General features: G+C 38.6%; 8 protein-coding genes across 21 annotated transcripts; 4 read left to right on the top strand and 4 right to left on the bottom strand.

Annotated features, from left to right (window-relative positions):
• Positions 1 to 8,643: 8,643 nt before the first annotated feature.
• Positions 8,644 to 25,932, bottom strand: TMEM156 (transmembrane protein 156). Its single transcript, XM_032999256.2, has 6 exons — positions 25,833 to 25,932; positions 21,667 to 21,948; positions 19,884 to 20,129; positions 17,694 to 17,801; positions 14,471 to 14,575; positions 8,644 to 9,180 (listed from the first exon to the last, which is right to left on the bottom strand). The coding sequence occupies exons 1-6, from the start codon at positions 25,930 to 25,932 to the stop codon at positions 8,975 to 8,977; spliced, it is 1,047 nt and encodes a 348-aa protein (XP_032855147.1). The 3' UTR covers positions 8,644 to 8,974.
• Positions 25,933 to 29,505: 3,573 nt separating this feature from the next.
• KLHL5 (kelch like family member 5) lies at positions 29,506 to 91,918 on the top strand. 8 transcript variants are annotated; one of them, XM_032999190.2, is made up of 12 exons: positions 29,506 to 29,773; positions 32,578 to 32,670; positions 58,971 to 59,153; positions 66,297 to 66,433; positions 66,882 to 67,078; positions 74,626 to 74,838; positions 78,992 to 79,178; positions 81,044 to 81,268; positions 81,561 to 81,723; positions 85,630 to 85,842; positions 88,115 to 88,286; positions 90,357 to 91,918. In XM_032999190.2, the coding sequence occupies exons 3-12, from the start codon at positions 59,011 to 59,013 to the stop codon at positions 90,411 to 90,413; spliced, it is 1,707 nt and encodes a 568-aa protein (XP_032855081.1). In that variant the 5' UTR covers positions 29,506 to 29,773; positions 32,578 to 32,670; positions 58,971 to 59,010; the 3' UTR covers positions 90,414 to 91,918. The 8 variants fall into 8 exon arrangements, with proteins under 8 accessions (XP_032855081.1, XP_032855080.1, XP_032855082.1 ...); XM_032999189.2 differs by having other exon boundaries at positions 58,968 to 59,153; XM_032999191.2 differs by lacking the exon at positions 29,506 to 29,773 and adding an exon at positions 29,970 to 30,282 and having other exon boundaries at positions 58,968 to 59,153.
• Positions 91,919 to 92,151: 233 nt separating this feature from the next.
• Positions 92,152 to 138,875, top strand: WDR19 (WD repeat domain 19). Of its 4 annotated transcripts, XM_042807597.1 has the most exons (38): positions 92,152 to 92,188; positions 93,522 to 93,613; positions 93,698 to 93,763; positions 96,978 to 97,103; positions 99,845 to 99,960; positions 100,489 to 100,604; positions 101,888 to 101,968; positions 104,236 to 104,348; positions 105,592 to 105,765; positions 106,947 to 107,017; positions 107,745 to 107,917; positions 108,016 to 108,130; positions 108,861 to 108,967; positions 109,386 to 109,508; positions 110,853 to 111,002; positions 111,542 to 111,689; positions 112,311 to 112,515; positions 113,071 to 113,230; positions 113,870 to 113,980; positions 114,252 to 114,361; positions 115,303 to 115,360; positions 116,278 to 116,424; positions 116,537 to 116,619; positions 118,094 to 118,177; positions 119,252 to 119,398; positions 119,787 to 119,911; positions 121,286 to 121,398; positions 122,290 to 122,358; positions 124,186 to 124,263; positions 125,025 to 125,033; positions 127,753 to 127,849; positions 130,695 to 130,819; positions 131,443 to 131,524; positions 132,151 to 132,301; positions 134,513 to 134,636; positions 136,487 to 136,563; positions 137,244 to 137,364; positions 138,140 to 138,875. In XM_042807597.1, the coding sequence occupies exons 1-37, from the start codon at positions 92,183 to 92,185 to the stop codon at positions 137,356 to 137,358; spliced, it is 4,047 nt and encodes a 1,348-aa protein (XP_042663531.1). In that variant the 5' UTR covers positions 92,152 to 92,182; the 3' UTR covers positions 137,359 to 137,364; positions 138,140 to 138,875. The 4 variants fall into 4 exon arrangements, 3 of the variants coding, with proteins under 3 accessions (XP_042663531.1, XP_042663532.1, XP_042663533.1); XR_006166995.1 differs by lacking the exon at positions 132,151 to 132,301; XM_042807598.1 differs by lacking the exon at positions 125,025 to 125,033.
• RFC1 (replication factor C subunit 1) lies at positions 138,706 to 181,527 on the bottom strand. Its single transcript, XM_032998980.2, has 25 exons — positions 181,315 to 181,527; positions 174,053 to 174,181; positions 172,243 to 172,318; positions 170,105 to 170,224; positions 156,951 to 157,183; positions 156,157 to 156,231; positions 154,175 to 154,252; positions 153,229 to 153,316; positions 152,841 to 153,136; positions 151,617 to 151,724; positions 150,912 to 151,091; positions 150,467 to 150,571; positions 149,011 to 149,407; positions 147,971 to 148,080; positions 146,293 to 146,407; positions 145,736 to 145,824; positions 144,553 to 144,690; positions 144,008 to 144,103; positions 143,731 to 143,829; positions 143,136 to 143,290; positions 142,898 to 143,015; positions 141,784 to 141,929; positions 141,105 to 141,318; positions 139,883 to 140,074; positions 138,706 to 139,263 (listed from the first exon to the last, which is right to left on the bottom strand). Exons 1-25 carry the CDS (start codon positions 181,315 to 181,317, stop codon positions 139,168 to 139,170), a joined length of 3,456 nt encoding a protein of 1,151 aa, XP_032854871.2. The 5' UTR covers positions 181,318 to 181,527; the 3' UTR covers positions 138,706 to 139,167.
• A 4,886-nt stretch (positions 181,528 to 186,413) lies between these two features.
• On the top strand, positions 186,414 to 205,693 carry KLB (klotho beta). Its single transcript, XM_009969581.3, has 5 exons — positions 186,414 to 188,013; positions 196,287 to 196,794; positions 200,585 to 200,853; positions 202,433 to 203,576; positions 205,332 to 205,693. Exons 1-5 carry the CDS (start codon positions 187,273 to 187,275, stop codon positions 205,691 to 205,693), a joined length of 3,024 nt encoding a protein of 1,007 aa, XP_009967883.2. The 5' UTR covers positions 186,414 to 187,272.
• Positions 205,694 to 208,501: 2,808 nt separating this feature from the next.
• RPL9 (ribosomal protein L9) lies at positions 208,502 to 213,903 on the bottom strand. 4 transcript variants are annotated; one of them, XM_042808369.1, is made up of 8 exons: positions 213,824 to 213,903; positions 213,343 to 213,389; positions 213,145 to 213,260; positions 212,189 to 212,284; positions 211,741 to 211,873; positions 210,238 to 210,318; positions 209,646 to 209,763; positions 208,502 to 208,619 (listed from the first exon to the last, which is right to left on the bottom strand). In XM_042808369.1, the coding sequence occupies exons 2-7, from the start codon at positions 213,386 to 213,388 to the stop codon at positions 209,657 to 209,659; spliced, it is 579 nt and encodes a 192-aa protein (XP_042664303.1). In that variant the 5' UTR covers position 213,389; positions 213,824 to 213,903; the 3' UTR covers positions 208,502 to 208,619; positions 209,646 to 209,656. The 4 variants fall into 4 exon arrangements, with proteins under 4 accessions (XP_042664303.1, XP_042664306.1, XP_042664305.1 ...); XM_042808372.1 differs by lacking the exon at positions 213,824 to 213,903 and adding an exon at positions 213,600 to 213,623; XM_042808371.1 differs by lacking the exon at positions 213,824 to 213,903 and adding an exon at positions 213,563 to 213,584.
• A 101-nt stretch (positions 213,904 to 214,004) lies between these two features.
• LIAS (lipoic acid synthetase) lies at positions 214,005 to 224,333 on the top strand. Its single transcript, XM_042808368.1, has 11 exons — positions 214,005 to 214,118; positions 214,721 to 214,893; positions 215,586 to 215,679; positions 216,437 to 216,517; positions 216,745 to 216,901; positions 217,802 to 217,859; positions 219,033 to 219,161; positions 219,645 to 219,790; positions 221,495 to 221,565; positions 222,348 to 222,459; positions 223,403 to 224,333. Exons 1-11 carry the CDS (start codon positions 214,038 to 214,040, stop codon positions 223,453 to 223,455), a joined length of 1,155 nt encoding a protein of 384 aa, XP_042664302.1. The 5' UTR covers positions 214,005 to 214,037; the 3' UTR covers positions 223,456 to 224,333.
• A 4,270-nt stretch (positions 224,334 to 228,603) lies between these two features.
• Positions 228,604 to 245,884, bottom strand: UGDH (UDP-glucose 6-dehydrogenase). The gene is made up of 12 exons (XM_042808367.1): positions 245,635 to 245,884; positions 244,794 to 244,962; positions 241,841 to 241,942; positions 240,307 to 240,507; positions 240,024 to 240,221; positions 239,408 to 239,555; positions 238,136 to 238,230; positions 234,889 to 235,019; positions 234,050 to 234,183; positions 232,810 to 232,901; positions 232,610 to 232,720; positions 228,604 to 229,856 (listed from the first exon to the last, which is right to left on the bottom strand). Exons 2-12 carry the CDS (start codon positions 244,953 to 244,955, stop codon positions 229,746 to 229,748), a joined length of 1,485 nt encoding a protein of 494 aa, XP_042664301.1. The 5' UTR covers positions 244,956 to 244,962; positions 245,635 to 245,884; the 3' UTR covers positions 228,604 to 229,745.
• Between the last annotated feature and the right edge of the window lie 5,264 nt (positions 245,885 to 251,148).

Raw genomic sequence — 251,148 nt, 5'->3', positions numbered from 1 at the left:
ATTGCTGCATATCATATCTGCAATGGGCAGTTTACAATCTGTTCATCCTGATGGATTTAGCGCAAGGGAGTCTGAAGTCTTGGCTCTGCCTAGTAATTGATGGTTAAATTGTACCCACAAATAACGTGTGAGCACAGAATGAGTTTGGGACCCTGCTCAGCCCAACGGCTCCAGGACACTCAGAGGAGCAGTAATAAACTGAAAGTAAGGAAAAGTTCCAGGAGATAATGAGTCTGAATACTAATGACCTAAGCTAGTACAAAAGATAAAAATGCAATTTATCAAATTTTATACGAAACCCATTTGATGTCTTAATGAGTTATTAAAAAAACAGTAATAACAATTTTGTCATTTGAAGCCAAATTACCATTTCTCCACATTGTTTTCTTTATCCACTAAGATGTTGCAAAGTTTATGAAGGTCTTCCGGGTTTACTGCAGAAATTAAAATGTACTGCAGAATTCTCTCCTTGTATGATCCTTCAGCCACATTCCTCAACAGCCAGAAATTATAACTTTTAAGCATCTTAGTTACCTAGAGCATTAAACAGGCTGCAAAGCGTGCTCATTTCATGAAAGTAGAGGATAATTTCTATCTTTAAACAGAATTTTTTATCCTATGACGAATATAAAATAAATTTCTTGTCTGCTAGAAAATTAAATTATTGCAAGGATTATCTCACAACCATATAATTAAGTATAAATCCTGAATGAACTGAAAACAGATGTGAAATCTATACTCTCCTACTGACATTGTTTCTACAGCAAAACATGTCTGTCCATCATTCACATTTTCTTAATACCAAACAGTTCTGGTGATGGATAAAATGGAGCTTCTCAACTAAAATGCTTAGTTGGCATTCTCATGAAAAGAGATCCCAAACTGGAAATAGAGATGCGTCCTTCTCTGGCGTATGATGTGTCTTCTTCCATCCAATAGTAATGATATTTCATATGGTGACACCTGAAACTAAAGAAAACAGTATCAGAAAAAAGGGGGTTGATTAATTTATCTTAAATGTCATTCTTTTGACTTTCATAGTAATGAAAACAACATTGTAACTAAAAGGCAGTCAAAATAGATGATACATATCAGATTGGAGGAAAAGACCTGAGAATGACACCTGCCAGCAGAACGGATGCTTGGGAGGTGCCCGCCCCATGAGAGGATGCTACAGGAACCTGCGTGGGAAGTGCTGGACCTTACTCATTTTCAGGGAAGCTTGGAGATGTGGGAGTGGGCTGAGCCAAAAGCTGCCCCAGAGAGCTGCCCCAGTCCCCCCGGCCGAAGCGCTCCCGTAAAGGCGTCCCTCAAGTGTCTCAAACTGGCTTTCTGCAGCCTGTCTCCATCGACACAGAGTTCAGCCCAGAACTGACTTTTAAGGATAGGAGGGTCGTTGATCCGTTTCTGTCAAATAACTGAGCAGGCTTCGTTCTCTTCTTACCTCCTGGCAGCTAGATGAGGGCAGAAGAGTTTTGAGTGATATCTGCCTCCACTCCAGAATCTCTTGTCTGTCAGCTCCTGGGCATCTCTTCATGAACTACTCTACCTGCAGCAGAGCGTTCAGAAGTAAATCTGGGGTATTAGCAAGGCCTTACTGCAGCTGAGCCAAAATAAGCTAAATTATCCAAGTGGGAAAAAATAAAAATAGAGCAATCTGAACCACCAGCTGGATACAATAATTTGCAAACCTGTGCCCAACTGCATTTCCTATACTATCCTTATATACAGTAGGACAAATTTGGAAATAATGAAGTAAGAGCAGCTTTCTCCATATTCCCAAGTGAAAAATACTCCTCAGTAATCAATGAGACTGTCAGAATTTGGACTGCAGCTCCCAGAATAGCATGTGATGAGGAACCCTGAAATATGAAAATGCCCAGATCCCAGTCAAGCTCATCTTGGTTTTTAGGGAGCTATGCAGTGCCAGGTGGTGGCGGGGGGGGAGGTGAAGCACAGGACTTCTGTACTTCTTACTCTCCCACTGAGTGAAAAAGCAAATGCAGCTTGTCACCCATTCTGGTAGTTCATGTATCTGCAGGCCCAATAACAACATCTGTCTCCCTTTTCCTTTACATCATAAGAACTGGGATAAGAAATGTTCCTTGGCTGTGAAATCGTACTGGAGGCAGCAGCTGCTGAAGCGAGCTAGAAAATGACAAGTGTAAGGCAGGATACAAGGCATCAAAAATTGATGCTGGCTAATGGAACAGTGGGTGTAAACAGCCTGCGCAGTGCCCATTACAGGCCGGTTCTGCAAGCAAGCAGGAGTGCTTCCCTCCAAAATCCTCTGAGTGTCTGTTTTGGAGAGAAGTGCTTCCTGGCATGCATTTTATGCAGAGCCCAATAATTGTGCCAAGTACCCAGGAATGTGCTCAGCAATCTGATTCTGTGAGCTCTTTCGTACTGACAGGAATTTTCGTTTTGATGTATGATTAAGACTTGAATATGTTATGGAAGGAGAAACAGAGGCGCAATTATCTTTCATGATACTTAAAAAATAAATAGGTAATTGATTGACTGCATACGGACTGGAAACAATTTAAAGCTGCATGTGGGCATAAATCTTTTTTCATAGTAATCTACAGGAATTCATGAAAGCATAAAAAATTATGTCCTACAAAAATGGCCAACTGGCAAACCCAGTACCTCAGTACTAGTAGGAACTTCTGCCTTCAGCAGCATCACACACAATTTTTTGATGACTTTAACCACTGTACTATCACTTCTGAGCACTGAAATGATGCTTTTCAGAAAAAGTGCCAAAAGGCTAATTGGATGGATCCCAGCAATTTAAAATCACGTGTACTGTTCTTTACAAATACAGCCGTGGTTTATAAAAACAGCTTCACTGTAATCTTTCACTCTTGAGTATACTGGTATATGCCTTTGCTAGAATGTTTTGAACTATGAGTTTCACTGTTTTCCCTGCATAATTTGTATCTTCTGTTGTTTGTGTGGGTGTTTTGCTCAAAGACAGATGAGAAAGGGAGTCTTTTAAATACGAAAACATTTTTGTAAAGCCACAATCACATAAGGAAAAGCAAGCAAAGAATATTTTTAGTTGCACTTTCTGTTTGTGCGACAGAATTCTGCAGTGATGGCATTTAAAGACCTCTTCAGGAAGGCAGCAGGGGCCTATGCCAAAGCCCAGGTGGACCTGCATTGAATTTTCTTGGTATTAGACTGGAAGCTGCACAATTAAATTTCTAAATTGCTAGCAGGGGTATCCTTAGAAAATTGCAGCAGTGCTGACATTCTGAATGTAGCTGGGTAGGAATCAGCCTCTCATACAATTAGTTACTTACTGATCTCTCGTGCCAACCACCCCACACGGGAGGCTTCATGTCCACATGCTTTTAGATTGTAAGAGAGGAAAGGGGCCCATCAACTTGTTCTATTTTACAATTTCTGTAAAAGAGTGTTTCAGCTTTTTAGCCATACACGCTTCCCCTGTGCGTCATTCCTTGTCAGTTACCTGTCACCTACCTTATGTTCCAGTTTTATCATCCATTCCACCTAAAGACAAGATTGTGCCTTAAATTCTATATTCACTGAGAGACCAACTTGTCTTATCTAACTCTACAGCTACACTATCACTCAGAAAGAAATACAGCTGTGAAGCACCTTACATGTTCAAGGATCTCAAAGCTCTTTACAAAGTGAGATGGAAGTGCTAATGGCGAAAGGCAGTCTACTAAAAATCGTTGGCAATTGCTGATGTGGAACTTTCATTAGCTTTTATGCAGCCTTTAACACATCCACTGGTTTTATTAAGAGAATTAAAGGGGGGCAGGACAGTAAGATTGTTTCATCTTGTCCTTGGAGCATTGACTGTCAAAGAGATTGATGCAGTAAATAAAGTGTTTGGGGTAATAGTAACCAATCTGGGTGAATTTGATCTAACAACAGCTCAGAGCATGACACTAGACACTTTTTACCAAAAACCAAACCAAACCAAAACCAACAAAGCCCCAAAAAACCCCAAACCTCCACAACAGTTGGCTTTAAGACACTGAGTTTTCCTTCTTTCTTTCCTCATAAAACAGCAGTGCTTCCTCTAGGAACAGTCAGGCCTGTATCTGTCTCTAATTTCCCCAAATAAGGGATAACACTGTTATCTCTAGTTATTTATGAAATCCATTAATTCTCCTTTTGATTCAGAGAATGCAATGGTGCTTCCCCTTAAACAGGCAGAGGACAGAAGCACTGCAGGAGAGGGCTCACAGTTACGCTTCATGCTGTACCCATGTCATTTTTATTCTGCCCTGATCACTGTAAGACTGAAGTGCACCTCTGGTGTGGAATAGGCACAGCCAGTCTGCCCAGACTCCACGTGGCCCCACCACTGGGGAAAACTGGACTGCCACACGGGCAGGACACAGACGCAGAGAGATCACTCCTCCACTCAAGCCTCCAAGTACAAGTTAATCCAAAACCTTCCCTATGTAACTATGATTCAGGGCTAACCATCAGCAAAATCATCTTGCTGAATGCTACACCACCTTCAGATAGGCTGTTCATCAAATACAGGGGTGTTCTAACGGGCATGGTGATTTGGCTCTTACTTGCCCACTTCTATTTCTTACTCCAATTATTCTTTGCCCCCATGGTTTTAGGGAACAGACACTGAATTAAGTGTGTTCAGAAATGTTAGTCCTCTTGCAGTTTCACATGTTGCATTTGCTTGAGTAAAGGGAGCTAGTAGCCTTGCTTTGATATATAAATTTAGTATGTATCCTTATGATCTGTTCTCTCAGATTTCTTGCCATCAGTCCAGCTTCTTGTTTCTGTCTTTTGATTTGTCACAGAAGTGCATATTCACTTATTCACTGCTGGTGCTTAAAAAAAAAAAAAAGGGGGCAGGCCCAAATATACATCCCACAGCATTTTAGAGCTGCTAGAAATAATAATTGATGCAAGTAGTGCTCTTAAGGTTAAAAGTACCAGTTGATATAAGCAGTGCTTTCTAAGTTAAAAGCACTACACAACCTCTGTCCTAGCTGAGGATAAACATTTCTTACCACCGTGCAAATTAGTAACAAGGTGTCACTGGCAGAGACAGAGGGTGGGTCTCCAGAGCCTTATTCTAGCATGATGTCCCCTGAACAGCATTGCCTCTGAATGCAAATATTTGCCCTGAATAAAACGTTCAGGCTTCCTACCTAAATAAACAGCAGCCTTGGCATTTACAGTAATTAATGTCACCTTTTGACAGCACTAAAGAAATACATTTACAGCTGTCATACGTAAAGAGAGGACTGACTTAAAGCACTTGAGAGACTTGGCTCATTCATTTATTCCAGGACAGTTGCTAATATGGTGGTTTAATGAAAGGTGGCAGAAACAGAGGAGGATTCTTAACTTCAGCACTCAAATGTAATAATAATAGTTACTGTGAAAATACACAGAGACATTAAGTGACCTATGCTGCAAAGATTCCCCTTTGACAAAGGTATGAGTACAGAAGTTGGTACATTTTTTTATTACCTGAATTAGCTGTCAGTGTGATAGTAGCCAATGAGCAGTAAGTTCATTGCACGTGCACCCATCTCTGTGCACACACACACAAGCGCATGTAGGTACAGAGATATACACACACATAGGATATAAGTACATTGATAAACATGACCACGCACATGTGTGTGGTCATATGTTTAGCAATTTGCTTACATTCTATAATCAACAGTATTATCTTAAAGACATTAAAAAGACATTTATAAAAAGAAACATGCCTTTTTCTGACGTAAAAAGAAAAATTCAGCAGAAAGTAGCAATGTGTCATTGATTACCGATCTCTCTCCATGATTAACAAGACAAATATTTCCCTGTTGCAGACTGAAGCAACAAGCAAATAATATGTCTAATATTTCACTCACCTATCCAACCTGGATTTTTTTAACTTACTAAATTCCTGTGGCCAAAACCAACGTTGTTGAGCCTTTCAGCTTTCAGTGTGTTTGGTTAAGGGCCATTGCTGAGGCCATCAGCAGGGTCTCCAGCTCAGTAGCAATAATGATGGTGATAACAGTGATCCTTGCTTTTCCACTTCTTCCTCCTCACAGCTGCTGTTACACCTACCACCCCACACCTACCGTGTAGCCAACCTCCTTACACAGAAATCAGATAAATACTCTGTGCAGTGGTTAATGCTTTCTCTGACTGCAGCTTCAGCTAGCTGGAAATGAGGAAAAATACAACTCAGAGATGGTTTGTCTGTCCCTGTCTTGCCTGTTTGATCCAGGGCAGGCACTGAGGTAACTCTTGCCAAGCAGACTGCAAGCAGGGTGGGTGTTAGCACTATCCGTAGTGGAGATCTGAGGTTTCTAGCTCAGGCTAGAACCCTTCCTGTTTGAGGCTCTTGCAGCGGTGGTCTGAAATGCCCCTGCCTCGGGGGAACAGCTGGTGGTGTGATACAGAGATGATGGGTTTTGATCAAGGAGCTCCTGGTACACGCTTCTTATCTCCACTCCACCTCCTTCTTAGGAAAAAAACAGGTTTTATCAAGTTGATGTAATCTCTAACTGTCTTTGTTGATTCTGGGAATTTAATCATCTTGGCATTTTTCAGTCTCAGTACTCAGCCGTTCGTGTGCACTGCTTCTAACGCAGCCATCTCCTCCCTGTTGAGCAAACTAGTCTTTAGCAGCATTCCAGAGACTTCCTAGTGACAACCCTAGCACTCATGAGAAAAATAGACCACACTCTCCTTCCACAGCCTAAGTAACCAAAAAGACTTCTAGCTAGCAAGCCTTCCTGTAACTGCAGTGTTGTTAGCCACGGAGCCACCCACAAACACAAGTAGTGATGAGTTGAATCTGATTTTATCAGATGAAGGGGGAAGTGTTTCTTCACGGGAAGTGAAACAAAACTAAAGCAGAAATTGCTGTTATTATTTTTACAGAGTATTTAGCTTTGAGAAATGTTATTCAAAACCTAATATGATAAAAGGCAAGATCTACATCTAAGTTCATGCCTCTCCAGCCAAATCCTCTAATGATCTCTCCACATGTCATGTAACATTACAATTTCATGTATTCGGCATTAACCCCACGTATCACATCCAGTTTTCAGCTCACTGCCAGCAGTCCTTCTGACAGAAGGACTGTATTATGACCTAGAAAGCAAGCCAGCTTCCATACAGCACAGCACCAAAACAGGGTATTTGGGGGTTCTCAAGATACCTAATCTTCTTCTTTCAGTCACTGACCCAGAGATTAAGGAAAGGCATAATTTCATCCCAAGATGTCCTGGATCTCATATATTGTCTCACAGAGCAACCAAAGATCTGCAAAGTTGTTCCATCTCTTCTGTCTACCCTTTAATACATAACACTTAAGGTAATGAAAGCAAAAGGAGTGCTAGCAGGTTGATCCCAATGGCTAGTCCCACCTCTAGGAACACAAAAGTTATATTTGCACAGGAATGGGCCATGACTTTCTTTTTTCCTGCTTCTAAAAGACGAGTTTTGGTGAACAAAACATCCTGGAAGGACAAAGCATGCTACTGATCAGCCACAGTACTGTATAAATGAAGACACTGAATACTAGTGAGCACCCCCTTAGAAACACAACCCATTACAACCTTAGAAATGTCTTATTTTTAACCCAAGAGTAAATGTCACTGGAAACAATTAAAGTGGGCAGGTACATGGCAGACAGGGATATGGGAAGATAAAGGTTTACCTGAAAGACAATTGACATGTATCAGAAAAAGAAATGGTCTAGAACCAAAGTGGTTGGGAGGACTCCCTGTAGGAAGGAAGAAGCTGCCCTACAGAAAGGCTGATGAGGCCTCGTGGAAAGGACCTGCTCACTCAGCAGAAGCTTGTGACATACAGATGGCAAACAGCTGAATTCAGATGATCTGAAAATTGTTCTCATCTGTTACGGACTTCCCAAGTGGTGTTATCTTTTTCTGCCTCCTGATATCCTCATTTTAGAAGAGTAATGATGACAACTTTTCCTCTTTGTTAGTCCTCAGAAGATCTACGAATGGGAATCACTTAAAAAGGGGTCAGTATTTTTAATTACTATAATACACTGTCCTATAACCCAAATAGTCTCTCTCAAAAGCCAAACAATAATCTAGCTCAATTATTAGTTTATTATGGCAGTACCTCATCTTTTGTCAGAAATGCTGTTCAAAATTTCTTCTTTAGCTCTGTTCTCAACACACAACTGCACTGTTTATGGTTTCACACAAAGAACAAAAATCTAACCACTCTTCAGTACATCCATTTTTTCAACACATTAAAAAGATAGCATAGCATGATACTGATTAAAACTCCAACCAATTTAAATAGATGTAAAGAAGGACCTTCTTAAGCTTTTAACCTAAAAAATTCACCATAAACAGTAACATAATCTGTGCAAGTAGCCATAATGTTGTCTATACAATTGATATGTTAGTCTGTATCGCTTATACAAATAGCATCTGTTCTGTTTCTAGGCATTGCAAGTACTGCCAGGAAGAGGTATCTCTTACTGCACATTTCTTTTCAGACTTGTTTCCTTACATCTGGACTTCCTGAAACAATTACTGGAGTACAAGGGCTGGAGAAAGTTAGAAGTGGGGGACCAGTTTTACTTCCAAGATGAAACCAACTTCTTGTCATTCCTTCTGACAGGTGTAATAACAACAGAGCAATCTATTTCTTTTGTTTGTGGAATTTGATCAGCAAACTATTTATTTCAAACATGTGCTTTTCTTTAGAGATAATTTGCAAATTGCTTTTGTCCTCTGTGCTTGTCAGAAACAAATGTCATCATAATGCTGAAGTCCAGGACACAATATTCTACACTAGAAAAATAGTGTCAGAATTTGCACTGGGCCCTTCAGGGACACACAGGGTTTTAAAGGCTAACACATTAGCTTATAGATGACTCTTGGTAGCAGAAGGAAAATTGATTTTGTTTCCCTCCCATCTACCTCTCACAAAACATATTTTCCAATTTCTCATCTCATATACCTGGCTAGAAGAAGCAGTAATTCATTTTGAGCAGATATTGCATACTATTAATCCTAAAAATATGAGACAAAACAGAATAATCAGAGTTGTATGATAAATACTTACCTTCTACAGTTAATGCACCCACATGACAGTGCTCTTGTTCAGGAATTACGGGCAGTATCTTTGTGGTCTGTGCAGCAAGTAGAATCTCTTGTTTGCTGGTTTTCACTATTGAAAGTTAAAATAGTTTTAATCCCTATTATTAAACAGCAAGTACATCTGCAGTGTTAAAACATTGAAGCTGCGAGTCTGAAAATCATTGAGACCTATCTGAAGACAAGGAAGAGGTGGACAGCCAGTTTTTCAGTGGGATTTCAGTGCCTAGAGATGCAGATACACGTCAGGAACTCCTGAAAGTGCTAACCATGTTTTGTATTTACCTTTCTCTTGATGCTACTGGGACTACAACTTGCTGATCCTCAGTCTTCCTGGGAAGCAGCTTGAAGGTAGGCAACTAAACTGCTGTTGGAAATTTTTTTAGTAGTGAAAATACAAAAGCATGCAAATTTGGGGTTAACTAGACCTCCTAAAATACGAAAAGCTACAGTTGGCCAGTTAAGCAGAAACAACGGAAATTTAGAGTGTGGACTTTCTGATTCTTTTTCACATAAGGGCAACTCAAATTGCCACTCAGGAACATGTGATGTGGCCTCAGCTAACTTGTCATACACACAGGGAGGGCTACTGGGTATCATCCAGTCATTAACAAAAATGACAGTGTGCCCCTCAGAAGCAGGGAAAGGTGTGGTGATGCCTTTAGCACACTGGCAGCACAGATCCTGACATGATACCTTACTGGGATGCAGATAAAGAAATGCAGAAATAGCATTGTCAGGGAAATGAACTCAGAGCTGTTGATCCAATGCATTTTTCAAAGAACTACTGCAAAACACAAAAAATATTTCAATTGCAGGTCTATCCTGTCCCTGACCATCCGTAATTTCTGTAAACCTACAAATGGGCTTCTACTGAGTTCATAACAAGAGGATGAACTGTGCCACTTATATTTAGCTACATCCCTTCTCCACTATGTCATTTGGGCTTCTGTCTTTACAAACGCAATTAAAAAGTAAAGTTTGGATCTTGGTAATTAAGCAACTGAATATGAAAAGCAAAGTTAAAATAAAACTGGGGTAGTTTTAAAAATAGCAATGGATCTTGTTTCACCCTCAGGATAAACCTGGAGAGAAGGGGAACGTAGGCTGATAGTCCCTTCAGAGCCTGGGTGTAACACTGTACTGCATGCATGCAAACTAAGCTGAGAAATGGCCCCTTGTGCATCAGTGCTCTATGGAAAGCATGTAGGGGCTACAAAAAGCTCCCTAAAATTACCTGCATCCTATAGATTTTATCCTCTCATCTGAAAAATAATTAAAAATAAAAGCCTCAAAGTGGTAATAAGGCTTCACATTTTTCTCTGGAAATGTTGCAGCTCAGAAACATGTAAGTCTGTGTGAAATATTGAATACTATGACAAGCTTTGCTTTTCCCAGCATTATTCATCTAAGTGGCAGAGAAAAAGACTATTAATTATTCAGCTATGTCAGGAATTGAGGATCAGAACCGAATAGGTGATGCTTTACTTGGCCAAGATTAAACAAATTTCTCCTTTCTTGTCTTTGTATCTATTTGCTGCTGTAGAAGATGTATCTTGCCCATCCTCTTTGGTAAAAAGAATATGTATTGCAGAATACATGGAGGAATGAGCCTGAATTCACTGGGATGCCAGCCCTGACATTACTGAGCCAGTGTTTGTTTCTATTTTCAACCCACCAACAAACCTGAAACTGTAGCAACACATCGGAGAGATGGCAGAATTTTGCCTATTTCCTCTAATCTTGTAGGACAGGAACTATTATTTCAATAGGATAGTACATAAAACAATACAGGAATTCAAATGACTGAGAGGAAATTTGTCTTGTTTCTTATGCGTAAATTACAGCTGTCAAGCCCACTTATATCAAATGATACGGATGTCACAAAGTCTAAACAGTCCAGAAAACAGCTGCAGGCCAGAAACCCTGAGGTTTTATTCTCTGAGTCCTGGTTGTCACCATGACCCCGCAATGTCCATCTTTCAGGATGAGTTATAAAATTACTATTCATCAGAATTAAATTAAATTTGCGTTACTGTGAGCCAGATGAGTCAGTCAACGAATCCTGTATTTGTATCCTAAAATGTAATGAACCAAACTGTGGCTCTGTGAGCCGATGGAGAATTACTGAAAATGAGAGAAGGGTACCGATTGAGCAATGTAGAACAAGACATTATGTTTCAACTAAGGTTGCCCACACAGAGTATAGAGTAGTAACATGATGATATTAACAATATGATTCCCTGTCTGCACAGTCCCATTCTAGTTTCCAATAGCCCTTATGCTGCTCTCAAAATAGGATAAAAATAAACAAGGAATGTCATTCTAATGCTAGGAAAAGAAGGTCTACATGGGAATTTATAGTGGTAGACTTCTAGTAATATAAATTCACACTTAAGTATAACCCATATAATTGTTTCAATGAAATTTCCAGTATGAAAAGACTCTGCTAGACAGATTCAGTCTCAGTATTAAACACTCTGATTTATGCAATCTGTTTCCAGTGCAACTACTTTTTCTTGTTTTAATAACATAGTGTACAGTTCACACACACTAGCCTGCTCCCAACAAGTAATGCTGTACCATGTCCCCAGACATATTTTGGGGGGGGATATAGCTATATGAGTTACTAATAATGGAAAAAGTGTTAAAGTATTTTAGGGAAAATGGGCTAAGGAAAAGGTGTAACAGCAGGGTAAGTACAGCTGCCTTCCCCTTTCTCTGGAATTGATGCTGATTTAAGCAGTAAAATGCACAGGAGAGTTCAGCAGTTTCTATCTGGCTTCTTTTAAAACACTGTAGGGAATACTGTTTAGTCCTTCTAATTGCTATAATTAATTTATTAAGTTGTTGCAAAACCTTTTTACTGCCTCTTTGATTTGAGAAAGCTCCTCAAAGAAATTCTTGCAATAAAAATCTCTTACATGGGAATCTCCCTAAGATTCTCTGTCATGAATACAAAGCAAGGAATTGACTTTTCTTCTATGGATTATTTTCCATGTGCTACTACTACTGATATGAAAATGCTCTGTGTCTGGAAATACAGAGCAGCCGCTTAAAGAATATTTACTTCTTACGCTAAAGGAAAAGCAGCCTGTACTTTTTCCCTTTTCTTGTGGCTGCATCTAAGGGCAACTGTGTTTTGTGAATTCGTATCATTCGAGGGACTGTTTTACATAATGCAATGGCAGGACCAGAACCAAAGTCTAGGAAATTCACTCTGTACAGTCCATGCTCTAGTGCATCCTTTTTGGGGTTAACAGCACAGACAACATTTAGTCAACGTTTATGACCAGAATGCTTTCAAGCTCTTCTGTTCTCACTATATATGCTCAGTCCTTTCTAGTACCATGAATTTGGAAGACTGTAACTTTAATCCTACCCTAGAGAACGTATTATATATACACTTTTCCTTCTTTCCTCTGGCCACCAGACTTAATGGTAATGATTCATGTACACAGAGCCACTAACAGTTTCACAAAAATAGCATCCATGTCATAAATTATCTTTTTGTAGGGCCACGGTGATATTAAGACAGTAATTTCCTGAGCCTACCTAGGAAATCATTCTCATTCTTGAAGTATAAGTTTCCTTCTTTTTCTTACCTTATGCTTTCTGAACTTTGAATAACCTTCTAGTAGTACCTATACATCTTTTCATCTATATGATATACTGTCACATCCTCTCAGATATATAGTTATTTAGTCTCATTTGTTTCCAGGTGTGGTTGTATTGTCTACAGTGGATCTCAATGTTTTGTTTCAAGCTATGCACTAACGATAGCAAAAATATTATGAAGGGCTGTTGAAGAAGTCATCTAGATTTATTTATAATCCATTATCACAGTAGCAAATCTTAACCTTAGCAGCTGTGGAAAGAATAAACTCTTTTCATATAGTCTTGATTCCATTTTAATTTATATTGGTATAAATTGGGGAAATTGCACAGACTGGAATTATGGTGTGTGAAATCAAGGAATTTCATATTAAAATAAAGCTCATTATAGCAGTTCATACAACTAAGCATCTTTCTGCGTTAAATGGATAGATTGAAGTGGGAAGAACTTAGAAGTAAGAATGACAAACCAATAAGGGATTCTTATACTCTTCAGTAAAATCTAGTAAAACTAAATTTGAATTTCCATAAAACTCCATCATCAAAAATGCCTTTGGATATACAACATTAAAAATGCCATTTGAACATGCTGATAAAACAGGTATGGTATTAGTGAAGCTACTCAAGACAAAAGATGTCAGAAAGACAATTCCTTTCCTGCAGGATGAAAATAATGAGCTCATAAATATATCTTAGAGGTAGCCAGTGCTTTAGAAGTGATGAGCATAAATTGTACTCGCAGGAGAGTTCAGACAGACAAGAAGCTACGTACTCTTTTCTAGGTAAAATTGAAATGCCATGAATCACTGAGTTGTAGAGAGAAATTATTGAGTCTTCTCTTCTTCCTGAAGAATTAACAAGACAAACAGCAAAGTACCCAAGCCTAGCCAAACTTAAAATCATTTTTCCATTTGCTGGCTTTGTAGTTGTTCTTGTTATGGAAGGAGGTTGGTTTGCCATTCAGAGCTATTATTCTATCTGTTCATGTTATTTTTAAAGATAGAGCTCCCTTCATAAAACCAGAATCCATAGAATTTATATTAAAGCATACGACTCTTCAAGCAATATCAGTAACACTCAGAGCTACTGCTCCTAATTTCCTCTCACACAGAGATTTGCTACCAGATCATAATTTCTGGAACCAAAACTTTGAGTTTGGCCATTTAATTTATCTGTGCTAAATATACTACAGTCTCAGAAAACCACATTTTATTTCCTATCTGAAACTAGAAAATTGAACTTTGTGGAAATTTTTCCCTAGATGTAGGCTACAAAGTGCCAAAAGAGTGATCCTCTGAGTCCTGCTACAGCTATCCATTCCATCCTTTGGTAGCAGATTTTATTAAGGGTCATAAACACATAGAGCATACATACACATATGTACACATCTGTATAGTTTTCATACACACACAAAGCACTCAGCTGCCAAACATCAAATGTGCCACAGAACATGGCCAAAAATTACAAGGAGGTAAAGAACACAAAGTCATTAATGAAACACATTTGTAAGACTTGGAGAAGAATTCCCATATGATATACCTTAGTCTTCTCATAGGTTTATTGTCAGAAGTATTTTTTACGATATAAAAATATTTCTATAACATAGGCGAGATCAAAGTTGTGTAGGATCAAAGTAACTCTGAAACAGACTTGAAGCATCCCTTGACAGGAAATACTTAAAAGGTCTTTCTTAACCTCCTCATGCCTCAAGATTTGTTAGGTTTTTATTTTACTTTTATATTACTTACCAGAAAAAGGATGAATTTTAGTAGCAGATATGGTTCTTCTTGCATGTCTGGAACCCACTCTTCTTAGAACAGTAGAAACTGATGATGCAACTCTGTGTTTACAATCTGTTTTAAAAAAAATATGTTATCCTCAGCTATAGAATTACATACAGCACTGATTAGAAGAAAAGCTGCTAAATCCCTTATTCTTAAACTGTTGAACACCCTTCATGAAGAAACAGCAAGGTTTTGAAATAAGGTGATGAGGAAAACCAAGGGCCAGATGTTTTATATTTTCCTGAATTAAATTTTCTGTAAATTCCATTTAGGTTTGGCCCTTTCAAATTATTCCTTCCTTTTTCTGTATTGTGTGCCTTGAACAAATTCTGGAAGATTACTGAAAAAGTACATGTTCCAGTACTATGCTAGGAAGCTGACAGATTCTTTGCAATGGTGGGGTGTTCATCTTTGAAAGCACAGTCTGAGAGCAAGCTCTACACCACTCAGAGAAAGGAAGAGCTGGGTTGAAAACCTCTGACTGTTCCTCAGCACCCAGTTTATAATCTCCTCTATCTTTCCATCCTTCTGCCAGTCTCTAATACTGGGCTCTTGATGGCGTTACTGCAGATGATTGTGCAGCTGCTGTGGTTAAGCCTGTTCCACAACGACTGCAGTTCAGGGCTCAGCCAGCTTCTGATGACAGGCTCGCTCCAATTCTACATAACAAAATTGATTTTTATCTTTTTATTTTGAGAACACTAGAAAACTTCATCTTTAAGAAATTCATTAAATCAGTAGCATTATTTAGGTCATGATTTTTTAATGAATAACCAGTGAATATCTAATGTGCTGAAGCCCTAAGCATGCACTGTAACAGTTAATGTCAAAGGAAGCTCTGGAAGTGGCTGTAAGACAAGAGTGGAAGGGAAAAGGCAAAAGGACTCATTTCTAATTTAGGTCCTTTGTCATGGATTGGTTTCAAGCTCCACCAAGTTTATTTGGATATTTCATTTTAAGCACTCATGGAAATAACTTAATTAATGTTTCAAAGAGTCTCAGAGTCTGCCTAGCAGAACATCTTGAAAAGTCTCAAGAGGAAATGAATAATTCCATATTTCTTAATAGCTTTCGGTGGTGCTCAGAAATTATGAGAAAATCTACTAACTGAATTATGACTGGAAAAATTCTTAGCAGCTGTTTTAGTCACATAGTAATATTCTGCTGCAATCTTTAGACACCACTGAAAAAAGCAGTATGTAGACTTGCAATTAAATATGGCGTCATAATATATACAAATAAGGAATATAATCCTTAAATCTAATTTTTATGTACTTGTCTTTTTATCAGTAACATGCTGATGTTATTTATAATGTTATATGTTATAAATTTAATTAATAAAACCACTATTCCTCTATTAATGGAAAATGTATTCTAAAAGCAAATCAGTAATTAGAAGCCTCCAAAGGGCATCTTTTCCTCCCTGCTTGTGCCCATGACAGTTCTGAAAAACCTGCATTTAATGGAAATCTGATGTTTAAGAATGAAGGCAGTAAATCATTAATCATCACTACTAATAGTTCTGCATTAGAAATGGGATGTTATGACTCAAAGCATAGAAAATCATACTCATGATATTTGTAGGTAGCTTTCAAATTGCAAATAAAAGTCCTTCAAATTAGAGCACTTAATACCCTACTTATATATAAAAAGCCTTACTTATAATAGCCTACTTATATGAATAAAATAGGCCTCAAAATTTGGTTCTAGCAATAAGTAAAAGATCATGTATTTTAAGCAAGATAAAAGAGTTTCTTTAATCATTTGGAGAGGGGCGCAGATTTGCCATTTGAAGCAATTATTTTGCTTATTCATTAAAAATATATGCATAAAATATTTACATTATGCCAAAAAATCACAGAAACATTTTGTGTGTGGGTACTCTTCTTCCTTCAGTTATGATTAAAGCTAGACTCCTATTGCTCTTTCATTACAAAACTGCCTGTGGATACAGTAGGGATGATCAGAGGAATGGATATGGCTTATCAATTGTTTATTACCCCTGTGACCAAGGTCTCCATTCAGCAGCTCTGGACTACAAGGCGAACGGACGTCTGCCTGGTAATAGTGGCTAAATGCTGGTTGTCCAGAGACATTCTGCCTACTCAGGGCTGACACAGGCAGAAGGTCTCAGGAAATTGCAGTGAAAAGCATCTAAGAGCAATTATCTCGGGTAACAGGTGAAGTAACACTCTTTCCACACTGATGAAAGAGAGTGTGCTCCCTGTACCACCTACCTCTGACTTGGGATGAAAAAAAAGGACCAGCAGCTGACAAGCAGTCAATTTTCTGCATTCTTTTTGTGCAGAGAACTTCACCTTGATTGCTCAATAGTCTCAAGCTCAGGGTACTCCTACACTTTTATTCTTGCTTTCTTCACTGTATATTGCTAGAAGAAATACTGTAAATCTGACTTCAGCCTATATCCCAAGTGAATTGCATAGCAAGAGCCTGTCTTGGTTGGTGAAGGCATTCTGTAGAAACAATTGTTTCAGTCTCTGAATCAAGGACAAGTTCTTTCATAGCAAAGTTTTATTCACTTGGAATAGTCAGTAGTGCCGACTCAGAAATCACAGCAATATTTTCTTTGGTGGAATAACAGCAAATAGAAGAAATGGTATCCAGTCTTAATTCAGCTCTGGGGTTAAGGAGGCACAGCTTGGTTGACCTGTATGGGATTACACCACCACTGAATTTAGATAACCAGTTCTTAGGGCAGAGACATGAGTGCATATCTCCTCATATCTATCCTGTAATTTTTCTTGACCATGACCTAGATGAATCATCTTCAGTAATGAAAGGGTATTTCACTCTGCTTACATTGGTCACTGGCATTTCTGCTTAAGACCCTCAATAAGGTTCAACTATAATTGTTTTATCTACTGGAATCAGTCTGAAAACAGAAGTTCATATCACTACGGATCAAAGGCCACCAAGCATCTGTCAAAAAACCTGTATTTCATTCACCATCAACAAGCTTGGATTTGCATCCACAATTCAGAGGTGAGAGGTGATAGTATCAGTCATTGGAGTATTTCAGTCCCTCTATAAGAACCTTTTACGCTATTACAATTAAAATACTGATGTCTGAACCACATTAATAATCAACAGCTTTGTTATTGTCAATAAATACATTTTTCATTGCATAGAAATTTAAATTCATGCAGATTATCTTTTTGTTACTTACAGTTTTGTTCATTTTCTTGAACTATTTTGTAGATGACGATTGAAATAGTAAACACAAAAACTACTGGAATCATAGTGAGCCAGATGATCTTTGTCATACACATTGGATCTGTCCATAAAATGTAGAAGAGAGAAAATGAAACAGGAAATCATTGGCAGAGAAAAACAGAACATTCGATCGTGGTATGTTTTTTGACCATGCCTATCCCCAGAGAAAAAAAAAATTAAAACAAATTATGAGATTATTCCTTTTTCTTTCAGCTTTCTTTGTTGTTTGAAATTAAGTTTCCTGTCCATAATCTAGCTTCATTTTCACCTGTATCTACCTCTCCATGTCTGAAATAGTTATATGTAGCTAAGTGAATTAAAACATTTCCTATTTGTATAAACTGCTATATGCAACTCAGCCAGGAAGAAAATGCTTCAAAGATCAACATTTATATTTGAGGCAGAACAAGGGTAATATATATCCCCTCTTTATTTGGATGGAGCACAGAAGGAATTGGTTCACCGTCCAACACTGGCCTGTACTGGCATTCTCAACCTCCTGGTCCATCTTCATATACAGGAGAAGGTAAGATTCTACATACAGAAATTTTCTTATCAAAAAGTGAGGAAATGTCACCAACTCTGGGGATTTTTTTTAACTAGTTTTTCTAGCTTGGGGGAGAATCAGCATGGGACTGCACGTAGGAGGTCGGCTGCTCTTTTGGACAACAGTTGCAGCAGAAATGCACCCACATTCCACAGGGAATTAGTTCAGCAACTAGTACAAGTCAGGACTATATACCACAGAGAAAGGATGTGGAGAACTTTAATCCCCAGTTGCTCAAAAGACCTTTCAAACTTCTTTGGCAGCTGCATGTTAATGCATAACTTAGCATTGTCAAACAACTATTTAAAAAAACCCCATGTTACTATTACTCATATAAAATTAAATTACAGACTATAGCCAAATTACTGTTTTAATTTCCTTGACTTAGAATAGTATAATTAGACCTACATCAACTTCCTTTGTGTATCTTCTCCACTGAGAAGAAGTCATGAGGTAACTGCCAATAACCCCATGGCTCTTTGAGGTAAGAACAGCTCTTCCCTCCTAATTCAGAACTAAAAATATCTTTTATACAGTCATTTAGGCTCCTTTCAAACAGAGTACTCTACCCCATCTTGTAGTGACATGTAATGACTTGTATATCAACCTGGTTTAGTAAAAGCCCAGAGCACCTCTTTACCTTTGTTTTGAAGTAAATAGAAAAAAGATGCATTGTTAATTTTTATTGTTAATTTGAGATTACTTCCCAGGTAAATCACCATCAGCAAAGGGTGGTTAGCTTTGACACAAGCAGGTTACAAACTATACTCCTTCCATAGCTAGACCTACTTATTTTAAAAAAACCCTAAGCTGCCCTCTCTTCTCTAAGATTTTACCTGGACTTATTTTAGGCTTAGGCAACTCCAAAACATGTTGTTTTTTCCAGCAAAGGTACAGCATAAAATGCGTTTGCCATACAAAACTAAATGAATGTAATAATTCAGCAATTCCCAGATGGCAAATGTTGCATATAGACAGGCTGGAAGCCCTGACTGTGGTCAGGCAATCAGCCAAAAAACTCCTGCAGCACAAAGGGAAATTTAAAAAGCTGACAGGCTGTCCTCTGGGAAAACTAATCCTAGTTCAGCTGAAGATTTCTCTTTTAAGTGTACTGTAAAAAGGCTGTATACTAGGATATTGCAGTACGACAGTAAGAAAAGTCAAACCTGTCTCCTGGTTCTTCTGCCACTGAAGTTAACAGGAATTTTTTAATTTACCTCCAAGACAACAGGGTTATGCCACTGTCAAGGAGGGGAGAAGAAAAAATGTAATTCCAGGTTTTGTCATACATGCAATTTGTGAGTCTGTCACCGCTTAGCAAAAAAAATGTACAGACACTTACTTTGCTGTGTTGCTTCTAGGAAAAAAAAAAAAAAAGAAAACAAACCCAGCTAAACCTGCTTTAAATCTCTAAAAAACCTGTCAGTTACCTACTAAAGATGATCTTTTACTAAGGGATGATCAAAATCGTATTTTCTTCTTGCTTACATACTTTCAAATGGCTGCTGAAAGCAGAGAACTACCTACTGAAGATTTTTTGCAAGATTTATATTGTTTCTGGTTTGATTTCCATTCTGACTCTCCTTTGTAACTTACATTCCATGGAAGACTTCAGATGCAGTGAAATATTCATGCAGTCATTTTGGTCTTCCATCATTGCCATTAGACAGGAATGATTTAGGTATTCTTCGGCATTTCTTCCTCTGACTATAGAACTGTTGATGTGGATTTCCAGGAGGTAGTGAGTATTATGGTCTACTTCTTTCTTGGAAACCGTAGTGAAATTAAAATATTTATAAAAGTAAATAACATCTTCCCTTTTCACTTCAAGTGAGCCTTTTGCTTTTGGAAATAAAAATTAAAACAAAAGTGTTACATAACATGGTAAACAAAGAGACAACTCTCAGAAAGAACAACAAAATAAATTCTCTCATTTGCAAAAACATACAGTAGGATTTTACGTTATTGACTATGATAAAATGGACAAAAAGATAGCATGTAAAGTTATTCTGATCAAATCTGAAGAGTACTGATTATCTATACAAAATATATTTCCCCTGCAAATTATAGCCCCTTTTTTGCTTTACTACCAGCTTCAGAGCTTTTCAGTTTTTTGTTGTTTTGTTCTCTGTTGTCAAAGGTAACAGAGAAAAATCAGGCTATGAAAAATTTAAAAAACAAATAAAAGCCATGTGATGGTACAGATTTGAAGTGTACATCTAGTCTATCTGCTATCAGTTGCAGAAGGTCCTTGTTTCACTTCAAACACATAAGCTGTGAGACTTGCACAACGTTAGCAAGAAACATAGCTGGGTGAGACATTGTCAAAAGTGTTAAGAGTTGTATAGGTATAACTGAAAACAGAGTTTATCCACATTTGTTTTGTTTTGTTATTTTCCATACTTGTTAAGACAGCTATGTTGTAAGAAGAAAATTATGCAGTTGGAAAAGAACTGCATTTCTTATATTCAGGATTTGGCCTGTTGCCCCTGTTGCTGACAATGTTAGGAAAACAAAATTCAGGGGCACCCTCTTCCCCCAAGCTTTCCAGATAACTTTTCAAGTGTATGTGGCACAGAAGGAATACGCTGCTATTGCTCCAAAAAGATGTGGGTGTTGCTGAACACTTCTCTGTACTGCTGTGCCAATCCTTATTCAGTGCTGCCTTCTATGAAACATGCAATGTCATTTCTGATACTACACAGTTGTGGATATCATAGACTACAAGCACAAAAATGGTTATTTCTTGTATAGCTCCCATCTGAATAGTTACCATCTTTGAATTAGTTTTTCAGATACTGACTCACAACCTATCTTCATATAATATCATCAATCTGCAGGTAGAGTTCCGCAATGACATTTAAAAGCAAATTCAGCATGAAAACTGATCAGAAACTACAACTCCTTAAAAATAAATATTTCAGACAATTTATCAAGAATAAAAGAATAAATATGGGGATATAAGAGTGTTCATAAAAGCCAGATGGCAGAGGTCAAACTTGCAACAGAAATATTCCAGAGGTTTCTGGATAAGGCACTCTTTTCTTGCAGCACCCTCCTTCCAGACCAATACAAAGCCCATAAAGATAATCACACACACACACATGATTTATACAAGATCCTCAAAGAAAATAAATCATTATTTTGCCCTTGATGTTTCACTGACAGCCAGAAATGAATGCCATTGAGAATCTGACATAAAACCTACATTTTCTAGCCATGCAAAGACAAGCTAAAAAAAAACATTGTTTGTAGATTTACAAAGACTGTAGAGAACCAGCAGCATACTATAATTTTCTTTTAACTACAAAATAAAAACATGCCTTTCATGTTGCAATTAACTACTTCAAAATGAAGTATTTCTGCTTCCCCTACTTACTTTTTTTATCTACCGACCATGATCCTTGATGATCAATGTTCACATCTCTCCTGTATTCACACTCTGTGTATTTAGTATGGGATTGTTGTTCCTTCCTGGAGGGCAGGCAAATACATGGAATATTTTGGAAACTAGAATGATTTAAAACGACCTTCAGTAAAATAGTCTGGTTTTCTCTGCTTTGTTGCACTGATCTTTTGCAAGAATTGTTAAAAGTACAAAGTGGAAAAGTGATGTTATTTGATGAACAGGTATCCATGCATGACACAATTACAGTGTTATCTGTAAAAAAAAAAAAAAAGAGTACTATATTAGCAAGACAGTCATATAGGAAATGTGGACAAATACATGCATGGAAGCATCATGTAACAGATCCTTTAACCATATTACAGTGAAATGCACTTTCTTTCTTGAGGGCTATGGCAGCGTATTGAATGCATCAACGAGTGAGACAAAGCAAGCACAGACTCTTCCCACAACCCAGGTGCTGGATTTCATTGCTGAATTGTATGGAAGCTCTTGTAATACTAACTTGAATTTGTGATGGTATCTAGTCACATTCCTGTTTCAAAGCTGGTCCAATTTGATTGCACTTAAAGATAAAAGCACTCATGTTTGGAGGGGGAACTTAGCCCTGGAACTGTGCAGTTGCAATGCACCAGTGCAATTATGTTTTAAAAAAGTTATAATCATAATGAAAACATTAATTCCAATGATGACATTCTTTCCTGGGCTGCATGAGGAGAAATGTGACCATTAGGCTTAGGGAGGTGATTCTCCCCCTTTGCTCTGCTCTGGTGAGACCCCATCTGTGTCCAGCTCTGGAGCCCCCAACATAAGAAGGACATGGACCTGCTCAAGTGGGTCCAGAGAAGGCCACAAAGATAATTGGGTACTGGAGCACCTCCCTTGTGAGGACAGGCTGAGAGAGTTGGGGTTGTTCAGCCTGGAGAAGAGAAGGCTCTGGGGAGACCTTATAGAGGCCTTCCAGTACTTAAAGGGGGCTACAGGAAAGATGGGGAGGGACTCTTCATCAGGGAGGGTAGTGATAGAACAAGGGGTAACAGTTTTAAACTGAAAGAGGGTTGATTTAGGTTAGATATAAGGCAGAAATTCTTTCCTGTGAGGGTGGTGAGCCAGTGGCACAGGTTGCCCAGAGCAGCTGTGGCTGCCCCCTCCCTGGCAGGGTTCCAGGCCAGGCTGGACGGGGCTTTGAGCAACCTGGTCTGGTGGAAGGTGTCCCTGCCCATGGCAGGGGGTTGGAGCTGGATGGTCTTTAAGGTTCCCTCCAACCCAAACCATTCTGTGATTCTATGACATTGAAACCACACAGTGAAAATACACAGAAACGCTGCTGAATCCTCCAACCACACCCTTCACATTCTCTTATAGTCAGTCAACAAACACGAATCTTAATTATGACCATTAGTTTGGTATTCATAGTCAAATTTCAGTATCAAATTACTGTACCTAGAGTACATTAATGCTGTTCTGGCAAGTAGTAAAAAACACATAGAATTAATTATTAATGAGTGTTATTTTAGCTGTCTTCCACATTAAAGTAGGGCTTTATTGTACAAGTCATGCATTTTTACTTGAGTTAAATTTGAACTGTTTTTTCAATATGAAAAAAAATTAAGAATAAAAGACTTCTGAGATCATGATATGAAATATGTATTTATGAATACAAATAACCACTTCCCAGAGTTTATACAGCACTAGCCTACAGTTTTGTAGCTGAGCTTCCAATTCTAGTAGTACCCTTGCATCGCTGTGAAGAGAAAATTTTGCGTCTAACTGCCATTATGAGTAATAGGAGTAATATGTTCATAAATCCTTATGTATAGAGGGAAAAACATAGCCTTTAATTGCTCCAGTGTTCAGCTGCAATCTGACAGCTTCAACAGGCCACCTGTGCTCACATAGCAGCAAGCTGACCTCAGAAACGGTTCAGTGAAGGATTTCAGACACCATACAGAAATAAAATCCAAAATTCAATGCCAAAGTCAATTATCGTCACTTTACTAACACTACATCAGTGAGTCATAAACTCCTTATAAAACCTAATAAATTGAAATGTAAAATACGCTTCCTGTGTAGGTAAGAAAATAATTAATTTTAATACAAAAAGGAAAAATGTCAGACAAAATTTAGGGCTTGATCTTTCCTTGAGGCAAGGCAAAACATTTTCCTTGAAATGCTTACAATCTGACCCACGCAGCCTGTAGCGGAACAGGCTCTCGAGGTCAAATTCTTCCAGTGGAAGGAGGCGTTTTATGCAGAGCTTCTCCGTGGAGGTGAGCCAGGAATGGAAAATGAATGCTCACTCTGCTCTCATGGCAAGGCGTGCGTGCATCTGGGCAACCAGTATAAAAACCACTGCTACAGCTTTCAAGGTCAACTAATGCTAATTCCCTACCACAGCCCTTTCACCAAGAAATTTCTACGCAGACTTGGGAATCCGCTGACTGTGCTGTGCAGCACTCTACGTACAGCACTGTGAAGTCCATTTTGAACTTCACACACAGCTAAATAGGCTCCAGAGCTGCCTGTGAGCCATGTTGTGGATATGTAAAAGGCATGTTACCTGAGTAGAAAAAGTTTGAATGCTGTCCTGTTAGGGGGGGTGGTTATCATCCTCTTGAAAGATCTCTGCTGAGAAAGCCATTCAAATTATAACCTAGCATCAGGAAACTTTATTTTCTTCCAACCCACAGGAGTGTGGACTTTCTAGGGAGGGGTATAGATTGTCAAACACTGTAAGAAGGGCTGCAAAAAGACTAGACTTTCCCCAGGGATTACATGGCAGACAGAGCGCTGTACCCACAAGAGGCTTGTCCCTTTACTGCAGGATGGGGAAGCACCTTCCCAAATGGAAACATCACTAGGAATGTGGAAAGGGTTTTGTGAAATCTGAACACAGACAGCCTGAAGAGGTAAGAGGATCACTGAGATGAAACCGTGCAAAGCGTCTCTAGGAAACTGCTGTATATTCAAAGATCTGTAACCCACATGCTTCATGTCTGGAAGTTCTGTGATTATAAAATTCCCTTATTAAGCCTCTATTTGCAGAGTGTTTTTCCACATAAAATCCAATCCCATTAAAATGAAATTATTCACTCTCTGATGTTTGACAGTAAGGTCAATGTTTTCTTCTGGTAATAGCATGTCATTGTTTATTTGCATAGTCTGTGCTAGCAGATACTTTGATTACTTCTGCACAGAGGTAAAACATTAATTATTCCAACATCTTAAACTGACTCATCAATTTTATGGTATTTGAAACTTGTCTCACCTTACTAAGTTTGTTCATTTATAAACTATGAAAATTTATAGATTATATTCTAGTTATTGTCATATTTAATCTTTGTGGTTAATGAAAACAGAAATGTAAATACAAGTAACCTAATCTTTTTTTTTTTTTTTTTTTTTTCTGGAAAATTATGCTTCATAAGTAATTTATTTCATGATGCCTAGCAATACACACCATTTGTCAAATGGATGCTTTTTTATGATAACATTTATCTATTCAAAAGATTACTTAGGAATGGATGTGACAAAACTGTTTTAATATTAATTTATTTATGGATTTTTAAGAGACCACTGAATGCATAACTTCCACACATATATTTTGCATTCATCCTAAATCCAGTATCAGCCTTCAGGATTACCAAGAGGTACTTGGCATTTATATTAAAAGATTTGCTTCACGCAGTTACACCTATTCCACTTTAATTTTTTCAGGTTGCCACTGCATATCTCTTTCACAGACAGTATTTCATACCAGATAGTAATTGTACAAAGTTTTACAGGCATTTAAGTATAGAAACTTTTTAAAAAAATCAGTTTTCAGACATGAGTACCTGCTATAGAAGAACCATATGTATTTTAACTATTCTCTTCATGATGAAGATAGTAAAAGTACAGTTGCATGGAAAGTTACCAAAAAAATTGCAGTGTACGTAAATGAAAGACAAACTCCTTTTAAATTACTGCATATAATTAACTCTGTTGGTTAAAAATCTAACAAAAAAATCTATATGCTTTGCAAAGTCCATATGAGTATAGCATCCTAACCATCGCTTTTAAGAAAGTATGTGCCAACTTTTCAATTGCAACCAGACTGTAGGATAAATGAAAGGCTATTTTAAAAGCTGATCACTCACCTTCATGGACTTTGAAAAATTCAGGTAAACATAAAATAAACATAGTAATTATACCAAGTACTAATCTGAAGAATTCTGATTTTCTCAAAAGCAAGCACATGTCACCGAAGCACTCCCATCTAGCATAGTGGTGGTAACTTCCGTTGGTTTAGGTTTTAACTTAGTGCAGACCTTATGCAAAATAACGCCTATTCATTTCCTTTCTCTAATATTACTTTCCTTTTTGCTCCTCGTTACGTTAAGTTGTAGAGAGCCAAGTTCTGTTCTTACATTGGCATAGATGACGATGATTCAAATGAATACTCTGAAGATAGAACTCATATACCATGATGAAAATAAGAGAAAAGTCATGCATAGAAACAATTTATTAATTTGGGTAGTTTTGTTTCAGGAACATCACCCCCTAATGGCCATGTTCATATACCTTCTAAACAGTAAATGAATCATCTTTGTGAAGGAATTTTGTTCTCATTTGGCCAAGCAGATTTTTAAAAAAATGAGTCAGATCTTGCTTATAAAAATGAGTCAGAAACATATGACTCAGATATGGAAATTTTATTGTTTTATTTATATACATATGCGTTGAGCCCGGGGGAAGATAATTTTATGTGATAGAGAACCTTTAAGACTTTAATAGACTACTAACTTGATCGTTACAACTTAAAATTTCTGATCTGGCAAATAAGTGATGTACTAAGTACGATGACACTGAGTATGAGATACTCATATTATCATTGCTTCTCTATTCTTAAAAGACAACAGAAGTGTTTCCAATCTGTAGATTGTCTTCAGTGTGTATCCTTACTATCCTTTACACCACAAAAATACTGGATAAAGCCATTACTATTCCTATACATTGTAGTCACAATCTTTCAGCTAAACTTTCCAGTTTAAAAAGTGAAATCTTTCATTCCGACAGCCGCCATGATACTCCATAAATCCTTCTTACAGATGAGACTGCAAAGAACATTTCTGAAAAGTTCTGAATAAAAGTACTCTGAATAATGCATATATAAACCCAAATAATTTGACTTAGAGTATATACAGTATGAAGGATTTAATTCAGAAAGCTCTCTTCTGATATTTTTCCCACAACCCATTAAATACTGAGTACTACCAAAATGAAGCAATGCTGTTGAAGTCAAAATAAGAAATGTCCTACAAACCTGAAAAGCCCTTCTGGTCATCTAGTTATCTCAGATGGTGAGTAAGCCAGGTAGAAGCAAATACAGTATTCACTCTATAAAAAGAGTCTTAATGGAGCTGTGGTGGATACAAATTCGTTAATATGATATTTTAAATGTAGTACTTTTATGCAATGAATGCAACGAAACCAAAGCGAAATGAAATGATTTTTTTGACAGTTTGGTGCAACAGAAGTAATAAGGATACAAAAAAGTATAGGTATGAATTTAAAAAGCAAAATACACCCTTTGCACAATTTATATTTGTGATGTTAGCAAAGTAGCTCTACTTTGTGACAGGCTGAATTGCCCCTTAAGTATCTGGCATATCACTTATTTACCTCTTCCTGTTTTCAAGGTTGCCTGGTGTTCATCCATCCTTTCTGCCCGGAAGGAATGGAGAAAATACAGGAGGACTCTGTCAAGTCACATGTGTATCTAACCCTTTCTGATACGTTCAGACGTTCGTTGTTGTTGGTAGAGCCCAAGGTCAGCAGAGAACTTGCCCTGCAGGATCACACCCAAGTTCAGCCTGATACAGTAACAACCTGTGGAACGCATTGTGTTTCAGATTCTATAGAAGAAGGTTTCCAAAGACACTGCAGTAAGCAGATGGGGAATATCTATTTTAGGGCTATGGTGAAGGCATGTTTTAGTTTAGTTTCTGAGTTCAGGAGGTCCATGTATGATCTGTCCACACGCTCCCAAAGGGACACCCCAAGCTTTGGACACTATTACCCTGAGGCAGTTTGCACACGTGTGAACTACGTGAATCACATACACGTGTGTGGCCTGACCCGCCAGCTGACCTGAAAAACATGAGTTTTCCTTCTTGGTGACATGTTTCCCTCCACCTAGCTAATAAGTTTTACACTGCTGGAACAATTAGTACCTTTGAAAACCCTATCCTTCAGTCAAATTTAGTTAAAATTGGCTGAATCGTTTAAAGTCAGCTAGGATGAGAACTGGCAAAGTACACAGCCACATAGGCCACATTCCCTTGCAGAATTAGGCAAAAAAAGCACTATATACCTCATTACTGCATGAAACTCATACTGCCACACCTCAGCAATGATCTCGCACGCCCTTAAATCAGTTTTATCAGTCGGAGGCATAGCTGACTGTCACACAGTCTATTAATTTGGAAAATTATTCTACCTTTGGATGGCAGGGGTCACTGGTAAGGTGTTGTATAACAAGACTGGCAAAGGCTGGAGTGTGTTTGTTAGCGGTCGCAATCGTGAATAGAACTTATCTACACACAGCAGATAAGCAGGCACTTCTTCATTCCAGCGCTGGGGAACACGGGGGATAACTCCGCCAAAGACGTGTTCGTCGATAGGTACAAAGCACAACATATTTATACACTTTTTCAGCAGAGTCATAGTTACATAAGATCAATAAATTCATAACATTTAAGTTGACCTTTATAATGATTGGCTTTCAGTTACCTCACCTTACCTATATTCCTATTTTACAGAAATCATTGGTCATCTTTACTGACTGATTTAAATAGGATGGGGGGAGGGCAATGATTAGCATATTCATGTTATTTCCTGGAAATTATTAGCATATGCAAATATCCCTAACGCATGCGTGGTTATACTGGATGGGGGTCTCTGGTGGTCGTCGATAGTCTTCATCACTCTGTCAGCTGATTGAACTCCACCCCTGCGCATGCTCACTCCACCTTTGGTTAATGCTCACCTCTCCCTTGGCCGATCTTCCCAACCAAACCAGTTTTCCTCTGGTACCTATTGTTTCAAGTCAAGATCCATAACCAGTACCCACTGTGTTAATTCAGAGTCCGTAACGATTGTTATAGTGTTCAAGGCACACAGCATACTAGTTGCTTAATCCTAAGGGCCTCAGTGTACTTTACATTCTCATAGCTACTGTAGCTTCATGTTAAGTCAAAATCATACTTTTAAACTAAAATCAAAATAATATTCTAGGATCCCAACTGTTTTATTAAGGTAACTGCAACATGTTCGCCCGTCAGATGGTGAGTACGGGCTGCCTCAGCACCACGCGGTGCCAGGGTCCCGCGAGGGGGTTAGCAGTGCACGCGGGGGGGGGGTCCCTGCAGATGTATTTCGCTGAAATGGGGGAGCGGGAAGTTGTGGAAACGCTTAGCTCTGTGGTTTTAGAGGACCGGCGAGGGTACCCAGGAACAGGATGAGACCTCCGGTAAGGTTAATGACGAGAAACGCCCCAAAAGGGAGACGCTGCCCGGCCGGGGAGGAGGCGGCGCGCGGCGCCTCAGCCTGAGCGGAGCGGCCACGGCCCGGCCCCGCCCCGCCCCGCCGCACGCGGCCACGCGCAGCCCCTGCCCGCGGGGCGAGCGGAAGCCGGCGGTTGGCTGGCGGCGGCGCGCGCCTCCCGCCCCGGGAGCAGGAGGAGGAGCACGGCGGCTCGGCGGGAGGCGGGGAGACACGCCCCCTCGTCCCCCGGCCCCGCCCCGCCCCCCGCGTGCGCGGCCGGCCCTGGGGCCGCAGCCGCCCGAGCGCGCAGGGGAGGGGCCGGGAGCGGGGCCCGCGGGGACCCGTTAGCGCCGGGGAGGGACCGCCCGGTGGCCGCGGCCTCCCCCCGGCGGAGCGGGAGCGCTGGCTGCTGCCGGGGCGGAGCGGGAGGGGCGGGAAGGGAAGGGGAAGGGGGGTGCCAGGGCCTCCCTTGCGATTTTTTTTTTTTTTTTTTTTTTTTTTTCTTCTTTCCCCGCCCCCTCCCAACCTCGCCCCCCTTCCCGGACCTTGAGAGGTGAGGAGGGCGGTCGGGGCTCGGTAGCGAGCGGAGGGGGTCTGGGGCAGCCGGGAGGGGGAGGAGAAAGCCAGGAGGAGGAGGAGGAGGAGGAGGAGGAAGGAGGGCGAGGGGCAGGGGCAGGCTCCCTCCCTCCCTCCCTCCCTCCCCCCCCCCCCTCCGCCGGGCGCTCGGCTGCCGCCGGCCGCCGCCCCTCGGAGCGTCCCGGGGGGGAGGGGGGCGGTAACGGTCCCCGGGCGGAGCGCGGGCTGCGGCGGGAGCCGCGGTGGCCGCGGCAGCGACGGCGGCCCGGGGCGTTCGCCCCGGCAAAGTGCTGGCAGCCGAGCGGGAGGCGGCGGGCTGAGGCGGGCTGAGGCGGGCTGAGGCGGGCTGAGCGGGCCGGGGGGTGCCGGGCAGGGCGGGAGCCCGGCGCGCAGGGCTCGGTCCCGCCGGGAGGGGGTAACCGCCCTGGCCGGCTCGGTTCAGAGCGAAGACCCGGTAAAAGTGCACTTAACACTCTAGGCTTTCAGGTATTTGCCCATTTGTTTGCCTCTTAACCTTCACGATCATAGTATGGAATAGTAAAGAAACTGTTTTATTTATTTATTTAGAGACTGGTCGAACATAATATAGCAGCGACTACCAGATCACCAAAATGGGGAGTGGTGTTACTACACGAGAAAAAAAAAAAAAAATATAAGTGTTGAACGTCAAACAACGGCTGTTGATGTATGTTACCGGTTCATGCTTTTACTTACGGCCTCTTTGTGGCTTCGGGCTTTGAACTGGCACTCGCTTAGCTGTGTGAACAGTGATGGGGCTTAGCAGGGCGCCTGGCGTCAAACCATCGGCGGCTTCTTACCAGGGTGCTTTACCAGTAATGCCAGAACAGTAAAAAAGGGAGACTTAGGTTTGTTCGTTTCTTTTACTCAAAAGTTAATTATGAAATTATATAAGCTAAACTCCAAATACAGTCTTATTTTCAAGTAAAAGTATCGTTCAGGTCTGCTTATTAGCATGAATAGGAATAAAAATTTGAACTCGTGGTTATGTCAGTGTAGCTTTTGTATCTAGACAAACTCTATGTGTTTTTTTTTTAAAAACAGATCACAAGATGTATTTTCAAGAGCAATTCATTAATTTTGCCAGAAATGATTGCTGATCATTTCTCATGAAGTTAGTTTTGCATGAGAATTTCCAGAGGCATATGTGGATGAATATTAAAAAAAAAAAAAAAAAAAAAAAAAAAGGCACCTTGTTCTTGAACTTAATAGATCCGTTTCTGATAGAGGAGATTGTGTTTCCCATCTTATGTTTTTCCTGTTTTCTCCTTGCTGAACAATGCTAAGGAGCATAAACAGTAGAACCAAAATAATAATGCTAATCTGACTTGCTCTGTAACGTGTCAGCTTCGTTGAACTGTCGCTCAGGTGTGTCTTCTGGATGGGCACATCCACTACCAAAGCCATGGCGGTAGATTTTAACTCATTGTGTTTCACAGAAGTGCAACGTGAGCAAATTTAAAATAGAATTTATGATGGTCAAACAGTAATTTCAAACTGTCGTCAACAATGAGAATTCATATTGATGAACTTGTTCAACTCTCTGGACTTTTGTATCACAAGTGTTTCTTAAAAAGATTGGGTTTTGGTTGTGTTGATGTTTTGTCTTTTTGTTGATGTAATTCATTGTTTCATCATGTGGCAAAAAAGATTACCTAATCAGATGTAACATGACCCAATAATGAAAGTTTCCCCAGCTTTTAAGAAATTACAGTGCGGTTTTACATTTCCCTTACAGAACTCTCACAATGGGACAGTTTGCCTCCTCCCCTATCATTAAATTGCCTTTTATTATAGCAGTCTTACCAAATAGAAGAATGCATTAATTACAAACCTAACTATCCACCACTTCCTTTTTTTCATGAGAACAAAATAATTGTTAAACTTTTATTCAAAATTGCCAACAAAACAAATGCTGACCATATATACGTTAGCTGTACGGCCTTAAAAACTTATAGGAGGGATGAGTTTATGTGCTCCAGATTCAGTGAGGTGATACAACTATTCGAACAGCTAGAAGGTTCTTGCAGCTAGTAGAAAAGATCAGACCATGAGAGGTCAAATATTAGGTATCACGTTATGCATGCAGGTGTCCTATGGGGCTACTTTTTCTTTCACTTTAAAGTGCCTATAGTCATTTTATTTGGTGCCAAGCCAAAAGTGGACACATACTATTTCAGCGGGGTAGGTTTTCTGCGAAGAGGACTTTGACTGGAAAATTTTTAGTGGCCTGTAAATTGGAAAGGGCTGAGAACCACTGTAATAGTGTGTATTTTTATAGAGCTGCTCCATTTACTGAAGCAGTTTTACTGGTGGTACTTGTCCTTATTCACCAATACAGTCACTCTTTGGCAACAGTGTTCGGTTTAAGTGATTCACGTGGCAGAGCAATTCTTCACTGCTCTTTCCTTCATGGAATTATGGCTAGCCAAAGATAGGAGTGAAAATGCACTGAGGTTATTTAAAAAAAAATAAAAAAACGTACTGTTATTTAGCCCTTTCTTGAGAGTTTGTGTCTTCAAATTTCATATTTTCCTTCTTTTTTTGGAGTCTTTGTTGATGTGTATGTAACTTGAAGTTGTGGAAGGAGCTGAGGTGACAGTTGTGCAGTGACACACTTCTGTCGCCTTCCTCTCAAAGTTTAGGAATTGCAGGACAAATAGAAGGAGTAGAGTAGGCAATCTGCTTTCAAGACTTTTTTTTTTTTTCCTTTTTCCAATGGCTTGTTCTTATTAATTTGTACTGTTATTTTTCTGCCTCTAGATTTTTTTTCTGCTACCTCACATTTTTGGAAAGAGGAAGACAAATGGAACTACATGATTCTTTGAACACCTAGAGATCATACCGGTGTTACAGGTAATTACTGGATTTACTCAATTCTAACAATAAGTTAGGCTACAAAGAATGTAATTTCAGCCCACGATGGTACTAGGTCTTCCTCACGCCTGAATTTTCATCTTTTTTGTGTTAGAAGTCTTGTGAGGGCAGCTTCTGTTGAGCTTCTTGGTGACTGTGTTTTTGTGGACTTCACATCCTAGTGTTTGGAACATTTTTATCACTTCTGCTCTTTATCAAAGCATGCTTTATAGAAGACTTAGTATTACTATAAAGTTCAATTTTAATATTTTGAAAATGTATGAGAAACCTTTAACTTTGAATCTTTTCATTATTATAGGAAAACCAGGAAAAGTTGATACTGAATCTGTAAGAGAAAATACTGCTTTAGAGAAATGCTTATGAATAGAGGCCCACCAACTGCACAGTCAAATCTCATTACTCCAAGAATACTGACTGGCTTTCACTTTCTTTCATTTTTTTACAAGGAAAGTAGTAAGACTGTTCTAAGCTAGAGTAATTTTCAAAGGGAATAGCTTTGACATTTACACAAAGCAAAGGGATAGAAGAATGTTGAAAACATGAATACATGCAAGAATCTAGCTTTATGTGAACTTTGTAAAGTATTGATAAAAAAAATAGTGGTGAGGGTACAAAAAGCAGTCCAGTTAATTTGGGAATACTAGGTTTTACTAAAATGAAAAAATCTGTTCTTTTTGACTGTGGGATCTGACTGCTTTGAGGATGTTGATAAGGAAACGTACTACTTTATTGTCTAGAATTTATTCATGTCCTGATACAAATACAGAAAAGAGGTGGTCTTTCTCGCTGTTAATATCATCTGTCACATCACTGGCAATTTACTGTATACATAACATTTTTAACATTAGATTCTTTAATTTGTTCTGTTGTGTATTTTTCTGCCTCTCTATTTCCTGATAAACTTTTTGGCATAGTATATTAATTTTGTTTGAGGGGGGACTTTAACCTTTGACTAGCTTTCCAGGAGCTAGAGGAATGTTGCGGTTCTACATGCTGGAATAACAGGAAATCTGTTTCAAATAAATTTAGCCCAGAATAATAGCTGAGCACCAGCTGCGTTGTCCTTCAAGGCTGTCTGCTGAGACAGTTCTAGCCTAGAAGTATACAACTCCTGAGACGTAATTTTCATTAAGGATGATAACAAAGTACTTGAGAATTCTAGGTGTAGTTATTACAAGGTCTTGCTTTTCTTTGGGCATTTTCTGTGCATGGCCATCACCCTCATGAGTTGAGAATCATGAGTTTGGCAAGTTTAGAGTTTGAGTCCATTGCCGTAGTCTCATTTCTTTATATTACTCCTTATTAAACTGTTGGGAGACATCTCAGTATTCTTGTTTTCTTTTGTATAGATTAATTATAAATTTCTGTCATGTTTCAAATAATTCTTCTCCCCCTTGGTGCACCAAAAAAAGCTGATGTGTTTTTAGCTAGTGTAGTAAGTATTTGGACTAAATGAAATTCATCCTTATAAGCGTTTTATACTTAGAAACCTATATCAAAATAGCACATTAGTATTCCTATTTCTCTGGTCTCAAAGAAGAAAATGCTTGTAAGTTACCTAAAGAACTTATTCCAAGTTTATGGTTGCCAAGGTGGTACAGACTTTGGCAAGTAATTGGCAAACCACTGGCACTAGCTATGGTAATCATCAGTACCAACAATAGGAGAGCATTTGGTGTTATACTAGTCTACTGTGTGTTTTCCTTCAATGCAGGCTTATATAACACCAAAACAAGAACCTGTTTCTCACTTTGCGTTGTTCTCATCAGTACCAAATATTGTATTGTATAGCAGAATGATGCTTTTGGTAATTGATGCTGCAAACTTAGTGCCCAGATGGAGGTTGGGAGGCACCTACTTAAGCTTGGTGTCTTCCATCTTTACTCAGGTCTGCTAAATTGAAAGCATGGGGTTATAAAGAACATGAGAATGAAACTCAAACAAATATCAGTTGGTCTTTCTTCAGCCTTGAGATTTAGCTCTGTCTACAAAGATATTGACACTGCTTTATTTATCTCCTCCCTTGTGTGTTAAGAAGCCTTTGTTGGATAATATGTTAACCCAACAGCAATGATAATCAGAAAGTTATTATCATTGAGTCACATATGTATGGCATTGAGCAACTGGGGAAAAGAGTCCTTCTTGACTATCATATTTTCTGGGAAATAATAGGCTTTATTTAATTCCTGGTCATAAAGGGTTGACTTCTGGTCAGGCTTTTTTCCCTTTTCCTTTTTTTCCCTTTTTCCATTTCTTTCCCTCCTCGGTCAATCTATATTCTTGTTGGTATTTTCCACTGTAGATGACACCAACGCTTTTCTGAGATTTAAAAATTATTAGGACTGCTAAGGTACCCCAGGAATGACTTTGAGAACAGATTTTCTGTTTTCACTATTTTGCAGTAGTTCAGAATGGGGTAGCTTCACTTACCAAAATAGCGGATCTCCTCCAGATTGTCAGAATTTTTAGTCTTGGCCAGCACCTTTTTCTCTGGTGGTCATGGAAGTGAAAAAAAATTTGAAACAAATGCCAAAATGTACTCCAAAGAGAAGGAACTGAAAAGGTAGATCACTATGGGAGAAATCCTTACTCCTGCTTTTCTGCAAGTAGAATGACTAATTATCAAGCAGAGCTGCTAATTAAAAATTATGTTTTATGGACTGTGCTGGCATTTTTCCAGAGGACAAGTTTCTGTAAAGTTGAGAGAGGTACTGATTTCAGTCTGTTCAGAGGAATATTTTGCCAATTAATTACCTCTTCTGGCAATTCCAAGTGCAACTGATCTTAAAAATCCTGACGTCTTTCATAACGACAGGATGTAGTTTGAGGAAGAATTTTTGGTTAGTAACTTAGATTCTTTCAAGGGCATCCATCAGATTTTCAGAATTAATGGAAAACTCATTATAAAATTGTACAAGATCCTTTTGTAAAACTGAAATTTAAGGTAGAGCACTGGCTTCACCTCTTTGAAAATGTGTCTGGACTTGTCCCACTGACTTAGCTGATACTTTTGTCAAAATAGTCAATATACATTGTATTGACTCTATGGAAGTCAATTTAACTTAATAAGAATTTAACTTAATAAGAATTTAACTAACTTGCTTAAAATTTGCAGTGCTTTCCAATTCAAGAAATTGCCACTTAAATCAACATTCTACTTTTATTTTGTGAAAAAACCTATGGACCTTTACTACATACAGTGGTGAGGCAGTTCTTGAAAGAGTGTATCAATTGTTCTAGACATCTTTTTAGATATAGACTATAAGTGCTTTCTTACTAAAGGGATAAATATGTTTTTAACTTTGAAAAATGTCACCCCTTACTGTTTCAAAAAGCCACAGCTTACCCAAGTGTTTTGCATAATTACAGCCTTGTAAACCTTTGAAAAACATCTTGAAAATGTAAGATGTTTCTCATACGTACACTTACTGGATTTTATATAGGGGAGAGGAGGAGCAGAGTATGTCTTGCCTAAAAAGAATGAAAGCCTAAGTAACTTAACAAAAGTGCTGTGGACAACTTCATGTTTTTAGACCTGTTTCTAATAGTCTTTCCTTAATTGTTTCCTCTGCGTTGTAACTGAAGATTTTTTTTTTCAGCTAGATAGGCTTTCTGTCTCCAACAATGAAGCAATTCTCACCTTGACAAAGCATTACACCAGTAGCATTGGAAAGGATGACATTAAATGAAAAATAAATTAATTTTGTGAAACGCTGGGTATGATGAGGCCAGAAGTGTGATTATTTCTTTCATCACTCTTTGTTTTGTGATTATAGTATTCTATGTTTAGTTGAAAAGAAATCCCCCTCCAGTGTCAGTTCTGATTAGAACTTAAACCTTAAGAAGAGAGGCTCTGCAGGAAACACTTTCTTTACTAACTGGTATCTGAGGTACAACTTCTGAAAAGCCATAGTAATAGCAATTATCAAAAAAGAAAAGGAAAAAAAGACAATCTTTTAAAAAGTTAAACACAAAACATAAAAAACAGTTGAACTTCTTAGTTGTAAGTTTTCAGTTGAGTGAAATACTTCGATATTTAAACAGTTTCTGCTGTATCTGCCTCCTAGTAGTTTACCTGAAGTTCTCTCTTCATCTTTTTTAATCAGTCTAATTAATAGGCAATATATTTTAAAAGCTGAACTTAGATGGAGCAGAATGTATTTCCTATTCTTCCTTCCATGTTTCATTTTTTTCAGAATAAGTGAGAAGGTGTGATAATATGATCTGCTTATGACTTTGTAACCCTTTCATGTTCGGTGTTGATTGTCGGTGGCCATATTCTCAACTGCAGGAGCTGTTTACACAATATTTTAAAATATTGACTTTGAATAGGAAGATCTTGCAGCCTATTGAACTATAGCAGTTTCACTTCCTTTTTTTTTTTTCTTCTGGCACTTTTGAATCCAGTTTCTGTATACATTGTTCATAAAAGGGAAAGAGCAATGAAGGAAGAGAAACTTTTGGTCAGGTCTTTATACCATCCTGTTCTCAAATTTCTTTCCAAGTATGCTAAGCTATCATGCAATCATACCTATTCAGAACCATCAAAAGGGGGAGAACTGCATTATCTCAAACTTCTTTTAGGTTATTTTTTAAATGCTGGTATCTTCCATCTCTTCTACCTCCTTTCCTTTCTCCAATATGTTATGAAGCTGTAAGGGGAAATACTGATAACAATTTGATATGGGCTATATAGGCATGATGATATCATCTGTCTAGTCCAGATTTGAGTGGAGATACTATCATTCTTCATTAAAAAAAAGTGCACACCATTCTTATGCTTAATGTAGCCTCAATTGCAGAGTCAACAGAACTTCTCATAATAAGGCTAAAGTACACTCATGTATGTTCACAGAACAGATGAAATATTCACAGCACCTGGCTATGTAACATGGTGTATGTTCATAGTGTACAATAAGACAAGAATCAAGTCCAGAGAGGTTTATTAACCTGAACTGTAAAGAATGCAAATAGTAATATGGCTGAATCACCAAATTAATTAAATGTTTAAAAGCAGTATGTATATGGTGAGGAGACATAGGAGAAGCTCACAGGAAGATGAGGTTTTTGTCAGTGATTTTGGTGATTGGATTGCTTGCAAGCAAGTTCTTACTTGTTACCAGAGTAGACATTTTATGTTGGCTTTTGCACAAATAAGCTATTAGCCTGGCAGTTGTCTTCCAGATAAGTAAATCATTCTACATCGATTATTCATTATATCCATATGCATTTGTCTAGTAAATATTCTAAAATATATTCTAATATTCTAAGAAGAAGTACTTTTGAATATTAAATGATAACTTGGTCCTTGGGAAAGACGAAATCAGGGTTTAAATCTTGCTCTTTTACATGCAGTAAGAGAAATGTTATTTTGGATATAAATGTAATCACAGGCCTGTGCATTCAAACTATAATTAAAGCATTAAGAAAGTTAGAGCATTTAATGATGTTATCATGACTTGATAAGGCTTGGCAAGATCTTCACCGAGAACCATAGCATTTCAAACTTTTCCAAGGAAATAAAAGTAATTAACTAAAATTAATCTATGAGTTTATGAACATGCGGGCAGATCAAATGATAAATAATAGAACTTCACCCTTTTGTACTTCCTCTCACTTCCTGATAGTTTTTTTTTTCTTTAACAAATACAAATCTAAAATGAACCTTTGCATAAGAAATTGACTGGTGTTTTGACCAGGCAACAACTGTACTTAAAACAGATTGTTACTTTCAGTAAATATTATAACATTATTGTTTGAAAACTTACAAGCTCAATGAAGGAAAAATACTCCTCATAAATACTGAAAGCTAAATTAGGAATTCTTAGAACTTTGAGCTAATGGGGAGGATAGATGGGCAAGTGATTGCAGACCATCTAAATCTGATGAGATCCACATGCACTAGTACAACATGTTAGGTTTGTATTTCCTTTAAGGTTTGGCCAGAGTTGATAGGAGAGAAAGAAAAAATGACTTGGTAAGGAAATCATGAAAGTTTTGGGTTTGGGATTTTTTGGGGTTTTGTTTTTTTTTTTTTTTTTTGTGTGTGTGTGGGGGGTTTTTTGTTTGCTTTTTTTTTGTTTGTTTGGGTTTTTTTTCCTCAATTATGCCTTCTGACAGTTTAGCGATCTGGGTTCAAAAATTTTATCTTTTTTGAGCATACTACTTTGGTAGTGGACCTCATGCCCCTGGAACTGCCTGCAGTTTGAATTAGTATCCTGTGTTCCCCCTGACAATTTATTTATATTGCTGTTGTCTACTTCTCACTTTCTGTGCAGAACAGGAAATGTTTTAGGATTCCTGTAAAAACAGAGGTGAGGCAGCTAGGACAGGGATCAGTATGCCTCTTAGGATATCTGAACAGTTAATTTTGTAATTACTTTAATGATTGCAAAATTTAATATGTGGTCTAGATTTCTACCATTGTTGCCTTCTTTCTCAAGGTCATTTCAGTTTTACACAGTTGTGGAAGGGGAGAACCTCAGTTGTGTTTGAACAATGAGTCAGATATTGTGGTGATTTCTGTTCTACTTCGTTTCTAAATCCTGGGGTTAGGTGATATGTAGCCACTCAAGCTAAGGCAGTTGTGCATACTCAGAAACAAAAGATAGACAGCTTGTGAGTCTGTAAGCTCTCCAGAGGAGTTGGCTTTATGTCTTTTGTTTTATCAGTTCCTCCCTAATAACATTTCTGTCTACTTGCCAATTTCAGGCAAACTCTGGCAGAATGGAGCCCTTGCAATTTAAATTCCTGAAAGGTTTTTAAAATATGAGTAGGTAGGGAAGGCGAAATAAGTAATACTACTTGACCTGACAGCTGATGAGCCTGCCTCCTTCTGGGTCTGAATATGACAAAGGATTTGCTTGTCCTGCCTGTCCTGGTACTTCGTAAGGAGGGATATGTGTGCATGTGGGTGAGGGAGACTGTAAGATGAAGCATGCAGGAGAACTGGAGTTATTGTTAGAAGAGTTTGTAAAACAAATAATAGTGGGGAACCTGAGATTACATCTGCATGAAACCGTAGAGACAGACTGGAGAACCTAAGAAACCAGTTTTCTGATTATATTTAGGAATACATGGTGACTTGATACATAGTTTAATCTGAGATTTAATAGTATCCAAATACAGAATTAAAGGATTTTTTCATTATATACCTCACATGCATATTATTTTAAGCATCACTGACCCAAGGCAGAGGACTAGTTTAATTTTAGAGTGAAGGGGATAATTAAATGTACTGTGATTTGTTCTGCCTGTTTTTTTCCTAATACTACTTCCTTGAGCCAAATCACTGATAAAATCAATGGAAACCTTTAATTAACATCTCTAATTTAATCATGTTGCTTTTACGACTTTATGAAGCTTATTGTAATATGAAAAACCCATCATCAATATACAAAGCTTGTAATTAAAGCAAGTAATACAAGGCATTTAATGTGTATTTATAAACAAATATATGTATGATCCAATTTAAACATCTCTGGGACTATTTGATTATGAGTACTGCTCTCTGGTATTGATCTCATTTCAGTGCTTAATTTCAGATTTACAGTTACTGCTGTAAATGTCACTTCTTATGAAGAAATAAGATGAGAGTTGGGTTTTCTACTCTAGAAGAAAATACTTTCTAGTAACATATATCTGTCAGCGACTACTGTGTCTAATTATAAACAGGATTTTTAGTGTTGATTAGTGATGTTTCTTCTCACAAGTCCTTAATCGGAATGTGAACACTTAAATGCTCTTTTAAACATGTTTACTATAATACATTTATTTTGTAAGAAATTGAGATAATTTCTTTGTGTGGCATTTCTTGCATAGCCATTGCTTCGTCTGTTTGGTGAACTGTGTAAGGAGCGATCATCAGTGGCAAGCTGAACTGAATGTTCTTCGTACCATATTGTTGTATTACAGTAAACCATATATATTCAGAGTTGGCATAGAAAATCTTAATACTATACTGGAGAGGGGACAATGAGTGCATGCACATACAGTATACTTTTGATAATATTCTAACAAAATGCTTCTAAAGTATTTCTTTAAGAAATAAGGCACTTATTAATTTTGTTTATATGTATAAAAGATGAAAGAAATACTGCATTTAGTGGTATGAGGAGAATAACCTGTTATGGAGCAACATTTCCATTCAGTAGTGTGGAACTGATGCTTTGAATTCCACACCTCCTGTACATCTAGTTACCATGCTTGGCAGTCATCTTCTGTACTTATATGGATCATAACCACAAACTGGCAGTAGAACAAAATGTTTTCTTTATTTGTCTAACCTTGAGTTTACCAAAATGGTTTATTTCTATCCAGCTGTTACTTTCAAGGGTCTGATGACATGAAGGCACTTAATCAACGTGAGTGCACAGATAGAATTAGGATGCTCATTTGATAGGTTATGTTGCTTTTGTATTACTTGTATGATAAATGCAGATTGTTATTCTTTAAAAGAATTTTTTACTTGTCACAGCAACCATTCCTGTAAAGTCAGTTTAAGGAAGGGACATAAGTCTATGGAATAAGTGGATGATGGTCAACTAGATACTCGATGTCTCTTTTGGCACTGTACAAACAGATCAACATTGCAGAGAATCACAGAAAGGTGGAGATTGGAAGGGACCTCTGGAGGTCATCTGGTCCAACCCCCCACTCAAGCGGTGTCACCAAAAGCAGGTTGCCCAAGACCATGTCTGGACAGGGTTTGAATATCTCCAACGGTGTAGACTCCATGATCTTCCTAGGCAGCCTGTACTCTATCATCTTCACAATGAAAAAGTGTTTCCTTATGTTTAGGTGGAACCTCTTCTGTTTTATTTGTTGCTTCTTGCCTCTTGTCCTATCACTGGACATCCCTGAAAAGAGCCTGGCTCCATCTTCTTTGTCCCTTCCCTTCAGATATTTGTACACATTGAGATCCCTCTGCTGAGTCTTCTCCAGCCTCAGCAGTCCCAGCTCTCTCAGCCTTTCCTCATATGACAGATGCTTCAGGTCCTTCATCATCTTAGTGCTGAACCCCGAACTGGACACAGCACTCCAGGTGTGGCCTCACCTGGAGCAGAGGGGGATGGTCACCTGCCTTGACCTGCTGGCAAGACTCCTCCTAATGCAGCCCAGGATACCATTAACCTCCTGTGCTGCAAGGGCTGATTGGTGACTCATGTTCACCTTGAGGACCCCCAAATCTTTTTCTGCAAAGCTGCTTTCCAGCTAGGTGGCCCCCAGCATGTACTGGCACATGGGGTTGTTCCTCCCCAGGTGCAGGATTTTGCACTTCCCTTTCTTGAGCTTCATAAGTTCTGGAGGCTGATCTTGCTAGTAAAGACAGAGTCAGAGGGCATTTCAGTACCTCAGCCGTTCCCATGTCCTGTTTCACTGGCGCCCTGCCCCATTCAGCAGCAGGCCCACATTTTCCCTAGTCTTCCTATTTGTCACCTGTGTACACATACATGTCCTTTGTGTTGCATTTGATGTCCCTTGTGAGATTCAACTCCAGGTGGGCATGCAGTGGTAGAATTCTTTATATTCCAGGGATTTTTATGAGAAGTTCTGTTTGACATCTGCGTTGTTACGCACAGTTGGGTTCCAAAAATGTTGTAAGTGCGTCTTGTGTAGATGTAACATTAATTCTTGAAACTAAATAAAAGTTCTGGTTTTCATATTAATGAGACATTAATGCAGTTCTCATAAGCATTCATTTGGCACTTATAAACACTGATATGATTCTTACAAGCATTCTGTCTTTTAGTGTGATGTCTGTTGGTTTTATGCTTTGATCATTTGAGTTGCCTTTCTGTGAACCATGTATTCTGCAACAGTATTTTTGGATTGCGGTGATCAATTGCACACAAGGAATTCCACATGAGGTCATACCATTTGCTTTATAAATATGTAATAAAATATTATATCCTCATATATTACTCCTTATGCAGCTGAAAGTCCTGGTTGGGGGCTGGGGGTGTTAACTGAAGCTGTTAATTAAATAGAGGTCCTCATTGAGAGAGAAATAATGAGTCTCTTGAGGTATCTTTTGGTTTTAAATCATTCATTTAGAATGCTCAAGTCTCTACCTTGAAATACTTTGCTTCAGAAGCTGTGGCACTGCATAGCTTGACATTTAAATACAGTGTAAACTTTTTGCCCGTGGACCTCTATATTCCTTTTGGAAATTTGTGTAGTCTGGCATGGAGCACTTTCTTTTATTACCTAATCACTTGCAAATCCACTTCACTGTTCTTTTACTGTGTTGTAATCTGGTAGTTTTCTATATGGGGCCTAATGTAGAACCGTGAATACCAGTAATTTTTTACCAAACAAGCACGCTCTCTGCTGTTGACAACATTGGTAGTGTTGTTCTTTACGCATTTTTCTGTGAGTTTTTGAGGAAAACTGAATGCCTTTTGTTGAAATAAAACTGCCACTGTCTTGGAAAAATGGAGAAGGATCTTCTTCAGTTTGCCTGCAAATTTGCCTATAAAGGTGACCTTGACCATGTTTATATTATCTTGATAAAATGAAACTATCTCCATGTTACTTTGTCTGGATTTGCCACAATCCTTCAGTCTGTGGTGTGTAGCCTTCTGTAGCTTTACTAGGCAATACCTTCTTAAACTGTTGCTAAAGAATGTCTTTACTCTCAGCAGGACCTCTTTAAGTATCTGCAGAACAGTGTTTTTGCTACCACTCTTCCTTCACAGTGACATTTCTAGAGGAGATGATTTGTGCTGGAGTATTACTGTCTCTAGATGGATGACTACCTTTTTTTCATTAGAATCAGTGGTACCAGTATTCCTGGAGTGTATAAACTGGGAACCTTTTACTTGTCTTAATCTTTGTGTGGCTACCTGAGCCTTTTGGTACAGAAAACTGGTTTTCTGATTTGGGGCATTGGCCTTTCACAGTGTTGTCTATTTTGTATTATAAATCAGTTTTAACTGAAAAACCACAGCTGACCTGATGGACTCGGAGTGCAAACTTTTTAAGAGTGAATAAGCTTCAGGGGACTTACTGCGCAGTTTACTTAGGAGTAGCTCTGCATTATGATTTTACTTGTAGATGGTGCAGTTCCTCATGATGCTTGGGTATATGATAGAAATCAATGTTTATATTTTAATATTAAAGAAATATAAATGTCTTGGATGACAGCTATTACTCTGTGTGAACCAGTATGATGCTTGAGCTAAAAAATCTAGGATCTCACAGTGTAGACTTCTGTTACATATGAAAATCTTTCTCCCTGCCCTCCCTTCCCTTCTATCTGATAAAATAAACAGCAAACCAGGCTGTTGCTCTGTACAGGTCTTTTCATGCTACTGTTAAGCTGAGTGCTGTGTAGTCAGTGTTACTAAACATATGGCTTGCACCTCTCATGGGAAATGTGCAATGCAAAGTGGCAGAAAGTTGAAATGTAGTGCCAGCAATTTGGCTGCAGCTCATTTCTGCCAGTCAGAACAATGAATTTAAGTATATACAGTCAGTAACTATAGGTTGTTTTCCTCTTCTCCTGATGAACTATGCTGTTGCTGCTCTAAGAGACTTTTCACGTAACTGTGAACCAGAAGTGTTTTCACTTATGAAAAACTTAGGGATAGATAGTGATTATTGTTTTATAGAATCACAGAGCATGAATTTAGCTATCTTCCTGAAGTTGTTGTTGAGCTATTTCTGCAATTTTGGGGCTGGAACAAAGAAATAGGGAATAAAAAAAAAAGTAAACATCTAACATTTATTTTAACATAAGCATAGTTATAAGCAGAGTTGCAGTTTGGGGTTTGTATATAGCAGTTTTCTTTGAGCAGTTATTTTAATGCCTCAAATTAATATTTTAAAGGTTAAAAATTCCTTTTTAAAACGTGTTAAATTTTGAATGCCTTTTAATTCTGTAAGTATGCATTTGATTAATTGAAGAACATCTTACGGTCAGTGACCCTTTCTTAAGCTTGAGAATACATACCTAGAATCGCTAAACACTGGCAATAATATATTACTTTACCGTGTCTTAATAAGTCTAGTTATGTCTAAAATATATCTTTTATATTTAATGCTTTTGTAAAGCAGCATTTTTTCAAGAGAGAAACAACTCTTGCAGTCAAAACAAAGCCTTTAATTATTTTGACATTTTCGTTTTTAATTGGCACTTAAAAGGATCATTAATATATTCTAAGGACTAACTGAGCCTTTATGCCTCTAGATTTTCAATTTAAAAATGGATAATTTTACATGTAGCTGACAGACTAAGTACCTTGAAAATATTATATCTGAGTTGCCCTGAAATTGGGTGGTGATAGTTTTCTGAAGCCAAAACATAGCTGTGACAGGAAAAATGTTACCATGAAAAGTGGCATTAGAGATTCAAATCTTAAAAGTGCCTCAAAAAGTATTCCGTAAGCATATTTCTGTATTTGAAAATTTAACTGACTTTCTAGTGAAAAAGGAAGAGTCATAATGAATAAAAGTGCTTAGACCTGATTATTTAAATAATAATTTTTCCATGTTTCCCAGTGAAGTACTTAATATTTTGAGTGTATCTTTCTTCAAAATAAACAGTAGAAGTATCTTTGGAGTAAAAACATCTACATTTTAGCTAGTTATGCTAGATCGCAATCTTCCTTTAACACTTGTAAGAATAAACATCATATATATAATATCAAAGAATGTCAGTGTAGTAAAATTTTTGGCTAGTGAAAAAAATGATTTTTATATCTCCGTGGAGATAAACTGTTCTGAAGATTTTGAAAAAAGCAATTTATAAAGCTGTCATGCTATGTTCTTGGTGTTAGCTATTTGCACAATTGCTGAGTTAACATACGGAATGCATTTAAATGTTTCCCGTTTGTTCACAAGGTATAATCTGGGAAACTGTCCCCCACTGCTAATTGGAGCTGCTCATATGAGAGAAGTTATGTACTTAAATGCTCAGGTGCTCCACTCAGGAATATCAGTCTGATCAGACAAAATCAGAGTTCACAAAATTGTCTTCACAGTAAGTTTACACAACCTCATTAATGCTAAGAGAATTATGTTCCCAAAGAGGACAGTGTACCTGTATTTAAAATGTTATGATTTACCAGAAAATAGAAAATGGTTATTCAGCTGCAACAGTGACAAATGTCAGGAAAAATTGATATAAGCACTCTTGTTTTTTCATTAAATGAAAACTTTTGCCTTAGTAAATGAAAAAATATTTCAGAGTCCTTGCAAAGTCTCTTTATATTGTGTTTGACTAAGATGGTACTGTTCAGATTACCCTTTTTAGCAAGTTTCTCAGAAATATGTTAGTGCGTTAGAAAGACGTATGATGGCAGGCTGTAGACTGGCAATGGGCATTTGGATTTGTGAGCCCCAACTACCAAACAAGATTTCAAAGATGAGGCTTGGGTGGTCCTAGTAAGCGAAGTCCTAACAGTTCATCATTTGAGATCTCCTCAAAAGTCTATTAACTTCCAGCAGGGGACCTGGTAAAAGCTTCCACGTTATTCATAGTAGTAAAAATTGTCCAGAACAAGAAGAGGCCCTCAATTACTTCTGAGAAATGTTGTCAATTTAAACTGAAGAATTAAGTGGCACTTGTCTCATCTTGTAATTTGTAATACAAACTTGTATCTAATTTGTATGAAACAGAGAAATATTTAGGTATTTATGCAGTCTGTTTTAGAACTGTAATTTGGGAGAATGCGTAGAGGAGCAAGAGTTTGTATAATCTAGAAGAATGAAAGAAAATAGAAAAATGATTTTGTGGTTTTCTCTCTTAAAACTACAGCACATTTTGTTTTCTAATCATTGTTTGAGCCCATAGCTCCACAGACAAAGAAAAGCAATAATTAGGCTGTATTTCCCAGCAAGTCACGAGAAAGTGCTGAAAAAACACTAGAATTGGCAAATCTGCCATTGTCTTAGTAGACTTGTACTGGGACAGTTTGAATTTTAAATGAGTCTGTTATACAAGAAAGAATCTAGGTCAGTCCTTATATATAATGGATTTACCATACCAGCAGAAATAGAGGTATTTAAAGCTAACTTTTCATAGTTAAAGGGTAATTAAAATACTACTACTGTGACGAATGCTAATTTCAATTTAAAAATGGATAATTTCTTGTCCTGCTTCTCCACCCTTGATGAACACCTGACACCAACATAAAACACAGAGAGAATAAATAAAAAAATGTTTTGTTACTGTAGTTTCACCCAACCTGAAGCTACATAAATGATGGTGTTTGAATGCTTCAGGTAAGCTTTTAACAATTAGCTAGTAGGGTTTGCATGTCATATCATTTTGGATAAGCATCTGTACAATTTTATGCTGATATATTAAATCATTATCCTTCTTAAATATTTCCCAATTTGTCTGTGTTTAAATTAAATCCTGAGATGGCAACAGCTGTGTGTCTTTACCTACTTAATTATCTCACCTTCCAAGTATCTTCAACTGTTTTCTGGACATGCTCTAAAGGCCTTGGTATATAGCTTCTGGTATGCCGGGATGCTGGCAAGGTATGCATTTTAAAATGCAGCATCTCTTTGTAGAGAACAGCTGGAATGCTGTTTCTATAGAAATGAGCTTTGCTAGCATTTGTGAGAAGCACTTTCATAAATAACTGTGTTCTGAGCAATGATGGGTGAGCTTTCCAGGTTAAAACTAGCGCTTTCAGCATTGTGGTTCCTAAGAAAATAGCGTGATTTATGCCTGGCATTGAGTATGACACGGAGCGTTTGTTTTTTGGGTGGTGAAGGGCACTGTTTAAGTTTTCATATGGACTCTGCATGTAATGTGTTTTAAAGAACACTGCAGGTATCCTAATTACAAGATCATATATTTTGTAGCTCATAATGTTCATCTGAGAGATAGTGACTTTCACGTGTGGTGAAAACAATAGGTAGAAAAGAAGCACTTCTTAGAAATTTCTTGCATATGTATCCTGAAGAGTTGAACAGACTAACTGAACTGTGGAGACTGAAAATGTCGATCTGTTTATCAGGGACTGAAATCCAGCACCTCTTTGTTGTTTTAAAATTCTTATTACTATTTGCATGCATGTGATGGGCTGGTTTTCATAGGAAATGTAAATTGGTCATTGTGTATTTTGTCCTTTTGGCTTTCTCTTCCTCATTCAAGTAAAAACTTCTGTTGGATATTTTAATACATTACATAAATTACCAGTCAAGGGGGATTCTGTCTCAGAAGTATTCAACTTTATTTTTCATTGTTCCATCTCAGTACTTTTAACCTGATCTGGAACAGCTGATTTTAGATGATCAGAAAGAAGCCTTTGGAGAAGTCATCTTTTGTTGTCTGTTTTGCAGGGGGTGTTTCTGGTGTCTTGGATAGTGACCAGTTAGCTTTTTCTTGCTTTCGCTTTCAGTGATGTGCAAGTGAATGGAAACCATTAGCTCATTTCAGAAAGAAATTTTCAGTTACTGCAGACCTAGATTTGAATCAAAGCACATAAAGATGAAAGGCTTTATAACCCAGTCCTAGTCCCTTGAGCCTTCCAGGCTGTTCTTGTCCTTTTTAAGTTAGTACATGTCCTGTAATGGGAAAAAGAATTATTTACAGTTCAGTTTCTCTCCAGTGTAATCAGTTATCTTTGGATTGGTTTTAAGTCTTTTTCTGTGAATAAATTCTCTAGCAGTGCAATAATTAATTTGTTTGGGTTTTTTTTTGAGGGTTTTTTCCCCTCTGTAGTAGCAAGAGTTAACAGAATAAGAAGCAGAGATTCTAAGATGCAGTACAGGAATTGCGTTCTCTGTCATTTGTGGTTTAAGAAAAGGGGGTGGTATTCAGCTCTTGAAAGAGCTTTAATGAATACTGTGTGGTGTTTTTGAAAGCTAATGGTCAGAGGAGAGCAACAGAAACAGCCTTGGAGCTTTTAGGGTAAACTGATTAGCATTTTTCCTGATTGAGGTGATTGTTTTACCCCCCCCTTTTTATCTTGGATTTTTCGTGTTTGTTGCCTTTTGTTTATATTCAAATGACATACCACTAAAGAAGCCTTTTTTTTTTTATGTGAATGCAATGCTTTCTCCCCTCCTTCTGTAGAAAATCTGCTTGCCACAGACAGGCAGAGCATGTGTTTCTCTTGTCTTGGTTGGGTGCACAAATCTTCTTTTATGTGTGCTGCTTCTTACCCTGTTGCCTAGACGATCACTGGCTTTCACTGAGGATGTCTGGTTCTCGTAAAGAGTTTGACGTGAAGCAGATTTTAAAAATCAGATGGAGGTGGTTTGGTCATCAGGCATCAGCCCCTAACTCTGCACTTGAAAACCACCAGGGAGACTTCTGGAATAGAGGACAAAATGTAACAACTGGTGGCACAAAGTTTTTAGATTCAGGTAACCTACCTTTAACATCAGTTGGTTACAGAAGGTCCAGCCAACAGGATTTCCAGACTTCACCTCCTTGGCCAATGGCATCCACCTCAGAAATCCCTACATTTGAATTCTCAGCAGAAGACTGTGGAGGTGCACGTTGGCTTGACAGACAAGAAACAGATGATAGAGCAAGTGAAGAAGAAAATGAATCGGACAGCAGTTCATGCAGGTTAATTATTACATTCCTATTGTGAGAAATGTGTTTTCATTTCATGTTTACAGATAGCATGCATATATAAGCTAGCCTTTATTCTAAATTAAAATGCTTCAGAAACCTAGCAGCTGCTGTGCATCAGAAACAGAACATGATTTATAGTCAGTGTTCTGTGTGTTTACTAGGACCTTTTTAAAAGGTAACTTTAGTCAATGTGGATAAATAAAGCACAAATGTGGATGCACTCACTTGTGTTTTAAATAGTATACCAAGTACATGCTGCTGTGAACAACATACTGTTCATTACATGGTAATGTTACAGGATGCTTTCTAAATTATTTTGAAATTACACTGATTGTTTAGTTATGCTGAGAATTAGTCCCATGCCAGTTAGGAGAAAACTGTGAACACATAAGCTGCTTGTGACTCTTACCCGATGTTTCCACATGTTTCTATAGATGAAGGAACTGGAACTGTAAAAAATACTTAGACTATAAAACAAAGATTTTTTTTTTTCATGTGCATATGCAACTTGAAGGAAAAAAATTATTTCATCTATTGAAAGCCAACCAATTTGTGCTTTAAAGTGACTGCAGTTGTCCATTCAGGTTTCTTAAACTGTGTATCAGACTTAAAAAGAAAAAAATGGTTTTACTGTATCTGTAAAGATGTTTTGGTGTTCTTCTCTTACATGTTGTTACTAAAGATGAAACTGTAAAATTTTTTCTTAAATGAAAGGTGTTTACCAGTTGTTGTAAATTAGTCAAGTTAATAATCTTTCTTGTTGACTGTCAGTTTTATTCTTTTATTTCCTTTTACTGCATAAGTCGTCCATTCTTCACTAAAAGTGTTTTTTCTGTTTTATAGTGCAAATAGCGCATAATAGTTAGCTTAGCATTTCAAGTAAATTTTATAGTGTTTGCTTTCTCACTTTTAAGATAACTTTGCAATGATATGGCATTTTAGAAATTATGATTATTTAAAAGGGTACATTATTTAATAAAGCCTATTAAGGACAGCTCAATCTAGTTATAGCAGTTTTAGTGTTTTGCATTCCCTAGGAGAAGAATTCATTTAGAGCAAGGGCAAAGTAGTCCATAATATAAACACTATTTATGGATTATATAACCTTTAAAGATTCAAGGAAGGGAGGGAGAATAAAAATGCTTATGAGTCAACACAGTGTATTTGCTTTTATCACTGAATGGCAAAAGTAGAATTACAGGGAGAGGAAATCCTGCATATTGATGCTTTATACAGCAGTCTTACCATGCTGCAACAACTATCTAGCTATAACTAACATATATCTGAAAAGGTCCTATTTTAAGTGATATTCAGGTATGAATTTTTAAATATCTGTGTCACTCGATAATATATATGCTATAGGTATAACATCACCTTCCATTTCAGCAACATCTACTTGTGAAATCTTTATGTACAGCATTAGCCCAAGTAGGATATTCTCACTGTAGCAAGGCAATCAGTGTAAAAAAAACATGTAATTTTAAGAGATAAATGTGTGGATTGAAATTGCTACAAATTTGTTCTCAATTGTAAGAGAGGAATTTAAATATGACAAAACTAATTTGTTACTTTGTAGAATTAGAGAACAGCAGATACTTATTTAGGAGGTGTGAGAGTCTATATAGCATTGGGGTTTTTTTGATTTTGGTGTGTTTTTTGCAGGCAGAGTTGTATACTACAGGAAATGCACATAGGTTTTGAACTTGGTAAATTTGAAGTATCTTTTTAATAATGTGCTTAATCATCTATAGCATCTAGAGTTATTTGTAATTCCTTTATTGTCTTGTAATTCTTGCTAGTGTTTTACTTTCATGCTTTAAAATATTTTAGATAAATTGGAGTTCAGTGTTCGTACAATTTAATATTTAACTAATGGTAATGTAAGAACTTGCATTGTATTGCTACCTATATCTTTAGTCTCATGGGGAGACTGTACTTAAGCCATGTTTTGTTCGCTGCCTTTGTTAAGAATGTATAAGCTGTTGGGCAGACTACCTGTCTGCTTAACAGCTGGAATTTTTCCGATGCTAAGAACTTGTGGTTTTTTTTATTAGGCTAAAATACAGCTTATCTATTGACTTGAGGGGGAAAAAACCAAAACAAAACAAAAAAAAAAACACCAAAAACCAAAACACAACGCTTTCACCTTTGTAGTCTTCAAAGGGCTTTTTTCCTATATGAAAACCCCATTACCTCCATGAGAAACAAATTGTGTGTATGAAAAAATTGGTTTTTTAAACTTTTTATAGAAACTATGGAGTTACCTTGCTGCTTCACTCCTCTTACAACTTATCATCCAGTTACAAGCCCTAAAATCATGAAGTGGCAGAAGCAGCTCTACTGCTCTGTGTGTATCAATTATCCTTCCTCTTTGCCGTGTTGTATAGCACAGGTAAAAGAAATGCATTTAGATCAGGTCTTTGTCATGATGAAAGCTTTAGATCATTACAGGATTCATTCAGAGGAGAGCCGCTGTAGAATTTGTTGTTAGTATAGAGCTTGCTGGCATAAGGAATAAGCAAATTCCGACTTCAGTACCAGGTCTTTGACAAAGGCTGCATCTGAGATGCAAAGAGATCATCAGGATTTAGGGATCAGAGCTATTCGGCTATAATGCTGTTCACATCATACTCCTGTGTAGTGTTTGTAACCAGCATTAGCTTGAATGATTACTTACTGGGCCAATGAGTTTTGAACTATTTTGCTGGTTTTCATCCCCTAGATTTCCTCTATTGCTGCTGTTTGTTAACTCTACTACATTCCTGAGACAGTGGTCATCATTTTGGATTTGTACACTTTTAAAAATTTTCCAACAGCTGTGCAGACTCTTGTATAGCAAATTTAAGCCTATTAGCAATAGACTTGTTTTCTTAACTTTTTGTGGGTCCCTTAGCAGCAGTCCACAGACCTTGAAGGCACAGTGGATATCAAACAAAAAATACCTAGTGCATAGCTACTATGCAGAGTATTGTATCTGGTTCATTTCACCCAGGCATGCATTAAAATATTGGAATTACTTTACTGTAGATTTAAATATGGAGATGTACTCAAATATAATATAAAATGTATATTTATATTTGAACATTAAATGCAAGCAGTATTCCAGAATTCATCAGTTGTGTCCTAACCTTGATCAGTTTAGTAAGATGTCTATAATTGATTTTAAGACAAGGTCTGAATGTGATGGGTGGTAGCTACTTTGCAGTATTGCTGTGTATGAACAGTCTTGGAGTTAGTATGTTGTAACTTCCAATTGAAGTCTGCCTCCTGCAACAGTTTTCAATCTACAGAAACCTTTGATATGTCTTTTCTTTCACCTCAGTCTTACTGTGACCTTTGAGTTCTTTAGGACCCCCCAATTGTGCTGTGTATTTCCATATATCTTCTATTACAAAATAATGCAAAGGACAGTTGATAGATTCCCCAATTGTGGCATGATAGTAGTATGATGCTTGAAATTAACTGAAAAACTATAAAAAGAGCAGGTTTTGCTAGATACGTGCATAAATTAGACAAAAATAAAAAGCTTTGTTGTTTAAAGTCAAGTTGTTTCACAGGGGGAATCTCTAGCCTTCTCGTTTCTTTTCTTCCTTGCTGCTGCTAAAATTCTTTCATTTTCCTCTGTACCCATTACATTTTCACTTGGGTTACATCTATGCACATTTGAAAAGAGTTAGTGCAGTACAATTATATAGCATATATGAGGCAAATGCAATCTAGTAAGCTTGAACAGTAAATGTAACGAAGATGAGGTAACAAGAGGCTTCAGCATGGACTTTGCAAAAACAGAAGGGATTCCAGCTGTTTATTTGGATGGAGTGGGCTTCCATGCAAGACGACCATATTTTTGCAGTGATTGTCACATGCTTTGACTACGTTAAAGCTCAAGTATGTTTTTGTACTACAGCACTTCTTGATCACACTGCAATGTAGATTTATCATAAGGTAGTCTTAAGTGCTTGTTTTCCAGACATGTTAGTGGTGACATTTGTGTGGGTATATGAATTCATTGCACTAAATCCAAGACATCTCTTAGAAGTAAGACAGAAAACACCAGTGCTATAATCAAAGGTCTAGCTGCAGTGAAACATGTCTACGTTATTTCTTAGCAAAATTAGAAACAAGTAGAGATGCAGTATTGGCTTAGCAGGCTGTGTATACATGTCTTTGTTGGGCTAGCATAGGTAAAAGTGCAGTCTGTACTTCAGCTTCTTGTCTGTTGGTACTCGTGCCAGTTAGGTAAAGGTGAATGCACATACATTTGTGTTTGATTGAACCTGTGCCTTTGGATTACAAGATTGTAGTTCTGGCTATTGCTAGAATTTTTTTCTCTAGCACAGAGTAAATCACTAGCCCTCAAGTTCACATGCATGTATAGCCTTACCGTGCTCTTTAGTCTATCCAGAGTCACATTTGTCCTCTTTTCATTGTCTTTTCTTATCTTGAATTATGACATATGGTAGATTTTTAGTAGTCTTAGTTGTTAACATCTATGGCTTCCCCCTTTTATTTATGTTCTTCCCAGCCTTTGGAAAAGTGTCCTGATTTTTTTCCATGCTTGCTTTCTCCAAGAATCTTTTCAGCATCCTTTTCAACAAACTCCATTCCCTGCAGCTGAGGTTCTTGTATTACTAACTTTAAAGAAGGAAATATTTTACTCCTTACAAAGTATAATATAAAATTACAGAAGCTGGCATATTATACTTACTTTTTTCAGTATCTGTATATGTTGAGATGTCTATATTAGTTTGTTGATTTTCTCTTTATTTACATGTCATACTTATAAAGGTCATATTCTTTATGCATGAATTCAGATTTAAAATGTTGATGTCCACTTTTTCATTTTCTGAGAAACAAAGTGGTATTTACTGGAAACATAGTAGTGAGGAGAAAAATGTCTATTTTTTCCCATTGCTACAGTTTTGCCAGTGTTTACTACTTCTAATGCTTTCATCTACACCCAGTTTATGTTAGAGAAGCATACACAAAACAGAATTTAAGCCAATTCTATGCACAGTTTATTCTTGCTGCTCTTCCCATTTTGCACCATTTTTCGTGTATCTATGAAAGCCATGTGTGTTGGTGTATAGCGCTGCCTGCACATTTCAGTAGCACAGAGAGAGCATTTGTTTTTAGCATGGTTTCCTAAAGGGACCAAGTTTATGCAGTTGTGTTCTGCATCGCCTCTGCCATTTCCCTGGTAGCTTTAAAACCCATGGGCCACTTTCATCTTAATGTAGGGGTAGACAGAAGTCTCAAAGATAACGCCACTCCTCACAAATGGCAGTTAGTTAATGGAGAGAAAACCAGCTTATTGTCTTCACTGAAAAAGGGCAGAATTCATCTGCTGCAAAGCCAGCTGCATGGCACAGCTTCCCATTATTCACATTATTTGCTGTCTCTTGCCTAGTGAGGCAATGCTTCAGGAATTGAGGGGAAGGGAGAAGAGCTAGACTGTTGGTGGTAGATGAAGTGGGAAATGGAGACAGAGCATAGAAATCTTTTGAAACACAGACTTCATTTGTTGATTCTATGAACCTATGAACCAGCCAGTGGAGTGGACACAGTAGCAGTATATTTGGAGTATGTTCTCCATCAAAGTTTTGCAGATAGAAATCCCCTTGTAACGCTGCCTGACTCCATTGTCCAGTCGAGGTTCTAGTAACCAGCTGCACTTCAACATATTGCTTCTGTCAAAAGAAATGTGACTGTAATTCAAGGAAATAAGCTGTTACTTGCTGCAAAAGGTTAGAGACAATGCGGTACTTACATATATAAGGTTATCTGTACTACATACCCTTAATCTAACCATGTCACTCTTATCTTGCAGTAAAACTACATTTTTGCAGATTGACAGGATTTCATATTATCTTGTGGAAAAGTTGACCTATTTTAGAAGTACAGATGAGGTTACAGCTAAATTAGGTGAACTTACCATGACAATAGCACAGTTTTAAATGCCAGTATATTTACACCTAATTTTCAGGGATAATTTTTTCAGACCTAATTTTACACAGTTTTTCAGAAAAAAAAAAAAAAAATTTCAAATTCTGGATTTTGTTCCTTTATCTCTGTTCCAAAATGAATAGTTTGAAATGTGCATTTGATTTTTTTTTCCTTGGTCATAGCAAAATCTTTATTGCTTCATTTTTACTTCAAAGACAAACATGGAGACATTTAACTTAAAAGATACCTTCCTAAAAATAATTTCGAATGCATAAAATAAAATGCTTGAAAAAAGTCTGGCAACCTTTGTTATAGCTAAGGTTAATACTTAGGATTACTTGGAATTCATAGGTTGTTAACTAATATGTATGATTGCCATAAAATAACGGTTGTATCTCTTCCTTTAAAATGAATCTCAGAGCTTTAAAATAAAAAATCCTGTTAATAGGAACTGATTGTGCTTCTCCCCTGTAAAATTTGAAAACTACTGATGCCTCTCTTCTGAGAGTTTAGTAGAAGTGGGAGGAAAAAATGCTTCTGTATGTTATGATTTGGTTTGTTTTTATATTGAAAACTGTGCTGTGCCTTTCTTTAAGATACAACAATGAAGTCTGAAGCAACAGCAAAAGGAGAGATGTGAATTCACTTCTCCCATCGTCATCATCATCGTGTATGCTTTTACTTTTGAAACTCCTTTATTGCCACTTTACTAGCCCGGTTAATTGCTTTGTTGCTTTGCAATGAACTGTTATATTGGGCAGAGCTCCTTATTCCAAACATCTGACTTCAAGAAATAAAATCCTTTAAAAATTAATGACTTTATAGCATGGCTTATACATAATTTTGATTTCAAACGGCATACTCTTATATAAATGCTTTATTAGGCAGAGAACTTGAAGAAAGCTAGCATCTTAAGTATATGCATATTTGTCACCAGGGTAGTAAAATGTGTAGCTAGCATGGGAAAGACCTTGTCCTTAGAGTTACTTATATTTTTACAATCAACCTGAAATTGTACCATGCTTAAGAAGAATTGGTCAGTGCTGGATAGGATCTTTTTGACATAAATAGGGAAAGAAAAGAAAGACCAAGAGAAGTGTGACTGAAGGTTAATAATACAAAAGGAAACCCTACTGACTAATGTTAAAAGATATAGTAATATTTCCAGTTAATGTGTTAAAAATGCTATTTTAAATCATAATCTTAAAGGAATATGCAGAAAGGGTTCTTTGATACACTTATCTCATGTGCTGACAGCCTCGGTCTTTGATGTAATCAATTTTCTTAGTAGTGTGACAGGTGTGCAGAAGTAGCAATACCTCTAGCCTGTGGAAGGGGAAATTCATACTAAAAGATAAATTTGAGTGAAAAGCCAAATCCAAAAGGAGCAGAGCTGCCTTGATACTGAGAGCTGGGTGTTTGCGCTGAATGTGGGATTCAGAAGTCAGTGGTAGCTACCCAGGTTTCCTCTCTCTAGTTGAAAGGGATATAGGCCAAGAATTTTGGAAGGCATTTCAGTACTCTGCTGTGAGAGAAAAAAGCAGGTTCTTCCCTTGTTCTTTCCTTGCTTGTGTGTTCTGCCAGGCTGTCATGGCTGCATCAAACTGAACTGGGAAAGAGATTCATAAGACAGTTTGAGGAAGGAGGGAAATTTGAATTTTTCATAACCAGTCATTGAGTAATGGGCATAAGTAGCCTTTTTTGAAATACCTCAAATATTAGACTATCTCTTTCATGGTCTCTTTATGGACTGCTGAAGCTTAATCTTTTTTTCCTTCTCCTTTTCCTTCCTTATGGAAAATGGTTTGTAATTACTGGCTAGAGGACAGGTATAGGGTTGAACTTCTTCAGGTGAGGGGAAGAACTAAGCTTGGCTCTGTTGTGTCCTGAATAATTGCTTCATCATGGGTAGTGGAAAACAGACACCACTGGAGTTATTTTTCTTTATTTGAACAGGAGTGGTGCTGGCCACTGAATTCTGTGCAAAACATACACGTGTGCAGTCTTGGGGCTGGCAGTAGCTCCAGTGAGGGTGTGGTCCAGCAAAGTGCTGGCTTAGAAAGTGTTTTTTCCTTCTCCATATGAGTTTGTTGCTTCTTCAGTTCTATCTGCACAACTCTTCGTGAGGTCACAAAGGAAATCAAATCCCTGATACCATCTAATTTTTTAAAATCATTATTAATGGGATTAATTTGAGGAATCTGGGTTAAAATATGGTTCAAATAAAAACCCCCAACTTGTATCAACACAATTGAGGATGTGAAAAGTTGTGATAGGGAACAAGAATTTCCTAAGCATTTTCTTGTTGACCAGCAGCCTGTTCTTTTTACTTCTGTTTCTTTGACAGGGTTGCTGGTTTGAGTTGCTTTCCCTGAGTACTCCTTGCTCATTCATTGTGAGAATGCCACCCAGTTTTGCCAATATAATGCTTTTTATGGTTACGTAGTTACATTTTTCACATATATGGTTCTTTGATTCAGTGTTAAAAATGGCCAAAGAACACTTGTTCCAGCTTGTCAGAGGGCCAGTGGTGGAGCAGAGCAAGTGAATCATGGGGCAGCAGGGGGAGAAGTTGACACAGCTTAAATAAATGGCTAACCACAGCTTCACAGAGCACATTTAAGATAAGGTTGTCAAAGGGAAGTACGTAGGCAGGTATCTAATTTCTGATCTGTTACTAGGTTTAGGTTTTAATTAAGTGTCAAATTGCTTGGCCTTTTTAGCTATCTGAGCACATACAAAAAAACCCAACCAACCAAACAAAAAAATAACCTGTACAGAATATTTTCTGCTGAAAATTTGAACTTTGATTTTGAGGAGCTCTGTCTTGTAATTAATATCCTAGGCTAAGGACTGAGCTAAGTCTCCTGGTTGATTTAGCCCTGAGCATGCTGCCTGAGTTCATGAAGTCTTTATGAAAGCAGAAGTCTGGTTGCAGATCTTGTGAATCCATGCCCTTCCAAATATTATGGTAGGTCCAGGGTATTTTCTAAGTTGCCAGCATTGTGGAAAAGTAAGTAGTAGCCAGTTAGAGAACTGAGCAGGAAAAAGTGCTTTCCTCAGTGTACATTATTAGGATTCTTCACCTTTATGTCCTAGGCCTATGCAGTCCTTTTATGTTTTCTCTTCCTCTTCTCCCAAGCTACTGTGTGTTTGGACGGGAATAATTTTTCTCCCCATCCACCCTTGCTTTTCCCCTGTGTTGGCTTCTACTCTGCTAGATCTCATTTCAGACACATGAGGCTTCATGCAGTAGGAGTGGTGATATATTAATGTATTTTTTGATGTTTTTTTTTTTTCCCTGCATGCCCACACTCTTTTACTAGCTCCATATATGCTGAGTTTTGTTCTAGCCATCTTAGGCTAAGTATGAAGCAAGACTTTAACATATACGTGAAGTAAGACTTTAACATATGTGGCAGGGAGAGGTTTTGTTCCTTACTGCATCCTTCCATTGCTTTTTCAGTTTGCAAGGTTTTGGTAGATGTCTGTTCTTCCTTAACCATCTGACAATGCTATGTATATGGTTACTGGACTGATCTTTATTTGTCTGTTAGTTGAAGAGTACAACACTAAATGATCGTACCTTTTTCACAAGGGTTTAGATTATGTCTGGAGGAAGAGAGTAAGTATGAAGATGAGAAAATAACAAGGAAATATATATTAAAACAGATCATGTATCTCAATTTTAAAATCACGTGTGATTTTTATTTTATCATCTGTAGATAGAATTGCTTCACCTTAATACTATGTGAACTAAGATTTCTGTTATTGTCTTCAGCAGAACTTCCAACAGCAGTCATACCTTATCATCGTGTCAAACTATGGAGCCCTGTACCTCAGATGAATTTTTTCAGGCTCTTAACCACGCTGAACAAACTTTTAAGAAGATGGAGAATTATCTTAGACACAAACAGCTATGCGATGTGGTGTTAGTGGCTGGTGATCGTAGAATTCCAGCTCACAGGTAAGATTATTATCATTTGAAGTAACTTCATTTACAAATGCACCTTCAAAGTGTGTCCTGTGTTTTGTTTAAAAAAGGTCAGAATATTCTAAACAATTTAGAATACTTTAAACATGCTTGTTTGTTAACATTTATGTGGAAACTAAAAATTGTCTGTTGTATTCAGTACAGCATCAAAAATAATTGCAGTATATTCTACTTTTTGTCTCCAAGCATATAGCAAAATACTTGCATAATAATAAATAAAAACCCCAAAAGTCCCAAATGTACCTTCATAATATTATAAGCAGTAGTAGTTTCTGTACCATGGGATGATGTAAAAAATTTTTCTTAGATTTAATTTTCAATTTGTACTAACAGTTAAGTTGTTTGGAGTCATAATTAGCAGTGAGGACAGTCTTCTGTCCACATAAAGTTTTTTTTGCTCCCATAGTAAGACGAGTCCTTTGACAGTAGACTAATCAACACTGACAGTGTTAGACAGCTAAATTAGATCAAACATTACCCTGTCATCTTTGTAATTAACAGATCACATAGTATGCCACTTAAAAGCTAAAAAAATACCAAAGATTGTGAAACAAGAGTATGAATAACTGAAGAACATTACAGTATTTAATGCACAGTATTAGTAGTTCAAATAGGAACCTAGGTGTAATTAAGATGTGTTTTTATAAGATTATGTCTGTAACAGAAATAGCAGCCTTCATAAAGCACTCCTATTTTCTGTTGCTCATTCCTACCCCCACAGTGAAACTAGAGCTTAATATTGTAATAGAAATAAAAGATGGGAAGAGGTTCCTGTTTTCAGTTTGGTATTTCTCTTAAAAAGCCAGATCTCTGCTTTTATTCAGATATCATCCATAGTACTGTGCTGACACAACTGAGGGAATGATAGCATGGGGATGAGAACTGACTTGAGCAGGGAGGCAGTTATACTGTAACTTGCTATTGCTCTCAGAGACTTCATTTTATGAAACTTCATTTTTAAATAGTCAAGACTATCCCTGATTTTTCTAAGTTTATAAGTAAATCTTACTGCATTTACTGCTAAAATAAGTGGTCCTGCTCTCCACCCAACCGTTGACCTGAATTCCTTTCTAAACACTTACAGCCATGTAGCAGTTGATGATGATGAATCCTTTTTGGAGAGGCAGTAGGATGAGCAAGATGATTTGGCTTTCCATGTGGCTAGAGTTGCTTAAGATTGGTCTTCAGTTTGTTCAAATTAGTTGCAAAACTGCATTGTCCCTGTGGAGAGAGTGAATCAGATGAAAACAGGGAGTGCATATACTGCTAGTGGATTTTTCACTTGCTGAAGTAATTAAGAAATCAAAGAGCTTTGGAGTGTGATAAATAGAAAAAATAGTGATTATAATAAGGAAATAATTTTGCTTCCTTATGAGGCCGAGGTAGCATCTATGCAGTATACAGTTCTGGAGTATGGTTTATGTAATAGTTGAAAAGTGTAGAAAGGGTGCAGAGGATAGCTGGAAATATATTGTAAGGAGTAGAAGATTCTTTTTGTAACAAGATAAACAGACAGACAACAGGCTGAAATGTTCTTTAATGTGGTTAGTACCTGTTTCTCATTTATTTAGAGAACTGACTTTGCTCCTCCAGCTTCTGCCACTGTATCTATTTCTGTAGTGCATTAGGTATATGCTACCACCTGTTATTTGCTCTGGTCTTTTCTTAGGAGGATAAACATCTTGCTGTAGTTGGTATATTGTGTTGTAAATATGCATGAAAGTTAAGGCCAGAACAGCACACCTCGTGCTTGTAGCAGGAGGTGGGAGGCTTATGATTGTCCTTAGTTCACTTTATAATGTTGGAGCAACTTAGAGAGAAGCTTTGCTTTTTGCATGGCAAGTTTTTTCTCTTCCTGTTTTGTTTTCACAGAGAAATATAGAAATAACTACAGTCTTCATCTCAGTACGTCTGAAGTACCTCACCAAAAATTGAACTTTTCTATAGTGGGAAAGATAAAGATGGAAATCTTAAATTTGGTTCAGAATTTTATAGACATTCAGTATGAAGTCTGGCTTTATATACTAGTAGTAGCCTATGTTATAAGAAAAAAATTCTGGAGAATTTTTTACTGTCTGCATCCAAGTTCTGACTTCTTTAGTATTCACTGCAGACTGAAGCAGCCAGTGTATTTCAGAACACTAGTGATTATTTTATCTTAAGACTTAATGAGCAACAAAAGATGTATTAAATAGATATTAGCTTAATAGCTTGGCATTCTAAAAGGTGTGAGAGTTTTTCATATCAGGTGCTTTTTCTGTGTCCACTGCAATTTCAGATGTCTAAGTCATTTATTATGTTCCTATTTATAACATTCAGCTAACTGCTATATTCATAATAAAAGTTTGTTTTGTAATAACCTGCTGATCAGAACATTCACAAAAGAAAAGGGAGGTCTGTGTAAATTCCTGGCCAGAGGGGATTTAAATCAGGCTCTGCATCCTTTAACCAGCAATCTGAAAATCTGTGCAGAGCCATTTTCTTTCTTCCTGTTGACAATGAAAGATGGAAATACAAAAGACATGGGACTGAAGGAAAGAAGGGAAATGGAATCTTATATACTCCAGGGGTTGGGGAGCTTGTTTGGAAGAGCATAAATCCTGGTTTACAGGCATTCTTTATCTTGACGTTTATTTATTTTTGTTCTTTTCCATACAGCTTAATAATACTTCCTTTCTTTCACAGTCTGTATTGCCTTAGTTTGTAAATGTATCACTGCAGCCTTTTTTTTTTTTTTTTTTTTAGCTACATATTTATTAAAGTTTAATGCAAAGTATCTTTCTAAAAAGTCAAAGTATATAAAAAAGCAGTTCTATGATAGCTTTGTTAAAAAGGTACTATTGCTCTTAACAGTGTGGTGTTTTTGAAAAATTTTACTACAGGGTTTATTGTAATCATCATTTCAGTGTCAGAAGCAGCAAATGAATTCTGAAACGTTTGATTTCCCTGGAAGAGAGCTATTATTGGAAGTCATTTTAACATAAACATTCTTATGTATGTTTAGGTATTGCTTGCTTTTAAACTAATTTAATTTAAATAAATACAGATATATTAGTAGTGTGGGATAGTACCACTTTCATATATTCTTTTTATTAATGACATGCTTTGTTATCAAGAATAGAAACTAGCTGAAGCCACCAGTATATGAGATGCTTCATACTAGGATGCATGAACTATTCAGTATCACCGTACAATTTCAGTGAATGCTATTAGTGAGTTCCCTAGGACTATTTTCAGCTGATACACAGCCACAAACAAGGAGCTTCCTAGGAAGTGTCCCTTTTATCTTTAAAGTGTTAAGAAGCTTCACTTCATTCTCTCAGGTGAATCAGGTTGGGAGATACTAAATCTGTAAATCACCAGATTTGGCAGCTATTATAATTTTACGTAATAATTGCTTTGAAGACCCAGAAAACTTTCTAGATGATGCAGTTTGTGACAGTTCCAACAAGAAGTATAATTTAATTCAGGTGCGCCACCCTGCTTACACATATTTTACTGGCTCTCAGTAGAGAACTCTACAAAATAAATTAAGCTGTTATGGTGGGTCTTTCTATTTTTGGATCAGTACAACCCACAGAAATTGAAGACATCAATAGCACTGGAACCTCCTGTAAGAACAGGGAGATGTACTGAAACACCGATTTTGTCAATTTTTAGCCCATAGCTGTTGAGTGTTTTTCCAGAGAGATTAATTGTTCAGGCATCTTGTGATTTCCCAGATGAAAAATTCTGGTATTCCTATGTTCCTTTTTCTCTACATTTTTCCTGTGCATTGAAAAACAGCAGCCAACCTATTGCATATAATTCAGTAGCCAAATTCTTGTAATCTCATCTATTCAGAATTAAGTATTTGGCAGTAGCAGGTAATTAGGTAAGAAGGAGAGTAAAGGTAAATATGTTCGACATCCACAGTTGAAAAATACAATGCCAACTGTATTAAGGCTTTTTCTGGATTTTTTTTTTGTTGTTTTTTGTTTTTTTCCTTTTGGTACTGTTAAAAGGCCTCTCAATGTCAATGTATACTGATTTCATTGGCTTTTTTAGTTGGGCCAGTTATGAAGGAAATACTACTCTTAGAGGGAAAAAAAGATTACAAACTCAGGATACAAAAACCTTAGCTTTCTTCAGTTTCTAAACCTAAGAAAGGCAGTATTTTGTAGCATCAGTAGTTTCCATTTCCAGTGAACTCTCGATATGGATGAATATGTCAGTTTTAATGATTAATGAATAACACAAAGAGATTCTCTTTATGTTAAATACTAAGAGCCATGATGGCTCTATTTAACAAGGAGATTGTGAATGTAAGTGTAGTTTTTATAGTCATTGAACAGATCTCCTTTTGAAAAATCATACTTGTCACTTAGTTCTTCTAAAGCTTTTTTTATCAAATAGGTCATATATGGATGGGGAAAGTCTTCTGTGGATTCTTTAGTTATATGAAGGTATTAGCTGCTTCACATTGTATAATCTGTATGTAGAAATGCAGTTTAATTTCAGACAATCCAAAAAAAGGTTGAAAGAAAAATCAGTTAGTAGCTATGAGATTAAAAGATCAATGAACAAGTGGGTGTCAAATGGCATGAGTAAAATAGCAATTGATTTTTATTGACTAGTGGGAAGAAGAAAAGGCCAGTTGGCTGAACGTCTGCCTTTGTTTTCTTTTATGCTAGCTAAGTGTCACCTCCATGCATTGTCACTGTATCTTTTAATCCCATCTTTCTTTGAAAGAACTTTTTTTCTAAATTAGTTGAATCGAGAGAAAAGTGCAGATACCTGTTCTAAGGCTTTTCATTGTGAACATGCTTCTTGGCTAAAATTATTACAAAATTGTTATCAGTATAATTTATGCTTTGGAATATTACTAGTATTCATTTATTCCTGGGCTGAACATCCTGTTTCAGCATATACAAGTCAGTCTTTGGAAAGCACTTAACACCACAAAGCATGTACACTTTTTCATGAATCCAAACACAAGTTTGCAAAAATAGTAAATTACTAATCATTTTTCTTGGAGGACTTCGAGACTGGAAATTACAGGGAGAAATTTGCTGATACCAAACAAACTGGTAGAAGGTGTTTGGAGCCTTGGGTTATTATTTGGCATTTCTTCAACAGTTGTTGCAAAGTTATGCACAGTCCAGCCATTATTAAAATAATAGAGCAGGTAACTAAGCCAGTTGCACTGTTGAGGGGAAGAAAAAAAGCAAAAAAAACCCCAAACAAACTCAAAACTGTGTTATGATTAGGTTTTAGGTTCTCTTTCCTATCGCAGAGACTTTTTTTTTTTTTTTCCCCCAGTTCTGTTCTGTGTAGAAATTCAGGTCAGTATTGCCAGAGATTAATATTTTAAGTTGTTTGTTTTGTCTTTTCTTTAAACTCTGAATTGAACCTGCAGGGATACTTGGGTTATTCAAATCTGTCCATCTACACACTTCCCCTTATTTTTTACATACAAATCTGTTCTTGTAATCTCATTCTAGCATCAAAAGCAGTTGCAGAAATTCTCCCTTGATGCTTACATGAATGTACTCTAATTTCACTAAAGTTCTACAGATCTCTAGGAGACAGTATTTTCATTCAACTGCAGGTGTCGTCAGACCTGAGGTTAAAATGCCTAGAAGTGATGCCTGGGCACTACCTTGGCAGAATGTTCTAATTTTTCTCAGCAAGTCAGCCACAGAATAGATCTCATATTTCAAGAACAATATGATCTTTAAAAGAACAGAACTTTATTTCTCATTACACCACTTCAATCATACAAGATGTTCAAATAAAATTATTCTTTTCCCCCATACGCTCTTAACCCAACTCTGTTACCTCAGCAAATAGAAAAAAAAAGGATTACCCTCCTGTAGGCCCGAACCAATGGTCAGAAAATCAGCAAGAAAAAAGTAGTTGAAATTAGTCAACAATTTATTACTTTGCAATTAATTAAGAGACAGTTCTTTGTAGTTCATGACTTTGTAACTGCAAATCCCCCCCATTAATACACATTTAGACTTGCTCCTCAGCACTAGTGCTCACCTTTTCAGTTCATTTTACTCTGGTTTGTGGTTCCTGACCTCTGTCATCTTAACAAGCCAACATCATGATTCAGCACGGAATAGACTGATATTTCATGAAGTATTAGATTCACTGAATGTATGTTGCTGGACTGTTTATTGTATTTTCAGTAGCCTTGATTCTTGGGCTTGCTGTTTGTGTAAGTCAGTACATATGCAAGTGTATTTATATTCAAGCCCTGAGAGCAAAGCAACAGTGAACTGCTGCAGCACAAAAATTGATCCAAACTACAAAGCTGTTCCTGGAGGTCTCTTAGGCAAGAGACTAGCAGACCTCACAAGTATCATAGGTTTCATACAACCAAACTATGGGTTGGATATTCCAACTCCGTGATTTCCTTTCTCTTTTACCCTAGTCCTGTGAGGAAATACTGAGACATCAAAATCCTTGCACATTTTGTAGAGTGGCATTGTTATATGTACTCAGTGTTATATGTGCTCTCAGTAATCCAAAGAAATATCTGTTGTGCACAAACATGTTTACTTAGTATCTTCAGATACTCAGAATTGTTAACAAAAGGCCAAATACATACCCACAAGAGATTACTCTGTAACATCTTCATGTTTACTGTGCCTAGTTCTGTTATCACTATTAGTAAATGAATGCAAACGTGTACACCAAGAGTAAAAGCATTTTAAAGCACTCTGAAAAGGGCTACTAAGTCATTCTTTCACATTTAACAAATAACTGACATAATATAAATGGGAGTCTTTTTTTTAAAAAAAAAATTCCATAATGTATACTTATATTCCATTTCCAATATATGTGGTTTTTGTAGGTTGTTTCTGTGTTGGCTATTAAAAGTCATTGAGCTTTGAAAGGGCAATTCATTTACTTCAGCAGCAAATGTAGATTTAGTAACAGTACTTCATTATTCATAGAGGGGAACCAGAGCATGGAGCAGTTTGTCAATTTTAAAATGTTTTTCTCAATATAGCATTTCTTCAAAGGGCAGAGTAATGAATCATAAATTAAGAAACACCAGGTTGACTAAGTTTTTTTTCCTTTTCCTCTCTGTGTGTCTCCTTTTCTCCTGCACAATGTACTCAGATTGGTTCTCTCCTCTGTTTCGGACTACTTTGCGGCAATGTTCACTAATGACGTAAGGGAAGCAAGACAGGAAGAAATCAAGATGGAAGGTGTGGAGCCAAATGCACTGTGGGCTCTGGTTCAATATGCGTATACAGGTAATTAGAATGAAAATGGGAATTTCATCTAATGAATTGTCCTCCTGTAAGCATTATATTCCATTACTAGATTTCAAATGCTCTTTAGAAACTATTATTCACATTATTTCATTACTTTTAAATAAAAGAAATCATCATTGCCATTACCTGAGGCAACCTGGTAGGATATAGTTTCTTTGATAGTACCATATACAGTTAGATAACAAATTATGTGAATATTTTAAATGTATCATGACTGACAAAAAAAGGAAACTTACTAGGATTCTCTTTCCTTATATCATTATAGGTACTAATTTTGAAAAGCTGGTTGTATGTTGCTGAGGGTGATGTTTTCAAAGCCTTATATTCTGTCATATAATCTGTAAACAATTCTGTTACTTCTTGAGTTTTAGGGAATTTAACAAATGATAAGAGCAAACTAATGTGATCTCCTTGTTAACATGACTAGGTCGCCTTGAATTAAAAGAAGATAACATTGAGTGCCTGTTGTCTACAGCTTGCCTTCTCCAGCTCTCTCAAGTTGTAGAAGCATGCTGTAAATTCCTAATGAAGCAGCTTCACCCGTCCAATTGCCTTGGAATCCGATCTTTTGCTGATGCGCAGGGTTGCACTGATTTGCACAAGGTGGCTCACAATTACACTATGGTATGTCATTATTTTAAGTATCATCCACTTTATTTAGTAGGGAAAATACAGAATGTTTCCCTGATTAAAATATGAATGTTTTTCCTCCAGAAAGCCTTGATCATTTTCCAAGCAAGAATGCACATATGTTCCAGTGATAAGAAATGACAAAATAACTATAAAGTTGCTGGTTTAGACTTGGAAGGAAATAGGCAAGCATTAATGGTTTCCTGTAACAGTAATGAGATTGTGTGATCTGCATTTAATAAAATCATTCAAAATCTTGTTCTTCTTTCTGTCAGTCAAAAACTACAAACTTAACAATGGGCAAGCTGCCATCATCTAGTCCAAAATAACATGTTACTAAATGAAACTGTAGAATTCTTATTTTGTAATGACCTGAAGTAATCAGGTTCTAAATTATACATGAGGTATGAATGTGGGCATCTTAATTTCTTAGTAATGGGATGTCAGGATGGCATCAAACAATCTTAGGCTAGGCAATATATGACTAAAATTTGCCAGTGATATTTTTCAGAGTTAATTTAGACAAAGATTGACCTGCCAACTTAATTAAACTTCATCTTAATAGTCTTATTCTAACATAGAATGTTCTTTTCTTTCTCATGAGTGTATTTTAGTAATGTTATCATCAGAAGAAGGCAGGAAAATTATCTGAGGCAAGGCAGTTCATCTGTTCCTTGCAGTTTTGTGTGGCTTTTTTCTCTCTTCTTGATGAAATTTCACCTGTCTAAGCTCTTGGGACCTGAATGAGGGCATGTAGATACTGCATAAGAGATGTGGGAATGAAAATAGTACTTAATTTGCTTGTGTGGCATGGCATTGCATTGCTGTTAAGCTATTGGTTTAGATTCAAGAGGTGTAATTTCTATCTTGTAATTAGTATTAGAAATCCATGGCTTTTCCTCTTGACACCTCAGTTTTTGTTGGTTTAAAAACTTTTTATTATTATTTCTTCTTGGCTTAAAATAAATTAGTTTAGTACGTATAACAGTTTAAAATAGATCTGTTGTTGTTATTATGATACAATGTTCTTCCTCAGTGAATGGATCTCTGGTGTATTTAAAATCATGTACACACTGCAATTTACCAAAATGGGTCAAGAAATAGTGTGCAGATTGCAACTTAAATGTTTCTATTCTTGATCTTCCTTATTGCTCAAACAAAAATAAGGAGACTGCAGTGAGGTAGACAGTCAGATGAAACAGTAAAGATAAATGTGGTTTATGCCTTTGAGGAATATTAAAACTAATGTTGAGTGAGACAGCAATACAGAAAGTATTCAAAAAGGGAACCTCCCTCCTCTGACGTATTTGTTCTTTTTCAGAATAAGCATATAGTTTGGTCTGTGCTATTGTCATGTCCCTTATAAGTGGAATGCCAAGTTCAGAACGACAATAAATGTTAGACTAATGCATCTTTAAAGATTAATGTTAGGGAATATAGTCTTACCATTTTGACTGGCAATTCATGACTTGTGGCAGAAAGGGGCTGTAAACTTCCTAAAAGCCATTCTTTTACAGCACCTATCTTTTGTTCAGACCACAGGAAAATAGTTTTATGCCTTTTGGCCATTGTTTACTTCAGTGGCAATTGTTGCTTTTAAGACTTTGATGTGGATGAAATTTAAATTAGGTGGATTTTAAAAAGCCATTTTCAAAACTAATTAGTTGTGCTAGATGGATTCTTCCCAAGGCCTCTTTTAATGTTGTTTAGTTCCAACAGAGACATGAAATTGAATTTTAGTAATAATGAGTAATAGAGAAGCAGCTTCTTTAGTTTAAAATGAATGTTGCTATGGAAACTGCATAGAAATGTATAGTCCAATTGAATCTTCAATTAAAATAAATCCCCAAGTAATTTCATTTGTTTAAAAGCTGTTTGAAATAAGAAAATGTTCAACAGTAGTAAGTGGAAGCCACTTGATGCTCTTTCCATTAAGAAGTATTAGAGCATAAGGGTTAAGTGCACCTGTAGTACCTGGAAATTCTGTTTGCTAAAACAATTAATTATTTTTATGCTGCAGTGGGCAGCATAGAACAAGGGGGATTTATACTGAGTATAGTATCTACACCTGGATTTTCCACGTAATTTTGGTTCTTTTAAAGCACCTGAAGTAGAGGGTAATCAATAATATAAAATACTTACATTTTAATTTATATATGTTATTTCCTCTGAGTTTTCCTTTGGCAAAAAAAATAATATCTAATTGCCATGTAACTTTTTCTGCAATGAAGACAACTTCTCGGTTTTAAAGGTTTTTGACACGTGCAATAATTTGATAATCATTTTACCAGCTTCATTAAAGTAGTTCTTTACATGAAGAGTAGAAATTCAGATTAAATGAGCATTTAGTTAAACTGAAGAACCAATCAGTGAGTTACCCTGGTAGGTCTACCTCTGTTGACAGACTTGCTCTGGCTGAATATAATGTTCAATAGTATAATGGGAAGGCATTAGTGTGATTTTAATCGCATAATACAGTGAGATTAAAAAAATAAGGATTTGAACACTGCATTTCATATTAAAGATGTAGATGTATGTTATGCTAAAAGAACTGAAGTGTTGCATTACTTTATTGCTTACTGTGTTGACGGTTGAGAAGTTGTTTTTTCAGAGGAGAATAATTTTTAAGGTTATCATTAAAACAATTCAATTTTTGACATTGCAAACTAAAGTTTGAAAAACCCTCAGGATGCACTAAGTGAAACGTGAAATAAACTGATCAGTAATGGATTTAATGGTGTATAAGGAGCAACTTTGACTTTTACGCATCAGGGTTTTAAAATACAGTTGACAAAATCATGAGATGTATCTGTGTACAGGTATCTCTTGTACAAACATTATCTTGTTTTGTTGTAGCTTATATATAATATTGGGGTCATACAATTATAAATTTAGGAGTTTTGTTAGGCTGGTCAGTAGTGTATATGTTCACTGTAATTCGTAAAGACTTTTTGCACTAAATGCCTCCTGTGCATATTTCTTGCTATCTTCACAAAGTCAAAAGAAATACCCCTTTTGTCATCTTGTTTGTTTGAAACAGTTGATAGCGTACCTTGAATGAAAATCAATAGCTCCTCTTCCACTAAAAAGTAAACCAAAGGGAAGTTAATAATTTCAGATGAGGAAAAGTTAGCCTGTGTTATTTCCAGAACAAGAAATACCTATGGTGAGTAGTGAGGTGTTCTTAGGTAAGTGTCAGTAGCTTTTTCATTAGCCAGATTTTAACTTTCTTAATTACAACCAAAAAAGAAAAAGCAGACATTCTAAATATTATATGTGATAGTGTCTGAGTCATTCCCTCTGTAGAGCTTTGTAATCTTCATTGCTCAGCTTTCCATGCTTAAAGCAGAGTGAAAAGCCATTTTGATTTTCACCAGAAGTCTTCAGAACTACGTGAGCAGTGATAATGTTCCAAGATTCAGATAAAGTTAATTCTGAAATTTGCATGTTTTCTGAGCACAGTCAATGACTGTTTATGAGAAAAACTTAGAGAGGATAGAGTAACAGATTGAGGCCAAGCATAGAAGCTAGGAATTTTGCAGAAGAATAGATGTGGGACACTTACGCTTGCTTTCTCCTGCAAGGCAGAGGTTGGGTAACAAAAAAAATCATTGCAATATGGAGTTTACAATCCAGGAGGAGAAATCAAACAGGCATAATTTGTCTTTTTTTTTCTTGCGACAGCCAGGACAGTTTGTTCTTTTGCTAGGGGGAAGCATGCAAAAGGGAGAAATTTCAGTGTTGTTTTGTCCACAAACAGCTGGACCCAAAGGTAGTGTTAGTGCCTAAACCAAGGATTTTACATTCTTGCACCTGAAATTGCAGTCTAAAATACCTTGCTCAGTAATCATCTCACTTGGACAATACTCATTCACTTCCTTTTACCTGTGAAAACCCAAGATATTTCTGTCTTTAAAGTTTCCTAAGTTCTGCCTAGCACAACAGATCAGTACTGCCTGGGCAAGACTAAATAGGTTTCTGCATGCTGCCCCAGCCTGTTTTGAAATCCAGAAACTATGTAGAGAGGAGTCAAGCTGCGATAGTTGTAATCTAAACAAACCCTGGGCACATCAAAAGCATTAGGTTGGTTTATCGCTTAATGCAGCAGTCAAAGCTGACTTAAAGTAGCTGCTATCTGACATGTCTGACTATTAATAGTTTCCCAGGAGGTCGGATAGCTCGGTTTTTAGTGAATTCATACCTCAGTTGACCAGCTGACTAAAGAACCAGTAAATAAAATTAAATTCCCTATTTGTTCACCTTCAGATCCCGTGAGTCAAGCACCTCTTATGTTTCGGCTGCCCAGGTTCAGAGTTTAAATAGAGCCCTGTGGCTAGAGCTGCCTGTTGGGCCACCACAGTGCACTGTCCTTCTCAGCTTGCAGGCTGATGCTCCCTGAGGTTCTACTCCTGGCACAGTGTAGGGGGAGACTAACCATCTCACTGGATCCCACTGTGGGGATTAAATATCACTTAGAAATAAGCATTATGACACCTTATCTGTTATGTGCTCCTAAAGTTTTTTTGCTCTGTATCAAGTCCAAGGCAGATCCGTGGTTAAGAATATCAGTATCATTCCCTCTGCAGTTGCTGAAGGGTGAATTTAAGGTTATGATGTGAATGAGCAAAGCACAACATTGAGCACGGGGAATATGTATCTCTGGTTTAGCTAATACATAAATCTCATGATACTCATTTGATAAGGTTTCCAAGCTCTTTGAGGAGCTAATTTTGGGGGTGGGAAACTTTTTTTACTTTCAGGACCATAAAGCAAGGGACTGAAACTGCAGACCATTTGTTCTCTGAAATATCCTGTTCTTCCACAGAGAGTTCCCATAAGAAGAAGGAAAGAAAAGGCTAATGAGGAGGTTAAGAATGCTAGGAGATACACTGGCTCCTCCTTTTTGTCTTCAGAATCTCTGTCTGTAGAGGAAGAGGAATTGTCAGATTCTGATTATAAAAAACCCCAGACATAGGCCAAAAAGTGGCTGTATTCCCAGTGGAATGCTTTGATGCTATGCTCAAAAGGAGTCTCTGCTTTAAAAATAGAATGGGAGCAAAAGGAAGTTGAACTTGTTCCCATCAGAAAGCAATTGTCTGCAAGCAACAAGAAGGAAAAATCAGGCTTTTTACACACAACAGCTGTTGAAGTGATGACATCCAGTTGGAAAAAAGCTTTCCAAAGAGGATCCCTGACTGACTTACGCAAGATGAGTTTGTCGTTGCCTTCAGAGACAAAGGAAACTTTCCATGCAGGTGCTTTCCCCTTCCTCTTCCTGTGATCCGGATAGACAATATGGAAAGTTTAAGGTAGTAAGTGGTGGCTTTTCTCTTTGTCAGTGCTCACTGCCTGTTTATTCAGAAAAACTAAAAGCACAGCTCCAGCTTGCATATTCTCTAAGACAGAGCATCAACAAAAAAACAGCAGTGGAAAAAATGAACTCGGCAGAATCTGAATTTCTGTGAACTGCATGTTTAAACTCTGGAAATAATTTTGATCATTTTTCAGATTCAATTTTACTCTCAAGCATTCAATATCAGAGTAAAATAAACAACAGTGCATGTGTGGTGCTACTGAATATTGGTACAGTCCTCTCACTGTTTTTAATTCCTGTATTTGCTCATTTTCTTGACTTTCATTTTGTAATACAGAGTGCTAAACAAACGAAAGAGGAAAAGACAGTTCTATTTCCCTTCTAATCTACTGCAGTTTTCACTTGGAACTACTACTTTTGTGTAGCCAATTGGATCTCTCTAGTAGGAAAGCTTTTCAGATATTAAATGTAAAATTTTCTTTTCCAAATTCTACCCAGGAATACAGTAATGTGCACAGATAACACTTTGAATTCTTTTCCTAATTTTAACTCCAGATTTACCTGTGGCGTGGAGTCACTTTGATCTTTCCCCTTAGACAACTTGTAGCCATCTTATGTATGCGTGGCTTTCATGTAAGTTGGACTGGTTTACTGCTTACTAGTTTTTTCCTCTTTGCTCAGCATTCTTGAATTAGTTAATATTTTTGGAGTACTGAGGTCTAGCTTTTAAATTTTTAGACTAAGCAATAAAAAGGAAGAAGTGTTACCTTTTTCACTTCATTGTCAAGATGTCCTTTGCATATGCAGTGCCAAACTGTACTGTATGTTGTCATTGTATATGCTAAATATCTGTTTTACAGGGCGAGTCCTGCTTCTGCTCCCAAGTTTCTCCCTGGTTTGTTAACCTAAAGATCCTATTTTTTCACAACATGTATGTGTTTCTATTCCAGAGTTTTTTCACTAGTGTGCAATTCTTTCTTTTTAAATTATTAAACAAGATACTAAGGCTAATTTTTACATTAGGCCCAGTTAGACTTCCCTGTCTGTGGATCTAATGCACTTTATCCTCCAGGTGTTTTGGAGGTACATGTGATGGCAAAACAAAACCAGCATCCTAGCTATCTAGCAATCAACAGTGTGCTTACTAAATTGCTTGTAATACTGTTTAATTGTCATGAAGTTACTCGCAGTTTGGAGTATGAAGTTAACTGGGATTTGAGCTACCAAAATATAACATGTTCTGATTCACAGACTGCTTTTATTTTACTTTTCCTTTGCTTCCTTGTAAATGTGTATGGGGAAAAAGGATAGACATGATCTTAACCTTTTCTATTACATTCAGGTTTCTTACTGTAAGTTCACAGTGCTAATTGTGTTTCTACATACTTTTCTGCTATTTCTGCCTAAGTTCATGAGAATCCTTACAGAATATTCTGCAAATCCTAGTATTATGAAGTAACAGGCTGTCAGTGTCGGAAATGTTACATATTGTGACTTTCCTATTTTGAAGTAAGAATTTGTTGCTGGAAATGACAGATTGAAAGTTAAAAAATTGAATCCTATCAAAGTAAATATTGTTAATAAAGCAAGGCATGTACAGTATTGTGGATTCTTGGTATGTTTTGATCCCCAGTCAATCAGATCAGCTGTACACAACCTACAAAATAGTAGAATAAACTTACAATAATCCATTTTAAGTCAACAATAAAATTGTTAGTGTTGTTTATTTTCTCTGAAAACTTAATGCCATAATATAATCTAGCAGTTATGAAAACAGTTAGTTGTGCCCAGTACTTGCAGCATGTCGTGCTCTTTGCTTGACAAAGCATCTTACATGGTATTACACATTGTCAACATGAACAAATTGCACCTTTTTTTTTTTTTTTAAACTATACTTCAGAAAGTATTTCTTCAGTTTGCAGTGCCAAGATAGTAACCCCTACCTACCATTGCTCATTTCTGTCCATATACTTCCCCCTCAGTTGTTTCAGCACATCTATCTGTGGGACTGAATGATAGAGTTGGGGGAATGATCAGGAGTTAAAATAACTCAGTACATTTTTATTTTACTTCTTTTTTTCTCCCAGGTCAGTTCTCCAGTGGTATTTACGGGCACATCTGAGAGATGGCGTGAAGGGAGGGAAAAGAGGGGAAGATGTAGCAGGAGTTCCATAAAATGTCTTTGAAGTATGATGTCACGTGTATTAAAAAACCTTTTCTTTTTCAGGAAAACTTCATGGAAGTAATTAGAAACCAGGAATTTCTATTATTGCCAGCCACTGAAATTGCAAAGCTTTTAGCAAGTGACGACATGAATATTCCTAATGAAGAAACTATACTGAATGCACTACTTACGTGGGTTCGACATGATTTGGAACAGAGAAGGAAAGATCTCAGTAAACTCCTGGCTTACATTAGACTGCCTCTGCTTGCTCCCCAAGTAAATTGTTCAGTTCCTCTCTAATTTATACCATGGTTACAGTGGGCATAATGTCTACAGCCTTGATATATTGATAGTGACAAATCATAAAAGCTTCAGGATGCTTAATGATTTCGATTCTTAGAGCTGCATATGAGGACTTAGCATGTTGTATAGGCATGATAGTTTGTGTCTGTGAATTGCAGCATATTCTGATTCTAACCTGAGATCACTCAGGACACAAGAAGGGGTGGAGCTGCTAGGAAAAAAATCGCTTCTGTGCCTAGAAAAATCCTTTTAATATTTCTTCTTTATGAAATTTGCAGTTTATTTGGATCACTACATTTCATATAATTGTAGCTATCCTTGAAATTTAGGAAATACAATTTCAATAAATTATTTGGAGTGATTTTTTTTCTTCCATTAGCTTTTGATAAACCATCTTTGGGTGCTTTTTGTTATTCCCAATGAATACTTTTTCTCCTCCTTGGACATTTACACACAATGTTCAGGGAGACTTGAGCTCAGTTTGTTTAAATAGTTGTGAATTACAGTTTTCTTAGTCATGTAGGAATGGCTACTCGTTAGTGTCATGTGTAGCATTGTATTCATTATCTGATAACATGCATGTAAACTAGGTTTGATATTTTTTTTTTTTTTACCTTCTCTTGTGCTAGCCTTCCTTGCTGGGCCTTCATTAATAATATTTAACACTTACTATACAGTCAGAGGATTTTGCTTTACAGTTTTCAGTTTGTTTAGTGAGAATTATCTCTATTAAATGGAGAAAACCATTTTTTTTTTTTAATGGAACCTGAATAATAAGTAGAATTAATTAACACGACAGAAACTGAATTTGAGTCATTCATAGTGATAAATCACATACACAACATTCTGTGTATTACCTGGTACCCTTTTGCTGGATTGTAAGATACACTAGCAAGCATTTTACTACTAATATTTCCGTACTGATTATTACATATGCAGTGGCAGGATTTTCTCAGTTGTGGCCTTGACTTTGTAATTCACTTTTCCTAGAAACATAATACAGGGTAAGCCAGGTGACCTGGAGGAAATCATTCTTTTGTTGAGCATTTAATTAATTGATAACTAAGTAGACACTGCTGTATTCCTTTTACTTAATTGACTGTAATTGAAACATCCTTAGAAACTGAAAGTACAGAATTTTTCTGAGAAATATGTACTGAAATCAAATTACGTCCACTGAATAACTGATTAGGAAAACAGCAGAATGAAACACAAAAGCAATACAATATTTCACTTATTACTTTATCTTTTTCATGACTTCTCCAAATGTACACTTGTATTTCTAATACAATATTCTTCCTGTTGCCTTTTTATTTATTACTTCAACAAATTAAAGTTTTATAGCTGTGATTTTAATATGGCAATAATTAGTGCATTGAGTAAATTAGTTTGAAGTGCCCAAAACAGTCTTAACATTTTCAGAATCATGTTTTGGTTCATGACCACATGACATTAGGCAATCTGACAGCAAACATAACATAATGAAAAGGTTTCCAATTTTACGGTTGAAGGGTTAAAGCTGCTTGAAAGAAATTAAATTAGTAAATTGAACAACTGGCAGAAATCAATAACATTGCAAGCAGAGATACAAAGAATATTAGATTCATACACTTGAAAAAAACAAAAACAACTTTGGGAAATACTGTAAAACTGTAGTACTGGAAGCAAAAAACCATCATGAATTGTTAGTCTTATTGGCTGTTTTTATGCATTTCTTTGTACATAGCATTCTGGTATCTCTTTGGATAATGCAAGCAGTGTCCTAAATATTTTTAAGTCCCTTTTTGCTCTTACAAAGTCTAAAGATGAATGTTTGTCAGCTTCTTAAGCTGTAAGGTGGCAGGTATTCCATCTCTGATAAATTAATGAAAAAGATGATTAAGCAATTTCTGAGTTACAAGATGGTTCAGTTTCCTTTTAGACAGAAATTCTTAGTACTTAAGTATCTGCACTACCTGTCTCTTCATCAGGTTTTCAATGACTGTAATTTCATGCTAACACATCATTTGTAACTGCTCAGTTATAAATGCTTTTAGTACAAGGAGCTATGGAAATAATAAAACTCTGAAAAAATTGGCTTTCATTTAAGCAAGGCCATTCCAAGTTCTTTGAGTGAAGAATATTTACAGAAAATTGTAATACAGTAGGTTTAGTTTCAAGATCCTGCAGGTTTTCTGGGTACCAAAACAATCTTAGATTACATTTCTTTTTAACTGAGATGAGTTTGTTTTTAGAGATTGAGACTCTGTGCTATGAGAACTTATTTATACGTTGAGGGGGTTAGAAACAGGAGAAAACATAGGTTGCATCTTGTTGTTTCAGAAGTCATATATACACACATGGTGTTGCTTTAAATATTAAATGCTGCTCGACTATCAAAAAACTATATTGGAGGTAAGAACTGGTCATATTGGATACAAGCCTTAATTTTCATGCATGCAACTATGATGATGTCCGACTTAGGACAGTAGTAATTGATTTTTTTTTTTAACTGTGTGCAATTTTATAGCATTTCATGCTCACAGTTAAAAGATGGCTTTTAGTTTACTATTTTATAATCACACAGTGTCCATATGAAGTGATAGAAGTGGTAAGTAGTGCTTTGGGTTAAGAGAAGAAACAATGGGTAGTATTGAAAGTAAAGAACGAAAAGTTCCCTCTGCTAATTTACATGAGAACATTTTAATTTGCTATTTTAAATAGAATCAGAACACCACCCAAATGGAGAAATACTGCAAAAGTCAAGCTTAGTCTTCAGAAAAATCAATGGCAAAGGGCTTTGAAAGATTTTTTTTTTTTTTTATTCTCTGTGTATGTTAATTATGTTTTCTGTCATAGTTTCTGTTGATCTGACTGATACAGAGATGCTCAGGCTTGGCGGTCTGTACTCATCTGTATCTCTTCTGGAACCATCGATGTCATATTTGCCACTTGGCAGTCCTAAGGCAGCCATAAGCCAGGGATACACACACCATATTATGCACAACTATTTCATAACTAGTCCCTTCAGTACTGATTACTAATTTCACAGCAGTTTTACACGTTACCAGTTGGCTGTCAACAGCTCAACAATGACATCTCATTCTGGTTTGTGGACTTCTAATATTCAGAAAGTGTTTGGATTTTGTGATGGTAGTTCAGAGGTATTTGCCTTTTCCTCACTGTTCTGAAAACTGTCCAAGTCCCAGTGTGGCACTTCACTTGCTTTTTCCTCTGTTGCTCAGGCCATGTCTTGCAGCTCAGAAAAATGCCAGTTGTCTAGACTTCTAATGATTACAGTTGGGACACTCAACTTGCTAATATGTTTTTAATGCAGTCTGACAAACATAGAGTACAAAAGACTCCAGAATCTTTAAACTTAGTAACTTTTATTAGTAGTCTTTATTTAATTGATTTGTCAGATTTAAAATTCAACACTTGTCAAATTTGCTTGCATCCTTGATCTTAAAATTTTTAACAAAGGCTTGTATTAATTGCTATACTGTGATCTGAGTCACTGTCAGAGTAAGGAATAGAATATATATTAAAATATTCTGTCTGTGCCTGAAGCGGCTTTTTCAGACCTCTTGATAGGGCGGATTCAGGAGCAAGAGCATGAGGTTAAACTGATTTACATACCAGGAACTTGATTCCACTTCCTTGAACATACCTGTAGTGGCACTGGAACACAAGATTTTGCTTTCTTCCTTTGGACCATGGAAACATTATAGCAGCCTTCCAGTACTTAAAGGGGGGCCTAAAAGAAAGCCAGAGGGGAACTTTTTACAAGGGCATGTAGTGATAAGGAGTAGTGGCTTTAAATTGAAAGAGGGTAGATTTAGATTAGACATAAGGAAGCAATTCTTTCCTGTGAGGGTGGTGAGCCAGTGGCACAGGTTGCCCAGAGAAGCTGTGGCTGCCCCCTCCCTGGCAGGGTTCAAGGCCAGGCTGGACGGGGCTTTGAGCAACCTGGTCTAGTGGAAGGTGTCCCTGCCCATGGCAGGGGGTTGGAGCTGGATGGTCTTTAAGGTTCCTTCCAACTCAAGCCTTTTTATGATTCTATGGAAATGTTTTCTTGTAATCTTGTTTTTATTCTTTATCTAGTTTATACCAATACAGCTTGTTTAATTTTCTTTCTTCTTCACAGTTTCTGGCAGATATGGAAAATAATGCACTCTTTAGGGATGACATTGAATGTCAGAAACTCATTATGGAAGCAATGAAGTACCATCTGTTGCCAGAAAGACGACCTATGTTGCAAAGTCCTCGCACCAAACCTAGAAAATCTACAGTGGGCGTGTTGTTTGCAGTTGGAGGAATGGATGCAACAAAAGGTATTGGCTTATGTAATGATTACTTGATGAGCTGTTTTGGTTCTTTTTAAAACAAATGTTCGATAGATGTTTTTACAACATGTTAATTCTAAAATTCAAAGATTGTGCAGTATAGAATATGAAACATCATAAATCTACACAGTTTGTTAGGTTAAAAAAACCTGTGTGGGTTTGGTACTGTAAACATTCTGGAGGTTAGACTTATGATTGATTTGAAATTATCAAGTAAGTATCTGATTTCTGAATAGTGAAATGTTGAAAGTAGTGAAAACAAATCTTTATTTACTTGAGTGGGAAGTAATTTGGAAAAGGAAGAAAATGATAGGGCACAAAGGTGACATGCACATGCATTAAAAAAGCCCATAAAACTATGCTTTTTGACTAATTGTTAAATAGTTCTGTCAGAGGTAATCAGATTTTCTTTTTTTATAGACACTTCCATACTGTTTAATAGTAGTTAGAAGGAATCTGGCAAGTTAAAAAAGTTATGGCAGAGGAGTTTTCTTTCATTTGTTGTTTTAAAATTACCACTTACAGTACTTTGAGACTACAGGGCAACTGAGAAGCACACAGCTGCTCACTCACCCCTTCCCTCTCAGGAATGGGAAGGAGAAAATAAAGCAAAAGGCTCTGGAATTGAGATAAGGACAGGGAGGGTTGACATTATGGTCATGGGCAAAAGACAGACTTGTTAGGGGAAGAAAAAGAACATCAATTTAATACAGACAGTAACACTACTACTTAACAAACAGAGTAGGACAGTGAAAAGTATTACCACATCTTAAAAACACCTTCCCCCCACCCCTCCCTTCTTCTCAGGCTCAGCTTTGCTCCCAGTATATCTTCCTCCTCTCTCCCAGTGGCGCAGGGGGGTGGGGAATGGGGGGATGGGTGTTGCGGTCAGTTTATGGCACACTGTTTCTACCAATCCTTCCTCCTCAGGGGGAGGATTTCTAGGATTCCTCACACTCTTCCCCTGCTCCAGCATGGAGTCCCTCTCACAGGAGACAATGCCGCACAAACTTTCTCCCATGTGAGTCCCTCCCATGGGCTGCAGCCCCTCCCCAGCTGCTCTAGTGTGGGTCACTCCCACTTGTGCGATCCTCCCAGCACCCGACTACAACAGTAGAGGCTTCTTTCAGTCCTGGCCTTCTTCAGGTACCGCTGCCTGCTCCGGTGTGGTGACCTTCATGGGCTGCAGGGGGACAGCCTGCCCTCCTACCATGGGCTGCAGGGGCGGTGGGGGGAGGGGGGGGTGTCTCCAGTGCACCTTCTCCCCCCACCTCCTTTCTTCCACTGGCCTCAGAGTTTGCATAGGTGTCTCCCTCACAGCTCCAACTCCTCTTCCCAGGTTCCCCTTCTTAAATAGGTTATCACAGAGGCATGGCCATCATCACTAACTGGCTTGGCCTTGGTGCAGAGGTGGGTCTGACTTGGAGCCAGGGGAGCTTTGAGAAGCTTCTCACAGGGGGCCACTGCTGTAGCCCCCTCCACCACACACACAAACCCAGCACAGTACTTCATGTCACATAGCTTCAGATTTTTTTCCTAGTATTACAAACCAGTTGGTTTCAATATATAATTGCATTTTACAAGGGTTGTTTTAATATTCCTAACATTTGCATTTCTAAAGGCTTGACTCTGCAGAGCAGTTAGATATCCTGCTTTTTGTCTTGAAAAGCACTGAGAAGGTCATCCATTTATAATGGTGCAGTTAATTCCTGAGGAAGTCAATAAAGACTATTTGTATACATAAAATTAATAACATGCTGCAGGATGTCACGCTGTCTTGTGGGATCAGCATATTGCTGAAATAAAAATTACCCCAATACTTTTTTTTACAACTTGCATACGTTATCATTCAGGAGCTACAAGCATTGAAAAGTATGAACTTCGTACCAACATGTGGACTCCTGTTGCAAACATGAATGGACGAAGATTACAGTTTGGAGTTGCAGTCTTAGATGATAAATTGTATGTTGTTGGTGGCAGAGATGGACTGAAAACATTGAATACTGTGGAGTGCTATAACCCTAGAACAAAAACTTGGAGTGTAATGCCACCTATGTCTACTCATCGTCATGGTCTTGGTATGTAGAGTTCTGTAAGGGATGAATGCATATTTTTAAATGGTTATCTGTTTTAGGATTGGTCAAAAAACATTTAGAAATAAAGTTTAGGGGGGTGAAAACTTTGTTTTAATGCCAACTGCTTATTGAATGTCTTTTCTCCTTCAGATTATATCCAGCATTGGCTACCAAAAGGAAATTTCTTTTTATTTGTTTTTAAGTATTTTGTGATGCACACTGGACTGTCACTAGGAAAACGTCATCTTTTTTCCCCGTATCCAGAAGTGATTGTTTTTCATATCTATTTTTTTAGGAGTAGCTGTATTAGAAGGTCCAATGTACGCTGTAGGAGGACATGATGGCTGGAGCTACCTGAATACAGTAGAAAGATGGGATCCACAGGCTCGTCAGTGGAACTTTGTAGCTAGTATGTCAACTCCAAGGAGCACTGTTGGTGTAGCAATATTAAATGGAAAGTATGTGAAGGCAACTTCCATTTTCTATCTCATTATTTTAATGTAATTACAGGACCATCCTAAATGACTATTAATCATTTCTCTTGAAAGATACCTGTTGATAGCTTTAAAAACTGAGTTTCTTCACTTACAGAAAAGATACTGTATTCTGTCAAGCAAGCTTCCCCACAGCATCACAGTGCCCCTCAGTATCACTTATGAGACACCATCTCTATGGGCTAATAAGTAGTTACCATCTCCTTAATACAGAAAGGGGAAAATGGTTGTTCTCTTTCCCTGAGACTCCAGCGATTTCCTGTTACTGTGATAGTCTGAACAATCAACTTCCAAAATTACTGTAAAGTCATGGAGGAGTAGTCATATTGCATTAAATCAGAATAGTAAGATCTGACAGAATTAATCTAATCTGGAGTGGTACATGAAATTTCTAAAACTGTTTTTTAGTGAAAATATGCCTTATTCCTAATACAAAGCATATTCAGGCAAGTAGGTCATTTTATGTTGCTGTCACAGGAAATGGCTAGAAGTGATCTCAAGGAGTTCCCTAATCCATTCTCCAACCCCAAAGCTTGAATCAGTTGTATCTATAATACTCATAGCCAGAGTGATGATCTTCTTAACCTCCAGTGGTAAAGTTTCTGTAACTTCCTAAGCAGTCTGCTTAATTATTGATACATCTGTGAAGTTCTCCTCGTGTCAAGTCTTAAATAACTTTTGCTGCTGTATATTATTATTGTTTGTACCATCCAAAGTGAACATGGAAAACACATCTTTTCTTTCCTATTTGGAACAGCCTTTTGTATTTAAAGACACGTTCCCCCAGTATTCTGCCATCAGGACTCAATAACCCCAGCTCCTTCAGTCTCTATTCGTAGGCCATGATTTATAGACTTTGAGTGATTTTAATTGTTTTCCTTTGGACTAGGTGTAATTGTTCTATAGCATCCCAAAATACAACTGGTTCTTGACTCAAGCTATTACGAAAATAAAAATCCATTGGAATCACAGAATCGTAAAATAATTTGGATTGGAAGAGACCTCTGGGGTCATCTGATCCAAGAGCAACTCAAATCAGGGCCAACCTTAAAGTTGGATCTAGTTTCAAAGCTAACTTAAGTAGTTCAGATCATATCTTGAGTTTTTAATATCTCCAAGGATGGAGATTCAGCAGCCTCTCTGGGAAATCTCTTCCAATGGTCAACCACCATTGCACTGAACATTTCTCTTCTAATATCTGATTTAAATTTCCCATGTTTGAGCTTGTCTCTTTTTCTTCCTGCTTTCACTGCATACCTCTGAAAATGATCTGTCTTCCATATAACCTCCCATTAGGTGGCTGAAGACAGCAGCAAGATGCCTCCTTAGCTGTCTCAAAAATTCTTAAGACTTAACAAAGGCAGCTCTGTCAGCTTCTCATATGTCATGTGTTCTAGCTCCTTCATCACCTTAATGACCATCAGCTGGACTTGGTGCAGTATGGTAAAATCTTCCTTGTATTGAGAGCCCAAAGCTGGACACAGTATCCAGAAGCAGTTTTATATGTACTGAATAAAGGGATCAGCTGTTACTACTTCAAGGACATATTGCTGACTTGTTGTCTACCAGGACTTCCAAGTCTATTTTTGCTAGGCTGCCACATCCTGTCAGCTCCCAGCCTGTACTACTGCATCAGAATATGCCATCCCAGGTACAGGACTTGGCATTTGCTTTTACTGAACTTCATGAGACTGCACTCAGACCATTTTTCCAGCTTGTCTGTGTCTCTCTGAATAGTAACAAAGCCCTCAAGTGTATCAGCAATTCCCCTTAGTTTGATACTATCAGTAAACTTCCTAAGGCTGATTTCCATTACATCTTTCAGATAATTAATGAAGACACTGAGCAGTATCAGCTGCAGTGGAACACCACTAGTAACAACCTGCCAGCTGGACTTCATACTGCTGATCACAGCCCTTTGAACCCAGTAGTCCTTCCAGTTTTCCACCAGCCTTGTAGTGGGCTTATCCGAACCATATTTTGCCAGGATGGCTACAGGAATACCATAGTAGACAAAACTAACCTGATTTGATGAGTAGTATTGTGGTTGTGGCAGAATATTTACATTCTCGTGACACAAATTTTCGCTTCTTGCTTACATACTATCTGACACATCTCCCTTAAGCTGTTTGAATATCATACTAAAACAGCTTTTCACCTTTTTTTTTTTTTTTTTTTTTTCCAGAAGGGTAGTCTCCTACTAAATTAGTACAGCTGAAATGCACCTACAAAGGGACCTGTGAGCTCTGAAACGAGTCTAGGAATGAGTGGAAAAAAAGCTCAGTGGGTGCAGGAAGGAGGGAAGAACTTGAATAACTAGCAAGTAGTATGCTTTGGGCTGCCTTGCAACTGCAGTCTCAGATGCCTAAGTTAGGTCTGAAGCTTTCTATATATTCATCAGAGGGTGTCCCAGTTGTGGTGAAAAGCACCAGAATTACAGCCTTGCATTTCTCTGTTATAGAACATTCCCTAGACTCATAATGTAGGCAGCAACACTAGATGCCTATAGCTAAAAAGCATAAAAGTGCATGCAGCAGTTTAGCTGTGAGGGAGCAGTAGCTTCTGCACTTTCTAGTAATATCTATCTGTAACTTAATATATTTCAGATGGTTTGCTCAAAACCTTCTTTTAGAGAAACTAATATATCTGTCTCCATGTCAGAAATGTAAAATCACTGCATAAGTGATCAAAACTCTGTCATGTTTTTGGGGGGAGGTAAGGTGGAGGCTTCTTTTAAATGCTATGTTGCATAAAGGATTGATTTTTAGTCATGGACTTTTTGGAACTGTAACGGGATTTTTCAGTATTCTTCAGTACATACCTTACCTTAAACAAGTTGTATTATTAAGCATGGGAACTTCCATACAATTGGATTTTTTTAAAAGGTTAACAAAATTATAACTGAGAACTACTGGGTCAACCATATTTACAAGATGTTTTTATATAAATTTGTTGGTCAGTATATTAAAAAAAAAAGAACCAGACAATGGTGTTTCCTAAACTGAGGACATATTTTATAGTGCTTCATAGCAACTGTTGTAAATTGTTCACACTATCATCATATACAGTATCTAATGTTTATTTTATTATTTAACCATGCTATAATGTCTCTTAGGCTATGAAAGGATTTCATTAATGATATTTCAGGTGATCTCTCAAACTGGACTTTATTTCTGATGAGTTGTTTCCTTTTTAGAATGGCTTCTGAGTTCCTACCTTTCCAAATAATAGTGCTGGGCATTTCTTCTTCTAAGCATAGATTGCTCATAAACTCTTTATCAAATTTGATTATTTGATTAGTTTTAAAGATTCATCAGTGATGGAGTGCTCCTAAACCAAATCTTTTCCTTCTAGCCTTTCCAAAAAGTTGAAATCCTTTAATACCAAATGCTAGAAACCTTTCTGTTAGAACTGAGCAAACTAGGCCACCTAGTGGGTGTGAGAGACTTAACGTAGTGCTGTCATGCACAAACTGAAGCCCAGATCCGAAAAAATACTTGGAATGCCCAAGGTGAGGCAGGGCAGAGTTGTTGCATGCACAGATTCATTAATGAATTTTTTCCTCTCACCCTGCTAGAAATGGGCCTTTGTCTGTCAAGCCATGTAATTGTAAATGTTAATTATATGCATAGGTTGGAACATAAATGCTGTGTTATAGACAACAATTTTCTGTAAATTATCATTATGCATTGATCATGACAATAGGAAAAGACAGTAGCAAAATCTTATCTGAGTTTTCACAGCAGAACATTCTATCAAAAGTTGAAAGTCTCTGTCTAAACTTCCCTGTCTAATAAACCATACGTCACTGGGAACTTTGTCTTGTTCAGACAACAGTTATTTACTTTTTTTTTTTCCTCCACTTTGTAGGCTTTATGCAGTTGGTGGTCGAGATGGAAGTTCTTGTCTTAAGTCAGTGGAATGTTTTGATCCTCACACAAACAAATGGACCCTCTGTGCTCAGATGGCAAAAAGAAGAGGTGGTGTAGGTGTAACCACCTGGAATGGGTTCTTGTATGCAATAGGTGGTCACGATGCCCCAGCATCAAACTTAACATCCAGGCTGTCAGACTGCGTAGAAAGGTAGTAGTATCCTGCTAGTAATTCTAATAGTGCTAGTCTACAGAGTGATTTATGACAAGAACTGTAAGTAGAAACCCAATAAAACAGCTGTGTTATTTTTAGTGTGAGCAGAGGAAACTTAAGTATAAAAACATACTGTATAGTCATAATATGATTCAATATGTTGCCAAGACAGATTATTTAAAGCAGATTCTCCCTAATGCACTTCATCTAGAATTTTTTTTTTCTAACAGTCTCACTGAATGAATTATGATTGATTACTGAAAACAACTTGGAATTGAATGCTTTTAAAAATGGAGAACTTCTTTCACACAAGAAGTCTATATGAGTTCATATTATAACTTTTTGAGGAGTTAACAGTCACAGTTGTGGATCCTTAAATATTCTATTCTCTGTTCTATCCCCTGATGACAGTAGGAAACTGGCATGTAATTCAGTCATTCCTAAATTGGTATGTCTTTACATAAAGTTATTAATTAATGACTCTATTACAAATTTCAGAAGTGTGATCCATAAAATAATTAAAAATGACAGTAAATACTTCATAATGCATTGCATTAAGTCTTCATTGGTACGTCAAGTATTTATGAAATATGCTTTAATTTTCTTCTCCACCCCCCTCAAACTGTAAAACTTCCTTCTTAATCTCCTAACCCCATCCTAATCCTGTCTCCTAATACTTACAGTCATTCTTCATCACCCATCTTCTCCTTTTACTAAAGTTCTTTATGGTGGGAGATGTGATTCACCCTCTACTAAACAGAAGGGGAAAAAAAAAAAACAAAAACAAAACCAACAAAAATAACCAAGACAAAAATTCTACCACAAAATAGAGCTGTAGTTTTCAAAGTTAGTGTCCTAATAGACCCAAAAATATTTGGCAAATACCAAAGTTTTAGAGGAATGCAGGTAATGAGAAGCCCAAGAAAAAGCAGTAAGTTCATGTATTTTTCTGCTTCAGTATTCTCTGAAATGAAGTTACAGAACACATGACTTTAGGAATCATTTTGCAATGCATTTTGTCCTCGCTCCTTAAGCAAGATGAAATTGAAGACCACCAGCTTCATGGAAATGGTTCATTTCAAAAATTACCAGTTTCATAAAACCACACTAAGCTTCTGAGTATTTGATTACCAGTATATTTTGCAATACAAGTCACTTTTCCCAGATAAATACATTGATTTATGTATTAATTATAAAAGAACTTAAATTGAAAAGTAAATTCTGTATGTAGCTCACTAATCCTCTTTCACTACATTATACTTCTATTTGTAGCATATGCTTCAGTCAGTATTTTCATCTTCAGATTATGCTTGCATTCATTTCTATAATACTTTGACGAGAGAACTACAGATAAAATTGTTAGAGTTCATTATATCTGTGTTCTTCATGCAATTCAAGTAAATTAAGACTAGTGTCTTCCAAACTTGCTTTTAGCAAGTGTGATCTCAGGATGGTCTCTTAGCCAAATAAATATTTACTTTGTATAGTTCTTCAGAGCCCTTCAGAGATCTATGATTACATTGGGTTTGTTGTAATCATCTGTAATCTTAACATTGTCTGTTTCAGTCAATTTAAAATATGTTCCTTGACATAAGAATAGTATGAACTCTCCTATGTAGTTCTCAGTTTGACTTGTAAAGAAAGTTATATTATTCTAGAATCACATTTAATGTTTTTCATTAAACAATCTGTCTTTTACTATGCTGATGTTTCTGATGATATGGAACTATGAATAAAGAAGTGCTGTAAACTGTCTTAAGCGTTTTGCATTTCCCCCAGAATTTTCTCAAAATGTTTTCTGGTTGTTTTTGGTTTTGGTGTTTTTTTTTTTTTTTTTTTAATGGTTATCTTTCATGGCAACTAACTCTCTTTAGTACCACATACAACTTTAACAGCCTGTGCTTTGATATGTAGTAGTTATAATTTAGAGCAAGCACTTGCTCTACTACAGTGTAGCAGCAGAACTATTTCTGGAGTGGTACGTTTAGACATACAGTAAGAAATGTATTTAGAGCAGCTGTATGTATATTATGTATTACTATATGGAAAGCAGCACTAAGTAGATACATAGCTAGTACTGACTGTATTACCAGATGACTAAAGAAACATTTTCAGAGTATCTGGGGGAAAAAGTCTTTTGAAATTAACAACCAAATCTGTGCTGCCTAATAGTACCTGTTCTCTAGTGCCTTGAGAGCATTAATTTTGGTACTTTTTTCCTGTTGAATTTTGGCAACAGTTTTAGAGCATAACACAAATTATCTTTTAGGTATGATCCAAAAACAGATATGTGGACTGCAGTGGCCTCTATGAGCATTAGCAGAGATGCAGTGGGAGTATGTCTTCTTGGTGACAAGTTGTATGCTGTTGGAGGATATGATGGTCAAACATACCTTAATACAGTGGAGTCTTATGATCCCCAGACAAATGAATGGACACAGGTATAGTTTCTGATCAGACCATACACTACTATTTATCTTGTTATTTGAAGTGTGCCTCTTTTTATAAGGATAATTCAAATACTTCTCTAAGAAGCACTTTCTTACTAGTCTGCTGTAAGTGTCTTTCTTCTTTGTTCACCATCTCGAGATGATTTATCTTGAACAGACAGTTGTTAACTTTTAGTAAACTGCCCTTCTGTCTTTGGCAAGACTATAGCTATTTTCTTTGACAATTTCGACTACTGTTAATAACATGTATTGACAAGTTCCCCAAACTGTCATAAAGGTTTCTGTTTCCATGACTTTCTATTCTGAGATAAATTATAAGTTAGTTTTTAGCTCTAATGTGTGTCTCGGCATGTTTATAAATTTCTTCAAGGTTTTGGTCATCTTCTCATAAATTATCCCTTCCTGATATGAATGGTATGTACAGTGTGTGCAACTTTCAGGAAGCCTTTTCAAATTTCTCTTTACCCGGCTCAAAAAAAAAAAAAAAAAATCAATTCCTGATCAGAAACCATTACTGTAAATTCAAAGTTTAGTTACTTTTACTTTTTTATAGCTCCAGGAATGTGTGCCTGTGTGGGAAGAGCACACATAAGGACATCCTGATCAGGCAGTCCTTTGTTATCTACTGCCATTTGAGATACCTTGAAGTCTCTACATCCACAGAAGGCTGGCAGATATAGTACGGTATCTGTGGGAGACCAAGGCCCTTCTGGAGTTCAGCTGCAGGCCAGGCTGAATGTCCAAGTTCATTTAGAATAGCATTAGACACCAGTATTTAGGCAGCTGAATTCTGACCTCCTGAATATGCTAACCCAGTAATAGCCCCAAATCTCTAATTCAAAAAGAGAACTAAACTGCTTTCTGTCAGAATCTCTGTAGCACAGAAAACTGAGCTGTCCATTTCCCCCCACTTCATACTGCTGCAAGATCTTAAAACATAAGTCATCTAGGAGGTTCATCAGAGCTTGGGGCCCTCAGTGGCAGTACTTGTAATGATAACCCATGGCATTATTTGTCCTGCTAAAGAAAAAAAGTGTACCAGAGGAGAGAAACAGTGCTTCTCACCATTGCATCTAAATGAATCTTGTATGATGTCTAGGTGGTGACCAACTGTATGTACCTTTGTATCCTTAGCTTTAACACTCTATATCTCACTGACTCTTGTGATCCCAGTATATAGGACAGTTTTGAACACTTTCTAGAGGGAAGTGGAAGTGTCTGTGTACCTTCCTTCTCTTGTTATGTCAGCAGTCTGCCACCACTTAATCCACATACAATTCAAAAGAGGGTAGTAGAATTTTCTCAACTGAGGTTTGTCAGAGCCACAGTCTGTTGTTTTTTGGGGAAAAAAAGAATTAGGGGAGTTGTCATAAACATTCTTTTTTGTCTTCAGAATAATCTCTGTAGCACTTAGTGTAGTATTCATGTACACTCCAATACTGTGAAGTTTAAAAGGGGAAGCTAAGGTGAATGTTAGAAACTACCTTTCTCAAGCCCAACAGAATCTCAGCAGAAAAGGGTCTTGCCAGAAGTAACTTCTATTTACAGAAGTGGGAAATTACTCTGATTCCAAGAACTCTAACAGGATTTTGTCAAATATTCAAGTAAAAAGGAGAGGTTGTGCCTGTCATGTTTGGTATTCTCTGTTTGAGAGAAAAATGCATCATTTTGCCAACCATTACTCAGGTGTCAGACTGCGTAGCTCAGGTATTCAGTTTGTACCATAAGGAAGGATTCTTTTTCCTGTAATACCAAGTGATTGAAATTATCAATAAGAATTGTTTCATATTCTTGGAGATTGATATTGCTTTCAAAGCGCTTCACTCTCTCATACAAATATCTTCACCTTTGTTTTGGGTTTGTATCCAAGTTTTGGAACAATTTGCTATTTTTTTTAAAGTCATGCTAACAGAGTGCAGATGATATTGTCACTCTTGTGTAGCTGTACAACTATTATTCCAAGAATTAACTAAATACTGTCCATTTTAAGGGGAAGAAAAAATACTTAAGGCTGACTGCATTTATCTCATGGATTTTTTTTGTGTGTTTTTTTGCTTACAGGTTGCACCATTGTGCTTGGGAAGAGCTGGAGCATGTGTTGTGACTGTAAAACTGTAAATTTTTTCTCTACAAAGGTGACATTCTCCTCCATAGACTCAGATGGTTTCTTTTTTCCTCAAGCAAATTACCAGTGCACCAATAAACACCAGGTGCAGGGTGTCTACCACAGCAAAGTGTTTGGTCTCAAGCTAACATGTACATGTTGTTCTTACAGACCAATATTAAGCACATCTTAAAAAATCATCTTTATTACCCATATGTTACAAGAATTTTAATTGTAAGAAAACAAGCTGCAACCAGCCAGCTGCTAGCATAGGACTTCTGTTTAGGAAGTGCTAAGAAATGAGTAAACTCATGAGTGAACTCACTATAATAATCAAATGTTACAAAGCCAGGGCCTTGATCCCCCCAAATATGCAGAGGAATGATGCTATAAATGGATATACTTCCACTGATACAATTGAGTCTGTCTCTGGATGAAACAAGTTAGAGGACTGGATTCCAAATATTTAATTTACCTATAATAAACATGTTTGGCTACAGGTATCTGAGCTATTATAATGCAGGCTGACAAACCAATGCAAACCATTGTAAATGGCAGGCATAATGCCTGCCTTGGAAACGAAGTTGTGTATTTGGTGAATCTTTTGCACTTTTGTCATCATTCCTAGTTTAGAAAACTTTTTATTTAACCAAAGCCTTATTTTAAATATTGTCTTCTTATGCTAACAGAAATCTGCTATTTAATAATTTCTGCCAGAGATTTTTGATATCCAGTGTACTTTTTGGATTTTCAAAGTTTTTGTGAGATGCAGAACATCATACCTTTTGCTCTACTTTGGTTCTTATATTTACTTTGTTATTTTTAAGGAAAAATCAATAAGCATGAGTTATTGAAAGAATCCTGAAGCGTGATTTGAAGTTAACCAATTTAATATTTGCACTTTGGAACATTTAAAGCATTCCATTACATCTAGACTAATTCCATTTTTACTTGAGGCTTTGCACTAATTTGAAAAGTATAATTTTGTAAAATGAAATGAAACTATTGTCTGTCTGTCTGTCTAGTAATGTTACTTCAAAATGTAAAGGGTCTGGTCCTGCAAGATGCTTAATTGCCACCATTTAAGCACATTCGGCGTTTTACAGGAGAGTTACATGTGCCTCGCAGGATTATATCAAATTAGTTACATTATTTAACAGTTGTCTCAATTTTTCGGATACTTTCTAATTTGCCTCCTGAGCCCTATGCTGTTACCCAGAATTGTTTTGAACAGTCTGAATGTTCTCAAAGTCTTTTTGTATTTGCTTTTCTGTGCCTTGTTCCTTGTTTTCAAAACAGTAGATGTGTGTTTGCGATGGAAAAGGGGAATACGTGAACGCATTGAATGTTTTTCAAAAGTTTGAAGCGTCCGATACCCAAAGTCTTTGTACATTTGTAATTTTAACCGTGTTAATGCTCTCAGTGAACTATTTATTGTTTTAGAAGAAATTACTAAGCAGTGAAACTTTGTGATGAAACCTGCACTGATTGCAGTTGAATACAGCTAAACTGAAACGCAGCGTCGTTGGCGTCAGCACCTTTTTTTCTCTCGCTTTAACCGTCCATTTTGTGTGCCCGCACGCGCGCCTTCCCAGGCCTGCCCCCCCCCCCCGCCCTTCGCCTCCGCTTCCTCCGCCCCATTGGCTGCGGGGCGGGGGCCCCGCCCTCTCCGTCTCCGGGGTGACAGCGACGCCGGGGGCGGGGCGGGGCCGAGCGGCCGGGGGCGGGGGGGGCGGCGCATGCGCGGGGTGGGGGGGGCGCTGGGCGGCGAGCGGTGGGCGAGATGAAGGTGAGTCCCTTCGGCCGCCGTACGCCTTGAGGGGGGGGGGGGGGGGCGCGGCGGGGCTATGGCTCCCGCTCAGCGGTGCGGGCCGCTACCTGCCTGCGATGGGGTGGGGATGGGGGGGGAAGGGGGGCACGGCGAGGAATTCCCGCTCCTGCCTGCCTCCAGCCAGCGGCGGCCTGACGCCACGGGCAGGGCTGCCTGAGGGGAGCCGGGGCCCTTCCCGCCGCCGGCTCCGGGAACGGGCCGCGGGAGGCGCCGGCTCCAGGCTGGTCTCCCGTCGCTGTGCCCAAGCGCTGGCTCTGACAGCCGAGAGGGGTGCGAGGGACCCTCCTCGGGCAGCGGTTAATTGGTTAGGCCGAAAGGAAAGTTTCCTAAAATCCCGTGGAGGCTTTTAGTTTATGCGTTACTGTACAGTGAGAGCATGAAGGGCTGGAGCTTCTTTTATTGTTTGTTTATTACAGATTTTATTAAAGTTTTTTTTCAAAATAAAACATAATTGTCAGATGTTCTTTGTGCTCGTGGCACGTAGTGCTTGTAGTTTTGCACTTTTTGTGAGTAAAATGTGAATTACGTTCAAGAATGCCTCAGTTTATGTTCACCCAGAAGAAGGGATGGGGAGCCTTTGGCAAAGAATTGAGTAAACCTGCCAGGCATTTGGTGGGCACCAGGTGTTGGTGTTTATCTGATGACGTGGGAGGGAAGAGGTCGTTATAGCAAGCTGTGAAACAAAGTTGTGGGCGTTGTTTTACACCCAAGCTATACAAAAATCTGTGTAGGTAGTGTGCAAGGAAAAGGAATTTGGGAAACTTTCTTAACTGGAGGCTGAGAACTCCTTTTATAGTTCAGTAGCTTTGAGGTCTTAGCTTTTGAAACCAAACAATTCAGAGAGGACAAAGTAGTTACATATCTTTAAAAGCTTGGATGTTGAGCCTTCTATGTTTTACACACTGAAAATGCTTTCTGGTCCCAAACTTTTCCATGAAATTTAGAGAACTAAACATTCTGGTCTTTGGACATGAAGGGGACAGTCTCATGCAATTTTTTTATTTCAGTAACTTTGTAAGATAAAAAAAAATAGTTGGGATAGAGTCACAGACACCCAGCACCAGAAACTTCAATTTTTCCAGCACAAACAAAAAGATTATTCTGTGGAATTTTGGTACTTTGGTGCATTAGAAACACTCAAAAGTTGTGCTTTAGTTCTTTTTTCTTTTTTTTTTTTTTTTTTTACTCCATGGTACAGTTGCTAACATGTTAAGAAGTTGTTTATTGCTACATGCTAATGACATTAAGATTCCTAATTTCCCACTTTTTTTTTTTTTTTTTTGTCTCCCAGCAAGTATTCAGTCTGTTAGAAAAAGCTTGGTCTGGTTCCCCTGTGCAGTTTGCTTGGCAGAAAACTTTGGGAAATTTCCTTGCTGTAACAGGGTAAGATTACAAATACTTATTGTATTTGTCCATATAAATCACTGATGAAGTAAGAGAATTATCCTATATGTTAATCTTTTTTAGAGGTGATCGTGCTGTGACAATTTTTGATCGTCATGGTCAGAAGAAAAATGAAATCAGCTTACCAAGGTAGGTACTAAGATGGATTTAAATTATTTCCTTTGTTGTTTTCTTTAAAAATGCTTTTTTTCTGCTGAGGTGCTTATACAGTGTGAGAAATTTGTAGGAAAAGATACTATCTTTGATGAACATACCTGGAAAAGAAGACAAACTGGTGAGCATGTATGGAATCTGAGATAGTAGAAGCTGAATTCATAGTAAGCTAGCAAGGATAGTCAGAAAAATACGTTCTCCTACCCAAAACACTCTTTATTAGTAATAAACTCAGTCTACTTCACTGAAACGTTAGGAGAAGATCTGTCATATTAAGAAGGAACATAATGAGATTGTATACAACGTATTCACGTCATGCTGATTACAACTGCATTCTCGCTGCTTTCGGTTTTCTAGTAATTTGTTATCGTAGTCTTACTGAAGAAAGATACCCTTTCAGTTTAGTGCTTTTCTTGATGTTGCTGGCATAATATATAAATTAACATTTTTACTTTATATTGAGAGTGTATCTCACTGTTTTTCCTTCTTATAACACTTTGGTTAACACTAGAGAGTGGTGTTGGAGTGTACAAACTGGATTTCTTCCAGATGAAATTTAAAAAGTAGTGTGCTTTGGAAGATGCAGTCTAACTGCTAGAAGGCATTCAGTACATAGGAACAGGCTAGATATGGCCCAGAAGAAACCTCCCTAGGTGCAAACACTGTGATATCAGGTCATCATACCATATTGCTCTATAAATCTACTTTAATTGGGCACCATTACTACCTGATGTAGCAATAGTTTCATCTGTGTACTCTTCGTTTCTTTTTAGTATTTTACCTGCTCCTAGCCTAAGTACTCATGCAAATTCCTGATTTTTGTATTCTGTTTCTAAGGACCTGATTAATTTTGATTCAGGTGGAACCCTTAGTCAAGGAAAAAATTGTAAGCCTTTAATCTGGAAGTCTAACTTCCATTTCTAGAATGTGACTTATATATCCCTGTATAGTTGGTAGATATGAGCCAGAATCACTCAGCTCCCCAAGAACTCTCTAGAAATCCAGTTTTTGCAGTTCATGGTAGTTGCTACCTTGCATCAAATCAAGAGGTGCAATTCTCATTGTCTTTACCAAACTCGCTTGTATCTCACTGACCATCGCATCTTGCTGTCTTATTTCAAAATCCTGTTCTGGTTAGGTGCCATTTATAATTCAGGATGGCTACGTCAGAGTCTTGCTTGGTAGTATCCATGGCCCAGTTCATTCTGCACTGCTGTTTTGCACAATGGATAGTAAATGCTCATTCTTTCCAGCAAACTGCCAAAAGTGAGGAAAGCTCTGTGGAATCAGTGGTGAACTCTTTTCAGAGCTTGTGTTGGACTCTGGGTTTCCTCCACTGTCATATGGGTTGGTGAGGATGGTGTGAAGGGGAGTCTACCTTTCTGATGGACACTGATAGCACTACCATATTGATGGACAGATGTGATCCTTTCCTTCAGGGAAACTGTTGTGGTTTGAGCTCAGAGGGCAACTGAGCACCACACATCCACTCACTCCCCCCTTTCCCCCCAGGCGCTGAGAAGGAGAAAATAAGTAAAAGCCCGGGATTCAAGATAAGGACAGGAAGGAATGACTCACCCATTACAGTCGTGGGCAAAAGACAGACTTGTTAGGGGAAGAAAAAGAACCCATAAATTTATTACAGATGCTAACAACAACAACACTTAACAAACAGAGTAGGACAGTGAGAAGTATTACCACATCTTGAAAACATTTTCCCTCCACCCCTCCCTTTTTCCCGGGCTCAGCTCTGCTCCCGATATCTCTACCTCCTCCCCCAGCAGCACAGGGGCAGGGAATGGGGGGGGTGCATTGAGTGCTGCCGCTTCTTCCATCTTGGGCTGGGGAAGGAAGCTTCTAGAACTTCTCCCCCTGCTCCATCGTGGTCCCCCTCTCGCAGGAGACAGTCCTCCATAAACTCTCCAAATGGAATCCCTCCCACGGGATGCAGCCCTTCCCGAGCTGCTCCAGCATGGGACACCCCCACATGCTGCAATCCTCCCAGCGCCAAACTACAACAGTGGGGGCTGCTTCTTCCCCACAGGATCCTGGCCACCTTCAGGCACAATCACCTTAAATTTCTGTGTGGGACCCCCCCACAGGCCGTATGTCAGTGTCTGCTCCACCATAGACCTCTGTGGGTGGCAGGGGGGGCCGCCCTGCCATCTCACCACAGGATACAGGGGGGTCTCTGCTCCAGCACACCTCCCCGCTCCTTTCTTTCTCAGTTCCTCCACTGACCTTGGTGTTCATGCAGTTGCTGCAACTCTTCCTCCCAGGTCCCTTCTTAAATACATTATCTCAGAGGCGCAGCTGATGGGGCTCGGCCTTGGTGCAGAGGTGGGGCCGACTTGGAGCTGGGGGAGCTTCCAGAAGCTTCTCACAGGGGCCGCTGCTGTAGCCCCCTCCCTTCCTACCAAAAATCCCACCACACACATAAACCCAGCACAGTTTTAAAAAGAAAGACAGGAAAAACTGGAACTGAAGGCTTACTGAATTAGTTTATAGCTATGTGTGTTTCAGTAGAACACTTTTGAAATTGCTTACATTAGGAATTTTCATTTGAGTGGTAATGAGAGTGAAATTTTTCAGAGATACCTTTTTAATCTGAAACTATCAACTTATTTATCTAGAAAGAAAAGAGTGGTGTCAAATGGTATCGGTTCTTAGTCTACAGTATATGGTGCTTTAAAATAGTGTTGTAAACAACAGTGTTTCCAATTCACTAGAGACTTGTGGGTAAGTCTGCTGTCCTCTTCATTCCGGGAACTATTTGCAAGTGGATGTTTCTCCTGCTTCTGCATAGGTTTCTTGTCCAACTTCATTATGCTTGTTAAACTATTGGAAAAATAATCCCAACACTGAATAGCCTCTAACAAAATATCATGATATAGGGGATTTTCACTGTCTCTTGAAAATCAAGGTGGCAGTATTTCAAGTACTAGGATGTAGGTAGCAGTCTTCTTTTCATGACCTTCCTTTCAGTCTCTATCATTTCAATGAGATTTGAGTAAGGGTGCAGTTGCTGTAAAAGTACACTTTACAGGTAAATCTACAATCTGTCATACATTTGCTTGGGAGGGAGAAGGATGGATAGGGACTTCAGCTGAATAATTCTGGATGTTTCTGTACACTTGCAAACATATTTTAACATTATTAGTGAAAGTCTTCATTTTTTTTTTTTCTTCAGTAACTGTGTTGCTATGGACTGGGATAAGGATGGAGATACTTTAGCAATAATCACAGACAAATCTAGTGCCATATTTCTGTGGGATGCAAACACAAACAAAACAAGCCAAGTAGACAGTGGCATGAGGTAAGAAAAATCTTTTTTAAAGTGTTTATTTGAAGACTTGGATCAGTGTCTTTTTGATGTGGAGGATATAGTGCAAAGGTCATCTTTTTATTGGATTCTTCATAGCATATATACTGTTAAACTAATATGCTACAGTTTGTTGCTAAATTCTTTTTTGCATGATTTGATGGTTTTGAAGTGTTTGTTGTGGGTGAGGGTTTTGTGGTTGGCAGGGGTTTTGTTTCTTTTTTAACTGTCAACAGTGCTGAGTCCCCAGAGAACTTCTCTTCAATGTTTCCACTTTGTGATAGCAACAAGGATGGGTGAATTGTTTGTATATCTGCACTGGCTACACTTTCTCCAATATATTTCACACAAGTAAAAGCTTAAAAGTAAGCAAAGTGATTTTAGTGGTGCTAGGATTTTTTACCCTTATAATTAGAAGGGGACTAAAATGCTATTCACAAAACAGACTGGTGTAAGGATGGGAGAAGATATCTAAGGCAATCCTACTCTTAAGGTTCAAATCCCTCTCTTTCTGAATTTGGCCACAGACTTAAAACTATCCTGAGACCTACATATTGTTCTATTAACAGTAAAACTTTTAGCTTCTTTGAATCTATTCCACTGAACTATTGCACTCTACATAACCTGTCTACATTCTGTCTGTAAGAAAGAGAGTGGAAAGGAATCTGACCCATGTTTGTTAGGGCACTCACCTGAGCAGAGAAACAACTAATTTTGAATACTGCTGCTACTTTATTTACTTGAGTTGAGACAAACACTCCTGATTTAACCCTTAATTTCTGAATTTCTTTTGTCTATGTTTGGGGGGGGTTGGTTGGTTGTTTTTTGTTTGTTTGTATGTTTGTTTTTTAATAGTCAAAGATACCAAAATTGGAGTGTTTTATCCATTAAATGAAAAAAACTCAGTTCAGCTAGAAAAATTGGGGTGTGGGCATTATGTTGGTTTCTATGAGGGTGCTTTTTTCCCAGATTTAGGTTGAAAACTCCATGTCTGGAATATGGAAATATTCCATATTTCCATTGACATGTACACCTGTGTTTTGTAAAATGCAGTTGGAATGTTGGATATTTGATTACGGGATGTTTCCATGTGTTACAGCCTGGTATCCTGTATGTGTACATTGAAACTGAACTTAAACTGTACTGAAACAAAAAATAACTTCTGTACAAGTTATTTCACTCCTGAAAAAGTGAAAGAATTGCCACTTTGCACAAAATACACAGTGACTTAACCAATACATGGTTTAATGAAGTTATGTTTTGAAGATTTTATTGGTAGAATGTTAAGTCACATGTTAGAAAACAGTTTCAAAACAAGCAAATGATTGTACATACAGATGAGAAATTTAAAGCGATTACTTCTTCCTACTGTCTAATTTATTATATGTAGCGTTATATAGGCATCTTGTTTAGGTATTTGTGGGTTACTTGGTTATTTCTTAGTCATTACATTTTTGTCATTATTAGTTATTACATATTATCAACAATATGCATTTTTAGCACAGACGTTATAATGTTTTTTTGTTTATAATCTTATTTTCTGGTGGAATACATCAACTTTGGCATTAAAAATGCTTTTTTTGCTAAAGTTTTCCCAAGTAGGGGTTTGGGTTTTCTTCATAGGTCAATTTTAAACTATAGCTATTTATATAATCAAAACAATTTATGAAGATATATATACATGTTATAATGTGTGAAGGAACAGACTACATTGTACCTCATTTTCATGTGTGAACAAATATTTTGTGGAGAAGAGTAAATTGCCAGTATGCAAGCAAAAAAGAGCATAGAAGGTACTTACCAGAATGGAGTATGCAGTTATTGCAGTTCCTTCATGATCTTTCTCGCTAATATCTGAGGTGAATTGCTTACTGGAGGCAGTCTCTAGAACAGTATATAACAATTCAAGTGCCTAATCCTTCTTTTGTTACAGTGTTACTGCTTAAGCAGAATAAGCACTAAGACATATAAACAGTGTAGTAATCAGGCTTTTGTGGTATCCCCCTCTTTTTGAAATGAAAAAAGCACAAATAAAAACCCTCACATGCAAACCAAATATATAAAGGAGGTCATCTCATGTGCCAACATCTGAAATTTGTTTCAAACTACTATTGCATGCTTACAGTAAAATTTAAAAAGATGGGAGAGGCGTTAATTAAAATAACTGCACTAATTAGAAAATTCTGATTAAAACTGTTTTGTTTAAGAGGCTTTTTAAAAGTGTGATGTATAGTATTTATCTGTGTACCCCTAAAATAGCGTACACCAAAATAGGCCTTGATGTATCTGAAACTTCAAGTTAAAATGGCTCCTTATTTTTATTATTACATTGACTATTCACTTGGAGTTGGCTGAATTCATAGGATTATTGAAGTACAAAAAAACAGTGGAGAAAGTGACTGGAAAACTTCACGTACCTTCATGGTATCTCTGAGTGTTGTTTAAAGCTGCATATTTGGCCAAATCAACATGATTTCATCAAAGACCGTTGATGCTTGCAGACACATTTGCACAAGTTTTATTAAGTTACCTCATACAACTTTTTATTACTTTGACTGTTTCATGCACACTTAAATAATTCTGGTACTTGTTGTAGAGAACATTTGTTTAATTTAAAAATTCTGCTTGGTCTGTGTGATTCCATAGAACTTCAAAACAAATAAGCAATATATTTTTATATGTAGGTACATTAAAGAAATCTCTAGTATACAAAGTAAAATTTTTCTTCATTTTAGGGATGCAATGTCTTTCTTATTATGGTCTCGAGTTGGAACTTTACTTGCTGTTGGAACAACAAAGGGAAACTTACTTATATATAATCGTCAGACTTCTCGCAAGATTCCTGTTCTTGGTATGCATTGGTTTGAAACTAAGCTTGCACATGTGATAGCAGAATTTTGCTATTATACTTAGATTCCTTTTTAGTTCTGTATGTGAACATGCAAGTCAAAGATGTACTCACACTTACCTTGCACCTTCTGTTTTGTTGTACTTACCAGAGTGTTTTTACAGTATAGTAATTTAAAAATATACATACATACCTGATACTGCCTCATGGGAGATTTGTGTTGTCTTTCTTGAAAAGGATTTGTGTGGTTGTTCTTGTTGCTAAGTTACTTTTTCTTGCCTGCTTTGAATTACCTCTGGGCAGAAACATTAAGGATATAGCACAGTCCCCAGAAATTTGATGCAAATAAATGGAAGAACAGGGGCTGTGCAAGTTCATATAAGGTCAAAAGACTTCCATCTGGGAGTAGAAGATTTTATTAAAAAAAAAATTACTGACAATTTGTTTGAATAGCCAAATAAAGCATATTTCCATCCTGGATGGTTGTATGGTTGTGTTCATTTGTGTTGTATAGGTTTCTTTCTTTTTCAGGTAAGCACACTAAGCGGATTACTTGTGGTTGTTGGAGTACTGAAAACCTTCTGGCTCTGGGCGGTGAAGACAAAATGATTACTATAAGCAATCAGGAAGGGGATACTATAAGACAGGTAGTATTTATAACCCTCATTTGATTTTAAGGCATACATTAATACTCCTGGTTCCTGTGAAAGCTGGGACCTGTGGGAGTTTAAGCCTTTTCAGTCCCTCTGCTTTCAAGAACAAGGAGCCTTTGGGAAACCTCATGTAGGATGAGGGCATATCTAAACATCTGAGCCTCTGTGTTATGCGACGTGATTTATGATACTAGAGTCTCTGCAGTTCTGCTGTGGTCCTGCCTAAAAATGCTTCTGTCATCCTTGATCCTGACCTCTATCTGTTACAAGAGGATCCTATAAGTGCAGTCTTAGGTTGACTTCCCCAGTAGCAGCGGAGGACAGCTCTCACATGATTGTTTATAAGGTCTCCAGGAAGTACTTTTAGTGTTAGTTTTGCTTTAGATTGGTTAAAGAAAGATCTTGCCTCTTATCTGCAGGGATTATTCCTAGGCTGGACCTTCACTGCATTGAGAGGCTGATCCCAGTGCTTCCTCCAAGTATACTCAGATTAAATAACCAAGCATTCTGTTTGTTTACATACATCATAGTCCTTCTGAGCAATGACAGTTACTGCATAATATGCAGATGAATATAATTCACTCTTTAAACTTTAATGAACAGTGTTTTACTCAAGATTATCAAAGAACAAATCTTTCATAGTTCATTTCATATGCTTCCATCTTTATGTCTGAAGATCACAACTGGAGAAGTATACCCTAATAAATTTATTAGGGTGAGTCTGTGCTTTAAACTAGCTGGCTCTTAGGTAGTAAAAATAGCGTAGATGAAACAGCAGAGTCCTAAGCAAGTCTTGTTTATGAGGTTTTGTAATCTCATATCAACTACAAAAGCAACTAGATTGGTATCACTAACTAAACAAGATCAGGTATGTCCATATTAATGTGCATTGTAAGTATTTAACCTGTATGACTTATTCTTGGTCTTCCTTCTATGAATTTGCATTGAAGTGACCTTGTTTGTACAGCTTCAGTTAGTACTGTCTGTATAATATCATCCTGAAAGTCTTCTTCCTCATTTGGATCTTTCCTTCTCTATTTGGATTTGTATTTCTGTTTCCTAGATACTTTTTTAGTATATTCCACGATAATGTGTCATTATGATCCAAACTGAAGCCACATTTTCTCCAGCTTTTTTCTTAGTTTTGGTACTAAATGCAGTAACAACTCTATCTATCTCTAACACTAAAATGTACAGGGCAGGAATAACGCAATTACTTTTCATTCGTATTTGCTACATTAACTGTTGATTTCTCAATCTGAACTTCTTTCTTGCAGACCTCAGTGAGCTCAGATCCCAGTGATATGCAGTTCTCGGTTATGAAGACTGATGAAAGAATATCAACCAGGGAAAGCACAGTAAGAATTCAATACAAATTACTGCAAAAAGTGTTAATCTGATGTTTCAGGGTTTCTGCTGGCAATCAATATGGGCCAGGAAGCAATTTGTTCCTCCTTGACTTAAAATTTGGTGTTGAAGATAATTTTTTTTATTTTCCAAAACGTTCCTTTAAAGTAAAGCCATACCCCTTTGTTCATTAAGGTTATATTCATGAAAAGTGCAACGATAAGCAATATGACAGATAACAGAGCAGTTTTGCAGTGGTAGTTAACATAATAGACGGAGAGGTGTGCAGGGACTTGAAGTACATACAATATAAATACAGAACAGTATCTGCAATGTGGCAGATGGAAATGGAGCAGGACTGTCAAAATTGCAGAGGAGCTGCCTTTCAGAGGGCAGATTTTCAGCTGTTTTTGGGAACACATCACTTCTGTCTAGGTTTTCATCTTATGCAAACCCCAGCATCAGTGAGGCTAAAAGCCCCAGTGTCAGTCTTCTGGTATGAGCATTATCCTGTCGGTTTAAATGGCTACAGTGTCACTGTTGTCTTCATCTTTCTTGAATGATTCAATGTCCATCAGATCAGTAAATGATGAAGTACAGAGAACTGGGGTAAAGATAACTATTAGCAGAGCATATGGTTAAAGGATCAGCAATGAAATACCAAGACAAGACATAGAAAGTCCATGGATAGAAAGGTGGTACAGTGTCAGAATTTGTCCAGATCTATACAATGTAATTAAATTCTCACAGTCAGATTTAATCTGTGGAGTATAGGTGTTAAGAAAAAAATTTTCCCCATGTTTACATTGACAAGGACCTGTAGGAATTTTTTGCCTCTCTGCATGGAGTGAAATGTTTTCTGATTCCTAGGGAAATGTAATTAACAGAGATTTTGAAAATACAGGAGCTGAGGACTTCAGCCATGATTTCTTCTGCTGCTTCCTGAAGCATGCAATAGCCTAGGCTTCACAGGGTTTTTATTACAGCTCTCAAGTTTGCTGTAAAATGTTAAGGAACATTCTGTAATTCTGTAGTTCTTGGTGTTTGTGCTTGGATGGTCCGTCAGCAGCTCTAAGCCACATAGCATTCATGCCAAGGTGTCTGTTGTTGTGGGGGGTGGCTTGGCTTGATAACGATCACTTCCAGCCTGTTAGTTATGACATTAGGGAAAAAAAAAACCTGCAAGTTGGATCAAAATAAGTAATACTAGAGGTAACGTCTTTCCCTGCAACATACGATAATTCCTGAGATTTCTTAGAAGAGTTTAAGAAATAGTATTTCTTAAATACTTCATCATCAAGCTGCAATGGAATTATAAGCAAACTGTTTTAAAAGGCAGAAAATATAGTTTTTATATTTGGGGAAACTTTAGGAGTTATAGGTTAGGATTTGAGTTTGTAATTCTAGATTAATGGATTTGTAGGTCAATATATGTGTTTTTTTCTCAGTTTGAAAATACCAGCTATGTATTTCATTCTTCCAGCTTTTATTGTAGGAATAAACCATTGTCTCATTTTTAGACAGGGAAAGCTGGAACAGAAGGTAATGTAAATTTGTAAATAGCCCTTCAGAGTATCTTTGTCAAAAAATAAGGTGAAGCAAGCTGCTCTTCCTTGCTTTTTCTAAAATTAATGTTTTCCTCTTGCCTGACAACAACACACACTCTAATAACAAAAATAATCTTAAAAAAAAAAAAAAAATCAAAGTTCAACCTATCTTCCACTGTGAAGTCCAGCATTCCTATGGGATTCTTCAAATAAAATTCATTCACCTAGACTGATACTAAACTGTAAACACTGCGTGTTTAATATATACTGAGCGAGTTGTTTCTTTTGGAATGGTCTTTCTGTCTTTAAAATCTCAACAAGTTACTTGAAATAGCAGTGTTGTGACAGTTTTCCCTTCAACCTCCCAGATAAAATTCTGTGGATCAAAAACCCCATTGTAGTTAAAGTGAAAGTAGTCCAACAGGGTAACTCCATGTGACCTGCTGCTTTTTCCTCTGAGGAAACAGCTGACTTAATGCTTCTGTAGGGAAAAGTCTTGAAGTTGAGATGTGGGTTCTTCTGGGCTTGCATTTAGATCTGTGAACCACTGGCTCACAAGGGGAATATCCTGAAAATTTCTTCTACTGTTGATAAAGATTCAGAATTCAGATCCATGGGATTCTTAAGGATTATTGAAAGTCCTAAGTCTCAACTTTTAGTGAAGATGTAGGGCCTTATTTTAAAGTGATGCCATTCTTATCAAGTTAATTTTTCTTTTCATTCATTGGCAGGTAAGTGTAGTGGTCGGCAAGAAGACTCTCTTTCTTTTTAATTTGAATGATCCTGATAACCCGATTGATCTGAAATTTCAGCAGCCTTATGGCAGTATTGTAACCTACAGATGGTGAGCAGAACATTCTTAATGAAGCATTCTAGTATTAACAAGCTGAAGATTTTCCCAACAGTTCTGATAAATGCTGGAAATGAAACCATATATCCCTTGCTTACACTGAATTTTTCTTGGACCTATTGTAGGCTTTTTAATAATTCTTTTCCAAACACAAATAAGTCTACATTTTGTAATTGTTTTACTTGGCAATTCAATGGCTATAAAATCAGTATATAAAAATGTAATCATTGTTGGTATGCCCAGTAGATTAAACTGGGAGTTTTACAGGTTGTTTTCTGTTTTGATGAGTAAGAGAGCTAGAGAAAGAGCTAGAGGTGGAGTTGTATCCTTCAGCTAGTTTGTTGGTTTACAAAGTTGTGCAAAATTCTTGTAGCCTCCCTGCTATGTAATCCAATTGGTAACGTTCCTTTGAAGAAATCCCAAGGTAGAAGCTTCAACTCTGTACCCAAACAGTAACGGTACTGTTTCTATATCTTTGAATCATGACACTCTGTCTTTTAATGCCTGTTCAGTCAACATGGAAATGACATTATCGCTTTACACTACAACTGTGTAAGAAAACCTGTAGCTATATACTTATTAATTTATGAGCACATGGCTAACAAGGCATACCTGGGCTGTTTCACTTGCGATGATTTTTTTGCAACTAAGCTGATAAGATACTGTTAGAATTCATCCTTACATGCTGTAACTATTTCTGCCATAACCTCATTATTTCTACTTGACACTATGAAAAGTAAACAGGCTACCTATTCACAAATATAAATTGTAGCTTTGGTGCTTCCGCTGTGTTTGTAGTAGTATGCCTTGAGGTCACAGTGACTGGCATTATTATTTTTACAGTAGTTTTGATGGAAGCAAGTCAGCCAGAACCTTGAAGTTTCCATCTTCTGTCATGCTTATTCCAATAAAGATACTAGAGATCTTTCTCCTGGCATCACTGTCATGTATGCAGCTTGCTGAAAGTAAAGTGGTGTTACAGAATGTAGAAGAGAGAATAAAGATGACTTATGATTGAACTCTGGGCACAAACATGGTTTTGTCCTTTAAGAATCTTTGGTTGTTTTTCCCATAATCTATTTTATACTATGTTGTTTTACATTACAATATAAATTCCCATCATTTGATTATTTTTCTTATTAAACGGAGGCATTGACAGTTATCCAGTAGTCTGAAAGAAAATGCATTTTGCGTATTACATAAATAGATCTCTTAATGGTTGCTTTTTTTGTAACAGGTATGGTGATGGCTACATTATGATTGGTTTCTCACGAGGGTGTTTTGTAGTCATTTCTACGCACATTCGTGAGATAGGTCAAGAAATCTTTCAAGCTCATAATCATAAGGATAATCTAAGCAGCATTGCTATATCACAGTCATTAAACAAAGCTGCATCATGTGGAGACAATTGGTAAGTGGTAGTTTTAAACATAAAGAATGATCTCGCGTAACTGTAGCTGTTAAGCATTAAAGCTAGGCTCCCTAAGGCTTCAAGGCTCCCGAAGTCAGCGCAGAGAGGAGAGTAACTGCTCTGTAGAACTACCTCTCTGCCTGAAGATAGGAGAAGCTAATTTTGACCAAAATCTCTGCAGTTGTAATTAACTTCATTGTAATTAATTGCAAACAAACAAACAAACAAACCCACTTTAGTATAGATTATTCCTTTTGATTCTTTTTCTACTCTGTTACTTGGCTACAAAAATGTCCAGATTTCTTTAGTATCATTTATTGATTGGACAGAAACATCTGCTTAGCAATAGGAGAACTATTTAAAGCTGTACTGAGTGTGCTGATATCCTGCTATCCTCCTCCCTGGTGTTTGGTCATATCTGCAATCTAGACCAAAGTATAAATATGTAAGCAGTTGAGGAAAAAAGTAGCTAAAGAGACTGTGAGCTTTTCCAAAATATGTTGTGCATATGATAAAGTATCTCCTTTAGCTCCTCGTCTGCTACTCTCTGATTCTGTGGCATCTGAATTCTTCAGCAAAACAGGAGCTGAGTGATGGTAGGAGTCAGATTGTTTTGTCTGCCCTCAGTTCTGTGTATGACACTTGCATGTCAAGAGTGGTATAACTACGAGCAAAACATGGTGCAACTTCAAGCACTTCAGCTATTGTACAATAAGTACTATTTTTTCAAGGAGTTCCTTAGCATATGTTGAGTATCATGACAGCATAAGTAAACTCTCACTCTGTCTCTTCTTATGGGAAGCAGGATTGAAAGCTAGCTTTTGTATTTGTTTCAAGCAGTGTTTATTCATCAGGAAAGTGTTTTTAACCTAATCTGTATTGTGACAGGTCAAAAGGGAGTAATAGTGTGTGTTTCCGACCCTTGAATTCTTTCGAGTTGGATTTGTGCCTTTTCCTCAAATTTTAGTTCTGTAAGCAAATCGTTTTGTACATTGATAGTGATATACTATTTAGAGTGATGGATAACAATGAGTGCATGTTGCTCTTGAGGAAATGGAAGGCATTTTGCATTTGCACTCTATTTTTTGCTCTGTTAGGCTGTCTTGGTTGGATTGGATTTATTCCAGTTTATGATGACTGAGATTTATTTTAGTGAGAATATCTGTTTATTTTTGTTTTAGCATTAAAATCCATGATCTGTCAGACCTGAGAGAAATGTATGCTATAATAAACTTGGATGATGAAAACAAAGGTATGTTAACAGTCTCCATGAGGATAGAAAATTTTACAAATTCAGTGAAACAAAATTTTGATGGTTACTCTGTTTACATGAGTGAAAGTATTGTTGTTGGGAAAACTGTGTAATATAGAATTTGTCATAAATTCCTTCTTGCCCAACTTGTATTTATTAGGTGACCCATAGCAAAATGGGAACATATTTTATTTTATCTGTTCAAAGTATAGAGAAGTACAGCTCTCAGAATAATTGATCAGGTGGTGTTTTTGGGGGGGGGGTTTGAATCTGTAATTGTAGTACAGTGTTTTCAGATTATTAAAATAATATACTTAACTACTTTCCTTTATTTTGGTGGGTTTTTTAATACTTTTCAGCATTTCCTGTACTGATGTGTGATATTTAATCTGTTCTTATACTGATATACAGGATTTGTGCCTGTGGCTTCCAGAACATTGTTACAAGACTATGTTCTTGGGTAATGAATTACCACCGTTATCTCCTCTTGTAGTGTCTGTAAATGCTTCACTTATTGTCAAGTCTTCACTCTTAGGAAAATGCTAAATTAGTGAATTATGGGTTAGGTTTGAGTGATTTCAGTTAATCTTGGAATTAAATTAATTTTTTATGAGTACATTAGTACATACATTTCTATGTATGAATTCCTACCATTTTCAGTAGTTAAAGAAAGGATTTTTTTTTTCTTTTTTTTTTTTTTTTTTACAAAACCTTGTGAATGTTTTAGGTGTAGATCAGCTGTCTTGGACAGATGATGGACAGTTGTTGGCAGTATCTACACGAAGAGGATCCCTCCATGTTTTCTTGACAAAGCTTCCAATCCTTGGAGATGTTTGCAGTACCCGGATTGCATACCTCACTTCTCTTCTTGAAGTTACTATAGCCAATCATGTGGAGAGAGTATGATAACCTCTTCCTTTTAAACTTCATTTAGAAATAAGTGAAGTAAGTATTAATAGTGGATGAAAACTATGTTGTTTTGTTTTGTTTTCTTACAGGAGCTACCAGTCACAATCTCTGTTGAAGTAGAGCCCAGTTTTGTTGCTATTGGTGTTTATCATTTGGCTGTAGGAATGAACAATCGGGCTTGGTTTTATGCACTTGGAGAGAATAGTAAGCATAAATTTAGTTCTCTTAAAACTACTGCATCATTGTGTCTTATTTTATGAATTCAGTATTGTGTTTAGCAGTTCTGGACATTCCACATTGAATAATAACATCTTGAATTTCCATATGGTCCTTTTAGGACCACACAATGATCTTCACAAACTGAAGCAGTTATGACAAGGCATTGAAAATAATAGAAATAAAACTTCAGATTCAAGGTATTGGTAATGAAATGTAGAATGCTTCTTTTTTGTTTTTTTTTCTGATCATTTTGTTAACTAATTAAGGATTTAAGCTTTTGAGACGTTATTTGACCATGTCTTTAAATACTAAGTTTGGCAAAGTACATAGGAGCTAAATGATCAGAGGGTTTAAATTCTCAGTTTAGTAGATGTTGATGTTGTTTTCATGGGATATGGTAAAATTAGTTATGTTATGTCCAAATTTTGGACAGTAGATTTAAAGCTTTCATGTCTCTCTAAGCTCATCTTTCTTGACTAATAACAAATTAATCAAAACTGTAAGAATACTAGTCAAAATTGTGTAGGAAAAGTTTCTCTTGTACTTTCCACCCTGTTCTCTGACTGCCAAGAAGAAAGTTTCTTTATATGTGACTTGTCCCCTCTCTGCTTAGTTGTTTTTCACATCTGATTGTTGAGCTGCAAATCTAAATGATAAGTGAACACTTATACAAAATCAAAATATTTTTACCTTTTTTTTCCTCTGAATTCTTTAGATGTAAAAAAGCTTAAAGATGTGGAGTACCTGGGGACAGTAGCAAGTATGCACCTTAATGCTGATTATGCTGCTGCTCTTTTTGAGGGTAAAGTCCAGTTGCATATGGTAAGAGCTCTGGCAATTTGGAGTCATGAACTGATGTGATCTAAGCTGAACAATTTAATGTAATTTTAGAAATGAGACAAAATGGCATGCTCTTTAGTTAATGGAGTGAAACGTTTAAAATTCTTTAGATTTTTTTTTGCTGCCTAATTAAAATATAAAGCTGAGCTCCTGCAGACTTTAGAAACGCAACCTAGTCTAGAACAGGTGAAGAAAAAGTGTTTTCTTGTGAACTACTTAAAAGTTTTATTTTAAAAGTCTCTGTAGGAGTGTGACAGAAGCAGATGCTGGGTTTTTAAGGGATGCTGCTCACGCACAAGTTTGTTTTCATCTCATTTCCTTACAGTTTGATACAGGCAAAACTATCATACCTCATTGTTGACAGTGGATTTTTTCATTTCATTCTATTCTTTATATTTAGATAGAAAATGAAGGTTTGGATGCTCAGGAGGAACGAGAAACTCGACTGTTTCCAGCAGATGATGATAAATACCGAATTTTGTGTCATGCTTTAACTAGTGACTTCCTCATATATGGTACAGATGTGAGTATTACTTCTGTTTTTAAAGACCTTTTTAGATGGAGTATATTTCTATCTGAATTATTTGGATTATTACTCATACTTTTAGCAAAAGAAATGTGCTTCTGAGAAGTTCACAGTGGATTATTTTCTGCGCAAGAACTTCATACAAATACAGTCAAAATTGCATCCAACTTCCTTTACTGTTACATTTGTATGAGACACATTGGCAGCAAGGTTAAGTTTTGCTTTTACTAATGTGTGTTGCAAAACACTGATTTTAATAGCAGAATTTAATTCTGCTGCCTTAGTGAGAAGGTTGGCAATCAAACTGTCTTCCAGATATAAGAAAGAACATAGCACTTGCCTTCAAATTTGTTGATTTAGGTGGTAATGTGATAGATGTGAGCAAAAAGGTACTGAGGTAAACAATTATGATAGCATGAACAGAAGTCTTGACTTACTATTGAAGCCTTTGCCCGAAGATAATTTTTTTTAGGTTTTTCAACAAAGATGGGAATTAGGAGGTCACTGAAGAAGGATGTGAACATACTTCTGGAATTTTTCCAGAGATTTTCCTATGCATGAGGCGTAGTTTCTTTCCTTTTAATGTCTTCTGGCACTGGGACTACAGGGCACATTTGGCATTGTAGTATTGTGCTGTTTGTGACACAGACTGATGTACTGACCTACCAGAAGAAAGACAGAATCACTGTCTCTGGCGTTATCACTGGTTTAATAATTTGAGTGGTGTGGAGCAGTTGAGGGCTTTCCCACCTCCTCAGTACCTAAATTGGTACTGATAAATTTGAAGTACTAAATTCGCAACTGATCAATTTGATCTGTGCAAATTTTACAATTGTCTTCAAAAGCCACCTTTTACTTCCAGTGTTCTTTGTGCGACACTGGTTGAAATACACTATTAATCTCAAATCTGTTTGATTGCTTTTGGCCCCTGCATTAGGTACATCTGTTCTTAAGAATGTGTGGTTCTTCCTTGGATGTAGATTTTTCAGCTTTCTTTGAAGGTTAACTTGCTCTTATGAATGAGGCAGGCATTTCCCCTGTTCAGAGAACTGCACAGTAAATACAGTTTGTGTCCACAAAGCAGAGCGAGAGAACAAAAACAATAGAAAATCCCTCAAACCTCCAACTTATTTCCCCACCCCACGAAAAGCCTCAAGTCTTCCTATCCTGCCCAAAACCAGCTGTTAATGAAGAAGGAAGCCAAAAAAACACCCAGAAGTATTTTTCTATAAAAACTCTCCTTGCTCAACACTCTTAAGATGAGAGAAACTACAATGAAGTTAATTATCCACTTGCCACTTACTGATGTTATTATTATTTTTTTCTGTTATTTCTCATCAGACTGGAGTTATTCATTATTTTTACATTGAAGACTGGCAATATGTGAATGAATATCGGCATCCTGTCAGTGTGAGAAAAATTTTTCCAGATCCCAATGGTACCAGATTGGCTTTCATAGATGACAAAAGTGATGGCTTTGTCTATTGTCCAGTAAGTTAGTGTGGGTTATCCATATAGTTGTATTTACAGGCAGGCTCTTCAACTGTATAGTGGTTTTTAATACAGAATGATGAAGCTTTTTTCACTCCAACACATATGCGGGTACAAGAAATAGTCATGGAGGCTTGAAGATAACTTAATTGTAATGTAAGGGAATAAAATCTGTCATATTAGATCAGGACGATTTCATTATACTAAATTCCTGATCAGTATTTTTCAGAAATGTATGTGCTTCTGTATTCAAATAGAGATATTTTAGCCTGTTAACAAGCACTGCCAATTTCACTGCCTGTCCCCAAACCTTTTTTCTGAGAAAGTAAATAAAATTCAGATAATGTGCATTTTCTCCGTTTACTTTCCTTCTGAATTTAACTATCATGTTATTCAGAGTCACTGGTTGTATAAAATTTTTTTCTTAATACAATTTTCATATTTCTGCATTATTTATATTCTTTAATCATAGCCATGATGAATATTTAGTTTGTCTCCTTAGTCACTTGCTAGTAATTTTACTTTTGCATTATTTGTAGGTAAATGATAGATTATATGAGATTCCAAACTTCTCGCCAACTATTAAAGGAATCCTGTGGGAAAACTGGCCAATGGATAAAGGTGTTTTTGTTGCTTTTGATGATGATAAAGCGTATACTTACGTTTTTCATAAGAATGCCATTCAAGGTACTGTAAATATTTTTTAAAACTTACTCACTATTTTAGTTAATTAAGTAAAATATGTTCTGAATCTTCAGTTGTCTTAAATATTTTTCATAACTGTATATATATAAGTAGTACTACAAAAGTTTTGAAGTGCAACTGATGAATAGAAAACTAGGTACTTTGTAGGTTTCTGTGTAAAGCTCCAATAAAGTATTTTGGTCTTAACTCCCTAAACTTCTTGCTATTATATTTTTTCATGTGAAATTTACACATTATGCTTCAACTGTATTTTGAAATGTTCATGAGACAATCTTAGGATCAGGGTGACAAAACTTGTATTCACTTACACTGTTAACCAAAATTGTAATCATTGCTATTTCTATATTTGTGACAGAGAAACATTAAGAAATTTATCTACAAACATTCGGAAAATGACCTTACTAGTTTAGAAGATTTAAGTTATGTATATTTACTTTACTGAAAAATGTGCACTGTACAGTAAATGGTGACTACCAGAATTAGAGACCGTGAATTAACGCCCTGCCAATCTACATTATTTCAGCTGTGACTGCTTGCTACACTTTATTCCATGTACAGGTTTTTTAAATGATGTTGTCTTTTCTTCCCCATCTTCGAATCTAGGATCAAAGATTATTTTGGCAGGTGGTACGGAAGTCCCCTTTTCCCATAAACCTTTGTTGTTGTATAATGGAGAATTAACTTGTCAAACTCCAAGTGGGAAAACAAACAATATCTATCTGAGCACTCACAGTTTCCTTGGCAATTTGAAAGACTTTGGACCTAATGAGCTGACACAAATGCTTACTCAGACTTTAATGTTGAAAAGGTACATCTGCGTTTTAAATGTTTTCTTCTGTGCTTGTAGCTCAATACAGCATATCCTGGTGATTTAAAAATGTCTTGCTGAATATTGACAAATTAGATTGATCCATGTGTCCACGTAGCTGTCTATGCAGACCAAACAAAGTAAGTGACCCAGTGGTGCTTTATTTGTTTTTCCACGGTCAAGTAAAAGCTGAAGTAATTTTTTTCAAGATTGATTCGAGGTTCTATGCCAGTGACTCTTCCAAAATGGGGCGAAGGTGCTTCTTACATATTCCCCTCCCACCATAATGAAGCAGTACAAAATCAGTGTAATGGAAAGAATGCCAGAATAGGGAAAACAGATGGTTTCCCAAAAAAGTGTGGTAGAAACAGGAGAACCAGAACTGTAAACTACACATTTGAATTTCTGTTTTCTTCCTGACACATCTCTGTCTCCATGGCTTAGAAGTAAATGCTTTTTATGTTTTCCCTACCATAGTATTAAGGAAAAAAAAGCGTTGAGAGCAAATTTTAGGTACGAATAATACTACTTTTAAATACATTTTACCTTCTGTAGGTTTTCTGAAGCATGGGAGGTGTGCAGACTTCTGAATGACCAGTCTCGTTGGAATGAGCTGGCCAAAGCTTGCTTACATCATATGGAGGTGGATTTTGCCATACGTGTTTATCGGACATTTGGTAATGCTGGGATGGTGATGTCACTAGAGCAAATAAAGGTAAAATGTAAAGTCCCTTTTAAATAGGAATCATGGTGATTTCATTCTTCTTTAAGAATTACTGAATTCTTATTTTTGTGGGGATTTTGTTGTTTGTTTTTTGTTTGTTTTGTTGAGTTTTTTTTTAATAGAAGGTGAATTATTTTCAAGGGAGTTAATAGTCATAGAAGAAAAAGTATCCAAACCATGTAACTCTTGCTTGGTTTTCTCTTGAAGTGGTTTTAGTCTCTGCTGGAATGTACAACATTCCTTTCTGCCTTTGCGTGAAAGCAGCAGAATATATTCATGCCTCAGGCATCTTTTTTCCTTTGTTATTTTTAAGAAAATGTTTAAGACCTCTATTAGTATTTTAAAAAACCCCAAACAACAGATGGCAATTATACATCTAAAAGTGAGCATGAAATAGTACCTTAAAAATGTACTTCTGCAAATTGTTGATTTTAGACAGTGTTAGCTGTAGTGGCTTTGAGCTACAATAAGATAGTGAGAGAGAGCTGTTTTCTGGCTTGTAGAATCCAATACACATGGTTGGGAAATGTAAGGGTATTTTGTTTTACTGTACTTACTAGATTATGTTACTTACAACGATACTTTTTTTTTCTTCTGGACTACTTTTGCACCTATTACATCTTTTTACAGGGAATAGAAGACCACAACCTTTTAGCAGGACATCTTGCCATGTTTACTAGTGATTTTAATCTGGCGCAGGATTTATATCTGGCATCCTCCTGTCCTGTTGCTGCACTTGAGGTATTCATTTAAGATGTGCAAATTTTTTTCTGCTGTTTTCATCTCCACCTTGATGTTGGAATATTTTATCTTCTGGTAATTCTGTCATCCTATGGTTTTGTTCTTGCCGTTGTGTTACTGATAGACATTCTTTTCGGATGAATGTCTCTCAAATTATCTGAATCTTTCTAGAATACTAGGTCTATATTTGTATTTAGAATAATATAAGGTTCATATTAGAATTCAGAATTTGATACATGCATCAGAAAATGTTACTATTCTTTGTTAATAGATGAGAAAAGACTTGCAACACTGGGACAGCGCACTTCAGCTGGCTAAGCGTTTGGCCCCAGACCAAATCCCTTTCATATCAAAGGAATATGCAGTGCAGCTTGAATTCATGTAAGTTCTCCTGTAAAGTTGCAGCATAAGAATATTAAGCCAATACTCATGCCACTGGAAGAATGTAGAATTGAGATACAGCTGACTGCATTGCTGTGAGAGGATTCTGTGAGGTCTTGCAGCTGTAGTAGGAGGAAGAGTAGGTTTGTAAGGAATACTTCATGCTAGAGACATATGTTAGCAAATAGCAGTTACTTTTGATTAATTTCAGTATATTTTGGTTCTTTGCAAATTATAGGTCCACTGTACAATAATATCATCTACCACATAAATTCTTTGTTGCAGGCAAGTGCTTGAAAAATAAAGTTCACACCATTTAACACTTCTTACATTGGACAAAAGCCTTGCCTTTTGCCTGTGTCTCCTTAAATACCCAGTAGCCTTCATTTTCTTACATGTTTTAGGTAGAGGAGTGTCAAACTTCAGGGCTGCCAGTCCCTGAAAGAGAGAAGGTATTAACCATTTGCCATGATTTTAAAGTCTGTTTTATAGTTAATTCTTCCCAGATGAAACCTGGTCTGTTTAATGTCTAAACCAAGAGGAAAAACTCTTATCTATTAATAGAGTTTTTAAACAACTCCTTCCCCTTGACAGTACCCCCTGGCACTGAGAGAGAACACGTGTTGGTCACAGAAGGAAGGAACAGAGGCAATTGCAGCAATGCAACCATCTGTAACTTGAGTTCTGAATGCATTTAAGAAAATAAAATTGCCTTTGTTTTTACATTGCAAAAATTCTAAATAATTTTAAAAGGTTAGTTTCATTTATCTTCCAGAAAAATGTGGAAATAGAAGTGAGATTATTGAGATGGATTGTTCAGATAGAGTCTTTGCCTTCCTTTCAGCAAGACAGATACATGCATAATCTGTGTGGTAGGAAGGTAACCAACCATCTTTCCCTATTAAAAATATTCTTCCATATAACTTCCATTTTTCTTTTAGGGGTGATTATATTAACGCTCTGGCACATTATGAGAAGGGAATCACTGGAAACAATAAGGTAATTCCTTTTTAGTAAATATAGCATTTGTACTATCGTACTACACATTAAGTTGTCATGTTTCAGACTCATTTGAATTTAGTTTTTTCTTACTCAGCTCTAAATCTATATGACTGTTGCTTTTGGGATAGTAGTCTTTGCACTTTTCTTATTTTTTATTATACAGACTTATGCTTTCTCTAGGTATAAAGCGTTATTGCCATAGTATTAACATGGCATAACTAAGGTTTTGTAATTTGAGCAGTTTCATAATAGACATGCAAATGTCAGAGAAAATATTGCTAGGATTTTCATTGTTATAACAAAAGTCCTAATTATTCCTTCTGTTCTTGTTTACCAAATTTTTAACTATATGAAGAAAAGCAAGGATTGTGTTAGAAATAAACATCATATTCAGTGGATCCTCTATTCTGGCATTATTTCCCATAATATTTGCAAAATGTCTATTAGGAAGCATCTTAAATTATAATAGAGGAAAATAATAGGGGAAATAACAATGTTTTCTGAATTCAAGCCATTTGGCTTTATGAAACATCAGTGGCCTTACCAACTTTAAAAAAAAATAAAATAAAATAAAAAAATATCCTGCCTGTAGTTTCTCTTTTTCTCTACTGTTGGTTTTGGAGGAGAGTAGTACTGAGCTGTCTGTAAAACAGATTCTTCTCATGTATGCTTGATCTGGACAAGTCTTGTAAGTAAAATGTAAAAATTAAAGACAAAGTTTAAGAATAAAACGCAGCTTAGTTCTTCTAAATAAGTGACAGCTGCTGCTAGGCAAGAATTTTGAGACAAAAAATGATTTAACTAAGTCCATGTAATGTTTTCTTAATTTGTTTCAGTGCTTGGTTACTGTGGCTTTTATGACCTGGTATTTCTGATATAGAATGTATAGTTACTGCTTTTCATTTGATTGCCAGTACCAGGAACATGATGAAGCTTGTCTTGCTGGAGTGGCTCAAATGTCCATTCGGATGGGAGATATCCGTCGAGGGGTAAACCAGGCCATTAAACATCCCAGTAGGTTACTAAAAAGAGACTGTGGAGCTATTCTGGAGTGTATGAAGGTATTCAAAAGAGTTTAATAAAGCCAAGGCTGAATATGTGAATTCATTAAGCTATCTATTTATTTGTGGTCTTAATTTAGAAATGATATTTTAATGATTTCCAATATTTTAGCAATTTTCAGAAGCTGCTCAGCTGTACGAAAAGGGACAATATTATGACAAGGCAGCATCAGTATACATCCGATGTAAAAACTGGTAAGTACAGGTTTCAGGGAAGTGCCCTATTTCAGAGGACTTGCTGTGGTGCTCTTTGGAAAGGAATGTTTCTCTGAATAGCACAAATGTCTCATTAATTATGTTTCACTGATTTTATTGTTCCCTCCCTCAAGCTTAAACAAGAACAGTGTTCTCTCAGAAGCTTATGTTGTTTTAAATATAGTCTTACTGTAAATGGGAGATAGTATTCCTTTTTTCTTTTTTTTTGTGTGTTATGTTTAAAGTTACATAAAATTTCAAGTCCTTTATGTATGTGTGTGTGTGCATGTACGCATGCACCCATTGAATTTAGTCATTTTATTCATGTAGTTACTGTTTACTTCATTACATTTCTTCAGTTATAAAATACGTATCTGAGATTGAATATTCAGACAGTTGGAAATGAAGTTGCTGGTTCAAGTGGAGTCTATATCATGAGTAGTCAGAATCACTGGGGTTATGTTTGATATATTTTTAATGGTTTGTAGTGAAGTTTATTATTGTCAAGTTTCCAGTGGAAAAGTACAATTTACTGAGAGATTTAAGGGCTTAATTATTGCCTAATTACATTTTACAGACTTCTAATATTCAGAACTGTTTGGAGCAGAGATCAGGACCCCACCTCATTCGTACGAGGGCTCTAAAAATTTGGTTGGAAGATTATGTTCACTTACTAAGGAAAATTTTATTCCATCATAGAAGTGTCAGTGGCATCAGAATGGTCCAAGAGAATGCTTCATTAAGTAGGGTAGCTTGCAGATAATGATAGCCTTGGTTTGGAAGGTGGGAGGCACAAGCTTTGTTTACTCTAGCAGAAGGAGGTTCAGTGTGGGGAATGCCCTATCGTTTAGGCAAAGAGGTGAGATTTAAGGCCAGCCTCTCATATCCTTTATCCTGAAAGGCCCACTGCTTAGTTTGCTGCCTTTTATCGATCATATCACTTTGTACAACTCCTGAAGCTAGATTTATGGAAGGCATGACGTAGTTCTGTGTTCCTCCACACTGTTGTCACAGTTGTTGTCACTCAGGGAATCTGGTTCTAATTGCCTAGAGTCCTCTGCACTACCTGTGGCCTTAAGCACACAGTCACCACCTTCTTGGTGGTCTTTTTGTACTCTTTTGCACATTCTTTCAGGTTATAGTTTTAATACTGTGCTGCTTCTGTAGATTAATTAGAGAATAGTGGAGGTAAAAATTGGTGGTCTGGCATTTCTTATGCTCTTACATCTTAAAGAAGAGAAGATACTGTCCTTCTTTAAGTCTGTATGTTCATGAAGCAGTCTATGATTTCCAGCTCTTACATCTATAAAGTACAGCTTTTTGGAAATGTTGAAGTGCCTTCAAAGCTTATACGTTATGTTAAATTACTTCCTTTTTAGCCTTCTTTTCAGTCTTGATAGAAATATGCCTGTTTTACTACAGAAAAATTGAAACTGGATGTATTTATTAAATTATTATTATCTTGTCTTTGTAGGGCAAAGGTTGGTGAACTACTTCCTCATGTTTCATCTCCAAAGATTCACCTACAATATGCAAAGGCCAAAGAAGCAGATGGCAGGTGCATTTGAATGCTTATCTTTTTTTTATAAAACATGTTGTTGTTATTACTATTATTATTATACAACCCTTTTGTAAAATTTAATTAAAAGACAGACTTTAGATTTTGCATAAAATAACTTTGTGAAAATGGATTCTGAAATGCATAAACTTAAGGTATTGTGTAAAGATTTTAAACATAATCTAAGGACCTTCCACTAGTATCAGAGATGTGTTTCTAATTGATTGTTTTCCTGTCTAAGCATTAATATATTTTTAACAGAAATCATTAAAGGTTTTAGAGTACTGCACCCAATGCAGTATTCCACTTAGCAGGGTACTGAAGTTGTTTGTTTCTAACAACTCCTTAGCTGTGATTTGTAAAGGTCATTCAAAGAAGGAGTAATTATGAAAGAAAATTTTTCATTCTGGAACCAAATTACTGTTACATCTTAATGGCTGCACTTGCAAAATATTGAATAGTGTGAAATTCTTGGCTGAAATGAAAGCCCAAAATATGTTATATTTAATCACAGAATACAGTTTCTACTAGTCCTTACCAGTAAGTAAATGTGCTTCAGAATAATACTTTGTAGTATGAAACAGCACGAAAGCTAAATGTTTGTACTGATAAGACTAGAAAATATTATTTGTGTCAGTTGCATAGTGTGAGAATGAGAAATTGCTTGATCTTGTTCACAGAACAGAAGTCTTACTTTTAAAATTGTGCAACTAGTTATCATCTGTTTATTATTGTTCTCTCCCAAGTGATTTCATATGGAACTGATGAAACAGATGATGTTTGCTGATGGAACAGATGAATCGCTTTTAACATATACCAAAAGGGATGCTGGCAGAGTAGGTCAAAAATAGTGTGATAAACATTTTTCTGTTGTCTGCCTTTCGTTCTCCCAATTAAAATGAAATAACGACCAAAAAAAACATAGCAAATGCAGAACAAGGCTATTATATGCCAACTGAAAGGAAGATGTCACAAAGTAACCTCAGAAATAAAATACTGTATGTTTCCTTCACACCATATTGTAAAGAATTATTTAAAAGTTAGAAAAACGGATGTGGAACAATTATTTTGCAGGTACAAGGAAGCTGTGATAGCTTATGAGCATGCAAAACAATGGGACAGTGTAATTCGACTGCATTTGGATCACCTTAATAATCCTGAAAAGGCCGTTAATATTGTGAGAGAAACACAGTCTCTTGATGGAGCAAAGATGGTGGCCAGGTAACAATCATATATGATGCAGGTTAAAAAAAAGGGGGTGACAAAGGCCATACCTATTGGAAGTTGGTGTGGCTTGCTAGTGTATAAGATTGTTTATTGGTACTTGGCCAGTGACTGTGTACTTCAGTTTATTGATTTGAGCTCTAAAACTTGGATAGCTAAGCAGGTACTGATTTTTCTTTTTTTTAAACCTTCTGATTAAAATTATATTAACCTGAAGTAATTTATACTAAGTTAATTGTAGTAACCTATTTAAAATAATCAAGATATAAAATAATTCAGAAATGTATCATATTTGTATGCCACAAATTATGCTGTATTCCTAAAACATTTGGTGTATTCATTATGCTAATTAGTACTAAGATATTAATTTGTTCATTCTGATTAGATTCTTTCTGCAGCTTGGTGACTATGGTTCTGCCATCCAGTTCCTGGTCATGTCCAAGTGCAATAATGAAGCTTTCACATTAGCTCAACAACACAACAAGATGGAGATTTATGCTGATATCATCAGTGAGTACTCCAGGTTAATAGTTTGCTTGCAATATGTTTTACTGTTCTTCTAATTGATTTAGGCCAATTTGAAATCATAAGACAACGGGTATGAAGTTTTGCTTGCAGCCTTTTCCATTTCCACTTGATACAGACAGATTTGGCAGCCTGTGTCTAATTCAATTTCACAAGCTAGGCTTTGCTTTCAGCTTAGGTATCGCTCTTGGTCTTTGTTCTAGCTTGTTTTCAAGTCTTGCCTGTGATAGAGCTTTTCCTGTTTATCCTTAGAGATAAAGCATTTGTCTAGACTATTCTCTCGTGTCTGTTGAGGAATCTTGGACCTTGATATATGTAGTACTGCGTTTCCAAAACTGAGAATTTTACTGGTACAATTCTTGATTTTTATCCCCTCTTTTCCTTTTTTCATGGTTTCAGCTCTTTTCTTACATATGCATGTCACTTGTGTTTCCTTTTTTTCCCCCTTCATGGCCTCCTCTTGTCTCAGTGGGAGACAAAAAGGAGACCTTATTGAGAAGCTGATTTTTATCTCAGGCCATCAAGTCAGTCAGCATCCACCTTGTTGATTTGCAATAAATTTTATATTTTTCACCTCTCTCGGGCACTATTCCTTGTGGAAACAGTTCCACATACATACCTACCAAATTATCTCATGTTTTCAATTAATCTCTTAGTTTAAAAAATTTATTCTTGTTATGAAGGTTATATAAACTTGGTAACAGCTAGCTTGGTGATGTATTGTTGCAGCTGCTTCTTAAGGTGGCCACTATTGTTCTGCTGTTCCTTACGCTTTCTTCCTTCTATCCAAATAGATGTCTTAAACTGTAATCTAAGTGGGTGCAAAAAGGGTTTAGAACTAACTTTGGAGTAGTGGCTGTCTTTGTTTTAGTACAGTAGAATGGAGTCTTCGTTAGAAGACTAAGTAGTATTCCCTGCTACCACATGGTTACATTGGTCCTGGTAGTCTTGCAATGTGCAATACAGATATACTCACATATTCTTAAACCGTGAAAATAATTCAGGTGATAATCACATAATCACTTGCTGTGTTGTATTGTTGCCAAGATAGAATGGAAAAAATCATTAGTAAGCCATTTTATTATGTCTGTTAAAAAAACAAAGATCCCATTATGGTGTAAAACCTATGGAAACAATTATTTCACTGCATTATTAGCTCCTGGTGTCTGACATTTAGTGAGATTAAATAGGAAAAAAAAATGTATAAAACATAATTTGAGCCTAGCTGGCTTTGCGTTTTTTTGAATGTCAATAGAAAAAAAACCCTGTAGAATAGGAATTTGTTCTTTCAGTAGGGCCTCTATCTTGCTTAATAAGAATACTCAATACTCTGCTATCAATGCTATCTATCTGTTGCAGGTTCTGAAAGTACTACCAATGAAGATTATCAGAGCATCGCACTGTATTTTGAAGGAGAAAAGAAACATTTTCAGGCGGGAAAATTTTTCTTGCTGTGTGGTCAATATGGACGGGTCAGTACTTAAAGGATAAAACAAGGATAGTTAAACATTCATAGAAACTGTTCAAAATACAGTACTTCAAAATGAGGGAAGTTCATAGTGGACCTTAGCTGCCTTAACTGATGACATAGTGATATTTTTTAAAAATGTAAAAAACATAAGTAAACTATTTACGTTTACACTTCCCTACATTGTATGCTGTGAATTATACACTGCCATCCATGTAACTTTTTCATAGCAGTAGAGTCTCCAGGTAGATCAGTCATATACTGTTCTCAACGAATCTCTAAATGTCATGAAAACACAAGTAGAATTTATTTATATTTCATTAGCTTGACCAATGAAAACTTGGTTGCTGACTAATTAATTCAGTTAATACTGTAGCATGCCCTAACTTAAAGCTTTTTTTTAAAAAAAGGAAATATGTAAATTGAACTATGTCAGTCAACACACTACTTTTTGATCATCTACAAATCAGTGAACTAGTGCTTATTAAATGTTTGACTTCTTTATACTGAACACATACCAAAAAAATATTACTGATTTTTGCAAATTACAACCATTGTAGGTGACCACTCCTTCAGCTGAGGCATAAGGGGAGTCCAGTGGCACATTAATCATTAATTTCTTCTTACCATATTGCTGTGAACATCTTTCACAGTTGGATGAAGGTATACACCAGAATTTGGCAAAGACTCAACTGTTCTTTCTTGAAGGAGTGTCTGTAAGAGCAGCTGCTACCTCTGTAGTGTATGTGGTTACCCTTATGGCTGTAAAATACAGTCAGGATAAGCATCCAGCGTGCCATTTGTCTGTCAAAATGCAGAGAGAAATAACCTGATAAAAATTAGGAAAATGTTAATTTCATGTCTCACTTTTGACTTTTCTTCTGTATCATTTTAGGCGTTAAAGCACTTTATGAAAAGTCCAAGCACAGAAGATAACTTGGCTATAGAAATGGCAATTGAAACAGTAAGCAACTTAGATAAAACAAAAATTCTTACTCTTTTCAAGAAGTTTACCTTCAGTATTGTGACATTTTCCTAGCATCAGTGAGTGTGTTTGGACAGATTGCAAATAGAAGGAAAACTGTGTCAGTAAAGGTGATATCTAAGCATTAAATAAAAGTAGAATAAGTTAATACTGACACCAGAGGAGAACGTGTTCTCAGTCTGCAGAGGAAGGTTTATAAATTCATTCAGATTTTTGTGGTTGTGCGTGAAGAGACACCTGAATTTGGAATTTTCTTTTTTAACAATATCCATATACAATTTTTCAATTTTGCTGATTTTTCCAGTCTGCACTCCATGGTTAGAGAAGTCAATATGCCTCCATTGTAGCTTTCTGTCACAGAATCACAGGATGGTTCAGATTAGAAGGAACCTCTGGAGGTCATCTGATCCAACCCCCCTGCTCAAGCAGGGCCGCCTAGAGCCTGTTGCCCAGGACTATGTGCAGACAACTTTTGATTATCTCCAAGGATGGAGACTCCACAACCTCTTTGGGCAACTTGTGCCAGTGCTTGGTCACCCTCAGAGTGAAAAAGTGTTTCATGATGTTCAGATGGAACCTCCTGTGTTTCAGCTGGTGCCAGTTGCCTCTAAAAACCAGTGGTGCCAAGCCACTAAAGACAACCTAGCTCTGTCCTCTCTGTGCCCTTCCCTCATGTATTTATATAATTGACAAGATCCCCCCCTGAGCCTTCTCTTCTCCAGCCTCACCATTAAGCCAGTTTTCAGTCCACCTCACTGCTCATCCAGCCTGTATTTCATCAGCTTCTCTATGAGGATGTTATGGGAGACAGTGTCAAAAGCCTTTCTGAAGTCAAGGTAGACAATATCCACTGCTCTCAACTTCTACTATCAGACAGAAAACCAACTGTAGCATCACCCTTACTAGTTACCTTTTGGTTTTCTTCCTTATTACTTATAAGAATCTTTTCCATCCCTAAAAAAAAAGAATTCTGGGATGAAGCAATGTTTGCTTAGTTATTTTGTGCATAATCTCAAAAATTCTGTAGTCACCAGGTCTCTCACTCATGGTGCACCTCAGTACATGTGAACCTACTCTGTTTCTTGAGATTCCCTTCTGGACTACGTAAGCTGGAAACCTGCCTAAGCCGGCCCACTGCCAGCTGCCATCTAAGCATCTCCTGCAACTTTCACTTTCTGTCATCATGCTCGGACTGCGTCTGTTCCCTTGAATAACCCATAGCTTTGAAAACCTTGTTAGGTATCACTAGAGCTGTTTCAAGTTTTTAAACAGTAGACTTGATTCTGCTTAGAACAAGCACAGCCTCTCTTGAGGCCTTCCATTTCAGGGAGCTGTTGGCAGGGCTTGTAAGACTGAAGTTTGAGGTGTCTGATTCTTTCCTCTGTATCTGGATGTTTCAGCCCAAAGACTATTACTGCAGCTGTACCATACGTATCCTTGTGGAACCTCAACATCTCAGACACGTTTTTGAGACTGTTTCTTCCACTGGCCAAATAGTGCTGGCTCTGTTCTAGTGACCAACACTGAATATTCCTCCGAGGCACAAATTGTCCTGGGTTGATAGACATAACTTTGTGACAGCGGGCTTCAGCTCGTGGTCCCTAGATTCAGATGCCTTCCCAGCACTGAAGCTGACTGAAACAGTTGATGCTGGTAGAGACCTACTTAGTTATAATCCCTGACATAACACATTAGAAAATAAGTATGAGCTACTGCACATCAAAGCTGATGAACCAAGTAATTGTCTGGACAATGAGTAAGTATTTTTCCTTTCATATCATAATTTCTTCTGTCTTTATTTAATAGGTGGGACGGGCAAAAGATGAAGCCTTAACAAATCAGCTGATAGACTATCTCATGGGAGAAAGTGATGGCATGCCCAAGGTACTGTATTTTTATCACTGCTGTTGCATCACATTGCTGTGCTACAAGACTACTCCTAATATTACAGGTGTGGTTTATGATTCTGTTGGAAGATTAGAAATTCTAGCTCTTTCCTCTTTGTATGGTGCGTAGAGATTAAGGGTTTGATATTTTAGACTTGTAGACACACTGGACAGTTGATGGCCAAGCCAACTTTCCTTTTATAAAATTTAATTTAAAAAAAAAAAAAAAAAAAAGAGGCAACAAACCAAAACCCAAACCTTCTATCTCTTTAATATATACCTGTAATTTGAAATGTGAACATTAGTAAAATTACGAGAGAAGAAAAATGTAGTGAAACAAATTAAATTCAACTGCAAGAGACCAGAAAAGAATGAAGTTGTTGGAGGCATTAGATTAAAACTCTGTGCAGCATCAGTGTAAGCAAAAGTAATTCCATTTTTATGCTGAAAGTTGGATGGACAGAAACTGTAGCATCCAGTCTCTCTTCTAAGATGCTAGAAAGATCTTGCCAGAAGATTTTTCTGAGAGCAGCCTAGCCATCTGGTTGAAAGAAGTGCATAGAACTGGATAAGGGAAGTGAGCTATGATACGGTCTCCATAGTGAAGAGATTCTAAAGGTTTTAGAAAACACTTAGGAATTTTGTGAATGCCATAATTGCCATATTTAACATTGTTTTGAACTTCAATGTAGAGCTTGCTTTTCCTTGTTTAAAAGCTGTCTCTTGTTCTTCCGAATGCCTTAATCCAATCTGCCATAGTCTGTCTCAGTGAGTAACAAAATTTTACTTTATGAAATCATGCATATTTGTTTTACTTAAAAACAATTCATCTTTATTATGCTATAGAGACTGTTTTTGAAATTATCGAGCAAATGGGGTTGTTTTTAGAGGATAGCAGCTTTTATGTGGGGGTATTTTTGTAAAGCTGAAAGTAAAAGTGAATTAAAGTAGCCGTGCAGCAGAAACTTGCTAATCCTTTCAAGCATTGGTCTTCCGATCATCACTCACAGCAGCCTGCTTGCTTTAAGTCTTTCATAGCCAGCAATTAGGTGGCATTTTAATCAAGCACCACATTATCAAAATTATTATGCTTACCAAAATTTTGCTACACTATTGTCTGACTAATTATAATCTATTTCTTAAATGTGTTACGATGTCAGCTATTCTATTGGTTAACTTTAGCATGTAAAGAATCTCAATTTGGCATGTGTGTTCTTTAGTAACTCTTCAGGGGGTGTTAGCTAGCACGGTTCTGCTGTTTTCTGTGTGCATATTTTCTAAGTACCTGTGTTTTAATAAAGCAAAACTAAATTATAATCATGGCTATCTAATATTAAGATCGGTTAGACTGCAGTAATAAATTTTTCCAAAGACCTTAGGAAATGTGTTGTCAGTTGAAAATTCGTTGCTGCAATTTTTGCTTTTAAAATGGCTGGCTTTAAAGGTAAGAACATGAAAGTAAAACATTAGACTAATTTTTCTTAAATGCCTTGTATTTTTATATTTTTTTCTACATATGGCTGCCATGTAAGTCATTTAAATATATTATTTAAGTAAAATATAGTTAGGGACATGGCAAATACCAAGAGCACTGGTCCCTGCTGGGACAGGATCGTTCTCTTGCTGCTGGAGAAATAGAAGCAGCCTGGATGGAGAAGTGCAGCCTCCTGCTGTCGTCAGTGGAATTGCCATCTGTGGTCATTAGGAGGTGCCAGAAGTTGGGAAGAATTACATCATAGCCTACCATTCATAATGATTTTGGGGTTTTTTCATTCAGGGAATAGCAATTTTCCCTTTTAAGGCAGTTTACGGTGGATAAATAACAGCCACTAATATAAATAATTGTGGTTACTTTATTATCCAGATGACTATTTCATTATCGTTAAGTTATGGTTCTTAAGATGTTTGACCTTTTGATCATGTGTTACTTAAAATTTGGCTCCATCATTAGTTTAAAAATAATTACTTTTGGTCACTTAATGTTTTTCCTCATATTGCAAGTTAAAAAGAAGAATTTGACTTGCCCTTTTTCCATCTGTATGCCAGTCTTTCTCTCTTGCTTTTATTTCTGTGATTTTTTTCATTATTTTTTTCCTTGCCTCTCAAGTAGGGATTTAATCTCTGCAGTCATCTTCTTTATAAGAAAATGTCTTTATATCTTTCATATTTTTGCTCCTTTGAATTTCTGCTTTTTTTCTATGTGCTTGAGACTTACACACAAAACCCACATGGTATTCTAGAGAACAGCACAACATTGATTGGTACAATTATTTTAAATAATTTTTTATACCATTTTAACATAGACAACACACTGTAAATGTTTGGGTTTACTACTAATATTGCAAAATTAATTGGTTTACTAAGCTGTCTATGAAGTTACCAGCGTCTTTTTTTTTTTTCCCTGATTTGTATATTAAAGTTGGAACCATACCATTATACAGGATATTTCAGCTTAACTTAATCTTGATTTACTAGGTAAAAAATTGTTGTGCACAGGCTTTACTTTTTATTGATCCCATTTAGAAATCACTGCTAACGATATAAAATAGTGACACCAACCCAGTTGGTTGTTTTCACTAATAGTTCCTTTTCATCATAAGCAAGGTCATTTTATTTTAACTGTATTTTTAGGAACAACATCTTTTGAGGATTTTCTCAAAATCCTTATGAAAGACCAATTATCTTTTCTCTTGTTGATTTTTTTTTTTTTTTTTTTTTTTTGCTAGTCTGCTAGAAATTTGAGTACACTTCACAAAAATAGAACTTGTTTGGTTTTTTTCAATACTGCCACCTTGGTTTTTTAAAGTTTTGTTTTTAAATTATTTCACCAATTTTCCCGCTGTTGGATTGCCAGTTCTGGGGTGAACCCTTTGCTCCATTTGCCATTCTTGTGTCATGTAATATATCAAAAGTACATGGTACAGCAAATTATAAATTTTGTGCATTTTGTTAGCTGATTGTCCCCTGAATTTTCAGGTTTTCAGCTGTGCTGGATGTCTGCCGTCTGATCCCAGGACAGTACACACTGTAACGGCTGCATTGTGTCACCCTTACCCACACTGAGCCGTGTTTGCGTCTAGATCCGTAACACAATTTAAACATTTTGTTTTCTAAAGGAGTCCTTTGGTTCTTTGGTGACACCATAAGTGCCTACACGGCTGAAGTTGTCGCGTTTCCACCTGTACAACTCTCTCTGCGTGCCTAACGGTCGGCGGCTTTCTGCGTCAGTATCGACAGGGCTTGGCATCTCACGGCCACGATTCTGCCAGGGTGCTCAGCGCGGGTGTTTATCTGGCTGTCCTAGCAGCCAAAACTTCGAGGGGAACGTAGCATAGCTAAAGCATGTTGATATGAAGAGGTTTTCATGAAGCAAGCCAGCTTGTCTGCTTGTTTTGAAGAATGTGGTGGTGGGTTGGGCAAGTAACGAAAGAGAATACAGCAGTATGTATTCAGTTAGTATTAATTGCTTTTGTATGATTTAATTAAGGATGCCAAGTACCTATTCCGCTTATACATGGCACTAAAGCAATACAGAGAAGCTGCCAGAACTGCTATAATAATTGCCAGGGAGGAGCAGTGTTCAGGTAAGTCTCTTTTCTCTGATATGACACCTTTGCAGTATTTAGGGTACCATTGTTTATATAGGGTTACACTTAGAAAATATACATTATCAGTTCTTTTAATTATATTCGAGTTGAAGGTTTTAATTTGAAGTAGACTTTGTGAAGAGGTCGGGACTCATAGCTGTGTATTAAATACTGGAAAAAAAGAAAAGTGTGTAAAATTATCTGCATTCCCTATTACATTCAAGTAAACATAGTGACTAAGATTGCCTGCAACTTTTCTGCCTCTCACAGAATTGCAGTTTCTACATGCGGTTTCGGACTTGGATACTGATCCTTTAGTCTTCGTACATGATTTTTTTCAGTTGGAGATGTGCACAGGAGGTGATTTCTGTTGAAGGATCAGATACCTGCTTACTTAAGCCTTGTTTTCCTCTGTAATAAGTAGCTGAAGTTAGAAGTAGAAAAAAGTGATGAGGTGGGACAGGGCCAGAAGCAAAATAGCTGTTGCCTCCACTATTCACACTTCTCTGTAGCCATGGCAGCAGCCCCTACCATAACACTGCTTGCTTTTCATTTCAAGTAAGTTAAGAAAAATATCTATAAAAGAAAAATAGCAGTCTCAGGAACAGCCCAGGCAAATTAACGTTTATGGACTGTTCCTTAGCATTGGGCTAGGGAGTGGAAAATCACTTAAACCCTTGGTCGGCATGATCTTCCAATTCATCATAGCAGTGAATAATCATAGAATCACAGAATCACTTAAGTTGGGAAAGACCTTTAAGATCATTGAGTCCAACTGTAAACCTAACACTGCCAAGTCCACCACTGAGCCGTGTCCCTAAGAGCCAAATCCACACGTCTTTTAAATACCCCCAGGGATGGTGACTCCACCGCTTCCCTGGGCAGCCTGTTCCAGTGCCTGATAATCCTTTTAGTGAAGAAATTTTTTCTAATATCCAATCTAAACCTCCTTGGAGCAACTTGAGGCTGTTTCCTCTCATCCTGTCACTTGTTACTTGGGAGAAGAGACTGAGACACCCACCTCACTCCAACCTCCTTTCCGGTAGTTGGGAGAGAGCAATAAGATCTCCCCTCAGTCTCCTTTTATCCAGGCTAAAGAACCCCAGTTCCCTCAGCTGCTCCTCACCGGACTTGTGCTCTGGACCCTTCACCAGCTTCGCTGCCCTTCTTTGGGCACACCCCAGCACCTCAATGCCTTTCCCGTAGCGAGGGGCCCAAAACTGGACACAGGATTTGAGGTGCGGTCTCACCAGTGCCGAGTACAGAGGGACAATCCCGTCCCCAGTCCTGCTGGCCACACGATTTCTGACACAAGCCAGGATGCTCTTGGCCTTCTTGGCCACCTGGGCACACTGCTGGCTCACATTCAGCCGGCTGTCGACCAACACCCCCAGGTCCTTTTCCACCGGGCAGCTTTCCAGCCACTCTGCCCCAAGCCTCTAGCGTTGTGTGGGGTTGTTGTGACCCAAATGCAGGACCTGGCACTGAGCCTTGTCTTTCTGCTAATTATGTAGGCAGGAAATGTAAAGGCTCGAGGATTTAATTATTTACTAGCTTCTCTGAATCTCAAAACCTGTATTTAAAATGCAGTATCGCGTACTGCATTTCATATTCCCTAACAGTATAGATGTGTTCTGCAACACTGTAACAATAAGCACAGAATTTTTTTCATTAAAATCACAAATCTTGCAGTGACTTTCTTCCACAGAAGCACAGGTCTAGATTGTCCCCCTCTTCCTTCAGGAGATTTCAGTGAGTTTATTTCTGAAGTTTACATCAGTATAGTTAACTCCTTCCTCAGAAGTCAAACAGTTTGGTATTTGCCTTTGTGTATACCATTTTATGTGCAGTATTCCTTTAAGTTGGTTTTATGTAATCACGTGATTTTAAGACTGATCCTGTTACACTGAGCCTGGGAACGCAACATGAAAAATTAATGTTGTTTTCCAGCAACTAATTCTGGAGTGGTATTGAGCTACCTCACACAAAGTCCACTGGTTGGTTCAATTGTAGTGCGTAACAATGCATAACACATTGCTCTACAGAGCAAAAATTATTGCTGATAGAGAAGTATAAAGAGACAAAAAAGTTTGCTGAAGTAGCTGAATCTGAAATTTCCTTTAAACACCTCCAACTGCAAAGAGTATGACTTTCTTATACTCTAATAATGAAGTAAAACAAAAAAAAAAAAGCCAAAGCAATAACAAACAACTAGCTAAGTGCAGACTGTCCATATTAAGCACTGGTTGTTTTCAGCTACATTGCTCTTTTAATGAAATCCTGTGGTTCTGGACAATCCTTGATAGTAACCTTGAAGCAATATAACATAGTGAATTAACATTCAAATTTTAATTATCTCTCTGAAAGGTTTTGGGTTTGTTTGGTTGCAGAGGCAAGGAGTTGCCAAAGCAAATGATAAAGTAAAAGTATGTTAAATTCACGTTTAAAGAAGGGCTTTTGAATATCTGACACTGGAGAACAAAAAGAGGTAACATCTCTAAATGCTTCAAAAATACCTTTTCTCATCTTTATTGTGGAAGCAATGTACTGGATACAGCCCCTTCCATTTGTAAAGTTTCATTATATGAAATTGTCATCCCTATCTGTATTTTGCTACTGTTTAGATGACTCCTCAAACTATAAATTTTTTGTTTTATTCAACTCCCTGGCTGATACTGTTGAGGATACTGTGACAAGCAACTGCCTGTGACTGACTGTCCAAAGAAATATCCATGCAAAGGTTTTGCTCTGAGAATCAACACGACTTCCTAGTCAGCTTCCATATGTGTCATTAGCAAAGAAATTGTTACGAAAATTAAATTCAGTGTTGTTTGTTTTCAAGGAAACTACCGAAATGCGCATGATGTTCTTTTCAGTATGTATTCAGAGTTAAAGACCCAGAAGATTAAAATTCCTTCTGAGATGGCTACAAACCTTATGATTCTACACAGCTATATTTTAGTGAAGGTAATGAACTGAGAAACCGAATTTATGTGTAAGTTGCACAGCCTCGGATTTACTGAACTGTACATACGGATGCTCTGTGTACACCAAGTACTTTGACGTGTCAGTTGTATCTCAGAACCCAAGCGCGCGCTAAAAAGGACAATCCGCACATTTTGGTTGCTTCTGCCTCTTTGATTAGCGTATTCATTTCTTTTGCATTCATGCTTACAAATACGTTATGCCGCTAGCACTATCCTTAATTATTTATTATTCGTAGGCAGGCTGCTGCTTTTCTCTAAATGAAATTAAGCCGGGAGGCTCGAATGATTTCTGGTAGCCAGCGCAGGGCCGGTCAGGACAGCCGCTCCGCCTCCAGCCGGGCTCTGGCCGCCCTCTCTGCCGGCGGCGGCGAGGCAGGAGCGGACAGAGCGCGGGCTGAGGGCCGGGCAGGCTGCTCTGGGAGAGGGGCACTGCGAAGCCTCCGGGCCCTGCTCTAACACACGCCACGCCACGCCACGCCACGGGTTTGTGAGCGAGCCGCGGGTGTGCGGCTCCCCGGGGAGGGGGGGGGGGCTGCCAGGAGCGGGCTGCAGGGGTTGCTCTCTGAAAGCCGCAGTTAATTCAGGGTGTTTGTTGTGTTCCAGACTCACGTGAAACGCGGTGATCACATGAAGGGAGCCCGGATGCTTATACGTGTGGCCAACAACATCAGCAAGTTCCCATCACGTACGTGCCGACAGTATAGAAGAGCATGCTGTGCTCCGCGGGCAATTAATGAATGATTGCTGTCATTAACGGGACGCTGTCCTGCCGTGATCCTGCAGGGCACGTGGCCGAGTGTAAACACACCGTGTGCTCTGCCATCCTCCCCAGGATGGCGCTCCGATACACACAGGGCCTCCGGGGTGGGTTCCTCACCCCCCGCCACTGCGGTACCGAGCCGCCTGAACCGCACAGCAGCACTCCGGATCGCACGTGGTGAAGTGGTCGATGCCGTGACTTTATCACGTAATTTTAATCCATCTTCTTTTGAGAATATTGTTCTGGGTACGTGGAAAATGTAGACTGAAATGTAGACTTCAAGCAGTGCAAACAGGATTTGGGAGAAATGGTTCGAATCAAAACGTTGCTGCTGCCATGCTGAGCTTCAGGAATGCAAAGCAGCGAGAGGTGAAACCATGATTTTCTTTTACGTGGTTACAGGAATTGCAGAAATTGTGCAACTCTACCACGAGGAAGAAGAAAAATACTGTCATTTTTCATCAGTACCTCTCTAGCTGTATTAGCTCAAAGGCTTTCAACATTAATATTGGTAAATTAGTGTTTGACATCATTGTTTCGTTCTCTTACAGACATTGTGCCAATTTTGACTTCGGCTGTAATTGAGTGTCATAGAGCAGGATTGAAGAACTCAGCCTTCAATTTTGCTGCAATGCTGATGAGACCCGAGTATCGTAATAAAATAGATCTTAAATACAAAAAGAAAATTGAAGCAATGGTCAGGTGAGCAGCGTTAATGTACACAGTATCAAGGCTTTATTTGTCATTTTTGCTCATAAAGCCTACAGGCTTTATCCGGTTTTCACATTATTTCACCGTCTGAAATTTGGAAGGCAAAGAACTATTTCCCCCTTCTCTGAAAATTAAAGGCTCTTCTGTTCCCTTGGATGTGATAAACCTTAAAAGCAGCATGCATGTGAAATGCTCCCTAAGAAGCAGGAACGTTTTCCATCTTGTCCGTGCAGACGTGAGCGCAGCCACGCAGCTTTAGTTGTTCTCTAGTTGGGAATGTACATGCAAACTGCTCGCTACTACAGCATCGTGCTCTTCTGGGATTTAGACTACTGAGTAAGCGACTAAGATAAAAAAGAATGAAAGGACAAATAGAATAGATGAATTCTTAACATTTTCTTCCTTATCTGAAGTTCTGGTTTGGTAGACCCTCGCGTGGGTGAGTGTGTTAAGAGCAGGGCAAGCACAGGTAATGCTTTTCTTGCTTATTCTGCTAGCCTCTAACCATTTTGACTTGCTAGTCTATGGACTTGCTGAACCCACATGGGCATTTTGCGCGTTTATTAATTCTCTAAGCTTTCCATGAGGTTATCCAGTATTGCTGCTTGAAGCCGTGCGCATTTTTAGCAACAGATGACTCCTTCGACAAGATGTTCCATTGTGACAAGACTGGTCCCTAGCAAGTTTAAGGTGATGCCCTGTTGTTTTCCTCTTGGGAGAGATCTAGCTTTTTCTGTGTCACTTACGATTTTATAGACTTTCCCCCCCCCCCCCCCCCCCCCTCAGTCATATCTTTTCAGGATCTGAAGAGTCTCAGCTTACATAGCTGTTCTTTTATGGATACTGATCCATACGGTCTTTCCCTGAAACTCTTTTACAGGCTTTTTGGAGGAGGCAGGACCAAAGCTACACACTGTATTTAAGATGTGGACAACCCATGGGTTTATGTAGTAGCAGAGTGACTCTGTGTTCCACCCTCCTTAGACTGTTTTTAAAGCAAGCTGATGGTTTCATAGCATATATTAGAATTGCAAGATCCTCCTCCTAAGCCACAGCAGTTGCGAGTCCATCTTCTTATATGTGGAAACTTTCTTCCAGGAGGCCTTGCTTTGGCTTCTCCCCACCCTTGTATTTTCTTGTCACAAAGTTCTTCTGGAATTCTTTGAAGCTGGTTCTGGCCCCTGTCAGATGGCATATTATATACAAGCTGTGGCATCACGTTATTTTCACCTGTACTGTATGAGCAGCAGCAGGTCACCACAGGTACATCCTGTGAGAACTGTTTATCCTATTCCGTTTAGTATCTTTTAACCTTTTTTTTTTTTAATTCATGTAAAGTTCTTCCCTAGTACCTGCTTGTTAGTATTTCTAGAACATTCCAGTAAGCTTCTAAAATGGCATCAATGCTAAAAGCCATGTTGACTTGCTCTTAATGTATCACGTTTATCCATATCTCAGATCTTGTAAGTGGAGACAAGGGAACAGGCCATTGTGAGGGAAACGTCCGTGTCTAAAGAGAAATTTGTCTTTCTACAGAGTATTAAGATAATTGGGGAAGCCATCTAGGGTAAACATTAGAAGGGATGTATCCTCTTCATTGGAAAATACACTAAAAGTGATTCTAAGCTCTTCATCTGTAAGTGTTCCAGTGAAGACTAAATGTTAAGGTCCCATAAGGAATGTGAAAGGTCTCCTGCTGCTGCCCTTAACCCGGGAGCTGTGGTGTCTGGATCAGGACCATCCTTCTGACAGACATGTGGATGAACACAAGCCCCCAAGCTTGTGAAAGGCAGAGTTACAGGCTGTATAGTCCTGCCAGGTTTATTTCTTGTTACTTCGGTTCTTTGCGGTCACTCCTGCCACAGGATAACGGTGAAACAGAGAAACCACAGCTTTATATTCTAGGCATATAAACTGTGAGTTTTGAAAGCTTTCAAAGAATGATGATCTGTTACAGCTTTAAAAAGGTTGTATTGTTTCAAATTAGATGGAAAATGACCTCTTTTTGGATTTTACATAATTGTGACAAACCTTGGGCGATAGTTAAAAGGAATTGTCTGGTAGAATATAGAATAGCAACTGGAAGCCATGCAGATAACTCCATGGAAGAACGCTTGCTAAATACCAAAGGCATTTGTAAAACATCTTTGTTCAAGCTCCAAGTGCTTGAGGTTTTTATTCACATTTGTATCTTACTTCTAGACGTCCAGACACAACAGAGACAGAAGAGCCAGCGACAGCCTGTCCACACTGTGCGTTCCAGCTCCCAGAGTGTGAACTTCTGTGTCCCGGCTGCAAAAACAATCTCCCCTACTGTATCGCAACTGTGAGTGTCTGCTGTTTTCTGCACCGTCAGAACCAAACACAAAGCCTTTCTTCTCAAAATAAGTTCATCTGAACGTCTTTGGTTTGCCAGTAAATTCAAGCTAGATGTTTCTGCGGGTTGGTTTGCTGGGTTTGGTTGTTTCCAAGCTGTTACCAAGTAAGTAAAAAACATTCCTGTTGTCTTTAGCTATCCTAGAGTGTCCTTAGTAGCCACCTGCAAGCTGCAGGCACTTAAAGGTGACGGTAAAATCACGAAGCAGTTCTGGGAGCCTTCAGCTTCCTGAGGAGGCAGCTGTGCACCGGGCACACGCGGCACAGGCGCGGGGTGCTGTGGGTGCCCCTGGGAGAACGGCCAGAGAGGAGGCGCTGCTGGTGCCGGTGCCCTCCTGCGCCAGGGCTCGGGGCAGTAACAGCGGAGGGAAGGGCCCCCGTCTCCTCCCGTGTACGGCAGCTTGGGAGGGCACAGCCCTCCTCCTCCCCCGAACTCCAGGCTGCCAAGACTTCAAGTGAAAGGAAGATGTTTTTAAACAAAAACAAAACAAAACAAACAACAAAAACACCCACCAGAAACCCCACTTCAAAAACCTGTTTTGGGGAACGCCCAGAATGTAACAGAATTTTTAGGCACTTCCAGGTAAAGTAATGGTTCAGCCAGGGACCGACCGCAGCATTTCTTACATTACCGACCCTTACAGAAGTGAGAAGTTGTAACGTTTTTGTCTCAGGATACTTCAGAATGTACTGAAAAGGTAGGGATGGGGTGCATTTCCCAGTGGAAGAGCCGCGCATCCCACTGGTACCAGCATCAGTACAGACTCTTTAGCTACTGTATAACTGACGCTTTATTTTTTCCTAGATCCAAGCGATTTGTCACACTAGAACTACAGAAAAATCAAATCTTACTTGAGCAGGAATCAAATGGTGGAGTTAATGTTCTTTATTAAAACTAAAGGATTGTTACAAAAAAATATTAATAGCAATTTTCTATCTGTTTGCTCTATTGTTTTAGCAGAGTAAGATGACCAGTGTATTTTAGAAGTATTGTCTTAAGGAAAAAAACGAAGGCTTTTAACTACAGCTTTATAAGCCAAATATAACATACCTAGTCATGTGTATTTCATATCACTTATTTAGGTTCCATCTTGGTTATAGCTCATTTACATCACAGGTATTTGTAACATCATTAGAAGTGCAGCACTTCCAAATATCTTATGATAGTCAGTGTCAAAACAGTCTGCTGTTGCATATCCTGTCAGCGCATGGATCTCTCAACGTAGTTCAAGGTGCTGTTGCATTTTTATAGTATTAAAAATGTACATATGAATTTTCTCTATCAAAAGCAAATTAGTACAGCACCCTAAAAAAGCAGAACTCATTTCTGTTGAAAGAGGTGAGTTCCAAGCAGTCCCTGTGCTCACAGACTCAACAGTGTTGAATGCCACCTCCTGGGCTCAGGTGATGGCGCTTTGGGGACATTTTTTGAATGACAGATGCAACACTGAAAATCCCAGCGGATTTACGTACATCTCTAGACATTGATCTACAGCTAACAGTCTAGAGTTGACAAACTAAAAGAATTTTTTAAAGTTATAATTCAATACATTCTTAGATTTCTTTTTTAAGAGGAATGCAAATTATAATGAAAACACTGTATCTCGTTGAAAGCGTCTTCTCTCATTACCAAATTTACACAGTAATCAAACTACAGTTTAACACAGTTTGGGGTTTTCAATTCCTCAAGATCTTTCGAAGTCAGTTGCTGAGACTTTCTCACAACAAGAGGTACAAACCTCAGTGCCCGGGGTACGAGGGCAGCACTTGCCATTTCATTACCTGCACTTTTGCACGCAGGGGCGACACATGGTACGGGATGACTGGACAGTCTGCCCACACTGTGACTTTCCTGCCCTCTACTCGGAATTCAAAAGGTAAGTTGGGATTTTTGTGCTACTGCAGGATTCCAGCGTTTGTTCGTATTTTAGCAAACTGCTTCATTTGGTGCTAAACTGTGTAACAGCTGGGAGGGAAGGGTGGAAGAGGAATCCCCCTTACTTGGTAGTTTCATGTAATGTACTCACAGAACATCGCTTCAGTGTCGACCAAAAACTACGATAACGGAGGAACTGTGCCAGAGACACGGGGCTCCAACGGGAACAGGAATGAAAATGGAGGGGTGGGGGTGTAAGTTCTCAGGCTCCTCCCAGGAAGGCAGCCTGATAGGGGGGCTGGGGGGCACCCCAGGCACAGCAGCAGTCACCAAAGCAAACAAAATACACAGCGTCGGGTACGGACTGGGGCAGCACTAATCACCTCTGTCAGGAGCAGGGAAGCTGCACAAACCCAGGTTCTAGCCCAAACTCCTCTGCCAAATTTTCCTCATGCCCATGCAAACAGCATCAGTCTTCCTGGTGAGGTGGTTGTTCTAAAAGGTTAAAAACAAACAGACCAACCCTCACTCCACCTAGGCAGAAGCAGCCCTTGCTCCGGCCTGTATTTGTTACAGAGCACAGGTCAGAACTTTGCTCTAATGTTTTCTGCCTCAGGCCCAGCTGTTCCTTTGAAAAACGTTGAAATCCTTATTTGACCAGTCACCCTTCTTTTAAAACAGCATGTTGCAGACTGAAAACGTATGTCCAATGTGTTCTGAAAGGATTAACGTCGTTCATCTTAAGAAAATAAATGATTGCACACAGTACCTCAGACCAGAAGATGGGGACCAATAAATTCAGGTATGTGCTAGAGCCTGTATTTTTACTTAACAGGGCTCATTCCAGAGAACATCAGGTGTTTTTCCCAGCGAGGGAAATGCCGTAACTCAGAGCCTGGGGCTGTGCCTCAGGTCACCAAGACCCAGCCGTGCCCTCAGGCCTGCCAACACCAATAGATTTTGCTGCTGCAACTAACCTGGTGGCTACATCAGTCCAGTTGTGAGGCTTTAAACCAGGTTACTTCTACGATCACACCATCATCGGCACCACGTTCTGGTTTGAAACTGGTCCTGAGCACCAGTTGTGCTTTAGTGACAGAGAAATCTCAGCATCATCAAATCCACCTGCAGATCTGCCAACTAAGTGTAGGAAGAGAGAGATGCTACCTGGAGGGAGCAGATCTAAGAAAACACAGGTTATGTGATCTCAGCTTCTGGGGTTATCGGCCTAGAATAGATCACAGGATAACAGCCACAGAGTATTGGCTTGAAAGACTCATAGTTCTAAGAATGAGACTGTCTATACCACACACTTAAGAGTCCAAGACTTACGGATTTGTTAAAGAAACGGTAACTGAAAGTGAGTTAACAAAGTTCCTCATTAATTTTGACATCTGCACCCCTTATGTGAAAACTTAACTGTAGGTCAAAGTAACACACAAGGAGTATTATATATACACCACAATAACCTTGAGGTTTGTTAGGGGTTTTTTTTTTTCTGATCTGAGAAAACCTTGTAGTTTGCATCACAGAACTGCTGTCTTGGGAGACGACTAACCTGCTCTGTTTATTTTCAGAACTGCCTGCGTTGTCTGGCACGCAGCAAGGACAGCTCCATCACTGCATTAAATCCTAGTGGGGAAAAGACATGTAATAACCACCACCATGTCACTTCTATTTTGTGATAGTCTGTAAATATTTACCTTTTGATAAATTTTGTACTTTGATTTATTATAGTAATAAAAAAACTGATTGATAATTCTTACCAAGCAAAATTTGCATTTTATCTACGCCAAAGCCAAACCAAGGGGCGTTCTGGGTTACGGGAGTGGCAAAGCAGCCAGCCCAGTGTTCTCTTTTTCAACATCAGTTCTGAACATTTATCACTATTTTCTATTAAACATTTCTTACCTTTAATGAACACCAGAAGGGAATACTTAACAATACAGCTCATACAAGCACAGGCTCCTCACATTTTGGAACTCAATCCCTCACTGGTTTCTGTGTCTCTAACTGACCAAAAGAGAAGTTGTAGGAAAAGAATAACACCAGAGCCTGTACTGAAGGAAAACCCAAACCTTGGAAGCAAAGAGAGGGAGACAGACAGAACACTTCACGAACTTAACCAAAACTTTAAAAAGGCTCCTGTGAAACATTTTATTGTCATTTTATACACTGCTTAATTTCTATAATGTACAAATACGCAATTTTGGTTTGGGGGGGGGGGGGGGGTTGCATCATGGATTATTTACAAGAGTTCAGCAGAATATCAGGGCATTTATTAAAGAAAAAAAAAAAAAAAACAAAAAAAAACTCCTAGGAAGACTTAGCATAAATTCCAAGTAACAAAGCATCCCACTTTCATGGTATTCATGCACCCCCCTGTTTGTTGCACAAGGGTATTTATATGTGGTAATGCTGTAGCACGTTAGGAGTGAGTAAGTAGGGCGTGGCATAGTGTGAGTACAGCAGCTACCTCACCTCTATGAGAGGAGCATTTTCAACGCACTGGTTCTACCTTCCCGGCTCCAGCACTGGATCTGTTTCATGTTCCAGCCAGACGTTAGATAAGCAAAGCTGCATTCAAAGCAAGATTTTATTCTGTTTAACGCCTTGTTTTATCTTTTCTTTTCCCTTCTTTTTTTGTTGTTTCTTCATTTTTCTCTCTTTTGGGCAGCTTGGAAGACTTCACCTTTTTTTGCTACAAACAGAATATACAGTTTAAAATCCAACTGCAACCTGACAAAAGCCTAAGTCAAAACACAGTCAGTGGTAAAAGAAAAATCCACCTCTTCTCTTGCCCTCCCCTTTCAGGTTTCTCTTCTCTTGCCCTCCCCTTTCAGGTTTCTCTTCTCTTGCCCTCCCCTTTCAGGTTTCTCTTCTCTTGCCCTCCCCTTTCAGGTTTCTCTTCTCTTGCCCTCCCCTTTCAGGTTTCTCTTCTCTTGCCCTCCCCTTTCAGGTTTCTCTTCTCTTGCCCTCCCCTTTCAGGTTTCTCTTCTCTTGCCCTCCCCTTTCAGGTCCCCAACCGCAGGCCAAGGCCCAAGGCTGCTCCACCCCCAGCCCCCCCCCGGGAGCTGGGTGCAGTGTGCCCCAGTTCACAGTGACGCCTCGCTTTGGTCCAACATTCAGGCAGAAGACCAGGGATGGAAATTACTTAAGACTTTTTCACAATACTACTAGTTAGGAATTTAAAAGTGAGAGATGAAGTATTCTGTATTTACTTTTTTTTTTTTTTTTTAATTCACACGTTGCAAGTCCCAGAAAGGTAACTAAGAGGCAAGTTTAGTGTGGTAGTTTAACACTGCAGAAACTTAAGTCACCTTAATCATTGCATCACTTTCAACAGTATCTTGCTCATCCTCATCAGACTGGATGTCTTCCACATTCAAGTCTTCATTCAGTTCTAAGGTCGCCACAGAGCCCGACTGCCTTTTAGATGCCTTGACTGAATTAAGTGAATATGGAGTCAGATGTGCCTCCTTGTTGTAGGCCCGCGTAAAGGCTGATTTGACCTGTTAGGTTGGAAGGAAATGCTATCAGCGTCAGCTTAGGAACTGCAGGTTGTTAGCTAACCAGCTCTCAGCTGGAGAGGCCACATCATCTTTCCTTTGGGAAGACGTAACCAAAGGTACGTAGAAGAGGACGCTATCTCAGAAGGACACAGAAAGCACTTAAGAGCTGTACACTGAAGGCTCATTTTAAGTGAGTCCAACACAACCCTCAGGCAGAGGGTGCATCTTCAGATGCTTCTCACTTAGGCCTCCAATAATTTCAGCACTGTTCCGCTGCCACCCAATCCAAGTCACTCACACCAGAGCCGCCCGCCCTCGGCAGCACCGACCACCTGCCACATCAGGGCAGCAGAGACTTTTCTCCTTCCCCGAGCACCGGGCCTGGGCTGGGGGAGATCACCTTCAGCCCTCACACCTGCCTTGTCTGTAGCAGGGCCCTGAGCTTCCGCTCACGTTGTACCCGCCAAGGGTCCCAGCCACTGAGGCCGACTAGCCGGATCCCGGAGGAGCGGCACACCGAGCGCCCCCGCTCCAGCAGCTCAGTCTGACCGGGCTGTGAAAGGGGCCAGCTGCAGGCCAGCCCCCGAATCCCCCCGCCCGCACCCCGACAGGTGCAGCTGTGCCTCCCTCCTCCTCTGCACGGCGGTAAGGACGGCAGTGCTGTGCACCAAGGTGACGCAGCCCACAGCCAGGAGCTCGCAGAAAGGCACCGGCTTGCCCCGGCCCTTCGGTGTTCCCCTTCCACCCCCCGGCACAGCCGACTCCCAGGGATCCTTCACACCAGGAACAACAGGGGTAAGGCAAGACTGCTGAACCAAGCACAGCCCGACCAGCTGGTAGGACATACCCCTAAAACCTTCAGTAGTATGTCTGACAGCCGATTTAAAGACCACCATTGATTAAATTATGGTTAATAAAATTACTCTTTCGCAGCTGCACCAACTTCAAGCACATCCATACCACAGCTGCTATTTTAGGATTTCCTCCTAAAGATATGGAAAAAGGGGAAAAACTCACTAGTGATTTTTACCTTGGGATCCAGCTTTGAAAACGGACTGGGTTTGCCTCCCCATGTGCTTATTTCCATTATATTGTCAACATCTTCTTTCATCAAGCAGTAAGAGTCCATAAATGTTATAGCTTCTTGTACGCCATCTGCTCCAAAGTCTTTCAAGGGCTGGACAAGCGCATCCCGCAAATACGACAAATACTCCATATTTACTGTCCTCTTGCACACCTGGGTCCTTTGTCAAAGGGGAAGGAGTAAGTAAATCTGTACAACCACCACCACTCACTTGTAAACACAAGCAACCCGTAGGTAGGCCCTCAGCGAATGAATAACCAGCTGCCTTAAGAGTGAAGTGCCAGTTGCAGTGGGCCACTCCTTTTGCCGTACCCCCAGCAGGGATCACCCAGCACGAGGGGTCCCGACACCGACCGCTCTGGGGAAAACACGTCCCTGACTGAGAAACAACTTCAGGGGGAAAAAAAACAAAAGTCACAGTACTTCCGACTTACACTGCTAGTGTTTGCAGTCTGACTGCTGTCCAGGTTAAGTGCTAAGGTGTCACCAACACCACACGAGGATATTCACAGAATATACTCTTAAGTTTGCACCAAGCATGGCAGGGAACTAACGGGAGGTAGTGACCCACCCGAGAACTAAATATCCGTGTCGATATAAGCCAGAAGAGGAATGTCAGTAGTACCTGAGACTCATGTGCATTGCCAGTTCTTGAACGATACGATCGTGTTTGCCTGTGGATGAAAATTTCCCCAGCCAGCTGGGAAAGACAGGAAACTGGGACATGTAACCTCTCATCAGCTCCCCAGGGAGAACACTTGCATAAATAGCCTGCAAAAGTAACACACATGCCAAACGCAAGCCACGGTGAATTAGTCTCACTGACACCATGACATGCTGCCCTACTTGTCACGTGAAAGGGGGGGTCAGTACAGCTCCACAGCGGAAACAGCTCATTTTAAGAGAACTCTTTCTTGATTGCTTGTTTCTGTTCGACCCCTTTTAGGTTACAGCTTCATCTCTTGTACAACCCTATTTGTTACAATGCTCTAAAATATCTGTGAAATTACCTGGGTTAAAAGCCATTAAAAATAAAAAGGTGGAAAATAAAAAAAAAAAAAAAAAAAGCCGCCTGTTTGTTTCTCATTTTAGAGTGCAGTCAGACAACCAGCTGACTTCACACAGACAAGCGCTGCAGTCTCCAGCGGATGGGCCGGGTGAAGGAGACATTTCCGAAACCACCACGCAGCTACAGAAGCTCAGCTAGGCAAGTTCCTAAGCAATGTATCTGTTTGAACCTGCACCAAGCAGGGGCAGGGACTAGATGACCTCCCAGAGGTCCCTTCCAACTTCATCTACAGTACATTCTCTGATGCCAGTCAATCCTCTAAGCACAAGACTTGACAATGTTTCAGTATCATTAAAAGAAGTGCAGTGACAAAGCTTCGGTCCTCTGTGCTTTGGGAGAAATACTGGCCTGGGGAGAGGCTGGCATAGGAAGCACAGAAATAAAACTGAGCAGGCTGGTAACTGCACGTCAGAGGCGATACGTGCCACGTGCTCCTGTGCTTCATAAAGAAGGGTCAAGCTTTTCCAAGTTTCAGACGACTTAATTTCATGATACAGCCTAGGTTCAACAATATGAATATGGGAACTACTCTATTCACCAGCAGAACAGAGAATACTACGTGAAGTATGAACTATACAGGTCATAAATTACCCTGAAACATCCATTTCAAGGGATCAGCTTTTTACACTGGACACCCATAAAGCACATAAAAGGAGTGTCAAGTGCTCACCTGTGTTGGAAGAAGGTTCCAGTTTTGCTTGCTACGAATCTGTTTGTCCACTATGTCACCATCACATATACTGTCAGCTGCTCTACTCAAGAGCACCAAGTGCTTCTTCAGATTTCCTCTGGAAAAAAAAAAACAAGAGCTGACTGTATTACAAAGCAGAAGTATCCAGACAGGTTTTAGTCTAGCTTTACTCCCCGACACAAAAGCCTGTGTCAGTTTAGGGTATGGAATAACTCACCCAGCAGCGGCTGGTTTCACATGCACATAGTTCTCCTGGACAAACAGAGGTGCTAGGGAATAATCATGGAAGAAAAGATCCGACTTGTCTATAAGAGACATACGAGAAGCCTCCTCTCCAGAAGCAAAAACCTTCCGGACAACATCAAAAGGGCCCTAAGTAAATGACATTTCAAGAAGTCAGTGGGTTGCAGGTCAACACAAACAGTAAGCTACAGCACAGTATCGTCAAGATCACTGCAGCAATGGTACCCAGCGATATCTGGACCCATCAGTACAAGTTCAGTGTTCAGTATTTCCTTCCTAGCACTTCACCAGTTTCAAGAATTGAGTTTTACTGCTGCTAGTATGAGCGTTATCTCCTAAATACAGGACTCGGGATGAGGAATGTGAGCTTCATAATTGCATCTTATGTAAGAGACCAGTTCGTCACAATATACCCTCAGTCCTGGACACACTGCTCTTCAACTCTCTGCGGCAAGTTTGAGAGCTCCCTGCACCTTGGTTATCAGTGCTTTAGTTCAGAAGATGCTTACAAAGCCTAGCGATTATATCAGAATATGACAGTAAAAGCCAATCCAGTATTTTACACTTACCAGTTTGATATCCTTTTTGGCTCTGCTGGCATCTGTTTTAGCCTCATCGTAAGTCAATGATTTATCTTTTGCACACCACATATTAAGATTATGTAAAACCTAAGGAACAGAATTGATAATTTGGTAGCATAAGAAGATTTAAATGGAAGACTCAAGCAGAGAACAGCCTTATCCCAACACATAAAAATAATAATATTGTTCAAATACTACATTGAAGTCAAGGATTTGTATGCAACACTAATCTCTGAATGGACACTGGTGCTGAATTGGCACTTACCTGCCTGATGTCCTGGTTTGCTGCCAGGATTATCTCTTGCATAGCAGGTGGTGGAATTTTTAACCCTTCTTTAAATGCAACAGACATCATGGCACCCTGTAATACACACAATTGAGAAACTGTCACTAGAGAATTCCTGTGAATTTCTCCTACAGAACACACTGACGTGTCTATGAAAGAGAGTTACCATAGTTTTCTAGTATTTTTAAAGCATGTATAACTTACATTTTCTCTCATAAATACGAGTCATCCCTTGTCATTGGTGTAAAAAAAAAAAAAAAAAAAAAAAGTGCATGATGATTTTAAAAAAAGAATATCTTTGGATATATACACTTAAGATAGACTTCTAAATCTGAAAGGCTTTGCTTTTCAAAATGGGTCATGAATTTTTGTTCCCAGAGAATGGAGTATCTCAGAGTTATTGACTGAGGTGATCCATTAAGCTTTAAAAAGTGGTGCTTCCAATCCTGTATAAATTCTGCCACACGCAGACAGAAGTTACTGATGGTAATTCAGTGCAGCCCATACAGCCACAGCCCTCCTACCTTAATCTGTTCTAGACGAGGTCTCTGAAAACGAAGATCAAAACAGTAGTGGACCAAGGAGCGAATTTTAGGATGGTTTCGATCATTACACATACAGATGATGGGTATCTTTGTGTGTCTAATCAAACCAATCAACTCCTGTGATTTAAACACATCACAACAATTACAACAGATACCTCAGAGAATGTTTAAAATGTCACACCAAGCACCATTAGTCCCTGCCTTAAATCAGATCCTTGACAGATGCAAGTCTATAAAACTCCTCCTACTGTAATCACATTTGCACACAGTGAAAACCGAGCCCTTCTCCTACTTTTTCCACTTACTGTTCTATTCAGCTCCAATAAATGGGCCGTCTACACACTTCCAGCAATCATGTTTAGAGCATTCTTCATGAAGCAATTAAGATCAACAGGCTGGAGTAGAGCTGTCCCCCTGCAGAAATAGATTCAATTGTCCAAAGGCCAATTTGACCTGGCCTATGCCCAGAGGGACCACACATCTTTCTCACTGCACCCTGCCACGAACAGCGAAGCAGCAGGAAGTAGGAAGATCAGCTCTTCCCCTTCGGAAGAGCTCAACCCTGAGGCTTCAGCATTATTATGCTTACCAGAATAAACTTGGCCTGTTCTAATGAAAGTGGAATTCAGTTCAATTTCATATACCTGAAATGGAAATGCCTGCACCTGTGCTAAAGATCTGTGTGCCCTTTCTTGTTAAAGTACTGCACGTGACCATAGGAAATCTTCAGGAGCTAAAACTGGAGCTGCTAAGGAGAACAAAGTATAATATGACCTATGCCACGTTGTTTATTCAGTGTTACTGCCTGCTGAAGAGAGCAACTGTCCCAGTCAGATTACAAACCTTCCACTGCAGGTACATGTCAGCTGCAGAGACCTGAGGATAAATTCACCTGTCCAGGAATAAACATTTAAAGTGCACATGTCCAAGTCCATTGCTCCGGGTTTTTTTTTTTACAGCAGTATTTTTTTTTCCCCCCCCTCTACCAATGCGTAATTCTTACACAAAAGACAGACTTCTAAAGTAGGTCAAATAAACTGTGCCCTACAGAGAGTTTCTATGGACCATGGGTTGAGGTCAGCAGACTGACTTGAAATATTTTGTGCAGTATATGGTATGCACTCTTAGCAATGGCATTAGCTAGTAACTATAGCAGTTTCACCTGAATCCCTCCTCTGTCTTCATTGCCTGCCATACCATCCACTTCATCCATGATCAATACATGTTTCCCGCTAACTGATGAGGATGTGCCTGAAAATGAATATGGACAAGAAAATGAGATGGGAACAAAATAGGGTCTTGCTCAAGAGTTTTACCCAATGCTTTATAGGTTAGGTAAGCCCATCCTAGACAACTGAGGTGGTGGTGAACCTCTCACTCTGCCACTTGATCACACAAACCTATGTTCACAGAACAGAACTGACTATAACCTCGTGTAACCTTCCAAGAAAGAAATCCCATGCAACAGAAGAGCAACTGCAGAGTTCTTGAGTAGTTTCTGCAGATTAACAACTGATTCTACTGGCAGCAGGATTTAAGTCTACAATTGTAGATGAAATAAAACAGCTTGCTAAATTAAGTCATCCCTAGTAGAGCTGGATCCCTCCACGTGATGAACAAGTTAAATTCCTATCACTGTTGTGTGGTAATGGAGCTCTGTCCCTCCTGTAACCAGACTCAGCGCAACAAAAATCCTCCTTCCAACAGCAACAGACATACCAGAACAGAAGTCTTTGATGCTGGTGTTGTTAAGTGATTCAGCAACTACTTCCTTTAGACTGTTCTTACTGCGGGTGTCACTGGCATTCAGCTCCACATAGCTATACCCCAATTCCTAGTCCAAACACACAAAATATGAGAACACAGATCAGTGAAAGAACATACACATACTCAGAATTAGAAACAGTATTTCAGAGTTCCAGAAGAAAGCTCTTACAAGATCATTTTCACATATAATTTGTGGCTTTGATTCCCTTCTCCCCTCATACTCCTTTTCTCTTTCTCTTGCACTCCGTAAGTATTTATAACCAGACATGGAACAGATATACCCAAAAGAGAATTTTTTTTTTTTAAAGTGTGGGCCAAGGGGGGAAGTCAATAGCACAGATTTAGTTCTGAAGGCTTAACAGAACTGCCACCAGGGATACAAACAGAACTATGAGCCAAGGCTGGCTAAGCTCCAGGGTACTTCCAGTTGTATATCAAATTCTTACACACAGTCAGGACAAGAAACATGCCACTCCGAAAGCTGAAGGAAAGAGAAGCTTATAACTATTTAGCAGCTAGGAAACGGATTACTCCCACACTTCAGAACAGGGCTGGGCTGCATGTCAGCCCCTGAAAGAACTGAACCCAGATGCTCCTTTATCAGCAAACTCCCCTGCCAGGGGCATGCCACAGCGCAGCAGTGAGCTGCACACAGCCTTGTTCTTGCAGCTTGAACAGCCCAGTTTTGTTGACTACTCCTGTGGAGCACAGTGAAATCCTCTGCAGAGACCCGAGGCAGCTGTGAGCGAGCTAGGCTGGAAACCAGCCGCAGCAAAGACCATGCTAGCGCAGAAATGAGCCCAAGTCAGCACAACCAGCTTTTCTGCAGGTCTAGTTTTGGGCGCGGCATCAGCTTGTTGGCACAAAGCTCTAGGACAGGCAGGCAGGGGAGAGTGGGAGTTACTCCATACAACTCAGTATTTGATGTAAGTAATCATTCCTTCCCAGCACAAAGATAAGACAGCTGACAATAGTTCTCATACCTTCCAGGCTGGTAGCATCATATTCTAAAAAAGTTCTTGCAAGTCAAAGAAGAATAAAAACAATCTGTAACTTGATACGATGACACTATTAATAAGTTAGCTTTAATGGCATTTGACGGTACAATACGGAGCTCTTGGCTGATTCTCCTGGCACAGTTAGTGGAACGCAGTGTTCCAGCTAAGTTAGGAAAAACTAATTTCTAAGTTCAGATTTAGAAATGGACACGTAGCCCTGTCAACTTGTCTCATCCTAGAGTAGTATTTGAATTTAAGATGAGTCTGGGAAAGGTATCTTTGTTAGATATATATAAAAAACATGACCAAGTCTGTCATAGAAACCTCCAAAAATCTTGCCAGAATTCAACATCCTGGGATATGTTCAATATCCCGGGATATGCTTCATCTCAATATAACAGAAAGAAATGCAGACACCCATTGCTACATTCTTGCCTCAGGCCTGATAAAGGTATCTAAAAACAGCCACATATTTTCACCCTGATCCCTGATCCCTGTTCTGATCAGGTGGAACTAAGCTGGGAGCAGCCCCTGGTCATTTATGGGATATCCACCTGCACCCTGCATCAGTATCCAGATACAGATCAATATATAACAAGAAGTGCTGGGAACAGCTGTTAGTATGAACTCACCTTACAAACCAAGGAAGCTGTAGTAGTTTTACCAACTCCAGGTGGACCAGAAAGTAATGCTGCTTTAAAACCAGTAACATCATCTTTGCCTCCAGGTTTATTGGGCTTTGCTATAAAAGAAAATTCCTGGTTTTACCTGGGTACGTATTACAAACCAAACTGCATACTTCTAAAGATATCAAACATCACTGGAGTTTTTCCTCATTTAAGGCCTGATATGAATATCAAAAAAAGGCGTATGCATCTGCATCCTAACCATTCGGGGGAAAGCAACTTAGACCATCTTAGTTTAAGACTCGCAGTGATTTTAAACTGCAAGATAGAAGAAGTGCTATTAATGTAATACAACTATACCAGCAATTTCCTCGCAACCGCATCATCAGAAAAAAAACAAAACACACACACCAAAATGCTCCAAACAAACCAAACCAAACCCCAAACACACCACACAGAAAAACCTCACCACCCACTATAGTTGGAGTGAAAATTAAATGCTATTTTAAAACACAGGAAAAACTGCCTATAGGATGACACACTACGCATGACATGGGTTACTTGTCAGGCCAGGACCTTTAACAATTCCTCTCTTCCCCACGCATGACAGCAACCCTTTAGCCAGGTTGATCCCCTGGACTTTCACCACATGTACAGACAGGTCAGGACCGGCCAACATTTCTCTTGCTGAAAGAATTCAACAGCCTGAATGTGAGGCCATTTTTATAAATGTTACCGCTAAGTTATTTTGGCTTCTTTTGGAAACAGCTGACACTTAGAAAACTTCCACAAGACTTAAAAAAATATTTTCAGACAGTTTTCTGTTCTGTTTTGGTTTTTTTTTTGGAGGGAGGGGGGGAGGTGTAAGTGAGCAACAACAACAAAAAAACCCTAAGGCTCAACTGATGCTAAAAATGCAGCCGACTGCAGCCTCATTCACACTTTCTAGAGTTGCTCTGCTATCTCAAAGGCCCTTATCAGTCTGTGGAACCAAGCAGTGTAACTATCATGGAAGAGCACAGAGAAAAGTTAACCGCGCTGGTCACCTTGTCCATCTTCCGAGGTGTTCTTGTGCCAGTTTCTGAGCCATCGGAGCAGTTTATTGGCGCAGCTTTGCTCACCCTGCTGTCCAATTATTGCCTTAAGAGATACAGGCTTGTATTTATCTACCCATAGCAATCTCTCTGTTCCATCTTCGGTAATCCCGGAAACCAAGCTCCCCTTAGGTCTTGGGGCTTCCTGGCTCTCTCCAGTCTGGCACTTAAAGTCCATAAGCTTTCGAACAGCAGCGGTTTCTTTCTTGACAGATTTGACGGTGTCTCCTTTTTCAGGAGTAGACTTATATTTTTTATTATCAGCTGCCTTTTTGAAGGGGCTAAAATTCCTTTTTCCAGTTTCAGCTTTCTGTGGTGTCTTTTTAGGTCTTGACTCCACTTTCTTTGCCTTAGGAAAATAAAGGTAAGAAAATTAAAGGGAACTTTCAAAAAATCCATACAGCAAATAAACATGCTGTCTTTGAACACATGTACAGGAGGACTGTTCATGAAAGTACCAAAACTTATTATTGATAAAAACAAGCTTCAAGAGCAGATAAAGAAATATTTATCTCTGAAAAATAACCACTGTTAAACTTGATGCCACCCGGTTCTGTAGCACAACCCACAAAAGAGGCAGGAAATGTTCTGTTTATTCCAAGAGCAGTCCCCTTACTGAAAACCCAAATCATCATTAAAAAAAATAATGCAAAACAGATGACTATCAGGCTGGAACAAATAGGCCAGACACACATGAAGCTCCTATAAAGCAACACTTCCAGAAAGCGTTCAGCCGAAAATAATTCAAAGGAAGCTTGGAGTTGCTTTTCCTTAAGACACCAATATTATCTTTACATGCAACAAATCCATGTCTAGCCACATCAGAAGTACCAGAGCAATGGCTATACTGATTGCACAACATGCTAGAGCTAACAGAGATTTTAATAACATTTTATCCACCACTACACATTAAATCTAAACGTGCATAAAAGTTGTTACTGTTTTTACAGTATTCCCTGAAAAATTTACCTTTAATATTATTAGTTCAAGTACCACATACAGACAAAATCTGTTATTATATACACATGGGTTTACATATAGTTGTCCTATGTTTACAGTAGAGTTTTATATTGGGCCTGTCTGGGTACCACACAATAACAGTCACAATTACATGTTTCAAAGAACAAATACTCAAAGTTTAAAATTTAAACCATCTAAGGAGATACAATTACCCCCTCAGTCAGATACCTAAAACACAGAATAATGTCAGAGTATAAAAACGAAAGGTGGGAAAATGAAACCCCATAGCTCCCAAGTAGAAGTCTTAAATATAGAATTTTCACTTTCAATACTTTTAACCTTAAAGGTCAAACTGACAATCGTAGGGTTACTGTTACTGGCACAAAAGACCAAAACTCCTTTCAATTAAAAACAAACAAAAAACCCCCTAAGTTTATAATAAACAAACCTCTGTTTCAGCTGCCAGCTCATATTTGGACTTTTTGCCTGGCATAGTTCGAATAAGATCAAACAGGCCATCCTCATCAATAACTTTTGTCCCTAAAGTTGATGCCTGGAGCAAAAGAAAGAATTAAAAGTAAAGTCAAGTTAGGAGTTACCTAATTCACTTCAAGGTGCTTTCCAGTGAAGACTATATTTAGGAACAACAACAAAAAGGGGTTTTATACACATATATATGCACACATACATACAGATACATACATATGTATATATGTGCGCGTGTGCGTATACACGTATAAATAAAACCAAAACAAATCCCTAAAACATGAAGCAACTTTTCCCTTTTGACATCCACTTTATTGGTAGTACTGCCTCCTTTTGGCAGAGATACTGAAAACCAGGTTAGCTATGAACGATTCAGTCTCACTTCGCCCCAGCACAGGAACACTCACCTTTTCACATTTAGACTGGCCACAGTCTCGCCCCACCACCAGATAGTTTGTTTTTTTGCTGACATTGCCAGTTACTTTTCCTCCGTAACGTTCAATCAGAGACTTGGCCTCGTCTCTTTCAATACACTCCAGAACGCCTGTAATTACGAACGTCAGGCCTTCCAAGCAGTTATCAGCTCCCTGAGAACCAGAGCATTGCAGAAAATGCCATTACCTGATACAATTCTACCAAATACCTCCTCACCATAAGCTTTTTTTAAACACCCTACCATGACAAGTACCCTATGAAACTTTAAAAATAAGCCTATCATACCTAGCTAGGTAATAGTTCTGAAAGTTCAAAAGCCATTCAAAGGAACAGCTTCCAATAAGACTTCACACATTGTTTGCTTGACCAATCGTACCCATTAGCACTCTGCTTCAAGCACAGCATGTCAGTCAAATGAGTGAGTCTCCAACTTTAAGACCAGTACCTATTTTTCATCGCAACTTCATAAAGCAAGTACTGAATTTAATTTCTTAGTGTATTTCCTTACGTTTAATCACTGCTTTGCATTACAATTTAGCTTTTTCCAATACAGACTTCCTATTTGAAAAAAAATACTAGTTTTTAAACAGTTTAGTTGATACTTGTTAGATCACTTGTAACTAAGTCCATGATACACTCCACTTGTAAATACAGAACTATGCTCTAGCCAAAGTTACCTGAGGTATCTCTTTGGATCCCAGTGCTTTTGGACCCTCGCGATTAAGGAAGCTTCGGTAGGCTTGATAATTGATTCTCTTCTTTTCAGAGTCCTCAGGACTTACAGACTTGGACAGGAAAGGGAAAAAAAAATAAATTAATGTAAATACTACACATAAAACCAACAACAAACAAGCATCACAGTTAAAGACACTTTTTCTTTGGTGTCTAAAAATATGTTCTAATGCCTGTTTTAACCTATTAACATGCAATACCAAAGCTTGCTCTGGTTTGGTGCTTGTGTTTTAGGGTATTTTTTGTTGTTCTTTTCAAAAAGATTACAAAAACCTTACCTGAGAGTTTAAAAAATAAGTACGCATTGTTTATTGTCAAGTTTCTGTAGAATCATCTGTATTCCACATGTACATGCTCACTTAATAAATTGTTGCTTTAAATTTACAGTCTGTTTTATTTCAGAATGGTGATTAGGTATAGACAAGAACTACGCTTACGTAAAGTCTACTTTATAGTGTTTCTACTTCAAGAGACACTGAAGCTTTTTAATCACTAAAAAATTATTTAAAATTCACCTCCAAAAAAACTGCAGGCTCTCCCTCCCAATTACAACTGTTTGTTAAGTGTCAAAATGGGATATTTTGTACTTTATGATTAAAAAGTATGGTTTAAGGTTGCAAATAACTGCCAGTGTGTTCAATAATTACAGAATCAGTTAAGAGAAAATTAAATTATATTACTAAATAATTTTTCAATCATAAGAAATATACTTCAGAAAGAGGAGACGAGGCGGGAAGGAAGGGGGGGAAAAAAAAAAAAATCAAACAATGCCATTTATCATTCTAACATCAGTATAGATCCACAAGGTCACCATGCTCATATGAACAGTAAGCTTTCACTCACTAGGCAAATGTCAGATTTCCTGCATTCTGCATTTTTTCAGTAAAGTTAAATGTGAAAAAGCATTGAACTGATTCTGCAGCGAACAGGTATACCTTGATGAGAACTAAAGAACTCTCCGTTGTTTAATGCATTTAATTTACACTTTTCCAGTTAATTTTTTTCCCCCTGTATTTTTACAATTGCTAGGAACTTAAAGCCCTACCAGAATTCAAATTCTTAAAAATTGTCCAGAATATTCAAAGTACCAAGTTACAAACAATAATAAATGGAAACTATTTTCGTGAAAACTCCACCAAGACAACTAAATTCATTTTGACAACTCCTACCTCAGTCTTCTTGGGAGAAATTTTCTCCTTCTTTGGTGTTGCCTTCTCCTTCCTTGAAGAAGTTTTTTCTTTTGATACTAAACTTTGAGCACCTCTTTCCTCTTCAGCAATCTCTTCTTTTTGTTTCAGAGACAAAAGCTTAGAGCTGGGTTTGCACGGCGAGGTCTCATCCATCAACTCTCTTGATATTTTATCAGATGATTGTGGGGATAAACGAGAGCCTTTTGAATGTTCAGATTTAGTTTGCTGTTTTGCAGTGCAATTCTTTGCTTCACCTGCTGAGTTTGTTGCTTTCACTTGAAAGGAGGCAGGAGGACAGCATGTATGTAAGAATGTGCCTCATTAATCTTATGAATTGGTGAAATGTTTTCTGTATTTCGTGTCCTACCTTTTTCTGACTGCTTATATCTTTCCATCACATTAGGACTGCTCTTGACGCTCAATACTGTTTGCTCCCCTTCTGAATCTTTCCGAGCCTAAATAAACACACAATGCCAGAGTCAGAGATGTACATCCTGAGCTACCATTAAGTCCAGATCCCCGAGTTTCCCTACTGTTAAGTACAACAGACTGAATAACATCTAACAAAAGCTGATCCTTACCACAGGTCAGGATACAATCTCTATCAAAGGCAGGCAGATGAGCAAATTCTGCACTCAGTCATGCACATAAATTCTTTAAGTCAAAGGCCAGACAAACTTCCAGGTTACAGTAAATTTTTATTTTAATTGGTTTACTGATGAGTCTAGAAGTGCTAATACTTGCTATATTCAAATTAGCAATCCTAAATTCTAGGAGCCTTGATGCAACCCAGCAAATATTTTCCTGTGCCTTACACCACAAGCTATTAAAACTGGGAAGATTCCCACCACCGGGGTTAGTCTCCAAAATCTCAAGATCCCTGCTTGCCCCTTCTCTCAAAGCAAGAAGAGTATTCTCCTCCTTCCTTTTTCTCCCATCACTTCTCACCAATTTGTGCCATTGACTCATTTTACTTGAGCTGGCCCTCCTAAACCAACGGAGCTATAGCTGATCATAAGTGTGAATCTTCAGCAACACATTTCATTCAATTAGAACTAGTATTTAAAATCCCATTTCAACAGAAGTTAGCACAAAGATACAATGATGTCTGCTGTCTGATTAGATTATGAAGGACACTATTTACTGAGTGAGGAAAATCCAGGAGAAAAGTACGAAACGTGACTTATTTTCGTGCAAACACTTTCTTGCTGTTTTTAATGCATTTGTATGGAAGCCTCAAAACAAAGATGTTAGATGTCTAAAGTACATTCCCAATGCAATTTCTAAAAACTGAGGTTTAAAAAGTATTCAACCTTTTTCTTCTGTGGTGTTTCATCCAACATCGCCAAAGTTTTAGCAAATTCTTCATCTTCATGCAGCTGTCTCTCCAGCTGAAAGAAGAAAAAAAAATTTTTTAGGTTCATGTCTGACAAGTTTCAATTCTACTGTAATTTTTTAAAACTATTTGCTGTTCAAGACAAAAAGGTTATCTAAAAAAAGATAGCACTGAGCTGGAAAAAGCACACCAGACACCTAAATTTCTGAAAATAGCACTGAAAAATTACCTGTTTCCCCCAAAGAGAGAGACTGAAGTCTAGTGAGAAAAGTAGAGTTTGGATTTGTTGCATTAGAAACATTAATAAGACTGTATAATCTGTTTTCAAAGAGGTTTTCTGTTCCTTCATATTTTTTAGTGTTGTCTATCCTTTTCATTTAATAAACAATCAAAACTTGAAAGCAGGATCTCACAACCCTCAGCTTGTACTAAGACACAACCTGTTGGCTTTAGAAAACTTCTGGAAGCAGATCCGAAAGTAGGAACAATGTCTGTTAAGTATTACAGTGTCTCAATAATTAATGTTTTATTCTCATTTACCACTAGCAACATATCACATGAAAAAAAGTCTGGCAGCTTTGGAGAATTTAACTACTGCCCTCAGCCCAGCCCTTGTTGCCAGTTCTGCTTACTTTATGGAAACAAATACACTTTAATTTCTTAATATTTCTACTTACACAACTTATTTTCTTTGACAGAAGAACCAGTAAGAACAAACTTTGCACATGGAATCTGAGAAAGTTATTTCTTAATTGTAAAGAACAAAGCCAGGTTGGTTTCATTTTTATTTACCTAACAAAATACATGTGACATCTACAGTGATAACTGATCATCAAGTTACCTTTTCTATTCAATACGGATCCTTGGGGAAAACTTTTTCTATTCCTGAATAATGTATATTGTTGCCAATAAATACTGGCCACTGTTTTAACAAAAAACAACAAAAATCTTCTCATCATTGTCTTAAGTCCAACATGCCACATTATAAGATTCAAACAGATGACACTACAAAACCAACATGACATCGGCATTATTTTTATGCGCCCGTAACAACAAAATGCATCTACCCTGTGTACACTGAGAAAGGGGAAGGGCAATGACTACCAAACTCAAATCAGACCGAGGCAACAATACATCTGAAATAAAGTACATGCCTTTGATGATACATATAGACAGTGAGAGAGTTACAGTAAGATCAGTTCAAATGAAAGACAACAACTTGTTTTTCCTGCCAGGTCGTTTAACTTTCTAACAGATTAAAGCTAGACTCATCACAGCTCTTGGAAGGTCAAGGATGAGACTGTTTTGCATGTATGATATATTTATTTCAAATGATATTATTACCAATATATGCAAAATGAATTGATTTTTCCAAAAGAAAGTAAATATGTGTGATAGATGTACCTTTTACTCATATTAGCACTAATTCAATCAGGAAAGTTTAACACACACATGCAAGGGTCATTCACAGTTTTCTCAACTATAAGAAAACTCAGATGACAAGTGAAACAAATCATGGATGGCAATGGCTTTTAATTTTTCACTGCAGGGAATGGGTAATAAAAAAAAAAAAAAAAAAAAAAACAACAACCACACAACTCAAAAAAAACACACCACACAAAACCAAAAAAGCAAAAACATGAGGAAGCAGAAAGAGAATTCTGTGTGAAAAGCAAGATTACTATAGACACATCAACTCATCAACTGCACAGATGAATAAAGCCAGGATAGACAAAAAATAGATTAAGTGAGATGTTCCATTCACGTAACTGAAATAATGTCCATCAAAATAACTGCATGACTGTGTTTGCACATATGTGCAGGAGTTAAGTATACAGATTAATTTTATTACTTACTTATAGCATACATGGAAAGCCTATCTTAATTTCTGAAGCAAAAACGATTTTAAGTTAAACAAACTGCTCTTGGCATAGAGCAGCAAATTTATAGAGCTTTTACCTCTGAATCCTCTTCAAGCTGTAGTTGCCTAGCAATGGCCTCATCATCCAGTGTGCTGTCTCTGCTTTGTGAAGGCTATATTTGAGAAAAAAAAAAAAGACCAACAGTTCCATTTCCCTAATACTGTGTAAATTATAGTAATATCTGTACTGATTCATTTTGTGTACTTCTATAAAAGGACTGAGAATAAGACATGCATTTTATTCCTAGCTCACTTAAACACTATTAAACAAGGCTGTTTTCACGAGATTTTACTATTCAAAACACAACCATGCTATAATATAAATATCTCATTTCTTCAAACAATGCTGAACATCTCTGAAGTCATCACAGTTGGCCGCCTTGAAAGAGAAATCAATAACTACTTTGTGAATTTTTAATTTCCTCCATACTTTATTTGGTGCTTTATTATTCCATGAAGGTATGTTCCATAAAGCCTGGGGAAACAACCTCCTTCCTCTCTCTCCTGCCCTCTGTCACTAACTATAAGCTATCCCATCCACTCATAAATCTCAGAAAACTACTTAAAATTACGAAAAGTCACTTGAGAAGAAGGGACAGAAAATACTACTTTCAACTTCGTGCTATCTCTTCAAACCTGGAAATGCTACTCTAAACTTGCATTTGAGGACTTGATATGCCTGCACATGTCATCAGAACTGAACTCGGGTGGTCATTAGAGAGTCACATTAAGTAGGACAAGCAGTTAAGTACCTCCTTGCAGCCATTAAACTGGCCATTTTGATCTGCTATCAGACACATGAGCAGCCTAAAGGAACATCATCAGTACTTACTTCTTTCCTTTTACTTGCTACCAGTTTCTTTTCTGATCGTTGTACACTGTTTGTCCCAAAGTAATCAGCTGCTGAGGTGAGAGTCTGTTTCACTGGAGATAATGGTTTGCTTTTAGCTCGCGCTTTTACATCTTCCTTTTTCACTGTAGCTGTTCCTGGACAACTGATCGCTGATGTCCCATTCTCCTTCGGTTTCAGGGAAATTCTTTTATTGACAAAGTCATCTTCTTCATCTAAACATGAAAAGTATTCTATTACTTCTGGTACATGGAACTTAAGTTCTTATAATGGACTGTTAAAAGAACTATTTTCACAGATTACATCAACTCACATCCTAAGAAACTATTACAGGCATTTAGAAGTTATATGAAAAAAAGTCTGAGTTTCGTAACACACAGTATTTAGCATTTTTGACAGTATAGCTCAAGTCTGAATAGACTGCGTACTAAAATCATGACACAAAATCTGTTACTTATATTCATGCATTACCTCTCATTTAGAGACCTTCTCAAAGAATGCCTTCCCTTGTTACACAGGGAAGATGATAAACAGAAAATCTAGGTCACTGAAATTTGAACCTTCTCCTTAATGTAACACCAAATTGAACAGCACGACTCTTTCTTCACACAAAATGTGAAGTACAAAGCTACATTTGTTTTATTACTTTACAGTATTCATTAACAGAGCAGCTAATATAGGCTTTGTAGACTTGTTTATTCTTAATAATCTCTCAATATTACAATACAAACCAGGAGAAAATATTAGAACACTGTATTTACAAAAAGCTTCTTGAATAAGCTTAGTAGTTATTTTTAAAGTACTGCTCACAGCTTTTGAATGTTTTAGTAGAAGTTCTTTAACACCATTTTTTACTTTTTCTCCTTTAGTCAGAGATTCTATGAGCTATTCCACATCCTCTATGTCTCTGCACTTAATCACACTCTCCTTCCAGTACAGCCAAAACCATCTCAAAGAAAGGCAGCCAATTCACAGAACACAGAAATCAGACAAGAGGTCAGCATACAAAACAGATTTTTCAGTTTAAAAGGAGGAGAAGTGGCATACAGAGTCTCATTAAAAATTAAGCCCGTAGACCACTGAACAAAAGCTCCATCTTTCCTTTTAGGACTCTCCTATAATCACCAAGACATGGTCTTCCCAGCAATGAAAAAGAAAAAGAGTGTTTGATGGCCATTTATTCATTCTGAATCCAGTCAATCAACAAAAAAAGATTACCAAGGACTTAAAAGAGTTTTGTGTCACGTCATGAAGTCTTACCAACTGTTATACAAATGAAACCCTATCACCGAAGCATACAAAAACCTACAGGTATCACTGCCAGATGGCTAGACTAATATGACAGCACAGAAGACAAACATCACTGGACAAACTTCTTGATTAACGATAAAAGCACTTTCTTGTGCAAACTCTTCTAAACACTCAAAAGTGTGCATGGGCTAATAAGCAAACGGCAAAAAGATCCCCAAAATGAACACCAGACACAGAAGGAATAAAGCGCAAAGACTTGAGAGGAACAGAAACGGAAGCAGTCTCATTTGCATGCCTCTAACTGAAGTCTGGTTTTGCTTCTCTCAAAATAGAAATGTTTCAGACACTCCCCTCAACATATCATAAACAGAGAACATTCTAAACATCTGTTTTATAACTGAATTTAAATTGACAGTATTATCACAAAAGTATGTTAAATTTTCAGTCATCTCTAATTTAGGCCTATTTCTTTTCACATGAAAATTTGTTTTCTTAGTCACTTCCCTAAGTTCAGATGCTGTCATATGTCTGTCATCTATAATTTTTGTTAAATACTAGACAGAGATGGAAAGAAATTATTATTTTTTGTTTCACCTTTTCCCAATAGATCATAGTAACAAGAGTGTTTTAGGCATCAGCTGGAATTTTCTGCTACTGAGCACTTAGTAGAACATAACAAGTACAAAGGGAGATCCTGACTATTCCTGGGAGAAAAAGTTCGGAGAGGAAGAAAAATAAAAGATATGTCTGTAAGGGAGGAAATTATTTCAGCAGTTAAATCAAGAATGACTAAGGAAGTGGCATTTTAGGCAATTCAATTCACAAAGCAATATATGGAAGAAAAAAATTCAAGCCCAGGCCCTCAGCTGACAGCTTTACTATTCTCAACACTATTTACTTTCCCTAGGTAACAGTAAATCTCTTACTGCCATTTAGTTCAACATAACAAACTGTCATATATCTGAGACATTCTTTAAGTTCCTAATTCACAACAGTATCATTTACAATAGTTTTGAGGTCTGAATACGAGACTGCTTGTCCCAAACAATTTCAGAAATATTTTTGCTTCTTTTAAAATTTTTCAGTTTAACAAGAAAATACATTTGCGAGAGTAAAATGTACCTGCTACTAGAAATCAACAGTTAACGTAGATGTAATTACATTTATTTGTCTTGGAAAAAAGATACAAATGCTATTCTTCCCTCCCCTTGCTCCCAGCTTTTCTTAAGCTAAGGACCGCTCCACACTAGAAAAGAATCTTTACTTATCACTACTGTTAACAGGAAATCTACATGCAATATTGATTTTTTTTCATTATTCACTCATAGCCATTTAACTAACAACAAAAACCAACAGGATATTGCTTTCACTCGAGTACAAAGAAGCAGAGTAAATATAATTAGTTTTTAATTAAAAAGGATGTGGATTTGAGCCATTTATTATGTCAATACTATTACCAATAATTAGAGTTTTACTTTAATTATGTCCTTCCTAGGAACAACAGTATCAGAAGCATTTATCGATATCAAGCGGTGGCTGAAGGACATGAGACTCACAGCACTTATGAACAGTTGTTTATAAATGTAAATAAAGGCAGAATGAGAACATGAAAGTAGTCATTAGAAAACAAAACCACCCTGATTCTATTAAGCGGGTTTCAAAAGATGCTTTATTGGATAGATATTCAGACTGAAGTTTCATCCCAGGTTCAGGAAATTCACATGAACACATCAAAAATTTTCCTCATCTCTAGGCATTCCCTTTTTTCCAAGTACTTAACAGCTTTTCCAGTAAAACCTTAACGCTTCTTCCTTGATGCAAACTGCACATGCATGCCTACTGCCACAGAAGTGAACAGCAAATATTAATCAGCTGTACACTTTCAGTTTCCTTACAAGCATGAAGGTGACTTAATTTACACCTTTGAAAGTATCAAGAGTTCTAGTATTGCTGCTGAACTATTCAGTCAATGTTTCTCAACAGGACCTGTAAAAGGAGAAAGGCATTCTCATTCATACAAGCAAGCCAGTAATTTGTGGGAAAAGTGGAAATTTGGATTTTAGCTTATAAAAATCATAGATTAATTGCATTCTTACAGCAATTGCTAGGTGAACAGTCAAGATAGCCTTACATGGGTGTAAGGACTTCACAAAGTAACAAGAATCAATTTTATCACCAACTAGATTACTTCCATGTTGCAGAACCTCAGTATAGTGGAACAAGGCTATTCTGAGATCACTATTTCCTGCTTACATTGACAGGTTTTTTTGTGTGCTATGCCATGAAAAAAATACCCTGAGCATACACATCAGGTTTTTTCAGGATTAACTCTGAATTACAAAACAGAAGTCAAGACCATGTGTATTCTAGTCAAGTTTTTTGGAAATGAAGTAGATGTGCCAAAGAGAAAGCTAATCATGTGATTAAAGGGACAGGCATGACAACCAGTAGATTGCTTTTAATTATTTTGGATGCTAACACTACACATGAAGCACAGACCCGTAACGCCCGGCAGTGTACAAGGCAAAACTACCTTATCAGCAAGCAACTGTTAAGTCCTGAGGGTTTTAAGAACCATTTCATGACATTAAAGCACATCTGGCTTTCATTTTTCATACTGTTCTAGCAGTAGCACCATCAGGTTAATAAACTAATGCCTGCAGCCCACCTGTAACCATTTGTTACTCCTCACCCTTCCTCAATAGGCTTGCACCTGCTGGTTACAGGCAACACGTGCAGTTGTTCCAAAACCAAGCCCTATCACAGTTATCTAGGCTGTTTTAAACATTCGTTTAAATTCAGATCATTCTAAAAGGCTCAGATTCAGGAATGACCTCAGCCAATCTAAAAAGGGAGCAATCTATTGCAGGAAGGGACCATGGCAACAAGCAGCATAGGACAGATCCTCCAGATGGCCTTCAGAATAACGTATTTTATTCATCTTCAATATTCCTGTATTGTGTTCCTCATTGGTATAGAATGTAATTCCCTGATTCCTATTCTGTTTAGAATGCAAAATATTTAAGGCAGAGACAACCTCTCACTATGACGCTGTAAAACCAACTCCAAATATAAGCAGGGCACCTACAGGTTACAAACAACTCGTACTTATTATGATAAATGTATGTGAAATTGGTGTTTGTAGACTACTACATAAGGATTTCTATATGAAGCTAAAGGACTATATCCTATGCAAAAGTCATTAAATCTACATTACTTGTGTAAAATTACAATATGCTGGACATTCTTCAGTTTCAACTGCACCACATCTGTACAAGTACTTAAAACAGTCCCTGTCCTGAAAACTCACAGTCTAGAGCACTAAGTATTGCTGTCCAAGCTAAAGTTGAGGGTGGAAAAACTAGTGTATATATGAAAAAAAGTCATTGTATCAGGTTTGATTATTTTAAATATGAATTGGTCAGTATGGAACAGACCCGACACTCGGTAGGACTGAGTTTTGTATTCACCTTTTGCTTAAAGTAAATCTTTAAGAAAATTACCATTAAGATAACTCAACCCCTGTAACTCCTTCCAAAGAGAACAGATGCTATGTGACTACCAAAGTGCTTTTTTTTTTTTGCTATCTTCCACCACATTTAAAAACACAGTAGTTGCAACCTACATTTCAAAAACTGGTCTGTACAGTCATTTAGTTTTATGTAATTTCTCAACAAGCTAATTGATTTTAGATGTACTACAAACATGCACTTTAAACCATAATTGTTAGCACTCTGCCTATATTGATGTGTCAAGGTTCCATGCTGTTACAAAAACATAAAGTTTACCAGAGCCATTCTAGCTTTACTCCCCTGAAATCAAATTCACATTTGGATTTTCCAGTTATCACAGATAATTTCAAGAAGGTGCCTCTGTCATATTTTTCACTTTAAGGGGAAAAGGTTCTGGAATCCTAGACCGCAATGCAGTAACTGTCATGTCTAATTGTAATTATAAACTTTAGTGCCAAAGAACACAACCTTTAATATCATTTTGTCCAGTACATACCAAATAAAATTCTTACTGAAATACATATACTTATCTTTTAAAAATATCTTTAGAAAGAAGTTTTAGGAACATTAAAATATATGAGAAGGCTGAATATACTTAAACTGGAGTAAATGATCTCCATCTGCAAAACCATCAATTATAGCAACGCCTTCCAAATGAAACACTCACACTTGCCATAGAAACAGCTGTGTGTGTTACCTTAGACGTTATCAGTCCATTAACTCTTTCCAGTTTATTCTAGAGAGTTTTATTCACTTGAACGGGTTACTTTTACAATAATAGCAACTTTATCATTCCACAAAAGAAGATCTGAATCCTCACCATGCAATGAAACTTCATGTTCTGATTTAGTTGCCTAAAGTTTACTGCATAATATGAACATTCAGTAATGCCAAATAAATAACTAGGAAACAGGAAAAAAAAATTAACTTGAAAAAAATCCAGGCAAATATAAATGTATTCATTTTTTCCAGCTGCAGCTCGTGCAGCTCAACTTACTGAGCCATTCAGGACACAGTGTTCTGTTTCAGACAAAACGAACTAGTCTAGCAAAAAAAAAAAAAAAGATAAGAAGTCCTCTTTTACATTTTACATTAATCCAGGAGATTAACCAAGCCATTTATAAATAAATAGAAATTAAGTATTACAGTTACAGAAAGTTCATGCAGGAAAGTGGAAACTAGGGAACTTCCCCTGCTCAATTTTATCATTCAGATGCAATATATTCAATGGTTAAAATAAACTGATGATATTTCTAAGCAAAAGTCATTTGTGCAAGTATTGAAAAAAAAATTATATTGAGCAGCTCTACAGCAAACATGAACTGCAGGCACTTTTTAGATTCTACTTTTTACCTTCTCAAAAGATTTTATATACTTAAGTGCAAAAATTTGCCATCCATTTTCACATGCTTCATGAAAATAATTAAAAACCTGCAAACCACCTATAAAAAAAATCACCTACACCTTAAAAATCTAACTATTGAAAAATTACCAAGCAAGTTATAACATTATAGGTGCACTACATAACATCTATACCATTAAAAAAAACCCAATATATTAATGTGAATTCTGAACCATAAGCAGCACTTACTCTCAAGTAAGTGCTAACATGAACTCTGAAGCATAAGGAAAAAAAAAAAAAAGGCTACCTGCAAATAAGTTACTTGTATCCACACCACTTAACTGCCTACAGTAACGGTATATGAATTACTGATATAGTAAGAAACAATGTGTTGCTTTTTTTCAGTGGCACAGTGATTTTGTAAACAGAAATAACCTCCATGAGTCAGTATTTTTATAAAGTGTTATCCAAATATTACTAAGTACTACCTCTGTGTTAGGATCTTAGGTGCTACCTTAGAAATGTGCTGTCTTACGTAGGACACAGAGCACAGAAGAAGGAAGATTCATTTGCACTTACAGAACTAAATACATTAAATTCTCTTTAAGTATTAAAAAAATTAATGCCTAACCTTTAACTGGGTTCATAAGTCATGTTGGAGATGGAAAGGAAAACAGACATTAATTGATTGAAAAGAAAAATGCTGTTCCATGCACTGTGATTTCCATGGTGCTATTCTAAACGCTCCCCTTTTGAAATCTCAGTTTCTACTTCCCTGTACTACCTACAGTGTCATGACCATTAATGTTACCTTGCTCTGACGTGAACATAAATACCCAGCAAAATACAGTATTTGTGTTTCACCACATTGATGGCATAAGGAGCCAAGGTATCAGCCTGAGAATAATAAAGTTAGAGCTCAGTTGGAAAATAACAGATACACGACAAAGATTAGGCACACAACACTGAAGACACGCAATTAAGTTCCAAGAAATGAAAAACGTAAAACACTCAAGGTACTTAATATATTTACGTGTGCATATTTCTCTGTATTTATGTAATAAAGGCAAAAAACATCCCGTATATGTGCAATTCACTGCTAGTTCACAGCAAGAAGGACGTTCATTTTTTTCAAGGTACTGTTAGATTTGTGCAAAAATTCAACCAAAACACCAAAGGGAAAGAAAACCCAATAGAAGTACTTGTTGCAGTCATGGAAGAGCACAATGTTTACAAGAACAGGTATCTCCACAGAACTATAAAGCAATCAGATTAACACTGGGTTAAGGATACCATCTCAGTTCCTTAATTTAAAATAGATTTACTACACTTATCCAAGGTAACCTGCATTCAGCTACCAGAAAAAGGAGAATTCACTTCATACTGCTTTCCAGGAAAAGAAAATGATTAAAAAGCATTAACTCCGGTATCCAAATTAAATGGAAAAATTATTAATTTCATCTTAATTTATAAAGTAGAATAACAACACATGGAGCTGCCAACGCCTTTAAGAGGCTCACACATCCAGTCTGCTACATGCCTAAAGTTTTTTTTTTATAAAGAGTGGTATTTTATGCCATTATATTTAACATTAAAATCAATACACATTAAAAAAACCAAACACAGTTCTATAATAAAAAAACAAAACAAAAAAAAAAAACAAAACTACCACATAAAAATATATTTCCACTTGAAAAGAAACGATTAAAAAGTAGTTAGGCTTTTAAAATATTGAAAGCAGTCTACAGAATAAATAGCTTTCACACAGAAGCCATTTAAGGAAGGAACAAGAATGAATTACATATGAAAATTATTTTTCCATAAATTTTCCTCAAAGTAAATTGACAATTACAACAATCATTTTGCAATCCAAACACATCAAGTGAGTAGCACACTACTACAGCTAGCCAGCTGCTTTACCAGAACATCTTCTAATACACCTCCAGAAAGTAGTAAAAGATTACCATGTACTTGTAAAAGTGCAACAACATGGCCATTATTAAAAATTTAAAATCTAACAGCAACTGTTACAGAGATTAAACTGCAGTGAATTTATTTCACATCTTGCCATGTTTGAAATATAGGCAAAGTAATCCTAACCACTCTGTCTTCTGATAAATGAAACCTGTCCACTTTTTATTCAAAGTTACCACATTGCCGTTATCCTAGACTCTGCTGAGAAAAAAGATCACCTCAATTTTACTTCATCCACACCTCTGGTTTCCACTTACTCCCCTATTCAGGGTGGCAATTCCAGATCAAATAAACCAGATACTAGCATACTTTTACTGTGTTTACAAAACACTCCTCTCACCACTTAAGAGTTTGAGTTCAATAGCACATTTACCATTACAGGACCCTTATAGTTGTACTGTTAGTAATCCCAGACTTAACCAAATTAATTGTAATGGGGGTCACTTCTAAATACATTTTACATTGTCCTCTGTAACACAAGTCCCTGCTTCTCCATAGGGTTTCTGCCAGAACCTATACTCTCATTCCTCAAGCATACTTCAAATCAAACTTCCTTAAGGTTCAACTACATATTCTCAACTGACCTTTCATAAAACACTAGAGGAAAGCAGGTACACAGATCACTATTTATCATCTTCACCCATTTCTGCAAAAAAGTACAGCAATTTCCATTGGTATATACAATGCTAGTATTTCCCAAGAAGTGACAATTTTTTACTCCCCTATGAAATGTGTCAATGTAAGACATGTTTATTCACTGACAGTCTGCTGCTCATTTGAACCAATGTTTGGATGTGGGGATATTTTTGGCTACCAGTACTAGCACTTAACTGATGGGGTTTTTATGATTATTTGTTTGTTTCCCCACCCCTCCCCAATATTCTCTATACTAAAGAGCATATTCAGCAAGCACATTCACAAGCTATTCTCTTCTTGTCCTATTTTCTAAGCTCCGAAGGAACAGTTTTGCAGTAACCTGCAATCCTACCCAGTGTCTACCACTTTGGTTTTTCTAGTTTTATAAATAATAATTCAGCCTATCACTAGAACAAGGCACTATTTTTAAAAAAAAGTTGTATTTTGCAATATTCAAGTGATCAAAGCGATTGCTACATATGCATAATTATCTCTACACTATGTATATGAAAGACTAAGTATTCACTAGAAGTGAAGTCACAATACCTGCCAAATAACCACCTGTGATGAAACCACAGGAGGTTCAACACATCATAATAACAGGTCATCTTCTACAAACAAAGCTCAAGGTTCCATACTTCATTAAACAGTCAAACAAAGTGTTATTTTAACAAGTACAAACATACATTTGGATTTTTTCCCATCCACTAAGACTGTTCTATCAACAAAAAAAAGGCTCTTTTTCCCTTGTTACCTGATAGAATAATTTCACTTTATCTCTGGCTATCAATAAATTAAATATTGAAATAAACTTAATTAAAAGAAATAACCAAGTATTTCTTATAGAATTATGAAGAGCAACTATTCTTACTTTATTTTTACTTTAAAAGCTAATAAGAAACAAAGCAATAATCTCATCAATCCACTCTTACACAAACCAAAAATTCCCTCTACGTTTTTCAAGAAAGCTGTATCCCACCGTTATACCGAAGAGCTGAAAAGAAACTCAAGCAACAACAGGAAGAAAGTTTCAAATGAAATTGAAAAATAGGTCGAGTCAGTTAACTACCAAGCTTCTACCAACTACTTAGTGCCAGTAGGCTCTTTCAAACACATTGCCATGGACAGAACCCTTGAGACTGAGGTTCTGACTTTTGATCAAGTCCAACAACTGTGGTTTTAAGTTTTCAGTTGAATAACACTTAAAAAAAAAAACACCAAACAAGAAAAGGACAAATGCATACAAATTTCATCAGGATCTTTTCTATCTACTATTTCTATATTCCTGTTCTTGTAAAACATGTTTATCTCAAGCCAAGAGCTGTATCAATAGCATTAAAAAACACTCTGCTTGACAGCTCCATTAAGCTGAAGAAATAATTTATACTGATTAAATACAAACAAAATTCAAGCATTAAGTCTCAAGGTTGTAAATGCATTGTTTTAGTCACAGACTATTAAGTCAACCTTGTATGTACTTAAGACTCTTTAGATAAGAGTAACCTTGAGCCCTGGTTTTCAGGGATTTCACTAGTAACCTTGACCCATGGTATCCCTATGTAGAAAAAGTTAGTTACACCACCTTGAATTGCATAATAAACCTAAATATGTACTGTTTATTCCCCAGGAATCTGATAATTGATCTACTCTGGGATGAGTGCTGTTAAAGACCCTTTTTAATTAAGAAAGAATTGTTGGCAAAACTGTCAAAAGTTTTGAGTAAATGGACAAATAAGATAAATAAAGTGTTCAGGATACTCTGGAAAATTAAGCTCATTTGAATACGTGACATAGCACAGCTAAATTCCACGTCAAATATCTAGGACAATAAGCACAATCCATCTTAGAAACAGTAATTCTGAAAAGTGCCTGAGAAGGACCAAGGTATAGAAAAAAGCCAGCTGAGACATACTTCTAATGGGATACTGCAGCAAGCAATCCTTTTTTGTTTTAAAAATACATGATATGATTATAGGGAGGCATTGTTTATGTTCAGCAATGATCTGACCAAAAAAATACTATACCCAGGGACTGTATCCACTTTTCCAAAGATGCATCCTAAAACTCTGAGGGATCACAGAACTACTCCTGGAATTCTAACACTTTCAAAACATGTTTTATCAAAATAGATTTGGATTCAGTGCTGTTAATTTTTATCACAGTTTCTAAGAATCCATACAGGGGAAGTCCTGTGGCTGGTAAAGAACTCTAGGAGACAAATACACAACACCTGATAGTAACAGCCTCAGCTGAGCTCAGACCAGATGTAGTAAGTCCATCTAATCACAGCAGCAACTCACAAAAACGTTTAAGTTTTTCTCACTTCAAGCCAAACTTATAGTGAGTAGAGAGAGATGTGTTAAGAAATACCTTTGCAACCAACATGTGCCCACCTAGTGTTGCAACTCACAGGAAATTGTACAGCTTGTGTTGTACGGGTGATCAGAGTATGGCAACCAGTATCCAATAGCAAAATACCTAAATTTATCTGAATTATAACAAATCAACCTAAAATTACAATAGATCCAGTGAAGAAAGAGACTTTTATGTTTTAAAAGCAAACCAGAAAAGAATGAACCTAACATGACAAGAGATCTAAGATGGGAAGCTATCAGCTCTGAACAGCAGAACATCCATAAACTTCAAATTTATCAAATTAATGGAGTCAAATTTAAGATGTTTCCAATCGATGCTATTCAGTAAGACAGGAATCAAATTCAGTTACTAAGATTCTGACAATACGATTAATTCTTTCAGCCCACATATAGTCTTAATCTTTGCTTAAGTGCCACTAACAGATCTCTTGGTTAAGATAAAAACCGGTAGTAAAAGCAGTCCTGAAGTCGCAAGCACTCACATTTATTTCAAATGTTTCTTAAAAAACCCACACAACTCTACATAACAAAAAATGCACATGCATACACATTAAACCAACTTTTGTCACATGTTAAAAAATAAGTGTTAAAGTCCGTCTTCAAGAAATACTGAAATAGTAAGATACATACTAGAAGCTCCGTTAACTTTCTTCCACAGATGCATTTTTACAAAATTCACAAAACCCAAGTATTTTCCCCTATGCTGATGGCATACCTTTAAGGATGCTCAATTCATAAATAAGACTGAATCTACCTAAACTGATGTTCACCTATCAAATAACAGTAGCTAATGCCAGTGAAACTTTTCCATAACATCTCAAATTTAGTAAGCACACAATATGAATTAAGCAGTTGGAAACAAAACTGCTTTATGATAGAATTAAGAACACAGGGGAAGGGCTGGGGAACGGAGACAGCAGAAAATCACAATCAGGTTTTTTTTGGAGCTGGGAAGGAAACATGTTTAACAATAATTCTGTAGGATGAAACTTCCTCAATAGTGGATGTCGTTCCTGTAAGTTCAGTCAAACTCCTCTTGAGAGCACCAAAGTCAAGAATCACACAAAAAGCATCACTGGAAGCAGTAATAAGTAACAACAACCATGCAAACAATGAAAACAAATTAAAACATAAGACTCTTTAATTGAGCTGATATTGTGAAATTTGCCCTTATCTGTTCAGTTAAATGGTACTTACTGATTGAGTTAAGATTGTGGTTTTAGTTTAACTATACAGCTTCTAAAGAAGAGACTAAACAAAACTCTGCTAAGAGCTTAGTAGTTAATCACCAATCACAAATTTTTCAGAAGGCTACAGGCAACCTGAAAATGATCAAGAATGGTTAATTACACTCCCTCCTTTCCCCAAGAACAAAAACAGCTCCTAAATTTTGAAAGCTAAAATCCATGACTGAGAAGTATGGTACAGTATGGTACATACAAGGTATAATGAAAGGTTTTTTTACAATTCTTTTTTCCAATTCCAGTTCTTTCTAAAAGTCTAATGGACCTTTTTTTTTTTTCATTTTAAAAAAATTGTTTGCATTGAGAAGGAAGTAAACACAATACCCACGAACCTTTACAGTCACCAACACACTAGGCAGAGATTAAAGACATAGAAAATCATACACCAAGTCAAAATCCGCATTTTCAAACCTATTTATGGTAACCAACAGTCACTTCAAAGTATGCTAGTTAGCAGTTTAACTATATTAAAAATACTTCCTGCGCTTAACTCCTTCCCCTGAATGTAAGGAATACTCTTAAGCAGTAAAGTGTTACCTTGTGAAATTATATGCCTATTTAAAATCAACCTAAGCCACTATGCAGCATCACCTCAGTTTTACCCTGCTCCTGATTTTACAATACTTGAGGCTAAATTTCTGCAATACTTTTGGTTAGCTTGTTTAAGCAGAACATAATTTGTCTTCTTCAATATTAGGTTTTAGGGTCATATTTAAAAGTATATCAGTCAAACAATCCATCCAATTTGTAATATAATCCACCTCTTACAGCTGAACATAGAATAATATATTTTTTCCATTACCTGACTCTGAAATATAAACAACAGGGTCCTGCTTTAGAACTTTACGAAGTTTTGAAGTAGCTGCTTTTTTCTCAGATGGCTTCTTGGATTTTTTCACTGACTGCACCTCTTCTTCTGAATCTGTATTTTGAACACAACATAAATATGTATTTCTACCACATACATACAGGCTTTAAGTAATAGATCACATAACATTAGTTAACATTTGTTCACATACATTCAACTGAGTGAGAAAAAGATATCATATGTAAGGTGAGAGCACAGCTTCGTTTTTCTCCGTCAGCTAACAGCCTAGCCATCATTTATTCTAGCACATACATGTCTAACTGAAAATTTGGTCAGAACTCAGTCTAGACAGTGGGATTTGTTTATATAACAAGAAATATTTTGTTACGTATTCCAAGAACTGCTATGCTGGTATAAAAATCTTTCTGAAAAGGAATGCAACTGTCAAGAGTACCACATGAGATTACTAGAAGAAAAAAAAAAAACAACAAACCACACAACACAAACAAACAAACGCCAACCAAAAAAACCCCAGACTTTTAACATAAATTCATTAACCTGATTAAATTTATATAGAATTGTTTTATGCTGGTGTATTCCACAACATCTCTTCCAACAGTAAACAACAGGCTAAAATAGATCACTGAGGTTGTACTCTTGATTTTTCAGGAGAACACTGGTATACTGCCATTCACTTCTCCAACCATTCTCTATATCCCAAAAGCTGTCAAGATATCAAGATTATACCACCGAGAATTATATAATCCAACTTCCAAAGAAGTAAGAAAGACAAACTGAAAAAGCCAAGATAACCAGCAGGTGTAACAGAGGGTGTTTTTCCATGATAAACACTAATATATATTGTCATTATTTAAAAAACAAACAAACAAAAACCCACACACACTTTCCCTGTTCAGGTCTTCAATAACTAGAGCACTATTTCTCTATTGCTCGCCTACTACTAATGGGCTAGAATTTGCAAAGTCTCCAGACTGTTATCAGGACTTTAAAGGTAACAGTTTGAGTTATATGATACTTTTGTACCCCACCTTTTAATGCAGAAATATTTCTACTGCTATTCCTCACTGTTAAACAGGAACTGTTTACAGGACAGTTTACCTGAAGATCTGAATGCATTTTTCTCTATATATAAGAATTATTCTGACAGATGTTTGTGATTTTTTTCTTCCACAAGACAAGCAATCTTCTACTGTTAAGAGGACTGCTTCTAAAAATTCAAGATGAAGTCTTCCGGAGAACTCAAAAATCATAGAAACTCCTGCAAACTTCTCTACAATTTAGTAACAAATATTCAAGATTCACAACCGGATCAAAAAGGGATTAAATGACATAACAGCTCAGAAATATTAAACTAGAAATTTCAAGCTTTTACACTAAACTAACTCGACAGGCAAGGGTTTGCAGGTTTTGTTTGGGGGGTAGGGGGAGCAAAGGGGGTGTGTGCTTGTTGCTGTTTGGGGTTTTTCTAAATATAACTGCTATAAATGGGGTCTCCCTTATTGTAATATTCCAAATAATATTTTTACAATGTGATAGCAGTGCTTTAAATGACATTCTGCATGTTCTGTACTGTAAAACTATGGGATGAACATTTACAAGATTTTTTATTAGTGAAAGACACATATGAAAACACAATCATCATTAAAACCATATCCTATATTATGTTCATGCAATGCACAGAAATGTGAAATTATAGCACATGATCGGCCTCCTGTACCCAGGGTAAGATGTTATTTGTCATGAAGAAAACAGGAAACCTAAAACTTCCTACAATTTATATATGTCTTCATAACAAAAAAAGTTCTGGAGTTTTGATAGACTTTATTGTCTGAAGGGGGTTTTTTGGGTGGCTTTTTTGCTTGTTTGTTTGTTTTTTAACAGAAGCTTTGTTAAAAAGTTACTCTGCACTATATATTACATGCATGGCACACACTGCACTCTATCAAATATATTTAGCTATCCAGCAATAATTACTGTGAAGAATGTTTTTCATTGGATTTACTAAAAAAACAAAACAACCACAGCTTTCTTTCAGATCTACCATTTACCTAATTGACCTTGAATGCTAATGCCAAAGATACAAAGGAACATTCAGAAACTGTGAACGCTACCTGAATCATAGATAATTCTTCTTTTCTTGTTTGTCCGCTTTTGTTTGGAATCATCTTCGCTAGGTGAATTATTCACCTAAGAGTAACAGTCCATTAGTTCAACCAGTATACAGGTCCTTCAAGCTTTTATTCAACTACACATTCATTTTTATGAGTTTCAAACAAATTCTAACAGGAATTATTTATTTCCCAGTATTACATTTATGAACAATCTTGTGCCAATGCATGAGTGGGAGGGGGAAAGGCGCAGGGCAGAGGAAATAAGGAAAAAACTGCAGCAGTAAAGAAACATGCTCCAGTCACATCATAGATTATTATGTTTAGAATAAATATTCAAGTTCAGAGCAAATTAAAGTAAAGCAAACAGATTTTTCAAGCACTTCAAACTTTTAATCCAAAAAATAAATTGCATGGTCCCACCAGAAAGAGAGGTGGTACAGGCCAGTAAATTACTTATACTGAATTCAGCTTCCACTTTTGGTTCCATTATGGATATAGCTTTGCTGTAGCTACCAGAATTCCACACAACTTCAGACTAAAAAATAGCCAGTTGAAAAAGGAAAAAAGTATACACAACAGTTGAAGCTAGATTGATTTCCTATCCAACGTCCCGGGTGCTTGCAGCTTCTCATCTCACCCATTAAGCAGGGCAACTACCTTAAAAGATTGCACTAATGGTCACAGTCAAGAAGCGTGTTCTATCTAGCAGCAGCTAGTATTAAACTGTGTCAAGGAACTTTTTTAAAAACATAGACAAGTTTTAGGTATTTAGAAAAACCACAACTGTACTGGTAGGAAGTTTCCTGGGCCCACCAAACTACCACCTATGCTTTTTTTGTAGTCATGCACAGCTGTAAATGCTTCTTAAAATATCATTCTAAGTAAACATAACTACACATTATATAATCCACATTCAGTTCTAATCTGAAACCTGTTAAATCCTTGATATAATTGGAGAATTCCAAAGCAAAAATATACATTGCATAAGGTAATTGCTACGTCTTTCGGTTCCACTTAATAATCCTTTATTTTCACATTGAAACAATGAAATTACACAGCCAAAATATTAAGTAACATCATCTTGATTGCGATGCTTAACATTAAACATTCCATCCTATTAGAAATCCTTCCATTCTCTAAACCTGATTTTAAAGCCCTCTTTAGCCACTGCTTCCCCTTTTTTATACTAGTTCAGATGTTTAACGTGAAAAGTAGTCTGAGACTTGAACCCAATCTAATTTCAACCTGTCATTTTACAGAATTTGGTCTTTGCAACAGGTTTACATAAGTGACCCTGTCTAAGAAAGACAGTGATAATGTTTCCCCCACAGGTGTTTAGAAAACACCTGATTAAAAAAATGGTCAGAGGCCTCCTACACGGCAGACTTTTACCATACTTGAAAGCATGTCATCCTTATGATACATCCACTGTGCGTAAGCCTCAATCTTAATTAAATTAAATTAAATAAGCAGAGCTACTTTAAAAACTGTGTGCTATATATAGCTAAAATAACTTAAAATACAGCAGATTGTTCCTACATTAACACCTAGCCATAATAACTTCTACCTACCTGTTCTTTGCCTTACAACCTAAATATTTTTAAAGGTAGCAATTTGCTTCACCACCTACAAAGTTTTGCTGTTAGAAGTTAATATTAAGTGGTAGTTTCTTCCCATGCCTATAAGAACAACTGACATATAGTCTGGGTTTTGAGTCTATGAGAACTAACACAACTTTAAAAAGTGCTGGAGATAAAAACAATCCTGCATCAGAGAAACCGAGCACTTCACAAACAAAATCAAAACTAACCTTAGTCTCCTTTCCCCTTTTCTTCCCACTTGAAGGTCCTTCGCCATTTTTAATTTTTTCACTCTTTTTCACAGTCTCACATTCTTTTCGCTTTCCAGGAGGTACAACGTCGAAGAATCTCCGGATATCCTAGTAAAACAGAAAACAGACGTAATTTTTTTAATACAGATAGCTCTTAGAAGTCCCACACTACAAAACAGTAATGCATTTAAATTACTTTCTCAACAGGTCCATTATAGTATTTGTTCATTTTGAAATTTTGTTTACAATTAAGAAAACAAAAACCAGTTAGTTAAACATAGTTGCTCAGACATCACACCACCTTTCTCTTGTCTTTGAATCATGGAAAAAAGTCTTTTTCCCTTAGCTGGACACCTTCACCAATATACACTTTAAAACAAACTTAGCAATGAAATACAGTGACTTAAACCAGATGTATAATTAAATGGGTTTTTTTTCCAATTAATTATCATAAACCTCGCCCCAAGTATTTCTATAGTTAAAATGATCAATTCGGATATAAAATAGTATCTAATGTAAAAAGATTAAAAAAAGCACCAAGGGCTAGAAAGCAGTCAAGTAGTGGGACATACTGCATCCTCCACCTTATAAATTTAGGACAATAACTCTCACATCACAAAAAAAAATTAGCCAGCAAGAAACAGATTAAAATTTAAACAAAGAGAAAGAACTTCATATGAAGAGCTCCAAAAGGTCTATTTTGCAACCATAAAAATCTTTCTAAATACATAAACTCAGCAGCTGAAACTTCAATTTTATAAAAGCAATATTGTACACACAAAACAAAATCTGATTTCTGTTAAAAAAAAAAAAAGTTTCCGTTTTATTAAAAAGAAATTGAGAAAACATGTACCTGGTTGATATCACTACCTCCAGGGCTAGCAGCCATTTTAGAGAAAAAAATGCCTCACATGGCCTAAATATATAGCAGGTAAAGGGTGTGGCTCAGGATTACATGCTACCCAGCTGATAGCTATTCCCCATCATAGTTCATCTGGACAGTTTTTCATTATTACAGGGAACTACAAATAAAGTAGAAAATTCTTAAGAAATCTCCTTAAGAGTCTGACTGAGAAAAAAGGGTGTTTCAGACTCTTTTTCTCCTAGCATTCAGTTCCCAGGTGGTTTAGATTTGGATGATCAGAGCCTAAAGGGCTTAAAATCAATGGAATTTGCCATTTGAAAGCACATACAAAATATGGGACACACATAGATTTATTTAGTATATTTAGGTCAATACAATTTTCTAGAATCAGAAATGAGATTTCTTGTAAAAATTTAGACTCGTATGTTTTACCTGCATATAATAATATGGATTCAGCAAACAGGCAATGGTAGACTGGGAAGCATTCTTCCTCAATGAGACTGCACACATTCTCACCTACAGAATTTGCGCCTTGAGGCATTAATTTTCAGCACTCTGATATTTTACATTAGATTGGGCTTGCGTGGCAAGGTTTTGGTAGCAGGGGAGGGCTACAGAGGTGGCTTCTGTGAGAAGCTGCAAGAAGCTTCCCCTATGTCCGATGAAGCCAGCACCTCCAAGACAGACCCACCACTGGCCAAGCCGAGCCCATCAGCAACAGTGGAAGTGCCTCTGGGATAACACATTTAAGGGGGGGGAAAAACAACACAGAACTTGCAGCCAGAGACAAAGTGAGAGAAACAACTTTGAGAACACCAACGTCAGTGGAGAAGGGGGAGGAGGTGCTCCAGGCACCAGAGCAGAGATTCCCCTGCAGCCCCTGGTGAAGCCCAGGGTGAGGCAGGCTGTGCCCTGCAGCCCACGGAGGTCCATGGTGGAGCAGATCTCTGCCTGCAGCCCATGGAGGACCCCACGCCACAGCAGGTGGATGCCCAAAAGAGGCTGTGACCCCATGGGAAGCCCAGACTGGAGCAGGCTCCTGGCAGGACCTGTGGACCCGTGGAGAGAGGAGCCCACACTGGAGCAGGTTTGCTGGCAGGACCCATGACCCCATGGGGGACCCACGCTGGAACAGTCTGTTCCTGAGGGACTGCACCCCGTGGAAGGGACCCACACCGGAGCAGTTTGTGAAGAGCTGCAGCCTGTGGGAAGGACCCACACTGGAACAGTTTGTGAAGAGCTGCAACCCATGGGAATGACTCATGTCACAGAAAGTTCATGGAGGACTATCTCCCATGGGAGGGACCCCATGCTGGAGCAGGGGAAGAGTGTGAAGAGTCCTACCTGGAAGAGGAAGAAGCAGCAGAGACAACATATGATGCACTGACCATAACCCCCATTCTCCATCCCCCTGCACTTCCAGGGGGAGGAGGAAGAGAAAATCCCAAATAAAGTGAAGCCCGGGAAAAATGGAGGGGTGCTAGGAAGGTGTTTTAAGATTTAGTTTTTATTTCTCATTATCCTACTCATTTGACTGGTCATAAATTAAATTTATTTTCCCCAAGTCAAGTTTGTTTTGCCTGTGATGGTAACTGTCCTTATCTCAACCTGCGAGCCATGCTTTGTATTTTCTCTCCCCCTGTCCAGCTGAAAAAGGGGAAGGACTTTGGTGGGCACCTGACATCCAGACCAGGTGAACTCACCACATACGTGTACTCCTACAATATAAATACAGTACTATATAAGTTCTGAAAGTTTGTCTGCTGCTACCTATAGCTAGCAGGTTTGAAGAAAGCATCTATTTAAAAAGTGTTGAAGTAGATTTGAGTGATCGAGTTCACATTATTCCTGACTTCTTTTTAGGCTTAAAGTAACAGGCAACAGAAAAATTGATTACAACTCTCATCAGATCTTTTATGTAGTAAAATAATTTAAATACTTAACTACAACATTACAAAATAAAGTGACTTTAAAGTTTTGTTTTCATTTTTTTATAGTGGTTACTTTTAGGCTTAAAATATTTGGAGAACAATTAATTTTAGATCAATAGTAACACTCTATTCATTTTACTATTTAACTAAAAACTGTTAACTAGTATGTGAACTGCTCTGTAAACACCACATACAATAATATTCAGAAATTTTTTTAATGGACCAGTACAAGGGAATACCATTATATCCTTGTTTATGAAATGCAGACTTAATAAGGAAAAATATATGAAATCAACCCGTCTCCTCAGCTTCTTCCACTATTTTAGTATCACAGTTCCTGAACTGCTAAGGCACAAATTATAACATGTAAATTATTATTTTCTTCCTCATCGGTTCTCATGAGATATCAAGTTAGATCTTCATAAATACCTTTAATTCACAAAATGAATGCCATCACTGTAAGCGCTGCTATACTTAACGTGCTATAAAGAGGACCTAAACTGCCACTTCAGACTTTTAAAAAATAGTATCTAATCAGGGTCAACTTTACAAGTTATTTTCCCCAAAATCATTTCATAAGCACCTAAAATAAATGGGTGACAGTCAACTGCTACTATCTTTTAAAATGCAGGTAGTATTTCATTAGATTAATAGGTCAAATGAGAATAAACAAATACTTTTGTTTTTTATTCAAAGCAGCATCTTCGACCCATTTATTAAGGTAGCACCATCCATACAAATCCTACTTTTTCTTTGAAATACTGTGGTGACACAGCAGGTCCATATTACAGTATCGCCTCCCTATGTTAACACCACTTGTTCTATTCTCTTGATGAAAACTTCACCTCAGTCCTCAAAAAATGGAAGCTTTTTCTTTTATTGTTACATGCTTGTGCTAAGGAGTTTTTCAGGAAATACTGGAAATATTAGAGCATACAAGCCGCCTCGAGGTTTCTGAATAAAAGTTTGCATTAGAGTAGTAAATTTTAATTTCCCAGGGTGACTATCTACTTTTGTGACTAAACTACACAGCCCTAAGCTACAAAGGAAAATTGGCATTTATGTACAATCTTCTTCAATCTTCAGAGTTACAAATCCTCCAATGTTCTTCAGCTATTCTGCTCTTCAGAGGAAAAGGTAACCTTGTAAGACACAGCTGGGCTACAACTGATGGTGAATTCTGAACTGCTTGGAGAAAAGTATACCACAGCGCAACAACAAAGTTATCTTTCAATTAAGCTTTTATCCAAGAATCACAAGAGATAGATTGTTCATCTCATTTATTAAGAGATGTCAGATAAATCCTTAATTCATTGCATACTTACATTTCTTCATTTCTGCAATTAGTTATCTATCAGATTGCTTCGCACCTGACAAGTTTGAAGACTCTTTATATCCCAGATAGGATCACTTGACTCCATTCTGGGTTTATCCATTTAACATACTCTGACTAACCATCTACTTGCTATAGAATGACAGGCATATATATGAGTTCACCAGGTAGAAAAACTGTGTATGGTTAGCTTTCATCTATGCTCATTCAAATGAGGAAAGGCATGTACCAAAGTAACTGGCAAGTTTCTTTCCGGGACATTCCCCCAGAAAGCACAGGCATCATCAGCCTTGTGCATCCTGGAGAGACACTCACAGGGCGTGGCTGTCCCTGGCGGTCCCCTTGCCCAGAAGGCTAAAATTAACGCAGCAAGGCTTCCCAAGGGTGCTTCAGCAGCAGCAGAGACATGTAAGTTTGAGCAGTTCCACCTAAGTTAGAGGTGGAACTAAGTAAGAATTTCTCATCACTCCCGCTAAATTGGGGGAGGTAATTGATGCATAGCATCTGAACAGCCTCAAAAGTAGTGTTCAGCGCACAGGTTCCTGCTGAACTATCTTAGCAATTGTATGATCTCAGAAATGGCTGGGCTGTCTTGTTCTTACCAGTTTTGACTACTGCTTCAAATCCTCCATCTCAGGCAGCAAGAGAAGACCAAAGCAATTAATCATGTCAGGTTGCAAGTTTTCTCTCCAAAGATTTGTATCTGTCTGTTTTACTGAGAATAACAGGAATAGAAACTGACACATATTTGTTAGGTAGTACCAAGACTGGCTACTCAAAGAGTTTGTCAGGGTGACTTTTAAGACTTTACTAAATACCTAGCTCAAAGAAGTCAGTTATAAAAGTCCTAAGCACTCCATACTGTTTTTTCCCACATTTCAAAAGCATCCTAAACCAAAGAACAACTATTTAAACGCTTTGATACTAGAACCGTATCAACCTAACCGTAATAGGCACAGTGTTTTTAAAAGACTAGTGTCCAGTAAGGCAGAATATTTTCCAAAATAACATCATATAATTCAGTTTGCCCCTCAAAATACAATATGAGATAGAAAACTGAATTTCACCAACCTAGCTCAATGACTGCAGTAGAGAGTAATGCACCTTATTTCAGGGATTCTGAAGCATGTCCATGAGGGCCTTGCATCAAAAGAATCATATTTATTTACTCTGCCTATTTCAGTGCAAGTTTTGTGCAAACATCAGCTCCGACATCTGCTGTGTCCAGAAAAATTGCACTAACTGAAATCAAATCTATAGTATCACTTCATTGAATCCGGTAATACTTGCTTGGATAACTATCCTTAATTAACATCTACTAATAGTGGTAACTGCAGCACAGGTACCACACAGTATTTTTCAAGCAGTATCATAGCTCTAAGTACACACCAGCTGATACTACAGCTCTGACCATATAAATGTCTCTCTCAGCTAGAGGCAACACAAATAGCCCCTACTCCCAGCCATTCATTCTCTCAGTTGTACCAGTTTGGCTCTCTGCTTGGGAACTGGGTCAGGCCACTAATCTGGGTAAAAAGATAAATCCCTTCTGAGACAAATCACTTCATTGTGTAACTCTACACACATCAGTTCAGCATAGCTGAGAAGATGCTGCAAAACCAACCTGGTGGGGGGCTATGTTTGGCACTACTTGAAAAAGGTCTGTTTGCAAGGGTATGATATTAAATTCCAATATGCTTGTGCTGTCACTGCACACACAGAACAAGCCAAATGATTACTAACATCATGGTATTTTCACCTGTCTCTCCGTATCTGCAGCAGTGATGGTTTCTGAAATGGTTCACTGAAAAGGGAATGGGCTGAGGCAACTCATCCTCTCTTCAAAATGACGGTTCATCTTCCTCCCTTCTATGAAAGTTCCAGACATTGCAAGATATGTGACATTCAGAAGACTACACAGATGGAGAAAGCCTTTGTCCCAGAAAGGCTGGAAAGGATGAAGCAGGTCTTTCAGTAAGATCAGTTTTCTAAAGAGGTGATGGCATAGGAACAGGAGAGGCAGACTTGTCCTTGTACAGAAATTTAAAGTGATCAGTCACCCCTAACAAACTGTGAGAACATCCCAGTTTAATAGTTTCAGGATTCTTGGTGCTGGCAGACTGCTGTCAGTATTGTAAAAGATTCAGATTGTATCGCCCATCATTGCTAAGCATCAGGTATAAGATATAAACAAGGTGAAACTCTGGGGAGTCCAAACCCAAAGTTGCGCTTAACTGGCTTTGAACAGCATTTCTAGTTATGCCAGTAAAACATCTGCACAGACTCTATCTGAGTAGATTTGTCTGAGGCAGAGATGAAGAGGGGACACAGTCTTCTAATGGCTGTGTGAGCCAGCAGCACTTTGGAAAGCACACACACTAAGACGTATATATTTATATTTACAAACTCTTTTCATCCTACAGAGGGTTGCATCCTTCATTATTTATAAACAAGTGCCTACTTCTGGACATTTTAGGATTTTTTTTTCCGTACTTGAATTGTTTTTCTGCAAATATTGCACACCGTCCAATTCGGCAGCAGAAACGCCCTCGTGTATGCTCTTACTGAAATTAAAGGAAGAGTCAGAACTTCGGCAGACTGCGTTTAGAGAGAGGTTAGCTCCTCCGCCTTTCCAAGCTCCCGGACAAACCCACGGTCGGCGCCTAACTCACCACCCGCGTTTTCGGGGAGGGGGGGGGGGGTGGGGTGTGTGTGGAATCTGGAGAGGCTCAGACGCCTCCACCTCGGGGCAAGGGCACAATCGCGGGCATTTCCTCGGGCCGGGGCTGATTTTCCTGGCCCGCGCGGGAAGCCGGGCCTCATCCCCTCAGGGCGGGAGCGGCGGGAAGCGCGCGAGCACCGCCGGCGGCGCGGCTGGGCGGGCGGGCGGCCTCTCCTCCGCGGCCTGGCAGCCGCCCCCGCCGCTCCGCCGGACCTCAGCACCTCGGGGGGAGCGGACGCCGGCTCGGCTCGGCTCAGCCCACGCCGGGCTGCAGCGCCCGCGGGGCTGCAGTCGGGGAAGGCGCTCCCCGACCTGGGGGAGAACCGCGGCGGGAGTGATGGGTAGATGGAGGGAGGGAGGGAGGGGCGGCCCCCGGTGCGACGCGCTCACCATGCTGCCAGCGGCGGTTTCTCTCGCTAACAGGACGCCTGCGGCTTCATGCCTCCCGCCCCCCCTCGCCGCCTTCGCGCCAACTCCCGCGGTCCGGCGCGCGGCGCTGCCGTCACAGCCGCGACGGGCGGGGCGGAGGCCGTTGCGCTCCCCCCACAGCCGCCGCCGCCTTCCGTGTCCGCCCGAGCTTTTCCGTTTTTTTTGTTTTTTGTTTTTTTTTTTTTTCCGCCCCCCTCGCCTCCTGGTTCCCGCCGGCGCTGGGGGCGCCGTGAGGGGGGCGGGTACAGTACCTCGCCTCAAAATGGCGGGGGGGGGGGGGGGGCCGGCGGCAGGGGCTGCAGCGCCGCAGCGGGTAACAGTCCTCGGTCGCCTGTGACAGAGGAGAGCAGACAGTCTTAACGCTTTTAACAAGCGAATAGCGCGAGGCTTCCTTGCGATATTTTTTTTTTTTTTTTTTTTTTAAACGTACTAAGGCAAACGAAGCATCCTAAATATGTGGACAGCTGGTAACACAGCGCAGTCGCCACGAGTCAGGTCTGAATCAGTGCAGCACACCGGATCATTTCCCTGTAATAAACGTGCGTTGGTCCCTTCTTTCTTGTTTCCTGGTTATGCAGGAGGCGTCAGGCTGTCACTCCTCTGTGGTATTTTCGCCCATGGGTTCCAGCTTGGGAGAGCTCAGAGAGCATCTGAGGAGCCTAACAGAAACAGAAAAGTTGTGCTCTATCTTCACCCGCTGACGGCTTAATTTCTAATGAAATTATGTATGTTTTCTTCCTTTTTTTTTTTCCCCTAGATGTTGAACACTTGGAGGAAATAAACTTGCAAACCAAATAAAAAAAGTTCTCCTCTCAATAATTATTTGTATGATGTTGAGGTTCTGCCAACCTAGTGAATCGCTAATTCTTGCTAGTCTTGGAGAAGAATGGGGAGAACAAACAGAATTTGTGCCATTAAAAATATTGCCATTGGTTTAGAAAACCACTCAGAAAAGAAAACAAAATAAGCAAGGAGTACAAGCTAAATTTGTACTTGTCTCACAGTGCAATTGCACGTGCTGTGCTATCACATATACCTTTCGTATTGACTTAATTTTTTTTTCAAGAACAAGAGACTGTCTACTTGATAGCATGGTCAAACTCCAGCAAAGATAGTTACATAGAGATAAAAGTCAGATCTTTTTGTCCGATCTGAGAAAACATGAATGTTAATGATACCATTCCTGTTCAATTCTTTAAATGGGACTTTAAGTAATTTTAAGACCCTGTTTTTATAGAAATTGCTACAGTGCTTTTATGAATGCACATGGTCAGGTAGACTCCTCCTGCATTTTCAACATTAGCATAGCTTGTGAATTTGGATTTCTGCGTAAGAAACACATGACAAGAGTGAGCAAGTAAACACAGACACACAGCACAGGCTGTGCTTTTCAGCCTGTTTTACAAGTTATTCCATATGCACTCACCTGGAATGGCTATGCAAACAAAACTAGCATCACTTTAGAAAAATGTCTCCAGCGATGTGTTTGTATTTATGGATTTAATTCTCATTATGTAATTTTTAAAACTGTGCGTATTCCTGATACCAGAGCAAAAGAGCAGTTAAAATGGCTGACATTTGTAATAGCCAAATAAACTGTTTAAATAATGCTAAAAGAATTATTGCAAGTGGTTATCTCTATTTGTAGTTGATAAAGCTACCTAGAATAACATCCAGCAGAGCAGTATCTGCCTGTGGGCTTGTGACATGTTCATGTTTCTTGGAAGGCAAGAGTTTAACCCTTTATGAGGAGATCAGACTGAATACCTGGAATGACTATAATTCACTTGTGGGTATGGCAGGGAGACAGGATACCTCTGTTTCTACATGCATGGCTATGAAACCACTGGAACTAGAAAAAACCTTGCGTTGCCACAGGACACAAAACTGAGTAATTGTATTATGATGTATTTTGCAAGATAAAATTAAAGCAACATCCCATCATGGGTCATGTTTTAAAGACATATTACCCGACTAAAAGTGCAGCTTTTTAAAAAGTAGCCAAAGTACACTCTATATCATTACTCCATTTACAACTAAGACAAATAATTTAAAAAATTAGACTCGGGTTTTACCTTTCTGAAAATCACAGACTTTCTATGTTGTTCAGGTTTTCTTTCCAAAATACTTTAAAAAAGTGAGATACTAACTCTTGAGCTTGAGTTTTTTTCCCCTATTGAACAAAACCCATCCTACTGTTATTATCACTGAAGGCTTTGTCTTGCTTATTGAGAGAGGAAGTTGTTTATAAGAACAATACATCTTCCTATATTGGGACATAAACAATAGTCTGCTTTCTTTTTGTTAGTATTTTCTTGTTTATTTTCAAATTTTTGTATGCTGATATGTTGATACAATTTTCGAATTGAAATCAACTTTCATTGCAATTTTTGAAGAAATGTTTTATTGGCTGCTCTACAAAATTTTTATTTTTCATTGCTCGAAACTTAATTGAAGTATAAGACAGATTCTTGTAACTTAAGACCAAGATACTTTTGAAGTCCATAAGGCAGTGTTTCTCACGTGTTTTAGGGGACAATACACCTCAATCATTTAAGAAATCTTTATAATGGAACAGAGATGTTCTGAGCTTCATATGTGTCCAAATGACCTCTGAGGTTAGGAATTGCCCTAAAGAAATACAATATGGTAATGCAGAGATGAATAGGAAAACACAACAAAAATACGTTTCCTGAAATTGAAATTTCAGGTTAAATTCTGTATTTTTTCATACCATTAATAGACATTAAAATACTTATTTACTAGATGGTAGGCTCTATTTTGGAGGAATCCTATAGGGAATATTTTGCTTCCCAGAGTCTCTAGTAAAGAAAATAAAATTTCTCTCACATTGTAGAAACAGGAATTAGCATTTTGTTGCAGACCAAAAATTCCAAAAATTCTTTGTAAATCTGTGGTCTAGTTTCTATTTACATTAGGCTTTCTATAGTATCCATCACAATTATGTGTCTTTAGAAAAGACTTGATCCCATTTCAAACAGTTTTTGCTGTATAAGGTAAAGGTATAAGGTAAAGATAAGTGTTTGATTTGTGTCACACTGTTGAGGGCAATTACATAAGTTGTGCTTTTTTGAGCACCTAGCAGTAGTAGATCTGAGCAGTTGATGTTAATGTAAACATGACACTTTTTCTAAGTGAACTTTGTCTTTAGATCTCTTCTCTCTCTTCATTTGCCTATCTAGGCAGAATGAATGTGCCTTAACTCGGATACTCAGCCTAGCATTGCCTACATTCAAAAGTCTACTCCTTTCAACTAATGTGTTCAGCATTTGTACAGATCAAACCCCAGGTTTTCAAGCCAAGCCCCTAAAACAAGGAGATTACATATTCAATGGTCAAGTGAAAAGTTGTTTTCATAATTTGAATCACTTGCCTTGGCAGAGGCAAAGATAGAAAAGAAAATTTGATAGCTAAGAACTGAAATGAATAATCATTAGGCTTCCCAGCTACAGTAAGAGTAATGGCAAGTGCCCAGGAAACCTCAGCCTCTCCCAGCCTTGACTAATTCTGAAATGAGATTCATTAAGTACATGGCCAGAGTCAGGAAATCCCACTGTGCAGCATCACGCTGATGTCCAGGAACAGCGTTGGGGTTGGAGCCTGTACAGACTCTGCCACTTGAGCTAGTGGAATAATTAATTCCTTCCTCTTCCCCTTCCTTTGCACCCTCGCTTCTCAACAGCCCCTGATTATATCTCACTCATCGATGCTAATTGTTTTCCAAATTAACAGTCGGTGTTTCTTTTACCCACCTCTTTGCTCAGCTGATCAAAAGCCCCTTCCAAATTCAAGTCACTATATGACTCTCATCAGTTAAATTGCTTTCTCTTTAACTTTATCAAGAAACATTATAGCCCAAACAGTTAAATATGACAAAACAGTAAGAAACTGCATTCAGAGGCCTGAAACGTTGGTTCTAGCATGCTGCCAGTCATATTGATAATAAGGAAAGAAATACAGTTCATAACTTTGTCCAGATCAAGCATCTAGGAGCACAAGTCCCTGCTGCACCTTTCACATCTCATGCAGATGCAACACACTGTCAGCAGTAAGATGCCAGTGGCATTAACTCTGCTGTAATTAATGGGGAGCGCCTGTTGTCTTTACCTTGCCAATATATTGCCATGCTATTACAGAGCTGTCATGGGGGTTTTGAACTTAAAAAGCTTTTACATGTTAAAATAGAAGGATTATGTTCAAGCAATAACTATCTAGATCAGTGTTTTAAAATGCTATTCCATAGAATAAAAAAGGAGCATGTCAGTATATACTGTAGAACAACTTGATACAGTCCCTATCTACTCCTCACTTTTCCAAGCTGCCTTTGGTTGGATCTTGGCTGAAGAAGTGTGAGTCAGTTACTTCAGGTAGTTGAGGGAGTTCTGGGGACTCATTATGTGGGGGAGACTCGTGTTAGATGCATGCCTACCCCACCAGCAGGGATCTGCGGTGCAGAGGGTGTCAGTGGGAGCTTCATTCATCTGTGGTGAAACTGTTTCTTGTGAAGGCACCGCAGAGAAATGTTTACAAACATGCACTGAAGTTTTGTCGTTTATCATAAAAACAAATACATAAAATGTCTTCCGTCTCCTATTGATTATCAGCTTTACTGTTAAACAGAAGATATGTCTCAGTGGCATTAGGCAATGCGGGAAGCACGCTCTCACAGGTAGCAGGAGCAGTAGAGCGGCCGCAGCCCAGCAGTCCATCCGGGCTTTCGTGTCCTACACACCAGCACCGCTAATTCATCCAAGCAAAGTGCTATACTTAGGTGGCAAGTTATTCCCACGTTCAGATCTCAGCGTGTATCATTCTTGCATGTAAAGTTACTTCACGATGCTATCTTGTTCCACAAATCTCTTCAGCAGCTGTGGCCTATGTGTGGATACACTTTATATTACTGTACTTCAGAAAAGCAAAAATGGCAGGCATCAGTCTTACGCTATTGAGTAAACTGACTATATCTCAACACATGTGGTTCTGCTGTAATTTGAAATATGTTAAAATATTAAATTATATTGCATAACTGCTCTGTAAGATATTTGCTGTACTGATGCCCCAGCTGTATACTGAAATAGCATCTTCTGGGGCTGATTATCTTTGTTAATTGTGTTTATTTGAAAAAATCCAGGGAAATTGCTTAAGGACTGGAACAGACCCCTGTTAATTTTGTACTGCTGCTGTATGTAGAGCTGTACAGCAGACTTTTATACAGGGCAGAAAAACAGTTGCATGTGTTTCAGAGAAATAGTGACTTGCTTTGCGTTTTTATATAGTTAGTGAAATATGCATGTATCTCTTGCCCACAACAAAATTTCTCACAAGTCCAGAGAGAATTTTTCAGCAGAAGTAGGATGTTTGAGCAGAGCAGGACTGAGGAATGACGCACTGCCCTTCCATCCATCTAATTACAAAGATGGAATAAATCACCTTTTAATTGGAGACTATGTAGTCTAAATTATAGTTCTGCCACATTTCCTCAAAATACAGCTGCACAAAGAATAAAGGATGTGATAGTTTCTTAGCACCCTCTGTCACCTATTTTCTCCCACCTGAATGGCTGAGCTTTAAATAATGATAAATTAATGACTAACATTTATATTGTCCAGGCAACATATTTTCCTGCCTTAAGAAGCCAGCTAGGTGTCTCAGTGGTCATACAGAGGCCACCTCCCTAAAAATTACGCTGTTCTCTGACCCATTCTAGGTCTCACAGTTCAGGCTAATCATTGACAAGGCGTTTACGATCACAGGCTTTTAGTGAGGCTTTGATAAGACACTCCAGCAGTTCGTGGCAAATGAAGACGGTCTGCACGACAGCAGCTCCAGCAAATGAATGGATTTTTTCCAGTGTCAGTGCAAGAAATCTGACTTCTAACTCTGATGCTATAAACTAGCATGATGTGCGGCCGACAACTGGAGAGATCTGTTGCTTTTTGGATGTTAGTTTTCATAAGGTTAGTTACTGGGCTTGCTGGAGAGGGAAGATCTGTGTGGAAAAAGGACCCCCACTTCAGCCCCGTGAGTGAATCACAGATGTTTTTGTATGACACTTTCCCTGAAGAGTTTCTCTGGGGTGTAGGGACAGGAGCTTTCCAGGTGGAAGGCAGCTGGAGGAAGGACGGGAAAGGCTCCTCCATCTGGGACAGCTTCATCCACTCCGAGTTCAGGGATGCTGACAGCACAGATGCCTCCAGTGACAGTTACAACTTGTTGGACAAAGATTTGTCTGCTCTGGATTTTCTGGGAGTTACTTTTTACCAGTTTTCAATTTCATGGTCAAGGCTTTTTCCCACTGGAGTGGTAGCAACTCCCAATGAAAAAGGACTCCAGTATTATAACACCCTTATTGACTCTCTGCTCTACAGAAATATTGACCCCGTGGTTACACTGTACCACTGGGACCTGCCCCTGATGCTGCAAGAAAAATATGGGGGATGGAAAAATGAATCAGTAACTGATATCTTCAATGACTATGCCACCTTTTGCTTCCAGACCTTTGGGGATCGTGTTAAGTACTGGATTACAATCCACAATCCATACTTAGTTGCTTGGCATGGGTATGGCACAGGTATTCATGCTCCTGGAGAGAGAGGGAAAATAAGAACCATCTACTCTGTAGGACACAATTTGATCAAGGTACAGTATAGTAAGATTTACAAACTGATCTTGCACTGCCATGGGAAATGATGGGAGGAATCAATCATGCAATCCATGTTTAAAAATAAATCAAGGAATGTGAAAACACCAAGAAATAACCCTTAGCTAAGGAAGTCTTCTTTTTAATCTTCATGTTGATTTTTTTGTTGTTGTCACAACAGCTGACTTGGTAATTACTTGTTTAAAGTGCTTGTTTATTATTTTATTTATATTTTGCCTACAAGACCTGGCTATTAAAGAGCATGATTTTTCCTTCTTTATTCTTTCCACTTAGTTAAACACACTGACATGACCGTTCAGCTACACTGAAATGACTGTTAGTTTAAAATGGAATTTATTTGCATTTGGATAGTGAATCAATTCAAGTAGGAATAGAGTATGTATATATAAAGATGATTAGTTATAGCTTCGTAAGATTATATTGGAAAAGGTTTATTGCTAAATTAACAAGGTCAGCAGTTCAGGGGTTTGGGAGAAAACAGATGTCCTCATCAGTATTTAAGAGCTTCAAAGTTACATTATTTCCATGATGCTTCCAGCATTTTGGTTTTTATGGCAGTCTTACCAGCTGTCTTCTACAGAATTACACATCCAGAAGGCTTGATCCCATGACCAGTAGCTTCCAGAGCCGCAGTATTCATGGTGTTCTTTCTTTGGGAAGGACAAAAAGAGAAATCTGAAGTGGGTCTTATTTATTAAGGAAAAAGTGCAGATGTTGTTCCTGGTATCCTCAACAGCATTACAGAGTTTACAGCATCTCCTCTGATAGATTATTAATTTAATTCTACAGAGTATCTGGTTCCTATGCATAGGAATTTGCATTCTTATTTTCTCTTGCTATAATTTAAACCAATTTCCAGTAACAGCAGTTTTAAATAAGGATATAAACAATAACATTATTAAAAATATCAATACAGCTTTTTTTGCATCAGTAGCGCTGAAAGTACTTTACAGAGCAGGTCACCATCCTATCTCTGATAGAGCAGCTAGTATAATTCCCCCTCCTAAACTATTCCTAGATGTCACAAAGAGAATTTTTCTACTACCGGCCATCCATTATAAATGTAATTAACAAATAAAACTGAATATATTTGTCCTACAGAAAGAAGTATGCATGTGGGAAAAAAATAATTGCCAGAGTAGTTTAAAAATTCTGCAACTGACCATTTCTATTTCTTGTGTTTGTTTCTGGACCCAAACCTGCAAAACCTCCTTTTGCAGAATATTCACACTGCAGTCAATAGAAGTTTTGCACATAGAAATGTCGTTAAGCAGCCTGAGTCACTAACTGATTCCAGACTTAGCAGAAGAATGATTTAACTACAGAGATTTGTAAAGCATCTCAAAGAGAACTGATGCTCAATTATTCTTTTCATTTTCAAGTGCTACGTAAAATATATTTGATATAATACATGTCAAAGATACAACGTAAGTTTATAGCATTTCTTGCCTGCATTTATGAGTGACACAACCAAACTGGGATACCAACTAGGCAATCTGCATTCTCCCACTCTGTAAAATCTGTGAAAGCAACACACAACACACAGGGAGCAATACCTCTACTGAAGAATCGAGTGTTCCAGGAAACCAAGCGCAGCTCGGTCTGATACACAATTTACTGTCCTAAGTTCCTTGGTCAATATTATTTACCTCTCAGACTTGATCTGACAGGTGGTTCCAGTTTTAAAGTCTGTGAATCTGAGTATTAAATAAATCACTTCAATTAAAGACTTAATAAGACTTTCAGCAACACACAATCCATTAACTAGTATTTTATTATTCTTGGGCAGAAATTATTTTAAGGTTGTATCTTTCTTACAGCACCATGAACATTACCTAATGTATTAGCAGTTTTTTCCTGTGGCACTGTAAAATTTCTGGAGATTTTAGGTATTCATAAAGTATCTCAAATTTGTAGTAATGTATTTGAGGAACTGGAGTTTGATCTTTGGGGCTGGAGGTAGACTGGAGGCTCTTGAGGTACCGGTCGACATGAGTCAACTCTTCTTATATATATAATTTTTTTTTTCTTAATAAAATGTAATTAAAGCCAGCCATTCCACAGAAGTTATAGGTGGTATTATATGTTTCAAGCTAACTAGCCAGAATCTTTCTCAAAGATGTTTGTGGGTATCTAAATGTTCTGTGTGTTTAGCATTGTTGACAATACCATATTATTATAATGTATTGATGCACAATGAGGATTCATGTGTTGTGAAATCTCTCTCCTTTGAGAGGCAGAGAATGTTATAAGAATCTCTATTTAAAGAGATTTTGCATGGCTTTTTATTTTAGGACTGGTATATGCAAATCCGTTTCTCAGACATCATATTATGGCTACCTTCTAATTTACCACTGCAAACAAAAAATATCCTCCCCCAAATAAAGACCAACAAAAATGTCAGGTTTTGGTAGTGTGAGGCAAAGCCTGTTAAAGCTGTTGAAAAGATACACATTTATGTCAGCAGCTTTAGGAACAGCCACATTCTTGTCCATGTCATGGCTTCATTTCTGGACAGGCTGTTGAAAGACAATATTCTTCAGGCCATCCTATGCACATTACCAGGTCCACCCATTAAGTATGCTGAGCAGGAAAAAACAGGTCTGTGATGCTCAATAGAAACTAATCTGACCAACAGTGTTACATAGCAAATTGCTGAATAATCATTCTCAAGCCTTTCTGTGGTACCTCTGGATAAACTAAATGAGGCTCTCTCGTGAGTCCTACTTTGAGTTTCATTTCCCCATGCACAGTTCCAGTTGCAGTGTTGTGACAACTAATCACCATTTATATAAAGGAGTGCTTTTACGTGATCTATCAATCATAAACCGAAGCTAAGTTTCACATAATCACAAAAAAAAAAAAAAAAAAAAAAAGCAAACCATAAACCCTTGCTTTTTTGGACTTTGGATTATTTTGTTGTAAGAACAATTTGAAAGTTGCTGGAGATTTTTGCATTTCTAGAAGAGGGATCAATAAATTTATCTTAATTTTAAACTATCAATTTTAGTAGATGAAAGAAATGCAACATCTTAAATAGTTGGCCAGCATAAGGAAAATGTCCACGCATTTCAGAACTGATGAAAAAATCATCTGCTTCCATGAATGAATTCAGTTAGGTATTTAGGTAGATAATGACCTCATTAAGGCTTCTCAACAAAAGTAGGATTGGTCTGTCCTCATCAAGCCCCAGAGCTCTATGGTGTTGGCTAACACAAGGCATTGCAGATGCTGTATCACCTACTACCTGTGCTTTCCTTCTGTGCCTTGCTTTGTTTTAAGGGAATGCCCCAGATACATCTACTTAAGAGACAGTCCTGACTTTTACATGGGTCGTGCTATTCAAGACCCATAAAGAGGGCTAGTGAATCAGAAGCAAAGGCTGCTAAGCAGGGTACTTAGGAGATCCACATGAGGAAAATAGTCCACAGCAGAACTAAACATTTAAATTAAACATATTTGCAGGATGCTATGTATGCTATTCATACACCATACACAGAGGGTGATAATTGCTACTGGTCATTTTAAAGGATCCGGTACTGCTTCCATGGAAATCAATAGGAAATTTGAAGTTTGACACTTATAAATTGCCATGGGGTTCACATAGATAAATCTCAATTTGATTGTATGATCATTACCTCTAACATGAGGAGCATGTGGAGTCTTATACCAGATGGAGAGTGGCCATCAAAAGCATGCCTCCTTTCTTCACTAAAAGAGACTGTACTTCACAAAAGTAACATTGGAAAACAATTAATGATAACATGTAACTTGCCATGCAACATTTGAAAGACACATCAAAGGAGATACAAAAAAGTATGAGCTTGCTCTGGACCCATCTGTCATACTGAGACAGAGAAGAAAAATACTGCACCCAGAAAAATTAGATGGATTTCTTTGATTTAACAATAAATAAATCTGACAAGAAGCAAGAAAATATAAAGCAAATGAATCTTTGTGGCTGGAGTTAAATGAGATATATACCTGATATATTATTACCATTTTCTCTGGATCTAGTTATGTTCTTTTATACTTAGACAGGTTTGTAAAAATCACAAACTGCAGACCAAGCTGTCTTCTTTTTGTCTTCTGCACCAGTGCGCTCTGGGCAGTTTTGCCTGTGCTATGTAACAGGCAGTAAGAGATTTTTTTTTTTTTTTTCCTGTAAAGATTATTCACATTTCTTTCCATCTCACAGAAAAGCCCAGGAGAAAACTGTCAGAGTAAGATCTCCCTAAAATTTTTCTTCATGACACACCTTCATATCACATGCCAGAGAAGGGCAAGAAATTCCCTTTCAAACATGGTGTCTCCACATAGATCAGGTTCATCTCTGTGCCCAGCTGCATTACTCTCAGCTCTTTGGTAGCTCTCAGTATGCCAGGATCTCTTCATGGACACTGCTGACTTTGGGATCTTTGGATGAGCATGTCCCACAGAAGTCCCATAATACATTCTCCTTAAAATCAAATTTCCACTGAAGGAGTGGGGAATAATTCTTATCTCTACATCCAAGCAGACACTTCCTTCCCTTCTTTCAAAGGGGCCTCCTTTCCTCAGGATCTAGAAAGATGAAGCTACACCAGTGCCTGTATTTCTTACAGGAGAAGGGAAATCTGTCTACATCAAGTACGGCTCTGGGATGGACAGCAGAACTGTCTATGCTTGTAAATGTCTCTGCTGGAAGATTTTTCAAACAGTAGTAGCCATCAGTGATGATGTAAAATTCAGCATGGATTCACACTTTTTTTGGTATGATTTGTTACTTTCAGGTTAGCTTTCTTTCACTTCTTGGAAGTCATGAGGAAAAACACAATCCAAATGCAAGACAGGTAGCATACAACAAATTGAATAGTAAAGCCTCAGTCCTTCAAACCACCCTCTTAGAAATTTAGCTGCCTACATCTCAAGAGCCCTTTTTTCCTCCACAAGGACTGAGCTTCAGTTTGCAAAATCAGGGCTTTAACTCTACCAACTACATGGCATCTTTACCATAAACCAAAAGGGCCTTGAACTGAAATATACTCTCCGAATAAGCCACATACACCTGCCCTTCTTCTAAAGTGATGTTTAACACCATCATCATCAGACTCTGTATTCTAGCTCTTCATGGTTTAAAACCCAAACAATTAAACACAAAGCCAGAATAATTTTATTAGCATTTTTAAAATTCTAGTTTACCTAAATGTTCTTGCTCTCCAGCACACTAAAATAACTCTGTATGCACCTGACATTGTTTTGTGTGCTCATGGCTCAGACATTCAAGGAAAATTGCTTGACTTTAACATGTCATAAGAATTTGAAAGTATTGGTCTTTCAATAGCAAACTCTTTGCATACATACATGAAAAATTACAGGATCAGAGTTTGAAGGAGTATGAGAATATTTCAAGAATGGAAGAGAACAATATTGTTTTCTTGAATTTATTAAATTGACTTATCTAGCCTTTTTACAGGGTTAATATTAACTAACTTAGCACACTCAGTGATTTTCAAGTCTTGTGGAATAATTTCTATATTAATACCAGGAAAATATGCTGAAATTAATGTGTCATATGTATCTAGAATAAATATACAATATTGATCCTGCTTTCACTGTGTACTTAGCCTTGACATTTGTCCTTGATCTAACAAGGAAAGTGAAAGATTAGGGATTAAACTCTAACTGAAAAAAAGATTAGTCAAGATTTACTCAGAGTAGCCAAATTGATGTGTGATACAGCTTTTAAATTGATGTTTGTTTCATATGTAGTCTTACAAAACAAATTATATTAATCATTTGGTTCCATCAACAATAGTTTGCACTTAGTGAACAACTTCCACCTGAGAATGTTAAACTGCTTTACAAATAATTAACAACTCAGAATTATAGGCAAGCAAATGCTATTGTCTCTACTACATCTGTGAAAACCCTCACTATAGACAAGGGACATTTTCTTTTCAAGAGTTAACCCTCAGTGAGACATCAGTAACACATGAATTTGTGTATGGGGATCCTATCTTGACTTATATTAAATTTACTTACTTGTTCTTGAGGTCTACTCCGGTAGAATTTATACCTGTGGCTGTATATTGTAGACAGTATTTTTAATAGTAACCTTCTAATCAACCTCTTGAAGATGCATATCAATACAATGAGTTGTCTGTGATTGTTTTTTACCTGTCAATGTTGCATTATGATTAGTTGTTTTTTGGCAAAGCTGTCTTTCTCCACGTCACCTAGAAATGTGTGATTGTTAAGATTTGCCTGGTGCTGTTGTCATGCTACTCGGCACTGTCCATAATACGGCTGACTTCAGCAGGGCTTTTCTTGTTGACCCAATGCAACCATATACCTCTCATTAAACAGTGGTGTTAGTAGCCTGTGTCTGGGAGAAAAAAAAAAAAATCCTAACCAGGTGACAAATCACCAAAGGCAGAGAACAAAGCAAATCTGACCCCAGCACCCACCCTGGGCTAGACCTTTGGGAGAGGACATTGAGGGGATGGCACTGCCTGCTTATATTTTCTGATGAGACTTGTAAGAAATCAATTTTATAATATTTCAACTGTGTCTTGCAGTTTTCCTCATGAGTACAATTTTGCTGACTGCCCTTTTCAGCTACCAAACCTGCATCTCAAAGGTTAATGTTACTTTATCAGTATTTTCAAAGACAGACCTTGAACAAATGTTACGAGCATGACCTTAGAAACCATAAACAACTGATACACAAAATTTCACAAACTCTAATTCTTTGATATTCCCTAGTTTAACCAAATATCTACCTGACATCAAGTCTTTTGTTTTTTGTTTTTTAACTGTCAAGACTGTGTGTTTCTAGCTAAATTAACTGACATTACTGTCAAAGGTAAGCAATGTTGTTTGGCTTGGTAATGATGTCAGCCTAACTCGGCGCTCTGAGTGTTTCACAATGATTCTCAATGTTTTTTCTTGGTACAAACAGTTATTTTCTTTCCAGCTTAAGAGTATAGAGCCACATGTCAGGAATAATGTAAACTCTGAGTTACTTGGCAACTCCTCAGCTGGGAGAGGTTAACTCCCCAGAGTCACCTTTCTCTGACACCCTAGCTCTCCTCTTTTCCTATGGGACTCTGACAATGGGTGGTTCCTCAGTCTCACATATATTCCTTTTTTGTGTAAAATTTGACAGCTGCATTCTCTTATTTAAGTAATTAACATGACATCTGAAGGTAATTCTGATGTATGACAATGTTAAGCTTTCTAAAGCATGATTATATTCACAAAAATTTAATTAAGATGTGACACAAGGTATGCTTTCATTGTCACTAACACGAATAGCAAAACTTCTGTCTATCCTAGGGCAGTCAATGTTTGGCTGATTATGAGCTGAAACATGCCATACCCAAAAGATCTTATGAGATACTGCTGCCAAATTTCCTTTTAAAACCAAAGTGTTGTTACTGTCTACTTAAAATGAATAAGCTTCATTCTGTGCCACTGCATCTACTGTCAGAAAAATTATTATTATTGCAGTTTCCAAGAAGAAATTAACTAAAATCCTGGTTCAAAATTCTCATGCAGAACTGTGAAATTTGACATTTGGGTTCAAACTTTGCAGCTAGGTCCTTTCTTCAAGCTTTTACATTTAGGATCTGTGCAAATATCAAAAGCTGAGCACTTATATGATTAGGTCAGAGTAAAACAAATGGAAGTGTATCTCAAGAAGAGGGATGTGGTTTGAACAGAGTAAATCCAGGTAACCCCCACAGCGCAGAGCAGTTAATAGCACAGAACTAACACTGACAAAGGAAACATCATTTGAGACGCGTAATTTATGGAACAACTGTAAAGACAGTTTAAAATGTTTATGATATCAGCAATCGCTGCTCGACAAAGAAAAACCTAGATGGGACTGTCTAGATCACAGAGCTGAGATGCCACCATTGACAGCTGTTTAGTCCCAATGTGTCCATGTAACAGCTATTCACATCCCTGCTGGGACCCCTCATAAAATTTAGACCTACGTTAAAAGGCAAAAAACCACAGCCTTAATGTGTCATAGGAGCAGTGCACGTGAGGTACTAAGCATCATCTTGAGGTACCTTACAGTATAACAGTAATTGCCCATCACAGATGTGCAGGGTAATTAGCATGCCTTCACAGTTTGTTAATATTTCCATAGAAGTCTGCAGTAGAAGACAGGCAGATGCAGCTACCTGCCTGTCTAGCTGCTGATGCACACAGAGATTTATTAGAGAGTTATAATTTAATGCTTTCTTTTTCTCATCAGGCTCATGCAAAAGTTTGGCATAACTACAAAAAACGCTTTCAACCATATCAGAAGGGGATGATGTCCATAGTCTTGGGATCCCACTGGATCGAACCTAATAAATCGGAAGATGCTCTGGACGTTTCTAAATGTCAGCAGTCTATGGAGAAAGTACTTGGATGGTTCGCTAAACCCATCCATGGGGATGGTGATTATCCAGAAGAATTGAAAAAAGAATTCTCATTTTTGCCACACTTTACTGAGGATGAAAAAAACTACATAAAGGGAACAGCTGACTTCTTTGCATTTTCCTTTGGTCCTAATAACTTTAAACCTCCAAACACTCTACCAAAAATGGGACAAAATTTGTCACTCAATTTGAGGGAAGTACTGAACTGGATTAAACTGGAATACAACAGTCCTCGAATCTTGATTGCAGAGAATGGCTGGTTCACTGACAGCCATGTGAAAACAGATGACAGCACAGCCATCTACATGATGAAAAACTTCATTAATAAGGTCTTACAAGGTTTGTACACAAGTTAGTTGTTGGATTTTTGGAGAGCTTTTAAAGATCATTTGATATTTAGCTCTGTAATAATTTAATCTTTTTTTTTAGGAGATAATGGCAACTAAGTTAATAATTAATTATTTATACTGCATGAGTACAAGTCATGGATCAGGATCTACTAGTGCTAGGTGTTGTACAAACACAGAAAAAAACATAGTCCCTGTCCCAGAAAGCTAAAGTCCAACATTTGCATTGGATTTTAAAACAAAGTAAGTACAAAACTGAGTCAGAAATTAATCAAAACACATCTATTGGATATCACTTTTCACTGCCGGCAGCCGAACTGTAAAACCTTTGTGCAGGTACATACCTTGAGAGCAGGAAAATGAGACCATGGCTACAGACTGTCATTGCCACGCTGGGGTCCTACTCCAATGTAAAATGCATGAAGGAAATCAGCAGGAGAAGGGCAATCATTCTTCAAGCAATAATCATTATTCAGTCAATAATCTCAGGATTATTGTATGCCAAACAGAGATAATATGTTTTAATAACACACTTTTAATCTTGGTATTTGCCCTTCATATAGCCAGTGTACAGGGGTGCTCTCTGAAGGCAAAAGACTTAATTTTGTATGGAATATAAACACTGTTAGTACCTGAAGCCTCTGAAAAAACAGTATTTCTTTTCCCCCTCGCCCAGTTTGTAGTTTTGGCACTGGGAGAAGGACAGCTGCTGGCCACACTGGCCTGTTGGCCATCCTCCCTGCAGGCTGCCCCGCTGATGATGGCACACTGCAGAGATGGGGCGGTTCAGATCCCTTTACAAAGACCTTTCTTATCCTATGGGAAAAATGAGTGATAATTTACTCAGACACCAAATCAGGAAGTAGTGTATCACCAACAAATGTAATTAAGCTCCAAACAAAGACTATCCAGATATATTTAAATTTGGTTCAAATTGTAAACTTCACATAGTGCAACTGTGCAATATGTACTGCCTTTTCCAGCTTTTGAGGAGGTTATATTCCAGTATCTTGTTTATGATATTTTACGTAATGCAGTGACACAGCAGGAATGTCTATAGATTCAGGCCTGGATTTAGAGGTGTAGAACAGGTAGCTTTTTGGACACATACATAAGAAAATCCATAGCGTGTTCTTTTTTTGAGTCCTCTACAGCAGACCTGGCTGTGATAGCCATCTGTGGATTCACACTTCTGAATACTTGGTCAATGTTCAGCCAATAACTACTTCTCAAGAATTGTCATCTGCATTTTTACATATGCAGATACTTCAACTTCTGCCTCAAAATACAGAATTATCTCTTAAGTAATGCATTTTTTTTGTGAAGCAAGCTTTAATTTGTCTGATCAGGAATAATATTTGGAACATATTTTCATATTTTTACTTACAGAGAAGTCAGGTATACATTCACTGTTTGCAGCAAAATCAATTAGATCATGATAACCTCAAAACATTGTTTATATAGGCCAAATTGTAATGAGATGGTGGCTGTTAAGCTAGCATGTAACAAGCTATACTCTTGTATGTTTGTGTTCAAGGAGAGTGCTATAAACTTTGCACTGTGTGCCTGTAACTCACATCAATGTGAGTCATGAAAATACGTGATGTATATCACCACTGCAATGAACTGACCTCAGTTATGATACACGGACGCAGCTGAAACTACAGCTCCTTAGTGGCATGCATACACCTGCCAATACTGAAACTACTGCTTCTGCAGGACTCCCAGGCTCCACCTATAGCAGACACAGAAATGCCCCGAGATCTCCTTCCGTGGATGTCACCTCTGGTGACACAGGGAGCTTAATTAGCTCCTGACCTCTTCTACCTTCAGCCTCCCTTTCCTGCCCCCAGCCACCCCCTTGGTTTCTAGGAGGATTTTCTCATCCCCACTCTAACGTTCAGTGAGGATCCCGACTTCTGTTTATGCCCTCTCCTTTCACTGTCACTGCTGACAATGCTACAAGCATACTCTCGTGCTGATCCACAAGATCTCCACCTATCACCCACCTGACTATTAATTCTTTTTACCACAAAATATACATAAAATAGTGCTTTTTTCCCTTCCCCTTTAAGCAGACAAAAATTCTCATCTAGGCATGCACCATCTCAAATAACACAGCATCTTTTACTCTGACAATTAAACTTTGCCCTCATCCATTCAGTATGCTTCTAGAAAAAAATACGTTTTCACAGTTGTCACTTACACTGTCCCCATATGCCTACTTCCATTTGTTCAACCTTCCTCATTGCAGACATGAAGTACACATCTTTACTTGCAAGGGCCTCCTGGCCTATTTCTTTATCCCCTACATGATCCTCCACCTCTGTGTTTTGCAACTGATATCTTCAGACATTTCTGTACTTTCTCTCATGGTTTCCCTAATACTTGCAAGTTGCTTTTCTTGAAAATACATGCCACTGTAATTCATTGTTACATTTCCCCATCTCCCTACCAGTATTCTGGCCTTGTCTATCCACTTCTCATACTTACACTGCAAGCTCTTGGGCTTTCTGATTTTTTCATCCAGCAGCTAGTAAAATATCATGGACTATGACAGTACCGCTGGGTACCTCGTTACTCTGCTGCATGAATACAAGTGCTGTGCAAAACTGCCTCCTGCTGAAGTTGCAGCATGATGTGACTAAGGCAGAGAAGTTCAGTAGAAATAAAAAATTATGCAAAGTGAAATAGCCTGGGAAAATAAGTCAAAACAATGCTGGGTGAGAATAGAGCTTTAAATCAGAATACTTCATCTTTATTTCTTAGCTTACTCTCAGTGGACCACAGGTAAATATGGCTGTCCATCTGTCTGTGTCAAAATCCTCAGTAACCCCCACCTGGTCACTGCTTTGCACTTGATATTCCAGCCCTCATAAGGTTAACATGAGGAGTTATCCCACATTATTTCCTAGCTTAAAGCTGGTGACAGGCAGCTAACGTGACTGACCATGGAGTTTGGACTTTTTCTTCCAGGCTGCCAGCTGGCACACACTGTAAATGGGTAACGAACATTGTTCTTAGCTGGTGTCCAGCAAGAAGCTGCTTTGGCAGTTCTGCTGTCCTCCCTGGTGAATTGTGTTGCACATCCAAGAAATCAGTCACTTTTCCATCTTTCTCATATATTATATGTAAAAGATGATATGTATACACCTCTGCTAGGTGGAAGGACATTAAGATTGCCTGAAGAAACACACATGTGCTGTACCCATTCTGTGAATAAATCAAGCACTTCAGTCTCTGGGTTGATCAACCCAGCTTCTTCTGAAGTCATTACACAGTCCATTCCGACATACTTAATTTTTCAATTTAGAAACTGGATAGTCCTAAATGCTAGAGCTTGCAGAGATCTTTCAAATAAAGGTAGAGAATTTTAGCTTTGTGACAAATACAAAGGCACAAACTGTATCAACTGTTGCACTCTTAACTTTTAGTTACGATTCTCTAATTTTACTGGTATATATTACTGCAAATCATCAAATGCAACTGAAAATCTGGATGTGGCATAACGTTTCATGTTTCTTGACAGCAGAAGTAAAGCATCCTACAGTAATTTAATTTCTTAAGGAACTAGTGATGTACATATTTTTTTTTAATGAATAAAGGCTAAGATATAGAATGTCTGTCACAGTTTTGCAATGAATTACAATGGTCCAATAACCCTACTGAGTGTTGAGAAAGCCCTGAATATTTTTCAAAGTGAATAGACCTTTCACATAAACACCTCATATATGTTAGAGTCCTAAATATAAGGCTCATGTATGTTACTTTCTCTTATGCAGCTATTAAATACGACAACATAGATGTGTTCGGTTACACAGCCTGGTCACTCCTTGACGGCTATGAATGGCAACATGCTTACAACATAAGGCGTGGACTGTTTTATGTAGATTTGAAAAGCGAAAAAAAAGAAAGGATTCCCAAGTCATCTGCACTTTATTATAAACAAATCATACGAGAAAATGGCTTCTTCCCAAAGGAGTCTACCCCAAGCTTGCAAGCTCAATTCTCCTGTGACTTTTCCTGGGGTATCACTGAGTCTGTTCTCAAGGTAAGTGTAAGATATTGGGAAGACGGCTGGAGGAAGAGCAATCAACAACTTCACTTTGTGAATAAATGACTGTGTGTGGTACCTTGTGTTCAGGAATCTCAATGCACACTGCAAGTGTAAGTTAAGCCTAGACATAATTGCCTAAGTTCAATTTTATGTACCTCACAGGTTTTTGGGTGAGCTAGTCAGAGAGTGCTGGTGTGCTGCTGCGGGAGCCGTTCCAGGGCTGGCCCTCCCTCACCTTCCCTCTGCTTGTGTCTCCGTCTGGCAGAGCTGATCAGGAAATTTCAGGCCAAGAAGTTGACCCCAACCAATTGTTCCTGCGCTGTTTTTCAACCAGGGGAGTTTCCCAATCCAGTTTTCAGTGTGGCCACAAGGACGCCTACGACAGCACGACAGAGTGGGTGTCACAAGGCAGGGACAAGGTGGTTATGCAGGTGGCAGCAAAGCTGCCTGCAGGCTCGAAGTCTCATCTAAAGCTACTGAACATGGCAGAAACAGATTCCTGGGTTGAGCCTGGCTCTAAGTGCCGCTTCGACAAGCAGGTTAAAAGCCATGCTTTAAAAAGCCTTCTACCACAGGCAAAGATAACCAACATGAGCACATACAGCTTTTACCATCTGAGCTCACATCTTAAAACAGATCATACCACCTTTTTTCCAAACTGGTTCCTACAGTATCTATTTCTACTTTAAATTTGGTAGATGAGTATGTATGGCCAGTACTGGGATACTCTTTTTGTCATCGCATACAGAAATCGCATACAGTCCAATGACCAACATCCGCCTCAAAAAATAACAACAAAACTCTATAACTTAACCTATTCACTGACAACCATAGAAAAAACAGTAAACCTTCTATATATTTTGTTAATATACAGCACAGAAAGGTCCATTTTCTTAAAAAAAAACCAATCAGATTTAATCTAACTATTTGAAACTTCACTATATTGTATTCCAAATCCTACAAAAAGTATTTAAAAAAAATGGGAATAGAAAAAAAAAATGCTACCCAGAACCTTGTTAACTAGTAGGAGAAACTAAAGTTATAACTAAATGCTACAACCTGTTTGTGTCAGATATTTGCAAAGGCAGGACTACCAGTAAAACCAGGGAACACTATGCCCGTTTCACAAGGCTGATCTCACCAGCAGTGCCAAAATAATCCATGCCTGCCATGTACACCCCTGGTGCTTGTTCTTACCACGCTGCTCTCCTGCCAGCTGCCTGAGAACTGCTGTTTGCATGACCACAGAGTGAACTCGATCGGAGAGATGCATCTGTGTGACAGTACGTCGTGTAGGCTGGTGGCAGGGCAAATGCCAACGTGCAGCTGAGTAGAAAGGAGAATGCAATTTTAATGTTTTCTGTAGACGAAGGAACAGAAGAAGTAAGATGATCGGTAGCAAAGACAAAGCCCATGTAGGTGAGTCGGTTGTTCTCTTCCCCTTGGAGCACCTAAGCAGGACCATCTGACATCTAGCACTAATCCTACAGCCAAACACAGGCAGAAATGCAGACTGTGAGCAGGCATTCATTTAATTCAACCCCATTGTAACATATTGTTTTTATTTTCTCAGGCAGAATCCGTGGCTTCCTCACCACAGTTCTGCGATTCCAGCCTATACCTCTGGAATGTCACAGGAGATGGGCTCCTGCACAAAGTTAAAGGGGTGAAGCTAAAAACCCGACCAGCCCAGTGCACGGATTTTGTCAGTATTAAAAAGCAACTTGACCTCCTGGAAAAAATGAAAGTCACCCATTACAGATTTGCACTTGACTGGTCACTCATTTTACCCAACGGAGATTTGTCAGTGGTCAACAGGCAAGTTCTTAGGTATTACAGGTGCGTGATTAGCGAAGTACTGAAACTCAATGTTCAGTCCATGGTCACCTTGTATTATCCAACTCATGCCTATCTGGGCCTGCCAGGTCCTTTGCTGCAGACAGGAGGATGGTTGAACCAGTCTACTGCCTATGCTTTTCAAGACTACGCAGCTTTATGTTTTCGGGAACTTGGTGACTTGGTTAAACTTTGGATTACAATAAACGAGCCTAATCGGCTAAGCGATGTCTACAACAGGAGCAGCAATGATACATATCGGGCAGCACACAATTTATTAATAGCACATGCCATGGCCTGGAGAATATACGATGAGCAGTACCGGTCCTTTCAATATGGCAAAGTGTCCCTGTCCCTGCATTCAGACTGGGCTGAGCCTGCCAACCCCTACTTCGAATCTCATTCAAAAGCTGCGAACAGGTTTCTTCAGTTTGAAATAGGCTGGTTTGCCGATCCCATATTTAAGACTGGGGACTATCCAGCTACCATGAGGGAATACATCAGCTTTAAGCACAGAAAAGGCCTCTCGTACTCTTTGTTGCCATCTTTCACGAGCGAGGAAAAGCAGCTCATCAAGGGTGCAGCTGACTTTTACGCGCTGAATCATTTCACCACCAGATTTGTGATTCATGAACCTCAGAACGGGAGCCAGTATGAGTTTGATCGTGACATTCAATTTCTGCAGGATATCACCTGTCTGAGCTCCCCTTCCCGTTTGGCAGTGGTGCCTTGGGGAGTGCGCAAAGTTCTCAGGTGGATTAAAAAAACCTACGGTGACATTGATATTTACATCACAGCAAACGGAATAGACGATCTGTCCTTAGACAATGATGAACTTCGAAATTATTACTTGGGAAAATACGTACAAGAGGTTTTAAAAGGTGAGTATATGACAGATTCAAATTCATCAGAGCTATTTCCATGGCACAGGCCCAGGCGTTCCTTAAGCAAGCACCTAAGACTTGCCCCAGACAGAGCAAGCAGCTCTGGCTGAGATGCAGGAACCGGCCATCAGCATTCAGACCCCTGAGGGGCCTGATTCTGCAGCCACGCTCAGGGCAGATACAACACAAAGTGATGGCATCACGCCCCTCACGTGGAATGCAGCCACAGCTGCTGCCAGTTTAAACCCTGTGAGAAGCCACCTGGGCATACATATACAGCAGTTATTCAGAAGTTCATAGGAGATGGCACTTCAGACCAACAACTCTTAAGATACAGCTCTAATTTCTACTCTACAAAGAAAGGCAGGAGCCACCTTGCTTGCTGAACTAGTCACTGGACAGGAAAGCAGAAACAAGTCCAAGGAGACCTAGAGGGACATACAGAAGAAATACAGCAGGTCACCACATTTTTAAGGAGCTGCTGTTGCAGGGAGAGTCAAACTCTAGATCCAGTTCCACTATTTGCTTTCTCCTGGGCACCTACAGAAATCTAGTTCTTCACTTTAGAGAAAAATTAATAACAGTTAGAGGTAGAGGACAAAATGTTCAAGGCAATGATCTTCAGCAATAGCTTATTATATGAGAAATGCTGCAGGGACCTTACCCCTCTCATCCCTCTTCCTCTAACCAAATCTGAAAAAGAAAGCAGTGAGCCACAGGACACCAGAAAGGCCTCAGTATCTGAACCATACAGCCAAAACCAGATGTACAATACATCTCTGTGGTCACTATTCCATATTGGTGAGCACTAGTGAGTTCCCTGAACAGGACACGGGGCATCTATAAGCTCTTCTGAGGCACCTGTCTCCAAACAGTGTCTATGTATCCCAGTTTCTCCTCTCCAGGAGCTAGCTACTTGAAAAACAGGACAGCTCTTACTCATGGCTAAGCATGGCTTCAGATTACTTTTAGGCACCAACAAGAAACAGAGCATTCCCCTTCCAGTGCTTAGCTCTTGCTCAATTACTATAGGACTAATAAGCATTTGCTGATTTATTTTCCACACTAATTTCACACTGCAAACAAAAGAACAGTAAGCTATTAAAGGAAATGGTTGCTTAAAGGGTACTTCATCATAGTATTCCCATTTTAATTTTCAGGTAACTTATACACTTACTCACAAAAAGCTCCTTCCAATTTACAACGTTTTTACTTAATCTGGATCACATCCCCAACTACACTCTCTGCTTACACATGAATTGCAGAGATGTTTACTCACCGAGGTCTGCAATTTATGATTTCATTAAAGTATTTTTATCCAACACTCGGGTGTTGCAGTGTAACACAGAGTTGTACGTACTGCGGGGCTGACCAACTGGTTTTGGAGCAGAGCAGGAATTTTCTGAAAGCTCATGACTCAGATGGGCTCCCCTTGAGTCATCGCAGCTGGGTTCAGTAAAGAGCAACACGTGGCTTTTCCCAGGAAAGCAAGCTCCCAGGTCTAACCCTGTTCAAATTCAGCTTTCGTTGAGTAGGTCCACAAAATTCGCAAATTCTACTTTTTTTTGGAAACAGTGATGCACTGTTTCTATTTAATCTAGACAGCTGAGTATTATTAGAAGTGGCAAATGTAAGGAAAAATGATGCAATTATGCTTTTTTAATTCATTGATTAACCATCTGAACTCATTACCAGAAAATTTGCACATCATACAAGGTTTTACTAACATCTGGTTTTGTTTTCCCTTCTCAGCATACTACATTGATAAAGTCAAGATTAAAGGCTACTATGCATTTAAACTGACTGAAGAAAAGTCTAAGCCCAGATTTGGATTCTTCACTTCGGATTCAAAAGGAAAGCCTTCAATAAAATTTTACAATAACCTGATAAGCAACAATGGCTTTCCTGCTGACTATTCAGTCTGTGGTCCCTCCAACAAAGAAGAACAGTGTAGCTTCTGCTTATTTATTTCTCAAAAGAAGCCACTAATATTCTTTGCCTGCTGCCTTTTCTCTACCCTTATATTGCTTTTAACTATTATTGTTTTTCACAAAAGAAAAAGAAGAAAATATTTTAAGGCAAAAAACATCCAGTGCATCTGTGTTTCATTTTAAGAAGGAGGCACAAGCCCACCTTCAGGGAGATCCATCACTGTTTGCATTCTACAGAGAACGATGCAGGTCAGACAACTCTAGAAACGCACTATGTGAGTCACTCCAGTCATAACACACCAAGCATTTCATTCAAAAATGGAAAGTAATTGTATGTACATGAAGAGCTATGAGGACATTTGTTTCTGGTGAAATTACTTTTATCCACCTACTGTACTGTATGCAGAAGATATTTTCATCTATTTAAAAAAAAAAAAAAAAAAAAAAAAAAAGAACATTTTATGACTGTCCTGTGCCTTGGAATAACCTTTCAAAGAGTTTGACTTGAAAAGAGACAGTAAGCTGTAAGAACTCATATGCACTTTTCTATGAACCTCTGGACTAAAGCATCTTGTGATGTATATTCATGTTATGAATGTTTTTAAGCCTGAAACTGCAGTTGTTAGGGTTTACAAATAAGAGTGTTATTAAAATCCACAAGCTTTCAAGCAAGTACACCACCAAGAATTCAGTAACCTTGGCCAGCTTCTGAAAATACCTGTAAAAGAACAAATCCAAATTAACTCCATTATTGACCAACATACCTGTATCTCTCACACAGCGAGTGAAGTAGAGATCAGATACTAACATTTTAAGCAAGTGTAACTGGACCCACAGGAAACAAGTCAAAATAATACATGATCACTATTTTTCATCTCCAAAATGGGGTAGCCATAAAAATTTTTACTAGTAGAGAACTTAAAAATAAATAGTAACTATTAACCCACTGAAGAGAGTGATGAATAATAGTAAATCAAAATTAGTTTTTCATGGAAATAAATATGTACTTTCATCTTAGCTCTGGTCAAGTGCCAGTGTAAGCCATGAGTGGAATAAAACCATGAGGAGTTTATTGCTATTGCTGCATTAAACAAAAGCTCCCAGCCCAGGCATAATGCTCGTAAGGGATAAATGAATCTGCTGCCTCATTTAAACTTTTCAGGGACCAAACCCTGAGGTTTCCCTTGGTCTGGTTCTGGTCATCTCAAAATGAGCCCAACAGGTCTTTCCCGCGAACCGCACTGCCACAGACAATTCGCATGGGCCTGCCCTTTCAGGCACCGCATCAGACCATCACTGCCCAGGCAGGTACCACACACCTCTGGAGAGGGGTAGAGAACCTGCTCTAGAAATGGAACGAAGGGCAAAAAAAGCCATCAGCTCAGTTCCTACTGCCTTCCTCGACTTTACAACCTTCTTTTCCAGTGGCCAATACCATTTTCAAGTCACAGTGAAATCCCCAAACCGTTCCCACTAGAAGCTAGTTACCTCAGTCTTAAGGTCCCCCAAGATACACTTTATCTGAAGAGGCGAGGCATACAAACACATTGTCTTTTCCAACTGCATCTGAACACACAAGACAGCATCAATCACAAGGTACACGATAATGTAACGTATTATGATAAACAATAAGGTAAATTATAAAGCATTATGGCCACTTGGAGACTACTAAAAGCTTTGTGAAAGTGCTACTTTGATACGTGCAATTGACTGAACCCCAAACTCCCAATACTTGACCCAACCTTGAGTCTCAGTTGATAAATGCATGAGACTGTTTCTCCATTGCATTTCAAGTATTGGTGAACATCACAGAAGGTTCATTAATTCAGAAGGCAAGCACTAGTAAAATGACGAGGGACTCTGGCCCATTTGACACTACAAAATGTTCTACCTAGAGAGCAGCACAGGTGTGGGAGGTACACGCATCATCCCGCCACCCCGACACTGACTACTCGGTGCTCGCCGCAACCACGGAATCACACAAGCGTGCTACAGGGAAACTCCTCTGGAATTCCATGTGCTCTGTAGGAACATGGAAGACTCCTTTAGCTGTGCAATTTGAACAGCACAAGAACCGATCTTAAAAATATTAAGCAGGCCACATACAACTACCGTACCTGCGAAGTCGGTACCACTGCCTCTGCAGGCTCAGACAGGAGTACCACACACTCACTGCCCTCAGTAGAATCATGCAAGTGCTTTGGGCAATTTTCTGATTTTCTTAGGCATGCGTAGATGCTTTCCTCAATATTAAGCTTTATCCATCTGTTGGCAAGTATGTTTCTGCACTACCCCAGTATTTTCTGGGACTTTTTCAAAATGGAACGTAACAAGTGACATGACAGGAAATGGCACATCCCACTTAGATGTTGCTACATGGCAAGATTAGTGACCAAGAGCTGTATTCCCAGATGACACAAACCACTGTTAGTTAACAAGCTCTGAACTCTGAGGTCAAGTCTCTGGTTTTCTTAACTGAGCAATACAGCTAAAGCATTGTATTTTCAGAGTACTACTTCCATCTCTGTATTCAGTTTAAACTTTTAAATTTGGTTCTACTGATTCCAATTTTGTTTTTAATCTTCTTCAGCTTCTGTCATCACAGGTCTGAGTTCCCCTCCAGGAACTGTACACATAGATCAGTTTCCACAGTTTGAGGTTCTGAAATGATGTGAAAGAACACAAGTCTCCCTTCTGTGACAACAATGCTTTTGCTATTTCTTAGTGCTATGACTTAAAACTACCACTTCATGACTTTACACACTGGGTCCACACTCCACAGGCATGAGGCTTCCAAACCATCTGACTTCATTCACTGTGAATGTTCTGAGACACTGGTAAAGCAACGCGTACACAGTGCTCACAGTATCTTGTATTATCCTGTGACAATTTGCTTCTCCAAAAGCCAAAGATCTTGAACAGGTTCATGCAATCACCATTTAGTTCTTAAAAAAAACCAAAAAAACAAAAACAAAAAAAAACAGGCCAAGATATGAAATATGTTTTATTTTATTAAACCTCTCATGGTGTTCGGGTTTTGTATCAGATTCTTCAAGCTGGTACTTGTGGATATAATGTCTCATGGTGGTTGGTTCCAGCATCCATACAACTGTAAATAAAAAGTTAAGAGCTTTTGGAAAAGTTTCACCACCGCGCACGTGAAACTGGAAGCTTACAGACATGTAACAATTTATCTGACAGTTTTAATGCAATACAGACATTAATAGCTCAAAGAATTTGCTTCATTTTACTCATACGAGATTACAGATGCCTTTGAACACAACAGCTCACAACTGTTTAACAAGCAGGTAACAAGCTGTTCCCCCTCTCAAGGAACTCAGACCAGCACTAAATCATTTATTCAGTAGCTTGCAAGTGTCTGGTACCTGGCTGGTAAAAAGGTAAAAAAGAACCCATTTCATGTATGAAACTGACTTCATCCACATCCTGTGTCTCAAGCTTAGGTTCAGAAGGCACACAACATGTATTTTATTTGCAAATCAGCCTGTTTCATTCTGCACAAGTGTCCTGTAGCATGTAGGGGACCATACAGAGCTGAAATGCATCAAATCCCTCCAGCAGTTAAAATTCTTAAATTGTCACAAAATCCTGCCTTGAGTAACAAATGTACATACACAGTGTAAATAGTTGTCCTTGTTAAACTGACCTTTGTTTACAAGCAGTTACAAACTACATAGAAGACCTTTATATATAAATTATGTGCTGACCACTTCTTTAGTGAAGTCAGTCTCCAACCAGGAGGATCATTAGTCCAAGAAAGTCTTCCCTGTAAATAGCTGTAAACCACTCTGTCACGCTAGGCCAGCTGGCTTTAAATTCTCAGCCACTGTCGTAAGTAGCATGCAGAGTGCACAATGCAGCACCTGAGTAAGGTATTTCTCCATATAGTAGCATAATACCAAGTTGATGAGAGATGGAAAGTTGCTGTCAAGAGACCTACCAAAATTTAAGTTCCACGACACCTTGTATGATGCCTTTTACAAACACAACGGCATCCCTGTTGGGAACCTGGTTAACCACAGCCTTGTTAAAGCAGATAAACTTTGTCATGTCCCCAGAACAATTAACAATCTCTACACGGAATACGTACAATCTGCATTAAGATGATACCGACCTATTAGAGTTTTACTCATCTGCCTGCTGCACTGTTCCTTTCTCAGAGACATAGATACCATCCAAGAATTTCCTGATATCCTTGTTCTTGACCGTAGTGGCTTGCTGGATCAAGGCAGCTGCAGACAAAATGAGACCATTAGCATAAAGCAAGAGGTCCGAGCGAACTCATTGCTCTTGTTTACTCTCCAATATTTCAACTAACAAATGAAACTCTCATCCGGAGCAAGAAATTACCAACTTGAAATCCTGTCGGTTCTCATGAAAACAGAATGCATTTCACTAAGCCTGTCATGGCAACTCTGGGCAGTGACAGTTTATGACTGCACACAACTGAAAAACTGAAAAATTTGGTGCCAAAAAGGCCATCAGTACTGACTCAAAAAAAAAGGTGCTGTGGACTTGCAAAAACATCTCTAATTTTAGAAAAAGCATAAGAAACTATGAAAAGCAACTAGGGTGACTAGAGGGAAAAAAATCCTGAGCTGTTTTTTACCTCAGGGTTTGAGAAAAAAAGGTAGTTTGCTGAGCTGACACCTTCAGATAAAAGTGGTCCTATCATCATAACTTCCCATGAATCTACTTTCACAAACCTGAATTGGAGACCAATTCAATGTCATTCCCTTCAAGGATCAGCTCATCTTTCTGGGCTTGAGATACCGCACAGGAAACACCTACAGAAAGGAAAATGCACAATCTACATCATTAGTGAAGACATCATGTGTACTAAAGAAACAGTATTCATGTCCTGTCCCAATTTACATATCTAGAATGTAGTACTCTAACCAGTAATTAGCTTCTATGACTTAAAAGTCCCCCAAATCCCTTCCAGGATTGTCCTCCCTCAGTTTCAGAACTCAAAGATGAGTGCATGTCATGCTCTGGACTGACAGCAACTAAGTGATGCTCCTACTTAAAATGTTAATCACCAACACCGTGTACAAGCCAGAGATTTTGCCAGCATGGCTTCTTCAGCTAGGTGGTGCCATTTTCCACATTCTTATGTTCATTAAGACAAAACTGGAGTGACTCCAATCAAAAGTCATTAGAAAAAAAAAAAAAACCTGGCCCCTGACATGTCAAGCACCATATTTATACTAGCTACACTGCAAATATTCACATGGAGTAAACACTAGGACATTGAAGAGTCTAACAGGAGACTTTAATTTGCAAGGAGAGTAACACAAATAAGTTTTAACAGTTTGATTTATTTAGGCAATAAATGTTAGCTTTTAAGCCAGCACTTTACTAACTATGAAGTAAATGCTGACTTAAAAAAATCAAATACAATAATCTAACCCACTCTTAGTATTTCACAGTAAGTCAAAGTCAAAGTCAACTTAAGTGACTGCACTGTATCTACCAGTGGTTTTGGAAAAGTCCAAGGATTTCATCTAAAGCCACCCCAAAACACCACCAGTCACACTAAATATCCTTACCCATACTGCATCAGAAGTGGAACTATCAAAAAAATGGACGTGGAAAGTCTTCCCTACAGTTTTAAGGTAACTGCGTTTATGACATGTTTTATCTCCTCCTTTTGGAAGGTTAACAAGCTCCATCAAATGCCTTCTCTGTTAGACACTGTTAGACATTTTGCTAAAACTCCAAGCATGCAAGTCTTAAAACCAACAAGAAAGATGATGATTTTGATGTTTGTATCTTACATGCTCCTAGACAGTCAGGACATTCAAAATACAACTCTTCAAAGACCAAAAATATGATGTGGTGTGAAACCAGTTCAGGTAAGATTTTAAAAACTGAAACACAAGCCTAAAATTAAGCACCTGGAGTTTACCAGCTACGAACACTGTCAAGATCTCACGATGATGAAAGTAAACACTGGGCCCCCTGGAACTCATTCCAATAACTAGCTCTAAACTTGTTATTAGCTAGGTCTCATTTCTAAAAATAAATTACAAAAGCATTATTAAGTCTAAATAGTGGTAAAGGTATCATAAGATAACACAAATTCAGACAGGCAAATGCTGATTCAACAATCATTCACCATCTCCTGTTACCAGTGGCAGTACCCAAAGAAAATAGTTTAGAAACCCTAGCTGGAAATAATGAAGTACATCTGTAGATATGCTCACCTGGCCTCATACGCACTCTGCGAATGTACTTCTCTCCCAGGAAGTTTCGGATTTCCACAAGTGAGCCATTATCCTGTATAACTACGTTGATTGGGAAGTGAGCGTACACTGACCTCATCTTGTAACGGAATCCCTACGATAAAGGACATAATCGGATATTAAAAGTAGAATGCATCCAAAAGGTAAAACAGATGCATAAAGCTTACTGAAGGTATCTAAAACCAAGATACTGAAAATAGTTTCTTAACAAGAGCAAGCTACTGAGCCCAAGACATCCAGAGTTTATCGTTCATGCTTTCTTCCACCTGCAGAACTTGTTTGACGGCACGTGAAGAAGGAGAGAGAAAGCTACATCTTGGATGCTTAGAAAAGCTCTCACTAAATAGGCTGTCTGTTGTTGTCAGTAACAAAAATGACACAAGTTATCCTATTTAAAAATCAAACTCACCAGTGTAACACCCTTTATCATGTTCTGTACATGGCTGCAAATTGTGCGAACTGTTGCCAGCTCCTTTCTGTTACCCCACCACTTGTCAACACGCAGCTGTGTTAAAAACATAAATAGAATTGAATTCACAAAGCTTTCATTCAGCTACACTTCAAAACCAAATTAAACAATTTTGTGACACACCAAGAGTGAGAAATTCAGGTAAACTACTTGAAAGCCCTTCTAACAAAAGCACAAAGGTGCACAGTTCTTTTAAGTCCTAAGCTTCAGACATACGAGAAGTAACTTCTTCATGTCTCATTGCTAACAAATCTTCAAAGAAGCTGGGAGAGATATTCTGACATCTTAAGCTGAAAGATGTTTTATCAAATGCTAAACACTGAACAAGTTGTTCTAAAACCTGTCTCCTACGTATTATCTGTCAACTTTTTAACAGAACACTGTGTGGGGGTCCAGGGTTTTAATGAAACACTACATGCTTGTGGAAAAAGTAGGAGAAATCAGCGACTGTTCCCTTTTTTTGATGTTTTTTTAAGACAGTGCAAAATTATTACACATTTATTTAGGAAACATCTGCCCTCCTGATGTGACTTACCAATTCTGGAAATTAAATGTCGAGATTCAGCTTTATCTAGTTAAAACTAGCCAGTTTCTAAAACACAGCATATACCAATCAATCCCCTTCCTAGTAACAAGCTGACTGTAACTACAAAAGAAAATTGATCAACCAATTCACTCCAACGTATCACAGACCCTCAAGAATTCCACAGTTCCCAGACAGGTCCCAAAGTTCCATGAGACCAGCCTCTTTTGGAAAACACAGAAGTGAAAAATTAAATAACTTATCCACAGCCTAAAATTTTATTCTAACCTCCTACACTTTCAAGAAGTTTTAAAGCTAACTGTATAGCTACCCCTCCCTTGTCGGGCAGGGAAAAGGCCTCCGCAGCACCCACCTTCTTGCGCTTCTTTCCCAAGAGGGAGAGCTCCACATTGATGTGGTTAAAATCCCTTCGCAAGGTTCCTCTGGGGCCTTTCACAATGACCGTCCGGCCCTTCAGCGACACGCTGACTGGAAACCAAAAGCAGACGCACGTTAACCGGCCGCGGGGTCGGCACCACGAAGCGCCTGTCAAAAGCACACGCAGCCGTACCTTGCTCGGGGATGTCGACGGTCTGGTTGCTGAGAATGGTCTTCATCCTACAAGGCACAACCGGGAGAAACTGCAGACCCCAGACGCGAGGCCCTTCTCCTGCGCCCTCTCCGCTCCTCCCCCGCGCGCACCCCGAAACGCGCCACTACGGGGCACCGACCCGACGCTTCCCCCACAAACCCCAACCTCCTCTGCCACCCCCGGGCCGCGCCGCCGATACCGCGACACCCCTCCCAGGCCCCGGGGGAGCGGCGGACACTCAGCGCTCAGCTCCGCAGCGGGGCCCAGAGCCGCCGGGGCACGGGGGGATTGGGGCGTGTCACCCCGGGGGGGGGGGGGGCTTCCCCCCCGTAGGTCCCGGGTGAGGGCGCGGCGGCTGGTCCGGGGAGGCTGCCGGCGTCCCGGGGGAGCGGCCTATGGGGCTGCCGGCGGCGGATGGCCGCGGATGGCGGCAGATGGCGACGGATGCGCCGGTCCTCACCTCGCAGCGGGCAGGGCGGAAAGAGGCCGCAGCTGACGTCATCACGTACTCGTTAAGCACTCCCGGCCCCTTGGCGTCACCACGCGAGGCTAAGACGCTCAAAAGGCAAGAGCAGCCGACGCTCGATGCGTGCGAGATGAGGGGGGCGGGCAAGCAGGCAGGCGGGGCGGCCGAGCGCTGAGTGGGTCGATCGGGTCGCCGGGCGGGCGCCGCCATGTCGCTGCTACCGTGGGGCCGACGCGGCGGGGCCGCCGCCACGGCCGCCCGGCGGCTGCTGACGGGGCTCCGGGGGCGGGTGAGTCAGCGCCGCCGTACTGCAGGGGGGTGCCGGGCGGACGGGGGTGGGCCCGGCGGGAAGGAGACCTCGGGACGGTGCTCCGGTGAGGGGACGGGGCGCGTCGCGGCGGCGGCAGCCGGTGCCGTTATCCGAGATGGCCGCGGGAGGGATGGGGAGGCTCCCACGCACACCCGCACCCACGCCCGCACCGCGAAGGGGAACCGCGGGCCCCATCCGCTTTAAACCCCGCTTTGGGGAGCCCGACTTGTGCGGCGTTTGCATCAACATAACGCCCGTCAGTGACTGACCTGGCAGCGGACGGTTTTAATCGTCTCCACGTCTCGGTTTTCACCCCTGAAATTGCCAGTTAATCCATACAATGATATTTCTGTCCAAAAACTGTATAACTTAGTTTGATCGGGCGGTATTTTGGAAAAGATCGTGCTTTATGTCTGTTTCACGTGCCTTAAAATGAAGAAGAGAATTAGAGGTTTAACTTAAAGCTAATTGGGAAAATGCTTACACAGAGCGTACCTTAACCACCAAAAAGACAAACAGTTATTTAGAATATAATGCTAGTACATTTATCATTCAGTAAATTATGGTGTTGCTTCTCTTAGGTGTCTGGGAGCCATGTGTGTAACCAGTACAGAGCATCAGGTTCTTCGCCAGAAGAAAAAAAAGAGTTTCTGCAAAATGGGCCAGAATTACAAGACTTTGTATCTGGAGATTTGTCAGACAAGAGCACGTGGGCAGAGTATAAAGGCAACTTAAAGCGTCAGAAAGGAGAAAGGTAATTGTGATTTTAATAACCTGTATTTGCTTCCATCCGCTATCTTGCATGTTTAGTATTAGCTACAACATGCACACAATGTATTTTTATAAATTTGGTCGTACTGGCTTGCAAATTTCATATTTTTTCAAGAAAGACCAAGCATGTTACAAACTTCAAATGCAATCAAAATGTGAAGATATGGTGGCACTTTCTCACTTGAGTGCCTATGCCGTGGCCTGTATTAAATTACAAATATATATCAGTAGTTGAGTGTACCCTACTTTGGTGTTGAAAAAATATTATTGATAGAGTAAAACAAAAAAGGAAGACTAAATTAAAAAAATTCTTAAAGCCTCCATATTTCCAGTTACAAATCTGATCCGACTTTGTGGTAGCTGTGGAACATATACTGCCATTAATTGTTGCAGTCTCCAGTGTGGTACTATTAAGTCCCACCAGTACGGTTAACAGTTTTAAACATTTGAATGACAACAAACCGTTACTCTTGAATGTTGGGATGATGATAAACATGGAAGAGGGAAGTCCATTATGACCATGAATGAAGTTAATATTGGTTGCTGAGTTGTGTCAGTTTTCGAGCAGCCTTTCCTAGTTGGGATCTGTAACAAATTAAAGTGGATCTGTAAAATTAATAGAAGCTTAGCATGTAAATAATCTATTAATCTTTATATTTTCTTGATGTTACTCAGGCTGCGACTTCCTCCGTGGCTGAAAACAAAGATTCCCATGGGAAAGAACTACAATAAACTAAAGAATACTTTGAGGAGTTTAAATCTTCATACGGTAAATCTAGTACCAGCCAAGTTTTCCTGTAGAAAGAAGGCATTTTTTACAGATACAGAATTATTTCTCTGTGGAAGACAAGCAGAACACGTTTTGCATGATCTTCAACGCTGAAACTAAAACCCAATGCTGGTCTTTTTTTCCAGCAGAGAATTCTACCTATAAAGAATGGAGTCAAGTTCAATAGAGTATTTCATGGTTTTCTTGCCGTGACTTTAAATTCTAAGGTTTACTACCTGCATCACCAAACAGATCAGAAGATGCTATGTTTTACTTTTTAATGGAAAGACACACAATTTCAGAGTTACATATGTGTTTCGCATGAAAATAAATTCTAGGAATACATGTATTTCGTTAAATATACCTTCCAGATGGTAAAAAGTGGTAGGTATGCATCAAGAGCTTTTTCCCTTTATTTTTTTTTCAGAGTAAGGTCATGCTTTGATGCATCATAGGCTTTGTGAACATTTTATCAGTTTTTACATTTAAAATGTCAATGACAGTCTGTGCTAATTAATAAGGCTGAGGAGTTTTTGGAGTTGGGAAGTAGGTGAAAAGAATGGCAATGGATGTCACGAAACAATTCTTCTCTTCCTATCTATTCTACTGACTTATAAAACAACCTGTAACTGTTAATCTCCTCACAGTCACAGAAGGAATTATGTTCTGTTTGTAGGCTACTATTGAAATTGATCAATAATATAATTTTCAATAATATGGAAAAAAAGACAGGTACATTACTGTCTTTTACCTTTAGGTATGTGAAGAAGCACGTTGTCCCAACATTGGAGAATGCTGGGGAGGTGGTGAATATGCTACAGCTACAGCTACTATTATGGTAACCCATTAACCATTCCTTAAGTGTTCTGCTAATGTTTGAGCTGTTTATACTGTTGGATCTCTACTTTTGTGGAGTGGGTATATTACAAGAAATTTAGACTAAAGCACTGTCCTAGTTTTTTTGCCTAGTATTGGGATTTGTCTGATCTAGCGTATGTAGCTGGGTTTCAGCTAAGCAATAGTGACATGTACAGTGTAAAGGTAGGAATGTCTTTCTTATTTCAGCTGATGGGTGACACATGCACTAGAGGTTGCAGATTTTGTTCAGTAAAGACAGCAAAAAATCCACCTCCACTGGATCCCGAGGAGCCTTACAACACAGCAAAGGCTATAGCTGAGTGGGGCTTGGATTATGTTGTATTGACGTCTGTGGACAGAGACGGTTAGTATGTTGTCTCTCATCTCTTCCAGTGTAAGCTCTCTTATACATTATATGGGGTAAACACAGACCTGGATAAACATTTATCACTCAGCACAGTTGTTGAGGATTACTATTTTTAAGGAGTCGACAGTGCTGAAACTTTGGAAAGTTTCTACGTATTCTTAGTATTTCTCTATGTCTGGTAAAATATATCAGAAGTCACATTTCTTAAACATAAAGAATATTACAATACTAAATACAATACAATAATAAATACAATACTAAATATTTTATAACTTTTAATAACTATTATTTATTCATTTTATATTTTTTTTCAAAATACATCCATATACACCATGTTCTATTACCTGATTAGCTAAAAACCCACCCACCTACACCAACTTCATATACAATACCATTACAGAACTTCCTTCCAAAAACTAAACGTGAAATATATGTAAAAAAACTGAAAGTTGCTTTTTTTCTAAGGTTGTAGTAGCTTCTTTGTGGGGAAAACCACTGTAAAGACTGTTTAGTATGGTGGAAAGTCCAGTAGCTTTGAAGTGGCTTACAATAAAAGAGCAATAATGCGTATATTTCAATTTTTGTAGAACTGTTTCTCAGACCAACACCATAAAGAGGTAAAGCCATTCAGTGCCCAGGCTGACAGTGAACCTAGAGACAGGTAAATTCGGAGTAAACATTTGAAGCCTGCCCTAGATGATCACAGACTTTGTGCAAAACAAGGCTTGGTAGAATATATGTTGTAAATAAGTGGCATAAGTGGTAAGATAAGACTGGGGTTTGACTGCTTTATTATTTTGCATTTAAATTGGAATCCACATGTTTTTCTTGGCTTCACTAATGAGTAAACACATTTCTTGAACAGAAAGGTTAACTGAGTAATTGAAATGCTTCTAGATATGCCTGACGGTGGAGCAGAACACTTTGCAAAGACAGTCTCCCATCTGAAAGAAAGGTATATCGTTAATGTATTACTATTATTAAAACTTTAGAATGTGGTACTGCATATAGGTCAAAATTACTTTTAGCTGGACTATTCCAGGGGCCATGCAAATACAAAAGTCTGCCTTTAGCCCATCTGTGTCTGCCTTTAGCCCATCTGTGTCTTTTTTTTTTTTTTTTTTTTTTTTTTTTTTTCCTCCTGTTTTTCATCTTTCTCATATCATGGCCCCAAAGTATTTTGAATTTGGATGCATTTCCAATTTAGCCCAGGTTTATTTGAAGCTAAGTACTGGACTATTTCTTTGAACAGGCAGCTGGTGGTTTACCAGGAAATAAGTACATACTTTTGAGGTATGTTCATTCTTGAAGCTCGAGGCTCAAACAGTGGATTTAGATAACAGTGTCACCACATGACAGAAGAAGTTGGGTTTCTCTTTCAGCAGATTGCTTTGTTTTCCCACAATGGCTGTTTTTCAGTCTGTGATTGTACCTTCCTGTTTTACCTAGCCGCGCCTTCATAACATCGGTGCCCTGCACGCCATTTGATAGCATACTTGTCTACCTGCAGATTTAATTTCTATAACCCCATTTAAGTCTTTACCCAATTTATCTTGGGACTTGAAAGGTTCCTGCAGTTTTCCCCACCTGCCTTTCTGAGCTGACTGGCTCCTGAACACCAAGGTTAGATTCCAGGGCGGTAATGCAGAGACTTCTTACTGCTGTAGGCAGAATTACAGCTCCTCTGTGTTTTGGAGCTATGATATTAAACTCATGTTAGGTTAACCTGCAACAAAGACACGGGAAAAATCATATATAAACAGTGAAAGCGATTGTTCAAGAGACTGTTTGAATCGCTTTTATAGTTCTTATTTGGCTTTCCTTCTATTTCAGCTCAGATCAGTAAAATCAGGAATTAAACACGATGTTTTGTTTGAATTGTAATACAAGTATTTGCAGAAATCTGTTGTTTTAGAATTGTATCCCAAATTAACTTTGCTTTACTTATCAGACCATCATTTATTTGGCTTTTTACATTTATTTGTATTTTTAAATTTATTTGGGTTTTTACATTTATTTGGTTTGGGGTTTATGTTACGTTTATGATGATATTTTTATGCTGTATTGAGTTTTTTAGCAACAGTGACACAAATCCCATAGATGTGTTAATTTTGCCTCTCCTTTTCAGGAATTCAAAAATCCTGGTAGAATGCCTAACCCCCGATTTTCGAGGAGACCTTAAAGCTGTGGAGAAAGTAGCGTTGTCGGGACTGGATGTGTACGCCCACAACGTGGAGACGGTGCCAGAATTACAGAGGTAAGCAGTACCAGTACGTATCAAGGGAGGAAAGCATAAAACGGGCGAGGGGTTTTGTGAGGGGCATCTTTGCGCCGGGGCCGGGCGGGCGGGACAGGCCGCGGGGCGAAATGGCGCGGGGCGCGCGGCGGGCCGGCCCCGCTCCCAGCCTGCCTCGCGCGCGGCGCCGCCGCCGCCCTGCCCGCCGCCCGCCGGCAGAGGGCGCCCGCGCCGCGCCCCGGCCCGGCCCTCAGGCGGTGTCGCCTCATCCCCCACCCTCCTCATCCCACCCCTCGGGCCGCCGCCTCTGGAACCGGGCCGCATCCCATCGCTTTGGGAGGCTTCGGGGAGGGGGTTTCAGCCAGTGTCAAAACTACACAGCTAAAACCTCCCGAGGTGCCGTTTTCGCTGTGTGGAAACGAGCAGACCGCGCCTTTCTTGGCATCTCTAACTCCTGTGCGCCCTTTCATGCGTTTTTAACCCTTGTGCTGAAAATACGAAAAGGAAGGTCCGTGATCCGCGAGCCAACTTTGAGCAGTCCGTGCGTGTGCTGAGGCATGCTAAAGAGGTCCAGCCCGGCGTCATTTCTAAAACCTCCATTATGTTGGGGTTAGGCGAGACAGATGAACAAGTATATTCCACAATGAAATGTAAGTTGATGTTGAAATATATGCCAAAATTCACAGGTATGGATTTTATTGTGTTGGAAAACAGTTGTAAGCATCTTTGCCTCTACATGCAAATCAGTTTGCTGGTGCAGGAAATGTTTTCTAAGCTTTATGGACAAAAAAGAAAAAAAAAAAGTTTAAAAAAAGATTGAACTTCTGAAATATTTTGCCTTCATCTGGCTTTCAGATTCAGTTTGACAGGTAGATCCAGCTCATGTCGATTTCAATGGAAATTATAACTACCTTTGTGTGACCATATTAACATTCTTATCTTTGCAATACTTAAATAATGGACTTGCAACATAGTTGCCTTATTGCAAATCCCTTTTTAGAAATAGCAGACCTGATTGTTTAAAATAAATTATTTCAGCTTATTTAGATGCAGAAAAAGCTGCTCTTCTTGCAGCTGTAGCAAGTTCTTATGTTTTCATGTAAATGTATTTTTAAGAGGAGAAAATTTCATAGCAGTAACTGAATGCAATGCACTTGTACAAATAATAAATCCTATGGCATTTCTCCCATACCCTGAAAGAATGTCTACCTGGTACTTTATTTTGTGTCCAGCAACCCATATTTAGAATGCAGTGATACAGTCTAGTTTTTCTGCAGCTGTCCGACAGTTGGGCCCATAAAATTACTGTTCCTGATTGTCCCATTCTCCCTTCCTAGCATTTCCTAGCCACAAGAATATGAAATTTCTGATTTGGTGCTATTTGTTTTCAGGCCACTTTCGTGCATGTATTTGGAGACAAACTTACCCACCACATTCATTCCGTTACCCTATTTTTGTTCCCCTTCCATCCTCTCGGTGTGAGTTAAAGAACATATGAATGTGCTGATATTGAACCAGTTTCTTTACAAAACCATTTTAATCTAAACAGAGATTCTAAGGTAAAAGTGAGTATAATGCTGTAGTCAAAACACTGTCTTTTTCTCCAATTCGATGTGGGGCAACCAGCCCAAGTATCCAGAAAATACATGGAGATGTTCATGCAAAATCTGATTCTTCAGCCATCCCTTTGTTCAGAGTACCCCACTAGCTGCAGTGAACATAATTCAGGCTAGCTGACTATTGGGTGTCTGCATTTCCCTCTGTAAGTAGACTACCTGAACTCATTTGCTGTAGATTGATCCTAGTACATACTCAAATTTTACCAGAGAAAGCTTATGAGATTCTGCAGGCATCAACACTAACGTACATCATAAGTATGTAAAACTGGCCAGAGAGGTTGGCAGTTTCCCCTGATTTACAACTCTTTAGAACTGTCCACATCTTTTCGGCATGAAGTCTCTTGAAACAGTGGAGAAGTGCCAAGTGTATGTGCATGCTTCCGTTTTTTGTCAAATGAAGGCTCTGACCTAAAGGCACAATGAAAAGCAGTAAGAGAAAAAAGACAAGAGCATGTCATCTCTGCAGTGAGACACGTGACTGCAGTGAAGTGCAGCGCAGTGGTATTCTCTCTAGCTTCAAACTAGATCGCTCAGGCCTTGCAGCAGCATGGAGCTCAGAACGAGGTGTGTGGCTGGTGCTCCTGGAGGTTGCAAGTTCCCTTTGCAGGAGAGCAGAATGTAACCCTGCAGGGTGCTGCAGAGAGACCTTTGCTCAGGCTTGGAAGGAGGGTATTTCTGCTTGCTGAAAATCCCTCATGATCCTTCTGCCGCTAATGGGGAATTTTGTTTTTACAGTATTGCGGGAAGCAGATGTAGATTGTTTGACGCTAGGACAGTACATGCAACCAACGAAGCGTCACCTAAAGGTAAAAATGCCTTTGATTTACAGACAGTGTTATGGTCTGTACCTTGCACAGTCAAGTTTCCTCTTTCTTAATTGAGGCTTGATATGCATCCTTACCTTAACTGCAGATGCTGGGAAAAATTTCCTTCCTTGTTTAACCTGAGCTTCATCTGTTATGGACTCTTCACTAAAAATTACCTCAGCCATCTAATCCCTTCCATCTTCTGCAGGCTTCGCATTGCTACTGTCTGCTATTAACTGGGGAGACAGCTGAAGCTGAGGCATGATTCTGGAAAACCTGAATTTCAGTGTATCTCTCAAACATAATGGCTCAAGCCAGATCTTCTTCATTATCTCATAGGCTCTCCCTTAATGGTGCCACATCACCTGGGAAATTACCGTTTTCTCCTTTTGTAATCGGTCCAGACCTTGAGTCTCTGTTCTGTTCCTGTGCTTCACTGAAGTAACTGTTAGTGAAGAGAATGTAGGACTACTGTATTTTTTATTACTAACTTGGAGAAAAAAAAGGGTTGCTGGACAGGACCATTCAAAAACAGAGTGAAGAAAATTACAGAATAACAACTAGAAATTAAATTCTAAACTTTTGGCTAAATATGAAAAGCGAATAAAATGCATTCTCTTGGTAGAAAGCAGAGAGAAAATTGCGTTTGTGACTTGACTGCTGAAAGTTTTGGAGTGTAAAATTTTGAACTTGCAATATAACTGCGTTTCATGTGACTACATGCTAGCTATAGCCATTTCCTTTGCATTTATACCCGATAAAAATTAATTCTTTTCACTCAGGTTGAGGAATACATAACTCCTGAAAAATTTAAGTACTGGGAAAAAGTTGGAAATGATCTCGGATTCCATTACACTGCCAGTGGGCCCTTGGTGCGCTCCTCCTATAAAGCAGGTAAATTACTGAAAAGCATTCGATTCTTTAGCACGTACCATTTTATTATATAAAATTAAAACAGTGAAGTAATATGTAACAAAGCTCACCTTAGCTCAGGGGCACCTCAGGTAGTCAACCTTTGGGTTTTTTTTTAAATTATTTACACTTACTATCTTCTGTAGGCCACCTGAATGCATCAGTGTGACAGTAATTGATATTTGTACAATTGCTGTGCTGCTTAAGCTAATTTTTTGCCAATCCTAGTTTGTAGTATACTTAATGCGTAAGGCAGGATAAAGGGTACCCAATTTGCAAGTTTTTCTTTGCATTCTGCCTCTTGGATGCTTCAGGGTTTAATGGGGCTCTTTGTGATGTAATTTTGTTGCCTCAGGCAGAATTTATTTACAGTGCTTTAGAAATAATTACACTTACGGCAGTGCTTTTTCTGACAAGGCACTAGGCATTAAGTAGCAGCTGATATTAATGGAACTGTTGTGTAGGTCCAACAGCCTGCTTTTCCCTAAGGAGAGAGCAGAGAAAACTCATCTGGGGTACCTTGCTTCTTGGACTGTTTTAATGGCAGCTTAAACAAGATTTACAGCAGGTTTTACTCTAGGTTGCTGATATTTTTTGAAATACGAATTAATTTTTAATTAATTAAATCAATTCACCTTTGCCTGTCGGAAGTCACAAAGAAGCAGAGCTCTTGCATAAAATTGGGCATGAGGAAAATCAGGATTTTGGGCTGGAGAGGTTGTTTAGGCTCTGGGCTTGGGGTTTTTTTACATCCCTACTGTATGTGTCAAATACACTGTTGTAGAGATTTGAATTACAATTGTTCTTACCAGTATTTTATAGTATTGTAGAGCAGAATACTCACATTAAATAAGAATGTGTGTTTTGCTTTATTTCATTGAAATATCTACAAAATATTTTGGTGCTTTTTTTGCTTTTTAATTAGGTGAATTCTTCTTGAAGAACCTAGTAGAAAAAAGAAAGACAAAAGCCATCTGAAGATGAGAGTGAACTTATTTAAAGCAGCCAGTTTTAAGGATCCCTTTTTCAGCACATAATTATACGCAGTTCCAGAAAGGCAGAAGGCCATATGGTGGATGTATGAATAAACTTACTATCTTTCCAGAACACTTTTCTCTCACCAAAACACTTCACATTATTTTACCTCCTTCTTCCTGGCAAGGCTACAACTACATAGTACTTCTGCTGTTTGGCAAAAAGTCAGAAGAGAGAACTGATTTTGAAAGAGAGATGGAACTGAGGTGGAAGAAATGGAAGCTGAAAAAAAAAAAAATCAGACATTTAAGTGAACAGGTTTGATACTACCATCAGTATTGCTACAGTTGTTATTTGTGAATATGCTAATAGTAATCTGAAAGGTACTGATATTTTGGTGTATCTTACCGTTACGTAACATCAGCTTGCAGGGGCTCTGGCAACTGGAGTTCTGAAGAAAAATTGTGTACAGGGCAGAGGACCAGATTAGGGCTATCTTGAACCACACCAGAGCAAGGATTGGTAATACTCCTTTAAGAGAGGTCTCTTACCTACATCTTAAGAAACTGAGCCATACCATTCTGATAGCTCATGCTTTTCAGCTGCTTGCATGTCTCCAAGTGTAAGCCTTAGTAAACACGAGGTATCAGACTGAAGAAAACAAGAGCCTTTTGTGGCAAGACAAATTAACTGGGTGTAGATCCCAAATAATTTAAACCATGTGGAAAATGAGTTGCCCTAACAGCATAAATAGAGCCACCCCAGTTTGGGGATATGACTGCACAGGTGCTCTTTGGTACTGGGTATGCAGGACTGTTGCTATTCTGTATTGTGCTTCTAATCCACAGGTGTTGCCTTATTAAAGGAAAGTTCAAAACCCAGTCTAAGGGTGTGTTGGTTGTGTGTGTGTGATCTGGTTACCTGTCCCCTTGAGACCTGGCCTGGCTGCTTGAATGCAGAGAAGTGAAGTGTATTATAGATGAAATGTGAAATCCGTTGTGTAGCCTGCTAAGCTCAAGCAGAAATAAAAACAGGGCTTATGGTATACTAGCAGCTGTAAATTCTTTATAGTCATGCTAGTTCAAAATGCATCTCTAATCATTCTCAGTTGTCTGCTATGGACATTTTTGAACTGGCTTCAGTTATATCTTCATGAAGTTATTTGAGAAACATGCCAGAAGTTTGCTATCTGGTCCCACACTCTCACCCTGCAGGTAATGCTAGGGCTGGCTGAAGGGCTTTTTTAAACTACTGCAGTCCATATGAAGGACAGTGGACGCTCCACCCACCCCAACTCAGCCAGATGTTAGAAGGAAGACAGCCAGTTAGCAGGTTAATATATAGGAGAAACGTGAGACTGTCATGAGCAACAACTATCAGATTATGCTGGTGAGGCCAGTGATGCACAATTGACACCCAACAAAATAAAGTATGAAGTACAGCAATATTAAAGCATTATGAAGACAAATAGCCTCAAGCTAGAAGGAATGTACTAATTAAACAGTGTAATGGAAGTGTAAATTAGGGGAAGAGAAACCCCAGCCATGAAGAACAGAAACAGAAGTCTTAATAGCTGTACTTTGTAAAAGGCAGAGGCAGGCAAGGCATCTTCCTTTTTTTTTTTTTATTAAAAACATATTAATAATGGATGTTAAACTTAAAAAGAAGTCTGATCACTAGTCTTGAAAATACCAGGCATACTTTGAGCCAAAAATGCCCTGCTTCAGCTGAAGTACACTGAATGCCAGAGCAGTTGAAGGTTATCAATTATGGTAGGGAAATTCAACATCCCCTCCACAGCAGCAGGCAGGGAGAGGTGCAACATTAACTCCAGGATACCTGCACATTTAACAACTGCCAGCGTTTATGAGGGGTCCTACTATAAATAATGGTTTTGACTTACCTACAGAGCAGATTTAACAGAATTATTACTGTAGCTTTTGCCAAGTTACTGCTCTTTCAGCATACCAACACCAGAAATATGGAAAAAGGAATTCTGAGCCACACAGCTATTATCAAACTGGAACAAGAGAACACTGCACAGTAATTATCCATGACTTCTTTACAGTGAGAGAAATAATCCTTCTGGAAACACAGTCCAATCTTATTTCATGTTAGAATTATCTTGTGAATTGCTGCTGGGTGGTTTAGGAAGATTATCTCATGCTTTTACACAGCTGTCTGCCATCTGGTACCAAGTTTCAGAGGCTACATAAGCTATTTTCTAACTGCATGTTTTGCTGTAGTTTCTAAGGAAAGCAGACACATTCTGACTTCATACATTGGAGGGGTGTTTGAGGATAAGGCCTAAAGTTCTTATCCTAGTCAAGAAATCCTGTTTTTACAACCATCTTCCTTCTTCCCCGTTCTGTTTTTCCATAACTGTGTGTTAGAGCACCAAACTCTCACAGAGGTCCTGGTTATAAATTCAGCACAGGTTTCATAACTATCTCAATTTTGTTTCCAATGAAACTTCATGTTTAGTGACATTTTCTTTTTGTATGCCAATCACTTCATTCTGTCAGTTTGTTTCACAAAGCAGCCATAAAGTATTTTAAGAAACATTCATCTTCCTTGCAATCAGGAAAACATCAGAGTTTTGGGAATATGATTTCAAGTTGACACAGACACTTTAAAAGAATGAATAGTCTTTTTTAGCATCATTACATCAATCTGCTACATGGTGTGAAGCATAATTAAACGTTACGCAGCTGACAGAGAACTGCTGCATCTTGCAGTGACTGCAAGTCTTCAGGTTAAATCAAAGCCAGAGTCTTCATTCAAGAATAATTTTTAAATTTTTTCCCTACTTGATCAATAATTAATACTGGTGTCCCCTTCATTTAGAAAGAAGTATTTGTGCTTCTTTACTACAAGATGTGGCAACTTATTGCAGATGTTCAAATTGCAACAGAAATTCTCAGCTTGAAAGAGAAAAAGCAAGTTATGAAAACTGACTCCAGTATTCCTAAATCAATCAGATAATTGTAAAGCAATGCAGGAAAGCATAATGGATTAATTTCCAATGTTAGTTGTTGAGCAAGATTATAGCACTACTGTAAATTCAAGATCAATAGAAGAACCTCAAGTGATAGAAGTGTAAACTTGTGGGCTAGTACAAAAATCTCACCACTAACTGCTCCTATACTAGTCAGTCAAAAATGTGTTTGTTCTATTCACTTGCAATAATCTTGGCTATCATACCCCTGGAACCAGGCTAGTTTTAGCTGCACAAAGGGTTGAACACGCATACACAGAAGAAAAACAGTGCATCTTGCCTGGCATTTACAATTTGTCTCTGCACATCTTGGGTAGGATTTATGCAGTCTGTATCATACTAGTCATAGGCTTGCATTAAAGCTGGATTTGCTTCAGCTGCTGTATTCCCATTTTTACAGTGAAAAGCAGTGTTACTGTGGGACTGCATTTCATTAAGAACCTCATAAAAAAAGAATCTCAGAGCACAGGAGTCCATTACTCATATTACACAACTCTTATCAAGAGTCTTACATGCTGTAAGATCTCATAGACAAAGACTCAATAGCATTAACACCATCTCTTACATGCACTACTCAAGCCTTCAAAGCAGGAATGCAAGTCATCTCCAATTCTTATTTCCCTGGCAACTGTACTCTGAATATGATGGCTTGTGATTCACAGTGCTGCAAAAGCTTCCGAAGCTCGCTCTTTTGGCCTGCGGTAAGGTTCTCTTGCATATATGCAAAGTAAGTATTGCAGTATCCTGGAGACATGCTCCACCAGCTGTTCAGTCTGGATTTGCCCCACAATCCCAGTGTCCCACTAAAAGAATGCAGCCGGCAAGAAACTAAATAATCTGACTCTCCAAGAAAGCAAGGGAAACACCAGTACCAGTTTTACCCCTTGTTGCTCTTCAGAAAGGATCTGCTGCTTCCCCTTTCCTAGGAAAGGGTAGTTAGGGTGATCCCACTATAACGAACTTGCCATTCTCTATCATCTTTATGATAAAGCCACAAATCACTGTCCATGCTTTGACTAAGTCTGCAGGAGAAACGGGGTAGGAACAGGGGCATAGCACCTAGTCCCTCTGTGTCCTTGTGGAAGCAGGTAAAAAGCCACTGGAAGCCCCAGCGACACTGACCAGCCTTGCAGATTCCTATCAGGAGCAACGCTTCACGCAAGTTTAAATTGTTCATCCATCTACTTCAAAACAGATGAGGACATGACCCATACTGACGCACTACTATTACAGCTCTGTGCAAGTTCCTGAAAAGCATCCCCATTTTCTGAAGCCTCTGCTCACCCCCTCTATTAAGATGAGCCCTGAAGCACTGCTGTGCTACCCTGAACATCATTCAGGACCAGAGATCCTTCGAGCACATCTTGTCAGTACCCTCTTCTTAATCCCCAAGGAGAAGTGACCAGCCTGTCCTCTCGGGTGCTATGGAGGCAGAGGTAGTCAGGAGGATGCCTACCTGCAAAGACAGGGTGATCTACCAGCTGGATTACAATGCTTACAAATACCACAGCTGTATCACAGGGTCATCCCTGCTCTGTGAGTGTTGTACAAAAGCAGCACTAGTGAATCAGAAAGACAAGATGGCATGATGAAAGATGACAGTTTGATTTAAGCCCCCATAGTTCCCACTCACTTTGAGTGGCTTCTGATGCGCTCCTCACAGAAGGATCTTATAATAGGACAAACAGCCTGAGGCACATTTACCCAAAGTGCTGAATGATTGCTGCATAATAAGTCCCTACGCATAATCCATTAACATGCAGAATCTGAAAGCATCTGGTTCAAGGATATGGCTATTTCAGTCAGGTAACCAATTTGCATAGACAATACAAGTTCCTTAAATCTTCAAATATCTGTCTGAAAGCTTAAATTGTATCTACATTTCTGTGAGTAAATAGTTATGATAGAGCTCATTACCAAGACAACACTGGTCTTATGCTCTGTTTAACTACTGATATAGCTATTTGAAGGCACACCTATTGAATTAATCCAGAAGGTATTATGTGACTACTTACAGGACAATTCTCTAACATCCCAACACTACTATTATCCAGCTAAGATGTCTATGCCTTCTAATCTGAAACCTGTTCATGGTCATCCTTCTCTAGCCTCCCCTCCGTTTCACAACCCCATGCAATAAGCCAAACGCAAGCTCTGTCATCTCAAAGACTTTAATAGCACTGGCCAATGGAGAATAATAAAAACAAGTAGAAATACTGAAGGCAAAAACATCAAGATAACATAGGAAGTATTCATTCCTGCTAATTAAATGAGGTAGCAAGCTGACTAATTTATGGGGCTGAATTTTTATTTTTAATAATTTCTTAACAGCAGAGAATAATTTTTGCAGATTCATTAAGAGAGCTGCTTTCAGATGAAGTATGTAAGCAGAAAGGAAGGAAAAAGATAACCATCAGGTAGCTTTGAAGCCAATATTTGCTTTCTACTTGAACTGATTATCAAATTAAGGAAATTCTGCTTAAATTCAATGCTCAAACAAGCAGAATGCTCCTCTGCTGAAGATGGGTTGTATTGCTGTAACTTAGGAAAAACATGCCCCAGGAATCTGTTTAGATCAATAATTTATGTGGCTGCACATGGAATGTAGGCAAGACGACCAAAGAATCAAAAGTGAAGATCTGCCAGTGGATCATCTTATAGCTGCTAGTCCACTGCCATTGATTTCATGATAGATGCCTGCAGAACGATCTGGCCTCCCAGCCGATGCCGTCTGGACCGTGTCAGTGCCAACTGATCCCAGCCAGGTTCGGGGTATTACTGTTGCAGTCAGCTCTATTTTAGGGCTCAACCCCAACCCTACCAAATTCACTTAGAACTTATCTTTTGACTTCAATGTCAGTTAGAGCAAGCATTTAACTGGTCAAATAATTACCCCAAAAGCAAATGAAAAATTGGTGAGACCAAAGTTTCTGATCACTGCCCATAACTGGATTAAAGTACAAAGATATTCTATTTCTTTTGTTTTCATATCACTTGAAACATTTAAAGTGCAGTTTAGGAACATTTCTGGAAGCAGAAATCTGCGGTTTGACGTTAACTTTTCTACTTAAAAGATGATTCATTATTAAAAACAGGTCGGTACCGTCTTCAGTAACCAAAAAAAATTGTTATAAAAATAGAGATTTGAAAATAGACTGAATTCACATGTACCAGGTACCATTTCTAGTGTAAAACTGGTTTCGTTTATGAAAAATATCTTTCCTTAAAAAAAGCATAGGCTTACAGTTATTATCCCTAAGAAGGTCCACAGAATTCCTTCAGTACCTATTAAACATTATACTCTAGGCTTTTTGACAGGTGGGTCCTGCAGGCTGAACTTAGGAATTTCACATGAAGAAGCAAAAGGAATTCTTTTGGCTGACACCTTCTTTCCAATTGTTTCAATCTGAAAGAGAAAACATATTTAGCAAGTGAGTGTGGCAAGCTAACATAATTATGTCAGCCTATGAAGAATCTACAAATTAAATCCAGGACCATGACTATATTTCATGAACGCTAGAATAATACAAGCCACAAAGCACAGTATGCCCAGGGACAGTTTCTGGCATTGGAGTTGCAAAGAGTTTTTTTTTAACAGTCTTTCACAGGTGCCTACTTTGCTTATTTAAAGCTGGGTCTTGCCAATCTGCACATGAATGTGTCCCAGCTTCCATAGGACTATTAGTACAAATATCATAAAATGTTTCTGGATATTCACAAAATGTGGGTTCAGCCTCCTTTGTCTAAAAATGTATAGACAGTAAATAAGGATAAAATCAGTTTTTTCCCCTCCTTAATGCAGTGGGTTGTTTCTGAAACAACGTAACTCTGAAAGGCTAAGGGCAGTCAACTCTATATAAGAGAAACCATGTAACAAAGCCAACACACACAAACCAGGTACTACAAAATTCAGAGAGCGAGAGTGTTCCCCTAATTTCTAGGTCAGATTAATGTAAATCATGAAGGACAGTGCTTGTAGAGGACAAAACACCAAAGCTAGTTGGTGCAGCTCAGTCAACCTGTAAATAAGGAGAGCTGTAGCTTTCCTCTTGAGTAAGTAGTGCAGGTCAGATGCAAAGCACCAAAAGACAAAACACTTCAACTATTTTAAATTTAACAGAAATTTGATGAACACATTCTTGACAGACATCCAAGTTAACCCTGAAAAGTTTTTTTTAAACAGTCATGTTAACTGTATGTACCATATTTGCCCATAAACAGCTTCAATTGACTGGTTAAATCAATTTATACAAGCCTATTCACAAACAGTGTAAATAGTGTAAACAGTGTAAATAGTGTAAACAGTGAGTAGTTTAAGCAGGGGAAAAAATACCAAGAGAGAAAGCCTAGAGCCATTATGCAAGTAGTCACAGTACTCAGGAGTACACAGAATGAAACACAACTGAAACATCCATCTGATCTGGTTTGTAGATTTTGTTCTGATTGTGTCTGGCTGAGATACTTCTATGAGATTATTCAGGGATTTGGTGATTTTAGTATTAGTCAAATTCTGTCTGTTCTAGAAGTGCTTCAAGCCCTTCAATCAAGGCTTACTCTGCTTTCCCCACTTGAGACCTGAGCAATTTCTTCTCAAATCAGAAATTACTTTTCCTAGAATTACAGAGCTTCCCATTCTTATTTCCTGAATTAAGCTTCTACTGTGGAAACAGGTTATAATTGAAATGGTAGGTGTGTTTAGAGTTCTTTAAACTCCAGTTTAAGAAAAAAATTAAAACAGCTCAAATTCATAGATTTGGATTGTATGTAATGGAACTGATGTTGGCATCAAGCTGTCTATGCACTAGCTTTTAACAAGAGCAGTTAGAAAAACTGGGAACCTAAAAAAAATAAATTTTGGGGTTTTCCATTTAGTACAAAATCCTTTTTATTATTTTACACAAATAATATAGGTCAATTGTTGAATGTCTCAGTAATTGTATTCTGGATGAAAAATCTGGGTAATAAACCTGGATGACAAACTCAAATTGTTTAAAAATTCATAGAAGAAAAGTCACCCAAGAGCTATGAAACAAAGGTACAGTCTCTGATTTGGAAAGTCTTTAAGCCACAGACTTCAGAAGAGAAGTTCTAGGAAAGATATCACAGTGATTATAATTTGATACATAATTTGCTATTAGCTTAGCAAATGCTTAGCTAAATTAAGCATTTGCTTCTGGGTCCTTTCTTTGGTGTAAACAAACACCATTGTTTTGATCTTCTGCCTGATAATCAATCACAAAGAACTAATCAATCATCTCATTCAGCCTCTCATGTAACACTTTAGCATTTCACTGACTTATCTTCAGATACATCTTTGCCTACAATGCTTTCATCGCCAATGCCAGCCAACCTTGTGCAGATCTCAGGGAGAAGAGTCCAAAACTTCTCCATAGTCTGTCCAAGTAGAGAATCTCACTGGCTGATAAACATTTGTGGAATTACACCTTGCAGTCTCATGCCTTCGGTAAACCTGCTTATCTTTTGTGAGAGCAAAAAGGGTGTTTACAGCTTACATTTACTTCTGAAGGAAGTGTGTTTTGCTGTCCTGTTACTGTCAATTTTAAATGCTGCTTTTTCTGATGGTGATGTTAAAATGAGTTTCTAGGAAGGGGCTGTGGCACAGGTTATAACATAAACCAAACACTACGCTCAGCCCTTCTGCTGGTGGTAGCAGCAAAGACTGCAGGACCTGAAGAAACTGTGAAGGGGCTAGTTTTGGTAATCCTGCTGATTACCTAGAATGAATTTAGGAGTGAGATTTAGCCATTTTTTACAACTCTCTCATAACTCTGCATGATTTCTCCAGTCCAAAGAGGGACAGAACAGTATTCAGATGTTAGGTTTATGGTTGGACTCGACCTTAAAGGTCTTTTCCAACCTAAATGATTCTATGATTCTAAGGCATGCTTATACTGCTGAATGTTGATGGCAAAGTCTAACGTAGCTTGGATTTTAACAGAGCATCAGTCTACAAAAATAGTACGTTAATGGAGGAAGACAGCACTAGTGAAGAAAGTTAAGTACAGATGGGTTTAGATTTAAATCCTCACATGAAGGGTTTTTTTCCCCTGCTACTCAGTCACTGCAGAGGGAGAGAGAGCAAGAGGGAAGAGATCATAAGGACAGAAACATAAGCAGCAGCAACACTCAGCTGATTACCTGGAAGCCGATGACTTGTAGCTCATTGTGAAGATCATCTAGAACTCTCCTACCATCAAAGATAAATGCAGGCTTCAGCATCTTCTTATGAATACATTCATAATCCAACTCCTGTAAAGGGCAATTAAAGCAGATAGAGAGAGTGTTATGCTACTTATTTATTCTTTTTTTCTTTAGTTTAAATTATAGATAACATTTACCTTAAACATGTCCCATTCAGTGCAGATTACGAGGGCATGAGCTCCATCACAGGCTTCATAGGGATCATTACTGATAGTGACCAACCGAGACACTGTAACAGAAGGAATATAAAGTTTTATTCCACACACATCTTTAGCATCAACCTGGTGCATTCCTGGCAAATAAGTCTCCTTCCTTGACCTGCGTGAACAAGGAATTTCAAGTCATTCACCCAGTGATGTTTTCTATCAAGACATTTGTCACTTTGATTTCACTTATTTAAGTGAAAGCAGCTTGTACCTGGCAACTGAATAGAGTCAGAGCACTTAAATGTTTGAAGTTAAGCACTCAAATTTGATTTAAACAGTCAAGAGCATCTCTAGAACTAGAAGTTACTACAGAGCATTCAAATGCCAACTCTCACAAAGGTCACAAAGGCCTGTACAATAGCAGCACACCACAGTTCCTATTTAACACCCAGTTCACACTAGAAAAGATAGACATGGCTTCATCCCCTGACTGCCTCAGCAGCTACCTAGAGGCAACCCTCCACCCAGCTCTAATTCAAGGGTATGTCAAATAATGTACACCCTTCATTTCACTGCTAATTTTCCTCCATTCTCTTCAACTCTAGAAGCCAGATCCATCCTTCTTCCTCATCCATCCATCATCTCCATTCTCCCCCTCCCTAATAAGGAAAGAAGACAAAAATCCCAAATATCCCCTCACTCTCCCTAAGAAATTTCTAGTCATATATGATTACTTTAAAGTCTTCTTGACTTTAAGGGAACAGATTAATTTGGAAGTGATATGGGGGAAGGGAGAATGCTCTACAGTGAATTCCAGAAGGATTTCCTCATTTGTACATTAGATATGCAAGTAAGAACTAAGGCAAGATAAGACACAGGACACAAAGGAGCTGACAGAACAACACTAGTCTCTTCTACTTCTGGGCATTCTTCTTTCCCTTCCTTTTAATTATGTAGAGAAAATTCTCTGCATGTATTCAAATGAATATTTATCATAAGAAAAATATACAACAGTACAGAATTAGCATTTATCTGTAAAAGCTACGGTGAAAGGGGGAAAAGTTACAGTAATCTTCTGAGCTTTGACAATCTAATGAGTGTAACCAACAGCCACATCACTGACATGGTGAAAATGTGAAAATTAATTTATTGTATTTAAACAGATCTTGTGTATTTTGACAATAGGGTGGGGAGGGAAGGGGAGAAATAAACTTTACTTGAGCATTCTTACCTTGGTTGTCTTCTGAGACTCCTGGATGTGAGAGATCCAAGATTATTTGTTCCTTAGGTACTTTAGGATCATAGATATGGAGTTTTGCTCCTTCATCCATTAAATACTTGCTAATGTAGATACTGGATGACTCCCTAGGGAAGTGAATCAATCAGTTAAAAGAACCAGGTGGCATGTTCTAAGTAATGAAAGTCTTCAAGTGTCATGGTATGCAATGACAGAGCTTTTATACCAGTTTTACATTAACCATCTTAGTGGTAATCCATGCCAGCAAACTTTAAATCTTGAGGGACACCAGGCAGAGTAATATGAAAAACAAGTTTACATCTTGCTGAATCATGAAGGAGATACTAAGTCCCAGGACTCCTATTGACCATAATCAACATGGCATCAAGCTTATAAGCATTCCCCACAAACTGCAGTTGGAGAGTTGTATCGAGTCTGAACTTTACAGGAAAACAAAATTAACCACCTTTTGGAAACAAAGCTAAAACTTTGGTTTCACATACCATTTAGAACGAATAGCAAAAATGTTTGCATTCTTTTCTGTGGAGAATGGAAGGACTATCGAAATCTATCTTTGCTCACGCAAGTTAATAAGGACTAGAGTTGTCTGCTCTAGCTTCTGAATGTTTCAGGTATGTTGCAGAGGTCAAGAATCAATTGCCTCACCTATTTAAGACAGATTAATCCTTGTTACAAACAAATGCAGTCATAAGGGGTTAAGGGTCCCACATCTGATCTATTTTTATTAATGCAATTCAACTGAGGGTGTTTAGGTGTACAGCTGGTGACAAGTGGAGGGAATCCACATTAGCGAACTGAATTCACTTTCTTACCTTGTGTCCCCAGTATCCTTTTTGAATGCAAACCCTAAAATAGCAATCTTCTTATCAGTGACAGTATTGAACAAGCTGTCAATAATGCGGGAAGCAAATCTTCTTCTCTGATAGTCATTCATGTCTATTACCTGAAAGTATATCAAACATGATGGTCCAGAAGGGAGCCATTTTAATCTATGAACAGATTCTGTTAACAGTTGAGCCAAGCTACCCACACATAAGTTTAATAGAGGCTTAAAAGAGAAAGCCAAGTGTTTTTACTCAGTATCATAAGTAACTCAAGGATAAATTTAGTTAGCTTATCAAATTCTGAGTCAAATCCCATTTTAATCAGTGATTGTAGATGAATATACACACATACTATCATGCATTATCTAGTTCAAAGGCTAGGGTTTTTTTCAGATTGCCCCCTTTTTTTTTTTTTTTTAAGCCATTTCAGTGTTAAGAGTACTTGGTGTCACATGGACATCCCATTGCCAGACCTACACTTCCTTACATGCCATGTATAACAACTGTGAAAACATTTTTAGCCTTTTTAATCCACACTAACAGACTTCAATAAACAAAACTACTGTGGTTAAACCAGATTTTTAAGTGCCTCACTTTTGTTATTGCATGAAATGGGTTCACTCACTCGTAATTGTTCCTGTACTTTCCCCCAGCCTGCTTCACACTTTGATCTCCAGCCCTTAACACACAGAGGGCACTAGATCTCTAGTAGAATAGGAAGGTAGGTTCTCCCACCTAGTCAGTGTTCAGTGTGGACTGAAAAGAGCTACACCTCCCTCTTGATTTTGAGACTTTCAACTCAAATCAATAATTAACAGCAGCAGCCTATGAAAGATAGGGTATAAGCTATATAGTAGTTTAGTGTGAAACAGATTTCTTTTAGTAAAAGAAATAAAAGCAGTGAGATTCATGCAATTCAACATATGGTGGTGATAGGAAACAAAGGTAACAGCTGACAGGGTAAGAAGGACACATTTCTTTCTGTAGGTATGTTTTCAAGGAATGAAGATTTCAGTAGGAGAGCCACATCCTGCCTAAGGGCCAGAGAGAATACAAGTTAGGATTCTGATGCTGCTCTGATCGTCATATCCTCCAGAATTTGCATCCTGTCCTCAGACCAGTCTGAGGTCTTCCATGTGCATGCACTGGGATGAGCTGCTGACAGAGCAGTGCTCAGGCCACGAAGAAGGGGCTCACACAGTGGCTTATATGGGTGCACATACGTGTGCATTACACAACTTGACCAGTGTGGACTGAGGCAGATAGATCTCTGCAAAACAACAGTGCTCGGAGGAAGCAGAAGTTGCAGGTAAGGGGTTGTACTACATGAGCATAGCACTTTACCTTAGCCTAACTCTGCAGCAGCTGTTCTTACTATCTGATTTGTCCACAGCTTAAATAAGCCATATAGAAACACTGCAAAGAATTGCTCTTAAAACATAGTAAGAGAGCATAAAAGCCTTAAAAGCACATTAAACTAGTTTGTTTACATTAACAATGCAACCTTTTGGGCTTTTGTTAAATAAAAAACCCACCTCCACACAGAGCAAACCGTAAGTGTTCCTATGCCTTTGGGTTGCCAAGATACCAAGTAGGTTGCATTTTGAGAAGGACCGTTGTGATCTCAAAGGACAGAGCCAAACCAATTTGTCTCTTTCAAGACAGTATTAATTCTTCCCTACGCACTGGATTATCAGTGAGGTAACATGGTTAATTCCTGCAGCTCCTGCTGCCGCAGGGATTGTCTGTTGTCTGCTTACATCTTATACTGAGTAAAAGCAGTAGTTCTTGAAGCAATATCAGAACCTAAGGCACCTGTTCTTTCCTACTGTGCCAATGCATCCAAGTCCTACACTGAACCAAACCTCTCCTGGATGTTTACACAAGGTTCATACAGTATGCTAGTCTTTCTTCACTGACGGGACTGCAATACCTCTCCACCATGGACTAGACCATCCTAATTAAGTACATTTTTAAGGAATATGTCAGCCTGAACATCTTCAGAGGCAGACAGCATAAACCCTATGCCTTCCCTGTCCCAAGCAATTAATGTAAGAGTTATAGTTGCAAGCAAGTAACTAGGCTGCTGACTAGTCCCTGTCTGGAGGTTAAACTATCTGAACAGGATATAAAAATCACTGGACATCACAGATAATGTAAGAAGCTGACAGAAGTCACAGATAGCACTGTGAGAGATGGCTGAGTTTTACAAGCGGTTACGGGGGAATTATGAGTGAGATCCAGCCAAGCTTCAGATAGTTGGAAGGGAGGAGTAGGGACCTTTTGGGGAATAGAACCTTGTGAAGCCAACAGAGCCTAAGTAACCCCATCAGCAGTACCATGTGGCCTAGGTAATGGCATAAGGAATACCAGACTTCAGTATTGACATAGAACAACTGACCAATGATGAAAAAGTAATTACAGGCAGGTTGTTTATTTGGCATGGAAAAGAGTGAGGGGGAAAAAAGGCTAGACAAGAGGAAGATTAAAAAAAAAAAAAAAAAAAGGAAAACTACTAATAAGGTAGGCAAATCATGTGCTTGGTATTCTAGGGGCATCTGCTAGGCAGCCTTGTACTTGATCACCACAGCATAAATCAGGAAAATAAACCAAAGCTGTTCTTTTGACCACACCATATATTACAAAGGTGCTTCCTCAGTCAGGACTGGGAAGATGGGTGAGGTGCTTTCACTGGTTAATAGGGAAACACTTGCTAGTACAGACTGAGCATCCTGGTATTGCTGCATTGGTGCTAGGCCTGAGAGATCCACATCTTCCTAACCATTCCCAACATTAACCAGGGAACAGCAGCACCATGTTTATTTAAAAGAATAGCAGGTTCTGCTGAGTTCTTTCAGAAAAGGAACTGTAAAAGTAGACCCTGGGGAAAAGACCATAAGCTCCGAATTCAAAGTGAACAGACATAACCAAGTGCAAGAAGAAGACAGGAGTCCAGATATGCTTGTACTTCACATTTTCTACTGTTACTTCTAGACAACTTCCCAATCCATTTGATCCAGACAGCTTAAATCACCCCAAAAAATCCTAGGCACACACAGGTGTTAAATTCCAATGTTAGGCTGAGGGCCCTAAAATGTAAAGATCAACATTAAGGTATCCGCTCCTTAAAGCTGAAACACAGGTTATATGTGGACAATGCTCAAAAACTCTGTGCCTGAAAAGTGAATGCTGAAGAAACACCACCCCCTCAAAAAAATTAGTGAAGAACTTGTACCTGTTGCCAGTAGCGGGCTACTTCAGGTAAGTTCAGTGCCTCACAGAGATACACTAAGTTCAAGACATCCTTCTGAAAACAGCTACCTCCAAATCCTAAAAGAGAAAATGGTTATTTTACAGGTCACTAACATACTATTCTAACCCAATCACTGGAATAAAGTAGTTTTTGACAATAATTGACATAGTCAACATTGTAATTTTTCCCAGTATTTCACTGCTAGCAAATGAAAATCTGAAGAATCTCTCAAAATTCAACTCCTGGACCTCCCTACTTTGTTAAAATCTGCTTCAGGTGCCACTGAAGCCAATGGAAGTTTTAACCCAGCCTCAGGGAAACACACAATAAGATAGCCTCTATGGTTTTCACTATTACAAATGAGTGGACAAGCTCCTGAGTTTGCTCTCCCCCTCCTAGAGACTGAGATTAATATTTCTCAGAACAAGTATGACAAGATTAGGTTCTTTCCTCCCTCACCCACAAATGGATATTTAATAATTGCCAAGAACCAAAGATCACCACAGCTGACTAAGGGAGAACTGAGACAATTAGAGGGATCCTTGACCCCTAGAACTTTGCTCAGCAGAGTCCCAGAAGAAACACATTGTAGAAGGAATTATAATAACCTAATAGGAATTTCAGTAATGTATTTGTTATCTACTTTTCACTCTTGCATAGACTCTAGGACAGGTTATATTTAATAAGGTTATTTTAAACTCACACTTTCTCTTTCTAGCATGAAAACTGTAACCATACAGACAGGTTTTAGTCTTGTTCCATAAATTTGAAAGGTTGGTGTACTGATCACCACTTTATCACACCTTACTCTCCAGTAAATCTAAACCACTGAATTCATCCTACAAATCAGAAGTTGCCATCACACATTCTGACCTAGAGGCATCCCCTTCCTCAGGCCACTGGCAGCAACTCCCAAACAAAATCGCAGCAGTTACAACTGGGAAGACATCTTGGAGAGCACTATCATCAGTGATGCTTCAGAAAAAATGCAGCTTTTCTTTCCAGTGTCCCAAGCATGATAAACCATACATTCTGAACTCTCAGGTTTCAGATTGCCAGGGTCCAAGAGCAACCTCAGTCCTAGACGTTTTACCAGAAAAACTGATTTATGATAGTACTCTACAGCAATATTTTCACACGCACATGCTGTAGAAGATTTTAGAGTATCAGATCACTTCAAAACACTACTAGTAGATCTATTGCCCTATTAAACAGAAGCCCAGAAGAAAAAAAAAGGAGGAAATTTTCATTTACCAACACTGGCTTTGAGAAACTTATTTCCAATTCTTTGGTCTGTTCCAATAGCTCTTGCTACTTCTTCAACATCTGCTCCTGTAGCTTCACACAGAGCACTGATTGAGTTAATGCTGCTGATTCTTTGGGCAAGGAAAGCATTAGCTGCCTGTAAAAACAAACATGGTAAAAAGAACTTGATTTTTCCCCGGATGGGAGTTACTACTGGAAGGATTACTTTAGTATCTATGTAACTCTGTCGAGATACAAAATGGTAACATAACTAGTTCAACACATAAATGCCAGTTTATTGGATCTAAGCAAAACAATGTAATGCTTAATTTGCAGAGTTTGAACCATTTTATGATGGCAACCAGTTTCTGCAGCACTGGAGGTTACTCTTAGTCATAAATAACACAGAAATAGAAAAGAGAAAAGGATTTCATAGAAAGTTGATACCATCTATTAGCTCAGCTGAGATAAATGGAAAAAATTAATATCCTTTGACACACACACTGGGCCCTCCCAACCTCATCTGTCTTTCCTAGCTGCATCACTCTGTCAGTGAACTGCTTCTGAGCTTTGCCTCACTTACACCCTTTGCTCACTGCAGACAACAGCACTGAGTAACACTAACCAGTTTAGAAAGTTCTGATGACCAGGTATTGGTCGTGAGGATTTTTTCCTTGGGCACCCAGTGCTCGTAAACAGCACAAAGAGCACGGACAGCTTTCTGCCCCTCTGGAGAATCATCTCCGCCGATAAGCACTCTGTCTGGGTTCTTCAGGTCCTTGATGGCTGTTCCTTCTGCAAGGAACTCTGGGTTAGACAGCACCTACAGGCACAGAAATAAAGAACAACAGATAAAAGCCAAAAGCAACAGCCAGCCTTTAAATATACAACTCAAGGACTATGCTTACCTGCAAATCCAAGTTAGGCTTAGTATTAGCATCAAATATGCGACGAATGCTCTCTGCAGCACGTACTGGAACTGTGCTTTTCTCGGTGACAATTTTATAGCCATTTGAATTTTGTACAATTCGTCTAGCGCAAGCTTCAATGTATTTCAGATCAGCTGCTCGGCCTTTTCCCATCCCATAGGTCTTTGTTGGAGTGTTAACCTAGTTACAAATACATGGAGCAGGTAGAAATGTTACATGTCTCTTACACAGGAAGTACTGACAAGGTGAAATAGTTAAGAATGACAGACCTTTTCCTTCCCAGAGTCCAGCTTGCTTCTACCCCAGAATTAGTCTAGTTACCGTATCAGATGCACAACTGTTAGCTTTCTCAATTACCCATTTTGTCTTCTAAAGAGAGCTCACTGGCCTCTAGTCAAATAGAATTTCAACAAGAGTAATTCATAGCAGCTCTACAGGCTTTGGTGAAACACAGTCCTTATTCTGGAAACACCAGTAATTTCTTCATGATTACAGCCAGCCATCTTTTGTTTTCTGTTCCACATTAGGAGTGAGAAAATTCACATAAGAATCTTGCAACTAGTGATGCAGTTATAGTTTAAGCCCACTTTGCAGTGAAACCTAAGCGTAGGGCTGCTGAAAAGTGCTATACTGAAGTACACAGAAAAGGCAACATGAGGGAAAATACGTCATTTAGATTAAGACAGAGAGTCCTTTTCATCACAAACTGAAAGGAGAAAAGGCAACAACATGTAAAACACAACAGCATGTTTTAAGCCAAAGACAGGTGGCAATATATGGGCTGTATTAGTGGCAGTCATCCAGCCAAGTAGCATTCATTTTAGACTTAATGAATGGAGAAAAATACTATCAGAAAGAGAGCTCTGTACTGAGGTGCCCTAACAAAGAGCAGCTCTCAAGAAAAGAGGGACTTAAGTAACAAAAAAGCCTCAATTGTCATGAATAGCAACCAGTTCTTTTGGATTCTGCATTAGGAACAATGTTCTAGATTACAAAAGGTCACTGTTTATGTATAGTAAAGCTAGAAAACATTAAAGCCAGTCCCTCTTCCATTAATACACTGGTTTTTAAGTGCTTCTAGAAATAAGTCATCTTTGTAACCCAATAATCAGTATGACTTCACATCCCTACCTAGGAACCATATCAATATTAAAGTCCCATAGATTTCAGTAGTATACTGCAATGACAGATCTGCACTATATTCTGCTCTAAGACTCCATACATCCAACCAAGCTAAATGTCTCCATTATCATTTTCACTTAGAGCCTGTTCATTTGTCAAATGTTCTACTGGCTATAAGAAACAGTTAAAAATAAATAAATAAAAAAATTACTTAACACTTTTCCCACGGTACACAAATTCAAGGAGAAAATTGTGACAGTGACATAACATTGCTAACAATCTATTTGACAAAACAAAAGTCTCTTCCTAATATTACAGCAACATAATGATTTGACAAGGAAAAAAAAAAAAAAGACAAACACACACAACTACCTTTTCCCCCTAAACTTACAGAAATAAACACAAGATCAGCTTCTCTAATGGCATCATCAATACTGGTGGAAAAGAAGAGGTTTCTTCCTCGACATGATTCTACCACTTCTTTTAACCCTGGCTGAAAAAAGTAGAAAAAAATAAAGCAGTTAAGGTTAATATAGCTAGAAGAACAGTAAACTGCATATCATTTCAGATACAGAATGACTTTTTTTTTTTCTTCAGTGTGGCATGTTTTCAGTCTGCCAGATGTAAAGCTTATGTTGATTTACACAGTGAAAAAAATAAGACCCTTTCTTATTCAAAACATTCAAAATAGTGTCACAAAACTTCCAGCCACACTGAACTGTTCTTTGCACAACCAGATCTTGGACTCCAGTTATTCCCATGCTCAATTCTATTATCATGAGCAACAATTAAAGAAATATCTGTAGTGTGATGTTAAATAGATTCAAGAAGTACAGTCTTATAATATTCCCTAGATTGCAAACAGAAGAGGTGGTCCCAACTCTCCTTTTCCCTCAGAGATTCCCTGATCTCCTCAGCATTAGACGTACAACTGATTCAGCACAAAACAAAAAAACACAAAGAAGTCTTCCATCAAATTAGCAAGCCCAGATCCAGTGAAAGAAAGGCAGTGGAGAGACACAGGATAAGGACCACTCCTTTTGGCAACCATCCATCTTTGGACCAGACTAAACTTATCATGGCACCACATCTGCACTGTGGAAGAATCACAGGCACAATTTGGTGAGATTCTTTCCACAGAAATGTACTGTGCCATAACACCTTCCCTTAACACCTCCACTCAGACAAAAGGAGCAGGAGGTCATGTGTACGTGAGCAATCCTCTGTATTAGAACAGTCTACAAAACAATTTAACTAAGACATAGTTTTCATAGATAAAAGAAGCCTTAACTTTCTGTTTGAAAAAATGAAGTCATACACTGTAACCTGGCAATCAAATCTCCAACTTGAGAGATGCTTATCATGACACAAGATACCTGTGTAAGTGCCAGAAAGGCAAAGGTTCACTGGAGGGAGAGAGAGAGGAAACTAATCAGAAGCTTTCTTATTGTCCTGGTTTTGGCTGGGATACAGTTAATTTTATTCCTAGTAGCTGGTACGGTGCTGTGTTTTGGAGTTAGTGTGAAAATAATGTTGATAGCAACAACTAAAACACCAATGTGTTAAGTAGCGCTTATCCCAAGTTAAGGATTTTCCAGTTTCCCATGCTCTGCCAGTGAGCAGGTGCACAAGAAGATGAGAGGGAGCATGGCCAGGACAGCTGAGCCAAACTAACCAAAGGGATATCCCACACCATAGAGCGTCATGCTCAGCATATAAACTGGGGAGTTGGCTGGGGGGCAGAACACTGCTCAAGCATTGGTCAGCAGGTGATAAGCAACTGCACTGTGCATCATTTGTCTTTTCTTAGTTTTTTTTTTTTTTTAATTATATTCCTTTTCATTAAAGTTATTATACTTTATTTTAGTTAAACTGTTTTTAACTCAACCCTCAAATTTTACTTTTTTTTTTTTCCAATTCTCCTCCCCATTCATCCGACTGGGGTGGAGGGTGAGGACACACACTTACGCAAGACATTTTTGCTGTCTCACTTTATACCAAATACCGATTTAAAAGGAAAACAGAGGTCAGCACAGGCAGAATGTGTTATAACCCATCAAATGTTTCAACTATGGTCTTACTGGGATGTAAATAGAAAGTCAGCCCACTAGACAATTTCTGACATCAGAATCAAAAAACCCAAAACAAAAAAAATACAAAAACCTCACTGTGCAATGACTCAATTTTACAACAGGCTGAACTAATTCTTGGCAGTTTTTGTACATTCTTCGTATGCAAAGGACACCATTCCAGGAAACAGATGTTGGGAGTTTGGGTTTGTTTTAGTTTTTTTAAACATGCCAAGACTAGCTCCACTTTAACTCATTCAGTCTAAGTGTTTATAGAAAACAAAATACTTGTTTTCATGATCTTTATTCATGTCTCACCTGCTAATCTGAGAATTATACATATTTTTCTTGAAATATGTATGACAAAGGAGGTCTGCTCATCTTCACTTACTGTGTCACAGTATGGGTTTGGTTTTAAGAGGAAATGAAACTGCATTAGTGTTACAGCACAGGCAGGATTCAAAAGATTTCTTATAGCAAAAGAGTAACTGTTTGTACCAGGAAACATCTTGTCTTTGAGACCCAAGTGAAAGTAAGTTTTCACTCTCCTTAAAGAACTCAAACCTGTAAAAACTCTCTCTCACGAGAGAATGAAGGAAAGGAAAAAGAGATCTATTCTTTAAGGGTGAAAAAGAATGAAAAATATCAAGCACTAAGAGAAGCAAAATAGAAAAATGCTCTATATATCTTCAAATTAAAGTAATTCTGTAGTGAAGGAATGACAGTGTGATACATTTAAAAGTCATTTTTATCTGGCCTAGTCTTCCCAGGCCAGATTGGAGGTTTACAGTACAATTGTATCAGGAACATGACTGTACCCATCTTACAACATGGTTAAGGTGGGCACCACAGATTGGATATTGGCAGCATTCAGAATGGTAATAAAGCTTACCACTCAGTACTACTTATTCATATTGTGCTAGAAGGCATCAGATCATATCTTTAACTGAGTAAGAGGACTATGTTATGATTAAATCAGGTCCCAAAAGAAAGTCAGCACGATTTAGCACAATTGACTATATACACACAATTATGTTTTTTCTTACTGGGCCCTTCATACATAATCCTTAACTACCTGCCTGCACCAGACGTATTAAATTATTTTAAAAATCTAGTTTAATGAGCACTAGTGATAGCTGTTCCAGAATACCCTTTTTGAAGGGCATCACTGTACTAATCAAGCTTCAGAAGTGGGCCATGGGGAAATGCCATGTGGTGGGAGAGAAGCAAATGCAACACTAGCTGGAAGAAGAGACAATGGCAAGACAAGTTTACCTCATAGATCGGGAGTGTGTCTGAATTCCAGGCATTGATTCTGGCTTCATTGACATCCACAACAGTAACTTTGATATTGGGACACATCTGTGCAATAACACTACAGGTTGGCCCACCGACATAACCAGCACCAATGCAGCAAATCTTCTTAATTTCAAACATGATTGCTCTAGGGTAAGGAAAGGGGAGGGAAGGAGAATCAGGAGTTATCAATGAAAATACTGGCCAACAATTCAAGAAAACGAGAATATTAATGATTTGAGATTTTATGATCCTGCCGCCGAGAAAAACATTTCCTTACAGCAGTTGCTCTCTCCCGCCTGGGAAGCTGCCCGGCTGCAGGAGAGCCGGCGCCCACAGACCGCCGAGAAAGCGCTTTCGGGGGCCGCTGTGAAGCCGGCGAGCGTCAGCCCCGGACCCCCGGGCCGGGGGGCCGCAGGTGCCGCCACAGCCCCCGCTAGCAGCGGGGATCGCCGCCGCTGGCATCGCGCAACCGGAGGGACCGGCGCGGCCCCGGGCCGGGCAGAGCCGAGCCAGGCCAGGACCCCCGGGCCGGGCCCGGAGCTTCCTCGGCCGGGAAACGCGCCGTCAGCGCGGAGGCCGCAGCTCCCCCCTCCTCCCCGGCGGAGGGAGCGGGCCGGGAGCCGACCCCGCTCCCCGCCATCCCCAGGAGCCCCGGCGGGAAGGGCCGCAACCCGGCCCCGCGCCTCGGGGGGCGGCAGCCGGCGGGAAAGGCCGCCACGGCCCCGGGGAGCCCCCAGGGAAGGCAGCGGGGGGGGGGGGGGGGGGCGTGTGTGGGGGGACTCGCGGCCAGCACTGAAGCCGCAGCCCGGACACTTACCGCGGGCGGGCGCGGTGCTGCCGGAGCGCTGCGGTAAGGATGCTCGGCGGGCTCAGGGCGACGCTCCGCGACGAGGGGAGCGGCGGCGGCGGCGGCTATTTAAAGGGCCGCCGCGGGGCCAAGGCGGCTGTTTCATCCCGGGGACGCCGAGCGAGGCCGGCCCCGCCTTTCTCCCTTCTTTCCCCCGGGGCGGGGGAAGCTGCGGCCGCCCCGCCGCCTCCCCGCCCCGCCGCGCCGCCGGCGAATGGGCGCGGGACACCTCAGGCGGCGCCGGCGGCCGCGCAGGCCCGGCCCGGCCCCGCCGCCGAGCGGGGGCCGAGGGGCCGCAGGGACCGGCTGGGGCTGGGGCGGCCGCGCCTCGGGCCTGGGCCTGGGCCTGGGCCGCCGCCTCCCTCGGGCGGGGCCGTGGCCCACAGGGCCCCTTCCCTCCCCATGCGTCGGTTTTGGGGTTAATACACCTCGTTCCTGCTCCCCCCCCCCGCTTTTTCTCTTTTTTTTTTTTTTTTTTTTTTTTTTTTTCCCGTCATGGCTGGTGGCTGCTCTCGCTGCTTCTTTCAGGGAGAGGGGTCTAAGCTGCGGCCTGGGCCCCCCGCGCTGCCCGGCCCCCAGAGACGGCGGTGAGGGGAGCGGGAGCTCGGGGGCTTCAGCGGGGTCCCTCGCTGAGCTGCTCCCCTCACCTGCCCCTGGGGAGTTTTTGTAAGGGAAATTAATTTGGGTGGTCAAATACGCTTGTGAGTAATTTTTGGTCCTTCAGCTATGCTGATTGTCAAACACAAAGCTCAGTGTTCCTCCTCTCTCCTCTAGTGTAGCGCTGTCTCAACAAAAATAATAGAAACGTAGGGAGGTAACAGTAGAATACAGTGTTTAAAGTCCAGATTGCAAACATTGGCAGAGTAAGTAAATACAAGCTTGCACTGTCTTGCCCTTGTGATCAGGGCACTGCCCAGGGATCTCTTGCCTAGTTGTATGGAAGCTCTCAGATAATATTCTTGCTTTTTGTGTAGAAGTGATACGTTATTAGTATACTTCATCTGGCTTTGGGAGCAGAAAGACCATAAGAAATCTGCCATCTTTTCTAATCCAGTGCATTCAAGTTCACTTACACTGCATCTTTGAGAAGCTGGTGTTTTGTTTTGTTGTTTTTTTGTTGTTTGTTTTTTGTTTTTGTTTTTTTTTTTTTCTGCGTTTGCAATTCTGCAGCCATTTATGCTTTCAACAGATTACAATTTCTATGTTTAATGTTGCCAAATTAGGAGGATAATATATGTATGTCCTTGTTAACAATGTGAACAAAGTAATGCCTTGTTCTTATATGGCATTTTCATCCATAGATGTTAAAGTATATAAAAAAGGAATTGGAATAATTGTTTCTGTTTTATATTTTACTCTGTTACTATTTTACTCGGGAGGATCTGATCTTTCCTTAGAAGAATCTGTGCCTATTTAAGAGAGTACATGCTGTAACTCACTGGTCTTTTAGAAATGGTACTATAAAATGTGTGTTTCTACTGAAAGAGCCCACTGAGGTTTTCAGTCTCAGTGCAGGATCCTAGCGGAGTCAGTGTGGTTAGCTAAAGAACTGCCTGGCAAAGGTGCCGGGTTCGCCATGTTTATGCTGAAGTAAAAACAAGTAATGCCTTGTCCCCTTGCTAATTTGCACATATGTCTCAATTTTGAACACATCCTTTTTTTTTTTTTTCCAGGGAAGCCCAGGCATAGCAAATAGAAGCTGAGTCAGCTCTCACTACTGAGACAGTCTTACCTATACCATCATCTTCAAAACCCCTGTCTATCTCCTGAGGTCTCAGAATAGTCATAAATGTATACATCTAGACTACTAAGCATCTGGTCCCTCTGTATGTGCCTGTTGCTATCTCAGCAAGGCCAAATCCACTTCAGATCCTTCACATGGTCCCCCAAGGGTGTTGGGATGGTAAGTATGCTCAGTGTCTGCCTGACAAACGAGGAGTGGATTTTCTAAAGACAGCAGTAGTTGCTGTGTGCAAGGCTGCATTTGTGAGAAGGGGTTCCCTTTGTTTATTGCTGTAGGTGTGGGTAGTTCATTAGAGTCAGCTAATACCTCCTTGTTACTGCATTTGCTAAGAATGAGGGCAAGAGCTTCAGAGCTTTCCTTGGCTCTGAAAGGCAGGGTTCAGGCATATGTATCTCAGGAGGGTGCTGCGTCTGGTGGGATAAAAAGAAACATGGAGATCCAATCTTCAACCTGCAACTACACTAGTTTGCCAAGGAGCTTGAAAGGGGTCTGATAACCATGGCTGTTTCCTAGGTTGAGAAATGTCTGGACTATAGTCTATGATTTGAGAGTTGCTTCAAATATCTCAGCAGTCCTCGAAGCAGGCAATGGACCTCAGTCTCTTTACTCTTAGCAAAGTGCCTTCATTGATAGACTACACTGTCACACCCCCTGCCTGGGATGTGGATCTTGAATTGTCTCTTGTAGAATGGCACAATTTTCCCAGGAAGGATGTCGAGGGCTGCTTTTGTTTCCTTGTAGTCTACACTCTGGTGGTGAGGGCACTGCTGGGAGGGGAAAAATGCAAATTAAAGGCTTAAAGTCACTGCAGTGAAAAGGGCAGGGAGCTGGGGTCTCCACTCTCATTACATAATAAATTCTGAGTTACTGGGTGGAGTTTTCTTTGGTTTTCTGTTCAGGCAGACCCATCATTTACCAGCACATAGAATTGTGCAGAGGCAATAAATCTTACATAAGGCTTCAGGGCATACCATTAAACATCCTGAAGCATGCTGCTTGGCAAACACAGCCCTGGGCTGCTACAAAGATGAGGCTGGTTCACTGCTGGCCACTTTTTAAATAAAAGTGTGAGTTCTGCTCCATTTTTTTTGAAGGCCCAGTGTAGGCTGTGAATCCTTTTGCAGTGCAGGGTCAGTAACTTAAATAACATGAAGAATGGGATGTCAGGTATATGTTTTTCTTTAACATTGCCAGTAGATTAGATGGATCCCTCTTTCAGCATATCAGCTAGCCTGGACCTCACACAGAGACAGCCTTTCCTTCCCTCTGTGTGGGGAGTTTGGGTATCTAACTCGGGGCTATAAATTAGTTTCTGGGAGGCAATGCCTAAAAATCAGGTGCATAAAATTAAGTTTTGCAATGCTCATTTCTTAAGTGAACAGAAAATTGATAATCCTTCCTTTACATTAACAAACAATAATGTATAAAAATTGAAGCTTGACAAATTCAGATTTAAGACAGTTGTTTTCTAATCATAAAGATAAATAATCACTGAAATGAATCAGAGATGGTCCATCTCTAAAAAGTTTTTCTAAAAGGTATGTTCTAGTGCAAAAGATAATTAATGCGAATCCTATGGATGTCAGAAGAGATGTTAATAGTAGTCCAGTTTGGCTTTATAATTTATAAGCTCTATCTGTATGTAAGATTTTAACTAAAATACCCCCCCCAGTTGGTTGCTGAAAGGTATCTTAGCAGGGCATCCATTCAGCTACACAGCAGCAGCAATGAAGGATTTCCATGCTCCCACCTAATTTTCATGTGTTGCAGACTGGGTGAGAACTCTCCCCATAGGCTTCATCTCAGTGTTCAATTTTTTTTCAGATTAATTCCTATGTGTGTTATTTTGGAGTGAAAATTGAGAGAGCTGCTGGTAGGACTGATGACTCACTGTTCCATTCATACAGGATTTTACATTTTAAAGATTGTCATTTACATAATAATTTAACTGTAAGTAATCTATACTTCTGAGAGCACTGCTCACTTATGCATCCTGGTAGGAGATTGTCTTTTAAGCCCCTGATGTTAAACAGCCTGAACTGTAATTCATGGAAGCATCCATGTCCAAGAGGGGTGATTATCATAATTTATACACACCTGCTTGAGGAGAATAGGCATTTTTAGAGATATTTGTAAGTTTTAGGCTACAGATACAGGTAGGACAGAGTTCATAATCTAGTCAATAACCAAGTAACTTAGGGGACGGACTACAAAAGGTATACAAAAACAAAAGATACTCAAGTTTTGGCAATACCTTTCCTTAGGTACCTAAAGGTACCTCTTCTGCCTCAGTTTAATCTGACCTGAGCAGTTCAGTTGCCTGCCTCATATCTAAACTTGATCTGATCCTGAAAATGAGAAATCCCTTTGCTACATGCTCTCACAGACCTGACCTTTAATGCGTGCTCAGGCAAGGGCTAACACCAGCAGGATCAAGTGGCATGCAGTCCAAAGATTTAAGACTGCTTTATTCAAAAAGCTGGGCCAAGGAAAGTGGTAATATCTTCTTAATATAATAGCTCAATGGCTAAAGCACATACCAGCGTGAGGTTGGATCCTACATTCTCCTCTCTGTGTGGAAAATAGAGGAGTGGGCTTGAGGCCACATTCTACCTTTCCAGAAACCATCGAGTGATGAGCCATCTGAATGCCAAAGGTGGGTGTAGGGGGCACCTATCGTGTACAAGCTGTTCCATTATGCAAGGGAGAGATCGTGATTTATGAAGGATTTGGGAGATGAGTGGAAAGGGAGGGAAGAAAAGAAAGAGCAAGTGAGTGCATGATTTGCGTAGCAACCTGATGTTGGAGATAAGAGGAAAAGCCGTCAAGGAACCCTGGATATGAAAGACGTTTTGTATCATATCTAGGGGGTGTTTAGTGTCAGACTAATCCCCCACCAGATTTAGCTGATCATTAACTAAAGGCAGCAGTGTTTGTGTAATCACTTTGTGACACTGACATCTGACACAGATTCAACCACCACCATTGTCAAGCCTTTCTTTAACTTTTGACACAGCACAACCAGGAGGCAACCCAACATGTAACAGGGAAATCTGAGCTACTTGGCAACAGTCCCAGGCTGAGGCACAAAAGTGCCCAGAAGACTTGCCTGCAGACCAGTTGGATCAGCGTGTGAATCCACGCTTTGTATTTTACAGCACTAAGAGGAAGGAAGGAGACGCAGCTGAAGAGATTACACAGGGATGTGTGGGACTGGGCATGCGTGTTCCTCTGGAAAAGGCTCCAGCAGCTGCATAAAGCAAGCCCTGTGCCAGCTTTGGACACAGGCAGCCGAACGCCTGAGCTCCTACGCGTGCTCAGAGCCAACCCTAACAGTTAACTGCACAGAGCCAATGTTACGAGTTGTTACGAGAGACATTTTCCGCCTGGGACATCCCTGCTTAAACCCTCTCCTTACCTCCACCTCACCAGAACTTCGACTTTGCTGTTTGGACTGACAGTTTGCCCAAACAACTGATGATTAATTTAATACAATAGTTTTGTTAGTGGCAACCAGCACCCCAAACCGCAATTATCGGTAAAATTTGTCCCAAAATGCAGTGAATTTCTGGTTAGGGTCAATGTGCCTGTTTGTACAGGGCCCAGAACATCTGGACAATAATTCAGCTGGACTTGTGGACAATGTTACAATATAAATAAAAAACAAAAGCCATGCAAGATTAAAACGATGTTTAAAAATCAGAGGAAGGCCACCTTGAAAACTTTGATGAGAATGTCCT

This window comes from Tyto alba, unplaced genomic scaffold, assembly GCF_018691265.1.
Source record: "Tyto alba isolate M040663 unplaced genomic scaffold, T.alba_DEE_v4.0 Super-Scaffold_6, whole genome shotgun sequence".
In the NCBI taxonomy this organism is placed as follows: Eukaryota; Metazoa; Chordata; class Aves; order Strigiformes; family Tytonidae; genus Tyto; species Tyto alba.
This window is presented reverse-complemented; position numbering and strand designations above follow the sequence as displayed.

Coding starts and splice junctions, on each gene's coding strand:
- KLHL5 (XM_009965482.3), top strand. CDS start 48,855: ATGTCTGGTTCTCGTAAAGAGTTTGACGTGAAGCAGATTTTAAAAATC. Junction 79,179..81,043: donor AGGAATGGATGCAACAAAAG/GTATTGGCTTAT, acceptor GTTATCATTCAG/GAGCTACAAGCATTGAAAAG. Junction 81,724..85,629: donor GTAGCAATATTAAATGGAAA/GTATGTGAAGGC, acceptor TCCACTTTGTAG/GCTTTATGCAGTTGGTGGTC.
- LIAS (XM_042808368.1), top strand. CDS start 214,038: ATGTCGCTGCTACCGTGGGGCCGACGCGGCGGGGCCGCCGCCACGGCC. Junction 219,791..221,494: donor AGTATATTCCACAATGAAAT/GTAAGTTGATGT, acceptor TTGTTTTTACAG/TATTGCGGGAAGCAGATGTA. Junction 222,460..223,402: donor GCGCTCCTCCTATAAAGCAG/GTAAATTACTGA, acceptor CTTTTTAATTAG/GTGAATTCTTCTTGAAGAAC.
- TMEM156 (XM_032999256.2), bottom strand. CDS start 25,932: ATGTGCTTGCTTTTGAGAAAATCAGAATTCTTCAGATTAGTACTTGGT. Junction 20,130..21,666: donor ATGGTCGGTAGATAAAAAAA/GTAAGTAGGGGA, acceptor TATTTCCAAAAG/CAAAAGGCTCACTTGAAGTG. Junction 17,802..19,883: donor TCTGAAGTCTTCCATGGAAT/GTAAGTTACAAA, acceptor TTTTATGGACAG/ATCCAATGTGTATGACAAAG.
- RFC1 (XM_032998980.2), bottom strand. Junction 154,253..156,156: donor AGCTTGAAGAGGATTCAGAG/GTAAAAGCTCTA, acceptor TTCTTCTTTCAG/CTGGAGAGACAGCTGCATGA. Junction 151,092..151,616: donor GATCCAAAGAGATACCTCAG/GTAACTTTGGCT, acceptor TCTGGTTCTCAG/GGAGCTGATAACTGCTTGGA.
- WDR19 (XM_042807597.1), top strand. Junction 99,961..100,488: donor TCGCAAGATTCCTGTTCTTG/GTATGCATTGGT, acceptor TTTCTTTTTCAG/GTAAGCACACTAAGCGGATT. Junction 119,912..121,285: donor GATTTATGCTGATATCATCA/GTGAGTACTCCA, acceptor TATCTGTTGCAG/GTTCTGAAAGTACTACCAAT.
- RPL9 (XM_042808369.1), bottom strand. CDS start 213,388: ATGAAGACCATTCTCAGCAACCAGACCGTCGACATCCCCGAGCAAG. Junction 212,285..213,144: donor TGGGAAAGAAGCGCAAGAAG/GTGGGTGCTGCG, acceptor TTTTTAACACAG/CTGCGTGTTGACAAGTGGTG. Junction 209,764..210,237: donor TGAATTGGTCTCCAATTCAG/GTTTGTGAAAGT, acceptor TTTTGTCTGCAG/CTGCCTTGATCCAGCAAGCC.
- UGDH (XM_042808367.1), bottom strand. CDS start 244,955: ATGTTTGAAATTAAGAAGATTTGCTGCATTGGTGCTGGTTATGTCGGT. Junction 232,902..234,049: donor AGTCTCAGAAGACAACCAAG/GTAAGAATGCTC, acceptor CTTCTGTTACAG/TGTCTCGGTTGGTCACTATC. Junction 232,721..232,809: donor CTGAATGGGACATGTTTAAG/GTAAATGTTATC, acceptor TGCCCTTTACAG/GAGTTGGATTATGAATGTAT.
- KLB (XM_009969581.3), top strand. CDS start 187,273: ATGATGTGCGGCCGACAACTGGAGAGATCTGTTGCTTTTTGGATGTTA. Junction 196,795..200,584: donor CATTAATAAGGTCTTACAAG/GTTTGTACACAA, acceptor TCTCTTATGCAG/CTATTAAATACGACAACATA. Junction 203,577..205,331: donor CGTACAAGAGGTTTTAAAAG/GTGAGTATATGA, acceptor TTCCCTTCTCAG/CATACTACATTGATAAAGTC.